The sequence below is a fragment of the Suillus fuscotomentosus genome, assembly GCF_016647785.1.
Source record: "Suillus fuscotomentosus strain FC203 chromosome Unknown F5891scaffold_5, whole genome shotgun sequence".
Classification (NCBI taxonomy): domain Eukaryota; kingdom Fungi; phylum Basidiomycota; class Agaricomycetes; order Boletales; family Suillaceae; genus Suillus; species Suillus fuscotomentosus.
Window position 1 is genome coordinate 808,673 of NW_024539517.1, and position 262,446 is coordinate 1,071,118.

Here is a 262,446-nt window from a genome sequence, read left to right on the forward strand (position 1 = left end):
ATAGTTGAGGAGTTCCGCCTGTTGGGCGCGCGCATACTGGCGCATCTGGAGAGTGGAAGTGCGCAAGTGCACATTTTCCTCCTTCAAACGCACGGATTCCGCGCGCACCTCTTTCAACTCCACCGCTGGATCCTTGAACTTGTCCTTTCCCTTAGGCGCAGAACCAGACGCCAAAGGACCAACGGCGCGCACAGGAATATCGCGCAAGGCGCTCACGACCTTCTCCTCCACAGAGCGCTCTCCAACAATCTCCACATCCATCTCAGACTCCTCAGATTCTTCTTCATCCTCAACAGCAATGGAGGAAGCGGTCTCCTTTGCAGACTCAGCAATAGGGCGCTTAGGCATCGGTTTGCGTGGGCACGCCTCAGGCGCATCAGTTATGTTGCACTTAGCTAATCCACAGCAGTCAGTGGTGCGCGCCAACAATAGACAAGAGGCACGACTTACAGAAAGTGCAAGCACACTTGGAAACATCACAAGGAGGGCACTGGCATCCAGGCGCGCCTCCACAGTCTATGTCCTTGGCAATGCAGGCGCCACAGCGCTGCACCTTGACCACAGGCATGCGCCCGACGCGCAGCTAGCGCAACCAAACATGTTAATAGAGTGGCGCGCCAACAGGAAACAGAAGACGCACCTTCTTGCTGGCATCAGTACCAGACGCGTCAGTGGCGCGTGCAGCTTGCATGGGAGGTGCCTGTGGAACTGACACAATCGCCCTCGCCTTCCAGTCCTTCACGACCGCCTCAATCTCCTTACAACTCTTCCGCCCCTGCTTTAACAACTCCACGCTCTTGTCGTCCATCTCCAGCGCCACCGCCAACACACCCGCGCGTGTGGAACAATCGTTCAAGGTGGCCTAGGAATGTTAGGCTACAATAGATCTAGACATGTAAGCGCACTCACCAGCACAGAATACCACTCGCGCAACCACATCTCCTGATCCTCAAGGAGTTCCGGCTTGAGTTCAGGCGCGGACATCACACATCCTTCCAGGGAAACTAGGATGGAAGCCCAAGCGGTGAAGAGGCGGTCGGTATCAGATTCCGCGCTAGCGTCGCCCATAGGTGCGTCCTCAGGTAGTCCTTGCGCCACTAGAACAGGCTCAGGGGAAGGAGTGGCGTTCAACATAGCAACATTGAAAGTAGGCATGATGAGAGATTGATAAGGAAGAAGTCAAGAGATTGCGAGAACGCGTCCATCTTCTTATCAACATCTCCTCCGATTACATCATCGATGCTCGCGATCATCAAAGGACAACCCTACTCTCGCGATCACCTGATCCCTGTCTATCATCACCTCTCTAAGTCCAAGATCCCGTGCTATAGCACTGAGTGGGGACACTCAGAATGTCCCCAGGAGATGTAGAGACTTGCACGTCTCAATGCTGAATATCCGGCCTTTACCCATACATTCCTATATGCTACAGCTCTAATCCTAAGGACCAGTCTTGCACGCACTCACACGCGCCTTATCCGTACTCGCGCGCACTTAGGCACGCCTTACCTGCGCACGCGCTATGCGCGCTTCGCGCACCTTCTCCTAGGTCTTCGCGCTATTGTCTGTCCATTCATCCCATGTCCTTACTGATTCACTGGTGCGTTATTCCTATCTTGTCCATTGAACTAATGAAATCTTCAGTCCGACGTCTGCGCTACATATAGAAAGTCTATTTAAACTTAGTTATAATTAGAGTTGATATGGTTACTCGGTTCGGGGGCGCGCTCGGAAGCACGCCACTTAGCGTAATCTCCATTCTTAAATACAGAAGGGTTTCCTTTGGTTCTGGTACTTACTTTCCCCTTATCCTTGTGTACTGGAAAGTGTATAGATCACCTCCTCACTTGTTATCAGATCCTATTCTCCTGTCAATCATCCATCTGTGCATTCACTCCTCAATAGGACCTTTCTTTTAAACGCTCAAGGCGCGCCTTCGCTTCGCGCGCGCACATTCTCAAACCTCCCGCTCATGCACGCATCACGCGCGCCTTATCTTCTCGCGCCTGTTAGCGCCCGCCTAGCTCATAGAGTTTCCCTCTACTTTTATTCGAGGAACTTCTCTCAGTGGTTGTCCTTTGGGTCGAGTCGTTGTCTCGTATCCTGGTCTTGCTGTTGAGCACCCTTTTGTTTTAAGTGTTTTCACGTATAGTCAAGATTCCTCTTCTACACCGGGCTGGAACATCACTAGTCCCAGCCAACCGGTCACGCTTCCCGCTCACCCCAAAACCCGTACCCCGCGTGGGAACACCGAGCGTGCTCTTGCAAACAGAGCCCTCGAGCGACAAGGGGAGGAACTCTACCAAGCGTCGCAAGCTTAGTGCGTTCCCATACTTAGAATGTTTTCAATAGACTAACCAACACTTCATTAAGCTTATCCTACTAGTCTCAACCTGCTCCCCTCCTCACTTCGCCCACACTGCTCAGCCAAGGAGCGCCTTCGTTTGTGGCTCCCGGCCATGTCAAGAGCAAAACCACACTCTCTCTCAGCCAACGACTTGACTTGCATCCAGGACATGATGTGCCACGCCTGGGCGGCGAGCACTCATGAGTCCTACGGTTCAGGTTTGCTTGTATACCATGTCTTCTGTGACTCTCAATCAATACCTGAACTTGACCGGGCTCCAGCATCATCAACGCTCATTTTCACCTTCATTGCCGCTGCTGCAGGCTCATACTCCGGTAAGACCATCACGAACTATATATTCAGCGTTCGCGCATGGCATATCTTGCATGGGTTAAACTGGTCACTCGACGACATCCAAATCGACGCACTCTTGAAAGCAACAGAGAATCTAACCCCGTCGACCTCAAAACGGAAAAAGCGGCGCCCATACACGGTAGAGTTCATTTGTTCCCTGCGCGAACACCTCGACCTCGACTCCCCCATAGACGCTTCCGTCTTCGGTTGCCTCGTCACCGCTTTCTACTGCACTGCCCGCGTCGGCAAATTCACGGTACCTAATCTCTCCGCCTTCGACCCAAACATCCACGTCAAGTTATCGGACATGCGGATAGACAGAGACCGCAACAACCTCCAAATGCGAGTGTTTCACATCCCGCGCACTAAGACAACAGGCTATACTGTCAGATTGAAGCTTAAATAAGTGTGATTAGACACGAAGTGTGATGCAAAAAGTGTCTAGTTTGCTGATGTGTGTAGCTTGATGCTTCAAAGCTATAGCTTGATGCTTCAAAGAAGCACCTTGATGCTTCAAAACTTCGTGTGTCTGCCATGATGCTTAAAGGCTTCCCACGATGCATAAAATCTTAGATGCACCTCATTTGGCAGGCTAGATCCCTTTGTGCATTTGGTTCCTCCTTCGCTGGCCTTCCCCAGGGCTTCCCACAATGCATAAAACCCTAGACGCACCTCGTTTGGCAGGCTAGATCCCTTTGTGCACTTGGCTGGCCTTCCCCAGGGCTTCCCACGATGCATAAAACCTTAGACGCACCTTGTTTGGCAGGCTAGATCCCTTTGTGCGTTTGTTTCCTCCTTGGCTGCCGTTTCCCTTCCCTTCCTGGCATCTCCCCTCAGTGCCTCTTAGGTTCTTGTCTTCATTTCCCAGCTTCTCGTCTGTTTTTGTGCTTGTGGGTTGCCATATCAGCTCTGTTCTTGACCCAGCTGTTAGTTGTTATGTTCCTTGATGTACATTTTGATATTATACATCATATAAGCATGTTTCTCCTTGATGCGAAGAAGTTAGGGCCATTTCTCCCGCAAGTTCTTGATTTGATGTGATCGAGATCAAGATTTGAGCAAGAAATTTCACTAAGTCTAGCAACTTGTATGTGCACCTATTTTTTCAACAAGTCCAGTACCTTTTATGCGCACCTATTTTTGCTAATGATATAAACAAGTGCACTGAGACGAAAGCTGTATATACTAGTGACAAGAAATTAACATGTATTGAGTAGTGAAGACGGTTTTAAATACACGCTTGCAGGATTAACAGTATTAGATTATGTATGGAGTCTCGTACTATGTAGGCGCAACACAAAAAACACCAAGAAACAACATTCAGTGACCAACTGATTCAAAGCGATGCCATGACTCAGGTAGATTTGTGTTTCCTTGTGATTAAATGAGCATAATACAACGAATCTAATATTGACACCTACTTCTTTTGAGGGACGCTCTCGTTTTCGCCCATGTGAGGTCTCTTCATGGTTGCACCTATCATATTTGCCTGGGCCATACGAGTTGACTCTTGACGGACCCGCGTTGTCTTGCGTAGAGGCACCGTTATGGTATCATCCGAGGTAGAAAGCTCAGTAGAAGGCTGAACTGCCACTCGATGCGGATGCTTCTCTTTGCTCACTCTACTATTCTTAGCACGATTCTCACCAGCTGAAGTAGCGCACACGCACTCGTCTACCTCATCCACTCCAGCTTGTACTTGTTCCAGGGCAGCGGATGCCAAAGTAGCACACATGTGCTTGTCCACTCCAGCTTGTACTTGCCTGGGTTGTTCCAGGGCAGCGGACGTCGTAGGATTCAAGGCAGAATTGTTGGCCTGGGGAGCGTGAGCAGTCACATTGTGAAGGGCTGGTTGTTGCAGAGAAGTATCCATGTAAGAAGGATTTAGTGCTGTGGTACTAGGGAAGTTGATGGGGTTCGAAACGATGTGAGGTTGGACGACATGAGGTTGGTTTGAAACGATGTGAGGTTGGCCTCCATGTGCACCGTCCAAGGAAGGGGGAGAATAGAAGTTGAAGTTATAGGGAAGTACGTCGGATTGATTCAAGGGGGCCATATGAAGCGGTGGCATCAAGTTCCAGTACCCCTCATTCCATGATGTGATAGGTGAGAGAGATGGCAAAGGAAGCGCTAATGTGGAATTGGATGGGAATGATCCCCCTGGCAGTGTTGGCGTTTGAAGGACAGGCGATAGCGTCAACTGGGGGAGAGTCCCAGAATTCTCACCAGAGAAAGAATACATGCCATTGTTGAATGACGGAAACTCGGGTCCTTGTGAGTTGAGTTGAGGTTGAGGGATGATAGGAGGACCTGTGACTGCCACTCCACTGGATCCACCAGCGGATCCTGGACCTGCGACAATGTGCAATGTGAATGATTGTGCCGAATCCGATGTGAATGGCACGTGCAATTGTGTGCTCTCTGACGTTGTTGGCACTGCATCTTCCAATGAGGTGTTCTCATCTTGCACCACTGGAGGGACGTAGTCTAGAGCACACCTTTTCCTGTCATCCTCGCCTGTAGTCCCATTAGCGAATGAATTTAAATAAAAAAGAAACACGTACTGAATACTGTCGCAAGATAACCCAGATAAGGGTTCAGATGTTTCTCTGTAAAATTCGGTGTTGCCTGCTTCCATGTAAGACCAGATTCGTTGACACCTGTATGATAGCTGGGGAGCTAATATTAGAGGGCAACGAGGGTCAAAAAGCACAAATTCTCATACCTCGATACATTGAGCATACCACCAAGGCGAGGGTCTGGGCCTCCACCAATGACCGTCCACTCCCAGCCAGTAAGTTGCCTCACCGCATCCAAAAATTGAGAGATTGGACCGATACACTCTTCTAACACCCTAACAATCATAGATGTGAGTGAGAGATGAAAACTTCAAGGATTTACTTACTTCACGTACTGTGCATTGGTAGGTTGTTCAGTCACTCGTGCCCCTGGCAACATCGCCGAGATCTTGGCATTCTGCTCCTCGGCAGCCTTCGTCTTACATAAGGACTTGATTTCAGATGAAGCAGCCTCATATGCAGCCTTGGTCGTCTCCCACACTGCCAGTAGTTTTTCGTTTTTTGTTACCAGCAGCCCAGACTCAATCTTCTCCTGGATCTTTGCCTGTACGTCAGTGTCATAGTTCATTTTGGAGAATATTTCAGCTTCCATATGAACTCGCGTTCCTTTCGCTTTATTGCCAAGCATCTTGTTGATTGATTTTGTGTTAAGACCATGCACAAAGGGTAGGACTGATTCTGAGGGGCTTGGCTTCAGCTCGTGCGCTGCGCCCCCTACCTGAGTATGTGCCCTTAATTTCAGATTGGTGTCCGAGGAAAGTCCGAAGACGTCCGAAGGACATCCGAAGGCGCAGGAAACTTCGGAAGGACTTTCCGGACGGATGCAAGTAACTTCCGGAAATTACGATGAGGTTTCGTCCTGATACAGATATGTATAATGGCTACTCGGGACTTGTCCTGAGTAGAAGTAAACAGAGGAAAGGCTGCAAGGACAAAGTCCGAAGCAGAATTGGTCCGGAGGACCGCGGGAAAGATCCGGATGAACTTCCGGAAACTACGGAGGATTGGATGAGCGGATGAGCGGAGTATCGGATAAGCAGAGCTCCGGCCTAGGGAGAAACTCCCTAGGCCTGAGATGGATAACAACTAAGTTGGAAGACTAGAACTGATATGAGGACTTAGAGTGAAGACTAGTGCGAGGACTAATATGATATTCAGACTGAGGTACTACAAGACATATACACGAGTTTATATACTAAGAGAAATAACGGAAGGATCAATAAGCAGAGTCTGAGGCTATGTACGAAGCATATGCAAAGGTTGACAAACGCGAGTCGGAAATGAACATAGGTTAATGGATCAGTAAGCATACCGGTAATAGATATAACCGAGGTACCGGTAACAAGGAATACCGGATAGGCTGTGTTAACGTTATATGCACAGGAAATGAATTATGAAGCTTATCGTATATCGGATAGGAAACGGATCTATACATCGGATCGGACCGGATCGGATATGGTCCAGATGAGATGCGTGGATATATAGGATGTGGCATTTAGGGCGATGGGACAAGGATGAATGATGCAGGCTAGCTGCGAAGGATAAGGGATCTGGACGTGGACATGCGGATGTGGATGTGCAGAGGTGCAGGGATCCGGATGGGTACTGGAGACATGGATAGCACATCCGAAGGTCCGGATGAGGCGTGGGAATATTATCGGATGTAGGTCTGAAATACAGGATATGACATTTTGTCATCAAATTGAGGGTCGATCGACCGCTTTTGTGGGATCTATAATTGAACCAGTTTTTAATTTGCTATTGACACCATGAGCATGTTGCGTCATGACATGACAAGATGTAGAAACCTGTTGGCACCTAGCCACCACCTCTCCCAGCAACTCTTTCTCTACCTCAGTCAGGTGCGGATGTTTAGACTTGTCTGGGTATTGCACGTCGATTTCAGGCCATTGTTTCAAGAACTCAAGGCTAACAGTATCCCAAAAGGATGTCAAAGTTCCTTGAAGCTGTTGCTTCAAGAACTCGCTGAATTGCGACTCCAAGTAGGCCTTTTGTTCTCTGTTTGTCCATTGAGCTCCGACCATCTTAAACTAACCCCACAATTAGTGACAGCATCTCCTCAGGGTATTTCATCACTGCTTACCCCTTTTCGATCTCAGCGGTTTGGCAAATTCGGTGTGAGGCTTTAAGGTGCTGTCATCGGTGAGTCTCTCATCAGGTATTTCGTCACCGCTTACCTTTTTTGCAAATCGGGTGTGAGGCTTTAAGGTGCTGTAATCGATATTAGCATATCTCCAGATCTCGGCCATCGTCACTGACCTGTTTTTCAGTTTGCTTTGCTGGAGTTCTGTATGCTGCCCATCGGATTTTTTCCAGTAAACAAACTACAGTCCAGGATGAAAATAAGGTTCAGCCTCCTCGAGCATCCAATCATATCCTTGCCTTCCTACGGCACATTAGATCGGAGTTAAATTTCGATCGATAAAATTGTTCTCACTCTCATTTCGCCTGGTTCATTTTGAAATGTGCAATTCCAAGAATAACAACAACACTTGCCATCCGTTGACTGCGGAACCCCCAAAATTCACTATAAATGAACTAGCAGCAGCTTTACAGCTCATTAGAGACCAGGAAGGTGAGCGGATTTATTGATTTCTCTGTCACAATAGCACCATCTTACCTAACACACAGAAATCTTCAAAGTTCTTGAAGGGACTTCAACTGGGGATCTTCCTTCGCTTGACTTGATGCTTGACGACTCAGAGCACCCTTCTTGTGTCACCTGCGGTGCCAAGACCCCCGCAGAAGAAGACACAAAACCGGCAAAACCCATTATCAGCGCTGGTATGATATTTGTTACAACTGTTGCTCAAATCAAATTTAATGTAGTTTCAGATGTTCTCATAGCGCTTCTGGCAAATGATGGGATGTCGCCTAGCACTGCCATAGTATTAGAGTGATTTCTTGTTTCTTGTATCCGCATCATCGTTCTTGTACCATGTAGCCACATCATCATTCTTGTATCTTGTAGCCGCATCATTTTCTTGCAATAAATACCATCATTACCGCTGTAATGCACTCAGCCGATGGTGACATCAAGCAACCGCAATGACCACAAGTGCATGTGTGATTGGATTGAACAGATACTAAGAGGAGCTGGCTAACTGTGCTATTCAAAATTTGTTGAGTAAATGTTCAGTTTCATGGGTCTCGAGGTGCTCGTGTGCTGACGATGGATACTATATGTATGATAAGAGGAGCTGCCATAGGCTACGTGTGTTATTCAAATTTGTTGTTGAGTAAATGTTCGGTTTCATGTGTCCCGAAGTGCTCGTGCGCTGATGCTTTTAGCCTTAAGCTTGAGTTAGTAGTACTATGGTTCAAGGAAGTCTCACGCCTGGCCATACACCTTCATCAACCACAAGTACTGTTACTACACTCTTCTTTGGATATCCTTGCTTTGCTTGACTTGATGCCACCCAAGTATAAGAACGAGCAACAATGTTGCAAGGCTCGACTGACATCCAAGCGCAGATGTTATGAAAGGTAAGCCTCTGAGTTCAGATGTCAGAGCGTGTAGATTACAATTGATTGTACTTCATGTAGGCACAAGCTCGATGAGCGCTTAAAGTCTAGGACTCGTTGGCGCAAGCATCTTGGAGCCACTGTGGTATGTCTCATACTATCAATTATACACTTTACACTAATTAGATAAACTACGAGACCAGGCTACACAAAGTTTTCTAGCGCGACTAGACTCGATATGGCTCAACCTTGGCTATCACGCAGGCCTTTCTCAATACACGGTTCTCAAGTCACAGAGCCTCATGCTTGTCCGTGAGGTGACTGATGAAGGTTGGCAGGTTGTAAGACCGAATTATGAACACATAGTAGCAGACACGCAAGAACTTCTTTCAGAAGCCAGGGAGGTACTTTCAGGTGCATTGCATGCAGAGGGTGCATGCACAGACCATCTTATCTCAGGGTCCGCAGCCGCTGTTGATGCAGTAGAGCTGCACTGTGATGCATGGGATGAAGCACTCTCACTAATGGATGATAGCGCAGATACATACTTTGATGCTCTCATGTCTGATCAGTTGGTATGGCAGAGGACATCAAAATCACATTGACGGACATTAGCGTCTCTGTAACTACTCTTAGGTTTATCATAATGTTGAGTTTTTGGGCACCGCATAGCATCTGCCACATCCTGCGCTATTACGCACTGCACTATTACACAGCACCCATAAACGTTGCCTCCACACCCAACCATCATGGTCAGCAAAAAACGACATGCATTGGACAAGCTTAAGCAAGATTGGTATATACTGAATAGACAGCACCAGCAAGCCAAAAGGCGTGTAGCTGAGGAGCACACACTTTACCACAAACATTCCTGCTTCACTCGTACATCTTCCAGCAACATGACCTCTGAAACGGAATTCTTTGTAGCTGAACATCTGCCATCTTCAGTCGCCTCACACCCTGCCTCACACCCACCATCGGGCGCTGATACAACTATGGAAGATTTCAGCTTCAATTCGTATGGTCACACCGACATCGACTCACTCGTAGACTATGACATGGTGGATCCTGCATATGAGAATTTTTTGAAGGAGTCTACTGTTGGGCCAAAGAAACGTCTCAGGCCAACCGGTGTATGATATATTTTAATCGTATGATATCTTAAGTTAACTTAAACTGAACAGGACCGCACAATGGCTCTTTGGCTTGACGAATGCGAGAAATATCTTCTGGAGCTTATCAGACTCGAAGGTCGTGGGGACTACGCTTCTAGGGAAACTTGCCAAGGGCACAGTGAATGCACGTCTGAGCCTGTGTATTGCTGCTGGGACTGTTTTGGGACAGAGCTCTACTGCCAAGCATGTATCATAAACAGGCACCGTGAAAACCCTTTGCACAAGATTGAGGTACGTACCCTAGTTTATACGTTTGTAGTTGTTGCATGTTGATCACCCCTTCAGTTCTGGAACGGTTGCTTCTTCGAGGACACCACACTAAAGTGTCTTGGACTCTGGATCCAGCTTGGCCACCCCATTGGGGAACAATGCTTCAATCATTCACGGGCCTATGACGATGATTTTGTCATTCTTGACACTAACGGCATCCATGAACTTGCCTTGGATTTTTGTTCATGTGAGAGTGCGCTAAGTCACATCAAACAACTCCTGCGAGCTCGCTGGTATCCTGCGACCAGCGCCGATCCAAAATCAGCAGCAACATTCCGTCTTCTTGAGCATTTCCACATGCTTACTTTTGAGTCTAAAGCATCTGCCTTCAAATACTGGCAAACCCTTGTGCGTCTTACTGATAATACAGGCATCAAGCCATGCAAGGTAATTCTAGCGTGTCTCAATCCAAGCATGTTTTGCTGACTACCGATTCCTTAGGATCGTTACGACAGTCTCTTGCACATGATCAAGCAATGGCGTAACCTCAAGCTCTTGAAGCGGTTCGGCCGAGGTCACGATCCGTCTGGCATCGATGCGACCAAACAGGGGTCATGTGCCGTTGTTTGCCCTGCATGCCCCCACCCAGGCAAGGACCTACCAGAAGACTGGAAAGCAGTGCTTCCGGACAAATGGTATGTATTCACATCCTTACTTGATTAACTGAGACTTATGCCTGCAGGTGGCTGTATGCACATTTTCTGGCCATTGACACGAATTTCCGCCTGGCACGCAAGAACGTTTCTTCAGACAGGATCGACCCTGGTTTGAGTAGGGGATGGGCTTATTTCGTCGAGGAGACTGGGTTCAAAGAATTTCTAACTGATGCCGGAATGGTCGCACAAGAGGTATGTTAGCGTTATTGTTCCAATACAATCACTCAAACATCCGGTTTAGAAAAGCATGTGTGCTAGTCACAGTGCTGTGAATCTCGCTGAAACGAAGACTGCACGAGGGTTGGCTGCAACTGGAGCTGGGACCGTGGATTGCTCGCATCACAACTTTAAGCGGCCATCTGGAGTAGGTGACCTTCAGAGGGGCGAAAAGTATGTATATGTATTCGATGATGTGAAATGATTCCCGCTGATCCTTTGAAACAGGTATATCAATATGGATTACCTATTTTTCTCGACTGCGCAACATTCTGAAGACATCGTTGTATTAAACATCTCCTATGACATCGCTTGTCAGTGGAGCAAAAACTTATGGGGCCGGATGTCGAGATACCCATCACGCATGCACTTTGCGCGTGACGGTAAAGTCATGACCTTTCTTGTTCCAAAGTTCCACTTGCCCGCCCACATCACTGCATGTCAAATAACATTTTCACACAATTTCATCAAGGGAATGGGGCGCATGGATGGTGAGGCCCCGGAACGGGGTTGGGCCAATATCAACCCTGTGGCCACGAGTACACGAGAGATGGGACCTGGGGCTCGTCGAGATACACTGGACGATCACTTCGGCGACTTCAATTGGAAGAAAGTTACGAACTTCGGTACGTGTTGTTTGCTTCAGCACACCCAATGTAATTAACCAAGAAAATCCTTAGGTGTCAGTTTACTGAGCAAAATGAAGACTGCGATCCCTGAACGAGACCGACACCAACAAGATTTTGACAACTTTCACCTTACGATCATAGGGGAACGACCGGGCGAGGTAACACAGTGAAATGAAGCTATCGAAAAATGGGAGGCCGACACTTCCAACAAAAACCCCTTCGAGACAACGACCATCAGTAAGTATCATGCACGCTAGGCTATTACATGCACTGATTGTATATAGCCTTGACGCAGGCTGCCGTGCGCCTTAGACTCTCTCAAAAGGAAGCCGAAGACCTCGAAAGAGGTTTCAACAATTCATTGCACACCGAGATATCACCTAGCGTACTCGTTTCATCGGGAATCGAGCTCGAGGAACAACAGTAAGGTTTTCAAAGTATTTTAATTAGTAGTTTCTAATAAGATGATCTACAGATTTCGCCTGCAGCAAGATTACAACGCTCTGAGTGGCCATCCAACAGACTTGCAGCTGACGAAGCTGCAAGAGCATTCGAATGCACTGCTGCGCAAGATCGAGCAGTGGTGCAAGGTCCAACTGCTCTACATGCCTGCTGTCGGCCGACTGCGTGCATTGGCAGATGCACAATCAACTCGCGATGAGAAGGCCTACGATGTCAAACTTTGGCTACCATCGAAGCTGAAGGAGGCAGCTGAGATGTCGTGTGACGAGCAGCTTTGTGAATTTGAATGGGAGCTGCGGTGTGCACAGGCACATGAGGCTCTCGATGATGTTCGCTGGCAACTTCGTCTTCGCGCACACCTCTACAAATTCAAAGACGCCTACATACGCGGGCAACAGGCCAATACCAGAGCATCCGCTGTGCTCAGAAAAGTGGAGCAGACCATTAGGACAGCTGCTGCTCGGTATCGCAGGGCTTGGGCGGCAGTCAAGACACTGTCAGGAGTCCTGGACAAACCTAATTGGGAGGTAGAATTGTCTGAGTTGCTGGCGGCTGATGTTCGCGGGATGTCAGAGGGAGATATTGGCCAGTCCGAAGGTAACCGCACACTTTCGTGGATCTGGAAGGCTCATGGGGTGGCTGCAATGGGAGAAGATGGTGAGGCTGTTTTATCAGAAGGTACGCATTGGCATTATTGATTGTACGGAGGAGCTGTCCTGACGCACCAGGCAGCATTGCATATTGAATGGTGCAAATCGAGAGCGCGCGCCGATCATTGGGCTGAAGAAGTCGAGTTGCTGCAAGAGGAGATGCGGCGTGTAGCCAGCTTTCTTTCGTGGCACACAGGATGGTGGGAGGAGCAAGCAAATCGCAGGACTGTCCTACCTGCACCTGAACAGGAAGGGATCCAGGGATATGCGAAATGCCAGGCCGCTCTTCGAAGAGCTATGCGGGACCGATTCGAGAAGATGTGGAGTGTTGTTCCGGCTCTTCTCCAGCCCATGTTGCCTGCAATATCTCTGCCGGTGTCATAGTGCAGCTTTTGTTTTTCTGTTCATAGCGCATGTTGACTGAATACAGAAATAAACCTTTGTTCCTATTGATCGGGGTAGCGCCTTCCTGAGGGAGAAGCATCAACGATGGACGGGACTTGATGCTTCATCAACGAGGGACCATCAACGAGGAACCATCAACAAGGGACCGTCAACAAGGGACCATCAGATGTCTCTACAGCAAGGGAGAAGCATCAACGAGGGGAGGGAGCTTTGTCTCTAGGTTTATGCTTCATCGACGAGGTGCAGGAACCTTGTCTCTAGGTTGATGCTTCAAGGTAGGAGGGATTAGTAGGGTGGGCAGTGTCTCTAACTTGATGCTTCATGCTCGAAGGTTTAGAGTCATTTTTGCATCAAGGTTGGTGTCTAATCTGATATATTTAAGCTTGAATACTACAGGTACAGGTGAAGACAATGGCAGAAGGACAAGATGTCTCGTTTGCACAACAGAACGGCCCTTCGGATCCTGAAGATGCCCTCCTGAATCATCTCAGAGTCAATGAGCCACCGCCAGGAGGCGCTCTCTTTGCTTACCGGTTCAAAAACGGTCATCGGCCACTCATGAAGCAGAAGTTCATAACACGTCTCGCCCAAGCAGCTCGAGCAGCAGGAATGGACCCCTTGCAAGGACACGGCATCTGCATAGGGTCCACCCTTGAATATTTACTGTGCAATGTTCCCTTTGAAGTGGTCAAAGCCAAAGGTCGATGGAGTAGTGACGCGTTTTTGCTCTACTTACGAAAACATGCGCAAATTATGGCGCCATACATGCAAGCTGTTCCTGCATTTCATGAAAACTTCGTTAGATTCGTCCTGCCAAGAACCATTCAACCATCCTCTCTCCCGTGAGTTATGTCCCCTCCTCCTTCCAGACCCTTCAGTCACTTCTACCATAGAACCCTGTCATAGGACGTGTACATTTGCCTGCAAAACCAGGACTACCGGACGCCAGCCGGTCCATGTAAAACCAGGCTCGGCCGATGCTGTAGGACCCTAGCAGGCCGATGCCTCACATGAAAAAATATCAGAGGTGTAGAAAGGGGCCGGCCTGCATGCTCCTGCCTTATGATTCATTTGACCTGCCTGCCTCTGCAGTATGTGAAAGGGGGCCGGCCGGCCAGGTTGAATTTTAGCAGAATGGGCCAGCCCTGATGTGCAGTGTGTAGGAGGGGGCCGGCCGACATACCTCTCCCAAATTGTGCATTCAGCCTACCTGCCTCTGCAATATGTGAAAGGGGGCCGGCCAGCCAGATTGAATTTTAGCAGAATGGGCCAGCCCTGATGTGCAGTGTGTAGGAGGGGGCCGGCCAACATATGTCTGTCAAATGGTGCATTAGGCCTACCTACCTCTGCAATATGTGAAAGGGGGCCGGCCAGCTACAAATTGAATTTCAGCTGAATGGGCCAGCCCTGATGTGCAGTGTGTAAGAGGGGGCCGGCCGACATACCTCTTCCAAATGGTACATTCAGCCTACCTGCCTCTGCAATATGTGAAAGGGGGCTGGCCGGCCAGGTTGAATTTTAGCAGAATGGGCCGGCTCTGATGTGCAGTGTGTAGGAGGGGGCCGGCCGACATATGTCTGCCAAATGGTGCATTAGGCCTGCCTGCCTCTGCATTATGTGAAAGGGGGCCAGCTGGCTATATGTTGAATTTCAGCTGAATGGGCCAGCCCTGATATGCAATGTGTAAGAGGGGGCCGGCCAACATACTTGTGCCAAATGGCGCATTAGGCCTGCCTACCTCTGTGTTATATGGAAGGGGGCAGGCCAGCTGCAGATTGAATTTCACCTTTGTGAGCCACATGGGCCAACCTGTATATGCAGTATGAAGAAGGGGGCTAGCTAGTATACTGTGACCATGATGGCCTGCCTGCCTCTGAGGTATGTAGAAAGTGTACTCAACCTCACTTCAAAGCTGCAGTTGATGTAGCATTTGAGTAAGCTGTCCAAAAAAAATTGCAGCTTTCTGGTGCCATTTTGGTTTATCTGAGTTTGTGGCTGGCCACTTTATATAGACTGCACTACAGTCTGCAACAGCAGGCTGGCCCATGTGAAATGTGGCACCATGTGACCAAAGTGAGGAACATTAAGGCTTAAAAGTAGCCACAATCATGCACAAAACAAGTTTGGTGCATGTTACTATCCAGCAAGCTGGAGTATAGGTGAAAGTAAGGTCGGCCAGCCCAGTATTACATACTGCACAGCTCGTCTGGCCAGCTTGGGTATAGAAAACAGCCAAGCTGGCTGACCCAGTATTACAGGGTGCAACAACAGGCTGGCCCAGCCAGACTTTGCTAATCTTATCAGACTTGGCTAGGGTATTGGTGAAAGCCAGGTGGGTCGGCCCAGTATTACACACCGCACAGCTCGTCCGGCCTGCTGGGGTATAGGACACAACCAGGCCGGCCAGCCCAGTATTACAGGATGCAACAACAGGCTGGCCCATGCAGGAATCTCACAACCAGTCTCCTTTAGTAGAGTAAGTCTGATTATCTACTGTTTAAGCCTCACTCATTTCAGATGCTCACCTTCTATATATATAAGTGAAAGAAAGTGAATTGTTTCTGTTGCGCAACAGAAATGATTCAATTTCTCTCGCTTATAGAGATAGAAAACAATCAACTAACCCTAACTGTACAAAATGATTTATTTTCTTTCATTCATGGACATAGAAAGTGGGCATCTGAAATAAGTGAGGCTCAAAAGGTAGACAATCAAACTTACTTTAATTGAGGTGTGGTCAGTGAGGCTAAATTTTTAACACTGGGGAAGCTGCATATCATGGCAGGTGCATGTCATCTTGCATCACTCTCATGATCATGTGACTTAATTTTTGGGCAAAAATTTGAGAGTCACATGTCGAAATTATGCCCATACAAGAGTAATACATTTAGGCTATGTCCTACAGCAAGCAAAGTATATAGTCCAAGTCAAAAAAACTAAGATAGAAAAAACTAAGGTAAATGATACAAGGCAGGGATGGAGGGGCCCTTTCCATCCTAGCCTTGCACCTATAGTAAATGATGAAATGTAAAAATGAAAACTAACAATGAGCCAACTGTAGTGATAGTTAGTATGATATTAAATATTAAAGTGATGTTTACTGTATTAAACATGTAAAAAAAAAGATGGCAGGCACATCAAGTGCAGACCACCAAAACTATGGCGAAAGTTAGTATCATCTTGAATATTGAAATAACACCTATCTAAACAAAACCGCTACCAGACAATGTATGAGAGAAAGCTAGAAAAAACACTGTTAGTACAGAGCAGACTTGAAAACAAAACAAAAACAAGCCAGAACAGTCAATGCATTTTATAAAGCTAGAGAGCAAGTTAGTAGATTAGACTTGACAGGAGAGACAGACATATGAAGGCACCAGTCCTTGGGGACATGGATAGCCAAAAAGTTACCTCCAGAACACAAAGTTGAAGGCACCAGTCCCTGGGGACATTGATAGCCAAAAACTAACCCCCAGGGCCCAACATTACAGGTGCCAGTCCCTAGGGACATGGACAGCCAAGAATATATCTAAACAACTAAAGAAAAGTCAGCCGCTTGGCGGAATGGAAAGACTGACCTTTAAGGTGTGCCAGCTATCAACAACTGAATAAACATACAAAAAATTAGTAATGTGAAGTACTGTAAAAAGACTGACCTCAGGTGCACTATCAAAAAAGTTTGATAGCGTGCCAGTTATTAACCACAACTGGAAATAAATATACAAAGAATTAGTATTATGAAGCGGTTGTAAAAAGAACTTACTTGATATAGTGGCCTTGATATAACTGCAGCGCTGCCTTTGACTACTTGCAGCTGCAGTCTGCAAGTAGCCAAAGGTCAGATGCACAGAAGGTGTGGTAAAGTAAAGTAAGATGGGTGGCGATGGTATATATGGTTGAAGTTGAAACAAACAAACTGTGGGAGAAATGTAAATGGTTGATGTACCGTTTGTTGATTTGTTCTTGTTTGCTAGAACATGTCACATGCACATTTGTAGTTAGTTTTTGTGTTTCTTTTATCAATCTTTTGTCAACAATTGTCTTTGTAGATATGTCTCTCTAGCTTCACCACTACACCACAATGGGCCCCTGTTCTTATATAAGTAGTAGTTTAGTATATATGTGTGTATAATATAATATAATACACCACTTTTTTTGTCTATCTGTGTGCCTGCTTCTTCTCCAAGGGCCATTTAACATATGGTAGGGTAAAGAATACTGTCGCACATTTGCACCTTTGGTGGGGAAGTGTTCTATTATATTTGGAACATGTTTATGAGTGTATATGAATAGATTCCCATCTTTATTTGACCCCCTGAAGTGCCCTATATCAATAGATATAGCACATTTGCAAAAAAAACACAGAATATGTTTCTATCTAGTTATTTCTAGGTGGACAGACTTGGAAAAATAATTCCCAGCATCTATTCAACAATAGAAACAATGTATCAGGAACCCAGCAGGATAGAATAATCCCCTATTGCATGATGTGTCCCTCCTCTTCTGGTGGTTCACTCACTGTAAAATTTTTTGCTGTAAGACTGGACCTTGATTGAGGTGAGGGGTCTATCTCTATGTATATTTGGAGTAGATCTGTCATATAGCTGGCCCAGAACACACATAGGAACCTGCTCTAAGAACAAAAATATAGAAAATCCCTCTTTTGACATTTTGTATGTTTTCCAGTATCTTAATGTTGCATAAATGATCCAGCCTATTTATATATCATTATCATAGCATGTATACTTGCTTTGTATGACAAGGATCAGCTTAAAATAGGCCAGAGTTTTGAGCTGGTGTAGATACTTGCTATTTTTACTGATAAGGAGCCCATACTTTCAAAACATCGAAATTTAATAATCAGACACCTGGAGTAGATTTAAAATACATTCACTATCCTATATCTAAATTTATAAAACAATCTAACAAGAAATAAGTGCTGAGGAAGTGAAATAGATAAGAAATTGAGCGTGGAAAAATTCAAAGACCCAAAACATCGAAAATGGTCAGTTGAGCAGTAGTAGGACTTAAATACTGGGTCAACTGAGATATACACCACATTCCTTCCACAACCCTCTAAGCTCAGGGCAGTACATAGTAAGTATTATACTAAATCTTCAATGGACGCTTACCAAGTTAAACTTGTCAAAAGGAAATCAAAACTAAGCTGCAAGTCAAAGGAAAATTAAGTCATCAGTCAGTATGATATCAAACATTGAATATAGGCCCACCTGAACAAACTAGGTAGCCACAGTCAAGCAGAAAATGTTATAGAAAGCTAGAAAAAGTAAACACTGTCAGTACATCAGGACACTTGACAAGATAAAGAAAAACCGGTGAAATACAAACTATATTTAAAAATTAAAGGCGCCAGTCCCTAGAGACATGGATGGCCACAAACCAAACCCTCAGATCCCAAAGGTAAAGGCACCAGTCCCTAGAGACATAGATGACCAAAAACCAACCCCCAGAGCCTAAAGGTAAAGGTGTCAGTCCCTGGAGACATGGATGACCACAAACCAACCCCCAGATTCCAAAGGTAAAGGCGCCAGTCCCTGGGAACATGGATGACCAAAAACCAACCCCCAGAGCCCAAAGGTAAAGGTGCCAGTCCCTGGGGACATGGATGACCAAAAAATAACCCCCAGAGCTCAAGTTAAAGGTGCCAGTCCCTGGGAACATGGATGACCAAAAAATAACCCCCAGAGCTCAAGTTAAAGGCGCCAGTCCCTGGGGACATGGATGGCCAAAAATGAAGATGCCAGTCCCTGGGAACATAGATGACCAAAAAATAACCCCCAGAGCCCAAGTTGGAGGCGCCAGTCCCTAGGGACATGGATGGCCAAAGGTGAAGGTGCCAGTCCCTGGAGACATGGATGACCAAAAAATAACCCCCCAGAGCCCAAAGTTGAAGGTACCAGTCCCTGGGGACATAGATAGCCAAAAAGTCAATCTAAAAAACTATACAAAGTCAAATGCTGCAGGGAGTCAAAAGAGACTGACCTTAAGGTCCAACTATCAAGCATAGCTGTGAATAATAAACAGCAAGTTAGTGCTGTGAAGAACATATAGAAAAAACTTACTTTGTGAGATTGAAAATCACTGTAGCACTGCCTTTGACCACTTGCAGCTGCAGTCTGCAAGTGGCCAAAGGACAGGCACAAAGAATGAGTTGAGGTTAGTAGTGCAATGAGAGGAAAGGTGAGGAGAGGTGTGAACATGGTCGAAGTTCAGAAAGATGAACCATGGGAGAAATATAAACAGTTGAAGTATGTTTGTTTATTTGTTGATGTTTGCACCAGGCATTCCCACAATCAGTGTATTTGTCAATAAACTTTGGGTTTTATCGGAAAAGTTCCCATGGTTAAGGTGCTTTCTTGAACCATCCACTTTCGAGTATTTTGCTTATAACTTACTAGGATCTTGACCTATTGATGTCATAAGACTATGGATAGACTCCTTTTGATAAGGGCTACAACTTTGATTTTCATCGGAAAAATTCCCACAGTCAAGGTGCTTTCTTGAACCATCCACTTTTGAGTGTTTTGCTTATAACTTACTAGGATCCTAACCTATTGATGTCATAAGACTATGGATAGACTCCTTTTGATAAGGGCTATAACTTTGATTTTTATCGAAAAAAGTTCCCACGGTCAAGTAAGCAAAAATGCGAAAATTCACCAAGTCTTGTGATGTGGCTTGACACAGCTTATATAAGCAAAAGTGCAGTCCACAAGTCTATTTCTATCTTTTCCTTTCTTTCTCTCAGTGTCTCTTCCTTCCCTCCTTCTCATTCTCCTTCTACTCAATAATTTTTGCACTTCTGACTATCTGGTAACTCTCTTCTTTTGCTTCTCTCTCTGATCCTCTCCTTCTAGCTCCGCATTTTTGACTATTTGGTAGTAAGTCTTTCTATCTCTCTTCTTCTTCCTTTCTGTTTCCTCTTTCCACTCAATCATTTTTGCATTTTTGACTATTTTGTAAGTCTTTCTTTTTTTCTTTCTCTTCTTCTTTCCTCTCTGACACTCCTGCTAGCTCCTCCTTAATTATTTTCGCATTTTTGAGTATCTAGTAAGTCTTTTCCCCTTTTTTCCCTTCCCTCTCTGAGCCACTCCTTCTAGCTTCATATTTTTGCCTCTTTTTTAGTTATTATTTTCATACTTAGTAGTTTATGTGTTATAGCAGTTCCTTGAAATATAATTTTCGCATTTTTTGAACTTTGAGCTATAATGGCAAAGCTACCAAGAGTTATAATAGTTTTGGTATATTTTACCTAACTTTAGCAGCTTTAGAGAGCTTTATAGGGCTCTATCAGACTTGTCAACATGCCTCTTTTGCTAATGTATCTCTTGGATTGGGTAAGTTTGTTTTCTTTATTTTTGGGTGGCATGTGTAAGTCTACTGACTATAATTTCAGCTTTTCTGCTTGCTCTTTCATTGACATGTCTTTTTGTGAGAAAGAAGTCTTTTTGTGGATGTGACTTTTTGTTAACACGTCTCTTTCATCATGTGAGTTTGTTTGCTTTATGTTTGTGTGGTGTATAATTCTGGTATACTAACTCCAATTTCAGCTTTTAGCCAACTCTTTTGTTCATGCATCTTTTTTGTTTTTGTGTGGCATGTATAAGTCTGGTATACTGACCCTTCAATTGCTCTCAACCAACTATGACTTGCACAAAGAACACTGCCAAGAAGTACTTTATACATTGTGGAAGCAGGCTCGCTGACAGAAGTATAGTCATAACCCATGCAACCAGCCCAATTGCACAGACTACAACACCAGGCCAACCTGCACTGGTATAGGTCACTATGGTTCCAGCCAGCCCACTTTATATATTGTGAAAGCAGGCTGGCCGACAAGAGTATAGGTCATAACCCATGCGGCTGGCCCAATTGCACCGACTACAACACCAGGCCGGCCTTCACTGGTATAGGCTACTATGGTTCTGGCCAGACTACTTTATATATTGTGAAAGCAGGCTGGCTGACAAGAGTATAGGTCATAACCCATGTGGCCAGCCCATTTGCACAGACTGCAACACCAGGCTGGCCTATATTGACCAGATATAGAATATGCATGAGCTGGTCTTCATAGTGTACAGTGAATTTTGAATAGCCCAAGATTGATGGATTCACCATGTTACAGTTTTGTGGATCACAATTATACTACTAGTGTATTGCACAGATTTTGTAGGTTTTATATTATTTTTTCTGTGAACATTTATCATCAGTATTCAAGTTGGATCAAAGGTAATAACCTCATCCCAATCCTTTGATCCAACTTGAATAATGATGTTTGGCTAGTTTAGTGTGCAATCAGATCAAGGTCTTCAAGGGCCTTCAAAACCATACTGGTCCAAAATTGTTTACACCACACTGTATTTTCAACATTGCCATTATTATGTACTGGAGGATTGAGGGCTTCAAGCCCCTTCAAAACCAGACTGATCCAAGAGCTACCATTAGTCCCTACAGTATTTGCATCACTGTAGTGTCAGCTATAGATAGGCCTATATTAATATTATAGCACTGGGCCTTGCAGGTCTTGCTGTATGACTACAAATAAGCTTATATGTATAATTAAGCACATCTACCCCTGCATACTGGCCTATCTGTCATTTATACTAGAGTCACCGGCCTGTCCAGATACTGCAGATATGACTAGTTACCTGCCTGTCTAGGTACTATAGATATATAGAGTCACCGGCCTGTCCAGGTCCTGCAGATTCATAATTTATACTAGAGTCACTGGCCTGTCCAGGTCCTGCAGATATATCATTTATACTAGAGTCACTGGCCTGTCCAGGTCCTGCAGATATATCATTTATACTAGAGTCACTGGCCTGTCCAGGTCCTGCAGATATATCATTTATACTAGAGTCACTGGCCTGTCCAGGTCCTGCAGATTCATCATTTATACTAGAGTCACCGGTCTGTTCAGGTCCTACAGATTCATAATTTATACTAGAGTCACTGGCCTGTCCAGGTCCTGCAGATTCATCATTTATACTAGAGTCACTGGCCTGTCCAGGTCCTGCAGATTCATCATTTATACTAGAGTCACCGGCCTGTCCAGGTCCTGCAGATTCATCATTTATACTAGAGTCACCGGCTTGTCCAGGTCCTGCAGATATATCATTTATACTAGAGTCACCGGCCTGTCCAGGTATTGCAGATAGTCGGCCGATCCTGGGTATACAACAACCGGCCGGTGTCCGGTAGTCCAGGTTTTGCAGGGCAATGTACACGTCCTATGACAGGGTTTTACAGTGTCATATGACTGAAAGGTGTGCTCCTACCATTAAGGGGTCTTCGGCGTCGCTGCGTTGCGTTGTCGTGGACTCCTACCATTAGGGGATCCCAGCTCACATCACCCCGGCAGGTCTTCAATTGGGGCCGGTTAGCGCTGTGCGCTATCGCCCATTATCTTAGTGCCCTAGTACCTCTCCAAGTGTATCGTAACTACATACCCAATACACTTAAGTGTTTCCTTTCTCTAAAGACGTTAGAGCGTCCCCCAAAGAGTTCTCATAATCTGCTAAACTACATAATTATCGCTAATTATGTCAATTATGTCTAATTAGATCTAAGTTAGCACGGGAGGTTTTCCCTGATGCAGGGACTCCTGTCACGGTGGAGAGGTGTCAAGGAGATTTGAAACCTGACTTCTCTTTGAAGTACATTCATGTCCACGCCTATCAAATATAAAACCGACAATGCAAGACCAATATAGGGAAAAATAAAGGTCACAGCTCAGCCGACAGGTCTGGACCTTAGTGGCCATGGAAATAAGAAGACATACAATGCAAGGTCTCTAGTTGTGGAGGACGGTTGTTTACCTAAGGCTATTTGGGACGACAATAGGAAGGCGTGTGGTTTGTGGACTTGTGGTTTTCCCAGTGTTAGATTTAAATAGGGACACGACTGTTGGCGGAACGGTAGACTTATTTCCTCCTTCAGATCTCCATCTCCAATATCTCAACCTCCTTCGCATTAACATGCAGACATCTAATTCAAACATCGATTCACCACCGATCTCAGCTAGCATTGGGGAGCTGCAGCAACCTGTAAGTGCTTGGTCCTGGAGGTATTTGCATCTTGATATAATGATGAAATCTCATCCAGTCCGACACTTCGTTCGGGGGATCTTCATTACGTATCCCGCGTCTGCCAGCAGAAATTCTCTCGGAAATTTTTCTCCACTCTCTGTCCGATGACTTGCCCTTTTCCCCCACACAAAGGTGAGCTCCCCTGATATTCACAAGAATATGTCGACAATGGAGGGAGGTTGCTCTTGGCTTGCCATGGTTATGGACCCAGCTACAGTTGATCGCGGACGACGACTTGCGGGAGAGAGTTCTCGCCTATGACCTCTGGCTCAAGCGATCGAGAGGATGTCCTCTCTTGTTGAAACTCGAATGTTATACTGACTTTAGCGAGGCACGAAGCCTGCTCCAGCCATACATCCAGTAAATCTCGTCTCTGGAGCTTAATTTTTGGATTTGCAGAGGCCCCGTCATGATGGAAGACTTCCATGGACTCAAGGAGCTCATCGTACGCACTCACGGTCACGATTCAAAGCGAGCTATCGAGTGCTCTATCTCGAAATTGCCGTGCAACCTTCGCAAGATGGACCTATTGGATCTGTGGGTCAGCTGCAACCAATTAGACTTCGTCGCTAATTCCAGGTGGGCCCATCTCACCCATCTCGAGGTCAGAGTGAACGGACTAGATGCATTCCCTCGCATACTCCGTCTGTGTCCCAACCTCTCTTCTGTGACAATCCTCAGCATATTTCACCCGATCAAGAATCAAGAACCAGTCATGCACACCAACCTCCGATGCTTATACATGTGTGCGAACTTGTATCCGAACTTGGACAGAAAACCTGGCCTATTCAAGGTCCTCATGCTCCCGAACCTTTGTGTGCTCCAAGCCGCCCATATGGGGAGGTGGCCACAAGAAGAGTTTCAAGCGTTTTTGACGAGGTTGAAATGTTCCCTGGAGCGCCTTGCATTTCGCGGAGTGTCCTTGACAGATCAACAGCGAGAGGAATATGCTGCTCTTGTTCCTTGCTTTGAAATAATGAAGACGACTACTGCAGATCCACTAAGGTTGTAGCTATCGAACAATGGACCATCCTCATGATGGTCGACGAACATACTGAAAAAAAGGTCTGACAGGTTGTCGTCGCATCATTTCCGATTGTCATTAATCTTGCTCATGAGGGAAAATTATGCAAGCTGTCTAGTTGCTACTTTGTATAATTATGATCCGTCTTGTACATACATGCATGACGCTTAAAGACGCAGGCTAAAATTGCTCAAGTAGTCGCAAGCCACAGATAGTCACTGCCTGAAGATATCAGTTGTTCGAATGATAGGCATCAAGAAAAATAGACTCACCACCGTGTCGTCTGAACAGAGCTGCCGATATATGAGCACAATAACGTCAAGATTGCGGGGCATTTTAGACTATTCTTGACAAACTTTCTTCGCCTTGCCCATACCCATTTCTCGGCGCCGACTGCCACATAATGATCCCAATTTGGTTTGCGAAGCAACCACCACCAACGCGTCATAGCCCAAGGGAATGGATTAAATACCTTTCCTGTGCCGTTCATGCGCGCCCAGGAATGGCACTGCATGGACACAGAGCGGGATATACGTTCTTGAACCTTAGCATTATATTCATCTGCGTGTGAAGCTTTGACGGTGAAAGATGAAGCAGAACCGCTGAGTCTATACTGTCATAATCATACATTAAATAGACTGTAATGATCAGTTAATTGTCATACATGATTCATTGTTGTTACCACTTACAAGCAAGTCATGTATGAGATGGAGGATCACTTTGGGATCCCTACCTAAATTACTAGCTGGTGATATATCACTGATGTATCACTCTTGTTCACCCAAAAAACAGATGACCAGCTGGTGATATATCACTGATCACAAACAAGTCATGTATGACATGGAGGATCACTTTGGGATCCCTACCTAAATTACTAGCTGGTGATATATCACTCTTGTTTTACCCCAAAACAGGTAACTAGCTAGTGATATATCACTGATGTATCACTCTGTTACCCCCGAAATTGTACCTTGCATACATTTGGTACCCTTTTGTACCTGTCACATAGGTCTTTGTACCTTTCCTCTGCTTCTTTGCGCCTCCCTGTCCTTCCTGTACCTTCGGTGCCTTACTATACCTTCTATTACGTCCTTTTGAAGAAGCAGATTGGCGGCTATCATGCTTGAGCTAAATATAAGTCAATCATCGATGAATTTTCACCAAGTCCTGCTGCAAGTAAAGTCCCAAACATCACGTGACGCACAAGAAATGCTCACCGTCTGTAAAGCCATAAAGTCCATCACTATACTACGATTAACAAGAGATATTTCAGACAGGCTTAAGATTACAAATCACCATGCTCAATGAATTTTCACGAAGTCCTGCCGCAGTTGTCTTTCAGCAAGGTTTGAACATCACGTGACATACAGAACGTCCCCATGAGCTGCCCACCGCATGTAAAGTCTATCAGAACACTGCGTGATTACATTAACAAGACATTTTATGTAACATCATCATATTATTACAATTAGAGACATGTTTAATGGCAGGAGTGTCATGGACACTAGTGTATGACATCAAGAACGCAAACTAACAAAACAAGTAGGATATAAAACATAGGTGAAGAAACAGTCAAGAGGACACATGTCATATCACCAGACAGACTTGGAAAGTAGCAAGGAGAAGTCAAATACCTTGCTTTCTAATTAGTAATGGTCATTATCGAGCACACTGGTACTGATATATCACTCACTTTGCGGGTGCCCCACGAGTAAGAGACTTCGGTGGCCTCTTTGATGTTGAATTCTCTTTCCTGATGTTCTCACTGCCGATAGAATTGGCAACCTCATTGCGGGTCGACTCCTTGTGCTCTCGCTTCGATCGTCCAAGGACAAGGGACTGTTGTTGAGCCTGTACCTACAGGCCCTCCACAACTGCCTTTGAACGAGTAGGTTCTACCGAATGTTCTACAGGAGAGGCCTTGACAATAGGAAGTACAGGCTGCATGAGAGTGAGAGGTGGCTCGATGTTAGGTTGCGTGAGAGGTCGATGGGGGTCGATGTTAGGCTGAGTGAGAGGTGAAGGCTGCTCGACAACGTTAGGCTGCATGCCATTAGGTTGTGTGAGAGGTGGAGGCTGCTCAACCACGTTAGGCTGCGTGCCATTAGGTTGTGTGAGAGGTGGAGGCTGCTCGACAACGTTAGCCGGTGTGCCGTTAGGCTGGGTGAGAGGTGGAGGCTGCTCGCCCTTAGACTGGGTGAGAAGTGGAGGCTGCTCGCCCACGTTAGGCTGGGTGAGAAGTGGAAGCTGCTCACCCACGTTAGGCTGGGTGAGAGGTGGAGGCTGCTCGCCCACGTTAGGCTGGGTGAGAGGTGGAGGCTGCTCGCCCACGTTAGGCTGGGTGAGAGGTGGAGGCTGCTCGCCCTTAGACTGCGTGAGAGGTGGAGGCTGCTCGCCCACGTTAGGCTGGGTGAGAGGTGGAGGCTGCTCGCCCTTAGACTGCGTGAGAGGTGGAGGCTGCTCACCCTTAGACTGTGTGAGAGGTGGAAGCGGGTCAACGTCAGGAAGCGCAGGCTGCCTAGATGCAGGATGAACTGCTGGCGCCATGAAAGTGGAGGGTACTGCTGCCACGGAAGAAGGTAGATCTGATCAATTTGGACCCAATGGTGCATTCAATAAGTCTGTCATAGACATGCGATCCAAAGTGGCAGAGTCATACAACTCTAAGCTGAACAAGGACTTTGGTGTGGAAGGAGTATGTCTGTTTGGAAGAGTGGGTCCGTCATTCTCAAACAATGAGACCGGTCCAGAGATGTCGAGACCAGAGAAGAGATGGCACTGCTGGTCATCGAACGTTGTCATCTGACTCATCAGTGGAAGGAGTAATGTATGAATATTGCTGGAGTTAATCGGCATCGGAGACAAGGTAGTGGTTGCGGATCCCGCGGCATCTTCGAAAAGTTGAGTGGGGTTAGACCGCGAGGGACTTGGACTTGATGAACCTGCCGTTCCCTTCCCCGCTGCATCAGCTGCATCGAATGATCAACTATCATGTATTAAAAGTTGTGAACTCGTTAAGTACTCACGAAAGGCCTGCTTCAAAAAATCTGCATATGGCTTCATGATGCGTTCGTTAAAATCAGGGTAAGCGAAATTGAATGCATTTCCCATCGCCGTTTCCCCCACATGAAAACTTTCAGCCTGAATTTTCCCTCCCATTCCTGGAGAAGGCCCGCCCATCAACACAGAGAAGGCCCAGCCTGTTTGTTTGGCCAGTCCCGCAAATATATCAGCTAGAACATTAGGTAGCTTTTCAATATTCCTGAAAGACCGTAAGTTCTCCTGGTCGGCTCACAATGCATAGATGAGTCTTACTCAGTGAAAGAAATGTCTTCGTCCTCGCTCGAACTCCTCTTGCGGCCTTCACTCCATTTCTTGACAAAATCAGCTACTTCTGCCTTGATCTCGGGTGTCTCATTTGCGAATAGAGTACGTGTGTGCTTCTTTATGAGAGATAGCCTGATCTTCTTAGGTAACGTCTCCTTCACATCGCCTCCAACATTGTTAGTTGCGTCACCTTCTTCGTCTGATGTCATCGGATTCAGACTAGCCCCCACCTTGAGTACCTTCATTTCCACGTCAACAACAGGTTTGATACGCGTCTTGTAGTATAACTTGGAATAAGCCTCAGCAGGCTGCAATGTTCGCGTTCCTTTGAGGCTCGATTGACATGCTAACATCTTCTCGACAGAACTTGTTGTCTGTGCTTTCATCTTGCGCTTTGCAGTGTAATTGCCGTACGTGTTATGGAAGCGATGCACCAATTGCTAAAGCTCATTAGTACTTGAATAAATGCTCATGTTTATGACACATACTTTTTTGCGCGCATCCACAACACTTGCATTGACGACTTTTTGTTCCGGCGTGAGATCTGTGTCAAGGGGGACATCAGGAAAGAGATGCTCCCTCTCTGGCCACCTGGCATGATAGTCCTCGAAAAAAGGGGCCCAGAACGGAGTGTAATCACCTACTGCCTGACACTCAAGGTATTTATCTCGATACTCCTCCATCATTTCAACTTGCTCAGCAGTGAACTTGGAGCGAGGAGCCATTCTAAATTGTATTTGTGTTGAAAAACAATAGAAACAACAAATTTATCTCGTACCTTGGTTATCTATTAACTATTGAACTGTTCGTGCAGGACAAAAATAAGGGCGAGGTGTCTAGCAATATATGAGCCTTGTGAGCAGACGGTCATATGCACACAAAAAAAATCAATCTCACTAAATTGAATCCTAAGATCTGAGATCTGAGATCACATAGATGGCCATGCGCGTGAAGGCTAAGTACTGCAAAAAGGTGGTCAATCTTAGGTGTCATGACAGAAATGGCATCCGATATGGGCGAATCATGAAGATGGCAGAAGACGGCGATCTCGTGTACTTACGTGTGCCAACGCAACAATCAGTTGCACAGAGGGTCAGTGACAAGGCGACAAGGAATGGCCCACAGAACCTTGGCGCAAGCAAGCGTCATTCCAATACTAATCATGGTACTGCAGCATATCTGCCCTAGAAACAAAGATTTAAGACCCACAGAACAATATTGGCGCTAATCACGGTACTGCAACATATCCACCCTAGAAACAAAGATCTTAAATGAAGACTCCGATAGTCTCATAGATGAAGGTCGTGTTGTTCTCTAAGGCCAAGATAGTGACGAATACCGCGAGGAATAACAAATCCCCCTGATCATACATGACCGCCAATTCAGCAACACCGGAGAGACTGTAAATAAACACTTCCTCCAACGCACTCAGGAGATGGTGAACCTCCTTGCCTATGCCTTGGGATTGCACCAGCTTTGGTCCTACACCGTAGTACTGCAGAATTCCAGCCTCATCCGCACGAGCATCTTTCTCCAGTCTTTGAAGTCTACTGATTGAAGATCGAATTTCTTCGATATCGAGTGTATTGTCCGTGCGCCCCAGTAGTGTGAGGGAGATTATATCAAGGTAGTCATGTATCACAACATCTGGACCACCGAGAAAAGTCATAAGACGACTCTTGATACGTGAGGTTGGCGATTCATACCTATACCTAAAAATTCGAGTAGCTGTTGGCGGAAAACAAGAGAGAATAAGTTACTGTCGTTCCCTTTGGAGGCCTTTTGGTAGCCCCATGTCTGCATTATTCTTGATAGAAGGTTCGGACTCAGGAGTCGAATGTTGATGAATTCGGTCATGGTGGGACTCAGACATGTCGGCAGGCCTGGTGCATGATATTAGACTTGAAACATCGTTGAGAGTCTTCGACTGACCTGCATTTACGTCGACAATAACGCTCTTTGTTTTTCAGGCGGAACTGTTCACGATTCCTGGAACAGTGGAAACACGGTAAGAACAACATGACTCGGGTGATGTAAATATTCCACGTACCTTTGATAATAATTATGTCTGTACATACGAGCAGCCTTTGCCTTCTCTTCGGGACTGTGATACAAACGAGGTCGCCCCATAATAAAGTTGCATTTTGGGAAGAACTAGTAGGTTCAATGAGTGAGTTTGGTACTACGTCACGGTAGTGACACATGCACACTTCATAGCATGCAAATTAATGCGAGCTTTATGCACAATTTACTTACGAATAGACACTATTCCTGCAACTAACAACTTGCTACTTGGCGTCATTCCGTCAAGTACTTCCAAAGCCCTATCCCAGAAATTTAGTTATTTGTGCTCGATGAATATGACACCCGCCAGCGTACAAAACTCTAGATTAATGCGAGTTTTATCATTAGTAGATCAGTAGTGACACATGTACACTCAGCGCTGCGAAACTTGAAAGACACAATTCATGCAACTAACCATTTGCTACTTGGTACCATTCTATCAAGTACTTCAAAGCCCTTTCCCAACACTTTTCAAAATACAAAACTCAGTTATCCTCAAGATTCACGACACACATTATTCAAGATGATCGTCAATGGATCAATTCACAACCAAACACTAGATACACTAGATACATGATATGACAAATACAATGCAAGGTAGCCCAACCCATTCACACTCGAGCAGCAGTGCCAGCGTCGATCGCAGCCATGAGAGCCTTAATGCCTTGATCAATGGTCTCTGCCTTAGCAAAAATGGCGCGGCTCACACCCAAGACCTTGGGACCAACATTGCCCCTGCCGGAGATCAGATAAGCTAAGGTCATAATCAAAATCAACTTGAAAAGAAGTGTACCATCCTGAGAACACGCCAATCTTGCGGCCCCTGGTGACATAGTACAGAGGTGGTGTGGCATCACTGGAAACTGGGATGTTGAAGTGCACACCCTTGTAAGCATTGAGGATACAACCTTCCGTGATCGCATCTTCCACCTCAGCAGAACTGACATCCCCATCCACGACAGTCACGACAGAGGTAGCAATAGTGGGAGTTGAATCAATGGCCGCGGCAGACGAGCTTACGTCGGGAACAGTTGCTGTAGTGGCAGAGCTTGCATCAGGAATATCTGCCGTGGTGGCAAGGCTTGTGTCGGGAACACCTGCCGTGGTGGCAGCCAGCTCTTCATCATCGTCATTGCCAAACAAAGAACCGGTTTGCGAATCAGCGGCATCTTGAGCCCTAGCCTCTCCATGAGGCTCTACATATGGACATTAGTTGTACATCTTCATAAGGAAAATGTTTCAAAGGTAACTCACCGGCAATCTCGGAGAGAAGAGCGGTAACTAGAACTGCGCGATCATTATCAGTGAGTTTGAGTACGGACAGCAATTTGACGACAGCATCTGGAGGGGAGCAAAGAATAAGTGTCGCGCACCTTGAAGACTGTAGATAGTACTCACCTAATGCAAGACTAGTGTCTTTAGTTTCAGTGATAATGCAGGTCATCGTGACTGTTGATGGCAACGGTGATGTGGATCAATGCGAAAAGTGATGTATCAGTGATGTATGAGATGAACAGGTCAACAAAGACTCACCTTTTATCCTGTCAAGGTCAGACTTCGATACTTGTTGCCTACAGGCTCACATTGACGGACCAGTGGAGGATCAAATTTCGAAAGTGTTGAGGATCCTTATTGACGATCGAAGTGTTGAGGATCCTTGTTGACGATTGTTTATTTCGAAAGTGTTGAGAATCCCTTATTGATGTTTGTTTATTTCAAAAGTGTTGAGAATCCCTTATTGACGATTGTTGAGCCAGTAACTCGCACGACCTCCCGTTTCGGACTGACTCGATGCTTAGGAATATTTACGTCCTGCTTTTGACGATTGTTTATCCAGTAACGTGCACAACCTCCCATTTTGGACTGACTTGACACTTAGGAATATTTACGTCCTGCTTTTGACAATTGTTTATCCAGTAACGTGCACGACTTCCCGTTTCAGACTGACTAGTACTGACTCGCCGTTTACAATAAGGAATATTTACCTCCCACTTTTGGACTGACTCTGGCACTTTTGCCTGGTCATCAACGACTTTGTGAATCTACGATATTAACACGGTATGTAGTTCTCTGCATGTTGTGAGGGGTGAATAACACGAATCTAGGACTATACAATCTTTGTTCAACAACTGGCCTGTCATGGTGGGCCGACCAAGCAAGAAAGCCAAGTTCTCGTGCTATGTTAACGAGGCTGGTCCTGCACCTGCATACGAGCGTTTTCGTTCTTATGGCATCCAACACAATGGCAAGACGTCCATCGACACTACATACATGCTTTCCCAACCCACTGATGAAGTATCAATCATTGATTACCCCTCATCTCCTACTTTACCGAGCGTCGATGATTGGAATGAAACCATACATCAAGAGTCTGAGCCTCAGGTTGACACGCTACAGGAACCAGAACACATGCCGAAGTAAAAAAGGACTGCTGCGGTATGTGTTTGACACTTAAGATGATCAGGTGCTTACTTGATTTTTTAAAAGGATAATCCCCTATTGCAATGGTTGCCCGAACGTTCCGCTTTCTTAGATGAGCTAATCTGTCTTGAAGGACACGGCAGTGAGGGGACACTTTTGAATTGTCATTGTGGAACAGATGACGCGATACATCTTTACCATTGCAGAGATTGTTTTGGGATTGAAATGGTCTGCCGGACATGTGTTGTTCACCGTCACTTAAGCAATCCACTTCATCGCATAGATGTATGTATTCTTCGTTGTTATTTTCCTTAGTTGTTTATCGCAATTTCACCAGATGTGGAACAGCGACTTCTTTGAGAGTATTACATTAAAGGCCCTTGGACTCCACGTGCAGCTCGGCCATACGCCTGGCGAGCGCTGCTACAATGCTCAGCCAGTTTCTTGCGATGAATTTACAGTAATCGATGCACACGGCATCCATGATGTCGCAGTAGACTTCTGCGGATGCGAGACCGCACAGATTCGCTACAAGCAACTTCTACGAGCTCGGTGGTTTCCAGCTACCACAACTGACCCTCGAACAGCGGCGACCTTCAGTGTCCTGGAATTATTCCATTTACTCTCCTTCGAATCGAAAGTGTCTGCGTATGAATTCTATCACAGTTTAGCGAGGCGTTCGGACAACACGGGAATCTCACCAATCAAGGTACAGTAACATGTGAAGCTCCCTCCATTAAATCCGACTGATTCGCCCTTTCAGGATCGTTACTCGGCGTTCATGTGAATGATGCGAGAATGGCGTCACCTATTGCAACTTATGCGCGCTGGCCATGGCCATGATCCCAATGGTATTGAAGCCACACCAGATGGCGGGTGTGTTGTACAATGTCCGGCATGTCCACATCCAGGAATCAATATTCCTGACGGATGGGAGAATTCGCCACCTGACATTAGGTAAGTAGCATCCTGTGCGAGCTCACTATAGTACTAATTTTAAAACAGGTGGCGCTATGTGTTGTTCCTCGCGATCGATGCAAACTTCCGGCTTAAGCGCAAGGCTATATCTAGTGATGATCGCAACCCGAGTCTCAATTCAGGATGGGCTTATTTCGTGGAAGAACGTGCTTACAAACAGTTCCTGTCTGAACACAGTACAGAACGGCAAGAGGTACATATCCTAGAGGTTCGTCCCGATTTGTGGCATGATCTAAGTTTGGGACAGAGAAGCACCTGTGTGGGTCACAATGCAGTGAATACTGCAGACACAAAGGCATCTCGAGGACTTGCAGCAATGGGAGTTGGATCTGTTGTATGCGCTCGTCATGAGATGAGGCTTCCCAATAGTGTAGGTGACCTGCAGAAGGGAGAAAAGTGAGAGATCGTATACTCTTCGAGGCAGCGTGATACTATACTAACTACTGGACAGATATATAAACATGGATTACCTTGTCTTTTCGGTCCTCGTCAGCTTTGGCCTGGCTGTATTTAACTTGTCTTACGACATCGCCTGTCAGTGGCATAAGAAACTCTGGTCTCGCAATAGCACGATGCCCCAGCGACTGCAGTTCGACTACGAAAATAAGATTGTTCGCTTTTTTGTTCCCAAATTCCATCTCAAAGCTCACATCCAGTCTTACCAAACAACTTTCTCATTTAACTTCTCCAAATGGGTGGGTCGGACGGACGGAGAGGCACCCGAACGTGGTTGGGCAGATATTAATCGTGTTGCAACTAGTACAAGGGAGATGGGGCCGGGTAACCGCCGTGACACGCTCGACGATCACTTTGGTGATTGGAACTGGAAAAAAATATCAATGTTGGGTGTGTTGACTTGTTCTCTTTCGTTGAATTTCATTAAGGTGTTTTTAATAGGGCGGACTTTACTGCGCAAACTCAAGGAGGCTGCTGCAGCCGCCTGAGCCCACCGTGAAGAACTTGCAGAACTTGAAGGTGCAATCGATGCATCAACATTAGCATTGTGGCGGGCTGATGTAGAGGCATGGGAGGAAGACAATACCAAACCAAACCCTTTCGAAAGTCGAGTTGTTCGTGCGTCAGTTTCTTGTTTTCTGTGTTTTGATATTGATGAATTGTCTGTCGTGATTCTAGCAATGACTCAAGCCATGGTTCGCTTGGAATTTGCGGAACGTGAAAGACGTGACTTACAAGATGGAATTGACGTGTCCCTTCATGCTGAGATTTCACCCAGCATGCTCATAGCAAATGGACTCGAACTCGAAGACCAGCAGTACGTCTTTGGAACTCGCTTGTTTTTCTTTGTCACTAAACGATTTATTGCAGGCGGCAGATACGTGCAGACAGGAAAACATTAAGTCAAAATCCTACTGATAACCAGAAGGCAAAACTTCAAATGTGTTCGAACACGCTCCAGCGCAAACTCGATGCCTGGGCTCAAGTTCAAATATTGTATATGCCCACAGTTGCTTCTCTTTGTATCCGCGCCCAGCGCAATGACATCCCCCAGGACGAAATGCCCAAGGACTTTATTCTTTTCCTTCCATCACAGCTCAACGCCATAACTCCCTGCGATCTCTTGCTGTGCCAAATCGAGTGGCAGCTTCGATACGCACAGGCTGATGATGCTCTGAACGATGTTCGTCAGAATGTCCGCCTGCATGCTCATCTCAATACCTTCAAGACTCTACACATCCGTGGCCAGCGAGCCAGTACCCGTGCACGCAGTGCTCTTGACCTCGCAGAAACGAAAAAATGTGGCAGCCGACTCAAATATGAGGCTGCTCGTGTGGCGCTTGATAACCTTGGAGACCGGCTAGGTATGGTAGGTTGGAGAGATACATTTCGGCCATTAAATGTAGCGGATATGAGACCTATGGGTGATGCAGGGTCTGCAGGGCAATCAGAGGGAAGACGTGACATCCCGTGGATATGGAAGGCACCTGGTGTCTTGCACAACAATGACGCGGGTCTTCAAGATTGTAAGTTGCTCCTTGCATTATCATCAGAATGTCTCTAATCATGGGACTGTCAGGTTTACGGGTCGAATGGTGCAAGGCCAGAGCGCGAGCATCCCGATGGTCAGAAGAGTTTGCTTTGCTGATCGAAGAGATGCAAAGAGTACTGGCATTTTTCCGCTGGGAAATGGCTCAATGGAACGGACGAGGTACTGCGAGGTCGTTTACTAAGGATGCTGACCGAGAAGGGAGCTTTGCTTATGCACAGCGCCAAATATCTGTTCGGGAGGGTCTGGTAATACGTTTCTCGACACTTTGGAGGGATGCTCTCTCCGCCGTCGTCTCCGAGCTTGACCCGGTCCCTGAAATCAACACTGAAATGGCCGACGATCAAATGCCATCATTGGAAGGTCCTCCTTTAGAGGGTGATGATGAGTAGTATGATTACATTTTGTTATTTGATGAGCAATCAATCGATACATCTGATGTGCATCTTCGAAGAAGCCAGCATGCGAACCCTGTGTGACAAACTCGAAGTACTAGGGGAAGAAGGGCCTTAATGTATGACTTAATGTATGACTCGAAGTACTGGGGGGACAAGGGCCTTAATGTATGACTTAATGCATGACTCAAAGTACTGGGGGGACAAGGGCCTTAATGTATGACTTAATGCATGACTCGAAGTACTGGGGGACAAGGGTCTTAATGTATGACTCGAAGTACTGGGGGGACAAGGGTCTTAATGTATGACCCAAAGTACTGGGCCTTGTTATGGCAATGATTCATGTATGAGACTTTTTGTTGTGCTACAGTATATAATGTATGAGTATTACAAGAACAGGTGAACCGCTGAGGACCGGCTCTATGAGTTGATGGATATATCCAACCTTGTAACAAACTTGAGTAAAAACACACAAAAAGTTCACTGGATTTACTTGGACTTCTTCCATGAACAACGTTGATGCTGGTATTCCAGTATTTGGTCCTGTAATCAATACGTCAGACAACAGATTGATGATAACATATCCCTCGTGAACTCACCAACTAGCAAGTAGAAGTTTGGTATGTCAGGAACTGCAGTTCCGAGGTATGCGGTAGGGCCACCATGAGCATCATAATACCCTTGGATGGTAGCTCCGTTCGAGCCTCGGACATGCATTGGGTAGCGATCCTGTTTCTGCAGTTGGTATCTGATAGATTATTAGGTCTGTGTAAATGACACTTACGCTGATGAACCCGGTCGCGTATATGATGACCTCAAATGGCAACATTTCACCTGAACTAATGTGAGGACGGTGATGACGTCATTAATGGCCCACGCATACCAGTTTTTGTGATAATCCCATTCTCCGCTATGTTGTCAATTCCGTCGAAGTTGAGTGTCAAGTTAGGCCAATGGAGAACATCCAGGAAACCGCTGTTTGCGACTGTACAAAATGAAATGAGAAAGAACATATTGTAAGCACACTGGCTTACCTGAGTTCTCATAATCAGTACATATAGCGTCGCTGATACTGAAAGCTAAGCTTTCAGTATTTCACCTTTTGGTGTAATGGTTATGCGTGGCGGCGGTCTGACCATGTTACATATACTGAAAGCTTAGGGTTTGCAGGAGGTCGGGCGTTCCAACCCGCTCCGGGTCAAATTCCAAGGTTCGCCCTTGGGGTGGACATATGTACCCTCCCATTTCAGATAGAAACTCCCACACAAACCACAGTGCCTAACACTACGGTGTCCGCAATATTTAAGATAGGTTTTAATGTTATCTGGAATGCAAAGAACATTTTTGAAATTTAAACTAACATATATATGGGCACATAACTTCAAATTTTGGCAGTGTTTTGTGCAAAATCCAAAATATAAAGCTTTGGCAGCTATTTTGGCACTGACCATACGTCACCGAAAATAAGAAATATTGTCAGATTTTGAGCGTGTGCTTGAATTTAAAGTTTTATTATGACGTTCAACTTGGGACAATTACTTGAAGTTTGGTCCATGGTCACTATGTTAAGTTGTATCAAACAATTAGACCCTGCCGAAAATATCAAGCTCACGGCGGCAACAAAATGCGATGACGAAACTTCAAGTTTTGTCTTCAGATTAAATATATCGCCCGATCATTGCCCGCCCATTGCCTGCCCATTGCCCGCTCACACACCTGTAAAAATGCAAGAGATTAAATAAATATATTCATATTGAAAGCTATAACAATTGAGTCAGGAGAGTTATAGATATTGCTAGGTAGTTTCAGTTGTGAGATAAGGATAGAATCACAGTGTGACAGTCAGAAACCCTCCATCGCGCAAAGTGACTAACGACCCATGACACCTTGGCATTTTCAAGGCGGGTTTCGAAGTCTGTCGAGTACAATTTCGCCGGAAAATAAGGGTACATTGAGAAGGGATCGACGGTATGGTGATCTAGCAGGATATGTCGCTGTACAGCAAACAATAACTCTCCTGTCAGCGTACTGTAAATGTATTTGATACTGGCGGCGACAGGGGTTAACGACCGATCTCCGCGAGGATAGAAGAAAATCTGGCTGTTGCCCAAGTGTGTAGACGCCTTACTGTAGATCACACCGTCGAACTTGAGTGTAGCACGTAATACCGCTGTTTGTCGTCTGATGAGGGTATACAGGTCTTCAGGCACCGCACTAGTTGCTGCACAGTCGGCAACCTTGATGGCATCATTCATAGGATCTTCGGCAAGCTCATGGATAGAACTCGTAGCGCTCTTATTGAATACTCGATCAAACAGGACCCCACACTCTTGAATAGCAGGCGGACAGTCTGGTCGGGCGAGCCAACGGCGAAGTCTTGCAGCTTTGATATAGGAAAGAAGCATTGTATTTTCAAGCTCCCCTAACAGGATTAAGTCTAACTTTCTCGTTCGTGCTTTGAAAGGACATACCAAATTTGTGATTGATAGGAATGTGTTGTATAATTCCAATTAAACGTTCGAAAGGAAAAGACCACCATGAGTGAGCAGGCCCGAATAGGAGCAGATAATCATATATATGGAACGATGCATGGTGATTCGGTCACACTGAGAAGGTGGGATGAATTGTCTGCAACTTTCCGACATAAGCAGCGATATGCGAGCGATAGGCTTGAGCCCTTCTCGGTGTCATTGTTCGTGCACAAGCAAGATACACTGCACCGACTAATTCCATAGTGTGATTGAGGATAGTTTTGAGGCGAACAGCAATTTCGTCAGAAGAATGCAATGTACCAGCTCCCCACAAGCTCATGAGGGCGATGGGAAGATAGATTGTGATAAGGGATCGCCACTCATCAGCCTTAATTGTCCCAGCAGATGCCTCGCCAAAATTCTTGGGGACGGAACCAAGCCAAGTGGGGATGGTCGTATCACGGATGACGTTACGGATTCGATCAAGTACTTCTGCTGTCTCGAACGAACGAACTTTTCGAGGGGCCGCTAGAGGTTGTCCGTGACGCTGTGAAGTGCGTGTTAGAGAAATTGACGGCAAGAAACATCACAGCGAAGAGCTTACCCAATCAACAAGAGCCTTGACGTAGTCAATCTTCAGCGTTCTGCCAACTTTCTGGGGCATACAATGTAAAGAATTGCAGGCAAATCTCAACGGTCCGGAATTTTTATGAGACAGAGTGCTTTTTAGCTTGTCAAAGCGTTCCTCCAGTTGATTATCGTCGCCAGAACTTACGTGAGATGCGAGGAGGGTGCGAATCGTGGATATCTGTGTTACCTCTTTGGCTGTCATTGTCCCGGGAGGTATTTCGCCAAAGTCACATGCAAATGCCGGGGAGGGCGATGTTGATGTGGTCGACTCTGAGGTTAAACTGAGAAGATGTCGGGTGTGGTGTTGGGCCAAGCCTTCCAATATGCAGTGCATCGGATCAATGACAAGTTGCCGGGAGGGGTCCCAGTATGGTAAGCGCCAGAGTTCGGAATAGCGCACGCCATGAGCCTTGAACAGTCTTTCACGTTCAGAGGATGTAGCAGCGTCTCTCCACTGCTCAGCATATTCTCGCAATGTTACTTTGTTGCGAGGTTCCCACTTCTCGAAGTCGACTCTTCCACAGGTAGACTTATGATAACAATTGCACACACTGCAATAGAAGTGACTGCCAACTCCAGCCATAGAAGCAATATGACGAGCAGCGGGGAGGTCACAGACAACAGGGGCGACGGCGCTACGAGTAAGCCGGCCATGGGGGTAACAAGCCATTTTGGAGAACTTGATACCGCGCTGCCATGCATCTACCAAATCATTGATGAGGGGTCGGATGTAGTGGTTGAGGTTCTCCAGTGACGGCTGCTTCGGCCCTGGGATGATACCCGCAACATACATATTCTCCGGCTTGTATCTGATATCCACCGGTAAATTTAAGCATGCCATAGAGATGATTCCGCATGATGTACTGGCGCCGCGGATATTCAGACCTTCCGGATTGAAAAAATCCACATGGAGAGCGAAGACATAGCGTCCCTCCTCTCCTCTATCAACAAAAAGTGAACCCGGCTGAGGACCATCGAACTGGCAGAGAAATTGAGCTTCAAAGGGGGTTATGATGAAGGACGGATGGGGGGAATCGATGGAGTCCATCAGATTGTCGCATGCCTGATCCATCACGGCCTCGATATCTCTACGAGAGAGAAGACCGAACAGATAATCCTTGAAATCGTGGTACATGAAGGTCCTCCTGGGTCGGAAATTTCCATCAGCACCAACAAGCAAAGCCTCGCCACATTCGGTCGTGAGCATGGGACGATGAGTGCACCGTTCAGGATATACTGGAGTCGTCGAGCCTGGTGCATAAGTTGGTGGATAGGTGCAATGGCAACTGCAGACAGCATACGGGACAATCTTTCCCTTGAGATGGAATCTGGCCTTGGCGCTTTCTGAGGTCATTGGGATCTGCTTTAGGATATTTGTGTGGGAGGAGTTGAGGCTGTTATCTGGTCTCCGGAATGCGAGAAATAGTATGACGGAAATGATCTTCATGATTAGATCACAACTACTCCTGCTGACCCCTATGATAACTCTGCATGCGACGCCAAGGAAGAGAATGATTTGAGTGATTTCATCTAACTCGTTCACTGGATCTTGCGGAAGGGTATCTACTGAACGATAAGCAAAGAACTGTCATGATGATCCGCACGCTCACTTACCGGTATTGATCTCGACGGGTGTATCATCGGATGGCTCGTGACTGCTGCACTGGGTTGCCAATATGTCTATCTGCGATTCGATCGCCTTCTTTCGTGCAATCACGATATCGGTCTGCCGAATGACGTTTTGCATGGCTTTACGAAGTAAATGTAGTTCGCGACCAACGTGATCAATGCGACAAGAATGCAGCAACAAGTGAAAGCATTGCTGGATCTGAGACTTGATGTTGTCAAGGACAACCAACGCCTTCGGTGTGTCGATTGCATCCCTTTTTCGAGACAGGTACTGTGTCAGGTTTGAGCTCGACAGTACAAACTGTCGAGCTCGGAGAAATATTGACCGGTACATCTGTATCAAGGGTCAAGCGATGAAGATCATCGGCGATGACGGCGACTGATGACATGTTGTCTGCGAAGGTGCATGCGGCAAGGTCAGTGGCAGAAAAATCTACGTCAATAATCACACTGTTACCTGCGGCGCGTTCCACTTTTACACGCAAGATATGAGACACGATTAAGTGTTCGGCCATGAGCACTCCTGTTGGTGCGCCTTTCTCGTCATATCCGCCTTTCTCAATGCACTCCTTGCAAAGGCATCGTTTGAGTGTTGCACGGGCTACGGGCATGGAGAATTGAGGGAGGTTGGTAATTGGGTGATTGGAAGTAGATCCTGGCATAGCGGGACTTAAATGAAAAAAAAAAAAACAAGGAAAGAATGGAGCAACTCACAAACAAGGCATTGGAGACAAATGCCAATGACGAAGTACAAGGTGATTGCCTATATGGACACTATTTGGATGCATGACAAGGGACGATGGAACAATACATACCGTAATATAGATCTGACAAGACAAGTGCAATGGAATTCCAAGTGCCCGAGTGGTCACGCAATCCGGTCGTATCGTCGGGAAAATTCCATGTTCGCAAATGTCGACGAGGAATGGTAAGCTCAACAGTACAAACTATCGGGCTCAGAGTGACGAAAGTATAAGAGAACATGAGCTCAACAGTACAAACGAAGAGCCAAGTGTACATCGATCGCTTGGCCATATCGTTCTTTACCCAGGCTTGCCTTAAGTGGGTGACCAATTGGTCGTTCACGTGTGCACCTACGTATGGTCTAGCGGAGGGTATTCTTAAGGATTATCCAAATCCGAACATGTCTCCGCATCGTCAGGCGTCAAGTTGACTGGGTGGACACGCAAGCAGAGCTCGCCCATCCAAACGGCTATGAATCCATCGAAAGAGTAGTGACGTTGGAACGAGTGTATTGAGAGTGAGCTCGATAGTACAAACTATCGAACTCGAAGAGATCTGTGAATGATGATCTCGACGGTACAAAACCATCGAGCTCCAAAAATCAGGGGTAAGATAATACTACCACAACCGTACGAAACAGTTGTAGTAGCAGTAAGGAGTAACTTGGGAACTTTGGCAAAATGTGAGATGGCGAGACAAACAGCTGCAAATAATATTACATCAGCATTCTGATCTGAGATTAAGTCGCCCACCTAAAATGAGGCGGGAGGGGTCGGGGCGCTCAATGTTAGGATGAGCTCGATAGTACAAACTATCGGGCTCGGAGAGATCGGGGGGCGAGGAACTCAATGGTACAAACCACCAAGGTCGGAAACTCAAGGGGACGATACTACCACAACCGTACGAAACAGGTGTAGTAGCAGTCTATAGTAAAGGAGTAACTTGAGACTTTGCCGAAATTTCAGATTGGTGTGACAAATAGTTACAAATACAGTTATGTCATCATTGTCACAACCAAACCAATTACAATGATGACATAATTGTATTTGTAACTATTTGTCGCACCAATCTGAAATTTCGGCAAAGTCTCAAGTTACTCCTTTACTATAGACTGCTACTACACCTGTTTCGTACGGTTGTGGTAGTATCGTCCCCTTGAGTTTCCGACCTTGGTGGTTTGTACCATTGAGTTCCTCGCCCCCCGATCTCTCCGAGCCCGATAGTTTGTACTATCGAGCTCATCCTAACATTGAGCGCCCCGACCCCTCCCGCCTCATTTTAGGTGGGCGACTTAATCTCAGATCAGAATGCTGATGTAATATTATTTGCAGCTGTTTGTCTCGCCATCTCACATTTTGCCAAAGTTCCCAAGTTACTCCTTACTGCTACTACAACTGTTTCGTACGGTTGTGGTAGTATTATCTTACCCCTGATTTTTGGAGCTCGATGGTTTTGTACCGTCGAGATCATCATTCACAGATCTCTTCGAGTTCGATAGTTTGTACTATCGAGCTCACTCTCAATACACTCGTTCCAACGTCACTACTCTTTCGATGGATTCATAGCCGTTTGGATGGGCGAGCTCTGCTTGCGTGTCCACCCAGTCAACTTGACGCCCGACGATTGAAGTTGCCGTCATATAGTCCAAACACATAAACACCTTTATCGTCTGCAAATGCTACAGACTTCGGCACAGTGTTGTCCAGTCGCACCGCGAAAACGGCCTCCAGTTGCGAGTTCGTGTTTAGAACAAGTACCTGAACTATCTTGTCCCTTGTTCCGACTGCAATCTGAGTACTCCCTTCAGAGGACATATCCCATGACAGACATGTAATCTCGAAGCCCGATCTGAGCCTCCTGGTGCAAGTCTCCTGAAAAAGCATCTGTTCGACATTAGGCGAGAACTCGATGATGAACAGGACATCCTTACATCTACTGGGCTACGTCGCAAAAACACGATGTAACCAAGCCCTGTTCCATAGCAAAGGGTTTCTGTCATGGCCAGTCTTGTCGTAATCCAGACAGCGCAGCTGACTGTGCCTCGGGACTCGTAGTTATGAGATGAGCATGTGAGTTCTTTCCGAGATTTGATATCCCAGACTTTAATGCCCTCGGTGCCTGTTTATTTTATTAGCACTCCAATAATTAGAACGCGTGTGATTTACCGCCGCATGCAAGAGCTTGGCCATCATTAGATACTGCGAGCGCGTGGACAGACCCACTTGTTGTGAGGCGGGCTTGATGCTGGAAGCATTGGGTTGACTGCCTGAATGGAGACCAGGAATAAAAAAACATCGCTGGGGTGATCTTAATCGGTGTGTGCTCAGGTCAGGTTCTCAAGTTCACTAGCTCAATTCAACAATATTTATACTAGGGGCTTTTTGTGATTCCATGGCGACTTTGTGCTTTCTGGCTGTTTGTATTCGTCTTTTATGAGCGACGTGTCAGCCTTTCCTAGACAACCTCACTTTTTGTTGCTTTTTGTTGATTCTTCGTCTTTTGGCATTTTTTTTATTCTAATTACGACACTTATCTTTACGACTTTCATAGTAATTTGCTTCGAAACTTCGTGTTGTTGATCCCGGTCTTTATTGTTTTAACGTAATATTGTTGCTCTAATGTGTCAACTCATAAAACCTACTAGATCCAGCCGCTCACGTCGCCAGCTTGACCCACTAATATTGCCAGCCTGACCCGCTCACATCGCCATCTTGATCCACCTTACATTGACTTACAGATCATGCGCAACACATCGAAAGCTGTCTCTCCCTTTCACGATCCAGAGCCTGGTGCTCCACCCCCCTTCCCGCCTATGCTTACCGACCAGCTCGAACTTTTTGGCAGCCCTCGTCATTCGACTATGCTCATTACTGATGAGATTCTCCTGCCAAAGGTTAGCATCATTTTTTTTGTCTTGCTCCTCATACTGAGAGCATTTGCAGCCCAAGAACATGCTGGCGCCTGAGTTCAAGCTTGCGGTACACCCATCCAAGAAGACCCATCCTTCCTCACCATACCCGAAGAGAGTCTCTCTCGAGTGTTCTCGTTCTCGTTCTCGGACACCCATTCCCTCGGATTCATCAGGCTCCTTCGATTCGCTATCAGACAGTGACTCGTCAACTTTGGCTGCAAGTTTATCAGAAGACTCGAAGATTCCAAAGCCTGCTGGTGAGCCTGGTCGTCCTGGGCATGGAGGATACACGCTCCGCGAGGCTTTGGATTGGAGTCCAAAGGCATACACCAAGTTTAAGGTTAGTAACACACTCCCACTGATGTATGCCTTCTATCTATCGACACCTCTAGAATTCTATGCACCACCTTATCAAAGAGCACCTCGATACGACGAAGTGTGCCTCCTCCCAAAGTCCTATCCTTCTGAAGACTGTCCGCGACAAAGTCAGTACTCAATCTTCATTTATCCATGACCTCATGGTTTATGGTTTATTAGGCTGTCGATGCTTTCCCCGACCTAGAAAATTATAGCGAATTCTGGCCGGTTAACGATATGATCATGATGCGCCTGAAATATACATCAGGTCGTGCTAGGCAGAAAGAAGCAGGGATGGTTACGGGAAAGAGTAAGAAACATACTCCCAAGGTCAGTATATTCTACTCCAAAAGTCGACACTAATACAATGACATCTACAGAAAAGTTGATTCATTCTCACTATACCCGTAACTTAACTTAGATGAATCCCCTTATCATTACCATGTTTGTGATCACAATGCCCTGAACTAGTTAGAGTACACGCTTCAAATTGTCTTGGTCTAATTATCCCATGGGTATATCACATGTTATTGAAAGACCAACAAGTGAATGTGTGCTAAGCTTGTCACATGGTGTGAAATTTTCAAATTGACAATTACATATGTACTCTCAGTGACTGCGCGTTACTTCACTCTCTAGTGCGCCTGCAGTACTTGCAGTACTTCCATAGTCATTTACTACCTTATTTCAAACACTGGGATGCAAGACGAGTGATCTTCCGAACAGTAATATATGTTTGGGTCAAACATGCTGCATTCGGATATGCTAATATTATCTTCCTATTATCTTCCTGTGATAGCAGTAGCCTTGTTAGGCGGCTTTGAGAACAGCGACGTTTCAGCAACCGCCATGTCAAAACATTTTCTCTCGTCTGAACTCGGGCTAAAAATCGCTTCGTTACACCCACTGGGTGTCATCCAATCCGACATCTCCTCCATGGACAAACTGACATCCTGTGAGCTCAATCGCCTGATCACCCAAGAAACCCGCCGCGAAGGAGATGCTAATGATATGGGATGTCTATTACCTTTGATCTTCAATTTGTTCGACCCCGCGAACTTGCCCGCAACAGATACCCTCGTAGATTCAACCAACAAGCCGCTCTACGACACTACCACGAAACAATGGCCCTTAGCACTTCCCAGGAAGGGTGAGGCCATCGAGAAGACATTCCCATTCTTCCTCAACAACCTCACCAAAGCCCTCCTCCGATCATTTCCTTCATTAGGCACGTTTCCTCCACTATGGTACGGTTCGAGTTCTACCGTGCCCGTTGAAAGCGAGCATGTTCAACTGAAAACCCGATGTCTGCTTATCCGAGCACACGGAGTTGCGTTGGAACACTATACTGGTAGTCGCTGAGCTCACCACAACCTCGTACACCCCTTCAATACCTGCCGGAAAGACGCTTGACACAAAGGCATGGCTCATTTTCAGAGAGCAACCGTGGAGGCGTTTCGTACTATCTCTTTCCTTCAGCAATAATTATCACGAACTCCGTGTACATGTACATGACCATTCGGGCGGCATTGTGACCCCAGAAATCAATATACATGAGAATCCTGATGCTTTCAAACGCGTCATGGCATGCATCGTTTTTGGTCGACGTGACTGCATTGGATTTGACCTCACGATCACGATCAACCCAAAGATGACGAGCTTGTTGTCCGGGGCATTTTGGGCCAGAAACATCAAAGGTCTTCCCAAGCGAAGGAGTCGAGCTGCCCGCCTGAAGCCCCACAAGCTATCTTCACTAGATGCGCAGATAGTGCTGACACAATCTCACACACTGGACACACAGACAAAGTTTCATTCGCTTCCCGACCATCTTCCGTCTCCCGACGAGTTCGCAAATGAGCCTGAGGCAGACTCCACTCCCCTTGTTGATGCGCCAGATCTCAAGAATACAGACGCTGAGGTTGACGATGTGATAGGACAGATCGCCATCAATGAAAACATATACAACTTGCTGAAGGTGATCTTCTGCAATCAAGGACTTGTGGGCCGCGGAACCGTTTGCTACCTGGCTCGGAGAGATGGCGAGGAGTTTATTATTAAGGATCATTGGGTGAAAGGCGACAAGAGTGTAGTGTTGAATGAGGTGGAGATGCTGAAAGCTCTGAAGGATATCCCTGGTGTTCCCCAATACGTGGAACACTGTCTCGTGGAGGTAGAGCCGGGCAAAGTCGACGATACGCAAATGTATCACCAGAAGATCTATAATAGCACCCAAGGTGTCTATCACACGCATGTCCGTCTCGTCTTGAAACCACGGGCTCGTCCTTTACACGAGTTTCGAACTAGAAAAGAGCTCGTCAAAGCGTTACGTGATATTGTGCTAAGTAAGTGAGCCTGTCGTATTAGTTAGTACATATCTGATTGAACCGTCACAGTTCAAAAGTGTGCAGTTGAAGAGCACCAGGTTTTGCACAGAGACTGCAGTCTAAATAACTCCATGATAGAAGACACCGAATATGGCAGTCGAGGGGCGCTAATAGACTGGGAATTCACGGCACGCATCACATCGGACGATATGTATTCTGCCGGTGGAACAGTAGGCGCCTTATTTGTTCGGTGAGCAATGAATGACTAATTTTTCAGGGAACCATACCCTTTATGTCCGTCAGCGCCCTTAGGGCAATGGGCAAGCTCAATTATCAATACTCGCAGGGTATGAAGTCGGTAAAAGAGCTTAAGCTAGCCACGGACCATTCGACTCCCCAAAAGATGCCCAAAATCAAGCATACATACCACGACGACCTTGAATCGATGTTTTACGTTTTTGCCTGGATTGGCATAATGTTCAAGGGACCTATGGGTGAAGAGCGCTGCCTTGAGGACGTCGTAGACCGTGATCCTGACAAAATGGAGATGTGGCTACCAGAGCGATGGCATGGTACGCCAGAAGAAGTCACTCAAAAAGCCGAAGCGAAGCACTATTTTTTCCTTGGAGATTCGATAAAACAGTGCATTGGAGAACAATTCGCCCCCTATTTCCAAAAGCTCGTTCCTCTAGCAGAGGAGTGGTATGACCTCATGAGTGAGAAGAGGATGAAGGTCGAGTTTGACGAAGTGGTCTCATTATTCGACAAGCACATCAACGCGCTTCCGGACGAAGAGGACTCTGATGAGTTGTCGAAGAAGGCCAAGAGGTTGGGTGATGGGAAGGAGGGGAAGAATGATGTTACTCCCGCTCCTGTCGAAGCGAACTAAAGTTGAAGTGAGCTTGTAACAATTTACTTAGTTTACGTTTACAGTGCATCATGACGGTCGAATAAACTGTGCGCGACGGATTTGTCACTGGCTACGTCGACAAAGGTATTTTGATGGGTCCTGTAAAAGATGCAATGAGATAGCATCTCGGTAATGCAAGATGCCATTGTTATTGTGCAGTGAAGACAAAAGATAGCGTCCCAGCAGTACAAACGGCTTGGTGAAGCAGTGAGGGAGAAAGGTAGCGTCGTCCTAGCAGTACAAACGGCTTGGTGAAGCAGTGAGGGAAGAAGTAGCATCGTCCTAGCAGTACAAACAGCTTGGTGAAGCAGTGAGGGAGAAAGTAGTGTCGTCCTAGCAGTACAAACAGATTGGTGAAGCAGTGAGGGAGAAAGTAGCGTCATCCCGGTACAAACGGCAGGAAAGGTAGCATCCCAGCAGTACAAACGGCTTGGTGATGCAGTGAGAGGGAAAGGTAGCGTCGTTCCAGCAGTACAAACGGCTTGGTGAAGCAGTGAGGGAGAAAGTAGCGTCGTCCCGGTACAAATGGCAGGAAAAGGTAGCATCCCAGCAGTACAAACTGCTCGGTGAATAGTCGTAAAGTGACGTAAAGTGACATCGCCTAAGACACCATCCTCCAGCTGTACAAAACCACTGAGTGATGGTGGGTGTGGGAGTCAACAGAAAGAAAGTGCGCAATATATTAGGAGTCATTTAAGTTTTTTAAGTGTCAATTGAGAGGTGTTTGCGACCAACTCAAATTATTTCCTTATTTGGTTACCATGAGCTCATATTATGTCCTATCTATCTGTACGGCCGTAATACGGGTTATATAAATAGAGTTCTGACAATTCCAGATCCGAATCCTCCCATTGCATCTCGGATCACAATTCAACTTCTGAGGCACGACAATTTGTATTGTCATGACTAGTCAACCTTGGACTTGTAGGTACTTAATTTAGTGACTAAATCTGAATCTATACCGTATACCGTCACAATTCAACTTCTGGGGCGCGATGATTTGTATTGTCGTGACCAGTCAACCTTGGGCTTGTAGCGATATTCGGTACTCAATTTGGTGACTCAAGAAATTCATCTTATGCAATTTATTGACTCCACAAATTTATTCAACATTATCAACTGCCGGTCTACTAGCATCAAACTATGAACCTGTCAGCCAGCCGATGATTAACGCGAGCGCTCAAGGGCTTCACGAGCGTGAGAGTGCGTGGTAGTTTTCCATGATATCGAATGCTTCGTATAAAGCTGATAGATTCTAAATCAGCGGGGATTGATTATCACTGGGTACTGCTCACTTGTGCATGATAAAGTCGGCTAGCGCATTGTCCCTTCCCCGCATGTTTACAACAGAGCCGGCGCTTGTGCCAACCCTAGTAATAGCTGCATCACCTCGGAATACATTGCCATCGCTGCTGAGAAGGGTGTTGATTCTCAGATGACAATGCCGCTTGAAAAAAATACAGAACTGATAGATGTGTCTCCCTTCATGAAGGGTGACAAGACAGTTGTGTACGTAAGGTTGTACAGTAGCGTCATTTAAGAGGCTCTCGGGAACGGGAAAGCGCTTCGCGTTGCGCGAGCGATCAGAACATCGTGTAAGCATGGTAACCTGGCGAGGTCTGCTCCACGATGCAGAATATAGCCTACACCGCACATGGAATTCAAGAGTCTGATTAAGCTGTAAGCGAAAGACCAGGAGAAATTTAAGATAACTTGCCGACGATGTGGGTAAGATATACGTGCGAGTGTTGACCATTGTGATAAAGATAAAGGAATGACCAATGAAATTAGCTGTAGGCGACCAGCGCTGAAGATAACTGGGGAGGTGAGAGCGGGCGATGAGAGTGGGCGATGAGAGCGGGCGATCTTATAGTATTTACTAACCCCAAAGCACGCTCCGCACGGAGTATTCTGCAAGCTGAATTCGTCATCTTTATTTGTTTCATGGAATGAAGCAACCACGGACAATAATCTAGCAGAGTATCATAAGCCCACCTGATCTCAGACTTAAGACTTTGTAAACTGACTTTTTTGTTTGTAAAAAAATGGCACTATTGCCCCCGAACATCTGCAGCCTAGCCTCAAAAGTGAGAATCGTGCAACGTCGTTCACAATACAGAACACCCAAAAAGCGGATGCGATGATATCACGATTTAATTGTTAGGGTTGCATATAAGTGGGATAACGCGTATGGAGCCCAGAAACTAACGTTGACGCTACACTCTTCTTACTCAACCCTATTAACATGCCACAGCTGGAACAGGAAGACATCCAAACATCCTATGATGCGAACTTGTTTGATGATGACGACATGGAAGACAATATGGAAGATGCTGCCGCGTTTCAAACCGCAAATCATATAGACTTCAGTCTAGCAAGGACGACTCAGATAGACAAGAGGGAGGCATCACGGATGGACCTAGATGATGTCACCGGACAGCCCCCAACTAGTTTTGATAAGGAGAAAAGGTTCAAGACGGTACGTCCGGGTGTATAAGGTTAATGTCGAGCTCAGTGTCTGTCCAGGTATCAGATAAGTGTCGTATCAAGGAAGTAGATTACTCGGCGGAACTGCGCGAAACGGTGTACAGTCAAACGGAACAGATCAACCACATGAGACGTGAGATGCAAATGGTTCGTAGTAAGCTCACTAGACATTACGGATATCTGGCTCACGGCCGTGTAGGAAGCTCAAAACCTACAACAAGCACATTTGTCCAGCATGGAAGATATCAGAAAACAGTGGGAAGTAGCTCTGAGAGAGCGGGAAGCGCAACTCACCAAAGAATTTGAGGTAAATCATTTGGACGCTCGAACGACAGACACCCGTTGATGACGGTGACAAGGCTAGCCGCGCCGAGCAGCACCAACAGCTTGAAGATTATATGAGAAGTCGTGAAGCGGTCGGCCACTGCGAATCGCGAGGCGGTAGAAACTAGCAGTGCAGAAAATTCTAGAGGATAGTCGCAAACACTTTGAGCAAGAACTAGCTCAGCGTGAAGAAGAGTTCAATAGAAAGAAAGAGGAAGAGGTAAGGTGAATAACTTGTCACGAAAGGTGGTCAATGACAACCACGTAGTTTCTAGAACGCGAGCAAGCGAGATTCGGCGAGATGGAGCAGAGGCTGAAGTCCGAAGTCGATAAGTTGAGGGTGAGGATATTGATTCGTGGCTGATGAGTATGCTGAAAATGCCCCAGGCGGAAAAAGAAAGCGAGCTGGCCAACATGGAACAGCGGTTTTCCAGGAGTTACAGATTACCGGATAGGGATACAGAAATGGATGACAGCCCCCGTCCATCCGCAAAGCCATCGTCAGGTACCCCATGCCTTGATACCATCAAGAAGTTAAAGAGAATTCGTGGAATATCGCGCAGGACTCGCCTTTTATCAGTACCTGCGGAGGTGAGTGTCTGGTATATTGTTGGATATGATGTAAACTCATGATACTAGGCGGACATGCAGGAAATCCATCAAGAACAATCATTCGAGAAAGATGCACCACGTCAACAACATGACACTTCACCTATGGAAGATGCGATTGCAAGAGGTGTGGAGGCCGCGCTGAGGCGCATTCTCATCGAGAAAGACTTCCCGCTCGTCAAAAAACGCAGTCCCCAGAAGAAAAAGATAGAGGATGAAGAAATTCGGCGAGAGAAGGCTGCCAAACTGAGCTGCGAAAGAGATTTTCTTCTGGTAAGCCGCAACATAGTATCGAGTTTGATTCCCCTTACATTGAAGTAGGGAGAAGTGCGGCGTTTGTTGAAAGATGTTTTCAAGATCACTCAGGATACCGATTTCATAGTCCATGAGGCGGCGAGTCGCGAGGATGTCTACTCATATGAATACGAAGATGGTCCAGGTCCCGATCTAAAAAATCTTACCTTTGATCTAAAAAATGGATCCAAAACCCCCTGGAATAGCAAGATTATTGATGTACTCCTCGAAGAAATACAGAAAAGGTGCGATGAAGAGAAGTGGCCATTCCAGAGGTCAGAGGCGTATTTCAGGGAAATCCTTCAAGACCGTTACAAGTGCTTGCGTACGATCTGGACGGCCGCGCAGCCCAAGGTCACAGCGAAGGGTATACTGGAGACCCCCGTAGAGGTGGAGAAAAGGTTGATTACGAAGAAGGACGAAACACTGAAAGCGACTCGTCAAACGACGCGTCGGAGGAATGTATGCCCGCAATCTCCAGATAATTTTAGTACTGAAGACTTCGCAGAAATATCGTCGTAGGGAAGCGGTTGTCGACAATCTCGTCAAACAAACGGCCGACGAAAACGAAGAAGACCTCCCAGCCTGGCGGTGGCTTCAACGTCTGATCAGGACGTTGGGAGAAGGCGGTATGAGTTCGGAGGAAAGCGATGTAGAAAACGACATTGAAACCGTTCTTCGTGTCAAAAATATGACATGGCGCCGAGCGGTAGAGCAGGGAGATGGACATCGTCGATCACCAAAGACTTATGGACGACGATATCTTCGCCCCTCAAGGCTCAAAACCAATGAAGCGGATACGCGCAGCCGGGAATCCGACGACTTCCAGGGCACAAGTCGATGGGTTGCCTAAAGTTTTGTATAACGAAGGATGGCTCGCTGGTCTGACCAAGCGTCAAGTCGAGAGATTGACGATCTCGGAGAAGGAATTCAGGTGGATGAAAGTCGCGGTTGCATAGACAAGATTCTGGGGAAGATGTCATTTTTTTGCAATGTGCAGATAGTAATGTACTCACTAATGAGAGAATTTTGTGTTGCTATGCCCCTCCGCTGTATGTACGGTGGAGGAGTCGAGACGAGCAGGGAAACAGATATGGTGTCCTACGAGGTAGTTGTCGAATTGCGCTGGGTGAAACCTATGCAGGTGTATAACCCCTTCAGCAGTGAGTTAATGGGTGTGCTGGGTGATACTTACGCAGTGTATATATGACCCCTTCCCTGGGCCATGGACGATGAGCTCAACAGTACAAACGAAGAGCCAAGTGTACATCGATCGCTTGGCCATATCGTTCTTTACCCAGGCTTGCCTTAAGTGGGTGACCAATTGGTCGTTCACGTGTGCACCTACGTATGGTCTAGCGGAGGGTATTCTTAAGGATTATCCAAATCCGAACATGTCTCCGCATCGTCGGGCATCAAGTTGACTGGGTGGACACGCAAGCAGAGCTCGCCCATCCAAACGGCTATGAATCCATCGAAAGAGTAGTGACGTTGGAACGAGTGTATTGAGAGTGAGCTCGATAGTACAAACTATCGAACTCGAAGAGATCTGTGAATGATGATCTCGACGGTACAAAACCATCGAGCTCGAAAAATCAGGGGTAAGATAATACTACCACAACCGTACGAAACAGTTGTAGTAGCAGTCTATAGTAAAGGAGTAACTTGGAAGTTGGAACCTTTGACGAAATTTGAGATGGCGAGACAAACAGCTGTAAATAATATTACATCAGCATTCTGATTTGAGATTAAGTCGCCCACCTAAAATGAGGCGGGAGGGGTCGGGGTGCTCAATGTTAGGATGAGCTCGATGGTACAAACTATCGGACTCGGAGAGATCGGGGGGCGAGGAACTCAATGGTACAAACCACCAAGGTCGGAAACTTAAGGGGACGATACTACTACAACCATACGAAACAGTTGTAGTAGCGGACTATAGGAAAGGAGTAACTTGAGACTTTGGCGAAATTTCAGATGCGCGACAAATAGTTACAAATACAATTATGTCATCATTGTAATTGACAATTACAATGATGACATAATTGTATTTGTAACTATTTGTCGCGCATCTGAAATTTCGCCAAAGTCTCAAGTTACTCCTTTCCTATAGTCCGCTACTACAACTGTTTCGTATGGTTGTAGTATCGTCTTACCCTTGCAAACTAACACAGCAGTTTGTACTGTTGTGGTAGTCATTTCCTAAACCAACACAACGCTTTGTGGACTCTCCACTTGTCCCGTCTATTGTTACCCCAGAGTTCGATATTTGGTGGCCACAGTGGTTTTGTGGAATGATTACACAATTTTATTGTCAAGCCTGGTACTTAAGCTTGGTCGGTCGGTCTCCTTCCTCTCTCTCTCCATCATCTCTAACTCATCGGTTTGTACCGTTGTGATAGTCCTACTCCTACTACTCCTCCTTCTAACACATTGGTTTGTACCTCTGTGATAGTGCTTACTCTTCCTCGCTCTCAACACATTGGTTTGTACCTCTGTGATACTGTCTACAATCAACACCATGCCCGGCCAACTCAACATCTTTGTGCATGAGGGGAAGATCTACACCTCCCTCAATGCATCTTCCCTTCCTGACGACATTCCTCACGAGCCAGTCTGGGACCCCCGGGACGATCACGACGCATCTCCGGACTGACAGCACTTCACCCCTCACTACTCGCTGGGCATATGCAGCTCGTCCATGGTTTCCTCTCGTTCCCTTGAATCCTAGCTTCGACGGTCCCATATTTGAGTGTCTAAACCACTCAATGTTTTCCCTTTACACGGAGGTCGACAGCCAGGGGAAGCACCTTCTCCATCGCGACATTAGAGAAAAATGGCGCGAACTAGAGCAGAAGTTGCTCTGGTGCCAGGAGCTTTTGGGAGCTGGACTCCTAATTCCATGGGGCACTGTGCTTCCACGCGCTCCCTCTCAATATGGGTACCTGAGGTCGCACTCAGACTGCGAAGCTTGCTAAGAAAGTCGCACTAAGATCGCGCAATGCATTCCTACGTACGTGAACCTATCTTCAATCTCACCGTAACTGACGCATGTCTAGTAATCGCTGCTGCATGCTCATGGCACATCATGAGCCGTCTATATCACGGATCAACCCGTCCTTGGATGGCTCTTCTGATTGATAACCCCCGAAGCCCCATACCGGCCGAATGGGTCCACGAATTATTGTGTTCGTTTGTCGAAGATCTGTCGGCCAAAGTTCCGTGCACCGGCATCATCATATCATCTGTCCATTGCCCTTGGGAGCTACAGCTCCCTATATTCGAATGCTTCTCAATCCCGGTCTGGGTTCACTGCAAGCAGAACAACTCTGTGTTCGATGAGAAGCTGCGTCACTATAACCCGTCCAAGGAAGCTGTCGCACGTGCAATCGAGGCGCAGCACGTAAGTAATGACACCTGGGGTCAGAATGATGGCTGGGGCCAGGATGATGACATGTGGGGTAAGCAGGATGATGGAACTCAGAGCGGGAGCGCCCTTGGGTGGGATACCAACGCAACTCAGCCTGCCCTTGGGTGGGATGCCAATGCAACTCAGCCTGCCCTTGGACAGGGAACTGCACCTGAGAATCCTCAAGTGGACCCTCGCTTTCCGGCCCCTCAACGACTCAGTGGCCAAAAGTCGGGAGAAGATTGGAAAACTTTTTTTACGCGACGCCGCGAGGAAAATCGGAAGAAGGAGGAAAAAGAATCCCCTTCTCAACGGCAATCGCGTGAGAGTCGGGAACGGGCAGCGAAGAATCATAGTCTTCCTGGAAAGTCCAGTACGGCCACGGTATTCGAATGGCAACCTCAAGACGAGTTCGAGGGCTTTTTACTTCGCATCCGCCTCACGAAGGCTGAGGTATCGGGGACTTGGGGGAACTACAGCAACTCTACCAGGCTGTACGACTCATTCAGAAATGAGTGGGACTTGTGTGATCAGCTGGATCCCACCAGCACCCCCGACGGCGACTGGGAAGAAGACCAGTTCAATTTCCCGGACCCCATCCCTGATCCTGTGCCGCCACCTCCCCCTGTACCTCCATCATTATCCAGCTTCTTGCAGGATATTCGCACTTACTTCAGGCATCATGAGGTTGCAGCCTCGTCCGATTACACAGAGGGTATTGAACGCTTCATAACCCACTTACGATTTCACCTCGGCTTCCATCTGACAGCATCAAGCACTAGATCCATTGGTGGAACCTCCAGTGAGGTGCAGAATAACAGCACCAGCACCAATGGTGGAGCCATCAGATCCAACGGCGGGACCACCAGATCCAATGCTGGATCTGCCACTTTTGAAAGTTGGGTCAAGAAGCAGAAGTTCAACCACGTCTGCAACATTGTCGGAGATTCAGGTAAGGATGTCGACTCAATCTCAGACATGCAAAAGCATGTCATTACATGCTTCGTGGGTTATCTTGTCACCCTCCCCACATCGCAGTTGTCTGAGATCCCGGCCGATCACTGGGACCTGGCACCTGGCACTCCTTTGTCGGCGTCGAATGCGTTCATTCGAGTTTGCTATCTCGACATCCCCGGCCAGGAGCGACTCTACGTAATCCAGCCAAGCCAATCAAGAAGTCTCGTCCTGTGGAAACTTGTGGTTCCTGACACTGCTACAGCTGTAATGTGCCTCCGTCGTGACTGGGGGTCCGACATCTCGACCATCGCCCTCAAGCTCCTGCAAAAAGGTATCACGTTCAAGACACTGCAGCCCATGGCAGTTTCTCCTGAGGCTAGGCGCCCGCTCAGCGAACTTCGTACATTCTCGCTTGGATACTTCCGGCCCCCTTCAAGGCCATTTACGCTGATTATATTGCATATGAGCAGTACCATCATGAGTTCATGAATGAAGATCGTGCACAAGCTGCTCTGCTTCGCGGTGGAATCTTATGGCGGCTAGCACTACATAGCCTTGGCTTCGATAACCTCCCCTCGGCCCTCATTGGCATTTCACAGGATGCTGTCCCATTTGGACAAATGCTCACCATCAACGGCGAGACTCACTTTGACGACGAGTTATCGGAAGAGGAGGTCGATTTCATTTGTGGGACGTATTATGTATACACAAGTAAGTTTTCTTAATTCACATTGACCCGCAGTGCGCTCAAATTTGAATCATCAGACAACGGATGCATAGAGAAGTTGTCTTGGTGGCCTAGGCCGCAGGCCTGGGCTGGGTCAGGGTTGGATGTGGGGTTCTGGTCTGCTCGATGCGAAAGCTGGTTCCAGACACGCCTTGAAAACATCCGACAAGGTGTTTCTCGTCGCCGTGATTCATCCGACAACAATGGTCCGGTGAACAACACACATTGGAAACATGGACTCAAATTCAATGGAGCGACGAAGAAATTCAAGAAGAATCTTGACGCGGCATGTTCTGACTTTCTCACTACCAAAGCAAGTGGTAAGCTATCTTTTTTGTCGTTTAATGTGCAGCTCTGATGTCCTCTTAGCATTCACGGACAATTAGATTATTTTGTGTCACTACTGTACTGTACTATTAGAATATTAGAATACATGGGTACGGGGGAACGCATATGACGAAACATGTCCAACATAGGGTCTGCGACCCCAAAGGACTTAATCTGATGCGAAAAAAATTGTACTATTATAGAATACATGTATACCGAAAGCATATGACGAAACATGTCCAACATGGGGTCTGTGACCCCAAAGGACTTATTCTGATGCGAAAAAAATTGTACAAGTTTTCTTCAAACGAACAGAACTCTACTCATGCACTCGTAAGTGGGCGATGAGCGGGCGATCGTTGGGCGATTAATTTTATCTGGAGACAAAGCTTGATGTTTTATGTTCACGTTTTATTGTCAAGGGGTATTTTAAATTTAAACGCCCATCTAAGTGGTGGCCCAAACTTCGTATTATGAGCAGGCATTTGGTCACGTGCAATGCTTAAAGTTTTTTGAAGTCTTAAATGTGAAGCTTCATTTCGAAGTATAGGCCAGCATTAAGGATGTATTTATATTTCTTATTGTTGATGGCATTCAGCCGGCAACAAAATGTTCGCTATTGCTTTATATTTTTCTTGTCACGCAAGATCTCTTTAACATTTGAAATTTTATATCTGCTTACATGACAAACTAAATACTAAGTATTGCCTTGACATTTCACACGACATTCAGACTTGTCTTAAATATTGCGGACACCGTAGTGTAAGCGATTGGGAGCAGGACTGGTGGGGGAGGAAAAAGATCTGATAACGTGGGAGGGTGTAAGCACGCTGGCTTACCTGAGTTCTCATAATCAGTACATATACCGTCGCTGATACTGAAAGCTAAGCTTTCAGTATTTCACCTTTTGGTGTAACGGTTATGCGTGGCGGCGGTCTGACCATGTTACACATATTCAAAGTTCAACCACCGCCGACGGACCGGTCCGCTTGCAGCCTGGAGCTGTGGAGGACGTGAGCACAAAAAAAGGTTCCTTGATCAAACACGTACGATAATCGGGTATCATACGATCATGGTATCTACTCGCTGCCTTATCGAGGATGTATTTCGTCATCGCCTAGCAGAGAACGTTAGAACGAATGCCACGGGACTTTGGCAGCCTGCTCACCTCGCGTCGTTTCTTGAGAGTTTTGTCACTTGGGCGTATGATTAAAGGTAATTCGAACTACAACTAGTGATGTTCAAGGCCCGGCTTCAGGCCGTGAGCCGGGCCTAGCCAGGCCCACTTAGGCCAAGCCCAGCCGGGCTTTGTAGACGGCCTATGAAGGCTTAGGGCCTGGCTCAAGTTGTGTCCAGGCCAGAGCCAGGCTTTCAGGCCACGGCTTTCAGGTACGTTTTCGTTCAGTCGGCTATGACCGTGAAACTGCAATAGTTTCAAAGCCTCAGCTGTCTAGGATAAACTAATTTGAGTTTTTGAATTTTCAACAGGTCACATCCGCATATGGTGCTGCGCGTCTATTCCGATGGCGAGGAACCACCTACTAGTACGGCACACCCTAAACGTGTTGCTGTGCCATCAGCGAAGGTAATTTGTGCGGATAACGCTGCTGATCAAGAATTAGCTTCACACAGGCGAGCTCACAATGATGCAAGTCGTGCTGCCAATGCTCCCTCTGTCATTTCTGTGGCAATACCTCTGAATCCCCCAAGTACCGCATCTCCTACAAGTTCTCGTAGCCACAAAGTCACCGTTGTTGAGGTTGACGATAACGACAATGATATCAAGCTGACAGGCAGCACACACAAAAAGCGACTGATGAAAGGTGTGTTTATACTATTTTGTTGGATAAGTACTGACTAATGCCTACATCACTACAGGCAAAAAACGAGCTTATAGCCCTGATCCTCCCGAACACGCAAATGAGACTGAACACAATGCAAGTCCATCAACTGGTGAGTTTTCCTACCGAACGAAACAGATACATAATACTGATATCTATTTGACATATGTAGTCAACGCACCGCATGCAACTAGTTCAGCAAACCACTCTGACGAAGTTGATGCTGACGGCTTCCTCAAGGATGTTCAAGTCATGAGCATTGACGAGGCCTCTGAAAACCCACGTCAAGAGCAGCGAAGTCGCGACATCACCAAGTTTTTTTCCGAGCCTTACACTGACAAAGGCAAGAAGCACCGGAATTGTCGACTGTGCAGGTAAATTTACATTTCTGTCTCATGCACATTGTACTGACTACGCTATAGCAAGAAAATGAAAAAACCCGTTGCTTTTGTCAATGAGGTGACGACTATGCGACGCCATATGGACGCTTCGCACAGGGTAAGTATTGCCAACCCGAGAAAACATGCCACTAACTGTTCATTATAGAATGAATATCTTACATGGGCCGAAGCTGAGAAATTTGTCTCGATGTTACCAAAGGACACCAAGCGCCGCAAGCTAGATGCTGCTGCTGACTCTCAAGCACGACTCGATGCCCACCTCCGTGAGCCGCAACCAAAGGAACAGATCATCCCATACTCAGATGCAATCTTCCGCGAGGCCGCCATTGAATGGCTGATTGAAACTGACCAGGTATGTTTTTTTAATTTAATTCTGGCAATTGGACACTTATCAGTTCACTGCAGCCTATTGACGCACTGAACCACAAGTCCTTCAAATATATGATTGATGTAGCAGCACGAGCTACCAATGGTGTCAAGCTACCTAGTCGATCAAAGACGCGCCGAGCCATTATCGACCTCTTCAAGCGTAATCTCACCAACCTTCGCCGACGGTTACTTGTAAGTCATTTGTTGATTTTTTTGTCGTTATTTCTAACACGAACCACAACAAGAGCGACACTGTCAAAGGACGGATCAATTTGACATGCGACGCCTGGCAAGCGTCGAATGTCGATGGCTATTTTGCCCTCACTGGTCACTGGATCGAAGAAAGAACAGTCGGTGTTTGGAGCGTTCAAAGTGCCCTTCTTGGCTTTACTCGACTGAACAACGCTCACAACGGTGTCCGTCTTGGTCAAGCGCTGTTCAAATTAGTTAAACGTGTTGGGATTGAACATAAGGTAAGTAAAATTCTAGCTTCATAACAGTGTGGCACTGATGAAGTTTCAGATTGGCTACATTACGTGCGACAACGCAGCCAACAACAATACCATGATGGAACATTTCGCCGTCCACATCGAGGCACACACCAAGAAGACATTCGATCATAAAAAACGGCGCCTTCGGTAAGAGTTTCTATGTCTTGTTTATTACTACCAATTCTCACATATATTCAGGTGCTTGGCCCACATTATCAACCTCGCAACTCAGGCGCTGTTGTCCACACACAGCAAGTCGAGGCACTACGATGCCACCCAACCTAACGACGATTTGCTTGCCCCCGCGACTCACTCCACACTTGAACGAGACGAGGTTGGATTAGTCCGGTCAATCTGTGTCAAGGTTTGCCGTCCGTCAAATGCACATATGTTTTGTTGACATTGTTCATTGTAGGAGCGCTCCTCAGCTCAACGAAAGGAACTTTTTCAGAGTGTCCAGCGTCGAGACGAAGATGGCCACACGCCAATCAAACATCCACAACAGCTGCTTCTCGACATGAAAGTAAGGTGGTCCTCAACATACACCATGCTTCAACGTGCATTCGAGCTGCGAGATGTAAGTTCAATTTAGGATGTCAATGTTGTTCCCGCTGATGTATATTATTAGGAAGTTGACTATTTTGTGGGCCGGCTCGGTTTGCAAGAGAAGGACTCAGCTAAACGGAAAAAGATTACGGACCTTGAGCTATCATCTGAAGAGTGGACCTGTGTTCAACGTCTGCTCTCAATCCTTGGTGTATGTATTTTTATCTTACAACTCGAGTCGCAGCTCACGTTGAAACTACAGTTTGCCGAGTTGTCGCAGCAGTCCTTCTCATCTGAACAAGGACCAATGCTTCACTTAGCATTGCCTGCATTGGCATCAGTAAACCGGTGAGTTCTTGCTGGGGATTATGCTGATTATGGTGCTTTTACATGGTCATATATTGCTTTATATCACTTTATATTACAATGTGACGAAAACCTTTCCTATATATTACGATATATAACGATATATGACGATATCTTCTTCTCACAGGTTCTCTGATGGGAGTCGTTGCATAGCGCATGGTCTTCACGTTCTGGACGTATCAAGTATCTCGATTTTGCGGAGGGCCTCGATGCTGGTATTGAGAAGATTACGAAGTATTACGAGAAGTCGAGTAGTTCTGACGCCCATATTATGGCGATGCGTGCGTCGTTCTTTCATGTACATAGTATTACTCCCACTGACTTTCCAACGACAGTTCTCGATCCGTCACAAAAGGAGACCCATCTTCGCAAGTATTGGGGCGAGGAATTGCTTGTCAAAGCACACAGACATGCAGAGGAGATGGTAAGTAAAGCTCTCGTCACAACACACTCACTAATGGTACATCTAGTACAAAGAACGGTATCTCGAAATGTACAGCAACGATCCCGACTCTAGGAATGGTGTCGAAGTCAAGGTCAGGAAGACAGGGAATCGCAAACTCGATGCTCTGCTGCAAGAGCTCTCTGACGGCGAGGATGACAGTGACTCGATGCTGCAGCCCACCCTAATCTCTCGCGCGAGTTCCACAAATTCTGTCACTCCCTCCGAAGCTGCGAATGAGCCGTGGCGGCACGACTTTCACGCTTACCTCAACTCCAAGGACCACCTTGGAGATATGACTATTGTGCAGTGGTGGGGCATCAACGCACCTCGATACCCAGTCTGGGCGTCACTCGTGCGTGACTTCCTTTCCATTATGGCCACGTCCGTGTCCAGTGAACGTGCATTCTCATCTGCTGGTATTACTATCTCCAAGCGCCGAAATCGTCTCAAACACGACATCGTCGAAGCACTGCAGTGCTTGAAATGCATGATCAAACATGATCTCCTGTTTCGCAAGGACCCATCTGTTGCAACCGAGTTCGTAGATGATGCATTGTCCGAAGATAAGACTCCTGCTGCTCTCAACGAAGATGATGGGTGGGATGATGTTGCTGAGGATTTATGTGAGAATGAGGAGCTGTTAGAATCAGATGACGAAGATGTTTCTATTCAAATGTTAGATGAAATTTGATTTACTTGCTACGTTTTTTGTATCACAAGGCCCTAGGCCCAAGCCGAGCCAAGCCCCAGCCGAGCCTGAGCCCTACCATAGGGCCTGGCCTTGGTTTGAAGCAAGCCCCAGCCCTCCAAGGCCGAGCCGTGGCCCCGGCTTTTGAGCCGAGCCGGGCCTTGAACATCACTAACTACAACTAGCGTCAGCAAGCCAAAACTCTGCAACGTTTGGTCTGACCCAGAACACGATCCAAGCTCGGTGCAGTCGCATTGCCAGAGGGATGTTGGCAAAAATCCATTTCTCGGTGTCCGAGTACGGAATATGTGGCTTAGATGTTTAGTTAAGTTGTTGAAATCATCGAACATGGTACACATAATCTCACTCGAGTGGTGAACCAGCGCGGGGTGCGAACGAAGTTAACTACTTCGACAGACGGGTCTTCAGATACAGATGGCACGAACTGTGCTCTTGTCGTATGTCATGTCACCACCGATTACCTGCGCAGAAGTCGTCGTGACTCACCCGGAGGAGGCATTTCCAATCACTGCAACGCGCTTATTCCGCAGATCTATCGAGCCTGGCCACTGTGCGGAATGAAACGAAACCCCTTGAAACTTCCCAACTCCAGGGATCTCGTATGGAATCCTTGGGGTATCCAAGATACCAACGGCAGATATCACGACATGGGCCACGCTCGATATTCTCTTGCCTGAAAGGACATCTTCTGCTACGATGACGTATTGTTGTTTGGCATCGTCCCACTCGGCAGATAACACTTTTGTGTTGAATGCGATGTGTGGATATAGATTGTATTTTTTCGAGAGGTCGATCCAGTAGGCTTGAATCTCAGGTTGAAGGCCATGCGACCGGTTCCAATATGGGTAAAGGTCCGATGATAAGCTGTACCAATGAATTTGGACATCCGACGAGCATCCCTAGAAGAAGTCTTGAGGTGAGCGATATTCTGCAGCTTCGGTCGTTGACCCTACAGGATATGTGTTGGCCTGGGCACAAAATTGTCAGAAGAACATGTTGCGTATCACAACAGCGCACCCTCCACGCCCCACCAACTTCAGACGCTTTCTCAAATATCTATTAAAATACTCAGCGATCATACCAGTTGTTTTATGGATGCACCCACTATAAAATCGTGAAATCCGAGCTTAGTTTTGAGAGCAATAGCTTGGGACAACCCGCCAACACTTCGAAGCGAATATTCAGTTGGCGTAGAATCAAATCAAAAGCGATATTTACCCGGCGCCGATAATGGCGACTCTTCTCTGGAGACGGTCAATCATGTAAATTAATGGCCATTCTCAATATTGTGAGCATTCCTTTAATACTTGCTCACCTCGTACGATAGACTTTACCAAACGAGGTCATATGCCAGCCCTGTCAAGCACTATTGCGCGACATTCATGCAATCCCCGTCAGGAAGTCCGTTACAGTATCCTAAATACGACTAGTGTGAGATATCTTACAGTCACCGCCAGGTCGAGACTCGGCAGCATTGCTGCATCAAGCTAGCTTGGTTAGAGCTGCACATTACTATGAATTCGTTGTAGTAGCTGCCATGAGAACTATATATAGAAACGCGGCCTGGTTGATGAGTCTGCAAATTTATAAAATAAATCGACATGGACACGGGTAAGTTTGATGTTCAAACCCTGATGACTAAGACTTGGAAGATAGAGAACACGTTATTTAGTGATCTCGGAGCGAACAAAACGCTGCGCTGACAACGGCACTTGCACGAAAGCAAAGAAGGATGCAGCATTGTTCGCGAACGTTAAACTTGGATAGCGAAAATGCTACTGACATGCTGATGCAGTTGGACGATGACTGTACACATTTGATAAGCATTTTAGGTCTCCACTGTCGATTCACTATAACCAAGCACTTGTTTCGCGTCAGACTCCAGTGCAACAGGTTTTTTATTGCCAGGTTTTATGCTGGAGGATGGTTCGATGGGAATGGTGGTATATATGATACAAACGCAACAGTCAAAAGTGCAATGTCCAGGATATGAAGTCAAATATCGTCAATAATGCCCGCTACAAATCAGATCACTTGTATGTACATAGGGAAACAAACATTAAAGCACATGAAGCTAAGTCTGCAATTGTACAGGGAATAGCAATTTCTTGCATCGTTCAAAGCTTGCTATAAAATGTTGTCTCCTCAGGCCTCATGGTCCTCTCTATCCTGCCACTCCTCATAATCTTCCCCATCATCAGCTAAAAATCCTCGTTGTAATCATTGTCACTGTCCTCATATATCTCCTTGATCCAGTTATACGCATACCCTGCTACTCATATTCAACTCAAAGACATGCGTGGTATAGAAACACACTCACCGTCTGACAGCGCAATGCGAAAAGTGAGACATGGATATTCACCAAAAAAGATAGCATCACATACCTAGATGTGACTTGGTTAGGTCATACTAGTGGAAAACCTAATTCTGGTGGCGTCAATGTCAAAAAAGAGCAAACATTTCAACAGATGACATCACACACCCTATGGGAATAGGACGTTGCTGAAGCACCACCATCATTGAGGTCAAGCTGCCACATTGACAAGGCAGGACTTTGTTGAAGAATTAGCATCAGGCAAGCAACCCAAAAGACAAGAACACGCACTCGCTGCGAGTGGGACGCGGCCAGAGCACCATCAGCATCAAGTAAGCAACGTAAAAGACAAGAACACATACTTCCTGAGAGTGGGACGCAGCCACAGCACCATCAGCAATGAGTAAGCAATGTGAAAGACAAGAACACGCACTCTCTGAGAGCGGGACATGGCCAGAGCACCATCAGCGTTGAGTAAGTAGGTCAAACGATGAGAACACGCACTTCCTGAGAGCGGGGCGTGAACAGAGCACCATCAGCAGCGAGTAAACAGGTTAAAAGACATGAACACGCACCAACTGAAAGCGGGACACAGCCAGAGCACCATCAGCATCGGGTAAGCAACTCAGAAGACGAGAAAACGCACTCGCTGCGAGCGAAATGCGGCAAGAGCACTATCAACATCAGGTAAGCAGGACAAAAGACGAGAACACGCACCAACTGAGCGAGGGATGCAAACAGAGCACCATCAGCGTGGGGTAGGCAGGTCAAAACACGAGAACACACACTTGCTGAGAGTGGGACGTGGCCAGAGCACCATCAGCGTTGGGTGGGCAGGTCAAAAGATGAGAACACGCACTCGCTGCGAGCAGGATGCGAACAGAGCACCATCAGCATCAAGCAAGCAGGTCAACACATGAGAACACGCACCAACTGAGAGCGGGACGCAGCCAGAGCACCATCAGCGTCTGGTGAGCAAGTCAAAAGATGAGACCACGCACAGACTGAGAGCGGGACGTGGCCAGAGCACCGTCAGTGTCGAGTAAGCAGGCCAAAAGACAAGAACACGCACAGACTGAGAGCGGGACGTGGTCAGAGCACCATCAGCGTTGAGTCAGTAAGCCAAAAGACGAGAACACGCACCAACTGAGAGGGGGACGCAGCCAGAGCATCACCAACGACGAGTAAGGAGGTCAGAAGACAAGAACACGCACCGCCTGAGAGCAGGACGCGTCCAGAGCACCATCAGCATCGAGTGAGCGAGTCAAAATACGAGAACACACACTTGCTAAGAGCGGGACACAGCCAGAGCACCATCAATGTCAAGTAAGCAGTATACAAGATAAGAATACGCACTTGCTGAGAGCGGGACGTGGCCAGAGCACCATCAGCATGGAGTAAGCAGGCCAAAAGATGAGAACACGCACCAACTGAGAGCAGGATGCAGCCAGAGCACCATCAGCGTCAAGTAAGCAGGTCGAAACATGAGAAGACACACCACCTGAGAACGGGACGTAAACAAAGCACCATCAGCATTGGGTGAGAAGGCTAAAAGACAAGAACACACTTCCTGAGAGCGGGACGTGGCCAGAGTTCCGTCAGCATCGGGTAAACAGGTCAAAAGACAAGAACACGCACTCGCTGTGAGTGGGATGCAGCCAGAGTACCATCAGCATTGGGTAAGTAGGTCAAAAGACGAGAACACGCACTCGCTGCGAGTGGGACGCAGCAAGAGCACCATCAGTGTCAAGTAAGCAACATAAAAGACAAGATCACGCACAGTCTGAGAGCAGGACATGGCCATAGCACCATCAGCATCGGGTAAGCAGGTCAAAAGACGAGAACACGCACGAACTGAGAGTGGGACACAGCCAGAGCACCATCAGCGTCAAGTAAGCAATGTAAAAGACGAGATCACGCACAGTCTGAGAGCAGGACGCAGCCAGAGCACCATCAGCGTCGAGTAAGCATGACAAAGGATGAGAAGACGCACAGACTGAGAACAGGACACGGCCAGAGCACCATCAGCGTCCAGTGAGCAGGCCACAAGACGAGAACACGCACCGCCTGAGACAGGACGCAAACAGAGCACTATCAGCGTGGGGTAAGCAGGTCAAAAGACAAGAACACGCACGCCCTGAGAGCAGGACGCAAACAGAGCACCATCAGCATCGAGTGAGTAATATAAAAGACAAGAACACGCACCATCTGAGAGCGGGACGCAGCCAGAGCACCATCAGCATGGGGGAGGCAGGTCAAAACACGAGAACACGCACTTGCTGAGAGCGGGACGTAGCCAGAGCACCATTAGCGTCAGGTAAGCAGGTCAAAAGGCAAGAACACGCACTCGCTGCGAGCAGGATGCAAACAGAGCACCATCAGCATCGAGTTAGTAGGTCAAAAGACGAGAACATGCACCAACTGAGAGCGGGACGTGGCCGGAGCACCGTCAGCATCAATTAAGCAACCTAAAAGATGAGAACACGCACTTCCTGAGAGTAGGACGCAAACAGAGCACCATCAACATCAAGTTAGTAGGTCAAAAAACGAGAACACGCACTTCCTGAGAGTGGGACATGGCCAGAGCACCGTCAGCATCGATTAAGCAACCTAAAAGACGAGAACACGCACTCGCTGTGAGCGGGGCGCAGCCAGAGCACCATCAGCATCGAGTAAGCAGGTCAAAAGAAGAGAACAGGCACCAACTGAGAGCGGGACAGAGCACCATCAGTGTTGAGTAAGCAACGTGAAAGATGAGAACACGCACTTCCTGAGAGCAGGACGCGGCCAGAGTACCATCAGCATCGAGTAAGTAGGTCAAACGACGAGAACACGCACAGACTGACAGCAGGACGCAGCGAGAGCACCATCAGCATCAAGTAGGCAATGGAAAAGATGAGAACACGCACAAACTGAGAACGGGATGCGGCCAGAGCACCATCAGCGTCGAGTAAGCATGACAAAGGATGAGAAGACGCACCGCCTGAGAGCGGACGCAGCCAGAGCACCATCAGCATCGAGTAAGCAGGTCAAAACATGAGAACACGCACTTCCTGCAAGCGGGACGCGGCCAGAGCACCATCATCATCGAGTATGCAGGACAAAGGACGAGAACACGCACCGCCTGAGAGCGGGACGTGGCCAGAGCACCATCAGCGTCAGGTAAGCAGGTCAAAACACGAGAACACGCACTTCCTGAGAGCGGGACGCGGCCATAGCACCATCAGCATCGAGTAAGCAAGCTAAAAGATGAGATCACGCACCGCCTGAGAGCGGGATGCGAACAGAGCACCATCAGCGTCCGGTGAGCAGGTCAAAAGTCGAGAACACGCACCGCCTGAGAGCAGGACGTGAACAGAGCACCATCAGCATCGAGTAAGCAGGTAAAAACACAAGACGCACTCGCTGCGAGCGGGACGCAGCCAGAGCACCATTAGCGTCGAATAAGCAACGTACAAGACGAGATCACGCACATACTGAGAGCGGGACGCGGCCAGAGCACCATCAGCATCGAGAGAGCAACGTAAAAGATGAGATAATGCACCAACTGAGAGCGGGACGGGAACAGAGCACCATCAGCGTTGAGTAAGCAACTCAGAAGACGAGAACACGCACTCGCTATGAGCGGGACGTGGCCAGGGTACCATCAGTGTTGAGTGAGCAATGTAAATACGAGATCACGCACTTGCTGAGGGCACCATCAGCATCGGGTTAGCAGGTCAAAAGACGAGAACACGCACCAACTGAGAGCGGGATGCGGCCAGAGCACCATCAGCATCGGGTCAGTATCCCAAAAGATGAGAACACGCACCAACTGAGAGCGGGACGCAGCCAGAGCACCATCAGCGTTGAGTAAACAGCCCAAAAGACGAGAACACGCACCATCTGAGAGCAGGACGCGGCCAGAGCACCATCAGCGTTGAGTAAGCAACATCAAAGACGAGAACACGGACTTTCTGAGAGCGGGACGCGGCCTAAGCACCATCATACCATCATCAGCATCAGGTGAGCAGGCCATAAGACGAGAACACGCACGAGCTGAGAGCGAGAGCACCATCAGCGTGCAGATTAGGGTTAGGGTTGTTGCGCTTTTAGTTCAAGACAGTTAGTGAAGCCTCATAGTAACATACCGTTTGCTGGACATGAAAGTTGCGAATAAGGTCCTCTAATTCAGTTCTGGGGATGTGGTCAACACAGGATTGTGTTTCCCGCTTTGAACTGTACCCGCGGGAGATCTGAAACCGTCGTTTGCATACTCGGCTTTTGGTTGTTAGGCGCTGTCAGCCCAAAAAACAAATATACTCACCAATTGATGGAGCAGCCTGCCTGAAGTGAATGCTCCGCGCCGGTGCGATTGACAGCGTCACAAAAATGGCATTGGTATTCAACGTCAGGCTGTGTCTCTTGTTTAAGGATGACCCTCATGACGATCGTCATGCCTGCTTCGAATCTTGGCCATTCATGGCTTGTAAGTCGGGTTACTTGCTTGTCGTCGTCGATGCACAAATCGTATTGTCCTTGCTCCACATACCGTCTCTGAGTTCGAGCTTGGATCGACTCGGATTTGAACAAAACCTGGAGCATATCATTGAGTTGCTATAGAGAATTTGATGAGCACGCTTCTCAACACGGATTTTACGCTGAGGAGGCAGACCTGAAATGAGGTGCAAAAGGTCACTGATATTGGATGTTCATAGCCTGTTGCGTCTACTAGTTTCACACAGCCAAGTGCGGTTACCGTGGGTCCCACAGAATCCTGCCGCTTCTGCAGAATTGCTAACACTTTCTGGATGTTGTGTTGATTTTGCATTTGAGATGAAAACTAGTAGTAAATCGGAATGGTGAGTGCATGCAAACAATCTTGAGATAATAAAACACAACCAAATAATTCTCCAGATAACGGTCGATTTCCATGGAGCATCCGGCGATAGCTTGAGTGACGGATGCATATTCGAGACGACAATTTTCCAACCTTGTCAGCTGGGCAGACGTTTCTTCCAGGATCCTAAGCACACTCAACAAAGGATGACTTCAAAAACACATCAAGAAGGTATATACCCAATTATGGCTTTCCTCCGGTGTTGTTCAACGGGATCCTGGGGGGTCGGAGCGTTGTACAGATATAAGCTTAGTTGTTGAAGTCGTGAGGTCAGGCGATCTAAGTCCGCCCTGTTCTGAGTACGTCTCTGTGACGGTCTTTGAATCAAGAAACATCCTAGTAATAAAATAAGCACTCACATCCATGACTTGAAGGATTGTCAACAATCCACTAATGGCAGCTTGGATCGGAGAACCGACAATTGGAATTGCAGATGCAACGCCCTGGGTGAAAGGACCAACTGTCTGAACGACGTCAGAAATTGTGCGGGCAACGGAATTGCCATGGGAGGGTGTGACAGAGGGAATATTGATGGAGGATCCGAGGCTTGGGTCCCACGCCGGAGAACCAGGGTGCACTACTAGTAGCAGTGATGAATTCGAATGGAGAGTGGATGAAAACACGGGAAACTCACTGGAAATATTTGCAGAAATGGAGTCATGGCCTTTATGGTAAGTCGTCGAACTGCACTGTGTGCGTCTGTTTTTTGCGGGGCGCTTCGACCGAACTGCGCATACTTTGCTGAGATGATTGGAAAATCTCTTGATCAAAGCCTTGACTGATGAAGAGGGCATTGTGTCGGGTGGGTGAGATGATAGCTAGTAAGAGGTCAAGGGAATATAAGACGTAGGGGATCGAAGGAGTCCTTAAGAGCTGGGTAGAACACAGCCCAGTCGTGCATGTAGAAACCTCGTGTATGCTGTATACTTATGTACATAGAATTCTGGAATGACTTGCTGCGAGCACACGTGGATCAGACCCTTGAAAGCTTGAAACATTGAAACATTGGCACGGTAGCTCCAGCGATCGCGAATCACCAGTACTAGTGGTGGTGGTAAACATGAGGCCTAGTCACGGCTCCACTTGGTTGCCGGTCCGACGGCCTCATTTAGACTTTATACCGCTTCCTTTTTGCCTCGTTCTCCTCATGCCCAAGCTTCTGATTCTTAAATGAAGCTGCGCCTCGCCCTTACCTGTGTCACTCATGATTTCAGGTCGAGTTTGCAGATCTCGACAGGCGCACGTGGGAAGTCTATTGTGTCGCCATCTGTCTTTGGGTCTTGCAAGCGTTTGCTCTATGTGTAATCAATATCGTGCCGGGTTCGTACCTAATCTCATCTTGATTGCGAACAACTTTGCAACGTTCAACCGAGAGCAACATGCTCACTGAGATCTGAGATCGTATTTTCTCAAAGCAGTAATTGTCGTTGTCCTCTAGGGTCAAGCAAACACTAATCGTCCCTTCTGCCTGTCCTGAAATAAATAAATATACAACCCCATCAGGGAAAGCCTTCCCCCCGAAATCGAGGTAATTTCCAGTAAATCCCTGGTTTTCCTTTGATTTTCAGCGAAATCATGTTTTACTGTTTTATTTAAGTCCGGTCATAGTTTCAACGAATTAGTTCGAATTCCAAGTGATTTCTTCTGAATACTAATGAATTAGTTCGAATTCACTCGTCGGTCATTGTCAAAATACACGAAAATCAACATTATATTGGATCAGAATGGCCTGTCAGTATGTATGAACGACTATCAAAATGTACAAAGTGAGATCAGTAATACATGAGTATCCGTGGGTGCACATGGCACAACAACCTTAGTTCAATCCTCGGACATTGCACTGAGATCGAGGTAGTCGAAGTTGCTCAGCGCACCAGATGGCAGCAACACATTGTCCGACACACTAACATAGTATGTTAATGGCAGGCATTCGATCAGAGGATGATGAAACACACCAGACAGCCTTGTAAAGCCGTGCCATCAGCGCATGATACTTCTTTTTACCGCCTTCAAAGATCCGAGTGAGGGTTGCTTCATGGGCTTTGTAAACGCTAATGTAGACAGTAGCATTGAATGATTTGACTTGAGAGCTCGACGGTGGATTGCCGCTCCTCCAGTCCATCAGTATGGCATAGATCTGCAACAACCGTCACATTTAGTAAGTATTCATCTAGAAAATACAAATAAAAAACGTACAACAGTTGCAAACATAGGTATGTAGCATAATTTTTTTGCACAATATGGGTTTAGGCGCTCACCTTTGCGCTCCAGTGCTTTTTTCTTTGAAGACCGTTGCAGCTCTTTGCGAGAATGTGAGTTTTTTTGGGTCTGATTATGACAGCCTCTGTACTCACTGCTATCTGCGATGTCATCAGCTATGTCTGGGGTTACGACCTCAGCGCCGGAAGACACTTGTCTCGCCGCTACTTTCTCTTTCTTTTTAGCATTCCTCTTCTGAGCAGCTATCTCAGATGGACGGGGAGGCATTTTAAAAGGTGAATGAGTGTTTTCTCTTTTCAAAGAGTGTACTGCTACGAAATTGAATGATACAGGACGCTGAGGGTAAAAAGAATGTAGCGGTCAAGTTGGTGGGCAGTGTTAAAGAAAAAAGTTCATAGTCTGCTGAACTTTGCATAGGCAGGGTTGCAAGGTTGCGCTGGGGCAGGGTTGACAAAGTTCGTAGTCCGCTGAACTTTGCTTGAAGCTTTGTTTGTGGCTGTAGGTTGTCTTTGTTACGGCCCTTGTTTTTTTACCACCAGAATGATCACTTGCCCAGGCTGCGCTAAGAACTTCGAGCTCGCTGGCTTGAAAGACGCGAGAAGATGTTATGGCACAATAATTTCGTCCAATGGCGCCTTGCTGGCGATCCTCCTCCACAAGACAGGTTACCGCCCGACATGGACTATCGTCGCTCGATCAAGATGATGAAACACCCAACTATTAGACGTGTTCCATTGGATAGTGTAGTTCGCGACTATGGCGCCACTTTTTTCACCGAAGCATTAGCTCGTTATGTCGTTCGCACAAATCAACCTGGCCTTTCTCCAGCGCAACTTGAACAAGAAGCTTCCCATGTCATCCTTCCCTTCCAGACTGTTGCCGCATTCCATAGGGTCAAGTTCCATGCAATCAATGCTCACGGACATCGTGATTCAACCGTTACCGTGGATTCAGTGCACTGTCAGCCACCACGAAAGGACAAAAGAAGGCAGATAGTTCCTGCGCGCTTCGACATGGTTTTAGTTAACGAAGATGGTGGTGGGACGACAGGTGTTGATGGTGCGTGTTTTTTGTACTAATCCCTTGTAACATCATGCTAATATTTGATCATCAATATCAGGGTATCGTGTTGCACAAGTGCGCATCATCTTCACGCTGACAAGCCAGGCTACAGCTGCCTTATTTCGCACACCTGGAATTTTGCCTACCCACTTTGCATATGTGGAATGGTTCACACGCCATTCGGGCAGCCTGAAGCAAACCATGGTTTGTATAAAATTTCCCGCCTCATTCGTAATGGAGAGCATCTGGCAAGCATCATTGACATTTCTGATATTCGCAGGAGTTTACATCTTATTCCAAAATTCGGCCCTGTAGCACCTCGTGAATGGACCAGTAGTACCGTTCTGGAGCTTTGTTCTACCTTCTTCGTAAACTCGTTCAGTGACAGGCATGCTTATTTAACTATTATCTGACTAGTACTAGAATCGACTACATTCATCTGAAATACAATGATTTCTGTGAAAATACTACATTTCCTGGAATTCAACCGTTTTAAGCTCGAGTTTGAATATTTCGGTGAATTTCCTGGCAGAGGCTTTCCCTGATGCCATCAGCACTTCAGATAAAACACAGATACATGTATATGAAGTGAGCTGCTGCGGAAATCTAGGAGCGTCTCTTTCACTCGGCAATCGATAATCTCCTCCTTGTATTGTTCGTCCTGTGTTCAGCCATCCTTCTGGCTAGACAAAGTAGTTGCAACATGTTATTTTGTCTACATAGACTTATTCATTGTTTCTAAATCTAACTGAAACACTGAATCAATATAAATGAAACTTCCAACTTGATCCGGCTCGACACCACAGATATTATGCACCACTAGGTCGGTTGATACGTTTACGTGTTCGTTCCTGCACAACAATTGTACTCGTACCAAATGCAACGGACAGGGCGTACAAACACCTACATGAGTGAAGGAAGACGGCGGTGGTACAAAGAGGACATCGATCACAGGCAAGCAAGCGGTTGTAAACCGGCGTTGACGTGAGTATTGAAAAGTACAAGACACAGTGCGCTCCCATGCAGTGCTGAGTGTCCAAGTATCGGTCAAAATCTGTGTCGCTGATAAACTGATAGGTGCTGAAGAGGACCAGCACCTCCATGATGAGTCTGATCATTCGCCCATAATCCTTACCACTCGAAATGTCACCACTTGCCCTCGTCGCTCTGTAGAAATTCAGTAAGTTAGACGGGGATTGGCAAGCATCGATGCAGATTACTTACCACATCTGTCATCGTGACTCCCCGAAGACTCGCTTCACGCAAGCAGCCAGAAGTAACGAGAACACAATATGTGGTGAAAACACACATGGCATGATGTTGCTGTTCATGAGAGATGGCTTATTAGCTGAGTGCGAACTCGGAGTCGATACAAATATACAGGAAGACTCTAATGCGTCGAAGCTCGATACAGCTTTTCAACACACAAAGTATGTGGATAACTCACTTAGGATTGGAGGCCACCACTTAAACATAAATTTTACGACCAACTCTTATACTCACCTTACAAAATGTCTAACACCTACAATTAGTAAAATCACGGCACGTCAATTTGTAAACTCATAAATAGTATTATACGTTTAAGTCCCGTGGCCAATGACTAGGGTGATGAGGATGATTTATTATGGCGCTGGATCAGTTCAAAAATAGGGACGCTCAAAGTTCGGGGGCGCACATGTCGCCCAGGCCCACCGCCCACGCCTACGACCCCCCGCACAGCAACACCATCCCACTTTGTACATATCTGTATTATATAATACAATGCTAAGGTAGTCATTGAAGGCTTGTGCAATAAACATATCACAGATGGCTCGTCACACATTGCACGAGCAATACCTGCGCTCATACCTCATCCTTATTGTCCTTCGTATCTTATTTCACCCTGCAGAGACTGTAGAAGAAGCAGCACAGCAGCTGCACTGTGACATATCTTGCATTCTCGCGATCCGGCAAACTCGCTACCTACAAGGACGATCCCCCATTGCCGCAAAAGCGAGTAGTTTACACCTTGCTTGGGAATATGCCAAAAGTCCATCTGACCACGACCGCTTTACCAACATGCTTCGAATTTCCCCTATGGTTTTCGAGGTGTTACTTGATTTAATCGAAGACCATCCTGTATTCTATAATAATTCACACAATTCTCAAACACCCATCCAGACTCAGCTTGCTGTCACACTCTATCGGATGGGACGCTACAGAAATGGCGGGTCACTAGAGGACATTGCCCGCCACGCAGGGATCTCGGAGGGTGGAGTGGAGTTATTTACGGAGCGATGCTTTGCTGCAATTGAATCCTTGCATGATGCATTTGTTCGCCTACCAACTGCCGAGGAGAAGGAGATTGAGAAGTTGTGGATAGATCATGAACTTGGATTTCGGGGAACTTGGTGGGAAGGCTGGGCAATGTATGACGGGACTATTGTTGTCCTGTACACCAAACCAGGCCTGAATGGAGATGCATACTTCACTCGTAAGTCAAACTATGGTCTCAATCTCCAGGTAAGCCTACACTATGTATCTGTAACAAAAATATAACCATCACATGTTGAACAGATCGGAAATCTACCCTCCAATCTCCGCATTGTTGATTACGCACATGGACTCACAGGCTCGGCACATGATGCCTCTGCATTCGAGCATACTGCAGCAGCCAAGCATACTGACTGGTTCTTCAAGGGCAAGCGCTTCCCCAGCAGCACGACTCTGTTTTCTGACAACTCTATTTGGGTTAGCAATTGCCAGATCACATCGGCTGTCCATTCAATTTCGGGAATCGCGACTCCGGTGTTCTTCTTCCGCATCACGAAGCACGACGACGGTGACGATAACAATGACAAAGTGTAAAGTGTTTATTTTTCACAAGTTTAATATTATGTAATATACAAAGTACATTTTGGGTAGGGTGGTGGGGTCGTAGGCGTGGGCGGTGGGCGTGGGCGACCTGTGCGCCCCCGAACTTTGAGCGTCCCTAATGTACACACAGGAAAGTCACACACACACACGCATACGACACACACACAGTAGTTAAACACACACATGTATTGTAGTATTGTAATATATTCAGTACTACAGGCGCATTTCCGGCAAAATCTCACTTGTATTGAAGAAAATTGAACACTTCTGATGACCGAAAGCAAAGCGGCCAAAGTTTCGAGTCTCCCTGGCCTATGAGATCAGCGCGCTGATGGCAGGTCCAGCGGTGAAGCGAACGCAAACATCTTGTGCTTTAATGGCGGTGGTACTGGTACTGGCTCGTGTTTTGGGATACCTGGTGAAGACGAAGCTGAAACGATGTGAGCCGTACAATCCTTCATACCTGGGGGCGTTGGAGGAGATGCTGTTGATGCTGTTGATGTCGATGTTGAATAACCTGGTGATGGCGTGTCCGGCAATGTGGGTGGTGTGATGTAGGAAGAATTGGGTGGAGGGAAAGCTGGCTTTGGTGGCGAAGGATAATGATGACCATATGTGGGTGTAGGTGCCAAAGCGGCTGGAGGAGGTGGGAAGGGATTCCTAGTAGGAGGAGGGGTTGTCTTAGATGATGAGGGAAGAATGTAAGTACATCTCGCGCTCCATCTGGTTAATTTCGCGCAATTGGAACATGCTGATGCAAAATCGGTGTACATACCCTCTTTGTGGCTGACGAGAATGTAAGACCGCGCTTCTTGAGCCAGGAGATGGACATGGCTAAGAGCAAGTTGGCGAAAAATTCAATGAGATTTTCATTGACAATGCCATCGGATGCAACGATGAAGGCGAGGATGTGTGAGATAAACTGATAAACTGATTTTTTCAAATAAACCAACCAGCATTTAATGAAGAATAAGTTGGCGGGATAGGAATTAAAATAAGAGTATAATAGTAGTATGGGCTCAGGATGAAGGATTAAAACGAGTGAGGAAGATTAAAGGGCAAATGACATAGGATTCAAAGGAGTGAGGGGAATTAAATGGGATGATGAGACGTTCGCACAAATTAAAGCCAAAGTTTGATAGAGCCAATGAAGTAGTCCGTCGTCCAGGGGTTGTGGAATGGACGTGACAATGGATCATTGACATCTGGGTGGCCGCGCAACAGGTCATTCAGTGTAGGTTGGACCGAAACGAGAGGCTGGAAGAGTGGCCGATTAGGTAGGGGCATTGCGGACACATGAGTCTGAGCCTTTGCGAAGTCTTGCAGGTCGATATCCTGGTGTTCTTCGTCCTTGATCAATGGCATCATTGGATTATGGCGTGGAGCACGTTTCTGAGTCAGTGGTGAGATTGACATCCCTTTCAGACTAGCTGGAAGGGCGTTGAGACTGTTGTCCGTATCAGAGTCACTTGAACAGAAAACTGTAAATTCCAAGTGTTAGACATTTGACTTCTGCCAGAAAATAAAAACTCGACACTTACGTTCAACTTTGCCTGAGGATCTTCCCGACTTGTTCCCCGTTTTCGATGCAATGGGCCGTCCATGAGCTGATTTTAAATATTATGTGTCAGTAGTGTTCCCATACAATTAAATGGTAGTACTTACTTCCACGCATTTTCTTCTGGGCTGGTTCTTGACGGGTTCCATGTTGCATTGGGTGTTTTGGACGCACTGAAGTAAGTAACACAATGAATTTTAAACACAGCGCTGCGCTCGAGAGTGTGCACGTGAGACTAACCAATCTTTGGAACTTGAGTGAATACATCGTCTTCGATTTTAAGCCCCGGGCCATACTCTTGTTTATGGTCGTTGTCATCACCGTCGTCACTGTCATCGCTGTCATCAGCTATATTGATAATGACCATGTCTGGGTCCCAGCATGCATAAGTATGCTCAGGTATGAATTTCCGGATACCTATCATTGTGCATACACTGATTAGAAAATTTAGGACGAATTTATTAATGACTCACCGATAAAAATATTTGTCTGTTGAAGTGGGGCATTGCTTCTGCCTTTGTACCGTTCGAGATGTTTGCCAGTTGGGAAGGGCTCAGGTGCGACACTCAGCCTGCGGTTCTCTTTTGAAATTAACACCCATTCAGATGCCCCATTGTCTGTAGCCTTCCCCTTTACATCACCAACCTTTACAGAGTCGAGGTATTCAAAGACTTTTGGAAATAGTCTTCGAATGTAAGCATCAACTTCCTCAAATGTCCAGTCCAAGCAAAAGCTGAAATCCACACTGCCGCCGTCCTCAGACTGATCTCCATCAAAGTGAGCACATCCCCTTCACTTGAACTTTGACATCTCTGTCTTGACAGGTGGAATTGTGGTCAACAACTCTCCTTTGTCCTTTCAGTCACCGGTAAGCTCATACTAGCCATAGCTTGTTCGAACTAACATACATCAAGGTAATTGACCAAGACGGCAATGGCACCAACTTTGATTGGGACATGACCTTGCTTTGAAGAGCTGGCCTGTCTCGAGGATACAATCCTGCCCTAGGCAATACCAGTCATTTCGAACACGCAAAAGTTAGGTAAATTACTCACTGGGAATTTCTGCTTTGCAGTTGGGCGAAATCCTGCCATCACCTCATCTCTCGCAGCCGTCACAGTAGTTGTATTCTGACTACCTTGTCCAGCTCGTCAAGCGAGCGATTGCTTGAATATAGCTGTCACTCCAGCTCGTTCCTTTGCAGTAGTGACTGCTGGTAGCTCAGCCACTGGCAGTACAGGTGGTTGAGGTCGCGGATGTTTGCTCTTCCCATGCAAACATTCAGCGCAAAGCTCTTTTTGGCCAACTGGAATATTGGTGGGTGCCGAGTACTCTTCACAATAGCAGGGTACTGATTCATCAGGATTGCCCTTGCAAAATGCTGGCTTCGGCATTCTAAGTGAGATGGAGGAGAGGACCGGAACACAAATTAGTCGGCGAGGTGCGGAATTTGTATACAATGGTCCTGGGTCCCTCCAAATTTTGTAAAGTACTACTTAAGCGACTCAAAAAAATTCATTTGCTTCAAAGTGATCAAGAATGCTAGATGCCTGAGCCCATAATGTTGAGCGAGTTCTCCAGATAGGGTCAGCCAATGATATCTCCACGTGATGCTCCCTCCGCCTTCCAACTCGTAGGTATTCACTTGTGTTTTCGTCATACTCATCTTCACCCTCCCGTAAATTGTATCCCTCCGGTACAATACCCTCCATGACAACCGCCTCAAGTATTTCGAAGAACATACTTTCATCCTCTTCGTTCCGAAAAGGAGTATTGCTGTCTGGAACCTCTACAGCATCATGCTGGACATCATTTGCTTGTTCCTGCTTAATGCGGTCAATAATATCATCTTCGGCTGGTTCATCTGCCTTGTCACTTGGGTGGCCAGCACCTGTCTGATTTCGATGACAGACAACCTCCCGGCCATGAATACCATAATAGCGCTGCAGAACTGTAGGACAGATACCCTCGAACTCGTCTTCATAGATACCTAATGATGCCTGTCCTAGAAGGCGCATATCCTTCATAGTTATGAGATAACAATTCTGCACTACTGAATATTCACTGACCTGAGGGCTTCGATCCCTGGTATCAGAACCATGAATAGGATGCAAATTCCATTCTTGTTGAAATTGTCGACAATCATCATTGAGCACATTTAAGAAGAGCACACTGAGGAGCCACAGATGCCCAGGCTTGTCAACATCGAGTTTATGAAGTCGTTCGAGCCTGGTAAAGAATCCCCGCCACCGGCGTACAAACTGTGTGCCTACTTCAACCCACAATCGTTCGATGCGAGAATTCCGTGTTGATCTAACATGCATTATTATTCAAGTAAATTTCTAGAGGACTCCACTTACGATCCCCATAGGAACGAGCCACGATTGTGACCATTTGTCGCAATCATGTGTGTGGCAACCTGAATATTCTCGCCACCACGATCTCCACGAATACGAGATGGGATGCCATATTCATCCTTTGCGTAGATGAATAAATCCAACACAGTTGATGCACGATTATTTGTGCTGACTCGTAGTGCTGTTATCTGTTGGTGCATAAGGTGTATTGTCACTTTTATAAATTAATTGACTTACAGTGCGACAATACCCGTCAATGAAACCATGGATGACGAAGCCCCATCAAATGAGCTTGTGATGACCATCTACATGCCATAGTGCATTTGGTCGAGCGACTTGGTATTTTCGTCTTCTGGTAACATGTCGTTCTCTCAGCCTTTGTCCCAGCCTGTCAACTCTGCGCAGGGACTGCCAAATGCGATGCTGCTGAACTCGAAAACCTTGGCGTCGAAGGAAGCCAACAAGGTACTGGAATCCTGATTCTGGTTTACTTTCTTTGAAAGTCCTCACAAGTTGATCGAGATCAGCATCACTAATTACTGTAAAGTGTTTTTCTAGGCCATGTTGACGAATAAATTTCCACAGAGTAGTGCGGGACACTTGGAGGATTCGTGCGAGATCTGGCAGCATGATGTGGTGTTGGTTAGATAGGGCTTTACTGACGAAATCGAAGTTAATGATTTTCTTCCGACGCCCAAGTCAACATTGCTGATGGCCCAGAGTCACAAGCTCCGGGATTATCACATTTGCCCGTTCAGCATTTCCCCTGGATTGAAGTATATTTAGATAGCAGAGTGTCAGGCAAGTGAAAGACTTACACATGAAGATTTCCACTGATATCCTTGAGCATTGCGGCTACCTCCCCAATAAGCCTAGCACATACTAGTAGCCAGTCATGCAGAAGCTGGTAAGCAGCAGGACTTGTATCACTTTCAATGGCTTCGAGCAAAGGTAGGGCCTCTGTGGACAGTGCATCATAGTGGTACGCCACTCTGGTTGGTTCTGCGTCATTTGACCGAAGTATTCTAATTGCAGCATTGTATATATTGCTGATGATACCCTCCGCAGTATAGACATTTTGTGGCCATCGATTCTCGTGTTCTGGTAGAGCTGGAAGATCCATGGTTGGTGAATAGAGGTGATAAAGCGGTACACTACATTTACGTCCTTTGTGCTCCGACTTGAATTCAAACTTCAATTGCAGACCATCATGTTTGGGGCCCCAAGTCTTCTTAGGTTTTGACACCGCCGTTTCTATATACTCGATGGTACTCATATTTTCTTGGTCAGATGTTTTCATTTGACAATACTGTAGACTAACGGTCAAAATGCAGGTTGAAAATGCATTGTTCAAGGTCCATGCAACTCAATTATCACGCACATCCATTGTGTTTGAGGAGATGTTTTCTGTTGGAAGTCAATTGCCGCTGACAGTAGGCATGGAAGGCTCAAGCGATGATCATCCAATTATCATTCCCGAACTCAGCATGAATATGTTCGAACTGTTCCTCTCAGTTGCATACAACAGGTAAGACAGTTCTTGAGGTACTGCATTTATTCTAAATGTAGGACTACGCAGTTGGAAACCCGAAGGTCCCACTCATGATGATGTCCTTGACCTTCTTCGTTTCAGCAACAAGTTCATGAGTCAAAAGGCTCATGATGTCGCCATCAATCACCTCCATGAACGTCGATTTCAACACAAACCATACGAACTTCTCGCACTCTGCCTCGAATTTTCAATTTCAAAGTTCTTTGTTCCCGCTTTTCGCCGTCTCGTCGAATTTCGCATCCGTGATATTCCAGGACCAGTGCGAAGGAGACTTGGGTTTGAAGTCTGGAATGCCTTCGTAGATCTAAAAGAACTTCTCGATGAGCATAACCGTATTGTTGCCTGCGAGGAGCCACCCATTGTCACGCATTCACCATACTGCACTGACAACACCGCATGTTTCATTGATTGGCGGCAACTATGGTGGAACTCAATGGCTCGTTTCCTCCTTGATGGCCGCAATCCTCAAAAATTCCATGAAGCTATCGAGCGCTTCCAGGAACTTGGGCCAGAAATTGGAAGGGTCAATCCGGAGTGCTGGAAAATGCTGCTTCAGACGGTGAAGAATGCAACAGCATTCTGTCTCGCTTTTGATCTCGTCGAGGAGACAGCTCAGCAGTTGTCGGCGGCCCTGATCACGGAGCCTGCCCCAATGTTGACGAAAGCCGAATTGGATACCTTGGGCTTGCCAAGCCATGAAGAAATTTTATAAATGGGACGGATATCCTCCGAGTCAATTCCTCAATCGTCATCTGATGACTTGGTTGGCGAGTCTGGTGAGACTCGGATATTTGCCAGGGCTGCAGCGGCCCAATGATTCAAGCCAGTTTAGTTAGAACAATTGACTTAAAAATGCACCTGTAGTACTGAATGTGTTGCAATACTACAGTACATGTGTGTTGAACTACTGTGTGTGTGTCGTATGCGTGTGTGTGTGTGACTTAAGTGTGTGTACATTTTTGAACTGATCCAGTGCCATAGATTTAGCTTCCCTTTCATTCATATTGAAACTAGCGACTTACTTCTGTGCAATATCATTTTGGCTACAGATCCATAAAGCCACAACTTGGCCACGGGCGTCTTCAATATGACACAATTATGGTATAATGTCCAAAAGTTATGACTCACCAGTAAGTGGCATCCTGCTGCGAATCGGTACTTTTGACTTCGTATGTCATTTGTTGGAGCAGTGGATATCATATGGCGGCAGTTAGATATACCTGGTCTATTCATTTGATAATAGATACTACATTATAATCCTAAATGTGATGGCCCGTTTGTTGCAATCTGTCACATGAGTCAAGCTGTAGTAACCATAGATTAGTAGCCAAACTTATGCCCTCTCGATATATGTTTCAAACTATTTTTACTGTGGAGCATCTCTTGCACTTACTTCGTTCTGATGCATGATTTCAATCTCAGGCAGTAATCGCATATATTTCATAAACAGTGACGAAAAGTAAAGGTTTCCCAGACACCTCCAGGGTATATGTATTGGCTGTCATTCAATGTCTCAATTGTGTAGCCTTGCCATGTTACACAATTAGGTCTACATGGGGGATACGCGATGCTGTGGCAGCAATGTGCTGTGTGTGACAATTCCAGCTTCGTTTGTCACTCTAGATCCATGCCATTCATTTGCGTTTCTGTTCAATGTTGAATAGCTGCGCATCCATTATATTGATCCCACAATGTACATTATTGTGTACATAGATAATACAAATAGGTAGTACATGCATTAGTAAAACGTATCACTGGCAGCGTCTGGCAGAAGTGTTAGCAACAGAGTATTGCGCTACATTCTGAGGCAAGTAAGTAGACACATTGCGAGCCCCAAATACCTTTCTACAAAGTGTAAGTAATGTACGAACAACAGAAAGCTTACAACACACTCACCTGTTCCACCAAACAAGAAGAGTGTCGATGGAGGCTTTGGCGGCAGGTGTGGGTGGATGCTCGAAGTAGTCGATGGTGTAGGTGTAAAACTGACGATGATCAAACTCATCATCAACGATACGCCAGGCACCACAGCTTGATAAGGCAAATCGTAACTGGGATTCCAGGTCCCTTCAGTTATCGTCGTGTCTAAGAAAATTATTAAACATACTTGGACTGCTGAATAGGCGATAGCTCGCGGTTGAACTGAGCGCATTCCTAATATTGTCGCAATGTTGGACCGAGTGCGCCGTTCACCTGAGGTCCTAGACCGCTTGTGCGATGATTCCTGGTAGCCCAGGGGTTCTTCTTCGTCAGGTCGTATCTCCCCAGCAGAGCTGGGGGATGTAAAAATATGTTTGAAAGTCTGTGCCAATAGGTGAGTACAATCCCTTGAAAGGAGATACTAATACCCACCCTGACGAGCCAAGCACTTTTGAACAGCCCTTTCGTCGGGTCATCAGGGTTGTATTTGCTGTTACTATACAAGAATGCTGGCCATGAATGGGCAGTGACTTGGAAGTCAGGTTCGTATTTTCGGATCCCTTCCTTCGTTCTATGGCTATAATCAGTATGAGGTGTAGTAAGCCGGTTAGTGAGGTCATACCTTGGATTGGCCCAATGGAAATCCACAGGACATAGAAGTTCCCCGGTCGCATCATGATAAAATCCACGTCCGGACTTGTCGACTGAGGAGATTGGTGGGTTGGGGGTAGGACGGCTCTCATTGAGCCACGAAGCCACTGTTTTCTTCAAAGAACTAGCATCATCGCCCCGTGCTGAATCGGCACCTTTATTGAGCTGAATTCAATTGGGTTTAAACATTGATGTGACTACTTGCATGACGGACAACTTGCCTTTTGATAAGCAACATTGAGCTGATATCCAGTCACTTTGAGAGTTGATAAGGCTGCGGACACATGGAACCCAGCTGAAGTAGCTGTTGAAATGACTGATAGGTTCGTTCCTCCCTAGAATATTGAAAACAGGATCAAATCAACCGACTGAAGTACTCGAGCATAATACCCACTCTTCCGTGTGTTGGTCATCTTCATCACATAGAGTGCTCCTTCGATCGTGCTCTCCGATAAGGTCCTCAACCCTGTCAGTTAAGCTCACGAGGCGCCGGATGGCTCGGCCAGCAGGGACATATATATCACCATGGCTATTGGACACCAGCTGCGTCAGATACATATAGAAATCCATGTTAGTACAATACCTTTTGTTGCGATGGCTTTCTCCCTGCAGCTCAGCATTTTGCTCTTCTAGAGCAGCAATGTGCCGTTTGAGAGCGTTATGGGTTGCATTAGGTGAATTGTTGTCAGAAGGACTCGGAGACTGCGACATGGGTAATAGGAACTTGAAGGAAAAAATGAGGGTGATTGACGTACCCAAGATGATAAGCTTTTCAAGCACCGATATTTGAAATTGACGTGGAAGCAAGATTTACGGATGTATAACAAGATTTATGCTTGTCAGAGCCGTTGTAACGGGAAGGACTGCAATGGAACCATGGCCAGATTACAATGCGCAGGGACTAAAGTCGAATAATTAATAAAATGCTCCACTCTGTTTGAATGGAGCAGACCATGATGTCGTTATACTGGACCCTTGTGGTGTTTCCGAAAAGAACGGAAATGTGGTGTCAGAGCAAATGGGTATTGAGCGCAAGCGAAACTCTGAGTCGGATCTCATTGTGGAACTTGTAGCGTCATTGTAATGTCATGGTGGGTCCATGCAAAGGCTCATCACTGGCATCAAAGGTGGTCGTGGGGGCGCTGTGACAGCAGTGTGATGTGTCTGTTTTGCTGAGAGCATCGCTGCAAAGAGGGATCTTTGACAATTGTGGGCTATCAGTGATCTGTTGTAGCCCCGTAGGAGGTGTTCTGTATCCTGGACTTGAGTTACCCGTTGAAGGTACAACAATTCAGATGGTGAGTCTGAACAATGTGTTGGGTCTTGCAGAACCTAGCTGCTATTCGACCCTAAAGGGTTTCTGGACTAGGCTTAAGGCTCAGAGGAGAGGAAATATCATAAAAACTACTGAGGACTCTGACTCATACTGGTAACTGGTGAAAAGATTGCTTGCTTATGTAAGCTATGTGTAGATGTTCAGGGACACCAAGCAACGAAAGAGATCAGGATCGACCAATAGGTGAGTAAACTGTGTCTGGTCTTTTGCTAATACCACGAACGAGAAGAGGAGCTTGGATGATGCTGCGTGCAAGCGGTTTCTTAGGGTGCGAGTCGGCGAAAGGTATCGAAGGATGGAGTAGGTGTGTGTCGGGTTTCTTCCTGCGGGTTTGCTCATGATGATGCTGTCGACGCTGAGTACCGATACAGCGGCTTCTGTTGCGAGCTTGATGGCCCACTGTTTTGCGGCTAGTGGGTCGAGAATCTTGAAGTTGGTAGCTAGCAAAGTGCCATCTCATTCGGCCTAGCATATGATCAATCAATCAAAGGATGATGAACCAGAACTAGTGAACTTCACCTCTATATCGACACCCCAGACTTCACCGCCCTCCTGCTCGTGCTTGGCCCACAACCGACTGAGAACCCCCCCACCCCCAAAACAGTTGGAGAGGGATAAGCATTCCAACCTGGGACACCTTCAATTACAGGTGGGGGGTGAAAAGACGGTAAGTTAATGCTCTGATCACATTACGCGGAATTGAGGTCATTGGAGTGGAGGACTGTGATGGGAGGAGAAATATCTTTGCCATGAACGCGCATGCCTGTGGAAGGGATATGATCTCGTGATGGTATGGATGAGGCAGAGGTGTCTGGTGTTATAGTAGATGAGAAAGCACTGGACCGCGAACTTAGCGAGTCGATTACGGTGACGGCCGAATCACATCGCGAGACATGTCCAAAGGTAGAATGGAACTGAGCAGGTCTAGGAGAGGTATAAGAGACCACCAAATCAGGGTTGGCATAGGGATGTACGAAGTCCTCGTGAGACAGGCGACATTGGGAAGTATGAAACGACGAGACAGTATCACTACGTTCATGACCTCGTGTAACCTCCGAAACTGGAGAGTATGGTGCGGGTGTATCTTGTGTGGAGGACGACGGCCGAGAAATGTGTCCCTTACTAACTGGAGGAAGACGAACCCCGAGTTATGGCAAACCGTACTATGACCTCGACTAGGCTCTTCGAGTGTGCAAAAGAACGGGGCGCATTCAAATCATGCATTCACATTTATTCGCAAATGGGTCTTTGAGAAAATAGCGTGAACCTGGCATTGGAGAAGGGTGACTTGGAGCTTGCAAAGGAACATGCCAACAAACCGGAGGACGACGCACCGTTGCAGAAGAAGCTTTGGCTCAAGATTGCATGATACGTGGTGCAGGATAAACAGGACAGTTGTGCCAGCCGTCCCGGGCCGCGTGAACCATTCCGGCAAATGCCGGAGATGTCATAAACAGCCAAAACGGGACATGTACGAATCTAAGTTACGATACGAACGATATTAACTCTGCATTAACTCACTCTAAACATCTACCGCTCCAGTAAAACATAAACAACAATGCTGATGCCAATGGAGGCGGAGGAGTCAGAAATCAGAATGCAGAGGGAAATCAGGAGCATCAGGTATGTCAAGAATTTTTTAATAAATCAGTACTCACTGGTATTCTACAGATCCCTCAACATCTTCTTCAACTCATACCGAGGCCTCGCAACGTGATGTTCACGATGACCGAAAGGCAGATAGTAAGTAACGAATCATTCAGGGGTTACAGTCTTTAACATTTCAAAGCAATTCATGTACGTTACATGGGCCGGCGCACGAGTCCACGTGCGTCAAGAACTCTACCAACCTGAGTTACCGGTTCAACCCTACCCTCAGCCCCCGGTCTGGACAGAAGAAATGTGTGCAATGATAGTGCTTTGGATCGCGAGGGAGCGCCAAATTTTCCAGATGGAGGTGGAGGAGATGGAGCGTCTCCTGGGACTTCGGGGTGCGCATTAGTGCTTCTAGATAAGCTGCTTTTAAAATTCTGAAATTTTGAACGGACTTACGGATATTAGACCATACACAAGTTCTAAGAGGCTGGAGGGAGGTTTAGCGACTGCACACATTGGACACTTGCGCGATATACGTACCATGTAACACCACCATACAAATCCTACAAAGTCGATCCAACCTGTATATGTTTTTGCCGTTAGTATTGTCCACTTTCCCGCACAGAGAACTGAACGTATTCGATTCAGATGCTAGGACCAAACACTTCGCCAGCACCGTCCGTCAACTGACATATCTACCAGGAGCATCAAGTGCCAGATATGCAATGTGCTTTAGCGATAAAAAAAGTGTACCAGACCCGACGAATGAACCTCCAGGTCACCGGTCCACACATCAAGAGCTTCACCAGGATCAATGTGCCCTACTTTGACAACCATCGAAGAGTCAGCTCCAGGTGAAGACTCCCCCGCAACGAAGTGAATCTGAGTTGTCTCTGGCCAAGCCTTGTCTCCCTGGTTTAACATCCATCAGGACTTAATGAACTCAGCACCAGGTAGAAAAATCTGACCGCTAGGAACTGTCGTGTCGGACACAAAAGCACCCTCTTCCCTCGATAATGTCATGACTGTGCAATTATGTCCCGGTCACATGGAGTCTTGGTCACGCCGAACATCGTAGGTAGTGTAGTTGACTTGAAAACAACGTGGTTGCTGGACTCGAGACAGGTTATTGATGAAACGCAGCTCATTCCTCTCAGAATCAGAGAACAGATGCTCATCACCATCATATTCGAGACCTGATCAATTGTCTGGACCAAGTTACTATAAGGTGAGATCGATTGTTCGCGATCAACCAACTTGATAGCCTTCGAAGTTGGTTGCGGATGGATGGATAGAGCAGCAGGTGCCGATTCTGGCGTCTTCCTATCTTTGTTAGCAGTTGGTGGGACAAAGTTGTCGGGCTTCATAGGTGGGGACATCATTGATTGAGGTGGCAGAGGAGGCATTCCATATTGTGATTGCATTTGTTGGGGGGCACTGCCTTGACCATGCTGACCCTGCGACTGTTGTAATAATGCGAGGATATTTGGAGGTAAACTAGGAATTCCAGTGTGCACCTGCCCTGGCTGAGGAGTGGGTGTCTGAGAAGGCATCTGAGCATATGGGTTAGCACTGGGGCCAGGCGGAGGAGTGAAAATAAATGGCAAGTGCCAGAGTTAGGATCTGAACTGACATATTTTGATAGATTCCCAAAAAAGAGATATATCGGCCATGCGGTAGACTAGGAATTCCAGTGTGCACCTGCCCTGGCTGAGGAGTGGGTGTCTGAGAAGGCATCTGAGCATATGGGTTAGCACTGGGGCCAGGCGGAGGAGTGGAAATAAAATGAGGCATGAGGAGATTGTGAGGACCGTGAGTCGTGTGTTGAAGATAACAGCCGGAGGTAAAAAGCAGAGCACGAACTAAATCAAAGAGCAGGTATAACTGTAGTGTCAGTACTGTAGCACAACAGATACTCGGAGAAAGGTTGATGTCCGCTCACTGCAAATCATAAGATAGATGCCGTCAAGGCTATCACTTTGCCCCAAGGGCATGCTTCAAAAGCTCCCGTGACAACTGTTATCACACTGAGTACATTCCATTTCAAGAATGAGCAGGCTTACCTTGATGAAGATTCTGAACGGTCTGTCTCAAAAAATGCGCACTGACTTGAAACGCGGCAGTTATGAAGAGTTGAAATCAGGGAATTAAACCAAGAAAGGCTAAATCTGTTAGTCATGACTCAACACTTGAGCTTACTAAGCCCAACTTGTCTCAAGATGTAGGTGCATGAATGATATCAAGGGTTAATTGGATCACTGGGACACTGCTTCAAATACACGTGCTAGGAGAGCAGTTTGCTCTTGGAGTATCATAATGATTTCTTTTCCTAACCCAGTGAGTCTCTCTTTGTCCCCGTTATCAGTGGTACGCCGCTTCTTTGCAGGTGGAAGTTCTACTTGTGAGTTTGTGATATCGCGAGCAAAGTCCCGGCGACTCTGAGCCTTTTCATGCTGAGGTTGATTAGTACTATGTGATAATTTGAGACAAGACCTCAGATGAGACTCACTTGCAGCCTGTTAGATTTGCAGCTGAAGCTCAAGTCACTTGACAAGGCACGTTTCAAAATTGTCTGTGGAATATTGACAGGAAAATTTTCATGCTGGTAACAAGAATGCTCATGAGCTATTTCGTCACATGGTATTAGGAAATATTACCTCCTGCTCAGCATCTTCTCTCGTGTTGTGTGTTGGTGATTGTGACCTTTGGGAATCCAATGTCTCCTGAGCATCGAGACCTGGTTTCGCTCTTGATTGAGAGCAGGCTTGACTGTATATGTAGTTTCCTTGCGAATCAGCTGATGCTCCTTGACCATTTGCGGGGAAATGCCATCTTTCAGAATCTGGTGAGTCTCTGACTCCAAGGATTTGTGAAGCACCGTCATTGCGACTAGAGCCTCGAGAGCTATGTTCAGAGCTTTTATCAGGATCATAAGGCATTGTGAAAGATATCTGACAATTGAACGCTACCTCGTCCTCCAAGTCAGGCTAGTAGTACCTCTTACCACCCTAATGATATCATTCGTGGAGCATCAATTACATTTCCAAGCACATGATTCACGGCGACCTGACTAGCGTAAGTTTTGCATATGCTGTATGGGGAAGAGACGAACAGGTGGTACTCAGGTGGAGCGCGAACACGAGGTGGACACGAATCGGTTCCGCATGATCAGATGTTCTGTCCTTACATGTTAGATTTTCCGAACGTGGTAAGCTGTACGTCAACCGTACTCGGATTCGATGAAGTGACACCAAGGCCAATGGGCCCCAGATTGGCCTGAGGATCGTGTCAGACAGTGGCACCTTTCTAACTTGAAATTCCAAACCTGTAACTCAGTCTTGAACACTGCACTAATAATATGCTCTGTTTGCCACACGATATCGAAAGGACAGTCTTTCAACTTGCAGCAGGCGTCCATCCTGCAAATGATGTGCACTCGTATGTATTGGTCGCCCCCAGAGTTCATGACTGGTAGGCAAAAGTCCTGAGATATGCTGGATTCAGTTGTGACTTACAAGATGGTAATAGGATTGAAGGATTGATGTATCGAACCGTTGTCCTTGCCAGTGAGGCACGAGCATGCCTTTTTGTTGATTCACTTCATTCTCGACCAGTATTTGCTTCTGTGAATGTCAAATCTCTCTGTATTCGCGGTATGGTGCAACTCGCCACAGCGGTAGAGGTCATACAACTGTGCAGTGGTATTGTCAACCTCGCCCTCTGGATTCTGCCAGAGGGGGATCATGACATGCTGGATCACCTATTGGATGGATTAAACAAGCTACCTTTATCACAGCTGTCTATCCACTTATCGACCGTCTTCCGTAGAACTGACATGCCATTCCTACCATCCATCTCTCTATTCAGCAAAGTCACCCACCTTGACTTGTTGGAAGGTTGGGTGCTTTGGGGCTCCCCAATCGGCATACATTGCCTAACACAACTTACACATATTTCCCTTCGACTGTTCACTGATCGGACAGCACCAGCCTTGCTGCAAATGATCCTTGCAGATTGCATTCACCTGAAGGTATTGGTTTTGCGTGTAACAGAGGAAGTTGGCAGGGTAGAAAAATGGTTGCAGGAGCACGACGGTCTCGATGATCATTGTATTGTTGTGACGGCCAAGAGCTCTTGTGATACCTGGAATTGCAAAACAAGTGATGGTATGAGTCTGTGGCAGTATGGAGATTATATTGCAAAGTGTCGAGACACGATACATGAATGTACATACAATTTAGGCCAAGAATATCTGCAATGATGGTATATGATCATATGGCATCATATGGTTGTCGTTGCACGTTTGTATTTGTTTGTCTGCAAGTTTATGGGTAACAATGCACCAAGTCCTGACTCCATTTCCGCCAAATCTAATATTGACACTACTTCAATCATTTGCCGTGTTACCCATGTTATATTACGTCGCTCGCTTACCAGTATACCATACTTTCTCCAATAAGATATGGTAAGCATCAGTCCTCCACAGTCTGCATTCAGTCTTGATCTGTGGTGCAGATCTATTGCCACCACCCAACCAATTTCTTGTTCCTCTTCAAATCTGGAAGCACCTCTCTCACACTCCAGTTCAGAGCCCGTCTTCCTTAGCTTTTGCGGGCGATCGTCCAGCCATCCTGGATCTGTGCTTGAAGATATGTTTCTGGACCAGATGCTCTCGTGCATCTTAGATCTCTGATTCCAACTTGCAACACTACTGCAATTGATCACCACGAATGTGCCATACCATAATTTCATACATTTCATTTGGGAATGCACTAATCTACCCATTCTGTACTAGTATCCGCCGCCTGCAGCACTGTCAGTTTAATATACAGTGTCTTATGCTCTGATCTGTGTGATCGTGGAGTGGTTAGTGTTTGTCGAAGTTCCTGCATGAACTTTTTTTACCTTCTGAGTCTTTCTATGTGGGCTCTGGCTGCAGCACATTTATTGTGTTGATGACATGAACATAGAAATTCATGATCATGAGAGGGCACAGGTTGTAAAATATATGAAGGCTTTCTGGAGAGACGATGCACATATCATCTAGAGTCTTCACTCCCATCAGTTTCAAAGGGGTGAGGAATAACTCTGGCCATTGCCGCGCTGGCTCATCATTACTGAGCTGCTCCATAAAGGCTTCCAAAGTGGGATATGGAATTGATGGGTCGGTTTCAATCTCCACATCGATGAGTATGCTTGAAGTGATAGTAGTTACTGACATGGGGTCGTGATAATAGAGGAACAATGACTTGGACTCAGACTTTAATGCGCGGCTGTACTCACTATGGCATCTTTATAACAGAGCTTAGGGTACTACAAGCTCCAAGGATGCTACAAGCTCCGATCCTAGGGCGCAACATGATGCGACTTGGCAGTGACTCGGACTCAATGCGGCGACTCAGTGAACTCCGATCAACTTACGCATGGTTCACGCTAAGCTTAATGTAAACTAAGAAGCCGCAATATATGGTCATGTATTAGCCTCACCAGTTTGATCTGAGTCATCACTAGGTTCTGGGGTATTCAAGTGATCCAAACTCCATGGGTCTTATTGGCACTGCGTTCGTTGTGTCATGATTGGAGTCAAAGTTTTTGTTTGTGGACTAATGGAGATCAATTAGATAATCGCACGCACCTTTACCTGCCAGCAATTGAACAGGCCTTCAGCCCAATCGCAATTGTCATGTCCACGACCAGCACAATCACTATCAGGAGTCATTCCTCACAATCCCATAGCCCTAAAAACAACAGCCAGGGCAGGCCTACTTGCAAAGTGAAAGTTATCGAATGATACAAGCAGCCTCCAACCAGGTCAGCAACGAGCTGGGGGAGAAAGCCGGCGACCAAGGACACTTCTACATTTCAACCCACCCTCCGTGAAGTCAATCCAAATTTGACCAAGGCTCCCGTTACTGCACGACACAAGGTGCTTAAATTTGTCTCACAATCGAATGGTGAGGCAGATTGCGAGGTATGTCTGTGCGCTTCAACATTCATTTACTTAATCATTATGTTGCCAGGTATTTCAAAATATCACTCAAGTGGACTATAATTATATATCTTGCAAAATCGAAGACTACCCTGCAAGACCAAGGTAAACATATTCCAATAATTTCTTTCGAGTTATAACATACAATTCTTCTAGGTTGGAATACAACTGCAATACCCATACCCTTGTCGTTGAAATGCCATCCCCCGTACACGAGGCTATAATCAAGGTTATCAGCAAAGGATTGGAACATCTAGACGATTATTTGCAGGATCTCATGGTCGAGAATTTACTGTCCTCAGACACCCATACTAACTTGACCATTGACGGGAACTTGGTGAAATGTGTCCCTAATGTTCTCCACATGGTTACTGCCCTCACCGACCCCCCCATCCTAAGCACTCCTGTCATGGGCGAGGTGGCTGTATCGCAGTCCAGAGCTGATCTACTGCAGAGGCTCAGGGACAGGGTCGAGGCATTCCCAGATATCATCCTGCTCTTCATGGCCGAGATCAATGAACGCGTCACCTACAGCCAACCCAAGCATATGAGCAATGCGTGGCGAAAGCTACAAAAGGATGAGAATGCTCGCTCCCGCACCACCTTCCTTTCCAACCGCACTGGATCAAGATCACTCAATGTACCCGCTGAAATTGAAGTTGAAGGGCACATCTGGCATGCGATGTCAAGCGTGCATTTCCAGGTCTGGGTGCAAGACGTCAACGGGCGAATTGACATAGACATGCAGAACCCAAATCTCACAGCACGTGGCGTAAGTCCCACCGGCACTAAGCGATTCGTGACTGACCATACTTACAACAGGAATTATTTCCGAACAAATCAATGGACAATGTCACACTGATGATGGAGAGGGGACTGTCCCGGATGAGGGAACAGTATGCACAGCTGTCCCAACAGGTCAGCCCAAATGTTGATGTTTCGGCCTTGCTGGCTGCGCCTGTCACTCTCCCCTTTGGATGGGATGGGATGCTTTCTAAGCTTGCCCTCGCAAGTCTGACAATGGCTCATGATCGTTATAAGAATTGGCATAATGCGATGGCACGCAGTAGGACAGCCAAGCGCACGGCAGAGGAAGCGTTTGATGCAGGGCCAGCCAACAACACATGTTCATGCATGCGTGCTCGCACTGCTGCACTTGTCCGGGGCCAGAGCTTACCATAATATAGTACCCACAGGTAGATGCCTGCTGCTAAACCCACCTTGATACTCATTGTCACTCAGTCCTACCATTAGCGTTCATCATCATCTTGTACTCTAGCACACCATTTTCAGATACCCGATGTACCATCACATTGCACTCGTGTACGATGCTTTCTTGAATTGATACAATAGTTGTATTAGCCCTTTTGCCTTTGGCATCGACACGAGACACAACTCTGAGTTCATTCTTTGCGAGTTTTACATGACGTATGTAGATATATAGTATTTGAGGTCGATATCACGTTGCAGTGATGCGCTACGGAAGTGGAGCTATTACATAGAGTGGCAGTGCTGCTAGTACTACACCTACAGTTCTTCCACTTCACTGCTGACCTGACGGTCAACTGCTGGGAAATGATCGACCTGAAATGAACATTACTAGATCTACCCTCTGCATACTTCTGTGTCTGACTTTGTGTCTTCTGACGATGGACCATCACCGCTGGGAATGTGGGCCGCCCTGTCCAGGCAAGTTCTCTGACTACACGGGGCTCGGTCGACATCATAGGACTTGCAACCATTACAAGCACCGCATGGATCTACAAGCCCAGAATTTCAAATGTCGAGCTCGTGAAGACCCCCAGCACGTTAAGGTGTTTAAGAAAATGAAACCCTCCATAGTGGATGAAGACCAGGTACGTGATACTTATTTTATTGTCCATGGGTGACAGGCTAATTAGTATCCAAGACCTTAGTGGCTTCATCCTCAGGCATCGATTTAGAGCAGTCAACAATCAACCATACTCCCCAGATACTGGATCAATCCAACAGCATCGCTCCCTCCCCATCCACCAACAATTCAATTGGCCACAATCCAACTAGTTCTCCTCCCCCAGACACTTCCACCACTCTGGACTGTGATCATAATTCACGCCCAAGGCGCATGCAGAGACTCCCACTGCGATATAGGGATGAACTTCCAGAAGCACCACTACCTTTCGCTCAGGATCAGCCAACCTCGCGTCCTACCCACGTAATTATCCATGTTTTTGACTCTATCTGCACATTATTCAATAAGTTTGGCATTGCCCGCCAATATCGTCATCGCCCTTCATATGATCCAGATGCATTTGTATCGGCAGATGAACTCTCCAACATATGTCCTACTGAATCCCATACTAGTGACCGCAGCATACAGGATGGTGAGGTGCCCTCAGGTGACCCTTCACGTCCAACGGCACCACCTTGGCCTTGGAAAAACATGTCAGTCTGGAGGCTGATGTCGTGGCTGGTGACAGGAAGCGATCGGAAGTCGATGACAGAGGCCAAATGTCTGGTCGATGACATGATAAAAGCGGAGGATTTCAATGTCAATGATTTCGAGCACTTCGACCCCAACACTCAGATGAAGAATTTTGATACATCTATAGATCACGCCGACACCTTGGACATTCTGCAACGAGATGGTTGGAAGCAGACAGACGTGGAGATTATGGTGCCATCAAAGGAGAAAAATCCTAGAGGGAATGGGCATGTATTCTCAGTTTCTGGGCTCTTCTACCGGCCACTCACTGCAGTTATACAAGCTGCATTCTCGGAGCAGTCTTTGAAATGGTTCCATCTGACGCCTTTCAGGCGTATTTGGAAATCACCAGTCACAGGGCAAGAGCAACGACTTTACGATGAGCTTTACACCTCAGACGCATGGCTTCAGGCTCACGACGAGTTACAGAAACAAAGAAGGGATGATGGTTGCAAACTGGAGAGAGTTATTGCAGGCCTTATGTTCTGGTCCGATGCCACCCACCTAACTCAGTTTGGGCGTGCATCAGCATGGCCGATATATCTCTTTTTTGGGAATCTATCAAAATATGCTCATTCGGATCCTAACTCTGGCGCTTGCCACCCAATAGCTTTTATTCCCACTGTAAGCTTTCTAGATGTCTGTCTACCAGTGACGTGTTATTGATTTGTATCTCATGTAGCTACCAGAGTCAATTACAAGCTTCATATCCACCTTTTCGCTGAGGAAGAACTACGACGATATACTTACACATTGCAAGCGGGAGCTGTTCCATGCAGTGTGGCATATCCTCCTGGATGATGAGTTTGTCCATGCTTATGAGAATGGCATCATGGTTAAGTGCTATGATGGGGTGTATCGGCGTGTTTTCCCTAGGATATTCACGTATTCAGCGGACTATCCAGAGAAGTACATCTACTCTCATCCTCGTCTCTTTTTCGACACTGACTGGGTGTTGATACTTGTAGAGTCCTTATAGCAACCATACGTGATAAAGGGAATCGGCCATGCCCTTGTTGTCTGACTCCAAAGTCAATGTTCAACTGTGTTGGATTTTTGTGTGACGTCTCACAAAGAATGAACCAGCTACGCACATATGTTACCAATAAAGTGGCCAAAGCCCATGATGCGATATATATGCGTGGTGCTCCCATCAAGGGAGCCTTAGTTGAGAGTATTCTGAAAGATCTTTCATTGGTGCCTACTGTTGTAAGTTTGATGCTTGCTCTCGCAATGTGGAACTGACATTTCTCTAGAATAGCTTTGTAGATCGCCTCTCACCATTTGGTTTCAATATTTTTCCCACCCTTGTGGTTGATTTGCTGCATGAATTTGAACTCGGAATATTGAAAGCGGTAATGACACATTTGATGCGGCTACTCTTTGCAGTTGACCCATGGAAGATTGTCATCCTCAATGAAAGGTACGGTGTTCTTTTGGTTCTGATTGATTCTCATCTTTGATGCCTTCGCACACCAGGTTTCGGTTAATACCTTCCTTCGGGAAAGGTTCCATTCAACGGTTCCCCAAGAATGTTTCATCAATGAAACAGCGAGCAGCTCGACATTTTGAAGATATACTGCAGGTAAGTCTCTATTATCTCATGCACAACTCAGATGTATTCTGACCGATTTATTCATTCCAGTGTGCAATACCAGCTTTTGAGGGGCTTTTTCCCGAAGAGCATGACAATGTCATCAGGGTTCTCCTGTTTCGCATGGCAGAATGGCATGCCCTTGCGAAGATGCGCCTTCATTCTGACGACACCCTGAAATTGCTTGGCCAGTCCCTTCGATGACTGGGAACTCAGCTTCGAAGGTTCAGCAAATTTACTTGCTCAGCCTTTCGCACTATGGAACTTCCGAGTGAGGTGTCTGCACGTCACAGGAGACAACATGATGGGTTTGAATCTCAGTCCAGACCAAACGCGGCTGACCAAACAGGACCTCGACCAAAGTCATTCGACCTATTTACGTATAAGTTACATGCTCTCGGTGACTATGTGCAATCGATACGAGCATTTGGCACCACCGATTCATACAGTACCCAACTGGTCAGCACATTTTTCAACTGTGTATATCCGTGAAATATAGCTCATTTTAGACGCAGGGAGAAGTCGCACATCGCCTTATCAAGAAGTTTTACCGAATGACCAACAAACAGGATGTTCCAAAGCAACTGGCAAAACATGAAAGGCGGCACACACATATCAGGCGGCAGCGGCAGGACCTCGAAATGGACTCGGAGGAACCTGTCGAGACATTTCCAGAACTTCATCATCACCTATCGGATTCATGCATCAATGTCATCAACCTTGCAACATTCCTTCGTGACCATTCATCTGATCCGGCAGTCAAAGTCAGAGTTTGTCCCTTGCGCACCTCATTTGCCAGATACTGATACAGATATATATTAGGACTTCATTCTCAAACTCAAAAACCATATTCTATCTCGCTTGCTGGGTCTCGAATATGATGGCGATGAGCATCTGTTTTCTGATTCCGAGAGGAATGAGCTGCGTTTCATCAATAACCTGTCTCAAGTCCAGCAACCACGTCATTTTCAAGTCAACTACACTACCTACAATGTTCGGCGTGACCAAGACTCCATGCGACCGGGACATAATTGCATGGTCATGATACTATCGAGGGAAGAGGGCGAGAATGCACACCCTTTCTGGTATGCGCAGGTATTACGTGCCTTTCACATACAGGTGTTGCATACTGGATCGCAAGCTCGAAATCGTTCGTCTCAAAGTGTAGAAGTTCTTTGGGTTCGATGGCTCGGGGTGGATCCTACTTATCGCTGGGGCCTTAAAGAAGCTCACCTACCTAAAGTCGGATTTGTCCCTGAGACTGATGACAATGCTTTTGGCTTCCTCGACCCGTCACTTGTTATCCGTGGTTGCCATCTCATTCCAGCGTTTTCAGAGGGGCGTTCAAATACTCTCCTCAGACACGGTCCTTCTCTCGCAAGGCTTCAGCATAAAACTGACGACTGGGAGTTCTTTTATGTAAATATGTAAGGAGAAATGGTCCTCATCACGCTACAGCCTACACTCACCTTGCTTTGTAGTTTTGCAGATCGAGATATGTTTGCGCGATTTGCTGGGATTGGTGTTGGACACAAGGTCCAGTACACCTCCTCAGCAATCAAGCAACATTCCAAGAAATATTGGGATGACGCTTTCAGTTGCGGAGACGAATCATCCAATGAGGAAGACGCCATCAAGGATGGAGATGCTGAGGGAGATGTCATTGAGGAAAATAACATGGAGGAAGGCAATGTTGAGTAAGGCAATGTTGAGGAAGATGATGTTGAAGAAGATGACGATGAAAGTGATGTCAGTGAGGATAGTAACAGTAGTACTGAGGATGTTGATGAGCCTGAAGAGTCAGACTCGGACGGGGAGGATGACAGTGATGACAACGACAACCTATACTATAGATTTTAATGCATGGGGAACGTTACATTACACAGGCCATTTGCAAATAGCTGTAAGTTGAAGGTACTAGCGGGCGCCAGGAATGAACATACTTAATTTGGACTTTGTGTTACAACTTACAATGGTATTTCTTAGAATATAATACTTCGACAAGAAGGGTAGCTTTTCTCATTGGTGGAATTAGCGATCCACCCTTGTCAGACTATCCAATACTATCTCAACAGCAAGAACAATGATTCACGTTTGTAGTTTGAGTTTACTTGCAGATAGACTTTGTAGCGCTTGATAATAATAACAAAATTTGGAGCCTGTGTTACAAGGGTATTTCTGAGAGTATAATACTTCACCGAGAAGGAGAGATTTTCTCGTTAGTGTAATTAATGATCCACCCTTGTCAGACTATCCAATAAAATCTCAACAGCAGGCATGATGATTCAGCTTTGTAGCTTAAGTAAGGCCATATCACGATATGAGGTTTTCAGTGGTGGTGATGGTGGTGTGAGGAATCTACATGGTGATAGTCCCGTCAATGCGCCGAATGGACCGCCCACCGACGAGGTCCTTCATTGGGCATCTGTTGATGATTCACCTGTTATACCTGCCTTGCGAGCTATAGTAAAACGACAAGTGCGACCTCAGAAGGGTTTAAAGAGTCCCTGCAGGCTCGATGACAAGATTTGAAGGGGAAGAATGAAGAGGTTCTGTGAATGTGAACTGATCAGAGAGAGATAGTGAGGTTCCTTTGCTTGATGCTCTCCTTCGGCTTCTGATAGTATCACAGGACGAAATGTCTGAGATATTGTTTGGTATCATGACTCGGTCATTGTGTTGACACTAACCTTAAGGCTTGAAGCTTTGAAGCTTCAAGTTCGCTTTGATTGGAAGGCTCTGCATCACCGCATCGCACATGCAGTATATTTCGAGCAGCTGCAGGCCCGGGAGTTGGTTGCATCGACATTCTCCCCGACGAAGGATGTTGAAGAAGGGAAACGGCGATTTCTTATATATCCCCATGGACAAAGTTCATTTCCTGGAATGCGAGGCACCTGCATAAGAGCTCACCCGTTGCGGGGCACATCAGTAAACCGGTGAGTTCTTGCTGGGGATTATGCTGATTATGGTGCTTTTACATGGTCATATATTGCTTTATATCACTTTATATTACAATGTGATGAAAACCTTTCCTATATATTACGATATATAACGATATATGACGATATCTTCTTCTCACAGGTTCTCTGATGCGGCTGACAGGATCGTGGCTGCCAAGAATAAGGATACGGCCCCAGGTCAAGAATAAATTTACATGCGGGCAGTATTTCAAGAACTTCAAGCCGAAAGTGATGATACCGTGCGTGTAATAGATATCAAGTTACAAGTAGAAATGTACCAAGTACAAGTTGTGTCGATGTGGCAAGCTGAAAAGTTGAGTCGCAATTCCTTCCGAAACACTTTCCCGAATTTGGAATTACGTATTACGACAAAGTTGCGACAAAGTACTTTATGCTAAACATGGCGTGCGGGGGTTTGGGGCCGTGGGTGAGTACTAGTGTTACCTCATGTCTGAACCGAAGGCTTCGAGTGCACCACATATACTTGTTAGTTTTCAACCTTTTGCTGAGTATTAAACTTTCAAGATGCATACTTCGTGCCCCGTACGACATGTACGACTGTGCACACCACTGTGGGAAGTAAAAACACTGAAAATAAATGTAAAAAGCACTACATGACAAATATCAATGACGCAGACACTGAAAAAGGCAGCAGTTATTTTCAGTGTTCACGTGACCATCATGTCAATCAGTACTAAATACACTGACTAATCAAACCAAGCTTTTCAGTGTCGGTACTTTCAGTGGTGAAAACGCTGATTTGTTTTCTCAGCGTCTAAAGTACTGGTGATGTTCTCCATGACCGTAGGCCTCTACACATGGTCTCCATCCTCGTAAAGGAGTTTAAGTTTTCTGGTATTGTGCATGGTTTGGGACATGCCTTTGAATGGGAACTCTTTTGCTGCCGGTCATGCAGGAATATGAAAAGGGAAAATCACCCTATGCACATTTGAGGCATGCCACTGCCAATTTGGGCAAACACATTTGTCACGTGATAGATACAAACAACACGTCAACAAAGGACTTCTTCGCAATCGTCCTTGGATTGGTCACCTCTCCGTCCACTATACCAAAAACAAGGCCATTGAGAAGTTCAATAGGTGAGTTGAGCATGCTCTCGCAGCTAAGCACTATATACTCAGGCTATACTCTGTTTCTCCCCAACACTCCATCTTGAACAGTGCCTCTAGGAGTAAGCGCTACCTAATGAGCAATTTGTGTTATGGGACTCCCAGGGCCTCTCTCAAAAGGAGGGAACTGGTGCGTAATGATCGTTCATTCTTATTTTAAGGTGGACAAGTTAAAATTTGATGCATATACTCACTATAACTGCGCATATAGCCACTCAAAGGCCCACACCAGCACCATGCGCAAACGCCCAACGCACGCCAGCAAGTGCTGATGTGGCGCGAACACTCGCGGATGACACCAGGACGCCGAAGACACGAAAAGGACGAGAGGCGGCACTCATTCTTGCTCATCGCACTCTCATTCTCACTCGCACGCAGTGCTTGTAGACTCGGCTCTGGATGGGGAGTCACAGTGAGTGAGTCTGTCAATCCTCTCTCGAGCTCAAGCCATGCTGATCCAAGCTGTTCCCCGCCATTTGCAGTGAGTGAGTCTGTTGGTTTTCCTTCGAGCTCAAGCCACGCTGATCCAAGTTGCTGCCTGCCATTTGCAGTGAATGAGTGTGTCAATCCTCCTTTGACTGGAGCCATGCTTATCAAAGTCGTTGTCTGCCGTTCACAGGGTGTCGATCCTCTATCAAGTGTGAGCCATGCTGATTGATGTCGTTGCCCACTGTTCACAGTGTCTTAGTGAGTCCTTTTTTACCATCGTTTTTTTTTCACTCTTGTTTGTATTCCGACAGTTTCGGCGACATTCTCGCACGTTTGCGTTCATTTTATGCGAGCTCAAGACGACGCTGATATACTTCAAAAAGGCAACCGTCCTCCTTGCTACAAGTGGTATTTTCGTCAGTACGAGCTTCATCACCTGCTCCATATTGTCTACTCTTTATATCTCTCACCCCCCAGCTTGTCCCAGAACTCATTCTCCGGCAACTCCACTGTAGGCTCAAGCTCAGCTGCGCTCAACAAGGGCAAGTGCGTAACATTGTGCGGTGCTCTCATCCGAGTCATCCCAGCAGATCCTACAAACCAATTTAGATGCGCTCAAGAGTCAATATCATTTCCCTGACACTCGATTACTGCGTTTGAAGCAACGGCAGCCATACACCTTGTTATTCGATATGCTCTCGCTTTGGACTCTTTTCACAGATCCTGGACGCAAGCTAGTTACCTTTTTTGACTGCCCATGCGTCATGTATCACTCTCAAATTAGTCTATTGTAATCCTATTCATAATTGTCAGCATCGCAAATGGTGTTTTTCAGTGTTTCGAGGAGTATCACGATCTTTGTTGTTAATCCGATTTCAGCGTTGAAAACACTGAAAAATGTCACTTTCACTGTTCTAAACACTGAAATTTTGCACATCTTATCTTCTGGTTCTGATGTTGACTGCGATTCAAAGATACAAAACCGTGAAAGTCAGTGTTTTGGACCCTGACTTTCAGTATTTAAAACACGGATTTCCAGTGTTTTTACTTCCCACAGTGACACTTGCTAAAGCAGTGTCTACCTGCAACGGGTGATCTCTGTTGTTGTCAATTGTGAGTGAAACGACCAAGAACATCAATGCACATTCAAAGGTAATGAACTCATCATCATGATCGTTCTTAGAGATACTAGGTATCGCGGTCAAATAAGGGAGAGCGGGCAATGCGTGCAAGGTTGGTAACGTCAGACGAGTTCCCAACGTCACGTAGCTTCGGGACATGTTTTTAGACAGAAACCTTATGACGTTCTGCAGCCTCCCGTGCAGCCTCTGCCCAATCCTGCTCGCGCACACCAAGCTCAATTCCTAGTATGGTCTTGTTTAACTGCATCAGAGTTATTCCGTGATGTTGGCGGATGTGCGACTCCCAGCCTTCTGGGAGTCGTTCTTCATGAAGGAAGCTATGGAGGTCGTCTACACGGCCTCCAAAGACAGTGACTAAGGTTGCGGCACTAACGAAACGTTAGTTAGTGCGCTTAAAAATGATTGATGCAATAACGTACTTCGTGCTCCCGAAGATCTTGTGGAAAAAGCTGAGAGAGAACTCCTTGTTTACTGCGCGTGCGACTGCACGCCGCTTGCCCAGTATCCTGGAGAGATCTTTGGTGGTGATGACAGTATTGTCTTTTTTGTCCTTGCCCGTAGCTGTTGTAAGTAACTCTTCAATGAAAGGTACGTGCTTTGTCGATTGTGTCTGTTCGAGAGCGGAATCGAGGCCTAAAGACAAATTATTCAGACATACACTAACAAGCATATCAAATCACTCACGCAATAGGGATCCGTCGTGTTCAATACCATTATGTAGGTCAAGTTCTTCCAAATCAAATAAGTCCTCGCTGTAGTTTTTCTTGAGCATACGAGCGGCAAAGCGCGGCACAAATGAGCAGAAGGTAGGACTGAAGTTGTATGTCGTCCGGATATGATCGCCAACCTCGACAAACGAGATGTCGCGGCCACTGCGTGGGATGATACCTGGGTTTTAATATCGTTAACACCAATACTACCACCTAGGCTTAAGCACAGAGACTGGCAGGACCATTCACCGTGGTTGGCCATCGCATTGAGTGCAGGGCAAGAGCAGCGGGAGTCGGTCTCCTTGGGAGGGCTATACTCAGGCCAGTGCTTTCCATAGCCTGGGTGGCCCTGGGGGGTGACATGCCCGATGCGACGCTTCCTCCTCACGAGATTGGAGAGCGTAAGGAGGATATCCCAAGATAAGATCCCGACATCGAGGAAAAGACGAGACACAATGGAGAAGGGGTCCATTATAGCTATGTCGAAGGTGTTAAGTCGGGGATAGGAAGAGAGATGGATAGGAACAATTCACAGGAGCTTAAGTCTACATGGGATCCGAATAACGTCAGGGGTAGTGTAATAGGACTGACGGAAAGGGTTATGTATCCCGGTACTAAACGCTTGGCCTGTGGAATCCCATGTCCCCCAAGTATAGACCGAGACTTATGTAGGAGGGCTCAACATTAGTGGCGGACAAAAAGAGAGATCAATAGCTTGTTAGTTATCGCATGGTTAAGCCAGACCATAGAGAAACTCGAAGGAACTGAAAGAAAGAGTCGTCTAACAGCCATTGCTTTCAAGTCCGAATGTAGTATAGGCTTCATCAATTAGCTTCTCGGCTCTGGGTATGAATGGCCCAATGTTAACGTTCAGATATCAGAATTCGTGGCGGTTCCGAAGAGGATTAAATTTTGGACGTTCGATAGCTTGAATATCGATGCAGCCTTCCGAGTCGAAGCGCCTACTTGTCCAATCCCGAAAACCACGTGGGAGGATCAAAGGGGTCCACAGCAGTGTTTCGTGTTTGAGGAGTTTTAGGAACCTGGAGACACCTGAGTTCGAATGACAGTGACAGGTCTTCTCACCAAGCCAAGTAGCAAGAAGTGTGGTACTGATACCGCTGGACAATAGCAGTACAGTCCATTTTTGTCGAAATCAAATTCAAGTTGACGTTAAGCGTCTCGAGTGAGTCCGAACTCAACGAGTAACCGATACGAAGTGTTTTTGGTGGAACCGTACGCCATCAACTAGCGACAAGGTCAATTCTATGAAGGACACGTTCGGGAGTTTCAGCCATAGAATTCGATGCGAAGTTGTTCAAAGAATCGGAAAATTTGAATCGAATGCGAGTCACGTGATGTCGGTGCTTAATCTGGACTTGGTTCCTTCAGGCTTCGATAGCGAACATGACAGCAGCAGCAGCAAGATGCACGCCAGGGCCTGCTTCCACTTCATACAAGCTCCCTTTCATGACTTCAGCACTGAGATATAAAGGACACCGTAATTCCCGCTGCTTCTCATCCACGTGTCGACGAGCAGCCCACTTGCGCGATCACTATGCAACCCTTGGGGTCCCAATCACAGCGACGAAGGCTCAAATAAAGGCATGGGCCATTTTCTTCAATCCTTAAAGGATCTGTCCCTCACAAACTCATGATAGACACACTTCTACCAAGTGAGTTGTTCTCATTGGTAGCAAAGGATGCCTGCTGATGAACCTCGCCAACTCTTAGCTCAGCAAGAAATATCATCCCGATGTCAGTCAGGACAGTACGGCACGAGGAAAATTTCACGCAGTGAGTGAAGCTTACGCAGTGCTTGGGGATGATCGGAAGCGGTACCTCTCAAAGTGTTCACCTGATGTACTGACCTGATAACTCGATGGCAGGCGAGAGTACGATCGTAGTATCCACCACGCATCACCGTCACAACCATCCTCTCACCACCCGCAAGCTACCACGGCACGTCCCTCCAATCGATCAGGGTCACGCAATGCATGGCAAAATAATGCACATCAGCATCAGCACCGTGACCCCAAATCCAGCCATGCGCATGACCCAAACGCAGCTCATGACCACCCATGGGAGCATGCTCGAGCAGGCAAATACACCTACTATCAACCTCCCCCCGGTGCCCATTCGCGCACGTCCTATACATGGTCGCACACAAATCCATTTTCCAGCCCACACGTCCAACGAGCCACCGGTCGCATGTCTGCATATCCTTCATCAGGAACGGGCCCGTCTGATGGTAGCAATGAAAACATGGCTAAAGAAGAATCACGCCCGAAAAGAACGCAAACGGACGAGGACATCGTTGCAGCGGAGAGTGTTATAGGGCGTGTGTTTGCGGTGTCTGGACTTTTAACTTTCATGTTAGTGATAGCCCAGTTTGCGGGTGCACCATGGGGCAGTGCGCATGCATGAATCAATGCATTTTGTGATCAGTTTGTTGGAACGCATAGAAACTTGTGACCGGTTGGAAGCCTAATACTACAACGGTACTTTCCTGATACATACATTGACTGTCTGTCTAAGCCACGCCCCTCCCGCAGGTATCTACCATCCATCAGCACATCTGTATTAGCAGATTATGATGTAGGGTCTTCTATACATCCCTGTGATGCACTACCGTCACTCTCGTTGTTCTCTTGCAGTGCTAGCGCCCCGGTATATCCAATTCTTGACCCGATCCACATATATTACTGCGAATGCCGCAGAGACTGCCACAATGATTACTTTCAGTTGGAATTCGCTTAACCGAACTTCACCGTCGGTCTCATTTTCTTCCGGTCCGTCATGAGAAGGCATGGCTTTCTGGGAAGAGGACGAAGCTGCCTGAGCTTGCAACTTCGCCTTCTCCCTTTCCTTCAACTCCCTATCTCGCGTGAGCTTGTTCATCGCCGACCAGTATCCAGCAGGCGGGCGATAAAACATCGATGAGCCTGACTTGACTGGGTCCCAGAAAGTGGGATCAACCGGCCGGAGTTCAGACGAGGCAAGTTCCCCCGCCCGCTGATGTCGCAGTCCCATTATAAGAGCAGAATGCAGCTGCTCGTATTGATCGTATTTCCGTCTACAATGATGTTCAGAATAGTTGGCCGAGTGAAAAATACACAAGCGCACCGAGTCTTTTTCTTTCCAAGCACAGCATAAGCCTCGGTAACCTTTCTGAAAATTTCGGGGGAACTTGGATCTTGAGAGACATCAGGATGATGTTGCCTGCTCAGCTACACGCGCGTCACCTCAACGATACGCATCGACTATGACCAAACCACACCTCGTAGTACCTTTTCTGTGGTGCCGTATCAGCCACTAGAATGAACCTCGAACTAGGATCGAAGACTGACTTTGATTTGGTCCTGCGAAGCATCTCTCCATAACCCAAGTGCGGTATAGTAAACCCAACGATTCGTCTTGCCTTTTGAACTTTGGGCGGGCTGAGGTGATGCGGTATCTCTATGCGAATGTATCCATGATGAAAAACCAAGTGCGAGACTGCGAATCCGTGTCGGTTTGCCATCATCGTGTTTTGGACTTTCGGTGGCATAGTAGTGTTTGGGATGCGGGAGTACGATGTTCTTGTTCCGTAAAGACCATGGTGAGAGATTGAGAAACGGAAGAGAGGATGGAAACCCTCTGGATCTCATTGACTAATGGTTGCAGTTGAACTTGTTAACATTCAAGTTGGTCGTTGGTCATTTACATAACGTTCGGGACCATTACTTTGTCTTCGACACATGCTCATGCGCTCATGGTTGGATATTCTGACTGTCTTCGTTCTATTACCGCATAGGACATGTCAGTAGTTCTTATACGATAAGATCTATGGATATTGTTCATTCTAGGTGACGCCAGTACGTGCTATGCGTAAGTCAGGCGGCGGCCAGGCCTTTACATAAGCCAAAAGCGCGGCTGTCTCCGCCCGTCGCAAATTTCGTTGAAGCCACTCTTGGCTGTCCCGTCTTTTGGTTCGCGTCCCACAACCTCACCATTACTGTCTCATCATCGCTTCCACTTCTGCCGTTTGGAGACGATGCTATGGTAGACATTCCGGCTTTATCCCCATCTTGCCAGTCATCGCTGATCTGTATGCTGTTCCCATAGTCGGAGTAAGCCCTCAGATGAACATGTGATGATGCGTGGTCTAACAGGCAGGTGCACAACACCGTTCACCTTGCCAGCATGACCTCGCATCGTCTAGTTTTTTGTGGTTGCTGCGACCTCTTCTATCTTAATAGACATCGTCGGCGGTCGGGGCAACAATGCCAACAACAGTGGACTATGTATGCGCGAGAAGTCTGGTGAGGTCCTCGCGTTGGAACTGGTTATCTGGCGATTACTGGTGAGTCGACGAGCCTGCCTTGTGACATTGTTATCAATGCGAGTTTGCTAACGAGATAGCTTGCTCACAGGAATTCATTCTTGACTCATGGGACAGCCGCAGGACTACGTGTACCAACAGTCTTGGAGATCTGTAGGAGATCCTTACCGGGATCCGCTGGTAAATGAATGCTCAAACATCGCCTGGTAGATCAGCCCAAAGTATTATTCAAGAAAGCCACCGACTTCAACGGGAATTCACGCAGATACACTCCAATCACCGATGAGTGGTAGAGACCTTAAACTGAGATTGGTATTGTTGATGATTTATTTTGAGGAAGTTGGGAGTGTGGTGTTTCGATCGTCAGCTAAGGTTCTCATTTCATGCCTTATCTTCATGCTCGATACACGCGTTGGCCGTGATAATCTTTGTCTTCTGTAATTTGCGTCACTGAGTTTTTGCACACGTCGGGCATGTGCATGACCTTCCAGATTCAGAGGTCACCTCGATCCTGCCGATTGAATTAAAAAGTGGGCGATCGATGGTACGTCCTCTTGACATCCTGCCGTTTATAATTATCTCGAACTTTTTTTGATTAGTGATTCGTGCCGGTCTTCTTTCGGGAAAGCTCTCGCAGACTACTCGATCTCTGCATGTTTCTCGTTCGTCAGCGCGCACGTTCGAGCGAGAGCAGTGGGAGGCACTGGGAAAGCGTCTTGTTGCGTGGAAGGCGGGCCTAGCGAGCGTGCTGGAGGTTGTTAGTGCACAAAAGTGTGGCAACAGTTCGGCTGTGGGTGAAGTCGTGCAGCAGGTCACGCAGACAGGTGACAGCGTTCAGATTGACGCCACGTTGCCTACATCAGAGTTCCTCTGGTCAGCAAATCAAGGTTATGGTTGTTGACTACAATTTATGGGCAAGCCGGTGAAGCTCATTGTCGTTCATCTGAACATGACTTCGGCTTAGATGTCGAACGTTCAAAACTCTGCCTACTAAGACGAGAAGACACTATCAACGCCCGGGGACGTTGATTATAGCAATATTGCGCAGCCAACATCAAGCGACTCCCGTATGTATATATCCCTGTCCCCATCAGTCATGCAATCACTTGTCACTACTGTTTACTAAAGAGTGCTGCTACGCACTATGCACAGCGTACAGATTCGATATGTGTATGGACTCGCTCGAACGAATATCATATTATTCTACTCGCTGACAAGACGTATATAACAGACCAATGTGCATCGAACTGCCCACCGCAATGGTAACACAGCCACTGACATGCAGTGTCAGCAAGGCACCTGCAACTATAGCATGCAAAACTGACCCAAATAACAGGTCTCTTTATCACCTTCAAGTCGTATCTCTCCCTCCCCTCGATTGCTCACTTTGCGCAGTGTTTCTCTGTACAGTCCGTTTGTACAGTCCAGTATCCTATATCGATCAAGGTCATGCCACACAAAGAGGCCGAATCGAGCACGTCAATGAGACCGGCAGAAGCGCCATTGCACTCATCGAAATATCGGACGAGCATGAAATATTTACCACCATATGGTGCACAGCACCGCCAGGACGCACTTTGGGAAGGTGAGCAGCTACCTGGTGATACCCATTAGCCCACTCAATTAGAAGCAGGCGGGAATGAAGTGCTTCCTCCTATGTGGCAGCAGTATAAGACGACCTCTGATAGTGCAACAGAATATGAAGATAACATGCTCACGATAGTCTCGTACAACCGACCTTTACCAGGAGTACGACTAGGTGAGGGTTGAAATTGCGAGAAGGAGCGACGAACTCACGGTTGAACATAGACTATCCTGGATACCTGGCCGTTCCTGGATGCGAATGGCACATCTCACCACACGGTCGGTCCTACTTTGTCAACCACAACACTCGGACCACGTCGTGGAAGAAATCAAAGCCAGAACGTCCAGCAGGAAGCTTGATGCCGGAATGCGTCATCGAGGGTCACTCCAAAGGCATACGGAGCCTTGCCTACTTGGGTACTAGTGGCAATATAATGAGCACGTCTGACGATAGTTCGATTCGTCAGTGGAAAAGAGACGGAGAGCCAGTGGGAAAACCTTTGGATAGCGATGGGGGGGAAATAGGTTCGATGGTAGCATCTCCGGACGAAACGATGGTTGTTTGTGGAAGTGTAGATGGCAGACTGCGGCTGTGGAATATCAAGGAGGGCAGCATGGTCGGCGACCCGTGGGAGGGGCATACTGATGCAGTGAGGTGCCTCGATTGGTCTTGCAATTCCCTGGAGATAGCAAGTGGATCACAAGACGGCACCATACGACGCTGGAACCCGAATACCGGTCGACAAATAGCACCACCCATAGAGACCAGTCATGGATGGGTCAGAGCTATCAAATACTCTCCACAAGGCGACAAATTCATGAGCGGTGGGAACGGTCCGATCTGCATATGGTCAAAGGACGGAAAGCTACTTATCGAGATCAAGGGACATGAAAACTGGGTGTCATCATTGTGTTGGTCCAAGGACTGCGCACATATCTTCTCTGCGTCGAGGGATAGCACCATCCGAAAATGGCGGGTGATTGATGGACAGGAACTTGTTGTTTTTCGGGGTCACACCCACCACGTCAGATCACTCTGTCTTACTCCCAATGAACGCTATATCGTCAGCGCATCATATGACTGCTCCATTCGCATCTGGGATCTCGAGACCAATCAGGCAGTCGGAGATCCACTCTTGCATGATGACGCACTCAGGGCTGTTGTTATGTCCCGCGATGGAAGATACATTGCCAGTGCTGGACTAGATAAAAAAATCTATGTGTGGAACCTGGAGGCAGCGCTCAAAGATGTGGTGCGTATGCGCTTTGTTGTTTAATTTCCCTTTCTGACTGTTCTGACCATCTAGGGCGCAGACGATGGGAATGCAAAGCTCAAGGCAAGTCTTCTCTGCTTATCTGTCACACTGCATCTCACTTTTTATCAGGGACGCCCAACCCAACCGAGAGTCGTGCGGCAACCAATCGTAAGAAACTTTTTCTCGTATGTTTCGTTAATGTCCATCTGCACTTCAAACAATAGGCCATTACCAGAGGCTCGACGAAATACGTTAGTAGAATTTTTCGTTCTTCAGCTCTTGCTAATCCGACTTTGAATCTTTGATACAGGGCAATGATTTCTTCGCCAATGATGCAGATCGCGCACCTCGCCGCGCAGCTCCGCCTGCGAGTTCATCTTTCCTTTATTGGCGCAGTTTGATTGGTTCCCTTCGGTTCAGTACCCAACCTACAGATACGCCTCGAACATCACCTCACGAATCCCGACATTGGAATTTCAACTTATTTTCCGTAGGAAATTCCAGTCACACCGTTGAAGTAGCTCCTGGCCGCAAAAAAGATGTGAGTGTGGCTCGCAACCATGATCTATATTCTTTGATATCATTAAAAACACAATTGTAGAGATACGCCATTGCCCCTCCCAGCAAGGCAGAAGTGGAGGCAGCTATGCAACGTGCGAACGGCAACCAAACTAACAGTTCAATGCAAACGGGTCAACCTGCAGCGGGGACACAACCATCTCAAGCACTGGCAGGGACCCAAGGATCTCAAGCACGACCAACAGAAATACACCAGTCAACCGGTGGGAGGGGAGATGTTTCCTACGAAGTTACCTGCTGCGGATTTTACTTTGGTCGTCGTTCCACTTGGCATCAGTCATGAAATAATCTAGAAATTCTGTTACTCGAACGTTTCTCTTCCCTTTTACTTCCGTCTACCGTCCGAATCCGATACTTGGATCAAAGTCCAACCCACACCCACACCCTCTCTGGTCATCTTCACGCACGAACCTGAGGGTTCAAGTACTCCTTGGCAAACTCCTCGTTCACCTGCTCCTCTTCTCCAGATTTCCCCGACAGGCAGGTACTGAGCGAAAAAAGTATGTTGCCTGTCAACAAATTACTGTTAGTGGCGTGCCATTCAGTCTATGGTGTATCGCCCTGTTCAGCTGCTGTGGTTGGACTGGGATGAGAAACCCGAACCAAATATGACAATGGTGGAGTGACACTATGGAAGGTGTTTGGAAAGATTGTACTCTTCGTAGCCTGCAGCGTCTACATCCACGTCAGATCACGCCTCACCTTTCCCTTCCTCGCGCGTTGCCTTCGTCTGTTAAAATTATTCCAATCTTCCCAACACCTACGTCGACTGCTGTGAGCCAAGGCAATCCTAGTGATTCCGACTTCGAGAGAGTAGAGGGGGGCAAGGGCTTAGGTGGAAGACGGGGCGTTGGCATTCTCCACAACCAAGTGTTTCTCGGCGCAGCAAGCAACACGGCCTGTTCCTTTCGCGCAGCTTTGGTCATCGCCTGAAACCAGTGGTCAATTTCCGCTTGCGAAAGCGTTCGCTTAGTACAACCTCCCTTGAACTCACTAGCTCGGGGAGCACCTTTCTCTTCAGATACCTGCGTTATGAGATCGAGTGCGACCTATATCAGTGTCGACTCATTGTAGAGATCACACAGGATGCTCCGGATGGGGCGGTCGAGTAGAAGGTTGAGTTTTCATTCCAGACATGATATAGTTGGATGCTCTGGCGCTGGCTCATTTGAGACAAATTGGATCGCTGTTTGTTTCAAGGCCATTGTAAATGTCCTTAGTCAACAATGGCGCTGTCGATGAACTGCGCACGAGCTCACGCGCTGAAGGCAAGCAATGGCATGACCACAGGTTCCTTCGAGATGAAGGAATGGTAGTCATCATCATTCATGATTTTGACAAGCGAACAATGATCTGCTTACTAAGACAGGAATGCACAGAGCCACCACGTGTACATATGGTCTTTGCAATTGCGACTCGGAAGTGGCACCGCATCAATACTGAAATAAGCTTTTCAGAGAAACTACGTTCGCGCTCATATGTAGATGGAACGTGCATACCAATCACATAATCGGTTCCTCTCCCATAGCATCAGTGTCTGAAGTTTGAACTGTGACTTGCACGCTCAGCACCAGCGTGCCCTTTCGATACGTACTACACCTCTCTCCTTCCTCCTATGCTCTTTTTTCAGGTTCTACACGAAAACACGGGCTCGGGCAAATCGGCTTCGTATCATGGAACCCAATGGTTCGATGAGGACGTGACACTGGTGGGGATGGGCTGCCTGGCTTGTGGTATCATCACAAGATGGTTTAGAACCCGAGTCCAGATACTAGCGGCATGGACGTCCAGCTTGGGGATGTTGCTCGCAGAAAACATCAAGCGATCCTTGTATATGTCCCTGTTTCTGTAATTGCCTGTCAGTCCTGGCGAGGCTTTGCTCGGGAGTGCTGCTACGTGTTATGCACAGCGTATGGATTCGATATGGTATGCATCTGCTCAAACAAACTATAATTCCACTCGCTGACGAGAAGTACATATCAGACCGATATACATCGAACTGCCTCAAAATTTGAATGAGGTAAGTATTTGATTCGATGGTAACATAGCCATTGATATGCGGTGTTAGTAAGGTGCCTGCAACTACAGCATGTAAAATTGACCTAATCGCAGGTCTCTTCGTTACCTTTAACCCATACCTCTCCCTCCCCTCGATTGCTGACTTTGCGCAGTGTGTCTCTGTCCAGTCCATTTGTACACCCCAGTATCCTATATCGATCAAGGTCATGACACACGAGGAGGCCAAGTCGAGCACATCAATGAAACGGGGAGAAGCGCCATTGCACTCACCGATATATCGGACGAGCGCGAAGGATCCACCACCATATGGTGCACAGCACCGCCAGGACGCACTTTGGGAAGGTGAGCAGCCACCTGGTGATACCCACCAGCTTACTCAATTGGAAGCAGGCGGGAATGAAGCGCTTCCTCCTATGTGGCAACAGTATAAGACGTCCTCGGATGGTGCAACACTATACCAAGATGACACGCTCGTGGTTAGCTCGTGGAAGCGACCTTTACCAGGAGTGCGACTAGGTGAGGAATGAAATTGCGACAAGGAACGAAGAACTCACGGTTGAAGATAGATGAGCCAGGATATCTCGCTGTTCCCGGATGTGAATGGCATATCTCACCACTCGGTCGGTCCTACTTCGTCAACCACAACACTGGGACCACGTTATGGAAGAAACCAAAGCCCGAACGTCCGGCAGGAAGCTTGATACCGGAATGCGTAATCGAGGGTCTCTCTCAATGCATATGGAGCCTTGCCTACTTGGGTACCAGTGGCAATATAATGAGCACGTCTGGGGATGGTTTCATTCGTCAGTGGAAAAGAGACGGAGAAGCAGTAGGAAAACCTTTGAATAGCGACGCGGGAGCTATAGGCCCAATGGCAATATCCCCGGATGAAACAATGGTCATTTGTGCAAGTGTAGATGACAGACTGCGGCTGTGGAATATAAAGGAGGGCGGCATGATTGGCGACTCGTGGGAGGGCTATACTGCTGCAGTGAGGTGCCTTGATTGGTCTCGCAATTCGCTGGAGATAGCAAGTGGATCACGAGACGGCACCATACAACGCTGGAACCCGAATACTAGTCGAGAAATAGCACCACCCATAGAGACCGGTCACGGATGGGTCAGAGTCGTCAAATACTCTCCACAAGACGACAAATTCATGAGCGGTGGGAACGGTCCGATCTGCATATGGTCAAAGGACGGGAAGCTGCTTATCGAGATCAAGGGGCATGAAGGTTGGGTGTCGTCATTGTGTTGGTCGAAGGACGGCGCACACATATTCTCTGCCTCAGTTGATCATACCATCCGAAAATGGCGGGCGATTGATGGACAGGAACTTGTCGTTTTTCGGGGTCACACCAACACCGTCCAATCCCTCTGTCTGACTCCCGATGAAAGCTATATCGTTAGCGGATCTTATGACTGCTCCATTCGCATCTGGGACATCAAAACCAATCAGGAAGTCGGAGACCCACTCTTGCATGATGATCAACTCTTGGCTGTTATCATGTCTCGCGATGGAAAATATATTGCCAGTACTGGACTAGACAAAAAAAATCTATGTATGGAACCTGGAGGCGGCACTCAAAAGGATCGTGGTACGTATATGCGCTTTGTTGTCCAATTTCCCTTCCTAACGGTTTTGACCATCTAGGGCGCAGACGATGGGAATGTAAAGCTCAAGGCAAGTCTTCTCTGCTTCTCTTTCACACTCTATCTCACTTTTTACTAGGAACGTCCAGCCCAACCGAGAGTTGTGCGCCCACCAATTGTGAGCAACCCCACCTTTTTCCTATATGTTTTAGACCTTTGACCCCCGTCTTTCGGCTAATCAGCAGGCCAAAAAAACAGGACTGGCAAGATATGTCAGTGTAGTTTCTTGTTCTTGACCTTTCTCGCCTGACACCAAGATACAGGGCAATGATTTCTTTGGCGACGAATCAGACCACGCGTCTCGTCGTGCAGCTCCTCGCGCAAGCCCATCGTCCCTTATTCGTTGGCGTCGTTTGCTCAGTTCCATACATTTTGGCACGCGACCTGCAAATGCAGCCCAACCAATCCAACGACAGTCCCGACACTGGAATTTCAACCTCAAGTTGTTTTCTAGAGCACATTCCACGCGCACAGTCGATGTACCTCTTGCTCAAGATGAAAATGTGGGTGGCTCACCTTTCCTCCTCTTTCCTCCCATTAAAACACATTGCAGAGAATCGGTATTGTCCGCGAGTCTGATGCGGAAGCGGCCGCAGCTATGCAACGTACGAACAGCAACCAGGCCGATAGTTCAACGCAATCAGGCCAACCAGCAGGAGCGCAAGCATCTCAAGTACAACCAATCCAAACGCAGGCACAAGGCTCAACTGGCGAAGCGGAAGACTTTGTGTATAAAGGAGTGAACTGCTGTGGATTTTTCTTTGGTCTGCGTCGTCCTCCTTCGCATCAGTCATGAAGGATGGAAGACGTGTGGCACACTCACACTCAGTTCAGCCCCGCACCTGTTTTCGACTCCTCTCATAATCAATATTCGCCGCCATGACTGTCACCCACGCACTCGGATCCATCTATCTTCGTGCACCTCCTTTTCCTTGCGCTGCTTTTCTCGGGTCCATGCCACGTGTTGACGACACCACTGGGGAAGTCTGCCTCGTTGTCTGGAATGCAGCTTTTGGTGGTGCAATGGTCTTCTGGGTGGGGAGCTTGATGCTTGCTGGAAAGGCGACCCGTTGAAACGTCGGAGTTGAAATCCGCGCAGCATTGAGTACGTACTGCTCAAATCGTGCACAGATTGTTCAATATGTATTTGTATAACATGTATTTCCATCGATGAGTTTACTGACTACACGAAACTTACAAATCCGTCTGTGTACGAGGGCATCTTGTCCGATTTTCACTAGGGTCGAACGTTGAGACTTGTCTCGACAGCTCTTAGCACTGATGAGTCACTAAACGATTTATAGATCTGCCTGGCAGAACAATTTTTGCTGGTCGAACAAATCGAGAGACTCGCGGGAACGATACATTGGTGCAGGCCTTTTTTGACTAAAAACGGGGTGCTCAACGTGCCAGCGAGCTGAAACATCCCAGCACTAGTACTATTGATGCAGACTCCTGGTAGAAGGTTCTCATCGGGGGGCTACCGCTACCCCAACCGCGCTGACCTTCTCGTCCTGTTTAGGAATACAAGAACTGAACCTACATGTCTAGTGGGAGTACAGGTTCCGTCGCGCGACTGCAACTGCACCCAACGACCGACCAGCTACATCCAACCCACCGGCAGGGTGGTTTGCGGTTATGGTAGAGCTAGTGGGAGAGCAAGAAGCTTCAGGCTCCAGATCTCGTGGCCTTTAACACATCGAGACCCTGAACCCACTCACCAAGGTACCCTTTCGATCGTTTCCAAACCGAAACACACAGGTGCTGCCAAAACGCCCGTATTTTGAACATGAACGCACGGCGACAACACAGGCTCACAACAGGGGTCCAGACTCAGAAGGTCGTGAGATTGCAACCAACTTGGAGGACAACAGTGTGCCAGTGTGCAGGCAAACCTTTCGATCTATGAAAACGCAGTGCGCACATGCGGAAACTTTTGAATAAAACACGTAAACGCACAAGTAATAAAAGTGCATACTAGTAGAGCTAGCCTAGTAGGACTGCAGGCAACCGGGATGCTGTCCCTGATCATGATGTGTCCACAACCACGAGCTGGTTGACATAATACCAACCTCAGTTACCTCACATTTTGTGACTGAAATGAAATTTATTACGTATGGACGTGAAATTCAGCCACAACGCCCACTATTGGCGTGCCCCCAACGGAAATCGAATACACGTTTTATGTAATCGAGCGTTTGACTCGTAGTACTGCCCGTGATTGTGCACCACAGAATACATATTCCAGATAATCAGACACTGGTTGACAGGGGCCATCTCTTGATTTCAGCGATGTGCACACACTTATGGCTTAATTGCCGAGATTGTGCCGAAATACTATCCAATAGGCCACTGACGCGATCGGAACAGGCGTGCACATGCAGCTCGTCGATGGCAGTACTGAACATGAGGTTCGCGCATTCCAACGGAAATTGAATACACGGTTTTGTTCAAATTACGTCAGCGCGTCAGCAGTGAAAATCGAATACACGTTTTTTCGCACACAGTCAAGGGACATGATATAAAGCTTGGGGAGTCGGGGTCGACTAGTCAACTCAACTCATACCCTCTCACTATAACGAATTTCAACTCTCTGCTTCATCTGACATCACGCCCATGACATGATTCGGCCTCGCTATGCCGGCCCTCAGTAAATCGGCGAGTTCTTGCTGGGGATTATGTTGATTATGTGCTTTTACATAGTCATATAGTGCTTTATATCACAAAAACCTTTCCTATATATTACGATATCTTCTTCTCACAGGTTCTCTGATTGATAACCTAATCAGCACACAGTTTTCACTAGTGTCACACTCCGTCCAGTATCGCGTGGCCTAGCTATAGTATACTGTCATGGCCCCGCGTGAGGTTAAGGGGGGCACACATCGAGAGTACTAACAAGTACCATGCTGCATACATGCCGTCTTATTACCTGCCAACATGCCTTCCATGCATTGGCTTCAGTGCCTAGGTTGGCAACATCTAATTAATGTGATGTCAATTAATATTGAGAAAAAAGAGACCAAGAAATGAGATACCGCGTGTGCCGTGTTGTGGTCCGCATACGCTGTAAGTCCAGGAGGCCTCAGCCTCATGCAAATTCATGCGTGCTTATATACTTTAGATATTACAATGCAACAAAATCCTTTCCTACTATATATACACTTCTCTATAAGGTCGACTCGCAGTCTACTAACCTAAATGATTCTATTTCTCTTATCTCACTGCAAGTTTTTGTTAGAGAAGGTGAGGAAGTTATTGTGGTGGAGAGGCAGCCGCCTGCCATCTACTAGTAGTACTAGTATTAGTACTACTGTGACTAGTACTATTACTGGTAGTAGTGAGATGGACCCTGAATACAACTAGTAAGTTCATGATAGTACCCGTGACGATGCAGCATCTCATACAACTTCTTCCTACAGCCCACCTGACCTCACAGGATTTTTAACCAAGGAGTCGCCCAACTGCCGCCCTATAGCGCACGGTAGTTTCGGGGATGTGTGGAAATGCACGCTCGACCGTCACGCTGAGGTAAGCGATGTCACGGTCCCCGTAGTATTCAAATTTGAATTCGTGACAGGTAGGGCCCGTCACGGTAGCGGTCAAGTCAGTAAGACTCAAGGTCGCAGACGACAATGCCAAAGCCAATATCACCCAAGTACAGACTCGCTCCTCCTTTGCATCTGATATACTGGCTCAACCACATGGCCTCATAGATACTCTTGAACGATTTTCGTGCACGGAAGCAACTACAACATAAAAATCTTTTGTCTCTACTGGGGTTCAGTGACGATTTCGGTCGACTTCCAGCAATGGTTTTCCCCTGGATGCACAACGGCTCGCTTGCGACATATCTTCAACGATCCACAGAACTGACAATCGAATCAAAGTTGCGGATTGTGAGTCGTTTCTTCAGAACAGCGCGCAAATGGTATTCATTGGGTCCTTAGTTGTGGCAAGTCGCTGCAGCCATCAACTACCGTATGTGAAATCTTGACTAGTTTTCTGAAACACTGACTGACGGCATCGTAGTACACTTGAAAGGCATCGTTCATGGCGATCTTACTGCCGTACGTACATAGTTGTCTGATACCGCCTTCTAGTTCTGACGATCAGCTAGAACAATATTCTGATAGATGCGAACCACGACGCCTATGTATCTGACCACGGAATCCTCACCATGTGCTCTGAGCTCTGCGGAACTTCATACATCAGAAGCAACGTGCGGTGGGCTGCGCCAGAACTCTTCGAAGTGCCCGAGAACCTTCCAAACTCAGCGAGCGATGTCTATTCATTCGGCTGTATCATGTTTCAGGTTCGTAGCATTCATAATTGCGTTAGTTTGTGACTGAGATCCCGTAGGTTATGACAGGGCAGCCACCCTTTGCGGATGTGCAAAGTAATCATGCTGTCGCTCTCCAGATATTCGCAGGCGAGAAACCCCAAAGACCCTCCAATCCTTCCGTCGCGGAGTCCTTCTGGGATTTCATCGAAACATGCTGGAGAGATGCGGGAGGTCGTCCCTCTGCTGCTGATGTTGTGAGCTTTCTAGAATTGGTGCAGAGAAATCTGTAAAGACCTGATAAGTGCGATAAGAGAACTCGAAGGGATAATATACTAACGAAGTTTCTACTTGTCTGAGACCATATTATTGGAACCATCATAATGATTGCGTTCTATGTACAGTTCTACATATTATAAGGACGGAGCGATTTCCAATATGGTGTGGTATTGAAGTATCTATATGTATATATCTAATTAGTTAGGGCAGCTTATACTTCGCGAATGGCATTGGACCTTATGTTGCACCCGATCTCGGAAAGACCATGATCTTATTTAGATGGCGTCAATAATCGAGTAACAGTGAATACTTCATAGGTACAAGTGACTGATAAGTGTAAAGGAACCAACATCAACTATCACTGAATTCCAGCCCGTCCTTCCACAAATCCTAGGATGTCTTCATCAGAGGGTCGACACTCCGCATCCTCTAACCAACACCTCTGGATGAAATCCCAGTCAGTGTCAATGACCACAGATGCAGGCGGCTTTCTGGGTCTCATTCCTTTTAATACGTGGTAAATTATGGTTTCGTATCTGGCGATGTAGTGGTATGGGACCTTGCCCTCCAAAACCTGCAAGAACGTGAGCTGATTTAGTGCGATTAATATATGCAACATGCCTGCAGCATGATCCCTCCGAAGGAGTACACGTCGCTTTTCGAGGTGAAGACCGGTGTTAAGTTACCTTCATCGTCGAATATCAAGTATTCTGGCGCCATGTAATGCACAGTGTATGTAGGAGCGCCAGGCAACAACGCCTGACTCATTCTTCCAGGAAGGAGGGCAGAGAGACCGAAATCGGTGAGGCATGCCTTTCCATTCTTGTTAATGACGACGTTATTCTAAAGAAGCTTCAGATAGGCGTTTTTAAATTTCATTGACGTGTACGTACACCGCTCAGGTCTCCATGGACGATTGACTGCGAATGGACTGCCCGAAGTGTTAATGTTAGTTAATTCTCATTTCACGCCAACGTCAAAACACTGGACGTACGATATTGAAGTCCACGAGCTACATCCCTAAGCTAAAGAGACGTCAGCTTGGCGGGGGAGATGACTACTTGAGCGAACCAGGGCAAACTTTCCGTCATCAAAAAGCATCTCATGCTTGTGCTGAAGGTATCCGGTCAGAGAGCCATTTTCTAACCACGGCGAAATAAGTGCTGGAAGGGAATCAAATCCATCTGTAACACCCCAGAGAGGGACGATATTTTCGTGCTCAAGTTTCAACCATAGCTTGATTTCTTGAAACAATTGCTGGTGGACCCAAGTCAGTTGAATGGAGACAGCATGCATGGCTACTGACATTGATGATCTTCAGGATGTCTGGATCATTGGCCAAGATAAGTTCCTTGACTGTGACCTAAATTGCTGTGAAATACGCAGAAGAACATCAATGAGGTACCCACATCAACGCATTCTGTTGCGGTAGGGTACTGGTAGTAGCGGGAAACCTTTTCTTGGACGCTCGCGTCGATTTCCGTCAGACGGAGCTTGCATGGATGAACATATGTAAATCCTCCGGAATCGTGGTGGTCCTTGTTGAGCCGTTGGATCGAGCCCGTCAGATCCACAGCACTGGAGATGATGAGTACAGCAGTGGCATGCAACGAAGATAACTCACCTGAATTTTTTCACTAAGATTAAATAGAGAACCTTGTCGATTGAAGGACGGGATTTCTCTCCCGACAGGCATTGTCGCACCAAGTTCAGGTGTACTTCATCAATCTTTGAATTATAAGTTCTTTGAGGCCTGCGTAAGATAAAGTTCGCAAGGATCATACCTCCATGGTCGGAAGATAAGGCTCTGTGCCCCTTACTTTTTCCAAAAGCACTTGACTCTCTTCCTGGATCCACGAGTACGGTACCTTGCCCGAAAATACCTGTAGTACACTGGGGTAAAACGCATCCAGGATTGATGTACTCCGTAACGCACCAGAATCGCGACGCAGCCATACGAGTACACATCTCCGGATTTCGTTGGCTTTGGCATTCCTGTCTGGCAACCACTAGTGATGCGCTCGGGTGAGACGTATCGCGCGTCTCCCGGGAGCTGCTCGCTGAATATTCGACTATTGGCTTCAGCCAGGATCACCGAGTGACTGAATTCTGCAATGCGCACGCGACCTGAAGCGTCAAGGAAAATGACGTCCTACGGATGTGGTGAGAATCTTTGGCACGTAGCTTAAGCAATCGAAACATACACCCGTTAGATTGCCATGCGCAATGTCCTGCTTATGCACTAAAAGTGCACATGAGCTTTCTGCATGAACGGTCACGGGAGATACTGACGATACTTGATACCATCCGCGACCTGAACCAGCTGCCCTTTCGCGATCAGAGGTTAACTTGACAATGATACGAGACAGCTTACTATATCGAGCTTCCGACGCGCATTTAAATTGGAATTATCTCGTTTCAGGTAGTCATGCAACGAACCGCCTGCCATCCATGGATATACAAAGGAGGGGAGAACTCCGAAACCAGTTGTTATTCCATAAAGGGGGAGGATGGTCTCGCGCCTTAACCTTTCCATAACGTATATTTCACGGCGGATCCTCTGTCGAGAAACGGATAGTCAGTATTGATTGCCCCATGCTGTGTCGCTCAACTAGATGTTAGCTCACACTGTGTATCTTGTCCAAATCACTTTGACTGTCAACATTATCCGACATTGTCTTGACCGCGACCTATTGACTGGTCTGTTATGTACAGTGCCAACGATCCATACGAATGCACTAACCTCGGTTATACCTGACTCCTGCAACCACTTACATTCCAAAGTTGAACTGGGGTGGCTGAAATCATCGGCGTAGTGGCTACACTTCGTGAGTACTGTTTGTGGGATTATGTTCACTGCAAGGTTCGACAGAAACTTTTTCGTAGTCTCCTTGATGTCTGTCCGCAACCAGAAGAAGTCCGCAATGTCGGCAACTAACGGACGCTGTCTGATCTCACGTAACCAGCATCTTTGTGAGACCTCCTGGATGTCTTCGTCGACACCAGTCAACTGGGAGAACGGTTCAATCCCCCGCATCTTCGCCCCCATAACAGCAATAGAGTTCCTTATATTGTGATAAGGCTGACGTCCAGAAAATACCTACAGTATATCAGTAATATAACATTGAATAGGAATGTGCAACACACCTGCATCATGATACAGCCATAAGAGTAAATATCGCAGGCCTTGGTTGGTTTGATGTCGTCCATAGTGATTACCTCCGGCGCCATCCAGCGGACATTGCCTACGTGATAAGAGTTATGATCTGATTCTGCCAGGATCGTCGATAGACTGAAGTCCCCGATATGGAGCGTCCCATCACCGCTGACCAGGATATTGGTCTAAATTGCATAACCGTTATTTCCGGCTGGAGTAGGGTGGTAAACAACACCTACACCAGTAAGGTCACCGTGGACAATATCCTTGTCATGTACTACAGGACATCAATTGACCAAAATGTAAGAGCCGATTGCCCACTCACGATACCGAAGCCCAGCTGCTACCTCCCTAACCTGACGTGCCAAGTTAGGAGACTCGACTTGTCACTACAGAAAATGCATACCATTGTCAACTTCTTCTCCCTCGAAAGATTGACTTCCCGTCTCAGATAGTCGTTTAGTGATCCATTTTCCATCCATGGAGTGACTAACGCGGGAAGTGGCCCAAATCCCTCGGTAACACCCTCAAAAGGAAGAATGCTTTCGTGCGACAATTGAATCCAAACGTAGGCCTCGTGAGAAATCCTCTGGTGAGTCTATCAGAGAGAGTCGTAATGAAATACTTTAAGCGCCACCTGGCCAAATGTCCGTACTACTTGTGGTTCTCTATCCGCATGTTGAGGGACCCTGACGGCTTTAATCGCGACCTTAGTTGTGATAAATAATATTGGAATTGGACCACCTGACTGCAAACTCACAGGACGATTCTCAGATTGTGTAGACATAAAACATTTCCAGATATCGTTAAACCCTCCTGAACAAATAGGAAACAGTTCCGGTCGTTGGATGGCTGTCGCAGGAATGGTGTTTGGTTTGATCTTGAACATGATGCCCTTGCTCTCCTACCCATGTTATTGAGTCATGATGAGCGCAAAGTCAAGATTGACTTACAACGTTGGTGTTGTTCATGAGGTAAAAGCAGTCAGGTGCTGCAAAGCGTGTGTGCCGTATCTATATACCGCAACAACGGGGCGCCCTGTGGGCTGTGCTGGGTGTATCGAGTATAGGGTGTAACTATAGTACTAGTACGGACAGTCCATGTTTGTGATGATAAGCGCGATTTGAGTAAAGTTTCGGCCTACAATACTTAGGTCAAGATTACATGAATTTTGCGATGAACATTTATAATAAATATTTAAATATATGAGTGTCTTCATCGCTGCGGGCGAGCCAATTTGGTGAGGTACTAGTTAAACTTCTTATCTTAGAGTCTTTGAGGCACGAAGTCTGCAGCGAGGCCTTGAGGCCTGCCACGAGGTAGGTACTAAGTCTAGATAACTGTTATCCATCGATATGATCCAACTTCATATAGTCACTCATCTACAAAGTTGACACCCTCCGATCTCGACGTCAAGGGCCAACTTCAAGTACTTCTTGGACCGGTGACCCGCTTTGGCCACACTGTGTTTGATCGATATACGATTACATGTCCCATCACAATACCAACATTCACAATCACGCACAAGCCTCATGGCCGCCCACCCTCATTTCTGTCGAAAGATGAAAAGAAGTCTCCATTATAGTCGTGCCTCAGGGCCATACAGCTGCCTCGTGGTCTTCGTGCCGAAGACGGCTTAGTTATCAATATTTTAGGTATGCATACTTATAAGAATGAAATTACACTATGTATTGACCTTAGCACTCGTCAGTTGTCACTGACCTTGAATGCGGCTGCTAAGCTGAAAACTTACTTCATGGACAGCTCCGTTGTAAGCGATCTTGAAGTTGCGCTTATTGCATATCGATGATGACTGATTACAGGAGAATAATGGTGTCCTTGCATTCAACACAATTCCTGCGACAGCCGTCCAAAAAGTAAACCGGATTGCTTATAGTTCGGGAGAGCTTGGCGATGTCTCGAAATATTCAAAGTCTACTCATGTAAGTTGACAATCAGGTAGTTCGATTCCAAATTATCTATCACTACCAAGGTCGCGGTCAAAGTCATCAATTTGAAGATCCCTGGACCTGCGAATGGAAAACTAGTACAAAGTTTTGTGCGGGTTAGGGCATTATCAAAGTATTTTACTATTGCGTTCGCTCATAGACTCTCACTAGAGGATTCGTCGCAAGCTCAACGTTTGGATTCAATTGTCACATGACAACATTCTTCCTCTTGAGGATGTTACCGAGAGATTTGGGCCACTTCCCGCGTTAGTCACTCCGTGGATGGAAAATGGATCATTAAACGACTATTTGAGACGGGAAGTCAACATTTCGAGGGAGAAGAAGTTGACAATGGTATGTGTTTTCCATCTGTGGTGACAAGTTGAGTCCTGACTTGATACGTCAGGTTAGAGAAGTGGCAGCTGGTCTTCAGTATTGTGAGTGGGCAATCGGCTGTTGCATTTTGGTTGATTGATCTCCTGTAGTACACGATAAGGATATTGTCCACGGTAACCTAACTGGTGTAAGTTTTGTTCGTTACCATGTTTCGCGCAGAGATAATGGTCCAACAATCCAGACCAATGTCCTGGTCGGTAGTGATGGGACGCTCTATCTTGGGGACTTTTGGCTCTCGATGATCTCTACAGAATCAGAAAACGTTATATTTGGATGCTGTAACGGGGAGAGTATCCGTTGGATGCCACCGAGAACAACCATGCCTCTCGATGTAAGCGAAGTAATGGAGGATATGCCGACCAAGGCCCGTGATATTTATTCTTATGGCTGTATCCTGATGCAGGTGTGTCACGTGTTCCCGTTCGATGTCATGTTACTGACATCATGTAGGTGTTTTCAGGACATCAGCCGTATCATGATATCAAGGCTGCTGCCCTTATACAAGCCATATTAACAGGAACCAAACCATTTTCACAGTTGACTGATTTCCACAAAATACAGCAGTACGCGCAACGATGCCTGTCAACAAACAGCGAAGACCGTCCGGTGATTGCCCATATCGTGGAGTTTTTGTGGGAACAGACAAACATCGCGGAGACCATGGAGACGATGTTGCCGAAAACGGTGACTAAAATACCAAAAGCAGATCTCGTGAAGTGTGACCGCCATGCCGATGATGTGGACGTCCTCGGTGCGGCTTTGAAATGCAAGTGGGTGCATAAGATAGAGGTTGGTGTATTTGTACGAACCCACGGAATTGCGCGTAATACGTCAACAGGTCACAGTCAAGACTTTGATGGACGATATTCACAATCAGAATGATTTGAACAAGATGTGCAATGTGAGTGAACACGCAGTTATATAGAAAATGTTATTACTAATCATGTATTGCTTGGCAGAGGATTCGTCGTGAACTATCCGTCAGGGAAAAGTTGAAGCGCGATACCATCCTCGCCCTCTATGGAATGACGACTGGTTTCGGGGTTCTCCCCTCCTTTGTATATCCATGGATGGCAGGCGGTTCGTTGCACGACTACCTGAAACGAGAGAACTCCGATTTAACTGCGCGTCGAAAGCTCGATATAGTACGTTGATGTTCTGTATCATTGTCAATTCCTTCACCTCTGACCGCGAAAGGGCAGCTGGTTCAGATCGCGGATGGCATAAAGCATCGTCAGTATCTCCCGTGACTGTTCATGCAGAAAGGTCACGCGCACTTTTAGTTCATATGCAAGACATTGCGCATGGCAATCTAACGGGTGTATGTTTCGGTTACTTAAGTTACGTACCAAAGATTCTTACCGCATCCGTAGGACGTCATTTTCCTTGACGTTTCAGGCCGTGTACGCATTGCAGAATTCAGTCACTCGGTGATCCTGGCTGAAGCTAATAGTCGAATATTCAGCGAGCAGCTCCTAGGAGACGCGAGATACATTTCACCCGAGCGTATTGTTAGCGGTGGCCAGACGGGAGCACGGAAGCCAACGAAACCCGGAGATGTGTACTCGTATGGCTGCATTGCGATTCTGGTGCGTTACACAGTACATCAATCCTGGACGCGTTTTACACCAGGGTGCTCTAGGTATTGTTGGGCAAGGTGCCGTACTGGTGGATCCAGGAAGAGAGTCAAGTGCTTTTCGAAAAAGTCCGGGGCACAAAGCCTTTACTTTCGAACGTGGAGGTATGATACCTGCGAAGTTTTTCTCTGTGCAGTCCTCACAGGCATTTGACGCAAAGGTCGATGAAGTGCTGCCGAACTTGGTACAACAGTGCTTATTGGTGGCTGAAAGATCCCGTCCTTCCATCGAGAAGGTTATTTACTTGGTGTTAGTCCAAAGTTTCAGGTGAGTTATCTTTGTTGCATGCCACTGCTGGGCTCATCGTCTCCAGCGCTGTGGATCTGACGGACTCGATCCAACGACTCGACAAGGATCACTGCTATTCAGGAGGATTTGCTTATGTTCGCAAGTGCGAGATCCATTTAACGAAAATCGACGCGAGCGTCCAAGAAAAGGTTTCTCGCTACTACCAGCACCCTACTGTAACAGAATGCGTCGACGTGGGTGCCTCGTTGATGTTCTTCTGCGTCCTTCACAGCAATTTAGGTCGCAGTCAAGGAAATAAACTTGGCCAATGATCCAGACATCCTGAAGATCATCAATGTCAGTAGCCATGCATGCTGCCTCCATTCAACTGACTTGGGGTCCGCTAGCGATTGTTCCGAGAAATCAAGCTATGGTTGAAACTTGAGCACGAAAATATCGTCCCTCTCTGGGGTGTTACAGATGGATTTGGTTCCCTTCCGGCACTTATATCGCCATGGTTAGAAAACGGCTCTCTGACCGAATACCTTCAGTACAAGCATGAAATACTTTTTGATGACGGAAAGTTTGCCCTGGTTCGCCCAGATAGTCATCTCGCCACATCCGCCAAGCTGACGTCTCTTTAGCTTAGGGATGTAGCTCGTGGACTTCAATATCGTACGTCCATTGACGTTGGTGTGAGATGAGGGTCAACTAACACCAAGACTTCGGACAGTCCATTCGCAGTCAATCGTCCATGGAGACCTGAGTGGTGTACGTACGCTTCAATGAAATTTGAGGACGTCTATCTGAAGCTTCTTTAGAATAATGTCATCATTGACAAGAATGGAAAGGCATGCCTTACCGATTTCGGTCTCTCTGCCCTCCTTCCTGGAAGAATGAGTCAGGCATTGTTGCCTTTTTTTTTTTTTTTTTTTTTTTTTAAATCCAATTTATGTCTATGTGGGGTACAATACCCTATGTAAGACAATTCTAACTAGGAAAAATGGGGGACTTCCTAGTCCCCCGCCACGTCTCCGACTTCGCAAATGCCCTGAGGGAGGGGTGACCTCCCCCAGTCCGCCGTTCCCGCCGGCCGTTTTAGATGCGCAAGTCTTCTAATCCGCGGGACCTTTGCTGTACAGTTCGTGGTGGGTGGGTCCCTAACGTTGGCTGTGGATGATACAAGTACTCGGGTGTGACACCGTGTACGATGGGGATGATGGAGCGCGGAGCGTAAAGTAAAGTGTTTGGGTGCGGATAGCCTCGTTTCGCCGGCGCCTCCAGGTTGGTCTGTGTGGGAGGGCGTGTGTTTGGGCGGCGAGCAAGCAAGGTATTCTGTCCCTCCTCCTTCTTTCTGCGAATGTCCTTCCCTCTAACTTCTCCTTGTTCAACGCTTCTCGTGTTCTCCAGTTGGACCGCTGGTAGTCCTAATCCCGTCGTCGTCGAGTAGTGGGTTAAGGTCTGGTGTCCTGCACCCAGAGGTTTCCTTAACCGTTATGGGTCTGCTTGGGTTCTTACTATGGTATGCTAAAGAGGTAGTCATCGTCTGTCTTCATTTAGTCTTAGGAGAAACATCACCGAATATTGACCGTAGGCGGCCCGTGCTGTTAACATATCGAATGATTGAGGCACTTGCTTTGGGGTTGGATAACAGGAACGACATGGAAGAAGCGCGTCGACGGTGAGTTGTGGTGAGAATGTGTCGCGCTCTCGCATACTGGGGGCATATAAGTAGGAAGTGCAGTACTGTTTCCGCGGTGTTTTCGCAGTGCGGACAGTTGGGAGAGGGACTTTTGCCGATGCGATGAAGATGCTGGTTGAGAGAGATGTGCTTGGTGCGGAGCCAGATAAGCATGCTGATATGTCGTTTCGGGAGGTGTTGGGCTAAGGAGATGAATGATCCTTTGAGTATATCAGGGTCTAGATTATCAGTATGATGGTATCGGGGTGACTTTCGCCAAAATCTGGTCCAACGCTCGAACGATTCGCGCTTCTGTGCTTGTTTCAGCGCGGATATACTGCTTGGGAGCACTCCTTTACGAAGATAAGGAGGAAGGTGCCTTCTGGGACTGGATTCCGTTCGTGATTTGGCTGCTTGTTTTGCCTCCCTGTCTGCTAATTCATTCCCCATAACTCCATCGTGTCCCGATATCCATCTAACCGTAACTTCGAAGTGGCGGTCGCGGCTGGTTTTCTTCAGTTTCGTTATCATGCTGCGAAAGTGGTCTATCAAATAATGACCTGATTTGGTCGAAAGGACTTCACCGGATTTGATCGTGGCTTGGTTGTCCACGAAGATGGATACAGGGTAGGTGACATCATCTTCCATAGAGAGTAGTTGCGCTGCTAACGTTAGTCCAACTGCCTCGGCTTCGTATACAGTGTGGTCATCTGTAGAGCCCAGGTGGTAGCGCAGAGTCTTCGGTTGAGGTTGGCCGTTACGAATGAGCACCGCTGCTGCTCCCACTTGTCCATCTATGCCCGAACCATCGCTGTAAATCTTGATCTCGTCGGCGTTATTGTTATGTTCCTGAATGGCCAGTTCTCTGGTGTTAGCTATAGAGGTCTGATATGGAGTTCGGGAACTGGGGGGACGTTTATTATGCGTGATGGTCTCGATGGAACCCAGGTCGAGCTTGGTAGCGTGGTATAGGTGGTGGAGGGATGATCTGTGACGTCTGACAAGTCTGTTAGCAGCTCGTCTCACCGGTATGTACAATGGATGGGTGGTGGGGTGCGCCGCCAGGCGAATAGCTGCTTGGTAGCATAGGTTTTGGAGCCGGTGCTGAAGAGGGATCAGCTTCGCATGTACTTCCAGGGTATCCGTTGCCGTGGTGTGCATTGCCCCGGTGATACTTAGAGCCGCGATACGTTGGACTCTTGACAGACGCCTGACCACGCCTATCGAACCTCGTTGAGGGGTGTCGCCGTCCCCTATGAACAAGGGACGGAACCAGAGATCTACTGCATATAACATCTTAGGTAGGGCTACAGCAAGGTATAATTGGCGCATTAGTGAGAGTGGCATTCCCAGGGAAGTAGAAGAAAGACGGCGCAGCTGAAAGACATATGCGGTACCCTTCGCTAGAGCATATGCGATATGGGCTCCCCAGCGTAGTGTTTGGTCCAGTATGACTCCCAAGAATCGGTGCGTTGCTGTTGGGGTGATCATGGTGTTCCTGGTTATGAGAGGAGGGCGTTCTTTGGCGGAGTTCACCGAAAAGTCCATTAATGCGAATTTTGAGGTTTCAAACTTAGAATTGTGGGCTCTCGCCCAGTCGTATCCACCCTCTGGTCTTTCTAACATGTCCTTGAGGATGCCGTGAGTCTCGTGAAAAGATTTCCCTATGGCGATAAACGCAGTATCGTCGACGAAGGCTAACGTTCTCTCCTTTTTGCCGTTTCCGACAGCGATGTCGACGAGGTCCGAGTCGTAAATGACATATAAGATCATGGAGAGCGGGTCCCCCTGACCTATTCCATTGCGGATTGGGATCCATTCGGATAAGTGCCCATCAAACTTGAGCTGAGTGCGACGATCTGTTAACAAACGTTCAGTGAATCCTACCAGAGATTCTGGTAGGCGTCTCTGCCTCATGTTGTGCAGGAGGCGGTCAGTTACGGCGTTCGGGAATGCGCCCTCTATATCCAGGAATAACGCTGAAACAACTTTACCTTGCCTCCAGGCATCTTTGACGGTTGCCTCAAGTAGATGTAAGGAGTCTGTGGTGGATCTTCCAGGACGGCCGCCAAAATGGGTATCGGGGAGTAGATTGTGGTGCTCGAGGAGGTAGGTCATTTGGTCCGCGACCACGGCCGTAAGTAGCTTACACATCGTGTTGAGGAGCGCGATAGGTCTGTAGGCCTTCGTGACGGTATAATCCGGCTTTCCAGGTTTGCGTAAGACGACGGTTGTGAAGTCTTTCCATGGGGGGTGATATGTCTGGAGCGTGAATACAGCTGTAAATAGATGAAGTAGGTACTGGTTGAGCAGGGCTGCGCATCGAATGAAGACTATGTTGCATATGCCGTCGGGGCCAGGTGCCTTGTAAGGACTGAGTTTGGCGATACTTCTCAATAGTTGAGTTCCGTTGATAGGTGCCGGCGTGTGGACTGGTTCGGGGTAGATGACCTCTGCTGGGACGGATGAGACAGCTGGTGGGGGCGGAAAGAATGTGTTTGCTAGGGTCGCACTTTTCTCCTCGTTAGTGTCTGCAAAGGAGCCGTCAGGCCGCCGTAACGTTGGAATTCTAGAAGGGCCGCCGTCGCCCGCTGCTGCTGTGAGGTAGTTGTTAGCAATCCAAATATCGTTACCTTCGATCTCTTCGAGCCAACTAATCCAATGTTCTTTTTTAGTCTGCTTGATGGCTTCCGAGTACTGATTACGTTTGATGCGGTATTCCTCGTGGCTGGGGTGGTTAGTATTATCTCGCAGTCGATATGAGCAGTGACATAGTTTTGCTACTTCGCGTCGTAGAATGGTGAGGTCTCTTGTCCACCATCGTTTGGAGTGGGGGTTAGGCTTCGATTTAGGGACGGTTTGCGCTATTGTACGTTGAATCGCAGTGGTCAGAGCCCGCGCTGCATTCTGGAATTCCTCGTCAGTGACAAGTGGCTGAGCAGGAGGAAGCGTATCCAGTTCTAAGGCTAGACGTTCGTTGAACATCTCCCAGTCCGTTTCCCTAAAGTTGTGCTTCTCCTCCACTGTGGCTCTCGGGACGTCGAATTCTAAGATACTAAGTATGGGGAGATGGTCAGTAGCGGGTCCGCGCAATGCTGGGTTGGTTGAGCAGCTCAGGAAGGAGTCGCTAGTGTGGTCCGTGCAAAAGACATTGTCGGGGCGTGTCCAGTTTTTCGAACTTGATGACTGTAGCGTCGGCATGCCCTTTGGTAGGGCTAATATCATACCATAGTCCGCCAGAAGGTCTAAAAGAGGCTGAGCTGCGTTAAGATAATGGTTAGTGAATAATTGGGTGTTGCGGTCCTCGTCCCATAGGGGGTGATGTCTGTTGAAATCACCGAGCCAGATCATGTGATCATCGGCAGATGGGCGTAAGTTCACTAATTCTCGTTCTAGGAAGGAGGCGAGTGCCTCCTGGGTGTTCGTTAGTAAACAATCGTTATAGATATTAAATATTGTGCATCGGCCGAATGGGCCCCGAAATTGGATTACCACAACGTCCGGCGAGGGGAATGCGAGTTGCTGCCACGAGTTGGTTTCTAGAGATTTGGAAACGAGTGTGACCGCTCGTGACTTAAGATTAGGCGCTGAGAATCTGGTGGTAGGGTATACTGCGTGGAAGAAAGGGGACGATATGGTATTCTTCATTGAATTGATGTGAGGTTCCTGGAGGGCGACGATGTCCCATTCTCGGGCGATGGGACTATTGAGGAGTGAATGTTGCGCCACTAGTGATGTATTTAGATTTTGTTGCCATACGCGTAGTCTAGTCGATGTTTCGGAGTGGTGTTCAGACATTGGGTGGGGTCGAGGGCCGTGGGGTCGCGTAAACGGAGGAGGATGTGAGAGGGGAGTCTAATATGGAGGGGGTTGAAGAGTGTTGGGCTACCGGAGTGCGTCGTCCATGGTCCCAAGCTTTGTTAGCGTTGGCATCAATGGGGATGGAGTTGGGTCCTGTGGGTGTGGGGGCCCTGAAGCCCCTTTGGCCTATGTGACGCGGTGCTCCTCGTGTAGAATGTCCTCTAGTAGGACGGCGTGACTCGAATGGAAGATTTGTCTGACGAAGGGGTGGTGGGTGATGTGGGTTGGTGGGTGGCGGAGTGAAGGTCGAAGTAACTTTCTGAGGTGGAGCTGGTTGTGAAGGTAATAGTACTTGGGTCCAGGGGTCGTCGGTTGGGAAGAACGGCATGGAGTTTTCTGGATGTTTGGCGTCTATACCTGCGCACCTGGACTCGAATTCAGGACAGTTCCGGTTCCAGCTGGCATGGTTGTCCGAGTTGCAGCTAACACAGTAGAAGGTGCGGTAGGCATTGCAGTCATTAGTGCGATGGTTCTTTCCGCAAGTGCCACAGGTGTCTTGCGGGGCCTGGCAGTCTCTTGCGATGTGTCCCCAGAGCTGGCATCGGACGCAACGTACTGGTTCGCGTTTATCCTTTCGTGGGTGTAGCTTTTCTTGACCGATGTAGATGCCGTCGCGAAGCGCTTTATTAGCTGGATGGGGATCTGTGAAATGGAAGATTGCGTGAGCAACCCGTTGATCCGGCGCTCTGCGTTGGCTTGGCTTGATCCAATTAGTCGATTCTATAGCGCCCGGAAGCATTTCATTTTCCTCTTCTACCGTGCGTAGCCAATTGGGATCTTCGATTCTGGAAATAATAGGTAAGAAGGGAACAATGATGGAAAAACGCCTATCTTTGATGATGACGGTGTTGTCTAGAGCAGTTAGTAATGCTAAGGCGGTTTTCAGGGCGTCTAATCCATTTGGCAGCTGCAATAGAAGTTAGTTCAACTATTATTCCCCCGCTTCTGAGACGGGTGGTTGCTTTAATGTTGATTTCCGGTGTGTCATCTGATTGGGATGCTGAGAACGCTTGTTTTAGTTTACTCGCTATGATGGACGAGGTCGCTTCGGGGGCGAAGAGTGTCTGGCCCGGAACAGGGTCTATTAAGATCTGGCGATCTCGTGTAGCCGCGCGTGCCACCGCTGCCGATACAGGTGCCGGGGTCTGAGTGTGTTGTTGAACTATTTCGCTGTATGATTTTGAGGTTCCTGGTTTTGTCGTGCTAAGGGGAGCGTTTAGAGATTCCACAACGTTCTTGACATCAGCAATACTATTCAGGACCGCGTCGGCCGCCTTTTCAGCTCTAGTAGCTGCTGCAGATGCAGTTCCGTTGTCTTCCTTTGAATTTTCTGTTATAATGTCCTTCAATTTCGCGATTTCGTCAACGTTTGTTTTGAGGGTTTCTGAGGCGGTGAGAATGGAGGCTACATGTGGAGAGATGGCCGCAATAACATGGGCGGATAGTGAAGATGATAGGTCTGCGGCCACTTGAGTCGAGAGCGAGGCTGAGATAGACTCCGTGATTTGCTGAATGTTGGGGGTTGCCGCATTGGCGTTACTGTTAAGATTGTCTTCCAGTAGTAGGACTGTGGCGCGAAGGCCTTCGACTACGATCCGGGGGATTCCTGTGTATTGGGTGATATACAGAATCGTGAGTAACAGACTTTCGTTAGAAATGGGGGTGCCCGGTTGACGGAATGGAGACTTCTCTAGGAAGGCAATACTGCTTTCCTTGTCTTTAACATCGTATTCTTGCTGTATAATTTCATCTCTTGGCAACAGTAGGGAGATAGTGTTGCGGTAGGATGTTCTGGTTCTATTGGTGGGAGTGGGGACGCGGATGTTTGAATTGCCGGGTCCCACAGACGTTGAACGCGTCTTCCCCGTTGCCATTTGTGCTATATTCGTCAGTATGGACTACTGTACTTAGCCTGGCAAGTTTTTGGGTGGTAGGTCGAGAGTCTTTTGGCGTTGGGAACGCCTTGAACGCCGGTGAGCGCAGTGCTGGGTGCCGAGATTTTTCGGGGTCCTAGCTGGGGTGCCACTTGGTGTGTGACCAAGAGGCGATGCATTGTTGCCTAGCACTCCTACATGTACCGCGCAGTACATGGCGCCAGAATACTTGATATTTGACGATGAACATAACCTGACACCGGTCTTCACCTCGAAGAGCGACGTGTACTCCTTCGGAGGGATCATGCTGCAGGCATGTTGCATATATTAATCGCACTAAATCAGCTCACGTTCTTGCAGGTTTTGGAGGGCAAGGTCCCATACCACTACATCGCCAGATACGAAACCATAATTTACCACGTATTAAAAGGAATGAGACCCAGAAAGCCGCCTGCATCTGTGGTCATTGACACTGACTGGGATTTCATTCAGAGGTGTTGGTTAGAAGATGCGGAGTGTCGGCCCTCTGATGAAGATATCCTAGGATTTGTGGGGGCTAGAATTCGGTGATAGTAGATGAAGGATCCTTTATACTTGTCCGTCATTTATAGATAGGAGATCTCGAGTGCGTCACTCGAAGTACCGATAATATTGTAAAGCCGACAATACTGTAGATAGTAACTTCCACTGAAATAGCATGCAGTTAATTTTTCCGGAGCGCCGATTCTGAATTTCAGTGTGAACCAAAATGCAGAGTTCTTAGTCCATCAAACTAGCACTAGGCATCCCGGCATTAGGTACATACATCATATATACTGAGTCCCTCTATCCAGACTGGGACTATACATTGTCTTTAGCGCACAGCTCCTTCTTTGACCTCAATAAATAATCTGATGCAGGAGAAATTTACTCAAGAATTGGGAACGGGGGGGCGATAAGGTCAACGACCTATAGCTAGTCGGTGGGTGTCTATTTCTAGCACATCGCAACCCAAGTCTTTATCGATGTGGTATTCCGTTCGGCTGCTAAAACTTACTACCGATATCGTTATCCGGAAATTGGTGGGTCTCTGAAAGGCGAACACAAGTGGGGGTTAAATCGCGAGAGTACCTGGTGCAAATACCAGCGAGGAATACAAGAGATGATAGTGTATCGTGTATTCCGGAGAGTAACGGCGGATGGAGAGGACGAGACAACGGTGGACATGCAACTCGCGATAGACCTTTGAACAACCAGCAAGTCTAAAAAAATTAAGTTCAGTCGACGATCAGTTTCAATAGCGATCCTCGACCAAAGTGTTCAGAGATTGAACGGGAATAGATTGAAGAAGGTACACGTCGAACATACAGGTTGTCGCAGGACTTCAACGGATAGTCACTGTCGGTGGCATAAAGGGAAAAAGTATTGCATAATCATTGGTCTGCATTCTCTATAGGAAGTTAGCATACCGATCAAAGTAGAACTATAGAAGTGACCGGTATTTTGATATATAAATATGTAACAGCCCACATGGAAGACATACTACGCCATTTATCACAACGAGAGAGCTGAGTGACAAAAAAGTTGAGCACTGTAGCATGGGTAGCATCATTGAAAAGACTCACTCAAGGCCCAAGAACGTAAGTTGGTCTGCGTAATTTCAGCACTAGCGTCCATCGCGAAACGGTACGATTCGAAAGCTTCTCCAAGCCTGCCAGCCCTAAGGAGCGCACGTATCAGTCTCTTGTTGGAGGTTGGCCACAATGCTGCGATGTCCCATCCGAAGAGCTGCAAAAAAGCACAGTTGATGATCAGTGAGTTTTTCGGTGACGTCATATTCAACGCACCACAGTGAAGGCCTCCAAGGCAGTAGGAACGAGGGATTTAGCCAAGACAGCGCTAGCATCGACAGCGGCACTGAAGTGCTCAACCGCCTCATTATGACGCGCGCCGTTGAAGGCAATGATTCCTAGTTGGAGTCGCAGACTCGCCTGATGCACGAAGCGCAGACCCACCAGTCAGCAGACGAGCATAAGCGTGATTGCGAACAGGAGACTCACCACTACTATACCACAAGCGATGGGATCGGCAGAAGGGTCAGCAGCCAGCTGGTCCACACGCAGCATTGCCTCTTCATGTCTATTAGCATTGAAGAGCGCAATAGCCTGAAACACGGTGAGGCGCGGAGTACGCAAGATGAGCAAATCAACGTGCCTTGATCAAGTAAAGGAAAATAGTGACATCCGTATTTCCCTGTGTAAACGTGAATGCCAAGTCAAAGGCTGTCCTCGCGTCATCGAGGCGCTGCTTTCCACAGAGAGCGATACCTTTGGCGATATAGCCAGCGAACGATGTCCTTATGACAAGGGACTACGAGAACATCGAAGTCAGCAGGTTTTGAGTTAGGGCATGATGGGTCATTGTTACCTTGGTCGCATCATGAAGCGCATTGTCCCAGTCGAGTTTGCGTGCCAGAATGAAAGAGCGATTGGCATAGGAGGCGAAGTTCTTGGCGTCGGTGGCAATCTCCAGAGTAAGAATCCTTTCAGCGGTAGACAAATCCCCTCTGATTGATGCACTACGGGTGGTGTTGGTGATAGCAAGGAGCTCAGCCGTGGCGATCCCTAGTGTCTGCCGCGTGAAAAAGTTTGAGTGACACCGTACAAGTAAAGAATGAAATCATACCTTTGAAACAACCCGCTGCACCTTTGTCTCAGACTTGGCAGCATATTGTTCTGCCTTGGACAGGTGTTGCTCGGCCTTGAAGGCAGACTGCTCGAACTCGGTGATAGGCTGCTCGACCTCCAGAACAGACTGCGAGTGGACAGTCGTCAAAGACGATTGCTGAGACCTGGAATCGGAGCTTGCAGTCGTCAAAACTGACTGCTGAATCATGGAATCGGAGCTTCCGGTCGTCAAAACAGGCTGCAGAGACTTGGAATAGAGGCTTCCGGTCACTGGATTAGATACTACGAGTGTCTGCGTGCAAAAAAGGTTTGAATGGCGCCATACAAGTAAAGGATGGAATCATACCTGCCCGCCATTTAGAACAGATTGATCAGACTTTGTAACAGATGTTGCTGCCCCGGACAGAGATTGCTGGGAGTTGGAAAGAGACTGTTCGACATGAGAAATTTGGGATTGTTCCGTGTGGACAGATTCAAATGACCGCTCATTCACAATAGACTGCGGGACCTTGGTAATGGTCTGCTCGACTGTGATGATAGGCTGTTCAGCCTTCAAAACAGACTGCGAGTGGAGAGTGGTCAAAGACGATTGCTGAGAATTGGAATTGGAGCTTGGAGTCGTCAAAACCGACTGCTGAAACTTGGAATCAGAGCTTCCAATTGTCAAAACAGGCTCCAGGGACTTGGAATCGGAGCTTGTGGTCGTCAAAACAGACTGCTGAAGCTTGGAATCGGAGCTTCCAGATATCAAAACTGACTGCAGGGACTTGGAATCGGTGCCTGTGGTCGTCAAAACTGAGCGCAGAGACTTGGAATCGGAGCTTGCAGTAGTCAAAACAGGCTGCAGAGTGGAATGGGGACTTGCAGTCACTGACTCGGCGACTACGAGTGTCTGCGTGAAAAAGCTTTGAATGACCGCGACGCCATACAAGTAAAGGATGGAATCATACCTGCCCGGCATTGAAAACAGACTGATCCGACTTGATGACAGGTGTTGCTGCCCTGGACAGAGACTGTTCGCCATGGGAAATCTGAGATTGTTCAGTGTGGACGGATGTTGCTGCCCCGGACAGAGATTGCTGGGAGTTGAAAAGAGACTGTTCAGCATGAGAGATTTGAGATTGTTCCGCGTGGACAGATTCAGATGACTGCCCATTCGCAACAGACTGCTGAACCTTGGTAATCGTCTGCTCGACTGTGGTGATAGGCTGTGGAACATCCGAAACTGACTGCAGCTGGACAGTCGTCAAAGACGACTGTTGCAGGTGAGAGCTGGAAACGGGGGTTCCTACAGTAACAGTGGACTCTTGAACCTTGTATTCAGTGACTGGAACCTTTTTGATCAAAAGAAGCAAATGAGATCACGGAGGTTCACTTAATGAGGAAGAAATTACCGTTGTCACAACTTCCTTCAAGTAAAAGTCGGGAGTGTCTAGTACTGGCAAAGTGCCCGCGGGTGCAGTCCATACTGAGACTTTCTTATCATAACCTCCACTAAGGATGTGTGCGCCATACGCGGAGAAGGCTGCGCAAATAACAGAAGAAGTGTGCTGGAAAATGGCAATGGTTTGTTTATCGGAGAGTTGCCAAAGACGAACAGAGTTGTCGCTAGAGGCAGAAACTGCGTGCGTGCCAGCAGAATGAACGGCGATGGAGTTGATTTTGTACGTGTGGCCCGTCCATGGTTCACCGACCTGCGTCCAGCTTGATGTTTCCCACTCCCTAATGCTGGGATCATGGTCATCTCCTCCAGAAAGAAGGCGTTTGGCATCAGGAGACCAGGCGAGTGACAAAGTACCGTGACTGTGACCCTTCAACGTCTTTTGGAGTTTGCCGTCGGTGTAAATTTGGATATCTTGATCTGTTGCCACTGCAAGCGCATGTACGCTGGACCGCGCATACCGAACGCAGCGGACAGTATCACCACAGGCGTAAAATCCGGCTTGCTCCCAGGTTCTGGTGTTCCAAAACTTGATCGTCTGGTCGTTGCGTGCCGCTGACGCGGTAACGACGAATGCATTGTCGGGTGAAAAGTCCAAGGAGCGGACTCCACTGCCGTGGGCTTTGGGAACTCTGGTGAGAGACTCCCCAGTTTTTGCCTGCCAGGCGATGAGCTCGCCGTTCTCGTCACCAGTCGCTATCAATTCCCCGTCTCGCGATACCGCCAATCCCATCACGTCACCGGTGTGCCCCCCCAACTGCTTCAATACTTTACCTGTCTTCAAGTCCCAGAGACGGACCATCCTGTCCTCAGAGGAGGTCACCATTAGTTCGCTATTTGGAATATCTGCGGCTGCGTAGATGGTCTGTGTGCGATCTTCGAACACCCAAGTAGGGTTGATGATAGGAGTGAGATGTGCCATTTTACTAGAGGTTGTTGGTGTTGAAAACTGGTGAGTGAACTCGATAGAATGATTCTGGATGTAGCTGAAGTGGTGTGCACACTGTACGTTTCACTGTAGGTTTTATACTACTTCACCAAACGCTGAACACATACATATTCTTACAGGTATGTACCTTGCTCGCCACATTTCAGGTACTTAGGAACATAACACCGCATGCTTTTCATAATAACGCTCTAGACAATCATCCGCCCGGTGACATGTGAACTCCGGCTCCCTGCATTTTTTTTCGGGAGATTCGAGATCTGCACTGCAGGTATGTACGCTATGTGCAGATTTCTATGGGATCGACTGTTTTAACTCTGTTATCATTGTTGGGCCTTTTCGAGGTCGGTCACGGGTAAACTGCGACTCCATCATGATGGCAGCATTTGCATATGGCTTGGTGCTAGAGCTCCAGTAATCATGCTGTGAGAAAGCAAATCTAACACGACTCGGAGCACTTCTCGATCCGAGTTCCCTGACCGCTAATTACAACAAGACTACAACTGCGAGTACCTCGCCTTAACATAAAATTTACGGTCAGACTCTTGACTGCATCATCTTCGTACACCATTCCTCCTGATTCAGACGTATAGTATGCGTGTGTTCCAAATAAGCACGACAATGGCAACTAGCTCACGATGCAATATAACAAACACTCCCTCGAGCGAAGACTCGGAACAAATTGAAATAAAAATGCCTTCCCCTGAACCTGCAAGGCCGCCACGGTGCTCTTTCCGCATTTTCCCCACGAATCGGGGCAACTGCAGAACGCCCGCTTTCCCGCACTGATCGCAGATGCCCCTTCATCGATGCAATGCTTATTGTCTCCTCACTGGCTCCACTGAACGTTTGATTGGGTAAGCGTTTGACAACTGTGATCTGCGGCAATGCGATGACAAATGAATTGTCGAGTTCACGCCAGAATCCAGACTTTTAGCTTTACATCGGCCCAGACCAGTAAAATAGGACGCACTAATCCCATTTTTATGTTTCATGTCCGTTGGGAATGAAGTCGCGCCTTCTACCAGGGCAAGATGAAGAACGGTGTTACCCTGAAATGTTTCCGCGCGGTCATAGCAGACTATTTGCGCAACCCCAAGTTATGAAATTTTCTCGGAGCTCTAATGGTTTTCTCATGGATGTTGGATATAGGATAGTTGTGGGGCTTCTTTTCGAATCTCGTATGTACGCTTGCAAATTTGCGAGTGTTCTAACTCTGTTATCGTTGATGGGCCTTTTCGAAGTCAGTCATGGGTAACTGTAAAATGCAATTCCGAGTCAGGATCCGGGCTTTGAATTAGCGACTGCCGCTTGCCATCCAGGTCCGTTGTTTGATTTTTCTTCTTGCTCGCTGAGTTTGCTGATCCGATGGATTCTCTCATCAGTGTTCGTGTGCATTAGCGCACTGCCTTGCGGATATCCTCCAATGTTGCATCACAGCTCATTGTGATTTTGTTGAACCACAATGCCACCTTGACGTGCTGACATATGGACATTTTACCCGTTTCGTGTCTACTGATGTCAGTCGTATGGTACACATTTTTACCAAGTTCCCAGCATCTCGTCAACCTCGAGACCGATCACCGCATAATCTCCATGACATTCTGGAGGATGATCGTAACTGAAGTACTGACCTTCCTCACCTGTCTTTCACCCTTTTTACATCAAAGAGCGAGGTCCTGATCCGTTGTACTCCCGGTGCAACAACCCTGCAGTTGCAAGGGGCATGCCACTCAAAACTTACCTGTATCGTACAGAGCCTCCCTTGAGCAATCGAATTACCGACTACACATTCGTGGTTGAACCGCACGCTCCGAATACAGTAATTGTGATCGTGGACGTGACATTCAGGACTCTGCTCATGTGAGCACAAGGTGCATGAACTAATTTTAGAGATCGAAATTCTGGTAGCCTTTGTCTATATGCGCAAAGGGGGACGTGCGACTCGCATCCCATTTGACTGAGCTTACGGTGCGCTGGATACCAATCTCCTGGCAATCTTCGCATCATCACGGGGATTTCGTATGTCCGACTATGGTGTAACTGGTCGATGCCTATGTAGGTTTAGATACACAGACGGCACTCATGCACAGATTTATTGATGTAGGTACTGCAAGGAATATATGTCTTTAGCATGAACCATTGTAGCGTTGTTTTCGATCCAAGCTTTATGTTCTTTCGTCGTACTATCTTAATGTCACGGAAACAAGCGCAAGTACTTACGCGTACGCCTCAACAGAAGAGCTTTAGCGCCCAGGTCTGTGACACTCAAGTTTTTGATCGGCATCACCACTTCAAAAATAGAACCACACGGCCACCGCAACGAACCTTGTGGCGGAGGGACGATCACTCTGGCTTTCAGGGGCAAACACGAGTATGGCACAAGTCTTTACCGAATTAGACTTTGACAGAAGGTAAAAACTCCTGAGATCTACGAGCTCCGAGATATATTAAAAGAAGTTCATTCATACCCTTTGCTGTGGTAAAGGCCTAGACCAGTGATCATGAGACAGGCGGCTCATCGATGCATCCGTTTGGGAACGAAAAGACAGGCATCTCAGCGGTTGCTTCCACGGTCATAGCATTCTTATCACTTACTTACAACTTGCTGGCAAATTGATAGTTATTTTCACTCGTCCGAGGTTCTTCAGTACTTCAGTTCCCTGGGTCCTAACTTTGCATGAGCAATCACAAGTTCTCGGACTTCGAAGTAAGGCAATGAGTTCAGAAGAGTAACTTTATTTACTGATTGATCGTCTTGAGTAGTCCGTTGATTCGAGGGCTTGACCTACTAGGGGCAGCATGAGATGATTTCAGATCCACCAACAAATCGAGAAGTTTGCGAAGGAGTTTGGATCTTGCTCGATATAAAAGTATTGATAGTTGAACTTCATGATGAGAACGCTCACCGGGTATTCGCCATTCTTGATTGCCTCGGAAAAGTATCGGGAATCATTGTCATGTTTGAGGTAATGTTGAATAAGAATCCGATGAGATTCAGTAGGATTCAGTAAGGTAGTCACATATAAGTGACTTGAACAGCTGACCGCTAGCAGTTTCTGTTCAGCAAATGCTCAGGCCGTATGACCACATAAACCGGAAGAGCGACAAGTTGTTCACACCTAGATACCTAAAGTTACCACCATCCGGTTCTGAACCTCGAACCGAACCACGGTTTGGTCCAGTGACGATCGGTCAGGTTCGGGAGGGTCCAGAGGTGGCCAGGTTCGTGGTTCAGAACTTCAGAGAGTAATAGATTTTGAGAACTATGCAGAGTCCAGACCCCGGATGTCGATGATCTTGTCCGATTTTCACTAGGGTCGATCGTTGGGACTTGTCTCGACAGCTCTTAGCACCGATGAGTCACTAAACGATTTATAGATCTGCCTGGCAGAACCATTTCTGCCGGTCGAACAAATCGAGAGACTCGCAGGGACGATACACTCCTGCAGGCCTGTTTTGACTGAAAACGGGGTGCTAAACGTGCCAGCAACCTCAAATATTTCTTTCAGCACCAGTACTATTGATGCAGACTGCTGGCATGGAAAGGATCTACTAGAAACAGTGCGTGGCGTAAGCAGTGATAGCGAAGGCTGCTGCCTGCCTGAAAGCCTGATGTGTCGCTTCCATTAAATGGCGCTTGTGAGTAGTTGAACGACAGAATATTGACTAGCTATGATCAAGCCGACCGGTCGAGCGCTGAGATAATATTTGAATTAGATTAACGATCTGAGAGAAGGTGCGTTGTCACATGGTTGCATCCTCTGACTGATTTAAAGCATTAAGATATCCCACGTGGCGCTTCGTGCGGCGTTAATCATATCGAGTTAAATATGATATATCGTAGGCACATTCTGTCAAAGAGTCGTACTATTTAAATTTGATATTCCGTTCGGCTGCTAATACTTACCACTGATATCGTTATCCAGAAATTAGTGGGTCTCTGAAAGGCGAGCGCCAGTGGAGGCTAAATCGCGAGAGTACCTGGCGCAAATAACTACTCAGCGAGGAATCCAAGAGATGCTAGTGTATCGTGTATTCCGGAGAGTAACGTCGGTTGGAGAGGACGAGACAACGGTAGACATACAACTCATTCCTCATGTAATCATAGACCTTTGAATGACCAGCAAGTCTAAAAGAATTTTTCAGTCGACGATCCTAGTGTACAGATGTTGAACGGGAATAGATTCAAGGTACACGTCGAACACAGATTGTTGCAGGACTTTAACGAATCATCACACTGTCGGTGGCATAAAGGGAAGAAGCATTGCAGAATCATTAGTCTGCATTCTATAATAAGTTAGTGTAGCGATAAAAGCAACAGGCATGCATAATCAAAAAAGTAGAACCACAGAAGTGACTCGTGTTTCGATACATAAATATGTAACAGTCCACGGGGAAGGCATACTATGCCCTTTATCACAACGAGAGAGCTGAGTGAAAAAGGTTGAGCACTGTAGCATGGGTGGGCATCATTGAAAAGACTCACTCAAGGCCCAAGCACGTAAGTTGGTCTTCGTAATATCAGCACTCGCGTCCACCGCGAAACGGTATGATTCGAAAGCTTCTCCGAGCCTGCCAGCCCTAAGGAGCGCACGGATCAGCCTCTTGTTGGAGGTTGGCCACAATGCCGCGATGTCCCATCCGAAGAGCTGCAAAAAGGCGTAGTTGAGGATCGGTGAGTTTTTCGGTGACGTCATATTTAACGCACCACAGTGAAAGCCTCGAAGGCAGAAGGAACGAGGGATTTAGCCAAGAAAGTGCTACCCTCGACAGCGGCACTGAAGTGCTCGACCGCCTCATCATGACGTGCACCATTGAAGGCAATGATTCCTAGTTGGAGTCGCAGACTCGCCTGATGCACGAAGTGCAGACCCATCAGTCAGCGGACGAGCACAAGCGTGATTGCGAACAGGAGACTTACCATAACGATACTACAAGCGATGGAATCGGCAGAAGCCAGCTGATCCACACGAAGCATCGCCTCTTCGTGTCTATTGGCATTGAAAAGCGCAATAGCCTGAAATATGATGAGGCGCGGAGTACGCAAGACGAACAAACAACGTGCCTTGATCAAGTAAAGGAAGACAGTAGCATCCGTGTTTCCCTGAGTAAACGTGAATCCCAAATCAAAGGCTGTCCTCGCGTCATCGAGGCGCTGCTTTCCGCAGAGCGCGATACCCTTGGCGATATAACCAGCCAATGATGTCCTTATGACAAGGGACTACGAGAACATCAAAGTCAGCAGGTTTTTAGTTAGGGCATGATGAATCGTTGTTACCTTGGCTGCATCCCGAAGCGCATTGTCCCAGTCAAGTTTGCGTGCCAGAATGAAAGAGCGGTTGGCATAGGAGGCGAAGTTCTTGGCGTCAGCAGCAATCTCTTGAGTGAGGATCCTTTCAGCAGTAGCCAAATCCCCTGCGATTGATGCAGCACGGATCGTCTTGGTGATAGCAAGAAACTCAGCCGTGGAGATGTCAAATGTTTGCTGCGTGAAAAAGCTTGAGCGACACCTTACAAGTAAAGAATGAAATCATACCTTTAAAACAACCCGCCCAACCTTTAACTGAGACTTGCTAGCATATTGTTCTGCCTTGGACAGGTATTTCTCGGCCTTGAAGGCGGACTGCTCGAACTTGGTGATAGGCTGCTCAGCCTCCAGGACAGACTGCGAGTGGACAGTCGTCAAAGACAATTGCTGAGACCTGGGATCGGAGCTTGCGGTCGTTAAAACTGACTGGTGAAGGCTGGGATCGAAACTTCGAGTCGTCAAAACAGGCTGCAGAGACTTGGAATAGAGGCTTCCGGTCACTGGATCAGATGTTATAAGTGTCTGCGTGAAAAAAGCTTTGAGTGACGCTGTACAAGTAAAGGATAGAATCATACCTGTCCGCCACTTAAAACAGACTGTTCAGGCCTTGTAACATATGTTGCTGCACCGGACAGAGGCTGATCGGCCTTGGAAATTTGATATTGTTCAACCTTTGAGACAGGTTGCCCAGCACGTAAAATAGTCTGTTCAACCGTGGTGATAGGCCGTTCGGCCTGCAAAATCGACTGGGAGTGGACAGTCGTCAAAGACGATTGCTGAGAACTAGATTCAGAGCTTGTGGTCGTCGAACCTGAGAGATTGGAGCCTGCAGTCGTCAAAACAGGCTGCACAGACGTGGAATAGGGACTTCCAGTCATTGACTCAGATACTACGAGTGTCTGCGTGAAAAAGCTTTGAGTGACGCTGTACAAGTAAGGGATGAAATCATACCTGTGCGCCACTTAGAACAGACTGTTCAGGCCTTGTAACATATGTTGCTGCACCGGACAGAGGCTGATCGGCCTTGGAAATTTGATATTGTTCAACCGTGGTGATAGGCTGTTCGGCCTGCAAAACAGACTGCGAACGGACAGTCGTCAAAGAAGATTGCTGAGAACTGGATTCAGAGCTTGCGGTCGTCGAAACTGACTGCTGAAGCCTGAGATCGGAGCCTGCAGTCGTCAAAACAGGCTGCACAGACTTGGAATAGGGACTTCCAGTCACCGACTCAGATACTACGAGTGTCTGCGTGAAAAAAAAAAACTTCGAATGATGCCATACAAGCAAAGGATGGAATCATACCTGTCCGCCACTTAGAACAGACTGTTCAGGCCTTGTAACATATGTTGCTGCACCGGACAGAGGCTGATCGGCCTTGGAAATTTGATATTGTTCGGTGATAGGCTGTTCAGCTTGCAAAACGGACTGCGAGCGGACAGTCGTCAAAGACGATTGCTGAGAACTGGATTCAGAGCTTGCAGTCGTCGAAACTGACTGCTGAAGCCTGAGATCAGAGCTTCCAGTCGTCAAACCAGGCTGCAGAGGCTGGGAATAGGGACTTCCAGTGACCGACTCAGATACTACGAGTGTCTGCGTGAAAAAAAGGCTTTTGAATGATGCCATAGAAGTAAAGGATGGAATCATACCTGCCTGCCACTTAGAACAGACTGTCCAGACCCTGTAACAGATGTTGCTGCACTGGACAGAGATCGCTGGGAATTGAAAAGAGACTGTTCGGCATGGGAAGTTTGAGATTGTTCAGTGTGGACAGATTCAGATAACTGCCCGTTCCCAAGAGACTGTTGGACCTTGGTAATCTCGACCGTGGTGAGAGGCTGTACGGCAGTTGAAAGTGGCTGCGACTGGAAAGTTGTCGAAGACAATTGCTGCAAGTGAGAGGTGGAAACGGGGCTTCCTTGAGTGACAGTGGACCCTTGAACCGCATATTCAGAGCCTGGAACCTTTTTGATCAAAAGACGTAAATGAGATGGTAAAGGTTTTACTAATCAGCGAGAAGTTACCGTTGTCACGACTTCCTTCATAGTAAAAGTCGGGAGTTTCTAGTACTGGCAAAGTACCCACGGGTGCTGTCCATACCGAGACTTTCTTATCATGACCTCCACTAAGAATGTGTGCGCCATACGCGGAGAAGGCTGCGCAAATGACAGAAGAAGTGTGCTGGAAGATGGCAACGGTTTGTTTATCGGAGAGCTGCCAGAGACGAACAGAGTTGTCGCTAGAGGCGGAAACTGCATGCGTGCCAGCAGAATGAACGGCGATGGAGTTGATTTTGTACGTGTGGCCCGTCCATGGTTCACCGACCTGCGTCCAGCTCGATGTATCCCACTCCCTTATATTGGAATCTTCGTCATCTCCTCCCGAAAGAAGGCGCTTGGCATCAGGAGACCAGGCGAGTGATCGAGTACCGCGACTGTGATTCAACGTCGTTTGGAGTTTGCTGTCGGTGTAAATTTGGATGTCTTTATCTGTTGCCACTGCAAACGTATGTACGCTGGACCGCGCATACCGAACGCAGCGGACAGTATTACCGCAGGCGAGATATCCTTCTGACTCCCAATTTTGGGTGTTCCAAACCTTGACCGTTTGGTCGTTGCGTGCCGTCGACGCGGTAACGATGAATGCACCATCGGGTGAAAAGTCCAGGGAGCGGACTGCACTGCCGTGGGCTTTGGAAACTTTGGCGAGAGACTCCCCAGTTTGTGCCTGCCAGGCGATGAGCTCGCCGTTCTCGTCACCAGTAGCTATCAATTTCCCGTCTCTCGATACCGCCAATCCCATCACATCACCGGTGTGCCCCGCCAACTGCTTCAATACCTGACCTGTCTTCAAGTCCCAAAGACGGACCTTCCTGTCCTCAGAGGAGGTCACCATCAGCTCGCTATTGGGAATATCTGCAGCTGCGTAGATCGTCTGTGTGCGATCTTCGAACACCCAAGTGGGATTGACGATAGGAATGAGCTGTGCCATTTTACTAGAGGTTGTTGGTGGTGAGTGAAATTGGTACTGGAATGATTCTGGATGTAGCTCAAGTGGTGTGTACACTGTATGTTTCACTGTAGGTTTTATACCACTTTACCGGATGCTAAACGCATACACGAAACTGATATTCTTACAGATACCTTGCTCGTTACATTCCAGGTACATAGGAACATAACACCGCATGCTTTTCTGAATAACTCTCTAGACAATCATCTGCCCGGTGACATGTGAACTCCGGCTCCCTGCATTTTTTTTCAGGAGATTCGAGATCTGCGCTGCAGGTGTGTACGCTATGTGCAGATTTCTGTGTGATCAACTGTTCTAACTCTGCTATCATTGGTGGGCCTTTTCGAGTCGAACAAGTGCGAGTACCTCGCCTTAACATAAAATTTACAGTCAGACTCTTGATTGTATCATTTTCGTACAACATTCATCCTGATTCAGACGTGTAGTATGCGTGTGTTTTAAATAAGCACGACAATGGCGACGAGCTACATATGTTGGCAACGGACTCACTATGCAATACAACAAACACTCCCTCAAGCAAACACGGAAAAAAAAAATAGAAATCCGAGTGCCATTCCCTGGACCTGCAAGGCCGCTACGGTGCCCTTTCCTTTACATAATTTCAGTCTAACAGAGGGCCTGGACCAGTAACATAAGACGCACTAATCCCGTTTTTACGTTTCATGCTCGTTCGGAATGAAGTTGCGCCTTCTACCAGGGCAAGATGAAGAATGGCGTTGCCCTGAAATGTTTCCGCATGGTCATAGCAGATGTACTACTAATTGTGCAGCCGTAAGTTATCAAATTTTCTCGGAGCTGTGTAATGGTTTTCTCATGGAGGTTGGATAGTTGCGAGGCTTCTTTTCAAATATCGTATGTACGCTTGCAAATTTGCAAGTTGTTCTAACTCTGCTATCATCGATGGGCTTTTTCGAGATCAGCCATGGGCCCGGGTCTGCAGTTCCAAGTTAGGATCAAGGCTATGAATTAGCGACTGCGGCTTGCCATCCAGGTCCGTTATTTGATTTTTTTTCTTGCTCGCTGAGTTCGCGGATTCAATGGATTCTCTCATAGTGTTCGTGTGCATTAGCGCACAGCCTTGCGGATATCCTCCAATGTTGCATCGCAGCTCATTGCGATTTTTTTAATTTGTCAATCTGATGTTGAGCCACAATGCCGCCAAGTTGACGTGCTGACGTTTTACCCCGCTCCGTGTCTACTGGTGCCAGTCGCATGCAGTACACATTTTTAACAAGTTCCCAGCATCTTGTCAACCTTACTGATTACCGCACAACCTCCACGGCAACGATCGTAACACGCTTATTGAAGATTCTTGACTCTTCATTACCATTCTTCACCTGCTTTTGCTGTGTCTTTCACCCTTTTTGCATCAAAGAGCGAGGTCCTGATCCGTTGTACTTCCGGTGCAACAACCCTGCAGTTCCAAGGGGCATGTCACTTAAAATTACCCGTGTCATACAGAACCTCCCTTGAGCAATCAAATTACCATTGATAAGCAGACTACACATTCGTGGTTGAACCGTTCACGCACCCACGTTATTGTGCCAAGAGGGCATCTCATCGTGCTCACTGTGGACGAACTTTGCTCATGTGATCACAACGTGCGTGAACTTATGTAGACTATTTTGAGAGAGATTGGAATTCTGGCAGCCTTTGTCTATATGCGCAAAGGGGGACGTGCGACTCGCATCACGTTTGACTGAGCTTACGGTGCGCTGAATACCCAATCTTCGCATCATCACGGAGGATTCGTACGCCCGACTATGGTGTAACTGGTTGATGCTATGTAGGTGACTGCAAGGAATATGACTTTAGCATGAATCATTGTGCCGTTGTCTTTAATCCAAGCCTTTTGTTCTTTCGTCGCAAGTAGTACTATTGATGAGTCACAGAAACAAGCGCGAGTCCTTACGCCTCAATAGAATAGATGTAGCGCCCAGGATTGTGACCCCCACGTTTTTGATCACCCTGTGGCGGAAGGAAAATCACTCTGGCCTTCAGGCCCAGACCCAGGGGCGAACATGAGTTTGGAAGAGTATGGCACAGGTCTTCCCCGAATTAAACTTTGACAGAAGGTAAAAACTCCAGAGATTTACAAGCGAGATATATTAAAAGAAGTTCAATCATCCGTTTACTGTGGTAAAGGCCTAGACCAATGATCATGAGACAGACGGCTCATCCGTTTGGGAATGGGAAGACAGGCATCCCAGCGGTTGCTTCCACGGTCATAGCATGGTTATCACTTACTTACAACTTGCTGGCGAATTGATACTTATTTTCACTTGTCCGAGGTTCTTCAGTTCCCTGGGTCCTGACTTTGCATGAGCAATCACAAGTTCTCGGACTTCGAAGTAAGGCAATGAGTAACTTATCCCCATCGACTGATTAATCGTCTTCAGTAGTGCATTGATTCAAGGGCTTGAACTACTAGGGGTAGTATGAGATGATTTCAAATACACCAACAAACCGAGAAGTTTGCAAAAAAGTTTGGACCTTGCTCAATATAGCAGTATTGATAGTTGAACTTCATGATGAGAACGCTCACCAGGTATTCGCCATTCTTGATTGCCTCGGAAAAGCATGTTTGGGACGTTGAGTAAGAATCCGACGGGATTCAGTGAGGTAGTCACATCTAAGTGACTTCAGCAGCTGACCGCTAACAGTTTCTGTTCAGTAAATGCTCGGATCGTATTGACCACATAGACCGAAAGAGTGACAGGTCGTTCACACCCAAGTACCTAAGATTGCCACCATCCGGTTCTGAACAGATCTGAACGTTGAACCTCGAACCGAACCACGGTTTGGTCCGGTAACGGTTCAATGGTCAGGCCTAGGTTCAGGAGGGTCCAGGGGTGGTTAATTGGTAGGTTCGTAGTTCAGAGAATAATAGATTTTTAGGTTAGTGTATCGCTGGAAAATAGTAGAGCACGCTTACCATCATTTCAAAAGTTGCTCGAAAGTACGATCACAATAACTGGAATGGATTGGTCGACTTGGAGGTGTGGTGTTGCACAATGCACTCGTTGGTTTGTTTCGAAGTCCGCCGCTTCTTGGAGTAGGCCTTCAGCATATGTTATTATAGCTAGTCAAGTACTGCTTATAATAGTCAGTCCCCCGTAGCCACACTACTATTCAAGAAGGACGACAGCCATTCCTTCTCAATTTAATGCTATGGTGTTCAAGTTCAGACCGTCGGACCCATGTCAAACGTGGAGACTGCTAGAGGACGTAAGTTGCACATTCGCTATGTAGTCACGGTGAGTTGTATTGGAACCATGCCTCATCGATCATCGATCATCCTTGACGTTCGAGAATCGAGAGTATCTGACGCAGGAATTGCCTTGAGTACAACTACTTTCCAGGAATGTGTACACGCTTCAGCTGGCCCAGGCAGTGATGCGTAGTGCATGAGACACCCTGAGTACTTGATGAATGTGGAGCTCATCGAGCAGAATCATGTTTAGAGTTTCATTTGAAGTGTTGATATGGTGATTCGATTGCTTGGATTTGGAAGAATGGATGTTTCTTATTACGTGCAATACATGGTGCACGCTCCCAACAGATAAGTTTCAGAAGGCAAGTTAAGTATTACATAATACTTCAACTTCCTCTGTCACCAAGCGCACTGAATGACCACCACGACAATAATGATTTCCAACCATCTACAAGCTACGTACGGATATACTGCAGCTCGTCTTTTTGTTTTTAATGGCTCAAGAAACGGCTTGCTTCAGTAAGGCCACTCGATGGATATTACGTGCACTCATCAGAACACAGACATGAGGCTTTTGTAATTGGGGTGTTGACCACGGCATGATAACTGTCCCAAAGATCGACTTATATACTAAATATCGACCAATTTCCAACTGTCCCTCACTAAAACCCCTCACATTTTCAGATTCCGTACTACCCATCCATCATGTCCTTTGCTGCAGTGGGATCAAGTTTGCGGCTCAGTGCAGGCGAAACACAAGCGCTGAAGTCTCTGCCAGTGGCAACACAAGTTGGACCCCTTATCATACTTATTCGTTCCATGACTAATATGCATTCAAGATCACTGCAAAAAGGGCTCTACAGGGATCCACCGCAGATCTGGGAAGGCTGGTTGATTATATTTCGATGCTTAATTCCTCCCGTTATTGCTGCTTGGCACTCATCTTCCACGCGACGCTTGATTCAATTCAAGTACCAAACTACATCAATCCCAAGACTATTCCTACCATCATGCGTGCAAAGTGGTCTCTCATGGGATTGGTGAAAATCTCCACGGTTACCCCTTCAACGTCTGAGGGCGAGGACGATCCCGTGACAAAGTATATTGTAAGGAAGTGGGACGAAGTATACCCGTGGATGCGGTTCTTCGCTAGAAATTGCCTCCCTCCTCCTTACGATGTCTCAGTTACTCCTCCGCGCCCTGATCTTTGCAATGTGTTCGATGCTGCAAAATTGTGCATCACTCCGCTCTCATTAATCTGCACCCAATCGGAAGAAGGGCGTCATTTGCTCCGTTCTTCTATTTCTGTGCAGCACTTTGTTGCGCAGTTATGGATATTGATCGGAAACCTCCAGGGAGATGTACTTCAAGGCGATCCTGGAAATACAACGGACGGCCTTGTTTCCATGCTCCGGGCGTCCTTTGCGCTAACAAACCATGTTTGCGTATCTGAATCCGAAGATCCAGACAAAATCACTCTTCCATTATCGAGTTATATACAAGCTGCAGGAGGGGTGAAGCCCGTTGTTTTCACCCTTCTCAGATACATCCGTCGGATTACCAGAGATGCTGCCGCCGTAGAAGAACCTCGATCATGGACGACAGGCGATCGGAGTATAAAACAACTTCATCTCTACACTGTTGGCCTCCATTATTCCTTCGAGTTTATCAAGGTTATCAGTCGCCAAGACGTTTCATGCTGCGCACAACTTATCCGCCAAGGTTCAATTCGCACGGTGGTGGACGCGATCTCTCAGATGTTGCCTAAGATCTTGGTGCAAGCAAACAAGGAATTAGATTTTCATCCCCAGCTGGGACTCGCGGGTAGGCAGAACGTTCTGTGGTCGGGGTACGCGTACATTGCATCTGCCATTCGCGATGCAGATGACGGGGTGGCATGTGTATGCCAGGCAATCGATGCTGGCCTCATTCAAACGTTGGAGAAGGGGGTTGTTTGCCCGCCTCACGCCAATCGTCGTGATCACCCAACCCGTGGCCGCTTGGGCGACATAGAGTTACTCTTTCTCCTCGCCACATTCTTCATGTATCACAGGGTCGTTGAATCAATTTTCCGACACTGGTTTCGCATGCAAAGTGCTCCTATGGAAAAACGAGAGATACGCGACAAAGGGTTGGGGGTTGCTCTCGAACTCGTCCTGACATCTACTATCGATGCTATGGACCATCGCAGTGTACAACCTATAAACTTCCACGAATACAGGTGCAGTGGTCCAGGAGTACGCTAATCATCACTAGTTCCATCATGTGGGTGCTCATATGTGCGCCAGTGTCCAATGTGCACATCCAAGTTTGTCAGTAAGAAGCGTCAGTGCGCAGGCTGCTTGGTATCGATCTATTGCTCGGAGAAATGCCAAAGGACCGCTTGGCACAATGGACACAAGAAGTGGTGTCAAGTTCTAAGGTGCACCGTTGGTGAGTCCATTCAGCCCTCGTCTCATACTTCTCGTTCGAATCGCCAACAGGGCCGTGGGGCTCACGCGATATCCGTAAGAGTCTTCAAGTCATTGCAGGCTTCGAAACCAGTGAAATCTCGGGAATGGCCAAAGATGTAGAATCGCGCGTTCGTGAAGCACAGCGGCAGTTCCCTGCGTTCAGAGATAAACTTGTGCTCATGCTAGACATGACTGTGTATCCGCCGGAGGTCCACGTGCTCCCCGTGCACAAGCTTGAGCAGTTTCCTGGGGATGACCCCATATGGCCAGAGATCGCTGACGAGATTCGCCAACGAAGCGACTCGCCACCGAAAGGATATATGTTTTCGGTGGTCAAGGTCCACCTGGGGAAGTCGAAGTTCACACTGTTCAGCCCGAGCACAGCGTTGCGTATGGCATTTGTGGATCAGTACTTTTCGGATGATGAGGCATCTGTTGATGAAGATGAAATGAAAGATTCAAAAGCGTTAGGCGATCAATCGATTAGGACTTAGATTATGATTCAGAATCGGATGACGAATGCGTGCTACGATATTTAACGGACCTTGTGCTATATGTTTTAGTAGCTTTTGTTGACCAATGTGACTTTGCTTTGCTTTGTGCAGGAAACGTACCATACTAATGTTGTGGGTTGATCAAACCGAGAAGTGGTAGAAGCGATCGATTGGTATTTCGACATTGTATCCAGGCGACGTCCATGATGCATGATTCCTAATCTACACACGACAAAAAAAAACAAGTGCAGAGGCAACATTAACTAGGACTGAATTCTAGTCCGTCCTTCCACAAACTTCAGGATGTCTTCGTCAGAGGGCCGATGCTCCATATCTCCTGACCAACAGGTCTGCATGAAATGCCAGTCGCTGTCAATGACAACAGATATGGGTGGCCTTCTGGGTTTTATTCCGCGTGATATGTTGTTCATTACGGCGAACTGGTTGTGGATGTAATGGTATGGGACCTTGCCCTCCAATACCTGCAGAAATATGAGCTGATTCAATATTGATGAGTCATGTTACGTGCCTGTAGCATGATCCCTCCGAAAGAGTATACATCACTTTTCGGAGAGAATACCGGCGCTGACGCATTGCCTTCATCATCCACCGCCAGATATTCTGGTGGCATGTAGTGTGCGGTGCCTCCGCAACAGGTTGGCTTTAATGCTACTTGACTTATTCTCTCAGGAACGAGAGCAGAAAGACCAAAATCGGTGAGGCTTGCTTTTCCATCTTTATCAACGAGAACGTTGTTCTGAACAAGCTTCAGTTGGGCTTTCACACGACTCATAAATGTGTACGTACGCCGCTCAAGTCACCATGGGTGATTGACCGCGAATGCACTGCAATCTGCGTTAGTCGACTCTTGCATCAACGACAAAACATTGAACATACGATACTGAAGCCCTTGAGCTATGTCCTTGAGCTAAAGAGACATCAGCATGCGGACTATGGTAGAATGAGAAATTGACCGAACCAGTGCAAACTTTTCGTTGTAAGAAAGCATTTCGTGCTCACGTTCAAGGTAACCGCTCAGCGCACCATTTTCTAACCATGGTGAGAGAAGTGCTGGGAGGAAGCCAAAGCCAAAGCCATCTGCAACTCCCCAGAGAGGAACGATATTCTCGTGCTTAAGTTTCAACCATATTTTAATCTCTCTGGACAACCGCTAAAGAACTAAGGTCAGCTGAATGAAAGTGGAATCCATAGCTACTGACATTGATAATCGTCAACGTGTCTGTATCGCCTCTCAAAAATATTTCCTTGACTGCGACCTAGATTACTGTAAGAAAGGCAGAACGAAATGACGGACAGGATACCTACGTCAACACAAGTTGACCTGGAAGAAGACTGGTAGCGGAAAACCGCTAGTTGAACGGCATCGATGTCTCTTAGAGAGAGACTACACCTATGAACATTTGCAAATCCTCCGGCGTTCTGGTGAACATTATTGAGTCGTTTGACCGAGGTTGTCAGATCAGCAGCACTGAAAATGATGAGCCCAGTAGCCACACGAAAGAAGGGTCAGTAACTCACCCGAAACTTTGGACTAAAACTAAGTAGAGGACCTTCTCAATTGAAGGACGGGATTTAACTGCCGACAGGCATTGTTGCAGCAAGTTCAGGTGCGCTTCATCAATCTTTGGATCAAAAGTCTTTTGAGGGCTGCGTAAGAGAAACATCGCAAGAATCATACCTCGGCAGTAGGATGAAAAGGCGATGTACCCTTTTTCTTTCTTTCTGAAAGCACTTGACTCTCTTTCGAAATCCACCAGTACGGCGCCTTTCCCGACAATACCTAGGGAATAGCGGTGTAAGAAGCGAAAGTTGATGAGCTGCACAACGTACCAGAATTGCGACGCAGCCATATGAGTACACATCTCCTTCTTTCGTCGGCTTTGGTATTCCTGTCCGGCCACCAGTGAACATAAATTCGGGTGCAGTGTACCTTGCATCTCCCGGGAGCTGCTCGTTGAACATGTCACTATCTGCTTCAGCCAGTATTACAGAGCGACTGAAGTCTGCGATGCGCACACGGCCTGAACCGTCAAGGAAAATGTTATCCTAGAAATGCGGTGAGAATCTTTGCGTAACACATGTAATGGAAGCATACACCCGTTAAATTGCCATGTGCAACGTCCTGCTTGTGTACTAAATTTGCGCGTGAGTTCTATGCACGCGCAGCTGTGAGGGACACTGACAATATTCGATACCACGCGCCACCTCTAGTAGCTGCCCATTCGAGGTCAGAGCCGAAGAATTTAAATATGCCACGGACTTTGAAATGACTTACAATATCCAGCTTCTGACTCGCAGGTAAAACGGAGTGCTCTTGTTTCAGGTAGTCACGTAACGAACCGCCTGCCATCCATGGGTATACGAAGGATGGGCCCGGGATAATTCCAAAACCCGCAGTTATTCCATAGAGGGCAAGGATGGCCTTGTGCCTCAACCTTTTCCTGACATACACCTCACGACAAATCCTCTGCCGAGCAATACATGATTTAGTGATGATTTATTTATACAGCGATGCTAAACTGTGTGTTTACTCACATTAGATATTCTGTTCATGTCATTGTAGCCGTTAGCATTATCCCTCAAAATCTTGACTGCGACCTGTCGATTGATGCGTTGCATATAGATCCGTAGATCCATGAAAATACACTGACCTCAGTCTCCCTCGACTCATGCACCCACTTGTATCTCAAAGCCGCACCAAGTACGTCCAAACCATTGGGATAGTCGCATTTCGTGAGAACTGCTTGCGAGATTCGTGTCACTGTGACTGGAAGTTGCAATAGCATCGTCTCTACAGTCTTCGCAATGTTTGTCTGTGACCACAAGAACTCCGTAATTTGGCCAATCAACGGACGGTCTTCTCTGTTCCTCGACAAGCATAGTTGCGCAATCTGCTGTATTTCTTCGCCGATACCAGCTGATTGGTAGCCTCGGAACGGATTGCGCCCCTTTTGCAGTGCTCCCATAACGGAGATAACATTCGTGATCCAGGCGTAAGGTTGATTGCCAAAAAACACCTGCATGATGTCAGCAACATGACATTTGAATGAGACCACACAACGCACCTGCATCATAATACAACCATACGAGTAAACATCCCAGGCCTTGGTTGGTTTCTCATCTTTAGCCTCATCGTCATCTTCATCTCCATCTTGAAATGCCTCCGGCGGCATCCATCGGACATTGCCCATAGGACACGAGTTAAATGTAGCGTTGCCTGATTCTGCAAGGATCATCGAGAGACCGAAATCACCGAGACAGAGCCTCCCATCACTACCGACTAGGACGTTGGTCTAAAATGTGGAACCGTCATTTATGCGTAGAATACGGCGAATGAAACCTACAGCAGTAAGGTCACCATGGACAATACCCTTGCCATGCACTACAGGAGATCAGTCAATCAAAGTGCAGAGTCGAGTGCTACCCACAATACTCGAGACCAGCTGCTACTTCCCTTACCTGCAATGTCGAGTCAGAGTTGAACGCGTCTCCGCATATATAAAATGCATACCATACTTAACTTCCTCTCCCACGAGAGACCAACAAATTCGCGTTTCAGATAGTCATCGAGTGATCCATTTTCCATCCATGGAGTGACCAACGCGGGAAGTAACCCGAATTCTTCGGCAAAGGTAACACCCTCCAGAGGGAGAATGTTGTCATGCAATAATTGAATCCAAACGTAGGCTTCGCGACGAATTTTCTTGTAAGTAAATTCATCAGCGAATGCAAGGGTGAACTACTTCATGCCTTCACCATGCCTATTTTTTTTAATAATTTCGCATCTGCAAATTGAGGGAGACACGGACTAATCAGAACAAACCCTTTGAATAGAACCCCACTGTGCATACCTGTTACCGACAAGACCCTGATGGATTTGACCGCGACCTTGATTGTGATAAATGACCGTAATACTGGAGCTGTAACATCCCCTGTTTGTAAACTTACCGGACGTTGGGTCCCAGATTGCGTAGTCATGAGACATTTCCAGATATCGCCAAGGCCTCCTGTCCAAGTAGGAAAGATACTATCTCTTGAAATGTTTATCGCAGGAATGAGATCTGGTTCGATCTTGAATTGAACGATGTCATTGCTCTTCTGCCCGTGTTAATCAAACATCATTGATAACGCTTGTAAAATCAAGATCAACTCACGTCCATTGTGAGGTAAAATTCTCAGTGCAGCATTCAAGATGAGAAGCGTTAGAGGTGCGACGGTATTGTTTCGTCCTTATATGTACGGTTAAACGCCGAATGCCATCATGAGGCAGTGCTTTGTCGGACTATGTGCATGAGGGTCAGTGTGAAAACGGGGGTGATCCCTGGCATGAGTTATTCATATCTTTCAGATAGGAAGATCCGAACTATGCACATGCAGCCTTTGAAGCTTCTCTACCTGTTAGGTGACGTAATTCAAATACGTACATCAAAGTTCCATCCCCTTCTTGGCTCAGTGGAAACGTACAGAACGTTCCGTGATCATGCACACGATCTATTTGACTATCGTTTCATCTTTCCATCTTCAACGATATCTCTCCTGACAAACCCAGAGCGCTTCCCTCTCACTGGCTGCGAGTATTTATCTGGAGGATTAATTCTTATTTCCTCTGAGGCATCCTAATCACCCGAATTCACAGGAGTTATCTCAACCTACCGTCTTTTCGAAAACATCTTTCACCCTATTTTCTCAATCTCAGCGTCCCCACTTCTTTTTCCCTATCTCCATTCCACGTCATATATTCATACGCCACCTGCAACGCTTGCAAGGTTGACCTTCGCTCTGATAAAGCGGACACCCTTTCATTTCAAACGCTATCATATCCACTTCTCAAGCACAAGACTTTGCCACTTGATTCGATACCTTTACCAAAGCACTACTCAAAGCTTTACGTCTTGAAACCAGTCCTCCTCCTAATCGTCGAATAATGGATTACACGCCAAAGAATGCTGAGCACGTAGATTTTGGTGGGGAAGTGGACTATACTGAACACTGGTAGCTTCAGGAGCTGCCTCCAAGACCAGAGGTACGTTCCACCATCATCACTAATTCAGACGCTCACGCCTCATGCAGCCGTGCACTATTAATCTGACACGTATCATGAGGACCTGACGGCTTTCGTGAAGGCGAATTGATGGTAGGTCTGTGTGATTGACGGAGAAGACTTCTGCGGAGTAAGTGGTTACTGCAATTGCCTGATGAGCGTTCTCACTTCGTCTGCATTCTGATTTCGTCGTTTCTGACGCACGCACCCAACATTTGCTACACATGGTATCCTCCCGGGGGACATGACTATTCCTAATGCCAGTTCGCGTTGTCTCTCGGTCCTGTCGATGATTTATTCTTGTGATGCTGATGTACTGAGCATATGTATGTCGGCTACCTTTTACAGATGCCCAATCAAGAACCTCATCGGTGGGTGCAGCTCATTCGGCGCATTGACCGACCATCTTGGGGTTATTATCACGTGGATCACATCACCATCGATTTCAATCCCAAGTAAGTTTGCTACATAATTTGTGGGTCAAAAGCTGTATTGAGCTCCAATGCATTAGAATCTTCCTGATCCTTACGACTCATGAAGGTCGTCTTCAAACAGGAGACAGACCTTAAAGTCGAAGGCTAATGTCATTTCTGCAGTGCTATGAATCACATTGGCACCAGGTATTCGACTCGATGCCAAGCTCGTCACTCGATCGATCGATATGTATCTTTGTCCTTTGGGTGCTAATGGCACCTAACGACCGAAAGTCGAGTATGCAAACGATGATCATAGAGCTCCTACGGAGGCTACAGTAAACAGTGGCACGCACATTCCTTCATTAACTCTGTTCCAAGAACTGAAGGCAGACATGCACCTTATTCACAACTTCCACATCCAGCAGACAATATGTTATCACAAAACTTCGCTTGCAGTCTTCAGTTGAAATTTCAACAACCCTAATCATAGTCTGAATGCTGATGGTGCTCTGGCCGCATCCCGTTCTCAGGAAGTGCGTGTTCTCGTCTTGTGGGTTGCTAACCTGAAACTGATGGTGCTTTGGCCGCGTCCCGCTCTCAGTAGGTGCGTGTTCTCGTCTTTTGGGTTGCTTTCCCGACGCTGATGGTGCACCGGCCGTGTCCTGCTCTCAGTTGGCACGTGTTCTCATCTTCAATAGTTAGTCTAGACATGCAAAAGAATTAATTTACGTTCTTATCGAAGCCTATGAATCAGGCTATGTACGTTTGATGGCGCTTACCTCCCCACACAGGGTATTGTACTAACTTTTGATTACCGCCCGGTTACCATCTTAAACAGCTATCACAAGGTCCAGCCTAGACAACGACCATGTCGGAGAGATGCTGAACCTGTTATCTACTCAGTATCACAATTGCGATACTTATACCCTCGTCAGTATTAGTTTTTTTTTGTGATTTAGTCTCTCGATGACACTATCTGTGGACACGCCGATATGATAACTCCAAACCTGCGAGTAGCAGGAGTGAGTCTTCAACAGAGATATCAAGACATGAAATGTTGCGAACAATATGTTGCATAGAGCGCAAGACAGAGAATACAACACAAAAATGCTAGGAAACCGTCATGGCATTACGAGTCGTATTAGAGTATCAGGAGCTTTCCTCTAGCAGTTTCAGCTGTCCCTGTATAAATGTAAGGACTTCCTCGGCCGAAGGCCTGTGTTCCGGTTTATCAAGCCAGCACTTCTGTATGTAATCCCACAGAGTATCTGCTACGGACGGAGTCACTGGCCGAGCAGGCTTTCTGCCTCTGAGTATCTGCACGGTAACTTGATGGTCACTTCGAAATTCGGAATACGGAACTTTTCCTGTAAAGACCTACAAAGATAATAACAATCACATTGAATGGTGCCAAGATCCGCTCACAAACCTGCAACATGATACAGCCGAAAGAATATATGTCTGATGCCAATTGGGGCAGGCTTATTGACTCGTCATCTTCCGGGACTTGGAAGTTTTCAGGTGCAGCCCATCGCACATTACTCCTGATATATGACGTGCCGTGGAGCTCGGCACAAAAAATGAAAATTCCATGGTCAGCCACAAAGGCGTTGCCGTTCTCATTGATGAGGATGTTGTTCTGAGTCGCGTCAATAATTGCGATGACGAAGGAGGCACATGTGGTACTCACGCCAGTGAGATCCCCGTGTACTATGTTTTTGGAGTGCACTAATATTCACGTCAGCTTTGCGCCAAACAAGTGACATTTACCGCGTACAGTATTGAAGAGCTGAAGCGACATCTTTGAGCTATAACAGCAAAGATTAAGACGGGAGCTACACCGTACATAAAGAAAGACTCACGATTTGGAGCATCCGAGTGAGAGTGAGTTGCTGAAAATCGTGTTCCAGAAGCATGGTAAGCGAGCCCTTCTGCATCCATGGGGAGACGATAGCAGGCAGCGGACCAAACCCTTGAGTTATTCCCAGAAACGGTAACAGATTGGCGTGTTCTAGCTTAGCGTTCCGCTGCAAGTCGTATTCTAGACTCTGAAATGTTGTACATTAGCAGATAAACACGTGGTACCAGCATGCGGAGCCGCCCAAACCTCGGTAACCTTTATCTTGCAGTCATCGTTCGGAATTTCAAGTCTCAGACACTTTACTGCAACAGACTGGTGGAGAGGGAAACGGTAGTGTGAGCACATATTAACAGGTGCAAACTTGAAGGAGCCACTCGCCTCTACCGCGATTTGAGGGTGCTTCAAGCTGTGTATGCACTTCCAAACATCCCCGAAGCTGCCTTGAGCAACAGGATATCGGGATGATTCCTTGGTTATTTGCTCAGTGAGGTCGGGCAGACTAATAACCCGGTGCTCAGTCAAAATTGCGTGACATAAATGCATAGAAAAACAAACTCATTCTCAATTACATTCTCGTCATATGTTGTTTTTTGTGCCGACTTCGAACCAAGCCCGAGGCTGGCAAGGAGCAAGCGTGATCTCCTCTGCCACTTCTTCAACCAGACTTGAAACCAAGTACGAAACAGGACCTTCATACTGAAAGAAGAAAATGTGGGATAACTACAACTTGAGAGGCATGCTTGATTCTTATGACAATTTGCTATCTTCTATCGTTATGTAATTATACTTGTTTGGCCCCTCTTACACCGATCCTCTGTCAGAGGATCGGTGGTAGAAGTGAGCAAGGTCATTTGCTCCATCAGCGCTCAGCGCTCAACGCTAGATGTATAACGACCAATGGTCATTCCTGGTCTAGGGATGACGCCTGTGGGCGCATGGACTTGCCATTCTAACCTATGTTATTAAAATACCAGATGCTGCTAATCCATCTATACTCATATGAAACATATAGCTGTGAGGCTGCAGCGCTGAGCCAGTCACCGAACGGTCTATGATATGTAGCCGAATGTCCGACTCGGCACTACGCTTAAGTTATCTGAGAAAAGTCATCAGTATGCAGAAATAAGATCTCACCATTGTCACCCTCAACGGACGCCTGAGGTTGGCGCAACATACTATGTTGGCAGGCTACCCCACTAGAATGATGAGATCTTCGATTCAGCCACCAGCGAAGTGGGAAATGGAAGTGGGGAAATCCGAATGAGGTTTGTTCCTGTATATTACCAATGATATGCACGTAATAGCGCTCTGAGCGAGTCAGCTGAATCATGTTTTCTTCAATCGAAACTTCGACTGCAGCTAAACGCCTACGATAACGTTGCTGTGCTGGTTCTTGAGCGTTCAAATTTCTTGTTTCATCACATGTGTCAAACATTTTCCAGAAAGCAGGTATGTGGTCAAAAGTCGCCCTAGTAGCCGTCCTCAGTGCTCACTGGCGTGTCATTTTTTGGCTCATGCAAGACCCAGACAAGTATATCATCAGATAATCTATCAATCCCAGTGAAACTAAGACGGACACCCTTTCACGGAGATTGACAGAAATCTATGGAATCAGAAAAGTTTGGTGTCCGTAGATGAGCGCTGAACGTTCCAGCGCTCGGTCGAACGGTTGGCCCTTCAATGCTGTAGTTGGAGCTCTATGCACGAAACTTAGTGTAGGCGCTTGCCGGTATGTCACACATTCTTCATCGAACATCAATGACTTGTGATATACTTGTTCATGTGATGTGCTTATCATTTATCTGTTATCTGCCATTTAGGTGGAACGCTCTGTACTTATACCCTGCTTGTATTTGCTATTTGACGTATCACATACACCCACACTCTCTTCCAAGACAAATAAAGATGCCACGACACAACATTAATTTCAAAACTCCTCTCAAAGAAATCCCAGAGGCAGAAATCAAGAGAACTCTCAATATTCCTAATCACACTGGTGGTTTTGGTGATATCTGGCAATGCATCTGGTCCACCCCTTCCGGCAATCCCCCTGTCACAGTGAGCCCAACTCCAAGCACGCGTGCACGCAGATTGATTTGTTTGTTCCTAGGTTGCAATCAAGGCAGTAAGGGTCCTTGACGCCAGTGAAACGGCACTGTTGGCAAAGGCTGCAAGGGTAAGGTTTCGTTATAGCATATCAACGTGACTTGCAGATTTCTGGTTGACAGGACCTACGACGCGAGGCCCACGTTTGGGCCAACTTGAAAGACGAACACATCCTCTCGCTTCACGGAATTACAACTGGCTTCAGCCACTTGCCGGCGTTTATTTCATCATGGATGACCAAAGGGTCTCTTGATAGCTACCTGTCAAAACAACAAATTCCGCTTTCGACATTCCAGAAGCTGGACATGGTAAGTGCTTGTGTTTGAAAGACTAGCTGAATCTCAAGCAAAGCAGTCACGTCAGATAGCATCCGGTCTCAAGTATTGTGCGTGGTTTCTATTTTTTGATGCGCGACTCAGGTTGAAATGGTCCCTTAGTGCATGAAAAGGGCATTGTCCATGGCGATTTGACACCGGTATATCTCTTATCATTTACAGAACTATGCTTGAGAGATGACGATATCATGAATTCAGAACAACGTACTCATCAATAGCGATGACAAGCTTTGCCTTGCAGACTTCGGTCTCTCGATGATCCTTGCAGAATCGGGAAACCCCACATTCAACTCCTGCCACGGGGGTAACGTGCGTTGGATGGCCCCCGAAATGGTCGCTCTACCTGATTTAGAACAAGAGGAGGGGACAAAGCCAATAAAACCAACAAACTCAGCAGATGTATATTCTCACGGTTGTATCGTGCTTCAGGTAAGTATCATATTTCGTTCATTGAAATCGGTGCATGTCTGACATTCTGAAGCTACTTTGTGGTCAACAACCTTACTACTCGCTGGTGCAAGCGTTTCACGTGATAGCGGCGATATTGGGAGGAAGAAAGCCTTTCCGCCAGCTCGCCGGCATTGACGAAGGCCATAAGCAGTATTGGCTGAAATGTCTGTCCACCAATTCCAATGCTCGACCTAAAGTCCAGGAAATCGTAGCGTTCATAGAAGCCGAGCTGCAGAAGCTTTAATGACGAGTAATTACAATCTATGTAGCTGCTATGAATACTATAGCAAGATTTCGGGAACAGCCGGAGTAGTAACGGCCGAGTCACTTGACCTTGAACATACCACCCCGCAGATATCAGAAATAACGTAGAGTCACCGGAAAAGCACAGTCATTTTTACTCAGTGATCCCAGTGACTCGCCTGGGCCGGAGCCGGAAAGGCTGACTCAGCAATATATATTTCGCCTCGAGCACCCATAGAGCCAGCAGCTTATACTAGCTTATACCAGTCCCCTTCGCATGGAAACATCCTCACCTGGAACTACAATCCAACATCAAGTTGAGAACCAAGTACCCTCTATAGCGAATCCAACCTCAAACTCGAGCAGAAACCGTCGTGGCAATCGCCCCAGAAGTCACATTCCTTCAGCGAATGCAGCCAGTTCGATTGTCGTAGTTGCTCCGGAGACAGATAGTACAAGCAGCAGGAAGCCTCGCCGAAACTTTGATCAGAACCGATCTCATGATCACGGGCAGGGAAGCTCAAATTGGCGTAGACCACCTGGCGCTTCCCAGACCACAACTGGCTCTGACTCTGTTGCAGGTGAAACAGGTGGTGGAAATGCACGGCCAAGGAAGAATCGCCCTCCAAGACGTCCCCAGGGGGCCATCACTGTGAATGAGCCCAACGTCACTGATTCTCAACCCCAACCGCAGTCGAAGCGTCCATCGCGACGTTCCAAATTTAATCCGTCACTTTCTGAACCGACACCGTTAACCGGCGATTCAAAACCTGAGGTTGAAGCCCATCTCTCACAGAAAGCTTCTTTGCCGCTCAAGAAAGCCAAACCTCCAAGACCCAAGGCACCTCTCGCCGATGACCTCACTTCGACCCTTACTCATGCCCTCAGCACCCATCCTTATCCTGACTGCCCAATTTGCTTCAACCCCATTCGTCCAGAACAGCCTACATGGTCCTGCTCTTCTTCAGATCTCTCCGAAAACCTCCAATGCTGTTGGACCACATTTCACCTGAAGTGCATTCGGGCTTGGGCTTCCAAAAGCGTCAAGGACCTTCAAGATGCATGGCGTGCCCGTGGCGAGGAACGTACCGGCGAATGGAGATGTCCTGGTTGTCAAGCCAAACGTGAATCTGTACCATCCAGCTACCGGCAAGTGCTACTTATCTATCTGTATCGTGTACTTACATTTTATTATCAGGTGCTTTTGTCATCGCATCACAGATCCATCCCCCACTCGCCTTGTCACCCCGCATAGCTGTGCACATCCCTGCTCCCGCGTACGTATCTCTGCTTGTGGTCACGGCTGTCCTCTTCCCTGCCACCCTGGTCCCTGTCCACCGTGCGCTGTTACCGTCCGGAAGGGCTGTTGGTGTGGACGCCAAGTCTCAACGGTCCGTTGCTCTTCCCTGGCATCTCCAAATGCCACCACTGGCGTGTCCTGTGGCGTCATTTGTAGTAAACCCTTGTTGTGTGGGAATCCCCAGCATACATGCGCTCAGGTTTGCCACCCTGGTGAGTGTAAGCCATGTGTCGTGGCTGAAATCGTCGCGTGTTATTGTGGGAAAGAGGAGAAAGAAGTGCCGTGTGGCGACAGGAAAAAGTGGGCTGTTGTATGCGCTGTTGAGGGAGAGCTTGGTTGGGAGGGCCGCTATGAATGTGATGGCGTGTGTGGCAGGCAAGTATTTATTCACCTTCATCTTGCTTATTGCTTATGGCGCGTGTTTGACGGAGGCTCGCGCATGATGCAGCGCATATATCCATATTCTCTTTTTACTCTAACGTATCTCCTGCAACCGATAAAGGATATCCTACCTCATTCTAAAATCATTGTGACGCACATGTATGCTGACGTCCCTTTCACAGACCTTTTGCATGCGGAGTACACACATGTGAGAAAGGATGTCATCCCCCGTCCTTCACACCTCCAAGATGCCCGCTTGATCCATCCATCATGCAAACCTGCGCCTGCAGCAGGTTCGCTCTCCCTACTGTCGAACAACACGATCGCTATATCCACGAACTGGAATCAATAACTACTCCCAAATGCGACGCCAGTGGTAAAGACATTGCGTATTTCCTCGGACCCCGCACATCTTGTACTGTTCCTGTGCCTACATGCAAGCAACAGTGCATCAAAACCTTACCCGACTGCTCGCACCAATGTGGGGTAAGCTGTCATACTGGCCCCTGCCCACCATGCACCGAGCTCATAGAGCGCACCTGTCGATGCGGAGCGACGAAAGTGATGATCAAGTGCGGCGAAGTCATCGAAACTAGTAAAGGTAACGAAGCCGGGGATGTCCTTTGCGATCGTGCATGCATCGCCCTACGCATATGTGGACGCCACCAATGTAATCGCATTTGCTGCCCTCTCGCATCCCTTGCTGCTGTGCAAAAAGGAAAGGGCAAGAGACGCGCAGGATTGTTGGACGAGCTTGGTGCTGAAGAAGGCGGGCTACACGAGTGTGACCTCCCGTGCGGGAAGATGTTGAGCTGTGGGAATCACCGGTGCGAGCGAAAGGACCACCGAGGCGCGTGTGGGGTGTGTCTGCAGAGTGTTTATGAAGATGTAAGTTGTCTTTTCTATTGATCATCGTTGTGTTTTGGCCTGACGTTCGAATAGCTTATATGCCCGTGTGGCCGGACGGCTTTGGAGCCTCCAATTCCATGTGGTACGACGATGACTTGCAGTTATCCGTGCGCAAGGCCTTCACCTCCATGTGGCCATTCGCGCGTCCCTCATGCGTGTCATGAGGGCGTCATCATCGCTGGTGCGGATCCAAGCGAACCAGTGGAAGCATCTCCTTGCCCACCGTGTCCTTTCCTCACCAGCAAACAGTGTGCGTGCGGGAAGAAGGTGGTGGATAATGTCAGGTGTGCGCAGGAGCGGGTGAGTTGTGGTACGGTATGCGGAAAGTGAGTTTTGTGTCTGTCTGACAGTGATCGTATCGATTAACTTTACTAATGCTTCACAGATTGCTAGCATGCGGTTTCCATCATTGCGAACGCTTGTGCCACGCAGACGACTGTGGAACGTGTACTGCTGTATGCGGCAAGTCTCGCAAATCATGGTTAGTTCTTCCATTCTCCCCACTTCAACTGATATAAATTTCTCCTTTAATCTAGCTTGCCAGCACAACACCCATGCACCCAACCATGCCACGCCCCAGCAGCATGCCCTGAAACCGAGGCCTGTCTCGCGCTCGTCACTCTCACTTGTCCCTGCGGCCTCCTCCGCTCCTCTATCCCATGCTCCCAAGGAAATTCAACCGCTCAGCTCAAATGCACTGGTGAATGCGCAATCAAGAAACGCAATGCGCGACTTGCAGACGCTCTTGGCATCAATCCCGAGAAGCGCGAGGGTTTACAGGCCAAGGTCACTTACAATGATGACCTAGTGACTTTTACGAGAGCGAACAGTAAGTTTGTGGGGCTAGTGGAGAAGACGTTTGCAGAGTGAGTGACGGTATTTCTCATGAATCTGATGCACGTTCTCACTCTATCTCTGTTTTAGTTTCATCACTTCTGACAAACGCACGCAAGTCCTGCCGCATATGCCTCCTGAAAGACGTAAAGTCGTGCATGACGTGAGTTTTCCAGTTTTTGAAACAATGTTTTTTGTGATGCTGATATATCAACTACGCCCAGCTCGCATCTGTCTACCGCATGGATACACAGATGATCGATCAAGAACCTCACCGAAGCGTACAGCTTATCCGGCGCGTTGACACGCGCATCCCGACGCCACTCCTATCTGCGTCGCTCCCATCACCAACGCCATCGCCTGCAGTCCTAGGCAAACTCGCTGATTTACGAGCTCCGAAGCCTATATCGAGCGTGACGAGCGGAAGTGGTGTATGGGCCAAACCCCAACCAAAGGTCGCAGAAGCAGGCGGGAGGTGGACGGCAGTTGTCACACGCCCTGGGTCTGGGTCTGGGAGTCCTTCGCCTGCGCCTGGTGCGTCCTCGAGCTCGGGAGGGACTCAAGTTGGTACTGCTACTATGAATTTGAAACCGAGTGGTGGAGCGTGGGTGTCGTCCTCTGTGCAGCGCGCGAGGGAGGCAGCTAGTCTGGAGATGGGTGGAGAGGAAGAGGCGATACCGGATGATTGGGAGGATGATGTGTAGAGCCAGTTAGTTGAGAGCTTGGCTGGCGGTGATCATGATGGGAGAGATTTATAGATAGATTTAACTGTGATAAAGCGGACATGAGGCTCGGATAGCCGTCAATCGGAAGTATATTTCGAGAATATACATGAGGTTTTTTTCTATTCCAAGTTTTGTCCTATTGAGAGATTACTCTATGGAGGACAATTCGATCTAGTCTAAGGACGGCACCCGATGCCCTGATTGCATTTCTGAATTCACAAAATGCCCTGGCGTAGGACGTGCCCCACCAGTCAATACATGGGTTTGATCTGGCGGAGTAGGGAGATGAGGCCTAGGCCTCATGCACATGCCCCATAGGATTCACAATTTCACGTGTTTATTTCAAAACGCACAGTACTATATGATGTTAAATTACAGCGCTGCACAACACCAGATCTACAGAAATAAACTCCCTAGGGTGATGTGTACATACTGTGGGACTTGGAGAGTTCAAGGATCCCGCATGACCTGAAGGTGAATTTCTTGTTATGGGCATACGACCAACCAGCTATAGAACAATTGAGTTTCAGTTAATCACACGTCCTGTGGTTCATTGAGTGCTAGAATCTGCTGGGGTGATCGTCGATGATTGATGCGTCCCTTACCATGCGTTACATGCATTTGCAGTTTGTTTAACAGTACAATCTGGAGTACCGCAATAAAGTAAGTATGAACCAAGTATACATAGAACATAGAACATAGCTAACATCTAAATTAAAAGATACAAGCCTGGAACAATATGACACCGCTTCAGCTAACAATATAGTCACAAAGTCTTCTTCGAATCCAGGGATCCCCTTGGCCTTTCCTTTTCCATCCTATGGGGATGTGTTTCCCTCTTCGTTGACGTTGGCCTGCACCGAAGTGTCTCCAGAAAGACAGCCAAGGATCGACTGGAGCGTATTGAGCACCTCAGACCGGTACTCTGCCGCACGATGGCTCTCTGTCATAACAGTCTTCCATCCGTCACGTCCTTAAGTAAAGGCTCATCCTGGACGATGACCTTGGAGGTGGAAGTTGAGATCTGAGGAGTGTGTAAGTGACGTGAAACAGGGTTACTAGATGAGTGAGGACATACGGAATCATCAGACAGGTCAAAAGGTTCAAAGATAGTGAGGTATGACTCCTGATCCGGAGGTAGAAAATCCTCGAGGTAGGTCTCAGCTTCCTCGAGGAATTTCTCGGTATTTGCACGGTGGTGGGCAAAAATCTGTGCCTCCTCCATGTCAGATCGTAAATCAGCCATAGCCTGCAACTGTAGGGTCGTAGTCCGCTGCATTTCAGCTATCTGGCGTATTGCGTGCTTGGCATGCCGCATTTCAGCGTGCTTGTAGGCCATCATGTAGCCAATTTCGTCCTCATGCTGCGGCGCACAGGTACGCAAGACGTGCATCATGCACTCCTGGTCGGGAGATTCGTCGCACTCTTGAGCAAGGAGGGCAATTTGGGTAGGCTGATCCACAGGCTGCTGCTGGTAACGCAGAGCCCATGCACGTTCACGCTGCTCGGCGAGATACAGCGTAGCACGCGCACGCGCAGAGAGTAAGACTACGGGGCGGTAGGGATAGTAGTCGAGAGAATAGGGACTCGTTCGGACAGGTTCAGTGAAGAAAATCATGATGCGAATGAAGCAAGGATGAGTTGATGGAAGATGTCATGTCGAGCGGCGAGTTTTATAGCTGAATAATCAGTGGACTTGTGGACTGGATGAATAACAAACCACTTGATTGAGCAGACACGTCCACTAGATTCGGTAAAGCGCGACCACGGTTTGCACAATAATCACATTATTGCCACGATGCAACGAGCAAGTACCACAATTGCTCAAGAGCTCCGTATCCACTAGTCAAGCGGCTGATGACCTTCTTGAACCACGCGCATGACTTGATCATGCGCAGCTGGACCGTTAAAGACCTACTGCAAATGGTGGATGAGCTGCATGTGAGCGGCGTAACATAATGTTCATTTGATTCCTTGTAGCGAACGCCATTACCAATGCTGGATTTGCGCCCACTTGCCTGAATGCGGAAAAAATTTATTGTAAAGCGTACTCTGGAGGTACATGTGTACACTGTGACGGTAGGCGCACCTATGGGCTCCAAGTTCCCGGGATGAAGAGAATGTGTTAGCGATGGTAACACTACTCTGAACTCTTAGCATTTGTATCGCTGTCGCTCTAAGTTAGGGGAATGGTGCATTCTGCAATCGTGCTGGCACTGAGAACAAGTTGAGTTCGCGCACCCGACGCAGCAGCCTGTCCGAGTCGTTTCACCATTCAACTGCTCTCTGAAGTGCGCGAATTCGATAGGCTCGTTGAGATATACCATGCCTGTCATCCCTGCAGTCATTCTACACAGCACGACGACCCGAACTCGACGAGTGGTAAGTAGATGCAATAGAAATCATCTCACGTAGAATGGACACTATTGCACCCGATGCCGGCGGTTGGAATTCTTGGCTCGTCTCGATTCTCTGTAAGTACCTACATCCTAGAACTTGCTCTTCCGAACTTGCTCTTGCGCACTGGCAGCATTCATCGGACCTTCCTGAACTCTCGTTTTGTGCACTTACTTCAATGGTTCAACTCGGAAAGCAGGAAAGCAAGCCATGGTTTACTACCTATCTCACACCACGTATCTCTTCCGAGCAAGGCGACGGCGATAGAAGCGCTAGCTGTGAAAGTCATGTTCACATAACAATGCAACAACTAGAAGATGGATGCGTACCACAGTGGGCTACCCGAAGAAGAAGTTCAGTATCATTAACAACGCCCGAATCCATGGTCTGAATTACCGGCAGAATGCAAACTTTGATATTCTGATTCCAGACTACACAGGGTCTCCATATCTTTGAAGGAACTGTGCATGAGAAAATGCATGTATTCTCTTGCAATTGTCGTATGTTCAGTGTGTTCTGTCGTTGATGCGAGAGTCAATTGACACTGAATCAGGCAGTCCACTCGCAGTCAGTCATCCATGGAGACTTGAGCGGTGTGCGTATGCCCTCATGAGATCCATGAACGCTCAACTGATTTTTTTTAGAATATCGACAAGAATGGAATAGTGAGCCTCGCCGATTTTGGTCTCTGCCCTCCTTCCTGAAAGCACGAGTCAGGCATTATTGCCCACCAATCCCACGTGCACCGCGCCATATATGGCGCCAGAATATTTGATATTCGATGATGAAGGCAATGTGTCACTGGCATTCAGTCCAAAAAGCGATGTGTACTCTTTTGGAGGGATCATGCTGCAAGTAAGTAGCATGGATGATCGTCACTGAATCAGCTCATCTCCTTGCAGGTTTTGGAGGGCAAGATCCCATACCATTATGTTGCCAGATATGAAGCCATAATTCACTGCATATCGCAAGGAATAAGACCCAGAGGGCCGCCTGCACCTGTTGTAGGTGACGTTGACTGGGATTTCATTCAGAGTTGTTGGTCACCGGATATGGAGCATCGACCCTCTGGCGAAGCCATCCTAGAATTTGTGGAAGGACGGGCTGTCCTGAATTAGTCACAGGTTACTAGAACAAATAAGCATGTTATGATTAGACTGGTGACTTTGATCCATAAACAACTCGCGTCAACATCGAGCGCTCAGCAAAGCCCCAATCCCTTTCGCATGGGAGCGTGCTCACAAGCCTGGAACTATAATATGAGAACCAAGCTCGAACCCCCGTCTCAACAGTTGTCCCAGAACTCATGTGCTTCAAAGGGAGGAAGGTTCCACAGACAACTTTCTTTGCGAAGTATGGCTTGAAGAACTGATACACCTACCTCCATCTACGCAATCCTTATGAATGAGGGCATTCCTCAAGTACAAAACTGTAATTTTCCGTGCAAATTATCTACATATTTCTACCTGGGCGACATTTGACACCTGTCTTGTGGCAAGCCTTTATATGTACAGAGAACAATAAGACGAATACGGATGCGCGTATGGGATATTGGTGTCACGGCACCTGGAATTGTGAAGTAGGCGCTCTTGCCTCTGCGGTCACTGTAACGATCCACACATGATGCATCACGTACACTCTCACAACCTGTCTTCACACTGGTGGGGGGACAAGCACTGGATAACAATTGATCTGGGACTGTAGCGTTATGATATTGCAAGGCGTGGTGGCAGGGAGATCTCAGGGGGACGAATTGTACCATGAATGGTACCGGTCATAGGCTGTCTCCGCGACCTCAAAATTCAATTGCATCAGCAGGCCGTCCCAATCAGGACTGAAAGCAACGACAGTGTCTTGAATGATAGTAATGTCACTGCCCAGAGCCGCCTCCTGGCAGACAATTGCAATAGAGTCCCGCATCATCACCATGCCATTCTCGATCATGGTGTCGACCGCATCCATATCTCGGTTTGGAAGCAATGTCTGCAGTAAAGCCATCAACGAGGCGAAGGTGATGAGCGTTTGTAGATACTTACACCACATGCATGCAGTTCATCATCATCATCATCAATGTTGATGGGTTCATTCCCCCGCACCCAAACGTGAAATCGAACAGAGCCAAGGTGACACCATGTATGGCCCGCGATCACGACGCGATGATTGTAAGATCGTGATGCATCCCCTTCAAGCGAAGCGAACGAAGAATCTGAGCGACATGATGTCTCCTGGCTTAGCATCTGCCATGCTTCGGACATACGTTCAGGCGAGCGATATGGTTGATGTTCATCAATTACAACCAATATGACCATCAAAACTTCTGGTTGGCCGGCGATTTCATGTTTGATTTTCCGAAGAACTGAATCTGTGTCCTGTGCAAATGCACATTCCACGATGACAAGAGGCTTACGAATCCAATAGCGCGTATTTTGTATAACTATTTGCATTGCTATGTCTGGGACGGTATCTGTAGATGTTAACCGACTGTTCATGGTTGTTATGGTAAGCACAGGGCGGCGAACGAAGCCACCCAAAAAGTGACCGAATATCGATTCAAAGTGTTGTATTGGGGCTTCGTGCATGCGACTGCGCATTTCGATGAGAAGGATGCGATCGTCCTCGAAGTAACTCCATCTGCAAAAAAGTGGTCCATTATTAATGACAAGGAGAGATCCATTCGCCCTACCTTGGTCTTGCCGGTAACCATATCCAATTCAAGTCGATGATGTGCGATACTGTTGGGTATACCTTGCGACTAACATCAAAAAACTCCTGTTACAATGATCAAATGAGTGCCTGCACTCTGCCCATGAATTCCAGCATACCGCATACTCCTCCTCGGGGTTTGGCTCCATGATGAACTTCAGGGCTTCGCCGCATTTACCTTGAAGATCAGATGTTGATCAGCGTGAGCCTTGGTGAAGTTGAGTCATAAATACCAAAATCAATGGCGTCAAGTTTGGTGTTGGCTTCTATGAAAATGTCCGCCAAATTAGCTGGTGTTGGACTCCCAGGAGCGTCGGAAAACATATCAAAAAGCAATTCAATCCTGTTTTTATGTATAGAGTCGGGTAGGCCGATGAAAGCTTAATCTCCCTCGCCCAACCTACAGAAGAGAGGTGAGTCGACGTTAAGTTCAAGTTGTTGTCTTTCGGTGACAGCGTGATGGTCACACGGCTACGTGCAGTTAAATAGGGGTCGACCGTGTCAAGCAGATACGTCCGGATTCCATACGCTGAGTTACATCAGGAGAAATAACGGGTCTGGCAGACTAGAAGCACGTTTGCAGCCACATTGTTTGGCTAATTTGTTGGAGATTCAAGTCTTCATATACTACAGCACTAAGTTTGCGTATTAATGTATGGTATGAGAATTTTATGGACGAGTCGAGTACTTATTATGTCTTTGCGAAAGGTCAAAATTTTGTTGGAAGGGACTCATAGTAGTAGTGGGTCTTGACGTAGTCAGAAAATTAAAACAGGATTTGCATCCTCCTGTGGACCCAGTTAGACGAGTTATAACTTATAAGGGAACGGGCATTCAAAAAATAAGATTGTTGATACTTCTAGGCTTCGTCCAGCTGTGCAGAGTACAAGTACTGGTTGAGCGCCGTGGAGCAGCCCCAGCTTCTTCAGGAATCAGCTGGCGCTCAAAAGTGGACGGAAACACATGATATATTTCAGTTCCTAGGAGCGAACAAGTCATCAATGATAGTACAAGGTGAGTGATGTTACAAATTCAGTTAATATTGCCAAGCTAACTACTACGTCTTGTTCAGAACCTCACCTCCCCAGATGTTTCACCAGCATATGTGCACGCCATGTGGACTCGTAGCATGGTGTTCGCGTCCGGATCCCCTGCACCGCGCCCTTCATCATCATACAAGGACGATGGATATACCCACTCAACGTTCTCCCCCCACAGTTCGAAGAATTTGTCAATAGTGGTTTGAGGCTGTCCAGAAGAGAGCAGGTACTCGTACACTGCGCGCCATGCACTATCCAATGCACCAACAACCCAACTACAAGTGGCATTGCCTTTGAATTGCAATCATCCCAAAGACGACTGCTTCACTCACGCATGACGGGTGCTGATAGCCTCTCCAGCGAAATGGAACCTCTTGTTGTGATTTGGACAACTGAGAGATGTGTACAAATGCTCGAAATCTCCGGGCCCGAAGTACGCAAAGGCACCTTAGTGGAGCGAGTAAGCATCGATTGGATCACATCAACATTTACAGACTCACCCATAGTGAGCGGGTCGTAGTTCCAGTCCCATGCATGCATATCCAAGAATTGTTCCGACAAGAAATCATAAGTGGCGCGACCACTGTGTACTTCTGCGAGATTGCGCAGCACGAGTTCCTTGAGTTGCTCGATGTACTCTTCTTTACCGGTGCTGACGAGCGCTCCCAAGCGCTCTGCATCATTTGTCCAACAGTAGCTCGCGATCAGCACTGTGGACGGTGAGCTAGAATCGACCCCGTAAGAGGGGTAGACGATAGTTCGAATAGGAAGGTCAGTGAATGACTGGCCTCCTACGATATCGAATAGGTCCGTCCACCACGCTGATTTGAAGCGGACCCCAATTTTGATTGAAGGACCGTACTGCAGCTTGCGCAAGGCGTTTTTCTGCATCACGTTCAAACCAGCACCAGAGAGATCAATCGTCCGCAGGCACGGCAGAGGGATGGTCGATATGACATGTGAATATGTGCGGCTATTATACTCGCCCCGCACAGAAACCTGCATGGTGTCTTCGCCACCTTCAGAGATGCGGGTGACATTCTTGTTGAGCTTAATGAGATCATTGGTGCCTTCAGCAGTGATGTACTTCGTCATGTAGTCGACGAGCACGTGAGAACCGCCTCTGTGGGTACGGGACGTGTGAGAGCATGAGTTCGGAGACAACGGGCGTGCTTACTTGAAACACTTCCATTCTACTTCACCGATGACTCCCGAATCGGCCTTGGCGAACGCCAGCGTGTCGAGAACTGCTTCAGTTAATCCGCGGTCATACGAGCCGGTGCTGTTGTCGAACGTCTCGCACCAATTGATAACATTGGTGGTAAGATGCATAGGCGGGAGTTTGAGGTCGACGCTGGGAATGTACTTGAACGACATGTATGCGCGAAGCGAATATGCGTCGTTTGCCTTCATGACCTCCCACCCCTTATTAACCTGCTTCTCCAAATCGTTTATGAGCATGCGGGCGAATGGCTCAACGACGTCGTCGACAATCTTCTCTACTCCCACAGCAACATACTCAGACTCGACGCCCATTTCCCGGGCACAGAAGTCAGGAGGATGCGATACCTCAGAGACTTGGTAGCGTTCATTGTTGAAGTAGAGGAAAGATCCTTCTTCCCTCGCCTTGTAATAGTAATCAATAAGTGTGGACTTTAGAGGCTCGGGACCGTCGTTGAGCTTTGTATAGTTGATTAACTCGCCCAGGCGCTTCATAATACCGGTCTTGTAATTGCCTTCACTGTCCTTCTGTGGCAGGGGGTACCTCATGGCCCCAACATCCTAGTTAGCGAGAGAGACAAGAGGTTAATCATCGGTACAGCAGCATCAAACGAGTAACATACGTAGTAATCATATTCTTTGCCTTTTGGGAACTTGTAGGTGAAGAGGCGGCCACCGGCGTGGTCCGACGCCTCCAAGATTTCGTACTTGATATCCAGCGAATCTAGCATGAGAGCGGTGTATAAACCACCAACTCCTGCCCCTAAAATTCCAACCGGGTAGGCTGTCTTACGAAAGCCAACCTTGGAGAGCGGTAGCTGCTGGGTCTGTCGACGACCAGCCAGGGGCCCAGAATGCCCAGGAAGCTTTTTGAACAGAGCATTATCATACTCTTGGATGATGTTTCGACCCCAATAGCCTAACACGTCTCCCCCGAAATCCATGGTAAGCGTAAGTGATATTGAAGGTGTGATGTGTTGGAAAAGGCTCTTCTAGTGTGAACAACACCGAAACCCACAATATATATTGTACTTTTCATTCGGAGAATAAGAAGGATTGACCAATTCTGTGACCGCACAGCGCAGTGAATATTTGGACAGGAGCACTCGCACGTCGTTTCTTCGATGAATTCTGTGGAGTAGTCGTCTGGCACGAAGTCTAGGCCAAAGTAAGGGGGATCAGACTTGACCCCAGATCGGCCAAAGCCTCATTCTAGCAAACTCAATTCAGTAGATCTCCATACTAGAAACCAGTTCCAGGCCAAAGGACCCAAGATCCCTGATGTGAAGGCGGTCAGCTGGAATATTGTGCTAGCGCTTGCAATGATGTCGGACCATGAAGTAGCAGGCGAACTATCAGAACGCCACCACCGGTTAGAACTATGCCGTCTCAATATGCTGTTTCTATTTTGATAATGTCATTTAGAGCTAGTTCGGCAACTCGATATTTTCGATATTTTTCAATATTTGCTTTGGCATGTTTGCGAAAATGTTCACCGGCATCGTTCCGAGATGTCGGAGCTCGAACCTTGCTTCTCTCCTACTGTACATATTATCAATGGATGTATACCCTCATCTAACCCTAGAGCGGCGTAAGAGGCTTTTTGCTGGTGCGGTCGCGATCACTGCGATCTGTGCACAGTACACTACTCTTCTCATGGCCCAACCTGAAGTCAATGCTCCCCCTAAGTCCAAGGCGATTCGGAGCTTGAATTTGAGCTTATCAACAAGATCAGTGATAATGAGGGTAGGGTATATACCTTGATGGATCCCCAACCACTGGGGTTCGCGATGGAGCGCCAACGCCTAGCAGCGCTCATGACGAATCCTCGGCCAGAGGTCCGGGAACGACTCCTCAAATGCATGGTACTCGTAATCAGCATCGTTGTTGCTTCTACGCACGGCATCCTACAATCAATATATCCCAAAGATCCCGAGCCCTATCACACTTCAGCGCTAACTGGGCAAGACTGGGTGATCGAGTTGCTCACTGGTCACCCAGAGCGCATCAGGTGTGAGCTTGGCATGCGCGCCAATGCATTTGTGGAGCTTATCTCCGAGCTTCGCACCATGGGCCATTCAGACTCCAAGTTTGTGTCCCTCGAGGAACAACTTGCGATTTTTCTTTACACCTGTGACTGGCCTATCAATCAGGCATGTTGCGGAGAGATTTCAACGCTCGAACGAAACGATTTCACGGTGAGTTTATTTTATTTTATTTCAAGTGACAGTATCTAATAGTATGTAGTTATTTCCGCAAGATGCTTATCATCTTCACGTCGGACCCGTTCTATTCAAGATACGTGCGCTTTCCAGATGGTTCGGTCCCCCGGGTGGCGGCAGTGCTTAATGGGCCTGCAGAAGCGGGAACAGCAGCAGCGCTTGGAGCAGCAGGAACAGCAGCAGCGCTTGGAGCAGCAGGAACAGCAGCAGTGCTTGATGGGCCAGCAGCATCCGCAAGATCGTTATCAGCATTGGTGGTGGAGGGAGCAGCGCCACCTGGACGGAAGACGTGCCGCCCTCTAGCGCCGCCCAATGGGATGATGGTCTGCATTTTTTCATAATGCTCCCATCCCCTGTTGCGGAAAGGACGCATGAGGTTATTTGCCTGACAAAAGTCAGCGCTCAAATCAATATGACGAAGAGGGGACATACCTTGACATACGATGTCCATACAGCCGCAGCCGCAGTTCCTTCAATCCCAGCTCCAGTCTCATTGTCCCAGTGGACCCCTGTCTGGTTGCGGTACTTCTCGATAGCATGAAATATGTTTTTAAGCTAGATGAGACTCGTCAGCTTAGATCAGATGAGATCAAATAGGGCTTACTGATGTCCACTTGTTTCGAGTTGATTTCGCTGTCTTCAGTGGACCTGCGCGAGTGGATTGAAGCGCCTCATGATTGTTGATGAACTCTGCAGCAGAGCCAAGAACCTGCTGCTTGAAGTTGCCTGCCCCTTCAGCCTCTGAGCGATGATCATAGAGATAGTCTACAAGGGTAACAGTCTCGACATCATTCCACTGCGCTGGTGGGGCCTTGGAGTGAGGGGGAGCATTGACTTCAGGTTGGGCCATGAGAAGAGTAGTGTACTGTGCACAGATCGCAGTGATCGCGACCGCACCAGCAAAAAGCCTCTTACGCCGCTCTAGGGTTAGATGAGGGTATACATCCATTGATAATATGTACAGTAGGAGAGAAGCAAGGTTCGAGCTCCGACATCTCGGAACGATGCCGGTGAACATTTTCGCAAACATGCCAAAGCAAATATTGAAAAATATCGAAAATATCGAGTTGCCGAACTAGCTCTTATGAATGTTCCTGGGACGGAGCCAAAATACTCACATGGTTGTGCATGTGACCGTATTTGTGCATTCTAGCGGCGATATCCACCGAGTCAAGTGCTCAGCGCTACATGGTACTAGGCAGGTGACGGTCACAGCTCGCTAGCAACCCCCTACCTGTCAATGTCAGAAACGTATCACGAACATGAATGGTAAGAAAGTTACGCCTTTATCAACTTCTCCTTCATATTCCATGTCACTGTGCTATATGATCCGTGACCAAGGTGGTCCTGGTTCTAATCGGTTAGAAATGTGGCTGAGACACATCTCAACCCGGTAGGAACTCTGAACTCAATTGACTGCTTCGAAACTTGTCAGATGACATGATCACTACTTTAATCAAGACTGACCTTGCGGACAGAATTTCTCCGCCGATCATTGAGAGCTTCTGCACCCTACCACTGTTCCGATAGGGTGGTCTTTAGTCTTGAAATTGGCAACAGGTGGAAGATTCAATTTGAAAGTTAGAGGTGGCTTAGAATCATTCCAGCGTGATCAGAGTCTGGAAAGGTGAACTTCGCGAACGGACTGTATCATAAAGAAGGGAAGGTGTTTTGGGGTGAATCCGAGAAAGGCTGCCCTGGCCGGCGATCCTAACTAGAAGCATCGACCCCATATTACGGGCAGTAGTATCACAAGTCCAATCCTCGAGCGCCCATGATGAAGTGCCAGTGAGTCTGCGAGCTGGAGTCTGAGAATTCTGCAAAAATCAGGATCCCAACACGGGCAAGGACCCACTGCTGCAAGTGTTACAAATTCATTCAGCTCGTTGTATTGGGGAACATTCATGGGCTAAGCTTGGTGGATCAAGCATATGCCACGTTCAAGACCCGGGCGGAGTTTCAAATGACAAATACAGTAGGAGTATGGAAGTCACTTGGAGTGACTTACGAAACTATGTTGAATTCGGATCTCTTGGTAAGTGATTCCCGGAAAAGACGTCGTAAAATTGACGAATGTCATTACAGCATTTGATCTGTGTGTTGCAACTGTCGAAGGAACTGACAAACCTAACTCCTGACCCCTGGGGCACAGCTGCGCGTAGCCTACGATCATGATGGAGGCAATGACACGCTTTCCTGCTTTCGAATCATTGGAGCAAGTGCAAGTTTATCGGTGTTCATTTCCACAGCGCTATTGCGTCACGCTGAAGCCTTGCCGCCCGCAGCCGCTATAAAACTCTGTTGATGGAATTACTCATAAAGACCCTTCGCATTCAACTCTTCTAATATCATCAAGTAAAATGTCTTCTGGGCAGACGCTTGCCCAGATGAATCTCACGTGTATGTGGCTAGCGGCCATACTTTACGGTAGAGTGGAAACTTTGTTGGGAATTGTAGATGTTGAACACTTTTGCAGGAATCAAGTAATTCGTTCACTTCCCATGAGGCATAGGTCAATCTAAATAAAAATCGTAGTTGCATATTATTCGGTACATGTGTTTGTGTCATCTACATTAGGAGTCCAGCCCACAGGTGAATATTTCACCATTGTCCTCTCGTCTGCGTCCTGAATTGTTTACAGCAAGCTTCTGCTCTGTGCTACCTCGTTTCAATTCGCGATGTCAACTGCACATGTGATATTGATGTTTATACAAGCAATGATTGCATTCACAAACACGACGATTGCTGCTACTCCTGACGGGGCAAACTTGTACTACGCAGCTACCGGAAACTACATTTTCTTAGCTGGTCAGTTAATCTATATTGTCAATGTGAGTCTGAAATTTGATCTCGCTCGCTCGACTTCGGACGAAATAATTGTCGATGCAGTCACTTGCTCAAGAACTACTTTTGGTCAGTACGTGCAGCGAGAAAATACATGTGTATTCTCATACATAGATCATTCAAAGATATGGAGACTCTACGTCGTCTGGAATCAGAATTTCAAAGTTTGCATTCTACCGGTAATTCAGATCATGGAATTGGACGCTGTTAATGATACTGAACCTCTTCTTTAGCTCATTATGTGGGTAGCTCACTGTGGTATGCATCATCTTCTGGTCGCTGTATCATCTTGTGAACATGACTTCCACAGCTACCGCTTCTGTCGCCGTCGCCTTGCTCGCGCCTAAGAATGCTAGCATCTTTTCGTATACCTTTCGAGTCCTCTCATTGTCTGGATGGTCACTCGAGATGATCTTAAATGTTACAGTAACTGCTGGTATCGTGTACCGCATCTGGCAAACAGGTCAGCAGACAGCTGCTCTGACCTCCGGCGGCGGCTTCAGGTACAAAGGCACCATCATAACGATCGTGGAATCTGGGGCGCTCATCGCAGCCTGTACATGCGTGATATTTTGTCTATGGGCAGCAGGTAATATTGCAGGGTTAGTGGGAAGCAACATTGCAATACAAGTCGCTGTAAGCCTCCAGTTCCTGAGCGTCTACAAACATGATGACTGATGAAGGTTTAAACATAGACAATGACCCCTCTCCTCATTATTGTTCGCGGCGGTCTTAGACGCTCTCATTCTAATCTTGGATCATATGAGAGATACTCATACACTCTAGATCCTTGGAGGTCAACGTCCTTTGTTCGCAAATTACAGACAGAGATTGCCCAATGAATATCATATCTAAATGCAAGGGTGCGGGCGTGAGCGTCGTCGTCTATAGCACAGGAGGAAATGATTGGGTAGGAGAGAGATTGATCTCGGAGGATGCAGTATCAAATGGTGTGAAAGATAGGAGTTGTTGCTCGGGTTAGCTTGGCGCAAATGACACTGACAGGTATGAGCGTTGATGTATCAATCAAAATCGGAGACAACTTTGATGCTTCTCAGATGAATCATATCGCATCTCGACACCAAATTGAGTCCATACAGCTTCCCATGAAGAACGGTATCCCATTGGCATAATTATCCAGCGAGCCAACGAGCGAACCCACTAATGTTGTGACAGATTGCACGCTTTCCAAAGTCACTTGAGCCAGGATCATGGAATCACAAGCAATAAAGGAATGTAGCAGACGCTGATGTGGGAGCTGACGGGAGACATGTACAGCGCAAAGCAGCGCGACTTTAGCGTGACATTGTCGATCTGACAAGGGCGGTTAAACTGGCCCCACATTCCAATATAGAGATTGCAACCAGGCACCAATGGGACCTGATACATGATGGGACTCCTTTACGTATGCGTGAAAGTCGCTCCCTGCTGTCTGATGAATATTGAATGGTGAGTGATTCCCGGCAGACACGCTGTAAATTGACAATCATAATCATAATCACAGCATTTTATCTGTGCGGGTTGCAACCGTCGAACCGACAAACCAAGAGTCGTGGGCCGCTCATAGCCCACGATTATGTAATAGAGGCATCTGAATTGATACTAGTGATGTGGTGACTCGCTGGAGGAGATACGTGGTGTGAGATAGGTAGTAGTAAACCATGACTTGCTTTCCTGTCTTCCGAGTCGAACCCTTGAAGTAAGTCTATTGGTGCTCATCTATCTAGTATCATCTAGCGTGCTCGTTAAGCCTCGCAAGAGCGCAGGATATGGGGTATAGCCAGCAAAGGCATCTCTCCAAACGAGAGTTCAGGAAGGTCCGATGAACGTTGCCAGTGCGCAAGAACTCAAGCTCTAGGATGTAGTACTTGAGGAGAATTGAGACCGAGAATTTGAACCGCCGGCATCGGGTGCAATGTCCATTCTGCGTGAGATGACATCTACTCGTCGAGTCATGCTGTTACGGTGTTGCTGCACATTCCAACTGGTTCCAAATCGATAGGCAAGATTCTATTTTCCTTCACTCACCGACGTTGTTTAATTTTGGAGTGGTTAGTCAGGAATGTCAACAAAGATGTAGCACCGTGACAGCTTCGAAACCGAACACCATCATATCCATCATCGGTGCTGGACCACTGCCGATAGCCTAGCGCACCCCAGACATTTGACTACCAGGCGTGGAATGACCGCAGGGATGACAGGCATGATATATCTCAACACCAGAGCATGAGCCTATCGAACTCGCGCACTTCAGGGAGCAGTGGAAGGTCGAAACGACTCGGACAGGTTGCTGCATCGGGCGCGCGAACTCAACTTGTTCTCAGTGCCAGCACGATTGCAGAATGCACCATTCCCCTAACTTAGAGCGACAGCGATACAAATGCTAAGAGTCCAGAGTAGTGTTACCATCGCTAACACATTTTCTTCATCCCGGGGACTTGGAGCCCATAGGTGCGCCTACCATCACAGTGTACACATGTACCTCCAGAGTACGCTTTACAATGCTTTTTTCCACATTCAGGCAAGTGGGCGCAAATCCAGCATTGGTAATGGCGTTTGCTACAAGGAAGCAAATGAACATTATGTTACGCCGCTCACGTGCAGCTCATCCACCATTTGCAGTAGGTCTTTAATGGTCCAGCCGCGCATGATCAAGTCATGCGCGTGGTTCAAGAGAGTCATCAGCCGCTTGACTAGTGGATACGGAGCTCTTGAGCAATTGTGGTACTTGCTCGTTGCATCGTGGCAATAATGTGATTATCGTGCAAACCGTGATCGCGCTTTACCGAATCTAGTGGACGCGTCTGCTCAATTAAGTGGTTTGTTATTCATCCAGTCCACAAGTCCACCGATTATTCAGCTATAAAACTCGCTGCTCGACATGACATCTTCCATCAACTCATCTTTGCTTCATTCGCATCATGATTTTCTTCACTGAACCTGTCCGAACGAGTCCCTATTCTCTCGACTACTATCCCTACCGCCCCGTAGTCTTACTCTCTGCGCGTGCGCGTGCTACGCTGTATCTCGCCGAGCAGCGTGAACGTGCATGGGCTCTGCGTTACCAGCAGCAGCCTGTGGATCAGCCTACCCAAATTGCCCTCCTTGCTCAAGAGTGCGACGAATTTCCCGACCAGGAGTGCATGATGCACGTCTTGCGTACCTGTGCGCCGCAGCATGAGGACGAAATTGGCTACATGATGGCCTACAAGCACGCTGAAATGCGGCATGCCAAGCACGCAATACGCCAAATAGCTGAAATGCAGCGGACTACGACCCTACAGTTGCAGGCTTTGGCTGATTTACGATCTGACATGGAGGAGGCACAGATTTTTGCCCACCACCGTGCAAATACCGAGAAATTCCTCGAGGAAGCTGAGATCTACCTTGAGGATTTTCTACCTCCGGATCAGGAGTCATGCCTCACTATCTTTGAACCTTTTGACCTGCCTGATGATTCCGTATGTCCTCACTCGTCTAGTAACCCTTTTTCATGTCACTTACACACTCCTCAGATCTCAACTTCCACCTCCAAGGTCAACGAAGAGGGAAATACATCCCCATAGGAGGGAAAAGGAAAGGCCAAGGGGATCCCTGGATTTGAAGAAGACTTTGTGACTGTGTTGTTAGCTGAAGCGGCGTCATATTGCTCCAGGCTTGTATCTTTCAATTTAGATGTTACCTATGTTCTATGTTCTATGTTTAATGTTCTATGTACACCTGGTTCATATTTACTTTATTGCAGTACTCCAGATTGTACTAACAAACTGCAAATGCATGTAACGCATGGTAATGGGCGCATCAATCATCGACGATCACCCCAGCAGATCCTAGTACTCTATGAAGCACAGTACGTGTGATTAACTGAAACTTGTTCTATTGCTGGTTGGTCGCATGCCCATGACAAGAAATTCACCTTCAGGTCATGTGGGATCCTTGAACATAATACATCTCCAAGTCCCACAGTATGTACATGTCACCCTAGGGAGTTCAGTCCTGGTGTTGTGCACTGCTACAATTTAGTATCATTGATCTGATAATGATTCGGCACTGTGCGCATCATTGAAATAAACACGTGAAATTGTAGATCCTGTTATGGGCCCGGGGCGTGACATCCGATATCCCACACTTCATTTTGGACGCGTCACTACTACAAACAACGCAACCAGTATCCATTCAAAATTCAACTAGTCCTTCCTATTTGCTTTACACTGTAAAAGTCTCTTTGAAACGGAACAAATCAGCATTATCGCTGGAGCGAATGACCTCATTCTGAGATACGCCAAGCTGGTAAGTCATAGCCTTACAAATTTCCTGCAACCGACCGAAGGGAGCCTTGTTTATGGTAAGTCACAGCGCTTATATTGCATTGGACTGAAGCCGATCAAAACTTGTTACCCGCAGTCGCTATCATACTCTGTTGATGGGATTACTAATGAAGGCCCCTGGCATCTAGCTCTTCCAAGTAAAATGTCTTCTGGGCAGACGCTTGCCCAGATGAATCTCACGTGTTTATGGCTCGAGACCATACTTTATGGTAGAGTAGACAATTTGGTGGGAATTGCAGATGCTGAACGCTTTTGCAGGAATCAAGTAATTCGTTCACTTCCCATGAGGCATAGGTCAATCTAAATGAAAATCATAGTTGCATATTATTCGGTACATGTGTTTACGTCATCTCAATCAAGGGTCCAGCCTACAGGTGAATATTCACCACTGTCCTTTCATCTGCGTCCTGATTTGTTTACAGCAAGCTTCTGCTCTGTGCTACCTCGTTTCAATTTGCTCTGGCAACTACACATGTGATATTGATGTTTGTGCAAGCGATGATCGCATTCACAAACGCGACGAATGTTATTACCCCTGATGGGGCAAACTTGTACTATGCAGCTACCGCAGGAAATCGCGTTTTCTTATTCTGTCAGTTAATCTATATTTTCAATGTGAGTTTGAAATTTTATGCCGCTCGCTTGACGTTGAACGAAATGATTGTTAATGTAGGTATTTACTCAAGAATTGCTTTTGGTCAGTACATGCGGCAAGAGAATACATGCATTTTCTCATGCACAGTCCTTCCAAAGATATGGAGACTCTATGTCGTCTGGAATCAGGATATCAAAGTTTGCATTCTACCAGTAATTCAAACCCTGAATTCGGACGTTGTTAATGATACTGAACCTCTCCTTCAGCTCATCATGTGGGTAGCCCACTGTGGTACGCATCCATGTTCTAGTTGCTGCATTGTTATGTGAATATGACTTTCACAGTTACCGCTTCTATCGCCGTCGCCTTGCTCGCGCCCAAGCACACCAACATCTTTTCCCATACTTTTCGAGCCTTCGTATTGTCTGGATGGACACTTGAGATGGTCTTAAATGTTACGGTAACTACTGGTATCGTATACCGCATCTGGCGAACAGGAAAACAGACAGCTGCTCTGACCACCAGCGGAAGCAGCGGCTTCAGGTACAAAAGCACCATTATAACGATCGTGGAATCTGGGGCGCTCATCACAACATGTACATGTGTGATATTTTTCTTATGGGTAGCGGGTAATGTTTCAGGGTTAGTGGCAATCGATATTGCAATGCAAGTCGCTGTAAGCCTCCAGTTCTCGAGCGTTTACAAACATGATGACTGATGAAGGTTTGAATATAGACAATGACCCCTCTCCTCATTATCGTTCGCGCTGGTTTTAAACGCTCTCATTCCAGTCTTCAAGTTGGATCATCCGAGGGACACTCATCATCCTACCCTAGGTCTCTGGAATTCAACGTCGCTACAGTCAGCGATTACCCGATGGATATCATTAAATGTGGCACTAAACGTGGCACTAAAGGAAAGGATTAGGTGGCCGAGAGATGTTGGTCTCCGAGGCTGCAGTTTATGTGGAAGATATGGAGTTGCTGGTTGGGTTAGCTTCGCGCAAGTGATACCGATAGGTATGAATGTTAACGTATCTCTGACTATCTTCGAATCCCATCGCATCTCGACACCAAATCAGAGGTCTGTTCTGATTCGAGTGACTGCGACGTTACGAAGCCCATGTCTAGACTGAAGACATTCTGAGTATGACTTATTGTTGACTTATTGCTGGGACACTTTCACTAAATTCTTTCCTTTAACATGTCTACGGAGAAGTCTGCGAAGGATTGGTATAACACTGTCGGGAGTCAAATAGTAGGGCCCCTTGTCTTGATGCGATTGGCCATCATCGGGATGGACAGGCGAAGTACCACACCCGCACTGGTCGCGAAAGTCCAACTAGGAATTGTTCCGATGTAAAAGCCAGTTCAATCCTGCTTGAGGTCACTAGGTTTTGGTAGATTGAGCGAAAGAGTTGACTGAGCATACAATCGCAAGGCTCGAAGGCCAGTTGGTACTCTGATAGAAGACTTGAAATACCAGGGGAATGCGACGCCCTCTTCCAGTGAATGAGCGATCGGGTGGACACCACGGAGCCCAAAGAATAATTGAATACGAGAATATGCTGTGACAAATGTAATTGCGTGCGACAGTGCATAAGGTGTGTATCATACAGTATTAAGTCCAGGCATAGCATATCGTAATCCACTCACCGAGATCTAGTCTCTACATACCGAAGAAACAGTCAAAAACACAAGACAAATTCACTCCGCCTCCGCATCATACTCCTCGTCCCAGTTCTTCCTCGTCCCGTCCCCGTTGACGCTCAGCCAAGCTTCAAGTCTGCGTCCCAATTCCCCGCCTCGCCCGCCACAGATATCTCCGGTGGTATTTAACATCTGCTCCTTCTCCCGCTCCTTCTTCAAGGGTATGTGTCCAGCCTTCTTTCGTCGCTTGAATGACGCAGCCTGTAGCGCACCAGAATTAGCACAGCTGCTCGCTTGGCTCTCTGCGCATACAGGCGCACTCGAGGCAGATAGCGCCTCCGTGGTACACTCTGCATCTTTGAACCATTCGTCCTCAGTGTCCTCGGGCCCAAGTATACTGTCGACGAGGCCTTCCTCCCATCCGTCCCATTCGACACACCTGTGAGCCATGCGCAACCGTGCGCCGATGGCTTCGTAATGCAGCCACTCTTTTGCGACCGTAACAGCATTCACGGGTTTGCCATTGTTCTTTGCTGGGTGCGTTGGCCGAGGAGCTCGGCCACAAGCCAAATCCTCGACCGCTTCTCGGAACATGCCAGTCGTGAATGGACTGGATTGTAGGAAGGTTGGAAGATGCGCACATGCCCAGAGGGGCCGGGTAGTTGTAGATTCCCAGTCAATAACGCATGTCTGTTTAAAATCATTCATCAGAACAAAAATACACGCTAAGTAGGTAGAACTTACTATTTCCGTGGGGTTGTTTTCGTCGACGAACACGTTCTCCAAGCTTATGTCGTGACAGTCCAGACCGAACTCTTCTTTCTCCCCAGAATGATCCGCGCACGCCCCGAGTCTCTCCATCATACGCATCCAGCGACCCATCTCTTTTCGTACAGATTCCTCACGTCGCATGATGTGGGAAATTAGGAACGTGCTTCTCTGCATGCGCCTGTAATCCCTGTACATGACATCACCAGGGCCATCCCATTCCTCCTCACTCTCCTGTGCGTCCCATTCGTCACTGTCGTCACTCTGATCGCCGGGTACTGCGTTCAAGTGGTGATGCCGGGAAGATTGAATCTCATCCGGGTCAAGATGTAGCCGGTGCGGTGCCGTCTTGCCCTCATTCTCGAGAACAACGCCCCGGACCTCCCGGTCCATGCATGAGGCAAGATACGAATGAGTACTAGACCACGGGCCACGGTCAATCTCATCCGGATGGGAGAGGTCCCCGCGATTGGATCCGAAGAAGGGCCATGATACGATGGGACCAATATGAGGCACTCTAGCTGAAGTTGGCCGTGAGACTGTTCTCTCCAGGGGTTCTGTGGCATTGGAAAACGAACTCATAGATAACAGTGGCATGAATTTGAAGCCGTTGATTATAGGACGCGTCGCGGTTGGTGTCGGGGAATTTGATGACCCGACCGAGAGAGGGGTGGGTGCGCCTGTGCCCGCGCCTTCTAAATATAGTGATCCGATGTGCGAGAATCGCTGTGCGAACAGGGGTACTATGATAGCTGCAACATTTGCGAACAGAGATTTGAGTTCTTGATTAGAGAGTGTGTGGTATACGCGTGACAAGGGAACCCCTTTCGCCTAATATGACACGTGACCTTCAAGGCACTCGACATGACAACGGAGAGATAAGACGTACCTTCGACATGAGGATATACTCACCCCCTAGGCGATTGTAGGGATTTGCATCATAATAATAGACATCCGGAACAGGAATGGACGTCCGTTCGCGAAGGTAGTGCATGGTGGCCACCTCAGATTCAGTTTTGAGGCGAGGCATGAACCGACGAGCGACGCGAGCGACCAGCTCGCGCGCGTCAACAAGAGTAACGAGATATGCCTGCAGCAGACATCAAGACGTCAAAATAAGTAGGGTGGCCCCTGAGCTGTACACTTGCCTTATGAAAAGTCCCTGATGTTGTAATTTTAGTGTCCTGCTAGCCCTGGAAGATGAAGATGACGTACCGGAACTCATGAACTTTATTCGGCCAACTTCGCAGGCGGTCATCTCTCGTACGACATCTTTGAGGACCCTTCGGTCGACTTGAAAAGGCTGTGCGCCGTGCATTGCTGCGTCCGCTTTTGCTTCAAGCCGTCGGTCATGGTGTTCAACATCCCAATCCCAATCAATGACCGTCGTCGAAGCTGATGCCTGCGGTAATGGAACAGTGCCAGGTAGCAGAGGTATGTCCTGCGCAACAGCATTGACGGGGTCGCCGTGGCCGTTGCGCTGCATTATCACCTGGGGTTTTACTGAACGTTCGTTATGAACAAAGGGTCTGTTTAATTTGTCCGAGTGCGCCAGGCGCAAGTTGCAGGGGGAATCGAGGGTGTCGGGAGCGAATCTTGGAGAGTGACGGTTCAAAATCAAGGAGCAGATACGCGCATCAGGTTTCTACGTACCTGCTCGTAATCTCTTTCGGTAATGCTATATTATATTTGGCCTTGTTTCCGTGTGTTTCGGGAATAGGGACAGGCATGATCCACTAGTACTTGTTTGAAGCTCTCAAGGCGTTGAGTATCAGAGAGTTCAGTTGGGGTGAACGGTAAGGCTGCTCCGAACTGGCCAACGGGTTTTATATCTTATGGGTTTCTCGGTTTCCCCGGAAGAAACCCTTGGCACCGCTTGTATGTCACTGTTTACCAAATGGACGTTATGCGGCGTGCGCAGCCATTACTTATCATCTTTCTATATATTTAGTCCTACTATATAAAAACTTTGACGCCGTGCACTCAATTGAATTCTGTTCTGTGTCAATGCATAATATGAAGTGGCATGTGACAGTGATAGGCCTGGACCTTGCTGGCATGGAATCTCGACGAGTCTTTTCCGAGTACCGGACCGAGTAAGTACAGCCAAGCGTTGGCTCCAAGCGAACTTCGATCCAAGCCGTGGCGTGAGGCCGCCTATGAACTAGTCAACTATGAGTAAACTAGATGATCTGATCTTACCAAGCCTCGGTCGACTGTGGGACCAATCATTTATTCTTGATCACTAATCAACCTTGCTTTGATCGCAGTTGCTTATCCTACCAGTAAAAACAAAAATACATCTTCACGGTAATAAAACATTCGGCGCAAGGAGCTAGCACATCTTCGTGGCGCTGCCAAGCAACTGCCAAGTGCAGTGCGGTGGCTGCGATCACTACTACACCCTGCACGTACTTCTGTACGTCGACATCGCGTCATGATTACGAAAACACAAGGCGGAACCAAAAAAATAAATACATATACACTCCAAGTGAATTACAACACCGTATGTACAACAATCAAAAATACGCCACTAAGCCACAACAGCTAGAGCCGCGAGTCCTGCGTAATAAATAGTATCAACACAAGTTCGGCTCACGCAACCTCAAGGAGACCTTACATACGAAGAAGGCTCAGTACAAATAACCTCATCTACCCTCTTCTTCAGCCACTCTATCACATCCTGTCCCAGTGTCGCACAATCATACAACTCCAGGTGCTGCAGTCTCGTCGGTATAACTCCATTTACCATCGTCGCAGATCCCGACTCTGGATTGCGAGCCTCCACAAGCTGCACCAGCTTCGCTATCCCATCAGAATGCGCATGACAACTTTTCATCGCCACCGTCGTCAAATTCGGGCACGCCCAATGGGTCTGTTCCTCGTCGGGCATTCCGAGCGCTGACAAAAATGGCTCGAGCGGCGTCCCGCCTATGCTCAACGATTGCAGATGGTTTAGGTCCGTTAAGAAACCCCACGAGATGACGACTCCGCCGGGGCCATAATAAAGCGTCGAGCTCGAGGTACTGCCGTACGAGACAGAGAGGCGGGTAATCGGTGGATTGTTCGAGCGTTGTAGGAGATTGGTAATGGTGTCTTCTATCGGATCACGGGCTTCTACATCGAGGTTGAGTATCTCTAAAGAGGGAAGCACGAGCGAGTCCGCTAGTTGCGACATGTGGTAGTGACCGCCAAAGGTGAGTTCACGAAGCCGAGGTAACGAAGTCTGGACAAGGGGAAGAATAGCTGGCAGAGCAACAGCAAAATATAAGGTGAGCGATTCAAGATCTGGGTTACTGGCGATAATGTGCATGATGCGATCCAACGGTAGATGATTCGATGGAAGTGAACGGAGATTAAGCGACCGTAGATTGGTTTTGAATATTGGTGATGACCATTTGAATGGGACGTGGTGTAACATCAGTGACTCTAGTTTGCCAAGAGCCATACTAGTCGCTGGACTTGAACTCGGTATCCATGGCCATTCACTCGCATAAATAGTTTCGGCGCAAGAGATTTCAAATTCTCTAAGTATGGGGGCGTCGCCTATTACTTTCCCATTAAATAACATTGAATCGTTTTGAGCATGGTTACGTACCAGCTATTGATTTCAGCGCGGACATGGATGGAAACTGCCTGTCGAACCTGAAGACAAACCGTTGCCATCGGTGCATTTGCTCGATAAGGTAGAATATTGCGATATGGCCCCAGTGAGCGTTCCGCTGAGCTTGTGGGGTATTTCTTGAAGAAGGTGGAGGGGGTGAACCCCATGAATCGTGATGCGAAGGTGATTGCGGGACAATGATAGGAGTATGGGCGGGTGGTAGGAGCATCGCTGTTCCCGGAGGGTGTGGGATCACATAATGAGGTGGTGGACTGGGCGGATGCAACCATGGCGTAGGTGAGGCAGGTCGTGTACGGGTCGATGAGCCCTCATTAGACACACCGTTGACTCGCAAGTAAATCTCGATATCGAGCGGCACTTTGTCTCCAGAACGTTCCAGCCAAAGCCGTATGGTATCGGCGGTTGCGCTTTGATTTGTCACGAGTCTTATCTAGCATGAAAGAGTCAACATCATGAAGGAGCAAAGGAGATCAAGAACGAGCTACGAGGGCAGTAATTAGTAACTGCCTCCACCGCACACAGATACGAGGATATCGATACCAGCTTCTATGACGCAATACCAAAGTTGAAAGGCGAAGAATTGCATCATCTCACCTTGGACCACAGCCTCGGCATTGACAGCGTGAGTCTTCGCCATAGCGTGCAGACAGATGCAAGCACCCAAGCACAGCAAGGATGATCATCGAAGTTGAAAAGGAAGATATGGCGGAGTAGTTCATGTGGCAACCGGCGTATAGGAGAGATATACGCCTTTGTATATATCACCTTCTCCTCTAACAACAACTTTTCGCGTCGTAGGTCACGTATAGCGCGCTTTCTCTCGACGACAATTTGAGCCAGGGCGTCTTCCGCGGATGTAATCTTTTCCGAAAGCGCTAAGAGCTGCTCTTGCTGTGCCTGGAGCTCTCTGCGAGCATCAGCAACAGCTGCGTCCGTTGGTGGCTCCGGATAATGGGCTAAATATGCGGAAGGCGTCATGACGGACGATAGTGTGGATGTGTTCACGGTGAGAAAAGGCGGGACAGGAACAACAGGTTGGATGAGCTGAAACTGATGGAAAGTCCCATATATGGCCACGTGGGTTTTGTGGGCTTGGCCCTTGGGGATGGCGGAGTGACGGGGCCCCTCATGTCTTCCGAGTTTTCTGTTTTATCTACCAAAGTTGTATCATCGTTCATTCAGGCTGTCGATACCCCAGTCTCAACGACCTAAGCCTAGTTAATCAAGCGACGATTTTAAAAAGACTTTGTATCGGAACCGAAACTAATATTTGCTTATCTATCCATGACAACCAGAAACAACAGCGTGGAAAGGTAGTACAACATTGTATGGATAAGTATGAAGTAACTGCCATAAGGGACGTTCGACCGGTGAGAGATGCCTCGGCTACTTCTTTCCTGCCTCAATGGCATCTCCATTCTTGCATGCGATTATTTTTATACGAGCCGCTGAGACCATTTCGTTCGATTCCATCTTGAAAGACGGGTTCTTGACGATGAATGTCCACACATCATCGCACAAACGGTATGTCCGAAGGTTGCCCTGAAAGACAAAGGATAAAAGCTGTGAGAAGTCTTTCATTTCAACTCAGAAACGAACGAGCCTTGAGGGTAGTCTTGGTTTTCACCTGCTTGACCATCGTGTCCGCGAGCGACTTGTCAAACTGTAAGAACTCGTGGTCAACTCTCATTGACATGACAGACATTAAATCAACAAATACCTGTTGAAGGACTTTCATGGCCAATTGCGGTGTGATAGCGCCGCTTGTGATAAGCTCGTCCAGCGAGTCTGTCAGGGCCATTCCAATTCTGCAGCCGTGAACAGCCAAACGATCAGGTAAACCGTTGGAACATACGATGACCCTCGGTAAAACTCGTAGTATGCTGAAGCCATGCTAATTTGCAGCAGTCCTCGGCTTCAGAGTGAAACAGGCGGGAATTGTAGAGAGCCGCTTCTGACCGCTTGCTGCCATGAGCTGCGGCAATGGTTGGTGGGTAATGCCACCGTGACGTGTGATGTCACGCAAGAGTGAACTTTGCACAATGCAGATCTGAATGTTGCAACACTCAAATTCTATGCACAAATGTCTTCCACCGTTTATCTCGATATTTTTATGGGAGATGAAGAACAGCACAAACTCGATGAAGCCGCATTTATTGCCACTCGCAATTTCCTCGCTAATCATGCAGCAATCTACGGCTTGCCATCCGATCCACATCATCTATCATCAGAGCAACAGGAAATGCTCAGAGAAATCGATGTATTTGCATTTCTGCCGATTGCTCTACTGTCAACATATTCAAAGACATCCATCTTCTAATCGTCGATAGAAATCGCATGTACTACGCTTCATGCCCGCAGAGGCCCTTTGTGTCGGCCGCCTCGTCTTTGAGTTGAACCCCGAGGCCTCTCTGAAAAAAACGACGACCAATTTCACTGCGCTTTGTACAGGGGAGAAAGGAAAGTGTAAAAATTCACGTAACAAAGAGCTATATTACTTGGGATGTCCGATACATCGCATTGTGAAAGATTTCGTGGCGCAGGGGGGCGATGTTACAAGGGGAGATGGCAGTGGCGGTGAGGTTCGTGCTCGAAATATAACTCATCAATTTTCTGATTTCACCCAGTCGATATATGGCGGCAAATTCAACGATGAAAAGGATGGCTTGAAGATCAAGATGAGAAGAGGAACACTGGCGATGGCTAACTCCGGAAAAAATACGAATTCTTCCCAGTTCTTCATTGTGCTCACGGATGACGAGATGCAACTTGCAAAGTTGAACGGCAAATATGTGGCATTCGGAGAATTAAAAGCGGGATTTGAGGTACTGGACAAGCTGAATCAAGTTGCTGGGGATGTCAATGGGAAACCCAATGTACCAGTGTGGATAGGCGGATGCGGGAAGGCCAATCATGTAAAATGACACGTAACAAGAGGTGGAGTGCTCACCCAAATCCAGACAGTGGGATGTAATGATAATCGACTTACTCGTTCGGGACTGGCACTTCTCCCGCGAGTGGAAACCACATAAGGAGGCGAGGTCGCTTAGAAAAACATGAGTTGTCTTGTTATGCTATGTGGGGAAAGCATACATTCAGTGTCACGTTCTCCCTATATTTGTGTTATTTAGACCGATGATAACTGATGTGAGACAAATCGCCCACAGAGGCCCTTGGAGCGAAAACACCTGCAGATAGAATTCAGGGTCCTAAGAAAAGTTGTCCGATCACGTTATCATGACCAGTACTCACTTGCTATCAAGATCCACCAATACAACGTTACTGCGGATATATTTGTAGGGCAGGCATGCACGACTCATGTCTGAAGTAATATTATAGGGCGAAGAAGTCTGAGAGAAGACTCGCATTACGCGATCCATCTTGCATGGTAACGCTGAGCTGGTTGCTTGTAAATGCCTTCGTGTCAGATGTATCCATGCTGGCAGAAGATCAACAAACAGCCAAGAAGGGATGCAACTATGTACTTATACTGCTGAGATGATCCAGCCTCGTTTCGATTGAAGCGCGACTCTCGGCATAACCGCGGCCTCGTGTGCGTTCTCAGTTTGATAGAAAACCTGCAAAATGGAGACCAGCCTGTGGCAATCAAACCATGCGCGACGGATCATGATGATCGACGGGTTTTGAAGAAGCTATGCCAGCGGGCGGAGCCGTGTGATAGGCAGGTGACCAATGCGCATGATTACCTATTTCAACATCGCCGTTAGCCTGAGATATACTAGATGGAGATGTTGTGAATGAGAAAAACAAGCTGGGGATCCCCAGCAGCCCACCACATGATTAGTTTAGGGTGTAGAGAAGCAAAGGAGCTTACATAAATGTTGATCATGAAACTTTACAGCAATAACGCCAACGCGGTTGCAACGAGGATCTGGCAGGGAATAGATAATCAGAACTAGAATGAACTTATCACTATCACAGACACTATGTGGCCGGCGGCATTGAGAAAACCTTAACCGGTGATAGCCAGTCACTGACTAAGGCTTGTAGCTCCCTCTGACAAACTTCCGTTCAAGTCGCAAAGAGTTTGGCTCATAGATAATCCTGCTTAGCACATGGCTTAGACTGCCGTTGCAATTAATGCAATTAATATGAAAAATGAACATGAGTCGGGATGAGAAATATGAAAACTCGGAAACTAACCACCCGACGGGAAACATTAATGAGAAAGCAAGATCCAGCGGGAATGAACACTAACGCAGTTTTCTTTGGCTGGACAGTCCTCGAGATCCGCAGGGCTACGATCCGACACAGGTTCCTGAACCAACAGATTCACATCCACGTCACTCATACGTTCACAAAGAACTAGTGCCTTCTGATGGAATCCTGCGGGAACACCCTCGACCCTCCCTGGCAGCAAGATATACGGCAGAATGGGAGTGAGAAACAAGCGATGAGCCACCCTGACACAATTGACGTGTCGCCACGGATGGTCGCAGAAACCAAATTTCAGTCTTGTGACTGTGGTGTAGCATGAGGCTGATAACGTACAAATTGGTGATATTCCCCTGTGACTTCGTAAAAATCCACACTTCTTGCGGACTGGTGCCAGCGTTTTCCGTCAATAGATTTTCCAATTCAGCAGCTGCTGGCTGTTTCGGGAGTGAACTTTCGAATTTCCGTGGGTCCATAGCACGCCTTGGGAAGCTGTTGAGGTCCAATCGTATAATAGGACCCAGAGACCACCGAGGAACGACGTATTCGCCCAAAGGGTAGGTATCTAAAGCGCAAGAATGAAGTTCACAGCCATATTAATGTTGATTCCGCGCGATGGAACGCAGGAAGAGCAAATAATACAACTCAAACACGCGACGCCCTGCCAGATGAGTAGAGAGAAAATTAAGCAGTTAATACACATCATGGATGATCAAATTGTCAAAGCTGGGCCCTTCATTACGACCGAGCCACCCTGTGACTTCCACGAGTGAGAATACGTTGTGCAAGCTCGGATGTAGTAAAACGAAGAGAGAGGAAGACGTTGAGTAACAAACGTCAGCATTATGGCATCCTCAAGAACTAAAGATGTTTGAGCAAGTCTTTTTCACTCTTCAGGGAACTGAATTTGAACGACTTGGCAGCTAGTGTACCGTGAAAAACCATTATCTACGTGAATGACTTGAGACCTAGTTATTAGTCAAACAGCAGTGTACGTGCACGGCCGGGGTTACATCAAATGTAAAAAAAGCTTAGCGCTTAGTTATGAACACTGCAGGCAGACTTGACTAAAAGTCATGATCGCGTGAAAATGGCAGGGGCGACACTGCTAGTATCATCGATCTCGACTCCGGGAAACTAGATCAGTGCTTGCTTGGCACCCGTGGCACCGAGAAACAATACCATTCTCCCGCCGGCAAGCTTACTACTTAGTAGTATCGGTGAAAGTTTGGCGAAACATGGATTGAAATTTTTGCTGCGCCCGGATCCGTGGCGGGCTAGGAGCGGCTAGGCCGGTTTTGCCGCTGGCAAATGACTGACCCTCTGATTTCTCCATGGGGAATATCCACCTTACGGGACAACATGATGTAGCAGAGTCCAGACCTTGAAAGTTGTTCTGTCCAACAGAACCTGAGCCTGCTAGCTGCCTACTGGAGGACAAAGTTTCAAACCCAATCAAAACCTTGGTGACCGTGGAGCTCGCAGTCACGTCATCTTGTAAAGTCACACCTTCTGCGCTAGCACACTTCGCCGCCATTCTTGTCACCTTTGGTTAGGTTGAGCCCACCGTTAGGCCAGTAATCACATACAGTCATCATTGCACAACTTCCTCGGTGTCTCGCGTCATTCAGGTTACTAATACTTGGTTTGTATTATATTGCTTGCCCAGAAGAGCGAGCATCTTAAGACATCCTCTGCGAATGCACACTAACTCATGTTCAATTTAACCACGTCCGAGCCCTTTTGGGGTACGAGATCTTCGGAACCGGGAATGCCAATCGGAATCTCCACAAGCATAGAGGATTATAGCTGATCGTACCGTAGCCTGAGTCGGGGATAGCGGTTTAAGCAAGAATCGCTGCGGATGGTGTGTCGGACCCTCGGTCGCCATTATGTCAATTTTGGTAGCATCCTCGTCGTCTTCTTCGTCGAATTGTTGAGATGACGTGGACGTCGATGCCGAAACGTCGACGATTGGAGCCAGCGCGAGAGGGTTTGCCTTCCCATTCGGAAGCACCTCCTGAATGCGAGCTCCAATGCCGTAGTTCTCGCTGCATTTGAAGGAGATTCTTTAAAACAATGGCCGTGATCAGGACTCAGATCATTACAATGCACGCGCAGTCAGAGAGGCGACGCGCTGGATGCCACGAGGTCGCGGAATGAACCATACTTCCCACCCGTCACTCATCACAGTCACAGTCCAGGCAGTTCCTCGCGTAATCAATCCCCCACCTCGCAAATAACTCGTAAACTGAATTAACCGTTAGTATTTATCTTCATTTTCTGGTTCCTCGATCATTCTAGGACTCCGTCCACATCAAGGAACGTGGGCGGCTCGATATGAAGACCGCATTTGGGAGTCTGATCCCTATGTTAGGTATCGTTCCAGAACCATAATAACCTGGCGGTAGTCGACTGTACCTCAGGGCTTGCACCCTTTTTTCAATTGCGGTTCGCAAACACATACATATATATATTGCACGAGTCGATCTTGTTCAAACACCACCTTCGCCTTTGGCAGCTCTCTTCCAAATGAACTTTTGCGTTGCTCCTTGCCTCACTCTGTCCCCAACGGCTGACAGTTGTCCCTTCGAGGCCATCAGGCTATCGTTCACGGGCAATGTCAGGCTAGGACCAGGAGTATTCACCCCTGGTGGCTCAATATCCATTTCATCACCACATGCTGAAATCTGGCTTCAAAATAAACAGGTTAGAGAACGCATATTCTAATATGACGAACAGACACTAAAGATCCATTCCAGATACTTATACGAGATCAAAACACCACACATGGAACATATGTGAATGGTATCCGAATAGTACAACAAACTCTCTTGCAGAATGGCGACATCCTCGTACGTATTCGCGTTTAAAACGCAATATACGCGTTGAATTTTACGTTTTCACAGACATTGGGTGCTCCAATAATGCGGTCCTCTAGTATCCCCAACCATGTAACCGATGCACAACTCAAGCCCATCAAAGCAACGGTGACCATTGTGGGCGTCTGATCTCCCAGCGGCAACTATAGTGCCAATCATCATTCTCGTGGCCTGTCTGTGGGTGTCGCGACCTGCGCAATTCAAGGGCCCACCACTGCCTTGGCATCATCATGCGCTTGCCCTTCGACAGCATGCACTCCGAGTCTTCGTTTCTTTCCTTCTTTTGTATCGATCGTCCTTTGATCACAGCGTCCACGATACGCTTGCATAGTTGAAGCATCTTTAAAGATTTCCTTCTGCTTAGCTTAGATGTGCGACCTAGTTAGCATCGAGACTCATACATAGATTAGACAAAAGCTGATGATGGTGTATGATGTACGCAGTAGTCAATCCCTAGATCCAGATTCCAAAGGCGCTCTAAAAGCCACGAAACAGAATAAATTGAAATCTTATCGTACGCGCCAATCTGTCGGACTTCAATTAGGCGATGAGCCGGCAGCAATATGATGGAGCTACGGACGGGTATGAATTTCATACACCAGTTCTGGCGGGCCAATCGTGTAGCTTGATGAAGGTCTCCACCTCATTGGTAGGTTCAATAGGGTCCAAAATCGACGTGAGCTAACATAACTCGCGGCCTCATCGACATCCCTAGCCATCGTATCTTCGACAACTAGTATATCGAGAGCGAGGATAGAGACTTACTTAGACATAGGAAGGCGGTATGGTTCATAGTCTTGCCCTAAGTTCTTGTCAACGCAAAAATTTGCATGCTTCATGGGCGCTTGTCCACACCATGTCCACTCGTTACCATGTTCTGAGAAGAAAGTACTGGGAAGACTGACCAAATGGAGAACACCCTTTGCCGATCTGGCGGCAGAATTTACTCGCCGTGCCCCAAAATGATAGCACAAAAGGTTCTTGTTGTATCAGTTGCGTCGTCACAGAATATTTGATCGCAGTCTCCGGACATGCATAGCTCTTCCACAGCTCGTATAGAACCTTGTTCATGGTTGTTGCAGCGACGATAGGCAGACAATTCAAATTTGATCCTCTCCTCGGACATGCCACTCGTTGAGCCTATGGAGTCATCCCGACTATGAAAATATCTGGTAGATTTCCAATCACACGATGTCTTTCCTTGATCGATGAGAGTTTTAAAGCGTGTAGGCACATTGGAAAATCGAAGCCTCACGGAGGAATGTGCACGAAGGTTAAAATCCGCCTTCGTCTGTACTGTCTATCCACGTCGATCGAGGATCAATTAAAAGTGGAATGTGCGTACTAATGTCACTGAAATCCGACCCGCTTGTAAGCAGTAGCAGTATGTCCTGGAATTGTGTGGTTTGTTAGGAGGGGGTGAATATTGGGTATAAGATGAAGAAGAGTGATAAGCGCCGGGGACGATCTGAAATTTCAGTATGTCCAACTCGTTGCACAAATCATCTTCTCGTCTCCGTTTGATAGATACGACCACTCAAGGTGGTTTGGAAGAAACATGAAACGTAATTGATACCCAATCGTTAATCGGACCTCCGCCTCCGCCATCATCGTCTACAGGAGAGCTCATGGATGACATAACGTTAGATCCCTTCCATGCGTGAGATATTTGGCTTGTTATTCTTGACGTAAACGAGCACCTCGGAGGAGAAGAAATCGCCAAGGGAGGAAATTCGGAAATGAGAAGGAAATTTGAGGTCAGTTGAGGAGACCGAACATCGTCATCGACGACCTTGTCGATCAACAATTTGGAGTTGTGACAGAGGCAACTAGATTTGCCACTGGAGTCAATATTGCTATCATCCAATTTGCAGCGAGGATGACGATATTCTTTCTCCACGGGTGACGTGACCATTCATTAGTACGCCGCGGCCGCGTGATTTGGGTGCAGATCCATGATTGGAATCACACACTCGAAATCTAGTCTCTCAGAATCATCATCAGTCGTAATATTGACACGGTCTTGTTTCTATTCTGGACGCTACCAATTCCTGATGACATACCGAAACAATTTCCTGCTTGTGAGGCATTAATATTGGTAGTCAGCCCCCTAAATCCATTGTTGTGCGACTGCACGATTTAAAGGCGCGGTCTGTGCCTGCCCAGACTTTGATAATCACCACGAGCAAGAAGACCATATGCTCGCACCTCCCAGTCCGGTACTTGTTCCAACAACGGTGAATTCAGCGGGATCTCTGTCAAACTTCTATCCCAGAGTACCGGTAATTCCGAAGGCCGTGCTGCCCAGATTTTCATTTCTGGTGAAATCATCTGCGAAGCGTCGTCATTAAGATTCATGACAGAGTTCAGAGAAACTACTGAGGACCAAGCTTCCTTCGTGCAGGCCCGCGCACCGCAATGAAGTCTGTGATGTATTGTGAAAGTCAGGTGGAGCAGCATATGCCAAAGATTGTGGTAGTTCGGGGCAACGACGATTTATGAGAACAAGACGTCGTGGCGTTTTCTTGCGGTACTAGGTAGGCCCGAATAATGACGCGACAAGTTCGGAGCGCTTCGTCTTGACTCTTCGAGCGGAGACTGAGTACTGATGTGACTCACCAGACTGATAGATCGCGGCTTTAGAATTCAATACCCAGTACCACTCACGTTTCACAAGTTGTTCTGGTTTCCGCGTAGGAGAAAAATGGAACTTTTCTGACTTAGGGGATTCCGAGTCATGTGGGTGTGGGAGCTGACTCAGCACACTGTGCGCCAATCTGAGTCAGCGACTCAGCGCAGCCAACGTTTGTCATCAAACATCATCTCCAGTAGACTTCCAGGGCTCGTTATTTAACCTGCGATTCGAGCAGGACGATTCACGAGACGACAGGAGTATGCATGCTGTCTCTTGGCCAGCGGAGGATAGCGGTATCTGCATGCGCTCGCCCATGCTTACACTCATTCACTACAAATACGACAAGCTCGTCTAACACTGTTTTGTCGATACCATCCATATCCCGAAACTATTGGAATAATCGAAGTAGAGGTGGACAAAATCTTACTGAACGCTACCGCAGACTAGAAAATACTCTCCGGGGGGAAAATGCTCTCATGAAGCAGATATCCGAGATTTCTCAGGATGCATCCAAGGCCAGGGCGCCTCCATTGCTATCCTCCTCGCCCTATGGTGCTCAAAATATTCCCAATACCATCGCGGGCTTTGTGATCCCCAAGGAACCCATACCACCTTCAGATGAAGGTAAATTTTCCACCAAAGCTAAGTTCCAGTGTCTGACATAAGGCAAGAATGTTGCATGTCAGGATGTGCAATTTGTGTCTATGACCTTTACGAAGAATCTCTGGAAGCTTACAAAGAGTCGATTGTGACCTTGCGCTCATCGCTTTCCGCTCTTTCAATACCAGAATCCGAGTGGCCAGACCACGTTCGAACCAATACACCAGCTACACAAAAGAGGCACGATATCGTCCTCAATGCGTTCGAAGAAATGGAGCGTCAGTTGAGGGAGAAGAAGGAGCGGAGAGCTGCAGTTGAAGCGGAGAGTTAGTTTGCGGCTACTAGCTGGGGCTAGCCACTACTAACATTCGGCTTCTGATAGAAAGGACGAGAGGAGAATTAGTCTCAGATGATACGGAGATGTCTCCTATAAACATTCAGATGTTGTATGAAGGCATCAGGTGGTTATTATTCCCAAAACGTTGACTAGTACCATCACTAGTGGGAGATCACTCATATGTTCCGTGTCTGATTCGCCTACGCACGACGTCAATATTATTACTATTTGCACTGTGCATTTTGGATTCTGCCTCCGCCACAAATCATGTGGCCCCTTGTCATCTACCACCACATATGACTTCTAGCACCGCGTTCAAGACCTTCTCGCTAGCAAACGACGTATTTGAAGTTTCGCCTCAAGATGAGATATATGCCTTTGATGTCGAGGCTAATAAGCGGATAAACCGGGAGGCACCATGGGACAAGGAGTATGTCGACGACCCCATATCACTTGAGCAGGCCTCATTGACTCTCCTAATAGTCCACAATACTTCAAATCATGCAAGATTTCGGCCGTCGCCTTAATAAAGATGGAAAGCTCCAACAGCTGAAGTTTCGACGTGCAATCTGACGTTGTTTCTTCTGCAGGTCATTCATGCACGATCAGGAGTGCCACATGAGATCATGGGACTCATGCAAGGCAAAGTGATGGGCAACTCGCTGGTTATCATGGACTCCTTTGCACTTCCTGTGCAGGGCACGGAGACGCGTGTTAATGCTGCGAATGAGGCAAATGAGTACATGGTAAAGTATATCTCGGAGAGCGAGAAGGTATGTAATTGAACCTTCTAGACAACTTGCGCTCACTCTCCCTTAGGCCAAAAGATTGGAGAATGCTATTGGCTGGTACCACTCACATCCAGGCTATGGGTGCTGGCTTTCGGGAATAGATGTGGACACTCAAATGAACAACCAGCAGTTCCAGGATCCTTTCGTGGCCGTCGTGGTGCGTCCATCATCATGTTCCGGCTCGATTGCTGGTCTGACTCTCAATGTGATAGATTGACCCAAATCGCACGATCTCTGCTGGCAAAGTTGACATTGGTGCCTTCCGCACGTACCCATCGAATTACACGCCTCCTAACGTATCCGCTTCCGAATACCAATCCATTCCCCTGAGCAAAATTGAAGACTTTGGTGTGCACGCGAACCAGTACTACCCACTAGACGTCGAGGTGTTCAAATCGAGCTTGGACACTGAACTGCTCGGTCTGTTGTGGAACAAGTACTGGGTTAACACACTCAGCCAGAGCCCTTTGATTTCGGTGAGAGGCTTTTACTAGCTTCAGTTGTTTTCTCATACACCACGTGTACAGAATCGGGCGTATGCAGTGTCACAGATCGTAGATTTGCATCAGAAACTCTCTAAGGCCCAGGCCACAGTGTCCAGTACACGGGCGCCTCTGCCAGCAATGAAGGGACAGGAGGAGAAGGCATCAAGTGCACCCAAAGTAGATTATCCTCCAATTGTCTGTGCACTAAATATTCATACGTGTTTGTTGCAGAAAGAAGAAAAGAAGAAAGAAGACAATCAACTCGCAAAGGGTGTGAAGGATAGGTAGGTTTCTGTTTTTATGTAGTACAGCCAAGCTTATGTTTTTGTAGCATCAAAATCGCTGCAGAGGCTCAACATGGTTTGATATCTCAGGTTTTGAAAGATATCGTTTTCTCTTCGCGACCGAGTCAGCAGGCTGGGGCCAGTGCCAATCGCGTCACCGAGATGATGGATACTGCAATGAGTGTCGAGTAGATCTGCATTTTCTGATCATTCTGCAGTTTGTAATGGTACAATTTATACTACATCCTCTTCATCATTATGAAGAATTTGCATGCGATAGATCTAATATTTGAGATCTTCGAGTTTGTATTGGAGAACAGCAGGCTTCGTGATTTGCCACAGCCACAAATACTGACAAACAACTACCTCAAACCTTGGTGTAGATAGTGGTTTCGCCATCCTCGCCAACGTCAACGCCTCAAGAACAAGTCAATCTCAAAGTAAGCAACTCATTTACGACGTTAACATGCGTATAGAGAGTTCTATCGAGGAAAACAACCTAGAAAAACTGTTTCTTTTGATGGATGTCACTCTTCCTGTCTGGATGTGTACTGATAGGTTCTACACCAGATGGGCCTTAAAGAATTCCAGGTCGTCGGACGCCACTTGCCCACCACTAATGAGCCCAACCCCAAAATCTATCGCATGCGCATCTTTGCTCCTAATGAAGTTGTTGCAAAATCCCGGTTCTGGTATTTCCTCAGGTACGCTAGCCTCCAAAGTTTTTTCCAGGCGTAATTCAACATCCACCTAGGCAATTGAAGAAGGTCAAGAAAGCCAGTGGTGAAATCATTGGTGTCAACGTTGTGTGTATCCCTTGCAGCCGTTCAAGTGGCAGGCGGAACGGGATTGCTAACGGTCTATATGACCTGTGTTACAGATACATGAGGCAAAACCTCTGAAGGTCAAGAACTTCGGTATTTGGCTGCGTTACGACTCGCGATCGGGAACCCACAACATGTACAAGGAGTTCCGTGACCTCTCCCGTGCTGATGCAGTCAAAAGCCTTTACCAGGACATGGCTGCCAGGCATCGTGCCCGCTTCCGGTCGATCCACGTATGGCCTATCATTTTCCCATCATTCATCATGTTGATTTCTGTATTTCCTCAGATCCTCCGCGTTGTTGAGATCGCTAAGACTGATGATGTCCGCCGCCCCTACATCAAGCAGCTCCTTACCCCCAACCTCAAGTTCCCTCTTCCCCACCGTGTTGGCAAATCTGCTGCGACATTCGTCGCTCATCGTCCTTCTACTTTCTGATTGTCTGTTACGATGTGAAGGCGCCACGGTGTATGGATTTGCATGCATACCTAAGTACGGGTTCATATGTAAAATTTCTTCGTCCTGCAATGGTCGATATTCATATGCATATATGACATCCAAGCTCATGATTTTAATCCTTTGCGCGATCTGTAGGTGATCGGAACTTGACAACATGGCACGTCATATCACGGGTGATTCTACCTGTGGTTGGCCATTCGAGGCGGCATGATTTCACGTTCATCACACATGTAACACGGTTAGAGCTCCTGTTGAGCAGCGGTGGTGCTCTCATATTCCCTCAAATGCGAGAGATGTTATGGATAGTCTCTGCTTGCCAGACATAGTGTGTGCCACCCGGTACAGGTGCTCGCCTGAGCACAATAGACTGTCAAAGATGGTTCTGACCCTGCCATAACTTACGTGCTGGCTGTCCGGCAGCAATCATTGCCCAGCCTTTCATTACTTAAGCCTGTGCAGCCGCAGCTTTAATGTACGCAGCGGGAACTTCACAAGCTGAAGTTCCCATAGAGTAGAGCAAGAACCTTAGAACCCAGCTGATCTCAACTTGCAACACCTACATCGCAGAATGATCATTCCTTCACAGGACTCTACCGTGACAGATCCAACCTCGTTTGAACTCAAAGCTCCCCCAGAAACTGAGGGTGAGCTTCCCGGAGAAGCAGTGCGTAAAATCTTTCTACTTCTGCTCTCCTAGTTCACTGATCTTACTTACAGCCTCCCTCATATTATAACAACACCTCGGACCAAAATGCAATTACGGGTGCATCCTCTTCTAGCACTCCTCTTCAACCCACATTCAAGTCCAAACCAACGAATTACTTGCTTCTCTTCAATGACAATAGCTCTATCAAGGGGGAATACGTCATAGACCCTGGCATGACCATCCCCACGTCTCTTCTGCCACCGCTGTCTCCAGAAGAGAGCGAGGCAGAAAGAAAGAATCTATCCTTACACTCGACACATGGATCTGTCAATGCAGACGTATGGCTACTCGGTGCTCGAGCCGCCCAACCCTCCGATTCCAAGAAGTCTACAAAACGCACGATACTCGACATTGGCTCTGACAATGGTTCTGTTACTGCGCGGGTTGTATGTCATTTATTCGATTGCATTAGTCCCCCATTGATCAGAATGCTAGCACACCATTCACGGGGCTGAGCCTTTCTTGTTAACCATTTCCGCCAAGAACGGCGGTGTGAATGTTACTGTTCCGCGCTCTTTCAATGGTCTCCTTCTTCTAACGACCAGGCACGGCACCGTCTCACTCGCTGATGCTCTCTCCGAGAACTGCACGCATCTTAGTCAAGTAGATCTGACTCGCAGATATTTTGTTGGAGACTTGTCCATGGTTGGTGACAGTGATTGGCCTGGGGACGAAGTGCGGGTAGACGCAAAACATGGAAAGATCTGGATAAGATATTTTGAAGAGCATACCAGTAAAGACGATACGAGCAAAGGAGGTCTTTTCAGTCGGTTATTCGAGTGGTAGTACTTCTTGTCATTGTACGGCTATTTTCCAATCCCGACTCCGCCGGATCATTTAGCGTCTCCTCTTTAATCATCCTTATCAATGTCACTTTGACTACCGCATGCACGTGCGCAGTCATCGGCACCCCTCTGCCTCCAATGATTTCCTTTTGAGTTTATTCTGCTCTTGGAATGTTCCAGACTTCAGAGAACAGAGACAGCGCTTGTACAAGTTGTACTTGCAAAGGGCGCTAGAAACGTGCAAAAAGCCGAAAGCGACATACAAGTTTTGATACAGGTACCTGAATGTTAATTACACTACTTCGGGGTGTGCAACTTACAATCAGTACCCATGATATGCATGTATGTGGCGTCAATCGACCAAACAGCTGCCTGCTTTTTTTTGCCTTGATCTTTTAATGCCGCAGTACGCAGCCGCAGTACCTGGAGAGAGCGCCACAGTATTCCCTCCTTGCATTTGCGAACTCACCCATTGAATAATCTTTGACATCTCTACTTGCACCACCACTAGCCCTCAATGATCATACCAGAGAAGCAGCCCCAGAATGAGTATGCCGAGGTGGAAGAGGCCGGGAAAGATCAAACAGAGGCGGCGAATAACGCCATGGATGTTCGTTGATGAGATATCTTCCAGACATTACCGCTATCGCTGACTGCTGTCCTCAGGATGCACCACCTCCATCGTATTCAACACACGTGCAGCACACATCAAGTTCGGGTTCCACGGTGTTTCAACCTCCTTCCAAGCCTACCAATTTTCTTTCACTTATACTCAAGGATAAACCTATACGAGGCTGTTATGTGATCGACCCTCAGATGGAAATACCCCTTAATCTGCTTCCTCCACTGGTTACTGGAGAAACAGATCAGGAAAGGAAAAATCTGTACCTTCGTACAAAGGACGGGAGTATCGATGCCGATATTTGGTTGATCGGCCAAGAGGAAGCTACTCCTAGGAGTGGTAGGCCGCACTACGCTCTCGCTAAGTTCCGACGATGGAAGCATCACGGCCAAGATTGTGAGTATTGATTATTACAAATATTGCACCGCCTGATGTGCTCTAGAACACAGTCAAGGTCGTTGCACCATTCCTGTTGGACATTTATTCACGCGATGGACGAGTAACCGTCCTCTTACCTCGGTCATTCCACGGTTCGCTTCTCCTGACCACCAGGCACAGTACAAAGCTTTCCGACGACCTTCTGCAACAGAGCACCATGTTAAGCACTGTTGAGCATACGCGGCGATATTTCGTCGGTGACGTTTCGCATCGAGTGTTTGGCAACGATTGGAATGGGGACGAGCTCAAGGTTGTGTCTCGAGACGGCAGGATTATAATCAGATACAAAGATGAGGCAGAGCTACCGAAAATTGGATTCTTCAGTCGAATATTCAGCAGCTAGATCAATGACGCGCTTATACGAATACTTAGAGAGGCCAGTGATTATGTGTACTGATTCAAATTGAATGGCACAGGCCACGGCTAGTGGCGGCTGACCGTTATGATCACGGAACTGCCTCGGAGGAAATCTCCCCACGCACGGTGGCAGATAATCACTTCCGAGATCCGATGATCATCTCCGACTCAGATCGGCATCGTCCGACTCTCCCTTTTATCAGAGCAGCTCCCGCAAACCTCCAATCTCAAGTCTCTCTCTTATCCATCATGGCCAACGTTTACGTGAGTGTCATATCGGCGTTATTCGCGATGGGATTTATATCTGACCTATCTGATTTTATAGTTCGACATCACCATCAACGGTAACAATGCTGGGCGCATTGTTTTCAGACTCTTTGATGACGTTGTACCGAAGACCGCGAGAAATTTCCGCGAGTTGTGCACTGGTCAAAATGGTTATGGATATGCTGGCTCTGGCTTCCATCGCATCATCCCATCCTTCATGCTTCAGGGTGGTGACTTCACCAGGGGCAACGGAACTGGTGGCAAGTCCATCTACGGCGAGAAGTTTGCTGGTGAGGGTCATAGTGGTACTTGGAATACAGCATCTAATCGTGATGTTCTAGATGAAAACTTCCAATTAAAGCACACTAAGCCTGGACTTTTGTCCATGGCAAACGCAGGCAAGAACACCAACGGGTCGCAGTTCTTCATTACCACCATCGTCACTAGCTGGCTCGATGGCGCTCACGTAGTGTTCGGTGAGAATCTTCATCTAGCAGCTGCCGACCAGAACTAACTTATGCATCAGGTGAGGTCGTCGAGAACCTTGAGCTTGTGAAGACGATCGAGAAGTACGGGACTGACACTGGCAAGCCTAAGGCCGAGATCAAGATCGCCGCTAGCGGTACACTGTAAGACATGCGACTAATGTAGAAAGGTTCTGAGAAAGAAGAATACTACTTTTATTCGTCACGAATAACTTGTACGTTGTGAGAAAACCAGTACTTATGATTCTTATCGATATGCAATTCAATCGCAGAGATTAGATGATCGTAGATCTATGAAACGTTACGTTTACAATGTCCGCCATCAGTGTTCTATTCATAGAAACTTCGTGGGCGCTCTTGCACACAAGTATTACAAGCAAATAGTAAGTGAAGCCCGTACAAAGTGGGCCGAGGTGAGCACATCAATGTAAATGCGATGAACCTGAGTCAGATCCCTAAATCAAAGGAGCCGCCCATTGATCATGAGGTGAGGCTAGATGAAGAGACAGTTCGTAACAAAAGTAGTAAGGTGTCAGCGTGAGTACAAGTGGTGGCATCTGTGCCAATGCAGGGATGCGTGTTAGTGCGAGCATCTGCGTCAGTACAGGCATCAGCGTCCACGAAAGTGCGAGAATCCACATGCAGGTGTTGTAAGGACAGCGCTCTCGCTCACCACTGGCAGAAGGTATCATCGTGACTTGGTGAATGATTCCCCCCCCTTATCAGTTCTCTGGCGAAAAACTTGACAAGAGTTCGCAATGGTGAACTTCTTACACGAGTAAGCTTGAGAGAGCAGTTTCGAGGACTCTACTCATGGCCGGCGTCCCCGCCGGGCTTGCCTTCATTGCATCGGATACACAAGGATATGAGCCATCAGACCCAGTGAAAACCGGACAGTGCAGGGAACGGCACGCTCTCGGATGTTCCCGCACTGTCCGGTTTCCACTGGGCGTCAGAACTCGCCGAGATTTTGCGGCAGGCGCACCGGAGCTTGCTGGAGTGTAGCGGCATGGGCGCTGTGTGCAGAAAGTGCAGGATTTGGCCGGTCTGCGTAATGTTTACGCAAACTGGATGTAGACTTGTGTCTGGTCAGTGGGTTGCTCGGATTCAGTAAGTCTGTCAAGGCCCCGTACGATGTCACTATCATCCTGCCCAACCTCCATCCCACTTGCCTGCCACACCAGGATCTTTACCTCCATCTCTTCCCATCCCTACAAGTCCCTCACGCCTGCATCTACTACTTCCTCGGCTCCATTGCATGCGGTACGGCTGCCGCCATGTCCTCTCTCCAGGTGACTGGAACCACGATGGCAAGCTGACAATGACGACGAGATTAGCATGATGGTGGTTGAAATAGATGCCAGGATGCCACGTGTGTAATGGGGGCGGGCGCCGTCCATGGTGGCTGACGTAGCAAGGCATTACTCAGTTGCGGCTTGGTTGCAGCAAGACAAACCTCTGACCGCCCGGAACTTTCCGATCCTCAGACTTTGACGCGGAGTACATATGCGCAGTCTTCGCAGCCCGGCCATTAATTCCTACGTGCCCTCCTCGCTGTGTGAGTGAGTGACCGGAAGCCACGTGCTGCACAGCCGCTCGCTCTACTCTCACGGAGTCGGAGTAGAATTCCAAGTTGCCATCAACGTCACCGAGTTGCTGTTCTTTCGTATAACTTCTTCAAGACAAGCAGTGACTATTCCTACCTGGATCTTGGCCCAGCGTGATGCTCGATCGCCATGGTGGCATTATTCCTGTGTTACAGCAAAGAATTTACCTTCTAATGGTGAACTTGAAGATCCATCAAACGCGAGGCCAGTACATGGTAACACACTACTTGAAATGCTGATGCATCGCACTATACACCCACGCTGTGCACTTGCCTTTGCAGGCCTGGTAAAATGTATTGCCGCATGTTTTCAATGCCATTCTTCTATTTCATGCCAGTGATGGATATGATTAATTAACTCGAAAGCGCAGCAGATGTGAGTGGTATATGGACATGTATCCTGATAGCGACTAATTACTTGCAGATTCATGTACGTCCTTTTGCGAAAAGGAAGTATCTCTGCCAATTTTACTTTTGATCCCCTTCGATTGTCATGGTGACCATGATCAGTGATGTGTTGATGGAGCAACACACAGCTGCAGCATCATATAAAGTCGTCGACTTGTCAGTCTCTTGGAAGTGTTTATTTGATTGCAGGCTTAAATTCACAGTATTATCGCGGTCACGGCTGGCACATAACGAATCGTTTCACACCCTCAACAAAATCTTCTGTCGCATTCTGGCTTATCGTACTAATGGATGCGACTAATTCGGAAGCGCAGGCAATGTGAGTGATGCGCACGTAATTTGATCATACATCCTGATCAACTAATGGCGACTGAATATTTACAGATTATTTCGCACATACAGCAATCTGGCGGGAACAAGTAATGAAGCTTAGCTTTATCTTTGGGCTCAGGACGATGACTCGTTGCTCTAGGTATCCTGATATACGACCATATGGCAACCCTACCAGAAGAAATCGCTTTTATTTGGCGTCGTCCGAAAGCCCTGTCTGCAATGTTATTTCTGCTCAATCGCTATCCCACTCTACTCGTCAATATCACCAACATAGCTATGGATTATTCGCCGCTTTCTTATGAGGTTCTATGATTTCATTGTGTGTATACTAAACTGGCAGGCTCACAACTTATTTCTATAGAGGTGTGTTTTACTCTGGTTCTTGAATATTGCTCAACAAATATTTAGCTGTTTGGAGTATGCCCTATTCAGAGAATTATCTATCATTTTACAAGCAGCGGCTTGTTTGCTGTGAGTAAAAAATCACTATTGCGAGAACTTCCTACACTGAGAATTGAAGTCATAATGATCATTCGCACATATGCTCTCTACGGTTCCAGCAAGCGCCTATTTGCTTGGTTGACAGGCATAATGATTACTCTTTCGATAGCAGTTTCTGTGCGTCTTCATGTAAAATTTTACATTCTTATACTGATGGTTTCTAGGCGGGAAGTTTTGGACAATTTTCAGGCGATGCGGTCCTTTTGCCTGGAGTTGGTTGCGATCAAACTTTTACAACAGCAACGTACGCCATCCTCTTCACCCTTCTATGTGCCTATTCATACGTTGTTGTAGAGCCGCCCGTCAGTGAATTCCAAGTCTAATTTGCATGCAACTTGATGTCACAATCTTATTCGAATCCAATTACAGGTCTTGGGTTGGCATGGGTGGCGGACATGGTATTCCAATCATTGATCTTGATTCTGATAGTGTACAGGATTTTCAAAACTAGACGCTCGCTGCGGTTCCCTCTAGTCGCCAGGAGAAATGTCATTGATATCATATTTCATGATGGTGAATTTTCTATTGCATCTGAATTGTGCACGCTGACACAATTAAATGCAGGTGCGATGTATTTCGGGTGAAGTTACTACTTGAGATCATGATCCAAGTGGTTCTGATTTGATCATCCGCATGCCCTCAGAGCCATGGTGCTTGTCAACGTACCGAACACCATGACGTACTACGTGAGTGAATGAATGAACATCGATGGTGTCACAAACCGCTTACAGCTTGAATCAGTCTGCTTCAGTGAGCATATGCAGCCGGAATTATTCAGGTTTACTATTTCCTGACGATTGGCAAGGTTTCTGCTAGAGGCAGTCTTTCCACATTGACTAGCTGGTGAGTGGTTGATGCAATAAGTAATTGATGTTATTTATGACATGACATCCAGCTTGTCCGTTACTCTCGTCTCTCGAATGATGCTTAACCTCCACAAATCTATGGACGCTGGCATTCTCTCCATCCCTTCCCAGGATGAAGGTCCCAGCCTCGCTGTCCTCACAACTAGGGTCAACCTACAGTCCGCGATTTCCTCTCACCATGATTAGGCTGGCATTGGATTCTATTTCTGGATGCGAAGTGGCGGAGATACTTGGTAAGAGTGAAAAGTTGTTCTTGTAGTCGAATCTCGCGTAACCTGTATGTGCATCGTGCTAACTATCATATGTATAGTCGTCCGTAATCAAATAAAACTGTAATCAAGCCTCTCAACGAGGGGGATCCTGTCCCTGTTGATCAAGAAAAGAAATGGTCCCGGAGGTAAATTGCTTGTGCGTTATTCCCTATTTAGTATGAGTTCGAAGGGGATTGGCCACAGATCGACATTGTTATGAGACGGGTGAAGATGATAGAAAGTTTGACCAGATCGACGTAGTTATGGGTCGTTTTAGGTAGATAGCGTGAAGGGTGACAATATGAGACGTTTAAAGACGGAGACTTCCGTTGACCCTGGCCCGGGAGCGTTCGGAATCGGGTGTGCTTTTGAGCGGGGAATCAGCGTATGATATTCTATTGTAGATGAGTGTACATGGGCTGTATATATACGTTTTCGGATAGTTGACTAGGCCAAACCGAGCATATGGAGCATATGGTGATGATCAAAGCAAGGGGATCGTGGAATCTGAGCACAAGGTGACTCGGCCCTCGGATCTTCGCATTACCGAGACTCGTCACGTGGACGACTTCGGTTTTCTTTCTGAAATTCGACGTGATCTGGGCGTAGAGGATATACGGTCCTTACAGCGACGACGTGCACCAGCCATCTCGAGATTTGCATCAAGATGCCATCAACTTTCTGAAGCAAGTATACGCTGCCAACTCTTCTTTTCGAATACCCCCTGATCGCGGTGGTGAGCATGTTACTCATTCTCAACAAGTACAAGCCTCGTAACCGCACAGCCCATTGAATTGCCCATCCATATGAGGCTCAGCTGAGCTATGTCCGCGCGCCAAACAAATCACGTTGATTGAACGGACCAAGTCAGACACCGGGCCCACGTGAAACATCTACAGGAATGTACAACACTATATTAAGTCTGAAACTTGATTTTGGAGTCGACGGCTCGTCTCCTTACCGGCAGTGTTTGGCTTGTATACATAACGCCTATTTGACGATCATGTGAAGGACCGCCATGGCTAGTATATAACAGATCACATTCTCAGCGCCCTTATTCTGTTGAATTTTGCCTCGTCGCGATGGATATTACTAACTCGGAAGTGCAACAAGTGTGAGTGATACACACGTGGATTCAGCGTCTGTCCTGACAGCGACTGAATATCTACAGGCTGTTCAACATGTATGCCATTCTGGCGGGAAACAGTACTCGACCTTATTTTCTTCTGTATCAGGATGATAACACGATATTCTAGGTATCCTGATATACGACCATATGGCGACCCTACCAGAAGAGATCGATTTCATTTGGCGTCGTCCGAAAACCCTATCAGCGATGTTATTCCTGCTCAATCGTTATACCGCTCTGCTCGCTAGTATCTCCAGCTTAATCGTGGATTTTCAGCCTATGATTTCAGATGAGGTTTTGTCATTTCATTGTGCGTGTACTGAACTGGCATGCTCACAACTTATGTAGAGGTGTGGTTTGCTCTGGATCTTGAACATGCTGTTTTGCTTAGCAAAAGCTTAGCTGTCGGAATTATTCGTTATACAGGGAATTGGCTCTTTTCCTCCAGGGAATAATCGTTTGCAGTGAGTGCAGATTTGTTGCGAGAAATTCACATCATGATACATAGTAACATTTTAGTCACAATGGCTATGCGCACATATGCTCTTTATTGCTGTAGCAAGCGCTTGCTTACTTGGATGGTAATCGTCATGATTTCTCTTGTGGGAGTGTGTTGTGTACGTCTCCGTAGAGTTTTGGATTCTGGAGTCTACTAATCGTTTCTAGGCGAATACATTTGGACAATATTCAGACGATTTGGTCATTGTGCCAGGAATTGGCTGCGATGAAACATTTTCAAAAACAGTGTATGTCGTCCTCATCCTCATTCTGTGTGCTTGCTCAAAAGTTGTTACAGAGCCATCCGTAAGTGATTTTTAAGTTACAATTACATACAACTCGATGTCATGACCTTATCTGATTGCAGGAATTGGACTGGCATATGTGGCCGAGTTTATCTTCGATTTATTCATCTTCATACTCACAGTGTACAGGTATTGCAAAATTAGAGGCTTGCTGTGGCTGTTTGCATTCTCCAGGGAAAATATCATTGATACCATGTTTCACGATGGTGAATTTTTCATTGTATCTGTATTGATACTGCAATCACTGAATCAACCGAATCCAGGTGTGATGTTTTTTGGGTGAGGTTGCTGACGAGATAGTGATTCGAGTGGTTCTAATCCCTATTCCAGAGCGATGACACTGACCAATATACCGAATATCCTGTCGTACTACGTGAGTCGCTGAACGAGTATTGACGATATCATGGAATGCTCACAACTTGTATCAGTCCGGTTCGGTGAGCATACAAATCCCTCACCTTGTATTTAGCTTGAGTGTTCCTGACGGCTGGCAAGGTTGGCCTGAGAGGGAGTTTTTGCACATTTACTGGCTGGTAAGTGGTTGGTGTGATACGCACGGATTGATATTAAATATGACGTGCAGCATTTCTGTCACTCTCATCTGTCGGCTGATGCTTAACCTGCATCAGACTTTCGATGCTGGCATTTTCTCCATCCCTGCTCAGGACGATGGCCCAAGCCTCGCCATCCTTACCACCAGGATCGACGTACAGTCCACGTTTTCTTCCGACATTTGATAGGCGATAGTGGATTCTGCTCCTGGATACGGAGTGGCGGGGGTTCTCCCTTGAAGCGGAAGGCTGTTCTTTTAGTTGTTTTCTTAAGCGCAGCACTGGGCGGTGCTTAATGTATGTAAAAATCTCATTTATTTATTGCCATCTTTGGTGCCCTAGATATACTAATTATTAGCTAATATTTATCGTATGTGCTCGTCCTTGCGATTTGCAGTCTTGTGTGAGCCCATCCTGACCGTGGGGGCTCCCAACATATGTGCACGATACTTAGTGTTAGCGCTCTAGCGCGGATAAGCCACGAAAGTAAAAGTGAAGTCGCAAGTAACTGTGGCTTGTGCATGGTTATGTAAGACTGTTACAGCATAGATGTATTGTAATTGAGCCTCTCATGATGGGCAATGGGCGAAAATGCTGTCCATTGCCGCAAGCGAAATCGACAATCAATCAAAAATCAACACGAGGCAGAGTTAAGAGTTAAATCATTGATCGAGAGCAATGGAATTGCTTACAAAATTTACCATTTCGGGTAATTTTCTACTTTGAGCACAAGGATTCGATCGTTGGGCTCGTTACCCATTTATCTGATACTCAACGCGCTGCAGATAAATTATGCAGGAAGCAAGCAGGATGCAAATGTATATCCGATGTCAATCTTGAAAACCTCGCTTGATGCGTTTGCGCCGCACTTATATATCCTCGTGGGTCCAAACGTGCTTGAAAACGTGCCAATGGCAATTACTAAAAAAGTCAATTTTCCAGCACGAATTTCCTCGGGGCATTTTTTCTGACTTCTTTTGTTGGTCCGCAGGCAATTGCTCTCTCGATTGCCTTCTTTCGTCGTATCCAGCTCTCGGTATATATCTAGGGCCATGTTCGTCCTATCATCCCAACAAACTAGCCCCGCCGCGCCTTCTGACAGCCCCACCAAACCTACCTCTATCACTTGAAGAATCTTTCTCAACCACGAGCTTTAAAATGTCTGCCTCTCCCAGAATTTCTAGTGTCTTTGGCAACTGGCGCGAGACTTCCATATCCTCGGTTGACATTGATCTTGAGGCACAAACTGTGACTGGTGCACAGGCCTCCTTCACTCTTCCTACCGCCATCCAGGCAGCTCACTCTGCTGCCACCTCTACGCTTACACAGCAGAATGACAATACCACAGACCCCATGGATGTCTTTTTCGGGGTCACTCGCACTCGTGCGACTCACGAGAGTCGCCATGACTCTTATGCCACTCCTAGTCGCATTCCCATGCCTTTGGATGGAGAAGCGCCTCCTCCATATGCAGATGCCGCGGAGCCTCCAGCATACAGCTCCGCTCCTGCAGAGCCTGTGACGCTTGCTATGTATCTGTTCAAACGTGGATTTTGTGAGCATTGCATCTGCTCGGCACCTATCATATTTATCTAATCGAATCTGTCAGTCTTCCCACCTTTCTGGGTACTTGGAGCATTCATCCTGTTCTTGCCACTCGAGGCCCCTGCCGACTTTGAGCCAACGAAGTCTGAGGATGAGCGCCAGGAGTTGGTCCGGATCATGAGAGATGCTGAGGTCAAGTGGGCTAAAAAGTCTGCTTGGGCACTATTGATCTTTCTCGTTATGGTTGGCATTATGGTTGGTGCTATTATCGGTGTCCTGGGACCGTAAGCACTCGACACACGCCCACTTTTCCCCACATGACTATTTCATTCCCTCAAAGACCATTGCATGGATGATTTCATTTCCGTCTTCGTACTTCATTTCAACGTCCTGAGGGTGGCCTCAGGTCATAATCACCCAATCTTTCCCTATATTCCTCGGAACTAAGGTTCTTTGTATCACAGTAACTAACTCCTCGCGATATTCACACCCAAGAATAGGTCGGGCTGTATAACTAGACGTCGGTATTTATAACTATATCATGTATGATGAATACCGCGAATAAAAAACATCGTTGTAACTTCGTGTATGTTATTTCGGCACATGTACCGGCAACTGATGAAAATTGTCGGAGAATAAATCATAAATTATTCGGGTGTGGATGTTGCGGAGTATTTTAAGCCTTGCTCGTTTCCTCAAATCACTCGCTCGTTTAAAATTCGCTGTGTCCTCTGTCTTTACACATTCCCTCCACACCAAAAAATTGACCATGTTCCGCCGTCTTGCCCTCACTTGTGCCGCTTTGCTCAGTGTTGTGTCTGCACAGTTGACCATCACGTCTCCCGGTGCCAATGACTGGTGGGGTGAGTACCCAGGATCCCAGATGTCGCAATGCTGATGACTTAATGTGCACCCTTCTTGGCTTTCGTCGGTCAATTCTCTGTTCGTAGTCGCGTCGTCGGTGAACACACTCGCGTGGTCGTGCTCGACTTCTCCGTATCTAAACTTCACCATTCTGTGCGCACCGTCTCCTTTGATGCGCGTGAGAGCCCGCTCAACTGACACATTTTTGTAGTCTCGCCAACTCGAACCTCTCTGTTCTCCCTGCACCCCTTGCCATCATCGCCGTTCAGGAAAACTTTGACTGTTCCGAATCCATCACCCAGCAGCAATCCGCGCAGCCCGCTGGCTCCGGCTACGTTATTCAGTTTGCCAGCACTTTGAACGAGACTGACGTGCGTGAACCATTTCTCAGGCTTGTTGACAAATCGTGTTCAATGTTTTTTTATATTAGATCTATGCCGAAAGCCAGCCTTTCGAAATCAAGGCTCTCGGCTCGTCTTATCCCACCACCACCAGCAGCGCAGGCAGTACTTCTACCGGGAGTGCTTCCGCTGGGGCTGCACAAGCCACCAAAACTGGTGGTGCCCTCGCGGAATATGTTCCTGTAGGCATGAGCATGGTCGCTGCTCTTGCTCTTGGCTTGGTTGTCGCATAATTCATTTTTGAACTTGGACTCCAATACCAATATCCCTTTGTTTATTATCTTTTCTTCTTCAGGACCCTCCACTTCGTGGGACATTTAACTGCCTTGGGAATGTCAGTTTTTTTACAGCTTTATGGCCTAATGTGCGGTGTGATGATTTTGGACGTTGTGGTTTAACGCACTGTTGTTTTGCTACTACTTGGATGGCGTTATGAACTTGATTCAGGTTGTGTAGCCTGATCGTGCAGTTGTTGAGTTCATGGTCCTTGAAGATGTGGCAAATTGATCATGTCATGTTTTGAGTTATGACCACTAATACTGGTCTGATTCTCATGCCGCTCATTCTTTCGTGCGGACCAAGACCACCGATACCCGGAGGTGTTAAGCCAGACTACTGCCTGCAACTAATCCCAGACTCTTACGACGTTAGCGGAGGAGGGTAGTTTGAAGCTTGTTGGTTGTTACGTGTCCAAAAAAGGAGGCTATGTTGGACCTGACGTATCGTGGTGGTTAAGAATTTACCAATTGCGAAACTTAACGAACGGCACACCACCGCACGGATGAACACGTATGGGTAATCCAATTAGCCAACAATTCATCATGTACGTATGGTCTATTTATACACAATCCTAGGCAAAGACAACAATAAACGAGATGTTTCAAATATACATTTATCGAGCACTGGCACGCATACCACGCTGCATTCAAAAAAGGATAAAGAATAGTTTTTAACTTCCAACGAGAGTCCTGCCACTTTGGATCCATAAACAGAATTCAATACCAGCCTACGGATCGGGGGAGGAATCCTCGAACTCTACGTCGACCTCGGTGGTAAGGACATGGGAGCTGGTCTCAGCAGGGGTGGAAAAAATGCCAGTGTCAACACATCCGTGCAGGTTGAGCATTAGGCGAGAGATGAGAGTGACAGACATGCTGAGGGTCATAATTAGGGTCGTTCTGTGTCTATCCCATTAACCACTCACCATGTAGTAAATGCATTCAGGCTGCCTGTGACGATAACCTTGCAAATAGTCAGAAAATAGTCAACCTGGTGAAACATGCGGATGTGTGCCCACCGAATCACACTAAATTATGGTGAGTGTGCGATTGAATCAATATTTTATTTGTTGACTTACGAAGTATGTCAGAATGTTGGGTAAATTGACTAATGCCATCCCTCTAAGAGAAAGCGGATCAGCTTCACTCGCATAGTTTCGCTAGTACTCTCACGCGAAGTACATCACACCTGTGCTCGGTTGGTTCAGTGTTTACAATACCGGTGCGACGAAAATACCATCTTCGAATATGACATCAAGGATATCTCTCCTAGATATTAGGCGCGGCGATCCCCTAGCTTTCCAAGTCCCGGAGACTGTGAGGACAAAGATGAGCAATTCGTAGATAAACATTGCCACCCATGTCGTCCCATGACCTGCGATTGGACAATTCCGTAGCGCCATTAATTTACACCCAGATGTGACTTAGAATGCACTGACGGAAAGATCTGACAGGACTTTTGAGCAGGCATGTGGATGATGAAGGGAATGACATACGTTGCTGTTGTGTATATTTCATGGCAGTGGCCGTTGTCGATCGCACTCTTTGTTAAATTAGGTCCAAAAGCTCCCACCTGAAAGTTCAGCAGACTTGAAGTCTAAAATCTTTCGTGAACACATACCGCCGATGCTGCTATAAGAACAACGCCCATGATTAGCATCCATTTAAGCAGGCGTTTGCTGCAGCCGTAGAGAGCATAAGTGCGAAGAGTCAATGTGACTGAGAATCTAAAACTTTAGTGTCTTTCTCGTGATACACTTCCAACTCACGGCAAATGAAGACTTGTTGGAAAAGACGCAACATATGTACGGCCAACAGATATCTCGAACAGCTAAGTCTTTGTTGAGTAAACTAGTAGATATTCAAGAAGCAAAGTGGAAACCTCTGCAGGGATAAAGTGAGCCTGTCAGTTGAATATATGCACAAGATTGTAGAACCTTAGCGGAAACAGGTAGGAAATTGCTCATTAGGTCAAGCATGTTGCCAAGTACGGCGACATAGCGATTGATGAGAAATAACACTGCAGACATTGCTTTTGGACGACGCCAGATAAACATGATTTCTTCTGGGAGGGTTGCCATGTGGTCGTATAGCAGGATACCTAAAATATTCAGTTATCGTCTTGAGAATCAAAATGAAAAGTCGCAGTACTGATTGCCACGAAAAGGGTGTACAAGCGCACTAACCTGGCAAATTGTAGTAATGTCAGTGCGCGATCAGCATACATAGTAAATCGATGCGTTTATTACTCACACCTGCTGCGCTTCCAAGTCAGTAGTATACATTAGGAATACAATATCATAGGAGGAAGGGGTGTTGAGACTCGATATCGACTGGAAAAAATTGACATTGGTATTATAAGGCCTGGTTGATTCAGGCCTGAATTGACCCATTGTCAATGCGACTTAACCTTACGGCCGTCCTTCCGTAAATGACTTACGTGGACACTGAACTTGGACTTTCCTGATTTGGCCACTACCGCGCACGTTCGACACTAGGTCGCATAATACTTATCCTCGTCCTGATCCTCGCTATATAGAGCCCCAGTCAACTGCCCAAACCCTCGAATAACCTTCTGATAGAGTAATGTTCATACAACGAGGATTAAGGCGAGGATACTCTGTGACAAGGTGTGGAACATGCGCGTTAGTGGTCAAATCAGGAAAAGGTTGAGTTCTTAGCCAGTGATCAGTAATTGACATGTTCAGGGACTCGGCCCTGTTGGGAGCCAGTCTACTTCGGAATGATAACAAGTCACTACACACAGTGAATGAGCCGTTTCTACATAGATATCGAGCCCGCATACCATGCTGCGTTCAAGAACAAGACTCAAAGAACACTTTTTAACTTCCAACGACACTTCACATCCATAAACAGAATCCAGTACCAGCCTACCAATGGTCCGAGGAAACCGCAAACTCTACGTCGACCCTGGTGGTAAGGACATCGGGGCTGACCTCGGCAGGGGTAGAAAAAATGCCAGTGTCGACACATCCGTGCAGGTTGAGCATCAAGCGAGAGATTATCAAAGGTGAAGAGACTCGGACTAGAGAAACTAAGGGCGAGAACAGAACTCAGTCTTGGTTCAAAAAGACTATAGGGTAACTATGGACCATACCTAAGGGCGAGAACAGAACTAGTAGAGTAGTAGTTAGTAAGAGTAGAGTAGGGATGTCAATAAGATAGCTCACCTCAGTCTTGGTTCAAAAAGACTGAGGGAGATTGTTCGACGAGAGGAGGAATTAATACGTTTGATTGGGACGGAGAGTCAATAGGAAACGTGTATGACGCATGGTAGGAGGAGTGTTCGTGTATGTAAAATGAAAAGGCTAAGTACGTGTAAGGGTCATATCTTGATACTCCCACTCGAACGCAAAACGCTAGAGACGCGGGCGTGCTCATTCAACTGGGTCTTCGTTTGACGATGAACGAAGAGCAAGCGAGTGTCGATGGTTGCGGAAAAGTTTTCGTGGTAGGGATTTCGTGAAGATGTCGGCAATCATATCATGTGTGGGTACATAGGGAATGATGATGGTGCCGTCGCTGACCAGATCTCGAACGAAGTGATAGCGGACGCGAATGTGCTTGGCCCGGTCGTGGAATTGAGGGTTTTTCGTTAGTGCGCGACTTCCATTGTTATCACCATATAACGTGGTGGGGGTGATCAGCGAGAGGTCAAGACCAAAATCGCATAGCAGCTGGCTGAGATGGATCTGTTCGCGGGCCGCGTTAGAGAGTGAGATGTATTCAGCTTCAGTAGACGAAGTCGCAACGACGGATTGCTTTTGGGAACGCCAACTGATGGGGGAACCGAAAAGAAAGTAGACATAGCCCCCAATTGAGCGACTGTCGTCTTTATCAGACGCGAAGTCAGAATCCGAATAACCGATGAGTCCTTGGTTGGACAAACCAAACGTTAGGGAATGATGTGTGGATCCACGAAGGTAACGAAGGAGATGGTGAAGCTGGCGGTAGTGGTCTATGCCAGGGTTACTCAGATATTTTGACAGCGCCGATACTGCATATGCAATATCGGGACGACTAACGCGCATGGCGAAGTTGAGTTCCCCAACGACACGCGCGTATGGCATGTGCGCAAATTGTTGGATTTCGGCTTGAGTGAGGGGTGCAGATGACTTCGTCAAGGAGATCCCTGGAACCATGGGGGTAGATACTGGTCGACAATCTGACATCCGAGTTTCACTGAGAATCTGTTCGAGAAAGGAGGATTGGTTGACGGTAAGGTGCTTCTTAGAGCGATCTCGTGTAATGTGCATTCCTAAGAAATGACGCGCTTCACCAAGGTCCTTCATTTCAAAACGTTTGCTCATCTCCGATTTGAAACCGTTAAGGAAATCCCGACAGTTCGATGCGAGCAACATGTCATCGACGTAAACAAGGAGCCAGATGGTCTTGTCATCTTTTCGTAAAACATACAGACTATAGTCTGCTTCGCTACGAACAAAATTAAAACCTTCTTTTCGCAGGAAATCATCGAGTGTCTTGTTCCATTGACGACCGGCTTGCTTGAGTCCGTAGATGGCCTTGAGGAGTTTCCAGACCCAATTTGGATGCTCAGGGTCTTCGAAGCCTGGAGGTTGACGCATGTAGATTTCTTCGTCAAGCTCGCCATTGAGAAAGGCGGTCTTCACGTCCATTTGATCAAGTTCAAGATCAAACTTAGCGACCATGGAGAGTAGTGCACGTACGGTGTCGTATTTTGCAACAGGAGCAAAGGTGTCGGTGTAATCTAGTCCTTCGATCTGTGTGAAACCCTGCGCAACAAGGCGGGCCTTGTGGCGGGCAATCTGGCCATTTTCGTCATACTTGTGCGAGTACACCCACCGTGAGCCGACTGCTTTTCTCCCTGATGGGAGTGGTGTTAAGACACCCACTCCTTTTTCTCCCAACGAAGCTAACTCTTCATTCATTGCGCTTTCCCAATGACCCGAATCCATTGACAAGCGAGCGGCAGCTATCGTTTTGGGGGGAAGCTTCCGTCCATCAATCTTGTTGCTGTCCGCCAAGGATACATGCTTCGCGGAGTGCTCAATGGTGACATCGGGGGTAGCACTAATACTAAGATTTTCTTCTTCAACAACCTCCTCCTCAACAGTGACCGGTACATAAGTCCAACGCCGCTGTACTGGGACATGTTTTGTTGGGATGGCAACAGTTTTCGGGACTGCTGGTCGCGCGTCAATGCGTTGACGTGTCGAACGTCGTGGCTCAGGAGATGGTACCGTTTCTACCGGAACTTCAGCAGGGACAGGGAGAACATTGTCGTTCGACTGCGGGAATGGCTGTGGAGGTTCGGGGATGAGAGGAGCAGAAGTCGGAAGTACTCCCACTGAAACGGTACTGGGTCCTGGTAGTGTAATACCGGAATCATCTTCTCCAGGTCGTGTGGTTCTGAAGCCGTCTTCTGATATCGGCAAATCATGTGGCAATGCGAGGGTGGGCTGCTGCATTGCAATGCGCTGGTTGTGTAATTCAACGAGGGGCGAGAGAACTGAGTTGGGTGTGCCGTAGAAGAATTTTTCATCAAAAAGGACATTTCGAGAGCGCACCGTCTGTCGTGTCGCTGGATCCCATAGAAGATATCCCGCATCTTTGACGTGCCCCAGTAGGAAGCACCGTCTCGAAACAAAGTCGTACTTGTGACGATTGTCGTCTGGGATGTGAGCATATGCGAGGCAGCCAAACGGACGTAGGTGCGAGACATTTGGTAGTTCACCATAGAAGAGTTCAAACGGCGTTCTGTTGTCAGTAGCTGACGACGGGAGGAAGTTCTTGATGTATACTGAGTTGAGGATGGCGTGGCCCCAGAACGAACGAGGAAAACCACTCTGGTGATGGGCACTTAATGCTCGGGTGGCAATGGTCTGGTGTCCACGTTCGGCAACACCATTCTGTTCGGCTGTATGAGGCATCGTAAGTTCGTGCTCAATTCCTTTACTACGCAGGAATTCAATAGTAGCGTGAGAGACGTATTCGCCACCGTTGTCACTGCGGAGGCGTTTAACTCGTTGCCCTGACTGGTTTTCAATCCAGGCGATATATCGCAGAAGGTGCGAGTGTACCTCACTCTTGTGCTTAATGAGGTAGATAGTGGAATAACGCGAAAAATCATCAGTGAAGGCAACAAAGTATGTTTCGCCGGACGGGGTTGCAGTGTTGACGGGTCCCCAAACGTCAGTGTGAACAAGTTCAGCGACGTGCGTTGCACGGTGTCGAGCATGAGACGGGAACGGCAATCGTTTTTGTTTGCCCATTAGGCACGACGGACAGTCAATGTGGTCACCAGGTCCTGTAGACTCGTCTAACAGGTTAAGTGACAGTCCTAATACAACCTTCTCAGCTTTGCGCAAGGTGGAGTTTGCGGCATGGCCCATGCGTGCATGCCATACAGCTAGTGGTAATGGCGTAGCCGAGGTGGACCTGGTGGCAAAGGCCGTATGGGTGTGCTTGGCTCGAAGGTAGTATAGACCGGCAGAGCATTCCACACGTGCGATCACAGTCTTATCAGCACGACGCATTTGTCCTCCTTCAGCATCCGTTTCGAAGAAAATTCCCTCCGACGCTAGAGCAGACACTGATATCAGTGTGCACCGTAGGTCTGGTACGTGGAGGAAAGGGAGTTCGATAGACTCATGTCTTCCGTCGAGCACTAGCGTGATGAATCCCCAACCTGGGGCAAGAACAGTATCGTCATTCGCAAGTTTCACGATTAATGGAGGGTTGTAAGTTCTGTAGCGAGTGAAGAGGGAGTGATTGGATTCCATATGTGCGGTGGCGGCAGAGTCTACGTGGAATTGAAAAGAAATAGTGCTCGTATTAGAGAAACTAGCAGAGTGTGTAGGAAGACGAAGAAACGATGGAATGCCGTCAGGTTGTCCTGGTAGGGGAACTGATATGTCAGTACCTTGTGAAGGTGAGGGGGGAATGCACGCTGACGTGTTTGATGAGTCGGATTTTGCTAGACGAGCACGGCAGTTGTTCCAGATATGGCCTGTGCGCTTGCAAGATCCGCACGTCGAGCGCCACGACAACTCCCATTTATCTCCCTTGGAGGCGTCAAAATCCTTCGGTTTGGCACGCTCAGTAGGTTTACCTGCTTTCGCCACCCTAGCAGCCATGGCTGTGTGGTGCGCATGTGGGTTTGCAGAGCCGAAACTTGCATAATATTGTTCCGAGTTCCTGATCTGGCTGATGACTCCTTCCAGCGTTAGCTTCCCGGTATTGGCGTCAGCACTATGGAGTATGAGCTGGGAAAGCGGCGCATAGAAGTCGGGAAGGGCACGCAGTAGCGCTTGGACAAGGGTATATTCGTTGCACTTCCATTCGATGGATTCAATGACCTTGAATTGGGCCTTGATGTCCGTGATCTCCTTAATGGTCTTGGTAAGAGAGTCGCTATCAGATGCTTTGGGAAGGTCAAAGATACGGCCCATGAGGCTCGTAAAGCGGATGCCAACAGACGCCTGATACTTGTCTTCTAGCGCTTTCCAGATGACAGCTGGATCAGTGACACCCATGAAGTGGATGAGGTCACTTGAGTGTACCGTCATACCAAGGAGTCCTTTGGTTATGCTTTGGCGTTCTCGGAAAGAAATGACGTCCGCGCTCGCATCATGTGCCGCGAGGCGTTTGTTGAAGTCAGCCTCAGTCTCAGTGGTGCTTCTGGTTGGGCGCGGAGGACCCTTCTCATCTCCTGAAAGGAGGCGCCAAAGGTTGAAGAGCGAGAGCCAAAGGTCCATGGTCGTTACCCACGAGGTGTAGTTGGAGCCATTGGCGTCCAGAGGAGGGTGAGGAAAAGATGTTGGAATCCGGATGTTGGACGACGATATGGTGGACATGACAGGTGTCGAACGATGTGTCGGCGATGGCGACAATAGAATGGGAAGATTCAATGGGTGTGGTAACGAGCGAGTTGGTACGACAGGCGTTAATGGCGGCGATGGCGGCAAGGGAATGGATAAGATCCGCAGGTCAAGCGGGGATAGAGGGCGACCTTGTTCCAGTTCGGAAAAGGTCGGAGAGGCTCAGATAAGGCGAGTGGAAGCGAGAAACGAATGTATGCCTAGTCTGAGCCAGGGCTCATAACCTATCAAAGGTGAAGAGACTCGGACTAGAGAAACTAAGGGCGAGAACAGAACTCAGTCTTGGTTCAAAAAGACTATAGGGTAACTATGGACCATACCTAAGGGCGAGAACAGAACTAGTAGAGTAGTAGTTAGTAAGAGTAGAGTAGGGATGTCAATAAGATAGCTCACCTCAGTCTTGGTTCAAAAAGACTGAGGGAGATTGTTCGACGAGAGGAGGAATTAATACGTTTGATTGGGACGGAGAGTCAATAGGAAACGTGTATGACGCATGGTAGGAGGAGTGTTCGTGTATGTAAAATGAAAAGGCTAAGTACGTGTAAGGGTCATATCTTGATAGAGATGAGAGTGACAGACATGCTGAGGGTCATAATTAGGGTCGTTCTGTGTTTATCCCATCAACTACTCACCAAGTAGTAAATGCACTAAGGCTGCCTCTGAGGATTTCCTTGCAAATCGTCAGGAAATCGTCAACCTGGTGAAACATGCGGGTATGCTTACTGGGCCACACTAAATCATGGTGTGAGTGCGATTGAATCAATACGTCATTCATTGACTTACGAAGTACGTCAGAATGTTGGGTAAATTGACTAATGTCATCCCTCTGAGAGAAAGCAGATCAGCTTCACTCGCATAGTTTCGCTAGCACTCTCACGCAAAGTACATCACACCTGTGCTTGGTTGGTTCAGTGTTTACAATACCGGTGCGACAGAAAAATACCATCGTGGAATATGACATCAAGGATATCTCTCCTGGATATGAGGGAGAACCGCCGCAATCCCCTAGTTTTCCAAGTCCTAGAAACTGTGAGGATAAAGATGAGTAATTCGTAGATAAACATTACTATCCAAGCTATCCCATAACCTGCGATCAGACAATTCCTTAGCACCATCATGTTACATCCAGGTGTGACTTAGATTGTACTGACGGATAGATCTGGCAGGACTTTTGAGTAGGCGTGCGGGTCGATGAAGGGAACGACATACACCGATGTTGTGTATATTTTATAGCAGCTGCCACCGCCGATCCCACCATTTACCAAATTATATCTAAAAACTCCCACCTAAAACTTCAGTACTCTCAAGTTTCAAATTCTTCGCGAATACGTACTAAGAGTATTCCTGTCACAACAGCAAGGACGATAATCCCCATCCATATAGGCAGGTGCCTGCGGCACCCGTAGAGAGCATAAGTGCGAAGAGTCAATGTGACTGAAAATCTGAAAACTTCAGCGTATTTCTCTCGCAATAAACTTCTAACTCACAGCAAATGAAGACTTGTTGGAAAATACGTAATGCGTATACGGCCACCACAAATTTCCTACAGCTGAGTCTTTGATGAGTAAGATAGTAGATATTGAAGAAGCAAAGTTGAAACCTCTGTAGAGATACAGTGAGCCTGTCAGTCGAATACACACACAAAATTGTAGAACCTCAATTGAAACGGGTAGGAACGTGCTCATTAAGTCAAGGATATTGCTGAGCACGGCGATATAGCGATTGACGAGAAATAACACTGCAAACGTTGCCTTTGGACGACACCAGATAATCATGATTTCTTCTGGGAGGGTTGCCATGTGGTCGTATAGCAGGATACCTAAAATATTCAGTTATCGTCTTGAGAATCAAGATGGAAAGTCGCAGTACTGATTGCCACGAAAAGGGTGTACAATTGCACCAACCTGACAAATTGTAATGTTAGTTCGCAATCAGCACACACAACAAATCAATGGGTTTATCACTCACGCTTGCTGCGCTTCCGATTCAGTGGTATACATTAGAAAGACGATATCATGAGAGGAGGAAGGGGTGTTGAGACTTGAGATTGACCGGAACGTTAACGGTTTGATCTTGATGTTATATCATATAGCCCGCGTGTTTTACTCTCCTCCACAAATACCAATTATCGCATCAGTGATCCACTGTACCCAGTAACGGTGATCACGCTGAGCGGCGATGGGCAGAGCCTTGCAAGTTGCGAGCCGAAGGCAGTGCATACTAATGTTCCAAGCTGCTAGTCCATTTAGAGCCAGTTTGGCAACGAGATGTTGACCGAAGGTTTGGCAAATGTCAGGTGAGGCTTCTCGGCTTGAAGCGTCCCAGACGTCGGACTTCTAACCTTACATCTCCTACCTGCATCAGTAAAACCTCACTTTTATTTTCTGCTATTATCTCACTTTACCCGCCTTGGCGCCAGCGCTAAGGCGCGAAAATGAATATAAGGAGTGTTAATTGGGTGTCCTGAATTTTCTCAAAGGCGCCACAGAGTGGCTAAGTGAAATTGTTGGTGCAAAGGGAAATAAGGCACGTTCAGAACGAAAATAGTAGTATATAGTCAAATTGTGTTTAAGTAGCTACACGCTAGTATCCAAAACAAAGTGAAGTCAAAATGCAATCTCGAATGCGTGGTGATCAGCATATTTGTTCACATAGTAGGCTTGAAATGCGTCATATGAATGATAAAATTTGAGCTCCTGGGGCACAAATTGCACGCCATACATGGGAATAAGATGCGCAGCACGATAAATAGAGTCAATATGAATGACCGCATACCCTGGAGCACTGTCTGCTCCAAATCCAGGACGAACTATCCACATTCCTGTATCTTCATCTGGGGCGTCACCAACTTTGTCGAACCAGCTTATTAGAGCGCAGGGATATCACCTGCCCCGGTACCTGAATGAGAAAAATGCACGAACATGGGCGACTTCGAGGCCTTGCATGCCAGGCAAACTGGAGTCTGTGTTGACGAAAACACAGTCATGGCGCTGGTACTCGTTCCGCCAGATGGGGCAAGAACGAATGTGTTCAACACGCATACCACCGATCCCGCTCAAATCACTCGGTGCATAGAATCGTGATGATGCGGAATTGAAGACCGAGATTTTGCTAAGATAGAGGGGACATTCGGTGAGGGGTATATTAGATGGGTCGCGAGGATCTTTAGGATGCAACTGTTGGAATAAGAAGCATCTGAGGAGGTCAGGTAGACTAGGAATATTGAGTTCTTCAGCAAGTGCAGGAATAGTTTGAGCACATTTTTTGCCCTCTGTACATAGTTTATTAGGACATTCAAAAGGAAGAAAAAGAAGCCTTACGGCGTGTTTTCGCCAGCTGGACATAAGCTTGTAGAACCGTCAGACCATCATCAATTTCCAGGTCCTCATTGATGCTGATCAGCAGAGGTGCTGGTGCTGGTGCTGGTGCTGGTGCCGGCACATTTTCATCAAGTTCATTGATCTGCTGTGCGGGTACTATTGTGCACATTAGTATATAGGATATCTCACGAACTGTTTACCCACCCAAGGTGTCCATAGTTACTGAGAGGCAAGTACCAGTTAACATTCCCTGACGTGTGAAGTCAGCTCGTGCTGCAGAAAGTTTGTCGAGCCATTGGTTGGTCACAAGTATTTGACCAAGTGCATTATAATGGCTGGATCGTCTCCATGGCTCCTTGACCGCTTTGATGTGCTTGTTTTCAGTAATCGATGAGCAGAGGCCATTCGGTGCAGCAAACAATTATATGTTTTGGACATAGTGCTTGAGTGAATGTTGACGAGGTAGGGAAAAGGTAGGAACCACTCCTGTCGTCCTGAAGATGTTACGGTAATGGTGAAAGCGTGAGAGAGCGTCTTCGATTTCGACTAGAGTGTCTTCTGTGATTATGTTATGACGGACTAGGTAACAAAATTTGAGAAGTGCACGAAAGGTGCGCACGACATCTACGGGTACATGACCCTCGATGGCAGGCAAGTAGACCTGAAGAATTAATAAGTTCTGCGACCATAGCATGACTAAATTGATGAATTACCTTCATCAGGGCCTTCGAATCATCTCCTGTCCATTGCTTGAAGCCACGTCCCTGAGGAAATCATTGCAAGCCTGAAAATGAGGCGACAGCGGCAATTCTAAGACAATGAGTAATGTTATGTAGTCTAAATGTGGTCAAGCTTACCTGCAATCAATATCATCCATAATTTGATCCGCCTTTCGTTTCGTATGCGTGTGTCTGAGGTATTTCTCGACCCATTCGACGAGGTGGTCCTTGAATGCTCCTTTGATGAGTTGATGGAGAATATCCAGTGAGATCATCTGATGGATGTCAGCTCTGGGGAAGTCGTTTGTAAATGCCTGTTAAAATAAGATCATTAAGAACGGTGCTGCAAGGAGTGCACTGATTCACATACTACAAGTTCCCCGACTATTCCAAAGTCATCCCACAGGTCACCTAAGGAACCTTCTTGAACGAGTGCTTCTGTGTATTCACGACAATGATGTAACACATCTTCGTCGAGATCCTCGCGAGATGCCATACATCTGCAAAAAAAATTGTAACTTATACAAAGATACATACTAGATGACAAAAATGTACTTAGAGCACCAACCACGCACGATACATGCTAACAGCGCTTGCTCCTCATAATCTGCTATGTATGGCCCTAGTCCGTATATAACCCGACGGTAGTGACCGTCTCCAAAATGAGTGACTTCGGGGGTTGTCATGCCTGGTTTCAGCGTGTTGAGAATCTTGGAGAGTGACGAATGGAACAGCTGTCGACAGAATTTTCGGAACACTGCCTCGGTAGCATGTTCCTTTGTAGCTGTAAAAATCAGTTAGTCATTATCGTAGAAGCCCGCTGTAGAGACTCATGCCTCTCATGGCGTGATATGGCAGTTCCCACCAAGGAGTACATAGCACGAACTTGTAGTGTCACTCTGTGCGCTACCCGCAGCTATCCCTATACGAGGCGCAACTTTCCTGCGCAATGCGCACCATGCGCGCACCATTCCCGCGCTTCGCGATGTATATGCACGCGCGCATTCCTGCGCTTGAGCGCCCTATAGTGCCAGCCATCCAGAAGCATCCATTGTCCACCAAGCCCTCTAGTGCGTATATTTCCATTTCTTTTATTAGCATATCATTCCACCTCTATTTTTATAATGGACCCTTACTTATATATATCTTTACATACCTACTCGGTAGCACTTCGGCTCCGCATGACCGCACTTAGGCACGCTATATAAGCGCCAGCAGTACATACTATTACTTACTTTTTCAACTAACTTTCCATTTTTACAACTTACTTTTCCTACCAGTCACTTACAACTTAGCAGAGTATAGTAGAAATCTATTTGTCTACACTTTGCATCTCTCTTCTCCTACCTTGCATCATATTATCACTTAAGCTTAGTCTTTATCAATTTCCGCATACGCGCGCGCACCTGCGCTTTCTCGCGCTTCACTGAGGCGCGTACCTCTAGATCTTTGCTGCACTCGCTTCCCCTTCAGGGTCGAACACACTTGTCTCCTCAGGTAACGCAGACTAGGCAACACACAACCTTACAACAATTTTTTAGATACAGTTTGGAGCATCATTGTTCCTCTCTGTATTGTTTGTTTCTACACCGCACCACGACACATTTGTCGCCATAGCAAGGAAGCCAATGACTGCTACTCCATCACGATGGGCTCGTCGAACATTGTTGCGAATGTTCCCAATTGAGGCATATAGCGGATAATACTCATTATTACCTGTCCCGACTGAAACTGTCGTTTTGTCACTGCCAAGGATGATAGGGACAAACGTAGAGCCGAGCGTGCTCGGGTCCTTAGCTATTTCATCCTACATACAGAATTAGCAGTCATTACAGGATGAAGACTGCACTTACTGCCTGATCCCATGCCCCGTCACCAGACATAAAATCCTTCCACTGGCGCTTGTCGCCCTCGGTTGAATATTCTCGATAGGGGCAGTAGTCTACTTCACTGGTGTATGTTGGATTTGCAAGCATATTGCGCACGACTTCACGTGGGTCACGAAACCAGACTTCGTATTTGTCGTCCATTCATGGCTTGGTACCATCTTCAGGTCTCTCACCATCGTAAGTTACTGTAAAATTTTGCCAATTCACGTCCCCAAATGGTGAATTATTGATGATGTCGTACAGATCACGATGATCTGCGAATGGCGGCTTGTCGCCATGTTTCGCAAGGGTAGATGCCCATAAATCCAGCAACTGGTTGATTTGACCTGCCGGCATCTGATTTTGCATATACAGGAACTCTGCCATTTCGAATTCTGTACGATTGCAAAAGGGTGTCCAGTCGCCAGTTGCTACGTTCTCCAAAGGTGGGGGTGGAGTGCCAGGGAGGAGGAATATACCATCCATGTTGCATGGTCTGGCTGTAATCACATTCAGCCACAGTGACAGAATCATGTGAATGAACTTACCATTGAGACCCGTATGATAGTTTCGATACAGGTGATCCCCAGGCCCAATGAATTCCATATCAATGTTTGGTTGAGGCGATGGTTGATGTTGGTGCTCCAAGTCGGCATATCCTTCATCCACATCCATGTCGATATCGTGGTCGACATGAGGCTGTGGGCTTGGCAGATGGGGCTCTGGTATGATGGGTTCCGGAGAGCGTTGGTGGTTGTCCTGAGGTAGTACTGGCGGGATGGGATGTGCTGAAATGCAATGTTTTGTTCGCCCGGCGATAGTTTTGAACCACCTTGGACAACTTCTACATGGTAGTTGGAGTGAACTATGGTTGCGACGGCGTAGTTGACTCCGTGGAATGTTATCGGGCATTGCAGCAATACTAGACTAGAATGATGTTCAGTTCTGGCAATTTGTACATTGAAAGGTGGAAAACTCACCAATCAGAGATCTGTGTGTTGAAAGGCGGAAGGATTACCAGTATTAGCTCTGGTGGTTCGCACACCGAAAGGACTGCCAGTATTAGTTCTGGCGGTTCATGCGTTGAAAGGTGAAGGATTGTCAGTACTAGTAGCTCTGGCACATTGAAAAGAGGAAAAATCACCAATAGGAAATCTGTGTGTTCAAAGGTGGAAGGATTGCCTATGTTAGCTTGGAAATCTGCACGTTGAAAGGTGAGAGCTCTAGCAAACAGCAAAGTTGAAAAGAAAGACAGCAAACTTACGTCAATTAAGGACAATTCAGTACACATGCGGACCCAGTTGCAAAGGACACTGTAAATGACTAGACTGATGAATTGAACCTTTAAAGTTTCGGGTTGATTTAAGTAAGGAACTTACAAATTCGCAGTCAAACTTCAACTACACGTTGTCCTTGACATTTTTTTCACCCATCTCAAGCTTGCTGCAGCACTCATTTAATCTGCTACTTGTCAGCAATTATGTCCAATATCACTGAGGGAATCCGCACTCGCCGAGACAATAAGTTCAAACACCTGGGCTTGCCAGACCTGCCAGTGCAAGGACGGGTTCCGTGACGTAGCAAGGCCCAGAAAGCAGAGGACGACAAAATCCTTGAGGAAGCCCACCAAGCTCAAGAGCGGGCTGCAGTCGAGGGGCTGCAGCGGCTTGCTGCAATGCAGATGGAGATGGAGGAGGCAGAGGAACAAGGCATGGCGACTAAACCAAAGCTAGTCAAACCCCGTGCTCGCCCTGTCAAGAAAAAAGTAGTGCCTGCCAAACCAGTAAGAAGCTCCTGGCAGCAGGAAGCACTGGTGTTACTAGTATCATGAATACTGACTCACCCAAGGCTGGTACCGGCGTCGAGGACCAAGAAGAAAGCAGCCAGGACACCAACATTGAGGACGGAACAAAGAAGAAGAACCAGAGGGCCGTCAAAATGTCTCTGAAGGACGCAATCAACAATGCACGAGGCTCACTCACAGGAAAGGTTGAGTTAATTCAGAGGCCATGTGTTGGCGACAAGAAAGGAAAGTCTTCTACCACGACGTGTGTCTTTTTGTTCCGATCAAAACCACGATGTTGATGCTGACTGAATCGACTCTTTTTTTTCTTAACTTGACCTCAAAATTCAGGACCAACCCCAAGTTTTCATTGATAAAGCGCGTTGATGGTTGGATTTCTGATATTTCACCAGACGCAACCAAACTACTCAAAACTTCCAGCGCTTCTAAGACTCATACCACTGCCTCAGCTTTGTCATTGGCGCATGGGCCACCAAGCAGTGCTTTATCCAGTTCCTGTGCTACATCATTTTTGGCCATAACTACCAAGTCCTCCAAATCTAAGGCCCCCCCTGCTCTAGCTAATGCATCTGACGCTCCCAAGGCTCTTGTTGGCGGCTTTGATGACAAGTCGGATGATTCTCAGGAACATTTGGATGCCTTCATTCAAAAGATGAAGGGGAAGCAGTCTTCACTTAGGGTGCGTACTAGATGTTTTGTAATAAATTCTAATTCTAATGCACAAAGCCAATTATATAGATTATCTCAGATGCAATGCCTGAGGATGTGCTGTCTTCAACAGAGGACTTACAGGATATTGATACCGACACACCGATGGACCTGGACGATGCATTGGTGGACCTGGAGGACAATTTGTTTGAGGGCAAAGATGCCAGGATGTCCAAGGTGGTGGACAGTGACAGCAGCCTAAGCGATGGAATCTTGTTCTGTCGGAGTAAGAAGCGCAAGCTTGCAGACACCAAATCCTCCACCCTTGTCTTGGAGAGTACCCCCTACGAGGATACATCAGATGTTGAGGTTATTGATGTCCCTTCAGGCCCTGTCGCAATGGCCAATACAACAAAGACGGCTGTGCGTTTGACCTCTTCGGTAAGCTTATTTTATTGATGATTATCACAACTTATATTCTCTGACAGACTGCTGTCGCCATCTCCCAGTCGGCCACCACAAAGATGCAACCACCTGCAAAGAAGGTGAAAATTGAAGAGGACATTGATGCCAGCACCGTGCAACTAACACTCACAGCCCCACCTGGCTATTGGATCGAGAAGCAATACAAGACGCGCTCGAGCTACTGAAACTATCATCTCCCTCCTCATTGCCAAGATCAACAGTGGCCGAAGCAGTTCCTCCCAACACTTTACCTGTGGGCCAGGAGTCAAAATAACCTCTGGCAATTCTTAGACACTCCTCTGGTCGAGGCACTCCAATCCATTTATGATGTCGTGTATTCAGAAGAATCAGATCTTGATTACAAGGTGACTGCTCAAGGGTCTGTCTTTGGCGTTGTAAGTCGCATTTTTTTTCTGTCACTATTACTAACAGTTACAATCTCAATCAGGCCACCCAACGTCTCGCAGAGTGGCGCAGCAATTTTGGATCAATGAGACTGGCTATTATGATGGATTTTTTCACTAGGAATGCTGACACTGATCCAGAAACACTTGCTGACGCGCTTCTGGAGGACTTCGCTTTCATTTATGAGGACATGGAAAACCTAGACCTGATGCAAGCCTTCCGGTCTCCATTCATGTTGCAGCTCTTCGCAACCGCTCATCTTCACGCCATTCTCGGGCATGTTGAAGTCCCCGCACTTAAAACATATGTGCTGTCCATCGTCGGGATGACTGGTGTTATTGGCATTTGTGCAGCTTCAGTAAGTACTCTGTACATTCAAGTAACATTACTGATAATTCTACAGCTTGAGCGCGCCATCAAACGTCTCCGTGTCAATGCCATTGACATTGATGTGGACACCCTAGATCTGGGTCCTGCACAAATGAAGCGCAAGCTGCGGACACTGAAGACCTTCAACAAGGCCACCGGCAAGGATAGCACTACCGAGAATGCCTTCTCCATCAACAACTGGGGATCAGTAACTGCGTCATATGTGGTTGCTATCAAGGCGAAAGGAGACGACTACATGAGGACCACAACATTAACAGCTCAGAAATTGCTGAAGAAATCGGGCAATGTCAGCCTCCAGAAGTACTTTCGCACTGATGATGACGGCTCAGAGGCCATTGACATCCGCGCCATCCTGTGGTAACGAGATATCATTCTATAGATGTCATTTCTGCACTGCTCACTGCAAGTTTCCAATTGTGCAGCGCCTGTCTTCAAACCATTGCATTTTGCCTATCCCACCATCGCTCCGGTTTGCTCGTTTTGTTTTTCATTATCCACATTTCATATCCTTTAATCTCCTTTTCTTTTGTTTTACATTCATTTTTGCTCTTACAATCACTGCCCTTTCTTCCTATTTTGACCACTTTTTCACACTTCACGTCGCCATTTACTCCATTTTAACCAATGTTTTGTACTTTGTATTGGACAATGTGACGCCATTTGCGCTATTATTACTGCTTTTTTTGTCGGTCAATGCCTAGTAAGTGACTTTTAAGAGCAATAAAGTAGAATTCAGAGGGCGAGTGGCCTTTTTCTCAAATTTTCCACCGTCTCTTTCATGTCACCCCAATGGCTCCTCAAACCCGGTTAAAGTGAGAAAATAAGGATAAATTAGGATTCATCACCAAAAATAAAAGTGAGGTTTTACTGATGTGTACATTATCTTATTGATTGTCATCAATGACAAAGGCTTCATACTAGCATTATTGCTCTTGCGGCTATCTGTGCTAGTTTTACGACAGTTCTCATGGCTCAGCCAGAGGTCACACAATAGACTGACAGCTCAAAGGCACATTGGCAAGATGCGGAGGTGGATGTCCTGCTTCACCACCTGATTGAGCATCGCGCATCAGGTGGTGATGGTGGAAAAATTTCTCAATGCCTACCTATAACAGTGCAGCAGCTGCTATCAACGCCAATGGTATGATTCAGACAATAGGCCCACCAAAGACAGGCAAGATGGTCAAGACGAAGTGGACCTTGGTATGTTATCTTATATTGATCAACCATGAATTGACAAGATCGGTTTAGCTCAAAAAAACATTCAATCAAATCGAGGTTTATCGCAATGTGTCTGGCTCTCATTGGGACAATGTGCAGGGAGCTGGAATTGAGGGCACTGCTGCTGCGAGCATTTGGGATACATATGTTGTGGCAAAGGTATGTCATTATTAAATATATTGCGCAACATTGACTAACATTGAACTAAGTCACAAATTGCAATGCGCCCCTTGCGCAACAAAGGGTGGCCCCCATATGACGACATGCAGGCCATCCTAGGCGAGAACAGCGGTGCTCATGGAAGGCACACATTCCACCCCGCTACTACAGCCCCCGCCTCCATCAGTATTGATGATGTGCTTGATGACGCTGATGGAGGCCTCAACCTTCTTGACATGGATGTGGACCCCAGTGTGCCAGACATGAGCGCTGACCTGATGATGCCACTCAGCATCAGAGCCTCCACTACTACCGGCTCCCAGTCCAGTAAATGCCTGCGCACCAACACTTTAATCAACTCTCTGGAGACATCATCTCTCCCTTCCAGTGGTGTCCCCATATCTACCCATCCCGCTACTCCCCAGTCGTCAACTCTCCTGCTTTCAACAACATTGGTGCCCTCCACTCAGGTCTTCAAGAAGGCTCGAGTGTCGGCACATGGCAGCACACATATGGGGGTGAGCAGTGCTGCCAGAGTTGCTGCGAAGATAACTCCAGCAGCTGCTGTCATGAACATGCAAGGTAGTATTAATCGCCTCACTGACGCTATCGAAAAGAGCTTGGTCCAGCCAATTGAGGTGGTGCCACCAGTTCCTCCTCCTCCTGCTCCACCCACCATGATCTCCCGCGGTCTTGCAATCATGCACAGTGCAGATGTGGATCTGGGAGTTGAACAGAGAGCCACCCTCCTGCAGATATTTACCCATGCAGGAGGGGAGAACAATCTTGCCACTTATGTCGAGCTGGAGGATGACTTTGAGATGCGCCATGCGTTTATCTCTGGGCTCCTCGTGTCTACATAGAACTACCATACTATTTGTATCACTTCTCATTACATTTTCATATCAACATGTAGTACTTGTATTGTACATCCTATATGACATCATGATGAGTATGCGGGTGTGATTGAGTGTGAGTATGAGAGTGAGAAGGAACTTGCAGGACCAGGAACAATGTATAGGTGCGATTGAGCGTGAGTATGAGAGTGAGAAGGAACTTGTGGGACCGGGAACGATGATGTATGAGAGTGAGAAGGAACTTGCAGGACCGGGAACAGATCAGGAGTAGATGGTTGTGGTTGCTGCTACTAATGAGGAGTAAGTATGAGAGTGAGAAGGAACTTGTGGGACTGGGAACAATGTATGAGAATGAGAAGGAACTTGCAGGACCGGGAACAGATCAGGAGTAGATGGTTGTGGTTGCCGCTGCTGATATATAACATTGTAAAGTACAAGTGAATACTAGTACTAGTCCAGTCCATCCTCATCCTCCTCTGCAATATCTTCTGATAGATCGTCGTTATCATCTCCTCTCTCCTGCAAAATGCGCTGATAATCCACCCACATCGCTTCAGCAATGCGATCACGCATCAAATGGACGTCATCATGTCCAGCCGGATGATTCTCTGCTGGCTCCTGCTCCCATTTTGTGGTGTGCGCATCACCGATGGGGTGGTCCACGTCAGGCAGGTTGCCTTCTGCAGGATCATGTAAGCGGATAAAATTATGGACGCTGCACAATGCAGCTGGAATCTGAGCTTGTATGCCCATAGCGTATGGTGAGGACAGCAGGAGGATCCGGAAGCGTCATTTGAGGACACCGAATATCTGCTTGATGATGTTTTGAGCGGATGCATGACGTAGATTGAACAGCTCTTGTTTTGTAGTTGGCCTTTTAAAAATTAGCACATAACATGAAGAAAAAGGCTGGTACAACTCACCTTACACTTGCACGACCCCATTCTGCAAGGTGGTAGCGCACATTATGGTAAGGAATGAGTAGTTCAGGCCGCAGAGGGAAACCTGCATCTGCAAGGAAATATTTCCCTGCAGGAATGCGAAGGTCATGGCCCTCTGCAGCCTCATAGATACGTGTGTCTGTAGCCGACCCCTCCCAGCCAGTGAGGGCATATATGAAGTTGAGGTCGAAATCACATGCAAACAAGCAGTTTTGTGAAACGAATCCCTTTCGATTATGATAGGGACCTCGTTCGAATGCACGAGGCGATGCATGAATGTGGCTGCCGTTGATGGCGCCAATGATATCTTTGAAAAATGGCCAGAACTTCGGGTTACAGCAGATTTTGTTGGGAACGGAGGCGTCTGATAAATGGACATATTTCATATAGAAGGGGGACGACGAGAAGATGTTGAGCATCTTGCGAAAGTAACTACATAGAACATGAGACAATATAAAAACTGTTAGCGCATAGTACTTACTGGGAAATTGTATCATTCGAGCGTTGAAATCTTTCACCAATGTGTCTGAGGGACAAACCTGTAACAGATGTGTACAGGAAAATCGCAAGCTGCTCTTCTAGCGAGACGAACTTGGAGGCAGTGTGTCCGAAGGCACGAATCTCAGAGATGAGCTCTGCAAAGATGTGTGCATGCACACCAAGTTTGCACCAAATCTGTTCTGGATGACCAGACAACAGCTCCATAACCCAGGCTTCACTGGAGAGGGCGGACGTGTGATAGGGCTCTGGATCCTTTGCATACACGGACTCTAATATATTGGCTGTAGCACTGATCAGAATACTAACAAGAAGGATCAAATATTGGACGAGGCGATGACCTGCACCAAACTGGTTCAGTGCATGGATGACTAATACTCTCCTATGAGCCCTATGCCCTATGAAATCATTTTTCCTGTGATCTGAAGTCAGACTAAGGCTAAGGGAATATTTTTCGTTTTTTTTTTTCATTTTACGAGATTATACGCGAGTGGACTGAATATTTTTTGTACATTTAATTTTGCAATGAGTTTTGCTTAGTCAGCCATGAGGATGACTCAGAAAGATTCTCACACATATCAGGTGACTATGAAAAATATGTTTGCATAAGGTTACCCTGTGGGAAAGCTTACAAATCCTTAAATACGCATCTTATGTCATTATGCTACCAATCAATTCATCAGCCACAGATTGCACAAACATATGTACACAATATGTAATCACTTTCTCACTCCTTGTCTAGCTGAGTCATCAAGGGACACCTGACCCATGGGCTACACACAGCTCTTGCTGGCTCATCATTATACCAACAAGAGTTATGAATATTTACTTTTTGACTCAAAGATATTGTGTGACTTGGTACTATCACAGTAAAGTTACAACTTTAAGTACGAGAAACTAGTAGTATAGCCACCAATTTGTCTATATAAGGAGCTGTTTCTTGCCCAATAAATGCATGCCCAAGTGCCACTTTTACCCTCTCAGAATAAAATTGTGAGTGAAGTGTGAATCAGCATTCAGCAAGTGTGGTTCAAGGTTGGAGCTCACTGTGCTCAACAACCAGCACAACATATCTGAGCTCACTGTGTTGAACATCTAGCACATACCTTGAGCTCACTGTGTCTGACAACTAGCAAGACTAGTGTTCTCTTTTTTTTATTTGTGTTTTTCTCTTTTTGTTTTATTCTGTGTCTCTGTGTCTGTGTCTGTGTCTGTCTCTCTCTCTGAGATTGTCTCTGTGATTGTTTTTCTTTTATCTGTCTCTCTGGAAATGTGTCTGAGATTTGTGACTGTGAAACTAACATCTCTGTTTCTCTGTTTCACTCTCTCTGTCTCTCAAGTTTGAGTGTGGTGTGTTGGTGACTGTGTGTGCTGACCATCTCCTTTGATCGCTGTCTGTGTGTGTTGTGATCATTGTTGCTAACAGTCTCTGTGAACGTGACTGTGTTGGTGTTTCTGTTGTAGCAGTCTGATTGTGTTGCTGTTCCTTCCTATCAACTTTCTCTCAAGTATCAAAGTTTCAGTCTCATTCTTACCCAGAAGTTTGGTGTTGTCTCTTTTGTCCACTGAAGACTTAGGATAGTCTTGTGGGGAGACTTTAGGTGTTGACAGTGAATCGCTGACCTCAGACATCTGCGTGTTATACTGGGCCAAAGTAGTCATTTGCGAGTTAGGCTTTAGCTATTGAAAAGGGGACTTGGTATTGAAGTCCAAGGCTGCCCGTTCCTGAGTCTGTTTGAATACTCATTGTGAGTTCCTTGGCAGCAGGTTCAATATTAGGCTAAGAGTGCTACGGTAGCTCTGACTAGGTCTGACAGTAGTCTCACCTGTTTTGTTCTTGAGGGGGATTATCATTGTAACTCCACACAACTTGCTGCACTAAGTTTGTGTATGAATCATTGTTGCTGTGTGAAGTGTTAGGAGGAGTGTCTGTTTGTATTGTGTCATCTCTATACTGTTAGAGTGACTGTGTCTCTTGATATTTTTGCTGTTGTTTGGTTGTTGTTGTTGTTGATCGCTGACCAATCGGGTTCTGTTTCTGTTATCATTGTGCTTCATATCCATACTGTTGGATTGACTGTTGACTGTTGATTGTTGACTGCTGACTGTTGTGCAGAGCTATACATTGCTGACTGTACCTTAGGAGCAAAGACAAGCCACCCACGAATGACCACGTTATAAGTCATTGGTATTTGTCTGAATCACTGACCGTGGAGATATTTGGTTTTATAGGTGTTTATCTATAGATCATCTATCTAAGAAGACAGTGACATCGAGTTTCTGGGCATTGGGGCACATAAGGTGGGAGTTGCGATTGAACACTCATTGCCATAGGACATAGATTAAGGACGATGTGTATAGTGTATTGATAACAGCTGGTGTTAGGGTTGGACGAATACAGCTATAATTTGAGCTCCGACATCTGGGACGCTTCAAGCTGAGAAGCCTCACCTGACATTTGCCAAACCTCGGTCAACATCTCATTGCCAAACTGGCTCTTACTCATTAGTGTGTTGCTAGCACATGGATGGTTCCTCAGGCCCTTACACTGCTAAGCTAAGTATGACATTGACAAGGAAGTTATGGGCCATCTCTTGCAAGATAACTGCCAATCATGGTGGTTGATCAAAGTCCAAGGCAAGCGGGGCAAGATCAGTGATACTTGGGCCTAGACTAGCTAGACACTGGAAACGCGGTGCAGCACTAGTGCAAATCAGTACACTGGTCAGTGGTCGGGAATTCGGAATTGGATAATGGCATACACTTTGTCCAGCTACGTCCACCAGCCATATCTTGTACGTTCTGTTGAGGATAATCACAAGTTCTGATACCATAGGATAGAAAGATAAAATTCTGGGGAAGTGAACATGTCTGACGGTCATATTTTTTTTTTCGGTAAGTTCTGCTCCGATATAACTCCGCTAGTTGCAGGTCTACTGATTGAACATATGCCTTGAACTTCAATGCATTCACCATGTTAGGTGCCAGCTGGGAAAGGACCCATGAGAACCCCTTTGGAACCCAGGTCGGCTGAGGCCCAAATTTGCCCAGACACATTTTGAGGATTTTGTCTGGACTCTGACCCAGGTTACCAAAAAATCTCAAAAAATGTGTTTTTTCTTGCTCACATCAGGAAAACCCTCCCATGTAAACTTAAGTAAAGCTGTTTGGATTAGATCTTTTTTTGTGCAGCTAACACATATTAGACATATTAGATGGGCTAGACAAAATGGCCAGACTATATTGCTGATTTTTAATTAGCCATACCTTGCTGCTATTTAGAACAATTAGATGTCCTAGTAGACAACTAGGAAGGCCTTTGCACACCTTAGGAAACACAATAGGAAGATTTTCACACTTGAAGTACATGGAAGAAATTGATGATATCATTAAAATCGTGTATCAGGCTAATGTGGTAATGTACGACTCATACAAGCAAAACAAACCACAAGAAAAACATAGCAAGCAGTCAGATATAATGAGCGAGTGAGAGATATCGGGGAATCAATCCCAGTGAAGAATGACAATATTTAGGTAGATATGTGTAGATATAAGTCGATAAAATGTTAAGTCATGATTCTTATTGATCTGTTTCGAGGTCTCTCGACAAAATGTCACTTTTTGAGATGCAAAAAGATATAGATCGAGACGAATTTCTAACATTTAGATATAATTCTCAATGCCTTTAGGTGTTTAGATAGGCATTTACATACAGATTGTTGCTCGATTTGAATCAAAAATGTTATTGATACACAGCTAATGCAATCAAATGAGAATATCAAGGGGTATTGCTGTTATTTGTGGGGTATTGCTAGGTATTGCTAGGTATTGCTATCACTGGGGGTATCCACTGCGTGCTGCGCCACCATCCCACTATCCCACTATCCCACCATCCCATGTCACACTACTCCTCGTCCACATCGCAAACGGTTCCAACAACCCCACATGATTTGAGCTATAGAACGAGACTGTTAGTGTAGTATACAATAGAGGATGGTGGGCCGAACTCACCTGAGCTGTCGCTTTGCATTTGTATACCTGGTAGACAGTGTTAGATAGATATCACTAATATAACAAAATTGACGCACATCTTTGTCAGCTTTAGATAACCTGTTCCAGTAAGATGCGAAGACTGTCCCAGGTTCCTTTTGATGGCCGTTTGATTGCCAATCCAAAGCACACAAGTTCCTACATCATATGAATCATAGAATTAGCTTTGATTGGCCTGATAATGATAGAATCACTTACCGTGCAGTGATCTTTGCACTCACACACATCGGCTTGGTACTCAGCTGACGCTTCTTGATGGTATCAGGCTTTGAGCTGTTGATTGTGATCTTCGTTTGCTCGGCGCTCTGGAATGCTGCAATGACTTCCATTTTCACATCAAGTGAAGTCGAATCGGCAGTTGATGGAACCTCTGGCATGGAGAGTAGTGTATGCTGTGTGATGTTGTTGGTGGATGGAATTGGGATAAGATTAAGTTCAGAAGTTGAAGTTGAAGTCGAAGTCGAAGTCGAAGTCGAAGTCGAAGTCGAAGTCGCAGGAATCTCCAATGGAATTGGTCTGGGCTGAGGCTTGGGGGCGAGATTAGAACTATATTGATTAGATCAGTGTACCATCAACAGTGTCATTGACGAAATGAAATAAACTCACAGAGGATTTTTGATCTGTAGACATATGAAATGCGTGTAGTTAGTACAATAACCCTTCCAATACAAGCTACATACACTTACCTCTACAGTTATCACTTCCTTTGCTTTCCCTTTGTCGGTACTGGGTGGAGGTGAATGTTCACAGTCGGGGGAAGAATCTTGTATGATATCATTGGTGGATGATGCGGTCTGTAAACATGTAATTAGCAAGCATTGATCATGATCAAGTGCAGAGAAAACTTACCAGATCAACCTCTTCTCTGATATTTGTAAGGATTATCTATTCCCTACGCGCCGACCATGCTTAAAACTGAGACGCTCGAACGGATCATACGTTCGAGCTAGTCCATGTGATTCATTGATGCGAAGAGTGCAACTCTTCGCATCCGAACTACAAGGATACATTCCTTTTCGTTTCTCTTACTCTTTCGTCATCATACCTTGTGCTCTGATTTCATGATTCCCGTTTCTTCACCGATATCTCTCAAAGCACCATATGCTACTTACTCTCGTTCCGGTCTAGTCAAGAACTCAAAATCGTATATAATCAGCATACGTAGATTCATACTTACAGCGAATCAGACAGTGAATTCCCCGCTCCAAGAACATTGAAAACCTCTCAGAAAAATCTCCTCTCTCTAGCCTTGTTCAAATTCGTTTCGTGTTTTACGCTGACACGTCTACATATCTATCTGTCTCGTTCACAGTTCCCCACAGAACTAATCCAGCCTTACATATTGGAATCCACGCATGATTGCTTGATGGCACATTCATTGTCGGGTTCAGATAATCTCCATTTCTGAGTGACGATTGGGACCGAGTCTGTGATGCTCTCATCTTCTAAGTCTTGCTCAGCCTTCATGTGGTCGCTGCTTCTTTTCTTCATGTGATACTTGTGCCATTGGGGGTAGTTGTTGGTCATAAGTTTCATTATTTTCCAATTATCGGCACAAAGTCGAAGCTTGAAATGGGTCTTGCACAACGTGTGAACCAGCCATTTGAGGACATCCAGAGAAGCTTGGCCAATTGATTCTGGTGCAAGTCCTTGAGTATGAAGTTGACGGAAGAAAGACAGCATTGTCGATTGAATTGACTTTGCACACTGAGCTGATACAGGCATGCTGTCCTTGTCCTGGAGGTAAGTCAACACATTGATACCTTGTGCCATCCGTCTGGATCCACATGCTGATTTTTTCGAGGAGGAACCAGGAACAGCTGATGTGCTCAGAGGGTATTGTTCCTGCCATCCCTTTTTGGTCCAAGACTCCACTGACAGAAATTTGGTCTGATCGAGCTCGTGATCGCAGGCTTTTTCGATTGTTCCATTGAGAAGGAGGGGTGGCTTATGTTCATCATTGCTATTGGTGCCAGATGAAGTGCTTGAAGTGACAGATAATGACAAGCTCAATGTGACTGAGCTTGCTGAACCTTGGATATTAACAATGATATTCCTACAAGACACATAATTAGATATCATTGAAATAAAAATGAATGAATGTATGCGCATATAGTCACTTGGCAGTGAATATATGCGCATAAAACTTACTGTAAAGTCTGACAGGTAGTATTGAGACTTGTGTTTTCACTCGCCAGCCTTCATACATCCACTTGGAGACTGGCAATCGCGTGTTGTGACTCCACAAGTTGATGCTTGAGTTGGGCAACAAGATTGGCATCGGAGTCCTTGCACAGCAACAGATCGTGATCGAGTATAGAGTCTAGAGAATCTTGATACATAGAAGACTCACTGTGTGTTTTGTATCAGTATACAAGCCTTCAGCGGGTCTTTTTAATTAATATAATGACTCACATTAACTTCTTGAAGTACCATTGGTTCACGCAAATAGTATGGAACAAATGGATGTGGTGATGGTTGTTGAGAATTATTCTGAGAGTTTGGGTATCTGGCGGATGAGATTATGTGGTTGAAGGACAACAACATGATGGTATGAGTTGAAGTCAAGAAAGGAAACTCGCCAGAAATTCACCAAGTCCATTGACACACATCCGCTATGCTACCACCAGCCATCCAGGATTTTCTGGACTTATCATTAGATCCAGACTTCGATGGTGATCCAGACCTTGACGGTTATCAGGCTGATACCAGGTGAGTCTTTGCTTCGTGATCTAGATCTATTAATCTTATATACTAGCTGTATCAATACAAATGATTCCATTCATTCCACTCGATCTAGTACCCCCTTCATGACTTTGTCTGACGATCTACTCTCCAATCCTGCGTGTTGGCCTACCTCCCATGCTCTCAGGATTCGGGCACGACTACTGTCACTAATGGAATTACCACAGTAAGTTTTCATTTTTATTTCTGCGTACTTTTACTCAAGAAAATATAGTGTACCTACAACCAAACCTCCGCAAAATGATCCGAGCAGCATCACAGAGCCTGAAAGTGATGTTGAAGAACCACTGATCAAGCTTATTCCCCCGAAAGATGATCTGAGCAGCGTCACAGAGCCTGAAAGTGGCGTCGAAGAACCACTGATCAAGCTTCTTCCCCCAAAAGATGATCCGAGCAGTGTCACAGAGCCCGAAAGTGATGTCGAAGAACCATCAATCAGCGCAACCATCACCCCCAAGAAGAAAAGCTTCTTTGACACACTGAGCCCCCCAGGACTGGACTCATTATATTGGAAGTATGTAAGCCGAGAAGAGGATGCAAAGTGGAACGATCATGCGCATACCGATGAAAGTTTTGATGCAGTACATCAAATCAAGAAAGAGCTCGCAGACCTTAGTTAAACTGTAGTTCTATTGTATGCTACAAAGAGTCTAGTTACATTGAAGTCAATGTATTTGTACAGACAAAATCAAACCCCACACAAAACCCCACAAAACATGTCTTCTTGTCTGATGGGATCAGAATACATACATTATTCTTCATCGTCCATTACATCTTCCCCAGTACCACCCATTGTCAGTAGGTCCAGGCCTGGGCGCTCTATCAGGTAGAACAGAGTTCCATCAATTCCTGGGAATTGGTGGGGAATTATTGCTACTACTGATTGTATAGTAGATACCTCAATTAGTCATAATGAATTGTTGCTGTGATGACGACATGCAAAGACTGTTTGAAAGGATCATTCAAGGAGTTCTGGGTGTGGTTGACTGAATCCTGAGACGAGTGTGAATGTCTTCTGCCGATCATGAATCGTCATGTTGAAATAGAAGTAGACCTCTGCAATGCTTGTATGGCCATCGACAAATAACTAAGTTGGAAATGAATATGTGATCAATTGATCAATCAAAAAAAACTTAAAAACTTACCTTCACGTTGCGTGCCATCCTTGGTTGCTTTGACATCCCATTCTCCTTCCAGGCCGATTGTGCCACTTGCCCATTAGGTAGATGTAGTCGAGCCCATCTAGTAATGGGGGGGCAGTGGCAATATGAATATGATTGGTGGCCAAGTACTGAACAATGGCGTCAGACTCGCAAGGACGGACTGTGTGGGCTGATCGCTCCCTTCGACAGAGTAAAATATAGCCATCACTGAGATCCAACGATCCTTTAGGGAGTGCGTTTGTTGATGGTTCGATTGTGGGAATGATGGCCTTGAGAGCATTGATCTGGCAGCGTCAGATGGCACATTGAGATAAGTTAGCATAGACTGAAGAATTATGCAGGCGGATTTCTTCCCCGAGATTACCGATTGTGCGCTCCATGGTCCATTGAGATGAGCAGATAGGTGGTCCCTTGTTGACTCTCTCACCAGCAATATGTGTGATCGAGTGGAGCCACGGTCGAACGAAATGAAGTCAATTGATCCAGCGCTGGTAGTAGAGCTCTTCAAATTCATCCACGAAGCTAAGAAGGTGATGGTGGCCTTCAATGAGATCTGATCTAGATATATGGTATTGTTGCATTATACATAGTCCCCGGGCAAGATGACAGAAATGTGACCAATAGGGCTCAGGAAGGATCCCATAGAGTGTGGCCGGTGCCATCCCATATAGGTAGAGAAGCCATTCCCATGCCTTATACCCGCTGCTGATCTTCTCTGCAGGGTTACGAGGAGGTTGATCAAATGAACCCGGCAGAAAGGGTGTTGCATCTGCAATCAGAGATCCATGTGCCTTCCAAGTCACCTTCATCAGAACAGCCAAGGCCCATGCAGATTTATCATCTGTAATCTCGGCTCTAAAGGTTCCTCTCCAGAGGGGTAGAAGAAGATCACCGGTATTGATGGCAGCAATGTGCATGATATCAGAGCCAAAACAGAGCGGGACCAGCAAAATATGGTCAGCCGCAGAAGATGCTAGGTTTCGTAATGCCTGTCTCGAGGCATGCAAGCTCATATTTCGCCATGGTGGAACAGCAGATCACACACTCGAGATTCCATTCATAATCAAATGATCCAGGAAGGGGAAGCCGATGTAGAAACTACAATACAGTGAGGCGCATATGAGGCTCCTGACTGTATCTATAAATGTCGTAGGTCGTGCGTTGCCTAGTCTGCGGAAGCAAGTACAGTGAAGATCTAGAGGTAAGCACTGAAAGCGCTACCGGTCGGCCAATGCGAGGTGCGAGAAAGCGCAGGTGCATGCAAGGCACGGAAGTGCAGGAACATGCGCGCATAAGGCGCGAAGCGTGGGAAAGTGCACACAGATATGCAGAAATGAGAGAGACTAAGCTTAAGTGATGTTATAATGCAAGATAAGAGATGAGAGTGCAAGGTGTAAACAGATAGAGTTCTACTGCGACTTTCTAGGTAGTAAGTGCTAGGTAAAGTGAGAGGTGAAGTAAGTTGAGCTGAAAAGTGAAGTAATGGTATGTACTGCTGGCGCTTATATAGCGCCTAAGCGCTGTCATGCGGAACCAAAGTGCTACCGAGTAGGTATGTAGAGATATATATAAGTAAGGGTCCATGATAAAAATAAGGTGGAACAATATACAAATGAGAGAAATGAAAATATACGCACTAGAGAACTTGGAGGACAGTGGATGGAAGCATCTGGATGGCTGGCGCTATAGGGCGCTCAAGCGCGGGAATGCACCTGCGCGCATATACATCGCAAAGCATGGGAAGTGTGCGCGCATAGCGTGCATTGCGCAGGAAAGCTGCGCCTCATATGAGGATAGCTGCAGGTAGCACACAGAGTGATGCTGTGAGTTCGTGCTGTATACTTACTCCCTAGGGAAAAGTGCCATATCAGACCATGAGGGGCATGATTCTCTACACTGATCAATGAAGAAGTCGGGATGATCAGGATGATCGGTACCTTCAGGTTGACGTAGGGCAGGATAGTATGTCGGTGCACCTGGTTTGTGCCTCCCTGGGAGTCCACAATAGAGACAGCATGCAAATCTGCCATGGTGACCGACGAGGCCAGTGAGGAATCCCATACCAGGGCCATCTGCTGTTGCAACAAAGAGAAAGGGATTAGATCTGAATAGAGTCTTCTTTGCGCCGTCCCAGATTGGTAGCCCTTCAGTCTGAATCGCGCAAAGATGGTGTAGGCCAGGGAAAATGAAAGAATCTAGATTTTTGGGTTTTTTTGGGCCGGGGATGATACCACCTGGGAGTACATACTTCTTCTTGTACCGGTCGTCTGGCACATGATCAAATATTACCCAAATATATATCCAACAGTCAGACTGTTTGGATTCATAGAGCTGCGCTCCATCGATCGAGAACATCAGAACTGCATCACCATCTTTAATTTTGCCAGATTGGCACGCGTCCAGATATTGCTTCCCATGAAGGATATCTTCATATACCTCCGGAATGCTGTCGGTTGTCTTCAATTTGTCGATGATCTTGTTGGTGTACTCCTGGCGCCATCGCATCTTCTCTGCTTGGTCTGGATGCCGCCATAGGGCCTGGAGCTGTGGACCGACAGGAAAAGTGTCGAATGTTCGTCAAGGTATGTTCTTCTGAGGTGTGCTCTTTTTTTGATCCCATCAATCTTCTCCGCATCTGGAACAATGATCGAGGTTGGCATATGGACCAGTAAATGCGAGGCATGTATTGATGCACATGTCATTAATGATCGGCTCAATACCACTAAGTTCAGCAATGGCTTGCTTCACTCGATAGTAGCTGTATATGTCGTCGTCGGGGTACTGTTCCATAGAAGCATCATGAATAGAATTGTATTGTTTGATAGTCGTATCAGCAAAGTAAAATTTTAATGATTGTATGAGGTCGGGATCTGTGGTATCTGGGAGTGCATGGGAAGGATTTTGAAGCCTATCTAATGCGTCTGGTGATAATTGAGAGTGTATGTCGTCAAGTGAGGCTTGTCGTAAGGCATTTATGAAAGTCATTGTGTCCTGTGCATCTCCGAGTTGTGCTGTAGGACTGGAAGTCCTTGTAGCCTCATAGAGGCTATTTTGCAGTATCTCATAGCATCCTATTACTTTACTACACCAAGCGCAGCTTTCCCGCGATCTGCGCACATCAGCCACTACTTTCCCACGACAGCCGCAGTGTTCCCGCGTGTGCACACAGCCGCGCTTTCTCGTGCTTCATCAGCCGACGTTTTGCACCACCTGTCCATGTCCAACCAACCCAATGGTGCATTATTCTATGATTATATTTACATATCAGACCATTTCCACATCGCACCACCTTTATTTCATCATATACCCTTATTTACATATAACTTTACATATCTTACTTGGTAGCGCATCGGCTCAGTTCCGCATGACAGTGCTTAGCGCAATACTTAAGAGGTAGCAGTACATATTATTCAGTAGCTTGGTTTTCTGGATGTTCCAGTAGCAACTCCCTTTAGCCTACAGTTAGTAGCTATTGGCAATCCATATCCATTTACCATCCGCACCGCTGAAGGTACAACAATTCAGATGGTGAGTCTGAACAATGTGTTGGGTCTTGCAGAACCTAGCTGCTATTCGACCCTAAAGGGTTTCTGGACCAGGCTCAAGGCTCAGAGTAGAGGAAATATCATAAAAACTTGCTGATCTCTCAGACTCATACTGGTAACTGGTGAAAAGATAACTTTATTATGTAAGCTACAAAAGTGCCAACATAAGGTAAGGTAAAAACAGTCTCTACCAGCCCAGCCAGAAATGAATCCCTACACCGCGTCCATTACTGTTCCGCTTTACGTCTAATTCTATTGTCTATCATCTCTATTACCATCCGAACCATCTGCGCTGCAGCTGCTTTGCAGCTGCACTTTCCCACACCTTCGGCTATCAGCCGCCGCTTCATTCCCGCGCTTCGCATTGGCTGCTAAGCAGCACCTTCAGCGCTCATTTCTTGACCTTTGCTGCACTAGCTTCCCCTTTAGGGTCGAACGCACTTGTTCCGCAAGTATAGCAGATTAGGTGTTGGACGACCTACAACATAAAGATATCAGTTTGGAGCCTATAGCACCACACTGAGTTGTAAACCTACAGCGCCATATGGTGTAATTCTTCCAAGTCCTCATCGGTCCAACCCATAGTCTGCGCAGGACCAATATCTGCTTGATCACGATCATGATCAGGTCCATATCCCCACGCAAGCCCTCAATATTCTCTGCCTCGAGGCCTCCTTCTTCTGCTTCTTCTCCTCCCTCTGCTTCCTCTGCTTCCTCTGCTTCCTCTGCTTCCTCGCGCCCTGTACTAGTATCCCCGAAATTGTTGTCCATATGCTCATATGCATCTAGATCTATGTAATACCATTAATTTTGATCATGATTGTAGTATGAAGAATAAACTTACCATAGTCTTGGTTGTGATCATCAACCTCTGGCACAAAGTCGTGGTCGGGAACATGCTCAACTCGAGTCTCGTCAATATGTAGATCTGTATGATATCATTATTTGAATTGAACCAGTTCTTTGATATTAATTGGTGACATACCTTCTTCTGTTCGATCAATGACCGGATCAGACAACTTGTCCTCGATCGAAAATGACACAACAGGATTTTGGATGCATCCTTTCTTGCTGGTTTGTTCCTCATTGTCGGGTGCATCCAGAGGGCGTTTACTTGAAGAGGGTCCAGTTGCTACAGGAGTTGGAGGTCGTGGTCTGCCAGTGCTGAGAACAGAAGTAGTAGGATATGATGGTACAGCAAGTCTGCCAGTTTTGTGTTTGAAGTATGTGTTGTGGTGTACTTGCTTGGGCTTACCTACATTTTTGAGTAGGCAGGAAGCGCAGTCGCAGACATATGTGTTTGTGCCATCTTCAAGTTGGTGTATACCAGCTTCATGGTAATGCATTTTGCAATCTAGATGGTAGATAGTGTGTATGCAATCTCGATCTTAGAAGGTGCAAAGTCGAAGTTTCATTAGCAAATTTGCACTGTTTTTTGCTAACATTTGCTCAAACTGCAAAGTCAACTTTGCGATGTTGAAAAAATTGAACTTTGCATTTTTTTTTTGCGATTATGCATCTTTGCTATCTCGATTCAATTAGATTTATATAGTTTTGTTTAGCTATGTCACCTGCTATCTACACATATCTACCTAAATATTGTCGTTCTTCACTGGGAATCAATGACTATCCAAACTGGCCCTTCGACTCTGCACAGAAAGCCACCACAACTAACACGTCAGAACTCAATGGTTTTGGTTGCCTTGATATTTGTCAGTGACTCAGCACAGCGAGTTTAGGAATTGTCACATGGTATCCGCACGTGGAAGGGGAGATTAAGACGGATCCAAACAAGAGTGTCTGTCATGAAATAAGATTGACAGTCAGGACTATTTGAATATAAAGAATGTAATTAAAATTTAAAAAAATCAGTGCATACCTGCGCAGCATCAGCAGCCATCGAGTGAGCGAGTGAGAGAAACCATCAGCATCAGGTAAGAACTGTAAAAGACAAGATCATGCGCATCCTAAGAGCAGGACATGGCAGAGGCATCATCAGTGGCTAGGGAATGACCCGGGGGTGTACCCATGAGTGTTGCAAGCATCACCCACACCCGCAGGTATACCAACACCCCCATGGCAGGTGCAGGTCTCATGGTTGGTTGGTGGGTAGTATAGTGGCAGGTGTGGCACAACAGTGCCCATGTCGACTGTGTGGACAGACGAGTCCATGCTGCTGCGCTGTGAAGACGAAGAAGTGCCTGCACTTGTCGTACCAGAACCCATTCTGAAACTGTCTCCTCCATAACGGAAGGAGTGCCAGGCTTGTTAGATGCACTTGGGGGCTCAGTGAGGGAGGAGCGCTGCGCACGAGCATCGTGTCGAGAGCGCTTCCGAATAATATCAGATTTCATACTAATGGGATGAGCAGAGCCGTGAAGCTTATAGTAGAGGCTGCATCTGTATGTATATAAGAGATTGGTATGAATAGAAGGAACAACAAATGAGAACTTACGCGTTGCAAACAGTCTTGCCTTCATCGTCCTTCCTCCACAAAGGAGTTGCCACCAGGACTCACCACCTCCATGACTCGGACTGGTGTCGCAGAAGAAGAAAAATGTGGTGGCGCTGCAGCCGAGGACAGTGTGGACAATACAGAAGCCAAAGATGATGCCCAGTGAAAACTGACTGTTATGGGAACGTGCAGCATATGATGAGATGTGATTTGGCTAGTGGTCGTCCAAAAAAAAACTTCAAGTGATATTTATCAAGTAAGATGAGAATTATATCATATTTGCAATATTATGGAGCAAAGTCTCTGATGCTCCCATATGATTCAAGCACATCAGGTTCATATCAGCGCATATACACGCGCACTCTGGCTGCCCTCGCAGAATATGCTCTAATAGTGTAGGATATTATTGTATCGCACATCTGCAATTGCTTGGAATATAGTAGGTACACAGTAATAGACGTAGTGGGGGATGCTACAACTTGAAAAAATGCTGCAAGTATGGTGACGACGAGTGGACAGATTGAAATTGAAAACAGAGTCTAGTACATCTTGCCTTGCCCGACAGTCTTGTCCCATTTGTTGGTAGCAACCTGTGAATATTTCATCTGACTCGTCAGCATAGTAAAAGCTATCAGATAGTGACTTACAAGTTCAGCAGCTTCTTTATCATAAGCCTATAATGTGAAGATGAATATAGGAGCAAGAGGGCCAAAGAATAACTTACAGTGCACTGATTCTCAGCAAGACCCATATAGTATACACCAAACTCGTCAGTCATCCCATTCATTTTGATCTGTTTGAGCCAGCGATGGGCGCATAAGTTACTGTAGTGTATAGTAGTAAGTGTCAAGCTCGATGAAATGGTGATATGCTTACTGTCCGTTCTTTGTTTGACTTGGACGCATCTTCCCCTTGGCTTTCTTTGGCTTTGGCTCAGCAGTGCTGGTGGTCGCCTTTTGGACTGTGCGCTCAAGCATGGGATCGACTACTAGTGGTGGAGACGGAGGTGGTGGGAACTGCATGTTTGCGGCACATAGAGCAAGTGTAGACCTGCTGACTAGTGTTAGTAGTAAATACAGCCAGACATTTAGACTCACAGTGGATTCATAATCGTAATTTTAACAGGTTTTGGCACAGGAATCGTTTGGCTGTCAGTAGGGATATTCTCGTCTGCATTAGCATCGAGTGAAGTAAGAGCATCCACAGTTGCGATTAGTTGAATGAGAGGTGCCGGAGATTCGAGAGCAGGAACCAGAGATTCGAGACCAGGCATCGGAGATTTGAGACTAGGTGCCAGAGAATCGAGAGCAGGCACCGGAGAATCGAGAGCAGGCACCAGAGAATCGAGAGCAGGCATTGGAGATTCGAGAGCAGGCGCCGGAGATTCGAGGGCAGGTGTCGGAGATTCGAGAGCAAGCAACACATATTCGAGAGCAGGTGAAGGAGATCTGAGAGCAGGTGACACATATTTGAGAGAGCAGGTGATGGAGATCTGAGAGCAGGCGATGGAGATGGGGATGATAGAGACATGACAGGATGTGTGTTTGAAGTAGGAGTAACTAAAATATAATTGCATTAATGTGATATTTAAACCAAAATAAGGATGAACTTTTTCTTTTCTTTTTCATCCCTTTGAATTTAACTGAGTCTATCGTCTGCTTTCGTTTTTTTCCCTTACTTGAAATTTTGCCTTCTCCATCGCTCTCGACACATTCGTTATCAATGTCATTGTTGTCGTCTTCCTTTTTGACATTACTGCCCGACTTCCAGTCACCATTGGTGTCAAGATTGTTTCTGCGCCAGGCAGGGTATGTCGTAGTGGCAAGGTGATCTAGTTTCCATCTGTTGTTAGCAAGTTTGAAAAGGGGAAACTCATTCTCCATGAAGTTATGGATCAATTGTCTTCCAGATGCCGACAATTTACCCCAAGAATGTGGGGCAATCTTGCGAGTAACAAGCTCACTCCAGCCACCACGGAGCACCCTCCGTATGGCTTTGATCATTCGTGACAAGACTGTGTGGCCATTTTCATCCTCAAGATAGACCAAGTTTGTGCGCGAAGAGCTGTGACCTTGACCTGCAGGAGTGTCACACCACTTCTGAAAATCGACCTGTTCCCAGAAACAGACATTTGGATGTGTAGTGTGTGATGGACGATTAGAGTGGGTTGGTGAAATGGAAATGAGGGGAGCGTTGAGCTGCAGAGGGTCAGCCTGTTGAATCCTCCCAGTACTACTAGCAAGCCATTCAAACATCTCCCTGCCATGTATCGAAGTTAGCTGAACTTCCTCTACAAAAATAATCTTACTTGATAGAGTCATGCTCGGTAGTCAATTTGACCACCTCCAGCTCTAACATCTTACAACGGTCTTGTAGGACCGATATTTGCTGGTGATCATGGATATATGCGCCCTAAAAATATATTTCTGATGAGGAAAACACATCATAAGCACTTACTGGATGGAAGCATGCATGTGAACTTGAAGTGCCTGAATTGAAATGGTCCTCTGGTAATGGTGCAGCGCCAGATAGGGGAGATGAATTCAAATCCCCTCCCCACTGAAAATTCTGACCTGGTGAAGGAAAGTTAAATTGCCTGTGGCCACCATGAGAAAATGAGCTGCTCTCAAACATATTAGACAGTTGATATGGTGGAGAGATTCAAGAGAAAGACGCCATGCATATACCATGCTAGACCAGTAATATTGCATTGAAACTCCACTGGAATTGTCTGCCAGGCCTTGAAATTATCTAAGTCCCATCAAGTCAGTGCAGTGTGTACCTTCATTTCATTTATATTTCTTCCATGTTGAATGCAACGATCAGTGTGCTTGGTAGTGTTGGTCTCATTGAGATTAGTGGTGATGTCTCTTCATGGGACATGTACTGCCTTGATCTAGAGATACCCACTCACCTCGAAGTGAGTTTTCTTTTTTGTTGCTGATGTCTTTATTATCTGATATACCTCAGAGGATTGTTTTTCGTATCAAGGACTCGGCCCTCACAAAACTGCTACCAAACCTCCTGGATACCATGTAAGTTCTATTTCAAACGATTGTAGACTCACATCAATATCTAAGACAGCAAGAATCAATGGAATCAATCCACCAGCAACAAGATCAAGAATGAAGATAACGAAGCTGAAGGACTCATGACTGTGAGCGCAGTGGGAGATGATACGAAGATCAAGGTAGATGAGATGGAGCAAACAAAAATCAAAGTAGAGGTGGAGGAAAGCAACACTTCCATGTGTGTCCTTTTGTATTTATGATGCTTCGACTGACATGATGTCAAAGGGATTCTCCAGTTTACCCATGCCATCTGCTTACTAGGCGTTATGGAAATCCAATCCAGGACTCACTCGACCCATTTAGGCCATGGCACTATTCAGTTCAACCTTTTTACCACTCAGAAGTAGCGATGGAGGTGGCTAAAAAATGGGCCCTCTATCAACAGATCCATCATGAAATGTACGACGAACTTCAATTTTATTCCAAGTCACTGTTGTGAATCGCTACTGTCATCTGCTTTGCACGCTCTCGCTTTGCTTTACTTGCACGCCTTTCCACTCATTTCAAATGTTGTACTTGCACATTTTTTTTCCATAGTTGCTCATCACAGATACATTGCACCGTACTGTAATATGATACTATTAAACAATCACCTTAAACCTGTAATATCTGTCACTAATCAATAATCTTGAGGCTGTATCATGTGTGGGAAAAGGCTTCAAGTTCAATAAGAATTATCATGAAGTACTAATTATGACAATGATACTACTCAAGATCAGCACCATCATCATTGTCATCATCCTCTGGCTCATTGCCACCTCCAATATCAAAACCAGAATATGGTACTCCCAGGTTCGAAATTTCTAAGCATGGTCGCTCCATCATAAAAAACTGACTCTCCATAACTCCAGATGGTAGTGTTGGCATATGTGGAACCATGGCAATAACACTAACAATATCCTTGACATCAATTGCCAGAATATCATCAAGGAGTGTGCAGGATACGAGGGTCTGTGATGAGAGCTTGAGAAGGTCTTTGTTGGGGACGGAGTACATCTGCACAACTGCAACATTCTTGAAGTGCCATTCATTGTCATTGTCATCCACATCCTCCTCCGAGTCATCTGCATTCTGTCCTGTGACATTGACAGCCAGTTGTGTGTAGTACAGTGCCTCAGTGAATCAAATTTGATCGTTAAGCTTTATCTGTCAATTAAAATTAGGTAGGCTGACAATGACAAGCAGATGTTTTGAAACATACCTTGATATTGCGTGACATACGTGTCTTCTCAAGGAGTTTGAGTTTTTCTCTCCAAGACGAACGTGCAGTCTGCCCATTTGGTAACCAAAGCCGTGCCCATTTTCGTATGTGAGGGAGTTGATGTCCATTTCCAAGAAAGGTTGTGATGGCAAGTGCATGTTGTCCAGTTGGGTGTATTGCATACCTCTCTCATTTTCACAACAACACATATCCATCTCCAAGATCAACAGCACCTTCTGGAGGGCCCTTCAGTGGCTCGTCCAATTCAGGCATGATTGAAAGAAGAGTATTGATTCTACAATGCCGAACTCCTTGTTGTGAAAGGTTAGCATATGGCTGTGATGGCTGTCGTATTTCTTGACCGAGATTTCCGATTGTTCGTTCCATCGGCCACTGAGCATAGCAGATAGGTGGACCCTTTTGTACTGTTTCTTGACCAAGATGATTTGTTTGATGAAGACATGGCCATACAAAATGGAGCCGATACTCTTTGCGTTGATAGTAGAGGTGTTCAAATTCTTGTTCCCAATGGCACAGGAGTGATTGAGTGTGTTGAAGGTCTTCGACCGTGATGCGATATTGACACAGTAGTTGGAATCCACGCACGAGCTTGCAATAATTTTTCCAATATTTCATTGGAAGCAGTCCATATAGAAGTGCGGGTGCGAGTCCAAATGTATAAAGCTGAAATTCCCATGTCTTGTAACTTGTGTTGAGTTTTTCAGCAATATTACGGGGTTTGTGATCAAAAGAACCTGGTAGATATATGACTGCTTTCTCGACAGCTTTGCCATGAGCAATCCAAGTATCTTCATCTTTCAGAACAGCCCAATCCCAGGTGGCTGGATTATCAGCAGTTGTGCAGTCTATTGTTGTGCGCCAGAGACTGAGGAGAAGGTCGCTAAGATTGCCAGCTAGATGCATGATATTGGGAGTCATACAGTAGGGAACACCGAGGGACTGTGAAGGGCTGAGACCAAGGATAAGTGGAGGTCTGGTTATTCCTGTTTCGGTCCTCCTTTTCTCCCATTGTCGTGTGTTGAGTGCCTTGACAAGTTCTTCAAGGTTTTCGGCATAGCCTTCAGATGCCCCAAGAGGAAGATCAAAGACATTGAGGTCAGGATGATCGCTACCATGAACATGACGGTCTGCTGGCCTGAGTAATGCAGGATAATAGTGGCTACTGCCAGTCTTATGTCTCCCTCTCACTCCACAATAGAGACAGCACCCGTTTTTACCACTATGCCCAACCATTCCATCCCAATAGACAAGTCCAGGGCCATCAGCAGTTGTGAAAAGAAGATGGAGGTCAGATGTGAAAACAGTGTCATGGGATGCATCCCAGATCATAAGGCCGTTCTTCTGAAGAGCAGCAAGATGGTGCATGCCAACGAAGAGAAATGAATCCAAGTTTTGGGGCTTATTTGGCTCAGGTATAAAACCACCTGGCTGTACATGCACTTTCCGGTACCGATTGTCAGGCGAGAGATTGAGAATGATCTAAACATACATCCAACAGTCAGACTGCTTGCTTTCATAAAGCTGCACACCATCAATAGACACCATAAGGACAATGTTGTTTTGCTTGATATCGTTGGCAAGTACTGCCACAAGGTAATCCCAGCCTGCAGCGATGTCGTCAATTACTGGAATGGATTGTGTCACCCTTAATTGTGCGAGGATTCACTGTGTTTGCTCGTGAAGGTACTGCATATTGTGTGCACTATCAGGATCATGATACAAGGCCTGCAATTGGGGACCAAGGGGAATGGTTGTAAATTTTTGAGCCGCAACCTTGCTGCAGCCATTGCTTGCTTGCAGCTTTCCCTGGTCCCAGCGTGATTTATCGCACAGGGGACAGATCTCGAGTGCTGCATATGGGCCTGTGAATGCGAAACACGAATCAGGACACATATCATGCTCAATTGTCTTGACACCAGTGTACTGCGCAATGAGCTTTTCTACATTATAAAAGCTCAGGATACTGTCTTCATCATCATGAGCATAATTGTGTATCGTTGCTCTTCATATATGATTATAAGCGTCTTGAGATGCAAGTTGCAGTGATAAGTACATCGAAATGCTTTGACGGGTTCCTGGATTGTCGATGTTGATAGGACCCCTGGGTGGATCGTGAAGTCGTTCAATTGTGTCGTCGCTTAGCTTGGAGATGGGGTCATCTAGTGATGCATGCTTTAGAGCAACAATGAAGTCAAAGGTTTCCCTGATTTTAGGGAGCACTGTGCTCTCTGCAAGCATGTCAATATCAATATTTGGTTGAGGCCTGCGCTCGATGTTTATTGCGGGTGGAGATGGGACTCGTCTGTGGTCTGGAGGAGGAGACAGGACTCGTCTGTCTGTATTAAGGTCTGGAGGGGGAAACGGGACTCGTCTGTGGTCTGGAGGGGGAGATGGATGCCGATGGAACAAACCATCTTGGGAATGGGGAGGGATATCATCCGGAAAGTAAGGGATATCATCTGGTGGCTTGAATGCGGTTGTCAATATTGATAGTTCAATTAATTTGGTGAAATTTTACATACCGGCTGTTCGATGTGGTCAACTGGCTCAGTCTGAGTGATCCGAGCACGCTTGCGACGCCCAATTCTCCAAGCAGCATCGTCATCTTGTGGTTTCATATAAGGAAGCATGTCCATTGCAACATTGCCGTGAATGTTCGGAGGTTCTGAAATGTTGCGAGCGGCACTTCCAGAAGCAATACTAGTGGCAGAGCCAGGGATATGACTCGGAGGTTGCAAGCTACCACCTCGTAACACTCTTCCAGTTCGAATATGTTCTTTCTCCTCTTGTGTGCCAGCGTCGTGCAGATGTCGGTACCAGGTTGCTATTGAAACAACATGGGGAACCCCATATTTCTTGCAGACGCACATGCATTGACCTGTATCATTGAGTTGCTCCGCACTTGGAATCGGAAACATCTGAATAGAACAAGTATGATACTTAGTTGACCTGAATTCAATTGATGCTACCATACCTTGCAAGTTGCATAATAATGCGACGGTGTACCAGACTATCGCACCAAGACAACAACAAGGTGGTAAAGCTGCACGCCGACAACGACTTAGATGTGATGTTCCTTAGTGGTACAAAGTTCGTTCAGTGCTTACAATATGTGATGTAATGTTTTCAGAATGCAACATGATGTTTGTTGATACAATATGTCGGAAATGAAGGTGTGCACAGTGTGATGTACAATGTTTGTTGATATAAACAAAGGGGTGCGATTCAGAGGTTATGCGTTGTGATCGAGTTGTACGAAGATTTGCATTGTTCATCAGAAGGAAGCATATTCTGACATAGTACAAAAATGGAAATTCACATCTCATCATATGCCGCATGTTCCCATAACAGTCAGTTTTCACTGGGGATGATGCACCACCCGCTGTAGAGAATCATGCCTCTCATGGCATGATATGGCAGTTCCCACCAAGGAGTACATAGCATGAATTTGTAGTGTCACTCCGTGCGCTACCCACAGCTATCCCTATATGAAGCGCAACTTTCCCGCGCAACGCGCGCCATGCGCACACCATTCCTGCACTTCGCGATGTATCCGCGCGCGCGCGTTCCCGCGCTTGAGCACCCTATAGCGCCAGCCATCCAGATGCATCCATCCACTGTCCACCATATTCTCTAGTGCATATATTTCCATTTCTTTTATTAGCATATCATTCCACCTCTATTTTTATAATGGACCCTTACTTATATATATCTTTACATACCTATTCGGTAGCGCTTTGGCTCCGCATGACTGCGCTTAGGCGCGCTATATAAGCGCCAGCAGTACATACTACGAGAGGAAGTTTTCCACTTACTTTTCACCCAACTTTACTTTTGACTTGAGTACCACCCACTATTTACCCAGGCTCCTTCCCACCTCCACTGTGAGTTAAAGGGGGGCGACATGTTAGTTCAAATGTCACGTGCTTCGAAAAAATTGAAACCCAGCATAACCTTACTTCCCCCCAAACTCACAGCGGAGGCTGGAAGATAACATATGTAAACAATCGTCAGCCACAGTGACAGTGACGGCCAAACCTCAGAAATACGAGTTTAGTCCTAGCGTAGGGTTACAATCTTTTTGAATAAAATATTGTCTTCTCTTCCCCGGCTATTCTTACATCCGATTTCATGTACAGATGACAGCTTCTAATTATCTGCGTGAGACTCCTGCGCTATCAGAGATCTATCAAAAGACGCAAGAAAAATTCGGTGTCCGTCCTTGTCTATGGCAGCTGAAAGTTGCCGATGCTCTTCTCAAAGGTGACCGGGACATAGTGTGCATTGCAGGCACTGGTATGGGTCAGACACTCAGCTTCTGGATTCCGTTGCTATTCCGCATCAATAGTATTCAGCTTGTCATCACTCCACTGAACTTACTGGGCATACAAAATGCATCATCACTTGCGAAGGCTGGCATCCAGGCCATCGCTATCAATGCAGATACCGCTAGCACTGCAAACTTCTCGGTCTGTGTTACTTTGAAACTGTATAAATATTTCCACTCACTTGATATCAGGCAATTAGAGCCTTGAAGTACCGCGCTGTCGCAGTCAGTCCTGAACAAATCATGAAGCCCAACGGCGAATTCGAAAAGCTTCTGAAGGACCCTTTGTTTACTTCTTACCTCGTAGGTATCATCATCGATGAAGCCCACTGTATCACAGAATGGGGCGAGTTCCGCCCAGAATACCGAGAGTTGGGCCACCTTCAATACATCCTACCATCAACAATATCCATCATGATCGCATCCGCTACCCTGACGAAAGCGGCCTTGACGCATACCACCCGACTTCTTCACATGCACGCTGACAAAATGGTCACCATACATCGCTCGAGCGACCGCCCGAATATCAAAATTGGAGTCCGAAAAATCAAGTACGCACTCAGTAGCTATGGTGATCTTGCATTCCTCGTCCCAACGGGTTGGAAGGTTGGTAATCCGCCCCCACCAAAGTTCTTGATATTTTTCGATAGCATTCCGGACGCCATCAATGCGACCAAATACCTGCGCAAACGTTTACCTGCAGATATGCAAGAAAAAATCAAGTGGTTCAATGCAGACATGACGACGGAGTACAAAGATACTGAGCTCACTAACCTCATATCAGGAGATACATGGGGCTACTGTACGACAGATTCCTTTGGAATGGTAAGCGTGTTCCATCAGACAATGTTTTATAAATGAACTTACTGGTCAGGGAATGGATGTCCCTGACATCATGCTTGTTATCCAATGGCGAGCGACATGCAAGTTGTCGACACTTTGGCAACAGTTTGGGCGTGCAGTACGAGATCGGCGCCTCCAAGGCACTGCATTGCTGTTCGCAGAGAAAGAGCATTTTGACGAAGAACGACAAGCTAAAGCAGCAAGGAAGAAGACACGGGAAACGAATCGGAAGAGAAAGGCTGATACTAACTTACCTATTGCATCAGTTTCGAAGCGGCGTGCCCTGAATACTTCGAATTCTCAAG

The 262,446-nt window shown here is 47.0% G+C and overlaps 81 protein-coding genes across 81 annotated transcripts in view; 38 read left to right on the forward strand and 43 right to left on the reverse strand.

The window, feature by feature from the left end:
• Nucleotides 1-4,118: 4,118 nt before the first annotated feature.
• On the reverse strand, nucleotides 4,119-5,848 carry F5891DRAFT_1182480 (uncharacterized protein; the record flags this gene model as incomplete). Its single annotated transcript, XM_041366170.1, has 4 exons — nucleotides 4,119-5,218; nucleotides 5,266-5,372; nucleotides 5,427-5,555; nucleotides 5,607-5,848. The coding sequence occupies 4 exons, from the start codon at nucleotides 5,846-5,848 to the stop codon at nucleotides 4,119-4,121; spliced, it is 1,578 nt and encodes a 525-aa protein (XP_041231813.1).
• Nucleotides 5,849-8,780: 2,932 nt separating this feature from the next.
• Nucleotides 8,781-13,208, forward strand: F5891DRAFT_975667 (uncharacterized protein; the record flags this gene model as incomplete). Its single annotated transcript, XM_041376547.1, has 14 exons — nucleotides 8,781-8,787; nucleotides 8,953-9,337; nucleotides 9,403-9,518; nucleotides 9,694-9,899; nucleotides 9,951-10,172; nucleotides 10,227-10,559; nucleotides 10,653-10,846; nucleotides 10,894-11,059; nucleotides 11,109-11,257; nucleotides 11,312-11,709; nucleotides 11,890-11,949; nucleotides 11,997-12,135; nucleotides 12,188-12,852; nucleotides 12,883-13,208. The coding sequence occupies 14 exons, from the start codon at nucleotides 8,781-8,783 to the stop codon at nucleotides 13,206-13,208; spliced, it is 3,366 nt and encodes a 1,121-aa protein (XP_041231814.1).
• Nucleotides 13,209-16,225: 3,017 nt separating this feature from the next.
• On the reverse strand, nucleotides 16,226-17,899 carry F5891DRAFT_975668 (uncharacterized protein; the record flags this gene model as incomplete). Its single annotated transcript, XM_041376548.1, has 9 exons — nucleotides 16,226-16,237; nucleotides 16,275-16,284; nucleotides 16,595-16,730; nucleotides 16,808-16,823; nucleotides 16,886-16,936; nucleotides 16,993-17,050; nucleotides 17,176-17,199; nucleotides 17,449-17,554; nucleotides 17,749-17,899. 9 exons carry the CDS (start codon nucleotides 17,897-17,899, stop codon nucleotides 16,226-16,228), a joined length of 564 nt encoding a protein of 187 aa, XP_041231815.1.
• A 738-nt stretch (nucleotides 17,900-18,637) lies between these two features.
• F5891DRAFT_975669 (uncharacterized protein) lies at nucleotides 18,638-19,450 on the reverse strand (the record flags this gene model as incomplete). Its single annotated transcript, XM_041376549.1, has 5 exons — nucleotides 18,638-18,703; nucleotides 18,750-18,901; nucleotides 18,930-19,182; nucleotides 19,233-19,244; nucleotides 19,313-19,450. The coding sequence occupies 5 exons, from the start codon at nucleotides 19,448-19,450 to the stop codon at nucleotides 18,638-18,640; spliced, it is 621 nt and encodes a 206-aa protein (XP_041231816.1).
• A 3,452-nt stretch (nucleotides 19,451-22,902) lies between these two features.
• F5891DRAFT_1244354 (uncharacterized protein) lies at nucleotides 22,903-24,459 on the forward strand. The gene is made up of 4 exons (XM_041369777.1): nucleotides 22,903-23,296; nucleotides 23,355-23,470; nucleotides 23,495-23,698; nucleotides 23,738-24,459. The coding sequence occupies exons 1-4, from the start codon at nucleotides 23,228-23,230 to the stop codon at nucleotides 24,348-24,350; spliced, it is 1,002 nt and encodes a 333-aa protein (XP_041231817.1). The 5' UTR covers nucleotides 22,903-23,227; the 3' UTR covers nucleotides 24,351-24,459.
• Nucleotides 24,460-26,951: 2,492 nt separating this feature from the next.
• On the reverse strand, nucleotides 26,952-28,414 carry F5891DRAFT_1182488 (uncharacterized protein; the record flags this gene model as incomplete). Its single annotated transcript, XM_041366171.1, has 4 exons — nucleotides 26,952-27,331; nucleotides 27,389-27,624; nucleotides 27,678-28,129; nucleotides 28,178-28,414. 4 exons carry the CDS (start codon nucleotides 28,412-28,414, stop codon nucleotides 26,952-26,954), a joined length of 1,305 nt encoding a protein of 434 aa, XP_041231818.1.
• Nucleotides 28,415-28,956: 542 nt separating this feature from the next.
• On the reverse strand, nucleotides 28,957-29,819 carry F5891DRAFT_1182489 (uncharacterized protein; the record flags this gene model as incomplete). The annotated part of the gene is made up of 4 exons (XM_041366172.1): nucleotides 28,957-29,395; nucleotides 29,450-29,572; nucleotides 29,622-29,678; nucleotides 29,740-29,819. The coding sequence occupies 4 exons, from the start codon at nucleotides 29,817-29,819 to the stop codon at nucleotides 28,957-28,959; spliced, it is 699 nt and encodes a 232-aa protein (XP_041231819.1).
• Nucleotides 29,820-30,364: 545 nt separating this feature from the next.
• On the reverse strand, nucleotides 30,365-31,197 carry F5891DRAFT_1182490 (uncharacterized protein; the record flags this gene model as incomplete). The annotated part of the gene is made up of 4 exons (XM_041366173.1): nucleotides 30,365-30,488; nucleotides 30,547-30,949; nucleotides 31,008-31,094; nucleotides 31,152-31,197. The coding sequence occupies 4 exons, from the start codon at nucleotides 31,195-31,197 to the stop codon at nucleotides 30,365-30,367; spliced, it is 660 nt and encodes a 219-aa protein (XP_041231820.1).
• Nucleotides 31,198-32,511: 1,314 nt separating this feature from the next.
• On the forward strand, nucleotides 32,512-35,549 carry F5891DRAFT_1125633 (uncharacterized protein; the record flags this gene model as incomplete). The annotated part of the gene is made up of 10 exons (XM_041363986.1): nucleotides 32,512-32,883; nucleotides 32,938-32,941; nucleotides 32,972-33,131; nucleotides 33,180-33,345; nucleotides 33,400-33,548; nucleotides 33,604-33,998; nucleotides 34,098-34,226; nucleotides 34,287-34,425; nucleotides 34,479-35,134; nucleotides 35,188-35,549. 10 exons carry the CDS (start codon nucleotides 32,512-32,514, stop codon nucleotides 35,547-35,549), a joined length of 2,532 nt encoding a protein of 843 aa, XP_041231821.1.
• Nucleotides 35,550-35,972: 423 nt separating this feature from the next.
• F5891DRAFT_975674 (uncharacterized protein) lies at nucleotides 35,973-36,565 on the reverse strand (the record flags this gene model as incomplete). Its single annotated transcript, XM_041376550.1, has 5 exons — nucleotides 35,973-35,997; nucleotides 36,026-36,095; nucleotides 36,152-36,287; nucleotides 36,337-36,386; nucleotides 36,436-36,565. 5 exons carry the CDS (start codon nucleotides 36,563-36,565, stop codon nucleotides 35,973-35,975), a joined length of 411 nt encoding a protein of 136 aa, XP_041231822.1.
• A 7,201-nt stretch (nucleotides 36,566-43,766) lies between these two features.
• Nucleotides 43,767-44,683, forward strand: F5891DRAFT_1182496 (uncharacterized protein; the record flags this gene model as incomplete). Its single annotated transcript, XM_041366174.1, has 5 exons — nucleotides 43,767-43,919; nucleotides 43,969-44,277; nucleotides 44,330-44,422; nucleotides 44,475-44,624; nucleotides 44,675-44,683. The coding sequence occupies 5 exons, from the start codon at nucleotides 43,767-43,769 to the stop codon at nucleotides 44,681-44,683; spliced, it is 714 nt and encodes a 237-aa protein (XP_041231823.1).
• A 1,106-nt stretch (nucleotides 44,684-45,789) lies between these two features.
• F5891DRAFT_942397 (uncharacterized protein) lies at nucleotides 45,790-46,644 on the forward strand (the record flags this gene model as incomplete). The annotated part of the gene is made up of 2 exons (XM_041374421.1): nucleotides 45,790-45,991; nucleotides 46,229-46,644. Coding segments are annotated over 2 exons (618 nt in total), but the record flags the coding sequence as incomplete, so codon positions are not given.
• A 2,175-nt stretch (nucleotides 46,645-48,819) lies between these two features.
• On the reverse strand, nucleotides 48,820-49,284 carry F5891DRAFT_942237 (uncharacterized protein; the record flags this gene model as incomplete). The annotated part of the gene is made up of 1 exon (XM_041374397.1): nucleotides 48,820-49,284. The coding sequence occupies one exon, from the start codon at nucleotides 49,282-49,284 to the stop codon at nucleotides 48,820-48,822; it is 465 nt and encodes a 154-aa protein (XP_041231825.1).
• A 2,063-nt stretch (nucleotides 49,285-51,347) lies between these two features.
• On the forward strand, nucleotides 51,348-51,960 carry F5891DRAFT_931508 (uncharacterized protein; the record flags this gene model as incomplete). The annotated part of the gene is made up of 2 exons (XM_041373965.1): nucleotides 51,348-51,732; nucleotides 51,827-51,960. Coding segments are annotated over 2 exons (519 nt in total), but the record flags the coding sequence as incomplete, so codon positions are not given.
• A 4,052-nt stretch (nucleotides 51,961-56,012) lies between these two features.
• Nucleotides 56,013-56,690, forward strand: F5891DRAFT_942100 (uncharacterized protein; the record flags this gene model as incomplete). The annotated part of the gene is made up of 2 exons (XM_041374391.1): nucleotides 56,013-56,316; nucleotides 56,371-56,690. Coding segments are annotated over 2 exons (624 nt in total), but the record flags the coding sequence as incomplete, so codon positions are not given.
• Nucleotides 56,691-61,977: 5,287 nt separating this feature from the next.
• On the reverse strand, nucleotides 61,978-62,726 carry F5891DRAFT_942045 (uncharacterized protein; the record flags this gene model as incomplete). The annotated part of the gene is made up of 3 exons (XM_041374384.1): nucleotides 61,978-62,118; nucleotides 62,174-62,258; nucleotides 62,314-62,726. Coding segments are annotated over 3 exons (639 nt in total), but the record flags the coding sequence as incomplete, so codon positions are not given.
• Nucleotides 62,727-63,771: 1,045 nt separating this feature from the next.
• On the reverse strand, nucleotides 63,772-65,301 carry F5891DRAFT_1004721 (uncharacterized protein). Its single transcript, XM_041360360.1, has 6 exons — nucleotides 65,274-65,301; nucleotides 65,058-65,145; nucleotides 64,717-64,790; nucleotides 64,310-64,357; nucleotides 64,148-64,150; nucleotides 63,772-64,028 (listed from the first exon to the last, which is right to left on the reverse strand). The coding sequence occupies exons 2-6, from the start codon at nucleotides 65,101-65,103 to the stop codon at nucleotides 63,945-63,947; spliced, it is 255 nt and encodes an 84-aa protein (XP_041231829.1). The 5' UTR covers nucleotides 65,104-65,145; nucleotides 65,274-65,301; the 3' UTR covers nucleotides 63,772-63,944.
• Nucleotides 65,302-68,054: 2,753 nt separating this feature from the next.
• On the reverse strand, nucleotides 68,055-69,814 carry F5891DRAFT_1182502 (uncharacterized protein; the record flags this gene model as incomplete). Its single annotated transcript, XM_041366175.1, has 9 exons — nucleotides 68,055-68,115; nucleotides 68,177-68,229; nucleotides 68,272-68,401; nucleotides 68,448-68,737; nucleotides 68,796-68,963; nucleotides 69,020-69,146; nucleotides 69,200-69,327; nucleotides 69,380-69,597; nucleotides 69,655-69,814. 9 exons carry the CDS (start codon nucleotides 69,812-69,814, stop codon nucleotides 68,055-68,057), a joined length of 1,335 nt encoding a protein of 444 aa, XP_041231830.1.
• Nucleotides 69,815-70,841: 1,027 nt separating this feature from the next.
• F5891DRAFT_1169926 (uncharacterized protein) lies at nucleotides 70,842-71,609 on the reverse strand (the record flags this gene model as incomplete). The annotated part of the gene is made up of 4 exons (XM_041365499.1): nucleotides 71,375-71,609; nucleotides 71,217-71,320; nucleotides 70,976-71,157; nucleotides 70,842-70,923 (listed from the first exon to the last, which is right to left on the reverse strand). The coding sequence occupies exons 1-4, from the start codon at nucleotides 71,505-71,507 to the stop codon at nucleotides 70,842-70,844; spliced, it is 501 nt and encodes a 166-aa protein (XP_041231831.1). The 5' UTR covers nucleotides 71,508-71,609.
• Nucleotides 71,610-71,941: 332 nt separating this feature from the next.
• On the forward strand, nucleotides 71,942-72,301 carry F5891DRAFT_936068 (uncharacterized protein; the record flags this gene model as incomplete). The annotated part of the gene is made up of 1 exon (XM_041374054.1): nucleotides 71,942-72,301. A coding segment is annotated over one exon (360 nt), but the record flags the coding sequence as incomplete, so codon positions are not given.
• A 3,028-nt stretch (nucleotides 72,302-75,329) lies between these two features.
• On the reverse strand, nucleotides 75,330-75,990 carry F5891DRAFT_1244373 (uncharacterized protein; the record flags this gene model as incomplete). Its single annotated transcript, XM_041369778.1, has 3 exons — nucleotides 75,330-75,588; nucleotides 75,622-75,838; nucleotides 75,934-75,990. The coding sequence occupies 3 exons, from the start codon at nucleotides 75,988-75,990 to the stop codon at nucleotides 75,479-75,481; spliced, it is 384 nt and encodes a 127-aa protein (XP_041231833.1). The 3' UTR covers nucleotides 75,330-75,478.
• On the reverse strand, nucleotides 75,991-78,110 carry F5891DRAFT_1244375 (uncharacterized protein; the record flags this gene model as incomplete). Its single annotated transcript, XM_041369779.1, has 9 exons — nucleotides 75,991-76,639; nucleotides 76,700-76,765; nucleotides 76,824-76,889; nucleotides 76,957-77,133; nucleotides 77,190-77,461; nucleotides 77,513-77,571; nucleotides 77,625-77,720; nucleotides 77,772-77,846; nucleotides 77,901-78,110. 9 exons carry the CDS (start codon nucleotides 78,108-78,110, stop codon nucleotides 76,281-76,283), a joined length of 1,380 nt encoding a protein of 459 aa, XP_041231834.1. The 3' UTR covers nucleotides 75,991-76,280.
• Nucleotides 78,111-78,221: 111 nt separating this feature from the next.
• Nucleotides 78,222-79,040, reverse strand: F5891DRAFT_941980 (uncharacterized protein; the record flags this gene model as incomplete). Its single annotated transcript, XM_041374376.1, has 2 exons — nucleotides 78,222-78,737; nucleotides 78,786-79,040. 2 exons carry the CDS (start codon nucleotides 79,038-79,040, stop codon nucleotides 78,222-78,224), a joined length of 771 nt encoding a protein of 256 aa, XP_041231835.1.
• Nucleotides 79,041-79,499: 459 nt separating this feature from the next.
• On the reverse strand, nucleotides 79,500-79,694 carry F5891DRAFT_908078 (uncharacterized protein; the record flags this gene model as incomplete). The annotated part of the gene is made up of 1 exon (XM_041373581.1): nucleotides 79,500-79,694. A coding segment is annotated over one exon (195 nt), but the record flags the coding sequence as incomplete, so codon positions are not given.
• Nucleotides 79,695-79,772: 78 nt separating this feature from the next.
• F5891DRAFT_1182509 (uncharacterized protein) lies at nucleotides 79,773-80,196 on the reverse strand (the record flags this gene model as incomplete). The annotated part of the gene is made up of 2 exons (XM_041366176.1): nucleotides 79,773-79,839; nucleotides 79,892-80,196. The coding sequence occupies 2 exons, from the start codon at nucleotides 80,194-80,196 to the stop codon at nucleotides 79,773-79,775; spliced, it is 372 nt and encodes a 123-aa protein (XP_041231837.1).
• Nucleotides 80,197-80,512: 316 nt separating this feature from the next.
• F5891DRAFT_942073 (uncharacterized protein) lies at nucleotides 80,513-81,337 on the forward strand (the record flags this gene model as incomplete). Its single annotated transcript, XM_041374389.1, has 2 exons — nucleotides 80,513-80,601; nucleotides 80,653-81,337. 2 exons carry the CDS (start codon nucleotides 80,513-80,515, stop codon nucleotides 81,335-81,337), a joined length of 774 nt encoding a protein of 257 aa, XP_041231838.1.
• A 1,039-nt stretch (nucleotides 81,338-82,376) lies between these two features.
• F5891DRAFT_942358 (uncharacterized protein) lies at nucleotides 82,377-83,754 on the reverse strand (the record flags this gene model as incomplete). The annotated part of the gene is made up of 7 exons (XM_041374417.1): nucleotides 82,377-82,470; nucleotides 82,522-82,692; nucleotides 82,803-82,927; nucleotides 82,978-83,116; nucleotides 83,168-83,361; nucleotides 83,395-83,531; nucleotides 83,574-83,754. 7 exons carry the CDS (start codon nucleotides 83,752-83,754, stop codon nucleotides 82,377-82,379), a joined length of 1,041 nt encoding a protein of 346 aa, XP_041231839.1.
• Nucleotides 83,755-84,658: 904 nt separating this feature from the next.
• F5891DRAFT_1244384 (uncharacterized protein) lies at nucleotides 84,659-87,922 on the reverse strand (the record flags this gene model as incomplete). The annotated part of the gene is made up of 5 exons (XM_041369780.1): nucleotides 84,659-84,972; nucleotides 85,033-85,160; nucleotides 85,226-85,456; nucleotides 87,386-87,700; nucleotides 87,762-87,922. The coding sequence occupies 5 exons, from the start codon at nucleotides 87,920-87,922 to the stop codon at nucleotides 84,659-84,661; spliced, it is 1,149 nt and encodes a 382-aa protein (XP_041231840.1).
• A 461-nt stretch (nucleotides 87,923-88,383) lies between these two features.
• F5891DRAFT_1182513 (uncharacterized protein) lies at nucleotides 88,384-89,067 on the reverse strand (the record flags this gene model as incomplete). The annotated part of the gene is made up of 3 exons (XM_041366177.1): nucleotides 88,384-88,581; nucleotides 88,638-88,730; nucleotides 88,786-89,067. The coding sequence occupies 3 exons, from the start codon at nucleotides 89,065-89,067 to the stop codon at nucleotides 88,384-88,386; spliced, it is 573 nt and encodes a 190-aa protein (XP_041231841.1).
• An 11,041-nt stretch (nucleotides 89,068-100,108) lies between these two features.
• F5891DRAFT_1004730 (uncharacterized protein) lies at nucleotides 100,109-100,960 on the forward strand. The gene is made up of 3 exons (XM_041360361.1): nucleotides 100,109-100,238; nucleotides 100,320-100,398; nucleotides 100,480-100,960. The coding sequence occupies exons 2-3, from the start codon at nucleotides 100,345-100,347 to the stop codon at nucleotides 100,924-100,926; spliced, it is 501 nt and encodes a 166-aa protein (XP_041231842.1). The 5' UTR covers nucleotides 100,109-100,238; nucleotides 100,320-100,344; the 3' UTR covers nucleotides 100,927-100,960.
• An 837-nt stretch (nucleotides 100,961-101,797) lies between these two features.
• F5891DRAFT_556714 (Chloroperoxidase) lies at nucleotides 101,798-103,384 on the reverse strand. Its single transcript, XM_041372248.1, has 4 exons — nucleotides 102,799-103,384; nucleotides 102,524-102,727; nucleotides 102,259-102,472; nucleotides 101,798-102,207 (listed from the first exon to the last, which is right to left on the reverse strand). Exons 1-4 carry the CDS (start codon nucleotides 103,019-103,021, stop codon nucleotides 101,982-101,984), a joined length of 867 nt encoding a protein of 288 aa, XP_041231843.1. The 5' UTR covers nucleotides 103,022-103,384; the 3' UTR covers nucleotides 101,798-101,981.
• Nucleotides 103,385-103,955: 571 nt separating this feature from the next.
• Nucleotides 103,956-105,107, forward strand: F5891DRAFT_556773 (uncharacterized protein; the record flags this gene model as incomplete). The annotated part of the gene is made up of 5 exons (XM_041372249.1): nucleotides 103,956-104,154; nucleotides 104,211-104,225; nucleotides 104,284-104,387; nucleotides 104,439-105,050; nucleotides 105,105-105,107. Coding segments are annotated over 4 exons (856 nt in total), but the record flags the coding sequence as incomplete, so codon positions are not given.
• A 321-nt stretch (nucleotides 105,108-105,428) lies between these two features.
• F5891DRAFT_1004745 (DnaJ domain-containing protein) lies at nucleotides 105,429-106,300 on the reverse strand. The gene is made up of 3 exons (XM_041360362.1): nucleotides 105,900-106,300; nucleotides 105,830-105,844; nucleotides 105,429-105,779 (listed from the first exon to the last, which is right to left on the reverse strand). Exons 1-3 carry the CDS (start codon nucleotides 106,197-106,199, stop codon nucleotides 105,582-105,584), a joined length of 513 nt encoding a protein of 170 aa, XP_041231845.1. The 5' UTR covers nucleotides 106,200-106,300; the 3' UTR covers nucleotides 105,429-105,581.
• A 1,171-nt stretch (nucleotides 106,301-107,471) lies between these two features.
• On the forward strand, nucleotides 107,472-107,624 carry F5891DRAFT_931582 (uncharacterized protein; the record flags this gene model as incomplete). Its single annotated transcript, XM_041373966.1, has 1 exon — nucleotides 107,472-107,624. A coding segment is annotated over one exon (153 nt), but the record flags the coding sequence as incomplete, so codon positions are not given.
• A 9,845-nt stretch (nucleotides 107,625-117,469) lies between these two features.
• On the forward strand, nucleotides 117,470-118,778 carry F5891DRAFT_1004781 (kinase-like domain-containing protein). The gene is made up of 7 exons (XM_041360363.1): nucleotides 117,470-117,495; nucleotides 117,545-117,622; nucleotides 117,681-117,863; nucleotides 117,915-117,945; nucleotides 117,997-118,034; nucleotides 118,085-118,279; nucleotides 118,327-118,778. The coding sequence occupies exons 3-7, from the start codon at nucleotides 117,777-117,779 to the stop codon at nucleotides 118,537-118,539; spliced, it is 564 nt and encodes a 187-aa protein (XP_041231847.1). The 5' UTR covers nucleotides 117,470-117,495; nucleotides 117,545-117,622; nucleotides 117,681-117,776; the 3' UTR covers nucleotides 118,540-118,778.
• A 528-nt stretch (nucleotides 118,779-119,306) lies between these two features.
• F5891DRAFT_1004786 (uncharacterized protein) lies at nucleotides 119,307-120,408 on the reverse strand (the record flags this gene model as incomplete). Its single annotated transcript, XM_041360364.1, has 6 exons — nucleotides 120,150-120,408; nucleotides 119,935-120,103; nucleotides 119,832-119,888; nucleotides 119,520-119,782; nucleotides 119,419-119,456; nucleotides 119,307-119,368 (listed from the first exon to the last, which is right to left on the reverse strand). Coding segments are annotated over exons 1-4 (616 nt in total), but the record flags the coding sequence as incomplete, so codon positions are not given.
• Nucleotides 120,409-120,574: 166 nt separating this feature from the next.
• On the reverse strand, nucleotides 120,575-122,810 carry F5891DRAFT_1101592 (kinase-like domain-containing protein; the record flags this gene model as incomplete). Its single annotated transcript, XM_041363589.1, has 13 exons — nucleotides 122,636-122,810; nucleotides 122,443-122,586; nucleotides 122,320-122,391; nucleotides 122,089-122,271; nucleotides 122,008-122,038; nucleotides 121,922-121,959; nucleotides 121,673-121,867; nucleotides 121,269-121,625; nucleotides 121,153-121,215; nucleotides 120,900-121,085; nucleotides 120,818-120,848; nucleotides 120,730-120,767; nucleotides 120,575-120,677 (listed from the first exon to the last, which is right to left on the reverse strand). Coding segments are annotated over exons 1-13 (1,458 nt in total), but the record flags the coding sequence as incomplete, so codon positions are not given.
• Nucleotides 122,811-123,438: 628 nt separating this feature from the next.
• F5891DRAFT_1182523 (kinase-like domain-containing protein) lies at nucleotides 123,439-126,658 on the forward strand (the record flags this gene model as incomplete). Its single annotated transcript, XM_041366178.1, has 20 exons — nucleotides 123,439-123,453; nucleotides 123,506-123,625; nucleotides 123,676-123,747; nucleotides 123,803-123,985; nucleotides 124,038-124,068; nucleotides 124,117-124,154; nucleotides 124,209-124,430; nucleotides 124,478-124,816; nucleotides 124,866-124,928; nucleotides 124,987-125,172; nucleotides 125,230-125,260; nucleotides 125,311-125,348; nucleotides 125,401-125,616; nucleotides 125,670-125,768; nucleotides 125,825-125,931; nucleotides 125,978-126,146; nucleotides 126,193-126,249; nucleotides 126,300-126,485; nucleotides 126,550-126,567; nucleotides 126,626-126,658. The coding sequence occupies 20 exons, from the start codon at nucleotides 123,439-123,441 to the stop codon at nucleotides 126,656-126,658; spliced, it is 2,223 nt and encodes a 740-aa protein (XP_041231850.1).
• A 5,482-nt stretch (nucleotides 126,659-132,140) lies between these two features.
• F5891DRAFT_557129 (uncharacterized protein) lies at nucleotides 132,141-133,493 on the reverse strand. Its single transcript, XM_041372250.1, has one exon. The coding sequence runs from the start codon at nucleotides 133,306-133,308 to the stop codon at nucleotides 132,262-132,264; it is 1,047 nt and encodes a 348-aa protein (XP_041231851.1). The 5' UTR covers nucleotides 133,309-133,493; the 3' UTR covers nucleotides 132,141-132,261.
• A 1,326-nt stretch (nucleotides 133,494-134,819) lies between these two features.
• F5891DRAFT_1004825 (uncharacterized protein) lies at nucleotides 134,820-137,049 on the reverse strand. The gene is made up of 12 exons (XM_041360365.1): nucleotides 137,029-137,049; nucleotides 136,925-136,935; nucleotides 136,784-136,834; nucleotides 136,444-136,585; nucleotides 136,321-136,404; nucleotides 135,973-136,266; nucleotides 135,715-135,918; nucleotides 135,502-135,657; nucleotides 135,348-135,452; nucleotides 135,135-135,278; nucleotides 134,896-135,075; nucleotides 134,820-134,855 (listed from the first exon to the last, which is right to left on the reverse strand). Exons 2-11 carry the CDS (start codon nucleotides 136,933-136,935, stop codon nucleotides 134,896-134,898), a joined length of 1,371 nt encoding a protein of 456 aa, XP_041231852.1. The 5' UTR covers nucleotides 137,029-137,049; the 3' UTR covers nucleotides 134,820-134,855.
• A 5,673-nt stretch (nucleotides 137,050-142,722) lies between these two features.
• Nucleotides 142,723-144,910, reverse strand: F5891DRAFT_557293 (uncharacterized protein). Its single transcript, XM_041372251.1, has 9 exons — nucleotides 144,624-144,910; nucleotides 144,248-144,571; nucleotides 143,901-144,194; nucleotides 143,643-143,849; nucleotides 143,430-143,585; nucleotides 143,286-143,381; nucleotides 143,073-143,216; nucleotides 142,851-143,013; nucleotides 142,723-142,794 (listed from the first exon to the last, which is right to left on the reverse strand). The coding sequence occupies exons 2-9, from the start codon at nucleotides 144,548-144,550 to the stop codon at nucleotides 142,781-142,783; spliced, it is 1,377 nt and encodes a 458-aa protein (XP_041231853.1). The 5' UTR covers nucleotides 144,551-144,571; nucleotides 144,624-144,910; the 3' UTR covers nucleotides 142,723-142,780.
• Nucleotides 144,911-150,297: 5,387 nt separating this feature from the next.
• On the forward strand, nucleotides 150,298-152,893 carry F5891DRAFT_557880 (uncharacterized protein). Its single transcript, XM_041372253.1, has 4 exons — nucleotides 150,298-150,702; nucleotides 150,753-152,150; nucleotides 152,202-152,346; nucleotides 152,397-152,893. The coding sequence occupies exons 1-4, from the start codon at nucleotides 150,619-150,621 to the stop codon at nucleotides 152,858-152,860; spliced, it is 2,091 nt and encodes a 696-aa protein (XP_041231854.1). The 5' UTR covers nucleotides 150,298-150,618; the 3' UTR covers nucleotides 152,861-152,893.
• Nucleotides 152,894-152,973: 80 nt separating this feature from the next.
• On the reverse strand, nucleotides 152,974-156,136 carry F5891DRAFT_1004841 (kinase-like domain-containing protein). Its single transcript, XM_041360366.1, has 16 exons — nucleotides 155,947-156,136; nucleotides 155,533-155,898; nucleotides 155,417-155,479; nucleotides 155,157-155,348; nucleotides 155,065-155,095; nucleotides 154,977-155,014; nucleotides 154,712-154,927; nucleotides 154,560-154,661; nucleotides 154,400-154,503; nucleotides 154,187-154,349; nucleotides 154,081-154,137; nucleotides 153,840-154,031; nucleotides 153,758-153,788; nucleotides 153,668-153,705; nucleotides 153,390-153,617; nucleotides 152,974-153,342 (listed from the first exon to the last, which is right to left on the reverse strand). Exons 1-16 carry the CDS (start codon nucleotides 156,115-156,117, stop codon nucleotides 153,124-153,126), a joined length of 2,211 nt encoding a protein of 736 aa, XP_041231855.1. The 5' UTR covers nucleotides 156,118-156,136; the 3' UTR covers nucleotides 152,974-153,123.
• A 2,985-nt stretch (nucleotides 156,137-159,121) lies between these two features.
• F5891DRAFT_557486 (kinase-like domain-containing protein) lies at nucleotides 159,122-161,134 on the reverse strand. Its single transcript, XM_041372252.1, has 9 exons — nucleotides 160,769-161,134; nucleotides 160,578-160,698; nucleotides 160,446-160,511; nucleotides 160,201-160,386; nucleotides 160,116-160,146; nucleotides 160,029-160,066; nucleotides 159,768-159,977; nucleotides 159,404-159,715; nucleotides 159,122-159,345 (listed from the first exon to the last, which is right to left on the reverse strand). The coding sequence occupies exons 1-8, from the start codon at nucleotides 160,777-160,779 to the stop codon at nucleotides 159,488-159,490; spliced, it is 891 nt and encodes a 296-aa protein (XP_041231856.1). The 5' UTR covers nucleotides 160,780-161,134; the 3' UTR covers nucleotides 159,122-159,345; nucleotides 159,404-159,487.
• Nucleotides 161,135-161,493: 359 nt separating this feature from the next.
• Nucleotides 161,494-163,434, forward strand: F5891DRAFT_1004875 (kinase-like domain-containing protein). The gene is made up of 8 exons (XM_041360367.1): nucleotides 161,494-161,648; nucleotides 161,721-162,257; nucleotides 162,310-162,375; nucleotides 162,428-162,613; nucleotides 162,660-162,690; nucleotides 162,743-162,780; nucleotides 162,839-163,069; nucleotides 163,122-163,434. Exons 2-8 carry the CDS (start codon nucleotides 161,931-161,933, stop codon nucleotides 163,332-163,334), a joined length of 1,092 nt encoding a protein of 363 aa, XP_041231857.1. The 5' UTR covers nucleotides 161,494-161,648; nucleotides 161,721-161,930; the 3' UTR covers nucleotides 163,335-163,434.
• F5891DRAFT_1004884 (uncharacterized protein) lies at nucleotides 163,435-167,610 on the forward strand. Its single transcript, XM_041360368.1, has 8 exons — nucleotides 163,435-164,482; nucleotides 164,532-165,008; nucleotides 165,197-165,902; nucleotides 165,957-166,249; nucleotides 166,309-166,404; nucleotides 166,460-166,789; nucleotides 166,848-166,920; nucleotides 166,982-167,610. Exons 1-8 carry the CDS (start codon nucleotides 163,611-163,613, stop codon nucleotides 167,459-167,461), a joined length of 3,327 nt encoding a protein of 1,108 aa, XP_041231858.1. The 5' UTR covers nucleotides 163,435-163,610; the 3' UTR covers nucleotides 167,462-167,610.
• Nucleotides 167,611-168,309: 699 nt separating this feature from the next.
• On the reverse strand, nucleotides 168,310-169,367 carry F5891DRAFT_558103 (uncharacterized protein). The gene is made up of 2 exons (XM_041372254.1): nucleotides 168,561-169,367; nucleotides 168,310-168,506 (listed from the first exon to the last, which is right to left on the reverse strand). The coding sequence occupies exons 1-2, from the start codon at nucleotides 169,098-169,100 to the stop codon at nucleotides 168,429-168,431; spliced, it is 618 nt and encodes a 205-aa protein (XP_041231859.1). The 5' UTR covers nucleotides 169,101-169,367; the 3' UTR covers nucleotides 168,310-168,428.
• A 557-nt stretch (nucleotides 169,368-169,924) lies between these two features.
• Nucleotides 169,925-171,077, forward strand: F5891DRAFT_1004892 (kinase-like domain-containing protein). The gene is made up of 5 exons (XM_041360369.1): nucleotides 169,925-170,379; nucleotides 170,433-170,474; nucleotides 170,524-170,544; nucleotides 170,597-170,734; nucleotides 170,782-171,077. The coding sequence occupies exons 1-5, from the start codon at nucleotides 170,347-170,349 to the stop codon at nucleotides 170,995-170,997; spliced, it is 450 nt and encodes a 149-aa protein (XP_041231860.1). The 5' UTR covers nucleotides 169,925-170,346; the 3' UTR covers nucleotides 170,998-171,077.
• A 224-nt stretch (nucleotides 171,078-171,301) lies between these two features.
• Nucleotides 171,302-173,031, reverse strand: F5891DRAFT_1004896 (uncharacterized protein). The gene is made up of 5 exons (XM_041360370.1): nucleotides 172,816-173,031; nucleotides 172,702-172,760; nucleotides 172,563-172,648; nucleotides 171,916-172,510; nucleotides 171,302-171,862 (listed from the first exon to the last, which is right to left on the reverse strand). Exons 1-5 carry the CDS (start codon nucleotides 172,904-172,906, stop codon nucleotides 171,620-171,622), a joined length of 1,074 nt encoding a protein of 357 aa, XP_041231861.1. The 5' UTR covers nucleotides 172,907-173,031; the 3' UTR covers nucleotides 171,302-171,619.
• A 501-nt stretch (nucleotides 173,032-173,532) lies between these two features.
• Nucleotides 173,533-175,976, reverse strand: F5891DRAFT_558161 (uncharacterized protein). Its single transcript, XM_041372255.1, has 5 exons — nucleotides 175,467-175,976; nucleotides 174,800-175,404; nucleotides 174,123-174,745; nucleotides 173,955-174,069; nucleotides 173,533-173,897 (listed from the first exon to the last, which is right to left on the reverse strand). Exons 1-5 carry the CDS (start codon nucleotides 175,785-175,787, stop codon nucleotides 173,651-173,653), a joined length of 1,911 nt encoding a protein of 636 aa, XP_041231862.1. The 5' UTR covers nucleotides 175,788-175,976; the 3' UTR covers nucleotides 173,533-173,650.
• A 3,306-nt stretch (nucleotides 175,977-179,282) lies between these two features.
• Nucleotides 179,283-180,908, forward strand: F5891DRAFT_558179 (uncharacterized protein). The gene is made up of 10 exons (XM_041372256.1): nucleotides 179,283-179,286; nucleotides 179,351-179,492; nucleotides 179,542-179,548; nucleotides 179,601-179,657; nucleotides 179,707-179,896; nucleotides 179,955-179,978; nucleotides 180,035-180,088; nucleotides 180,143-180,167; nucleotides 180,220-180,545; nucleotides 180,605-180,908. Exons 2-10 carry the CDS (start codon nucleotides 179,426-179,428, stop codon nucleotides 180,749-180,751), a joined length of 897 nt encoding a protein of 298 aa, XP_041231863.1. The 5' UTR covers nucleotides 179,283-179,286; nucleotides 179,351-179,425; the 3' UTR covers nucleotides 180,752-180,908.
• A 3,109-nt stretch (nucleotides 180,909-184,017) lies between these two features.
• Nucleotides 184,018-185,957, forward strand: F5891DRAFT_558280 (uncharacterized protein). The gene is made up of 10 exons (XM_041372257.1): nucleotides 184,018-184,199; nucleotides 184,366-184,446; nucleotides 184,496-184,502; nucleotides 184,555-184,611; nucleotides 184,660-184,852; nucleotides 184,911-184,934; nucleotides 184,991-185,044; nucleotides 185,099-185,123; nucleotides 185,177-185,508; nucleotides 185,568-185,957. The coding sequence occupies exons 2-10, from the start codon at nucleotides 184,380-184,382 to the stop codon at nucleotides 185,757-185,759; spliced, it is 951 nt and encodes a 316-aa protein (XP_041231864.1). The 5' UTR covers nucleotides 184,018-184,199; nucleotides 184,366-184,379; the 3' UTR covers nucleotides 185,760-185,957.
• A 410-nt stretch (nucleotides 185,958-186,367) lies between these two features.
• F5891DRAFT_1004916 (uncharacterized protein) lies at nucleotides 186,368-189,103 on the reverse strand. Its single transcript, XM_041360371.1, has 6 exons — nucleotides 188,903-189,103; nucleotides 188,465-188,844; nucleotides 188,398-188,411; nucleotides 188,139-188,339; nucleotides 187,226-188,080; nucleotides 186,368-187,171 (listed from the first exon to the last, which is right to left on the reverse strand). Exons 1-6 carry the CDS (start codon nucleotides 188,977-188,979, stop codon nucleotides 186,539-186,541), a joined length of 2,160 nt encoding a protein of 719 aa, XP_041231865.1. The 5' UTR covers nucleotides 188,980-189,103; the 3' UTR covers nucleotides 186,368-186,538.
• A 751-nt stretch (nucleotides 189,104-189,854) lies between these two features.
• F5891DRAFT_942282 (uncharacterized protein) lies at nucleotides 189,855-191,852 on the reverse strand (the record flags this gene model as incomplete). The annotated part of the gene is made up of 3 exons (XM_041374404.1): nucleotides 189,855-190,795; nucleotides 190,848-191,304; nucleotides 191,469-191,852. The coding sequence occupies 3 exons, from the start codon at nucleotides 191,850-191,852 to the stop codon at nucleotides 189,855-189,857; spliced, it is 1,782 nt and encodes a 593-aa protein (XP_041231866.1).
• A 408-nt stretch (nucleotides 191,853-192,260) lies between these two features.
• F5891DRAFT_941981 (transcription initiation factor IIA, gamma subunit, helical domain-containing protein) lies at nucleotides 192,261-192,767 on the reverse strand (the record flags this gene model as incomplete). The annotated part of the gene is given in 4 exon segments (XM_041374377.1): nucleotides 192,261-192,448; nucleotides 192,474-192,537; nucleotides 192,595-192,682; nucleotides 192,697-192,767. 4 exon segments carry the CDS (start codon nucleotides 192,765-192,767, stop codon nucleotides 192,261-192,263), a joined length of 411 nt encoding a protein of 136 aa, XP_041231867.1.
• A 458-nt stretch (nucleotides 192,768-193,225) lies between these two features.
• Nucleotides 193,226-193,798, forward strand: F5891DRAFT_1125644 (cyclophilin-like domain-containing protein; the record flags this gene model as incomplete). The annotated part of the gene is made up of 2 exons (XM_041363987.1): nucleotides 193,226-193,456; nucleotides 193,502-193,798. The coding sequence occupies 2 exons, from the start codon at nucleotides 193,226-193,228 to the stop codon at nucleotides 193,796-193,798; spliced, it is 528 nt and encodes a 175-aa protein (XP_041231868.1).
• Nucleotides 193,799-194,585: 787 nt separating this feature from the next.
• F5891DRAFT_558435 (uncharacterized protein) lies at nucleotides 194,586-195,642 on the reverse strand. The gene is made up of 4 exons (XM_041372258.1): nucleotides 195,387-195,642; nucleotides 195,039-195,298; nucleotides 194,710-194,960; nucleotides 194,586-194,603 (listed from the first exon to the last, which is right to left on the reverse strand). The coding sequence occupies exons 1-2, from the start codon at nucleotides 195,524-195,526 to the stop codon at nucleotides 195,055-195,057; spliced, it is 384 nt and encodes a 127-aa protein (XP_041231869.1). The 5' UTR covers nucleotides 195,527-195,642; the 3' UTR covers nucleotides 194,586-194,603; nucleotides 194,710-194,960; nucleotides 195,039-195,054.
• Nucleotides 195,643-197,582: 1,940 nt separating this feature from the next.
• On the forward strand, nucleotides 197,583-198,061 carry F5891DRAFT_942029 (uncharacterized protein; the record flags this gene model as incomplete). Its single annotated transcript, XM_041374381.1, has 3 exons — nucleotides 197,583-197,759; nucleotides 197,813-197,905; nucleotides 197,960-198,061. The coding sequence occupies 3 exons, from the start codon at nucleotides 197,583-197,585 to the stop codon at nucleotides 198,059-198,061; spliced, it is 372 nt and encodes a 123-aa protein (XP_041231870.1).
• A 2,576-nt stretch (nucleotides 198,062-200,637) lies between these two features.
• Nucleotides 200,638-201,741, forward strand: F5891DRAFT_1004951 (uncharacterized protein). The gene is made up of 2 exons (XM_041360372.1): nucleotides 200,638-201,191; nucleotides 201,239-201,741. The coding sequence occupies exons 1-2, from the start codon at nucleotides 200,831-200,833 to the stop codon at nucleotides 201,496-201,498; spliced, it is 621 nt and encodes a 206-aa protein (XP_041231871.1). The 5' UTR covers nucleotides 200,638-200,830; the 3' UTR covers nucleotides 201,499-201,741.
• Nucleotides 201,742-201,800: 59 nt separating this feature from the next.
• On the forward strand, nucleotides 201,801-203,256 carry F5891DRAFT_942316 (JAB1/Mov34/MPN/PAD-1 ubiquitin protease-domain-containing protein; the record flags this gene model as incomplete). The annotated part of the gene is made up of 8 exons (XM_041374410.1): nucleotides 201,801-201,934; nucleotides 201,988-202,021; nucleotides 202,095-202,277; nucleotides 202,324-202,452; nucleotides 202,508-202,771; nucleotides 202,823-202,957; nucleotides 203,012-203,064; nucleotides 203,112-203,256. The coding sequence occupies 8 exons, from the start codon at nucleotides 201,801-201,803 to the stop codon at nucleotides 203,254-203,256; spliced, it is 1,077 nt and encodes a 358-aa protein (XP_041231872.1).
• Nucleotides 203,257-203,634: 378 nt separating this feature from the next.
• On the forward strand, nucleotides 203,635-204,325 carry F5891DRAFT_1182547 (60S ribosomal protein L18A; the record flags this gene model as incomplete). The annotated part of the gene is made up of 4 exons (XM_041366179.1): nucleotides 203,635-203,768; nucleotides 203,819-203,870; nucleotides 203,945-204,121; nucleotides 204,176-204,325. The coding sequence occupies 4 exons, from the start codon at nucleotides 203,635-203,637 to the stop codon at nucleotides 204,323-204,325; spliced, it is 513 nt and encodes a 170-aa protein (XP_041231873.1).
• A 485-nt stretch (nucleotides 204,326-204,810) lies between these two features.
• On the forward strand, nucleotides 204,811-205,932 carry F5891DRAFT_1004957 (uncharacterized protein). The gene is made up of 3 exons (XM_041360373.1): nucleotides 204,811-205,010; nucleotides 205,064-205,438; nucleotides 205,488-205,932. Exons 1-3 carry the CDS (start codon nucleotides 204,915-204,917, stop codon nucleotides 205,836-205,838), a joined length of 822 nt encoding a protein of 273 aa, XP_041231874.1. The 5' UTR covers nucleotides 204,811-204,914; the 3' UTR covers nucleotides 205,839-205,932.
• On the forward strand, nucleotides 205,933-207,434 carry F5891DRAFT_1004958 (uncharacterized protein). The gene is made up of 4 exons (XM_041360374.1): nucleotides 205,933-206,447; nucleotides 206,504-206,744; nucleotides 206,794-206,855; nucleotides 206,902-207,434. The coding sequence occupies exons 1-4, from the start codon at nucleotides 206,355-206,357 to the stop codon at nucleotides 207,238-207,240; spliced, it is 735 nt and encodes a 244-aa protein (XP_041231875.1). The 5' UTR covers nucleotides 205,933-206,354; the 3' UTR covers nucleotides 207,241-207,434.
• Nucleotides 207,435-207,503: 69 nt separating this feature from the next.
• On the forward strand, nucleotides 207,504-208,154 carry F5891DRAFT_1125649 (putative cyclophilin; the record flags this gene model as incomplete). The annotated part of the gene is made up of 4 exons (XM_041363988.1): nucleotides 207,504-207,518; nucleotides 207,580-207,811; nucleotides 207,863-207,997; nucleotides 208,048-208,154. 4 exons carry the CDS (start codon nucleotides 207,504-207,506, stop codon nucleotides 208,152-208,154), a joined length of 489 nt encoding a protein of 162 aa, XP_041231876.1.
• Nucleotides 208,155-210,875: 2,721 nt separating this feature from the next.
• Nucleotides 210,876-212,357, forward strand: F5891DRAFT_1004975 (uncharacterized protein; the record flags this gene model as incomplete). The annotated part of the gene is made up of 9 exons (XM_041360375.1): nucleotides 210,876-210,971; nucleotides 211,019-211,098; nucleotides 211,149-211,156; nucleotides 211,224-211,367; nucleotides 211,419-211,434; nucleotides 211,498-211,540; nucleotides 211,596-211,604; nucleotides 211,660-211,697; nucleotides 211,750-212,357. 9 exons carry the CDS (start codon nucleotides 210,879-210,881, stop codon nucleotides 211,904-211,906), a joined length of 588 nt encoding a protein of 195 aa, XP_041231877.1. The 3' UTR covers nucleotides 211,907-212,357.
• A 236-nt stretch (nucleotides 212,358-212,593) lies between these two features.
• On the forward strand, nucleotides 212,594-214,836 carry F5891DRAFT_1004987 (uncharacterized protein). The gene is made up of 14 exons (XM_041360376.1): nucleotides 212,594-212,707; nucleotides 212,757-213,085; nucleotides 213,143-213,177; nucleotides 213,228-213,394; nucleotides 213,501-213,564; nucleotides 213,620-213,717; nucleotides 213,767-213,846; nucleotides 213,897-213,904; nucleotides 213,966-214,109; nucleotides 214,167-214,182; nucleotides 214,234-214,276; nucleotides 214,332-214,340; nucleotides 214,399-214,436; nucleotides 214,487-214,836. Exons 2-14 carry the CDS (start codon nucleotides 213,054-213,056, stop codon nucleotides 214,638-214,640), a joined length of 888 nt encoding a protein of 295 aa, XP_041231878.1. The 5' UTR covers nucleotides 212,594-212,707; nucleotides 212,757-213,053; the 3' UTR covers nucleotides 214,641-214,836.
• Nucleotides 214,837-215,612: 776 nt separating this feature from the next.
• F5891DRAFT_1125650 (uncharacterized protein) lies at nucleotides 215,613-216,287 on the forward strand (the record flags this gene model as incomplete). Its single annotated transcript, XM_041363989.1, has 2 exons — nucleotides 215,613-216,009; nucleotides 216,064-216,287. 2 exons carry the CDS (start codon nucleotides 215,613-215,615, stop codon nucleotides 216,285-216,287), a joined length of 621 nt encoding a protein of 206 aa, XP_041231879.1.
• Nucleotides 216,288-216,768: 481 nt separating this feature from the next.
• F5891DRAFT_942175 (uncharacterized protein) lies at nucleotides 216,769-217,497 on the forward strand (the record flags this gene model as incomplete). The annotated part of the gene is made up of 4 exons (XM_041374394.1): nucleotides 216,769-216,862; nucleotides 216,950-217,016; nucleotides 217,075-217,234; nucleotides 217,294-217,497. The coding sequence occupies 4 exons, from the start codon at nucleotides 216,769-216,771 to the stop codon at nucleotides 217,495-217,497; spliced, it is 525 nt and encodes a 174-aa protein (XP_041231880.1).
• A 539-nt stretch (nucleotides 217,498-218,036) lies between these two features.
• Nucleotides 218,037-219,953, reverse strand: F5891DRAFT_1274689 (uncharacterized protein). The gene is made up of 13 exons (XM_041370183.1): nucleotides 219,796-219,953; nucleotides 219,694-219,728; nucleotides 219,480-219,643; nucleotides 219,312-219,375; nucleotides 219,164-219,261; nucleotides 219,039-219,115; nucleotides 218,982-218,989; nucleotides 218,780-218,917; nucleotides 218,716-218,731; nucleotides 218,622-218,664; nucleotides 218,562-218,570; nucleotides 218,469-218,506; nucleotides 218,037-218,418 (listed from the first exon to the last, which is right to left on the reverse strand). The coding sequence occupies exons 1-13, from the start codon at nucleotides 219,933-219,935 to the stop codon at nucleotides 218,271-218,273; spliced, it is 978 nt and encodes a 325-aa protein (XP_041231881.1). The 5' UTR covers nucleotides 219,936-219,953; the 3' UTR covers nucleotides 218,037-218,270.
• Nucleotides 219,954-225,698: 5,745 nt separating this feature from the next.
• F5891DRAFT_559182 (uncharacterized protein) lies at nucleotides 225,699-227,700 on the reverse strand. Its single transcript, XM_041372259.1, has 13 exons — nucleotides 227,394-227,700; nucleotides 227,295-227,329; nucleotides 227,081-227,244; nucleotides 226,913-227,027; nucleotides 226,759-226,859; nucleotides 226,635-226,711; nucleotides 226,577-226,584; nucleotides 226,369-226,512; nucleotides 226,303-226,318; nucleotides 226,209-226,251; nucleotides 226,149-226,157; nucleotides 226,058-226,095; nucleotides 225,699-225,956 (listed from the first exon to the last, which is right to left on the reverse strand). Exons 1-13 carry the CDS (start codon nucleotides 227,423-227,425, stop codon nucleotides 225,896-225,898), a joined length of 843 nt encoding a protein of 280 aa, XP_041231882.1. The 5' UTR covers nucleotides 227,426-227,700; the 3' UTR covers nucleotides 225,699-225,895.
• Nucleotides 227,701-228,031: 331 nt separating this feature from the next.
• Nucleotides 228,032-232,007, reverse strand: F5891DRAFT_1182556 (uncharacterized protein; the record flags this gene model as incomplete). The annotated part of the gene is made up of 14 exons (XM_041366180.1): nucleotides 228,032-228,287; nucleotides 228,324-228,696; nucleotides 228,746-228,901; nucleotides 228,950-229,118; nucleotides 229,182-229,406; nucleotides 229,459-229,509; nucleotides 229,546-229,555; nucleotides 229,603-229,778; nucleotides 229,835-229,964; nucleotides 230,020-230,248; nucleotides 231,010-231,271; nucleotides 231,318-231,475; nucleotides 231,527-231,832; nucleotides 231,881-232,007. The coding sequence occupies 14 exons, from the start codon at nucleotides 232,005-232,007 to the stop codon at nucleotides 228,032-228,034; spliced, it is 2,628 nt and encodes an 875-aa protein (XP_041231883.1).
• Nucleotides 232,008-232,812: 805 nt separating this feature from the next.
• F5891DRAFT_975718 (uncharacterized protein) lies at nucleotides 232,813-235,405 on the forward strand (the record flags this gene model as incomplete). Its single annotated transcript, XM_041376551.1, has 9 exons — nucleotides 232,813-232,899; nucleotides 232,924-233,115; nucleotides 233,181-233,380; nucleotides 233,467-233,815; nucleotides 233,875-234,225; nucleotides 234,273-234,329; nucleotides 234,471-234,644; nucleotides 234,698-235,012; nucleotides 235,058-235,405. 9 exons carry the CDS (start codon nucleotides 232,813-232,815, stop codon nucleotides 235,403-235,405), a joined length of 2,073 nt encoding a protein of 690 aa, XP_041231884.1.
• A 737-nt stretch (nucleotides 235,406-236,142) lies between these two features.
• On the forward strand, nucleotides 236,143-236,755 carry F5891DRAFT_975719 (uncharacterized protein; the record flags this gene model as incomplete). The annotated part of the gene is made up of 4 exons (XM_041376552.1): nucleotides 236,143-236,247; nucleotides 236,296-236,424; nucleotides 236,475-236,678; nucleotides 236,717-236,755. 4 exons carry the CDS (start codon nucleotides 236,143-236,145, stop codon nucleotides 236,753-236,755), a joined length of 477 nt encoding a protein of 158 aa, XP_041231885.1.
• A 5,869-nt stretch (nucleotides 236,756-242,624) lies between these two features.
• F5891DRAFT_975720 (uncharacterized protein) lies at nucleotides 242,625-245,051 on the reverse strand (the record flags this gene model as incomplete). The annotated part of the gene is made up of 11 exons (XM_041376553.1): nucleotides 242,625-242,675; nucleotides 242,732-242,758; nucleotides 242,809-242,908; nucleotides 242,969-243,316; nucleotides 243,377-243,390; nucleotides 243,457-243,564; nucleotides 243,620-243,655; nucleotides 243,816-243,874; nucleotides 243,948-244,018; nucleotides 244,110-244,803; nucleotides 244,922-245,051. The coding sequence occupies 11 exons, from the start codon at nucleotides 245,049-245,051 to the stop codon at nucleotides 242,625-242,627; spliced, it is 1,638 nt and encodes a 545-aa protein (XP_041231886.1).
• Nucleotides 245,052-245,387: 336 nt separating this feature from the next.
• Nucleotides 245,388-246,135, forward strand: F5891DRAFT_1182561 (uncharacterized protein; the record flags this gene model as incomplete). Its single annotated transcript, XM_041366181.1, has 3 exons — nucleotides 245,388-245,482; nucleotides 245,529-245,681; nucleotides 245,730-246,135. 3 exons carry the CDS (start codon nucleotides 245,388-245,390, stop codon nucleotides 246,133-246,135), a joined length of 654 nt encoding a protein of 217 aa, XP_041231887.1.
• Nucleotides 246,136-250,648: 4,513 nt separating this feature from the next.
• F5891DRAFT_1182564 (uncharacterized protein) lies at nucleotides 250,649-251,559 on the reverse strand (the record flags this gene model as incomplete). Its single annotated transcript, XM_041366182.1, has 5 exons — nucleotides 250,649-250,701; nucleotides 250,760-251,014; nucleotides 251,068-251,151; nucleotides 251,209-251,426; nucleotides 251,483-251,559. 5 exons carry the CDS (start codon nucleotides 251,557-251,559, stop codon nucleotides 250,649-250,651), a joined length of 687 nt encoding a protein of 228 aa, XP_041231888.1.
• Nucleotides 251,560-252,446: 887 nt separating this feature from the next.
• F5891DRAFT_1005034 (uncharacterized protein) lies at nucleotides 252,447-252,850 on the reverse strand (the record flags this gene model as incomplete). The annotated part of the gene is made up of 2 exons (XM_041360377.1): nucleotides 252,447-252,623; nucleotides 252,679-252,850. Coding segments are annotated over 2 exons (222 nt in total), but the record flags the coding sequence as incomplete, so codon positions are not given.
• A 1,124-nt stretch (nucleotides 252,851-253,974) lies between these two features.
• Nucleotides 253,975-254,130, forward strand: F5891DRAFT_942255 (uncharacterized protein; the record flags this gene model as incomplete). Its single annotated transcript, XM_041374401.1, has 1 exon — nucleotides 253,975-254,130. A coding segment is annotated over one exon (156 nt), but the record flags the coding sequence as incomplete, so codon positions are not given.
• A 1,429-nt stretch (nucleotides 254,131-255,559) lies between these two features.
• F5891DRAFT_975723 (uncharacterized protein) lies at nucleotides 255,560-256,188 on the forward strand (the record flags this gene model as incomplete). The annotated part of the gene is made up of 4 exons (XM_041376554.1): nucleotides 255,560-255,598; nucleotides 255,649-255,713; nucleotides 255,763-255,927; nucleotides 255,975-256,188. 4 exons carry the CDS (start codon nucleotides 255,560-255,562, stop codon nucleotides 256,186-256,188), a joined length of 483 nt encoding a protein of 160 aa, XP_041231891.1.
• Nucleotides 256,189-256,454: 266 nt separating this feature from the next.
• On the reverse strand, nucleotides 256,455-257,049 carry F5891DRAFT_942452 (uncharacterized protein; the record flags this gene model as incomplete). The annotated part of the gene is made up of 2 exons (XM_041374425.1): nucleotides 256,455-256,862; nucleotides 256,951-257,049. Coding segments are annotated over 2 exons (507 nt in total), but the record flags the coding sequence as incomplete, so codon positions are not given.
• Nucleotides 257,050-261,110: 4,061 nt separating this feature from the next.
• The window catches only part of F5891DRAFT_975725 (P-loop containing nucleoside triphosphate hydrolase protein), a gene marked incomplete at both ends in the record, with an annotated part of 2,296 nt that continues 960 nt past the window's right edge, over nucleotides 261,111-262,446 (forward strand). Inside the window, 3 exons of the mRNA XM_041376555.1 lie at nucleotides 261,111-261,440; nucleotides 261,491-262,123; nucleotides 262,173-262,446. The exon at nucleotides 262,173-262,446 is cut by the window's right edge and continues 273 nt beyond it. Of these exons, the coding sequence (XP_041231893.1) occupies nucleotides 261,111-261,440; nucleotides 261,491-262,123; nucleotides 262,173-262,446 (1,237 nt within the window). The remainder of the gene's footprint in view (nucleotides 261,441-261,490; nucleotides 262,124-262,172) is intronic.

Bases quoted from the DNA above. Each gene is read 5' to 3' on its own strand.
- F5891DRAFT_1244354 (XM_041369777.1), top strand. From the start codon at position 23,228: ATGCAGACATCTAATTCAAACATCGATTCACCACCGATCTCAGCTAGC. The intron at 23,471-23,494 runs GTGAGCTCCCCT...GATATTCACAAG, and splicing joins CCCTTTTCCCCCACACAAAG to AATATGTCGACAATGGAGGG. The intron at 23,699-23,737 runs GTAAATCTCGTC...TTGGATTTGCAG, and splicing joins CTGCTCCAGCCATACATCCA to AGGCCCCGTCATGATGGAAG.
- F5891DRAFT_1004721 (XM_041360360.1), bottom strand. From the start codon at position 65,103: ATGGTGCTCTGGCTGCGTCCCGCTCTCAGTTGGTGCGTGTTCTCAT. The intron at 64,791-65,057 runs GTGTTGACCTGC...TTTCGCTCGCAG, and splicing joins CAGTTGGTGCGTGTTCTCAT to CGAGTGCGTTTTCTCGTCTT. The intron at 64,358-64,716 runs GTGCGTGTTCAT...TCAATGTGGCAG, and splicing joins CTGTGTCCCGCTTTCAGTTG to CTTGACCTCAATGATGGTGG.
- F5891DRAFT_1004730 (XM_041360361.1), top strand. From the start codon at position 100,345: ATGAGCAATTTGTGTTATGGGACTCCCAGGGCCTCTCTCAAAAGGAGG. The intron at 100,399-100,479 runs GTGCGTAATGAT...CTGCGCATATAG, and splicing joins CTCTCAAAAGGAGGGAACTG to CCACTCAAAGGCCCACACCA.
- F5891DRAFT_556714 (XM_041372248.1), bottom strand. From the start codon at position 103,021: ATGGACCCCTTCTCCATTGTGTCTCGTCTTTTCCTCGATGTCGGGATC. The intron at 102,473-102,523 runs GTGAGTGATTTG...ATTTGTCTTTAG, and splicing joins ACACGACGGATCCCTATTGC to GCCTCGATTCCGCTCTCGAA. The intron at 102,208-102,258 runs GTACGTTATTGC...ACGTTTCGTTAG, and splicing joins AAGATCTTCGGGAGCACGAA to TGCCGCAACCTTAGTCACTG.
- F5891DRAFT_1004745 (XM_041360362.1), bottom strand. From the start codon at position 106,199: ATGAGATCCAGAGGGTTTCCATCCTCTCTTCCGTTTCTCAATCTCTCA.
- F5891DRAFT_1004781 (XM_041360363.1), top strand. From the start codon at position 117,777: ATGGTTTTCCCCTGGATGCACAACGGCTCGCTTGCGACATATCTTCAA. The intron at 117,864-117,914 runs GTGAGTCGTTTC...TTGGGTCCTTAG, and splicing joins TCGAATCAAAGTTGCGGATT to TTGTGGCAAGTCGCTGCAGC. The intron at 118,035-118,084 runs GTACGTACATAG...ACGATCAGCTAG, and splicing joins TTCATGGCGATCTTACTGCC to AACAATATTCTGATAGATGC.
- F5891DRAFT_557129 (XM_041372250.1), bottom strand. From the start codon at position 133,308: ATGGCAACGGGGAAGACGCGTTCAACGTCTGTGGGACCCGGCAATTCA.
- F5891DRAFT_1004825 (XM_041360365.1), bottom strand. The intron at 136,586-136,783 runs GTCTCTGCGCTC...GACGACTCCAAG, and splicing joins ACTGCAAGCTCCGATTCCAA to CTCCAATTCCAATTCTCAGC. The intron at 135,919-135,972 runs GTATGATTTCAT...TTCACGCGGCAG, and splicing joins TGCAGCGGGTTGTTTCAAAG to ACACTAGGGATCGCCACGGC.
- F5891DRAFT_557293 (XM_041372251.1), bottom strand. From the start codon at position 144,550: ATGACTGGAAGTCCCTATTCCACGTCTGTGCAGCCTGTTTTGACGACT. The intron at 143,586-143,642 runs GTAACAACGATT...ATGTTCTCGTAG, and splicing joins CGCTTCGGGATGCAGCCAAG to TCCCTTGTCATAAGGACATC. The intron at 143,382-143,429 runs GCACGTTGTTTG...ATCATATTTCAG, and splicing joins TCTTCCTTTACTTGATCAAG to GCTATTGCGCTTTTCAATGC.
- F5891DRAFT_557880 (XM_041372253.1), top strand. From the start codon at position 150,619: ATGTCCTTTGCTGCAGTGGGATCAAGTTTGCGGCTCAGTGCAGGCGAA. The intron at 150,703-150,752 runs GTTGGACCCCTT...TATGCATTCAAG, and splicing joins CTCTGCCAGTGGCAACACAA to ATCACTGCAAAAAGGGCTCT. The intron at 152,151-152,201 runs GTACGCTAATCA...TATGTGCGCCAG, and splicing joins ACAGGTGCAGTGGTCCAGGA to TGTCCAATGTGCACATCCAA.
- F5891DRAFT_1004841 (XM_041360366.1), bottom strand. From the start codon at position 156,117: ATGATCCTTGCAGAATCAGGCAACGCTACATTTAACTCGTGTCCTATG. The intron at 154,504-154,559 runs GTATGATTCTTG...TTTGATCCAAAG, and splicing joins CTTTTCATCCTACTGCCGAG to ATTGATGAAGCGCACCTGAA. The intron at 154,138-154,186 runs GTAGGTATCCTG...ACAGTAATCTAG, and splicing joins CCAGGTCAACTTGTGTTGAC to GTCGCAGTCAAGGAAATATT.
- F5891DRAFT_557486 (XM_041372252.1), bottom strand. The intron at 160,067-160,115 runs GTACGCGGTAAA...CGTGAATATTAG, and splicing joins CGCTTCAGCTCTTCAATACT to TGCACTCCAAAAACATAGTA. The intron at 159,716-159,767 runs GTTTGTGAGCGG...TTATCTTTGTAG, and splicing joins TCGGCTGTATCATGTTGCAG to GTCTTTACAGGAAAAGTTCC.
- F5891DRAFT_1004875 (XM_041360367.1), top strand. From the start codon at position 161,931: ATGTCACACATTCTTCATCGAACATCAATGACTTGTGATATACTTGTT. The intron at 162,258-162,309 runs GTGAGCCCAACT...GTTTGTTCCTAG, and splicing joins CCGGCAATCCCCCTGTCACA to GTTGCAATCAAGGCAGTAAG. The intron at 162,781-162,838 runs GTATATCTCTTA...TCATGAATTCAG, and splicing joins TCCATGGCGATTTGACACCG to AACAACGTACTCATCAATAG.
- F5891DRAFT_1004884 (XM_041360368.1), top strand. From the start codon at position 163,611: ATGGAAACATCCTCACCTGGAACTACAATCCAACATCAAGTTGAGAAC. The intron at 166,250-166,308 runs GTGAGTTTTGTG...AATGCTTCACAG, and splicing joins TGTGGTACGGTATGCGGAAA to ATTGCTAGCATGCGGTTTCC. The intron at 166,790-166,847 runs GTGAGTGACGGT...TCTCTGTTTTAG, and splicing joins GTGGAGAAGACGTTTGCAGA to TTTCATCACTTCTGACAAAC.
- F5891DRAFT_558103 (XM_041372254.1), bottom strand. From the start codon at position 169,100: ATGATTTTCTTCACTGAACCTGTCCGAACGAGTCCCTATTCTCTCGAC. The intron at 168,507-168,560 runs GTATGTCCTCAC...CACACTCCTCAG, and splicing joins TTGACCTGTCTGATGATTCC to ATCTCAACTTCCACCTCCAA.
- F5891DRAFT_1004892 (XM_041360369.1), top strand. From the start codon at position 170,347: ATGAGAAAATGCATGTATTCTCTTGCAATTGTC. The intron at 170,380-170,432 runs GTATGTTCAGTG...ACACTGAATCAG, and splicing joins TGTATTCTCTTGCAATTGTC to GCAGTCCACTCGCAGTCAGT. The intron at 170,735-170,781 runs GTAAGTAGCATG...ATCTCCTTGCAG, and splicing joins TTGGAGGGATCATGCTGCAA to GTTTTGGAGGGCAAGATCCC.
- F5891DRAFT_1004896 (XM_041360370.1), bottom strand. From the start codon at position 172,906: ATGTTTTCCGACGCTCCTGGGAGTCCAACACCAGCTAATTTGGCGGAC. The intron at 172,761-172,815 runs GTATTTATGACT...CTGATCTTCAAG, and splicing joins ACTTGACGCCATTGATTTTG to GTAAATGCGGCGAAGCCCTG. The intron at 171,863-171,915 runs GTAAGTATCTAC...GCTTTACTGCAG, and splicing joins ATGAACTGCATGCATGTGGT to ACATTGCTTCCAAACCGAGA.
- F5891DRAFT_558161 (XM_041372255.1), bottom strand. From the start codon at position 175,787: ATGGATTTCGGGGGAGACGTGTTAGGCTATTGGGGTCGAAACATCATC. The intron at 175,405-175,466 runs GTATGTTACTCG...CTCGCTAACTAG, and splicing joins GCAAAGAATATGATTACTAC to GATGTTGGGGCCATGAGGTA. The intron at 174,070-174,122 runs GTGAGTCTGTAA...CGCTCCACTAAG, and splicing joins CTACGACCCGCTCACTATGG to GTGCCTTTGCGTACTTCGGG.
- F5891DRAFT_558179 (XM_041372256.1), top strand. From the start codon at position 179,426: ATGTCTTCTGGGCAGACGCTTGCCCAGATGAATCTCACGTGTATGTGG. The intron at 179,897-179,954 runs GTGAGTCTGAAA...TTGTCGATGCAG, and splicing joins AGTTAATCTATATTGTCAAT to TCACTTGCTCAAGAACTACT. The intron at 179,979-180,034 runs GTCAGTACGTGC...GATCATTCAAAG, and splicing joins TTGCTCAAGAACTACTTTTG to ATATGGAGACTCTACGTCGT.
- F5891DRAFT_558280 (XM_041372257.1), top strand. From the start codon at position 184,380: ATGTCTTCTGGGCAGACGCTTGCCCAGATGAATCTCACGTGTTTATGG. The intron at 185,124-185,176 runs GTACGCATCCAT...TGACTTTCACAG, and splicing joins CATGTGGGTAGCCCACTGTG to TTACCGCTTCTATCGCCGTC. The intron at 185,509-185,567 runs GTAAGCCTCCAG...GTTTGAATATAG, and splicing joins ATATTGCAATGCAAGTCGCT to ACAATGACCCCTCTCCTCAT.
- F5891DRAFT_1004916 (XM_041360371.1), bottom strand. From the start codon at position 188,979: ATGCCTGTCCCTATTCCCGAAACACACGGAAACAAGGCCAAATATAAT. The intron at 188,081-188,138 runs GTACGTCTTATC...GTGTCATATTAG, and splicing joins AGTATATCCTCATGTCGAAG to GCGAAAGGGGTTCCCTTGTC. The intron at 187,172-187,225 runs GTAAGTTCTACC...GATTTTAAACAG, and splicing joins AAAACAACCCCACGGAAATA to ACATGCGTTATTGACTGGGA.
- F5891DRAFT_558435 (XM_041372258.1), bottom strand. From the start codon at position 195,526: ATGGACCCACGGAAATTCGAAAGTTCACTCCCGAAACAGCCAGCAGCT. The intron at 195,299-195,386 runs GTACGTTATCAG...CAATTGTGTCAG, and splicing joins CAGGGGAATATCACCAATTT to GGTGGCTCATCGCTTGTTTC.
- F5891DRAFT_1004951 (XM_041360372.1), top strand. From the start codon at position 200,831: ATGCTGTCTCTTGGCCAGCGGAGGATAGCGGTATCTGCATGCGCTCGC. The intron at 201,192-201,238 runs GTAAATTTTCCA...ACATAAGGCAAG, and splicing joins CATACCACCTTCAGATGAAG to AATGTTGCATGTCAGGATGT.
- F5891DRAFT_1004957 (XM_041360373.1), top strand. From the start codon at position 204,915: ATGATCATTCCTTCACAGGACTCTACCGTGACAGATCCAACCTCGTTT. The intron at 205,011-205,063 runs GTGCGTAAAATC...TCTTACTTACAG, and splicing joins GTGAGCTTCCCGGAGAAGCA to CCTCCCTCATATTATAACAA. The intron at 205,439-205,487 runs GTATGTCATTTA...TCAGAATGCTAG, and splicing joins GTTCTGTTACTGCGCGGGTT to CACACCATTCACGGGGCTGA.
- F5891DRAFT_1004958 (XM_041360374.1), top strand. From the start codon at position 206,355: ATGATCATACCAGAGAAGCAGCCCCAGAATGAGTATGCCGAGGTGGAA. The intron at 206,745-206,793 runs GTATCGATGCCG...AGCTACTCCTAG, and splicing joins CCTTCGTACAAAGGACGGGA to GAGTGGTAGGCCGCACTACG. The intron at 206,856-206,901 runs GTGAGTATTGAT...GATGTGCTCTAG, and splicing joins GAAGCATCACGGCCAAGATT to AACACAGTCAAGGTCGTTGC.
- F5891DRAFT_1004987 (XM_041360376.1), top strand. From the start codon at position 213,054: ATGGATATTACTAACTCGGAAGTGCAACAAGT. The intron at 213,718-213,766 runs GTACGTCTCCGT...AATCGTTTCTAG, and splicing joins CTCTTGTGGGAGTGTGTTGT to GCGAATACATTTGGACAATA. The intron at 214,437-214,486 runs GTAAGTGGTTGG...TATGACGTGCAG, and splicing joins TTTTGCACATTTACTGGCTG to CATTTCTGTCACTCTCATCT.
- F5891DRAFT_1274689 (XM_041370183.1), bottom strand. From the start codon at position 219,935: ATGGGTCAATTCAGGCCTGAATCAACCAGGCCTTATAATACCAATGTC. The intron at 219,116-219,163 runs GTATGTGTTCAC...CTGAACTTTCAG, and splicing joins TTCTTATAGCAGCATCGGCG to GTGGGAGCTTTTGGACCTAA. The intron at 218,419-218,468 runs GTGAGTGGTTAA...TATGACCCTCAG, and splicing joins CTGAATGCATTTACTACATG to CATGTCTGTCACTCTCATCT.
- F5891DRAFT_559182 (XM_041372259.1), bottom strand. From the start codon at position 227,425: ATGTATACCACTGAATCGGAAGCGCAGCAAGC. The intron at 226,860-226,912 runs GTGAGTTAGAAG...TCAGATTTTCAG, and splicing joins CCAACAAGTCTTCATTTGCT to TCACATTGACTCTTCGCACT. The intron at 225,957-226,057 runs GTGAGTAGTTGA...ACACGTACTTAG, and splicing joins CTTAGTGCATTTACTACTTG to CCTTTTCATTTTACATACAC.